Genomic DNA, 239,717 nt, shown 5'->3' on the forward strand with positions numbered 1-239,717 from the left:
TAAAGTAGCATACATAATTTTAGCCTCAAAATGTCAATAGAATTATGTAAATACAGCACCGAGTTCTACTGCTCTGTGTGTGTGTGTGTGCGTGTGTGTACTTGTGGGTAAAAAAGGAGGGCGGGGTGCAGAGCTGACATTTGCCTCCAGTAGGCCTCTCTTCTTCACAACAGAGAAGCAATTGACAGAAATAGATGAGGTTCCCAGCTTTTAATTAAGAATTTATTAAACATGCAAAGAGCTGTAGAGGAAAAAAGCGAGCAAGGCGCTCTGCTGGCTGCCAGGACCGGGTGCTGAGCAAACAGTAAGAGCCGAAGGGTCCAGAGGAGCTGTGCCAGGGCACCCTTGGGAAAGGATAGCATCAGAGGCCAGCAGGCATCTTAGAGAGAAGACGGATCTTATGAAAACAGAGATGAAACAGTGGAATATGGAGATGCTGGCCTGTGTGGAATTCTTTGGAAAACCCTGGTGTCTCAGTGGTAAAGGATCTGCCTGCCAATGCAGGAGACGTGGGTTCAATCCCTGAGTCAGGAAGATCCCTTGCAGGAGGAAGTAGCAACCCACTCCAGTATGCTTGCCTGGAGAATCCCATGGACAGAGGAGACTGGCAGGCTTCAGTCTATGGGGTCACAAAGAGTCAGACACAACTTAGTGACTGAACAAGGACGTGTGGAATTCTTTAGGGAGAACAACAAGAATAGGGGAGCTATTCTCGTGTCCCATCATTTGGCAGGAGCTGCCTCCCACCTGGGGCAGCTGTGAGAGAGGTTAAGAGCAGAGTAAACTGAATGAGTCCCGGCTCATTCTGGTCAATTCCACAAAACCCCTGCCTTTCATGAACCAAAGGAATGTGAGCCAATAGAATGCAGTGCCAGGGTCGGTGAAACACTCCACTGCAGAATTCTTGACTTCCCAGGAGCCCTGGAGCAACTCCTATTAGAGCTGGGTGAGGTGAATGAAGTCGAATTCAACTCTTTGTGAACCCAGGGACTGTAGCCCACCAGGCTCCTCTGTCCATGGAATTCTCCAGGTAAAAATCCTGGAATGGGTTGCCATTCCCTTCTCCAGGGGCTCTTCCAACCCAGGGATCAAACCCAGGTCTCCTGCATTGCAGGTGGATTCTTTACCATCAGAGCCACCAGGGAAGCTGTTGGAGCTGGAAGAGCACAAAGGGCTTCCTCTGTGAGCTGAGTTTGCTTTCATCCCAAGCCTTTCTTACCTCTGGGGTATTATATCTTTTCCTGTTTTCATGAATTGTTTTCTGGGGATAATGGCTATCTAGTCTGATGGATTTTCAACACAGGAAGGGACCGGTGAGTCTGTAGAGCCCAGCTGCTCTTCAAATATATATATATATACATGCACACACACACAGAATTTGGCACAGAAGTTCAGGGCCCTCACGTATTCCACACATGAATCCAATGTTAAGAATCTGGTCTAGCCGAAGACCTGAAGCATGGAACCTTTTTTACAAAGAGCAACGTACATCTAGAGCCAGTATTTCACAGTACAGATTTTCAGTTGAAAATAAAGAGTTTCAGAGAAGGATAGTGGCAAAGATTGCACACCAGTGTGAATGTATTTAATGCCACTAAACTGTGTTTAACAATGATTAAAATAGTAAATTTGTTACGTATATGATACCATAATTAAAGAAATAATGTGGGTAAGTTCATCTTCCCAAAAATGCAGACTCTGTTAAAACATGATTAGCTTACAAGAGATACTCTCTAAAGCCCTCTCAGTCCCACTTCTGCCTCCCCTGTGAGTACATCACCACTCTTCACCCTGAAACCAGCTTCTCCTGAGTGCCTCACCTCAGTCCACATGCACATATATGCCCCCAAATCAGCTTAGAAACCTCGCTGTCTTCCCCTTCCCTCCCCTTCCCTCCCATAAAGCTCCAGATCCAACAGGCAAGTGTCTCAAATTCACCTTCCTCTTGGGCTTCCCTGGTGGCTCAGATGTAAAGAATCTGCCTGCAAACTAACAAAGAATTAATCTCCAAAATATACAAGCAGCTCATGCAGCTCAATACCAGAAAAGCAAACAATCCAATCAAAAAGTGGGCAAAGAACTAAACAGACACTTCTCCAAAGAAGACAAGAAAGTGACAGAAAGTGAAAGTGAAGTCACTCAGTCGTGTCCGACTCTTTGCGACCCCATGGACTGTAGCCTACCAGGCTCCTCAGTCCATGGAATTTTCCAGGTAAGAGTACTGGAGTGGGTTGCCATTCCCATCTCCAGGGGCTCTTCCCTACCCAGGGATTGAACCTCGGTCTCCCGCATTGTGGTCAGATGCTTTACCGTCTGAGCCACCAGGGAAGCCCCAAAGAAGACATACAGATGGCTAATAAACCCATGAAAAGATGCCCAACGTCACTCATTATTAGAGAAATGCAAATCAAAACCACAATGAGGTATCATCACACACCAGTCAGAATGACCGTCATCAAAAAGTCTACAAACATAAATGCTGAAGAGGGTGTGGAAAAAAGGAAATGCTCTCATGTTGTTGGTGGGAATGCAAACTGGTATGGTCACTATGGAGAACAGTGACCATAGAAAACTGGGAATAGAACTGCCATACAACTCAGCAATCTCACTGCTGGACATATACCTTGAGGGAACCAGAACTGAAAGACACATGTACCTCAATGTTCATTGCAGCACTATTTACACTAGCTATGACATGGAAGCAACTGAGATGTCCATCAGCAGATGAACGGATATGGAAGTTGTGGTACATATACATAAGGGAATATTACTCAGCTATAAAAAGAATGCATTTGAGTCAGTTCTAATGAGGTGGATGAACCTAGAACCTATTATACAGAGTGAAGTAAGTCAGAGAAACACCAATACAATATATTAATGCATATATATGGAATTTAGAAAGACAGTAACAACAATCCTATATGAAAAGCAGCAAAAGAGACACAGATGTAAAAAACAGACTTTTGGACTCTGTGGGAGAAGTTGAGTGGGATAATTTGAGAGAATAGCAATGAAACATGTATATTACCATATGTAAAATAGATGACCAGTGCAAGTTTGATGCACAAAGCAGGGCACCCAAAGCTGGTGCTCTGGGACAACCCAGAGGGATGGAGTAGGGAGGGAGCTTGGAGGGGGGTTCAGGATGGGGGGACACGTGTGCACCCATGGCTGATTCATGTCAATGCATGCCAAAAGTCATCACAATATTGTAAAGTAATTATTCTCCAATTAAAATAAATAAATTAATTTTTAAAAAAAAGAATCTGCCTGTAATGGGGGAGACCTAACACACCTTGGTTGGATCCCTGGGTTGAGAAGATTCCCTGGAAAAGGGTATGGCAACCCACTCTAGTATTCTTGCCGGGAGAATCCCATGGACAGAGGAGCCTGGCAGGCTACAGTCTATGGCGTCTCAAAGAGTCGGACACGACTGAGCGACTAACACTAAATAACACTAACTTTTCTCTCCATTGTCCCAGACACTGCTTTATTTCTGCTTCACAAAAGGGTAGCCCACCGTCTCTTATACTGACAATTTCGTCAGCCTCTAAGCAAGTTCTGCACCACTCCAGTCTCATGCAACCTTCCTCTTATCGAAGTGGTCTTCCTTACCCAGGTCCAACTGGACTTGTTCACAGGTAGGTAGGCACTGGCAAACTGCAAGCATTATCTCATGGATGCCTCATCCTAGACAAATGCACTTCCATTGCCCCATTTACAAAAGAGGAAAATGAGGACTGGAGAGCTTCAGCCATTATGTCAAGGTTATGCAGTCAATAAGTGGCAAAGCCAGGAGTCCCACATGGGCAATCAAACACCAGTTAATAATAAGAGCTGGCACCAACTCAGGGCCAACTATGGTTCAGAATGGTTCTAAACGCTTTGTACCTAACAGTTCATATAATCCTCATAATCCCATGAAAAAAAAAACATGATTATCATCTCCATTTTATAGGTGACAATATAAAGTAGAAAGAGTTAAGTAACTTACCCAAATTAACCCAGCTAGCAAAGAATGGGACAGAGATTCAAGTCCCCTGCAGTCTGGTTCCTCAAAGCACCTACCACAGGCAGTTCCCACAGGGTTAGACCATGCCCCTCCTCCAAACCACACAGAATAAACTCACCCTCTGTAACATGAGAATCAAAACCCAGCCCCCACTGACCACAGTCTAGGATTCAGACACCCTGCTGTGATCAATACACTCTGTGGTAGCCGTTACCCAACTAGTCATGCCCCCCAAACACTTCATGCTGCTGCTGCTGCTGCTGCTAAGTCGCATCAGTTGTGTCTGACTCTGTACAACCCCACAGACGGCAGCCCACCCGGTTCCCCTGTCCCTGGGATTCTCCAAGCAAGAATACTGGAGTGGGTTGCCATTTCCTTCTCCAAGGCATGCATGCATGCTAAGTCACTTCAGTCGGGTCCAACTCTGTGCCACCCCATGGACAGCAGCCCACCAGGCTCCCTTGTCCACAGGACTCTCCAGGCAAGAATACTGGAGTGGGTTGCCATTTCCTTCTCCACAAACACTTCATATTAATCCTTAATCCTAGGGTGTCCTTCAGAACCTCTCTACCCATAAATACCAGGTTAATCTTTACAAAATTCAACTGACCATCATCAACTCTGGACCATGATATCCAGGACCTATTTACAATTCATTCATTCAACCAAAATGAATCAAACACTTTGGCCAATCTCTGTGCCAGGTGTTGGGGATACCTTGGTACGTGGAACAGACTTGGGTTCCATTGTTAAAACAGTGGCAAACACGTATCATCATTTGATCCTCTTCAACAGATCCTTGGATTATCATGAAAAATTTATCTGTTTGTCTCTATTGCTATATGGTGAGTTCCCAGAAGTCAAGACGACACCTTATCAAACTCTGTGCCCCTTCCATGTACCTTGATCATGGTAAATAAACTTAGAAAATGTATTTGATGAATCAATGTTTGGATGACTCAATAGGCCCCACTGAAATTACAAGTCTGATAATGTAGAATGTAGCCTCCCATAATGAGTCATGAGCTGGCGGAGTTGAGTGTCTTCATCTGTAGGACTGGCCTCTGTATGATCTGCTTGACTGACTCTCTTACTGTTATTGCTATTCATTGGCACAGCAGTCAACATTTTGCAAAATATTTTCACATCCATTTTCTCACTTGATTCTCCATGGCAGGGAAAGATAATCTTTGCATTGGCTTGAAATTAATTTTCTATATGTTCATAAGCATATTTTGATCGCTCCTAATGAAGTTGTCAAACTAAAAAGACTCTAGAATTAAATGCAATGTCCCTAGAGTAAACATCTGAAGGGAGAATGCCTGGGCTTATAGAGACTTGGGAATGAACCCTTATCTTTTCAATGGAGGCGTCGACAAAGGGGGCCGTGTTCAGGTTTAAGGGAAATAAGTTTACAAAACACATAGAACTTAGTACAGAGAAAAGTTTCCACAAATATTATAAAGGCAAAGTGTTCTATGCTAATAATAGTAGCAAGATAAGAATTAGTCAGGTGGCTCAGCTGTAAAGAATCTGCCGGCCAATGCAGGAGACCCCAGAGACATGAGTCGGATACCTGGGCCGGGAAGATCATCTGGAGAAGGAAATGACAACCCACTCCAGTATTCTTGCTGGGAAAATCCCATGGACAGAGGAACCTGGCGGGCGACAGTCCATAGGGTGGCAAAGAGTCAGACACGACTGAGCACACACAGGCTTAGTTGCTCCATGACATGTGGGATCTTCCTGGATCAGGGATGGAACCTGTGTCTCCTGCATTGGCAGGCAGGTTCTTTACCACTGAGGCACCAGGGAAGTCCCCCAAATTAAGCTCATTTCTAAGCCCTCAGCCTGTCCTGAAAGCATAGTTCCTTTTGAATCTTTCCTAGTCTTCCCTCAGATCCTAATTCAAGCCCTAGAGAAATGTTCCACACTTAAAAACCTACCCCTTTCTGGCTCTGAGTGGTTCATTCAAAAGTTCCAGTTCAACATTCGTATTTGAAAGACATGATGTTTTCCACTGGTTTGGAATTAATTTGCTGTAATTCACACCAGTGTATTTTGATTGCTTTTGATTAAGTTTAACAAACTAAAGAAGTCTGATGAAATTAAACATCAAAGTAAACAATCCTTTTTCTAAGGCTCCTTGTGCACAATTATCAGCCTAGTCATTCTTGCTAAATATATCCATTATGTGACAGTCCCTATGCCTGGGTACTTGTAATTAATACAGAATCCCAAAATCGATTCTAGAGAAATACTCTAAAAAAAATCCAAGGAAGCTCATTTGCATAACTTCTAAAATATTTGAATGAATTGTTTTGAAACTGGAATGAAAAGAAAGGGCCTTTACAGGTCAGGGTTTCTTTGTAAAAAATAAATAAATAAAACAGGCTGCACATTTAATATTGGGTTTGTTGTAAAGAAAAATAGGACTTTGGTGGAAAGTATGAATAAACAGGTAAATGACTCTTTGGAGCTGTCACTTTGCAGAAAGCCTCGCCAAAATTAATGACTAATAATTAACCACCCAAGCAACTAATGTGTTTAGAAAAGTTCACTGGCAGCTTTGTAATGTTGCTGAAAATGATGAAAATTATAGTTAATATCATTTTATTAAAATGTGGGGAAATAAATATGTGTATAAGGAGGGGAAAAAAGACCTCTCCATGGCTTCATGTACTTCCTTTCATCCAGGGAAATACAGAAAATAATTCCACCACTGGAACAGAGCTGCTCTCTGCAAAACTCTTTCTGCTGCTTTGAAGCACAGTGAATCTGGACACAGGATACATCCTCCTGAAGCCTCAGCGTCCTCATGGAAAAATAGGGCCCACCAGCTTTGCACCCAGAGCACTTAAAGGCGGGGGGGACCTGAGTGCTCAGCTAGTCTCTCTTCTCTGTGGGTCTCAATTCCTCTGACTGCAACTCTTCTCCATACACATCAATTATTAATGGTAATAATAACCAGAAGAAGAATATTTATCAAGAATTTATCAGACCCTATGCTAAGCATTTTTCTTTCATTAGCACTTTTAATCATAACAATGACCCTGTGAGAAGGTTATCTCAGGAGAAAGTATCATCTTTTTCTAAAAGTTTAAACAACTTTTCTAATGAAGAAACTAAATCTTGGGGTGAGCAGTCAACTACAATGCAAAGATGGCTTCTGAACTCAGGGGCCTGTGTCTTTAACTGTTGCATTATATGGTGGCCCCTGGGATGGGATTTCCAAGCTGGAGGTGCATGGGTGAGTTTTGGGAGGAAATATAATCTCTGAAAATATTCCAGAAATAGTTGTATATGTGAACGCATTTCATGAAAGTTTCCAAAACTTTCACTTAGTTCTCAAAGGAGGCCCTTACCTGCAAAATGTTAAACATTTTACACTGAGCCGAATTCAACAGCCTAGACTGTTTTGCTATCTAAAGTGTGGTCTGGGAAGAAGTAGCATCAGCATCACCTGGTAGCTTGGAAGAAAATGCAAATTGTGGGCCCTGCTCCAGACATACTAAATCAGATTCTGGCTCTTAGCGAGATCCCCAGGAGATCTCTGTGTCCCCAAAACAGCCTGCGAGAGCAAGGAAGGTCTTCCTGGATGAGGCAATGCATGAAATAAGCCCCACATAAGGGCCTCCCTAGGGGCTCAGTGGTAAAGAACCCACAAGCCAGTGCAAGGGACTTGGATTCAGTCTCTACTCTGGGAAAATCCCACATGCCATAAAGCAACTAAGCCCATGTAACACCACTATTGAGCCTGTGTTCTACAGCCCAGGAACTGCAACTATGGAGCCATGAGCCACAACTACTGAAGCCCGCATGGCCTAGAGCCCTTGCTCCATAATCAGAGAAGCTTGTGCACCACAGCTAGAGAGTAGCTACCGCTCTAGAGAGTAACTAGAGAAAAGCCCAAGCAGCAAGAAAACCCAGCAATAAAAGTATTTATTTCAAGTTCCACTTTAAAAAAAAAAGCTCCAAATGATGACTAATCATCAGCCAAGGGACAATGGAGGTGGATAAAGACATTTCAAACAGAAGGATATGCCCAAACGAACATATGAAGGATGAGCTCAGAGGATGGGCCAGGGAGCCACAGTAGGTTAAATGGCTGGTGAGTGAGGCGTGAGGCCTGGGGTTCCAGAGGCACAAGGTAGATAGGAAGGTTCATGCAGGCTGCAAGCTCAGTCACTTAAGTCATGTCTAAGTCTTGGTCTGTAGCCGGCTAAGCTCCTCTGTCCTCGGGGATTCTCCAGGCAAGAATTCTGGAATGGGTTTCCATGCCCTCCTCCAAGGGATCTTCCTGACCCAGGGATCACACCCACGTTTCTTATGTCTCCGGCACTAGCAGCCATGTTTGTTACCACTAGCGCCACCTGGGAAGCCCATATTGTTTGGAACATACGCAGAGGAGAGGGGAGTGGCCACTTATGAAGGAGCGTAAGGTAGTCAATGGCAACCCACTCCAGTACTCTTGCCTGGCGAATCCATGGGCGGAGGGGCCTGGTGGGCTGCCGTCTATGGGATCGCACAGAGTCGGACACGACTGAAGCGACTTAGCAGCAGCAGCAGCAGTAAAGTAGTCAGATGCGTGTTTTAGAAAATCACTCAGGTGACAGAATGGAGACTGAACACAACCAACCCTCAAGGTGCTACTAGGAGGAATTTCCCCTCCCACCCTCTCATTGCTCCTCCAGCACTGGTTCGCTCCCATCTCACACCAAACCTATCCACACCATGCCCTGCTACTGCTCGCAAATATCTGTGGCTTGAGTCTCTCTAAAATGGGACCAAACAGGTGACAAAGAACATCACTGACAATACAGTTAGATGCCAGCTCCCCAAGAATAGGCCTGCAACTGTCTCCTTGACCACCAGTCCCCAGTTCTAGAAGAGGACGTGGCCCTGAGTCAGTGCTCAGTGAGGATTTGTGGAAGGAAAGCGTAATAATGAGATTAAGTCAGGGTTTTTACCCCAGGAGCACTTAATCTTCCACAGACCTCAGTTCAGTTCAGTTCAGTTGCTCAGTCGTGTCCGACTCTTTGTGACCCCATGAATTGCAGCACGCCAGACCTCCCTGTCCATCACCAACTCCCGGAGTTCACCCAAACTCATGTCCATCGAGTCAGTGATGCCATCCAGCCATCTCATCCTCTGTCGTCCCTTTCTCCTCCACCCCCCAATCCCTCCCAGCATCAGAGTCTTTTCCAATGAGTCAACTCTCGCGCGGATATTAAAAGTGCATGGTGAAAGGGACCTTATCTGGCTCCTGCAGGTCTGTCTGAATGTAGGAGTGCCTAGAAAATGCAACAGAAACTTGTGGCAATGCATTTGGCCAGTTAACAGTGTCTGTGAGCTTGAGACTGAAGGAGAATCAGGACCTGGTGTCACCCCTGAGCCCTCTGAGGCTGCAACTGGGGGCGGGACCACAAGGGACCATAGGCCATTTTCCTTTTATTCCACAGCTTGTTCCCTGAGTCCCTCACATTTGTGCACCACAAGAGAAGCATTTATTAAGCATCTGCAATACACTAGAAAATACAGAGCGATGGGAAATATAAAAGGAAGGAAGTGGGAGCCCCGCACCTGGTGGTATAGACGTGGAAAAAGAGAGGTATGTGGGTCCCCACCCCCTATCCCCAGAAGATTCTCAGCATGAACACCTTTGCCTAACAGTTCCCCTTAGCCTCCTTTGGGACTGGCCTCACAGCGATCAACTCAGCCTTGGGGATGAGGGGGCTGGTGGGATAATGGGATGGTGAACATGAGGTTGGTTGCCTTCAGCCATCATTCTGAGGCTCAGATAAGCCCCGGGTGTGGGTCCTAGCCAAGCTCTGGTGTCCCCAGTACAGTGCCCTGTCTGCCCACAGGGGCGTCCTTCTCCAACTCGCAGAAAGGTGTCATACAGGCTAACGGCACTCCTTTCACATCCAAGCCAGGGCTTCCTTAAAGACCAGCTCTGGGCTCAGCATGGGGAGTGAAATGAAAGAGCAGAAATTTCATTGTGTGAGTGCCTAGAAGGGCCCACACACTGCTTCGAGTTGTACAGGCATTATCTAATTTCATTCTCCCAACCTGGTGTACTCAGATCTGTTTACAGATGAAAACTGGGGCTCCAAGCAAGAGGTAGATTTGATCCCTGAGTAATGAGTGGCTGAGGGGTGCAGTTGGGCTCACTTGTCTCTGTCTGACTCAAAGCCCAGCCGCCTTCTCTCCCACCCGGCCCACTGAGCCCAGGATGCCCAGCCCTCCCCTCACGCTGCCATTTCCTATTTCCTCTTTTATAGTAAACACTAAACAAGAAAGTAAAATCAATGAGAAATAATAAGCATTAAAAAAACGACTCCATAAAAAGACAGAAACAGTAAAAACATTAAAAGACTTAAGAACAGTAAAAACAAAATTATGGCTTAAAAAAAAACAGTGGGTGAAATCAGCACAGGGGACCAACCAAGGAGATTAATCTCAATGTTCTCATCTCAAACAAAACTGCCTTAGAGGCAAATCAGAGGCCCAGTGCAGGGAGCACAAGTTTTAAAAGATGAGGGAGGATTTGGAGGTTGGACTCCAGTCCCTACACTCCCCTTGTCTTGGTTGGCAAAGTCAGCATTCATTGCAATGATGTAGAAAGTCTTCCTGGAGGTGGTGGCATTTAGCTGAACTTTGAAATTGGGCATTTGAGAGGGCACTACTCCCAGGAGAGGAGAACTTTCAAAACAAAGTCGTAAGAGCAGATGCAAACTATTATATATAAAATGGATAGACAACAAGGCCCTACTGCACAGCACAGGGAACTATATTCAGTATATCCTGTGATAAACTATAATGGAGTTTCTCAGGTGGCTCAATGGTAAAGAATCCACCTGCCAATGGAGGAGAAGCAGGTTCAACCCCTGGGTCAGGAAGATCTTCTGGAGAAGGAAATGACCACCCACTCCAGTATTCTTGCCTGGATAATCCCATGGACAAAGGAGCCTGGTGAGCTACAGTCCAGGGGGTCAGAAAAAAGTCAGACATGACTAAGTGACTAAATAACAACAATAAACTATAATGGAAAAGAATATTTTAAAAAGAATGTTTGTATGTGTATGAAAGAGATGGGAATACCAGACCACCTGACCTGCCTCTTGAGAAATCTGTATGCAGGTCAGGAAGCAACAGTTAGAACTGGACATGGAACAACAGACTGGTTCCAAATAGGAACCGGAGTACGTCAAGGCTGGATATTGTCACCCTGCTGATTTAACTTATATGCAGAGTACATCATGAGAAACGCTGGGCTGGATGAAGCACAAGCTGGAATCAAGATTGCTGGGAGAAATATCAATAACCTTATGGCAGAAAGTGAAGAACAACTAAAGAGCCTCTTGATGAACGTGAAAGAGGAGAGTGAAGAAGTTGGCTTAAAGCTCAACATTCAGAAAACAAAGATCATGGCAGCCGGTCCCATCACTTCATGGCAAATAGATGGGGAAACAGTGGAAATAGTGGCAGACTTTATTTTGGGGGGCTCCAAAATCACTGCAGATGGCAACTGCAGGCGTGAAATTAAAAGACGCTTACTCCTTGGAAGAAAAGTTATGACCAATCTAGACAGCATATTAAAAAACAGAGACATTATTTTGCCAACAAAGGTCCATCTAGTCAAAGCTATGGTTTTTCCAGTAGTCATGTATGGATGTGAGAGTTGGACTATAAAGAAAGCCGAGAGCCAAAGAATTGATGCTTTTGAACTGTGATGTTAGAGAAGACTCTTGAGAGTCCCTTGGACTGCAAGGAGATCCAACCAGTCCATCCTAAAGGAGATCAGTCCTGAATATTCATTGGAAGGACTGATGCTGAAGCTGAAACTTCAATACTTTGGCCACCTGATGCGAAGACCTGACTCATTGGAAAAGACCCTGATGCTGGGAGGGATTGAAGGCGGAAGGGGAAGGGGACAACAGAGGATAAGATGGTTGGATGGCATCACTGACTCAATGGGCATGAGTTTGAGTAAACTCCAGGAGTTGGTGATAGATCAGGAGGCCTGGCCTGCTGCAGTCCATGGGGTCACAGAGAGGCAGACATGACTGAGCAACTGAACTGATCTGAAATGTATGTGTATAACTGAGTCACTTTGCTATACAGCAGACTGGCACAACATTGTAAATCAACTATACTTCAATTAAAAAAATAAAATTAATTTTTTTACAAAAATCATAGTGACAGTAGGGTGCAGAATTATGGAGGAATGGGGTGGCAGTCTGGCTGACTGGTGCAAGCTCTTTCCCTAAGGTAGTGCAAAGGAGTCAAAAGTTGGTTTGGGGCCAGCCAGGGAGAACCTGAAGCCTCAGTCCAGTAGTGTGGACCAAGATCAAGTGACTCTGCCCCGTGAAACAAGGAGAGAGGACCAAAGGGTCCCTACAGGAAGCTTCAAGGTCACCTGTGGCTCTGTCCCAGCTGGGGTGGGGAAGCTGAAGGGCAGCATCACTGACTCAAGGTCGCAAACCACGTGAGAGACTCGGGCAGGGCCAGGCCCCGAGGGAGCTGAGTCCTTTGCTGAATAAGGACTTGGCCCAGTTTCGCTTCCCGAAGTGACTGTGTGTCAGGAGGATGCAAAGTTTCCTTTACACAACAGCAATTCTTCTTGGCAGGATGTGAGAAGTCTGGCGGGGTTGCCGACCGACCAAGGGATGGGCAATTAGAGTAGGGGAGAAGAGAGGAAAGTGGAGGAGGGGCAGGACAGAAGGGAGAAATGTCCCTCGTAACTGAGCAGGCTGTTAGCAAGTCAAGGTTCTGGCATAAAGTGCAAACTCCAGCTCCTACCACCGTGCCCCTTCCCCTTCCTCCCATCACACTCACACACCTCACCCCTCCCCCATCCCCAACACATACTGGGCAAACACACTCATTAGTGCACTCACAAACTCACACCCTTACACTCACAGAGACATTCATACACTCCCCTCCTCTCACACGGACTCATACTCAGGTTACATGCTCACACGCAGGCATAATGAGCTAAACGTCAGGTCAGATTACTGAAGTTTTCATCCACCTCAGCAAAATTAGTTTAAAAAGGACAATGGAGAGAATTTTTCCCCAATGCTATATTTATTCAATTTAAAGGACTACACATCAATCTGAGATTATGTCCCTTCTCTCTTCTTTGTGGCAGCAGATGTTAAAATATCCTCTCTTTTAGGAAAAGGTTGTGATGACAGATGGCAAGGTGTTTTCCTTCATGTCCTTGACTCTTGCAACCTCATGGACTGTAGCCCACCAGGCTCCTCTGTCCATGGGGTTTTCCAGACAAGAATATTGGAGTGTATTGCCACTGCCTTCTCCAGGGAATCTTCCAGATCTAGAAATCAAACCCACGTCTCCTGCATTGACAGGCAGATTCTTTACTACTGAGGCACCTGGGAAGCTCCTTTAAAGAGATGTGCCATGTGTTTGCTTAGTCTCTCAGTCATGGCTGACTCTTTGCGACCCCATGGACTATAGCCCACCAGGCTCATCTGTCCATGGGGATTCTCCAGGCAAGAATACTGGAGGGGGTTGCTGTGCCCTTCTCCAGGGGATCTTCCCAATCCAGGGATCGAACCCAGCAATTGAATCCAGGTCTCCTGCTTTGCAGGCAGATTCTTTACCATTTGAACCACCAGGGAAACCCCCCTCCACCTCCCCCCCCAAAAAATACGGAACTCTTCACAAATTTGTGTGTCAGTATTTAAAGAGATACTTAAGTTAAAATGAGGTCAGTAAGATGAACCCTCATCTCATATGGCTGGTGGCCTTGTAAGTAAAAGAGACTAGGACACAAATATACACAGAGAAGATGACATGAAGACAGTGGAAGAAGAAATGGCTGTCTACAAGCTGAGGACAGAGGTCTGAAAAGAAACTAATCCTGCTGACATCTTGATCTTGGACTACCAGCCTCTGGGACTATGTTTAACCCCTGAGTCTGGGGTGCTTTGTCGTGACAGCCAAACTAACCCGCCATGCCTCATAGTGCTTTACCTCACTTTTCCCTCATTCAAGCCTCATTAGAGCTCCAAGAGGGGCAGGACAAGGAATCATTGTTCCCATCTGAAAGTTGAGAAAGTAGAGGCTCAAAGCAGGTAAGTGCCTGGGAGGACACTGGACCCTCCATAATCAGGATCCAGGGCCCTTCTGGCTTCACCATGCTTCTGTCTGCTCACTTGGGCAACACAAGGGCTCAGGCTGCCTCTCTAGCCTTAGCCAGGCCTTGGGAGGTGGATCTGGACTGTCTCACTCCCTTTATGTTCCACCCTCCCCGACCCTCCAGCATCCCCGCAGGCCTCCTGCCCCCATCCTATCCGATGACTCTGGGCTGCCTGGACCAGGCAGCATTCAGATGCCATCATTTCACAGGATGTCCAGGTCCACCTCTCCCTGCAGGATCAGTCTGCACACGGCTTGGTTGGCAGCTGAACTGAGGTTAATAACAGGCTGAGTGTGCATCCCACTGAGCTGCGGGGTGTTAATGGCTCGGTTAGGGGATGAGGGCGGTGGAAAAGTTCAGTTAGTGAAATGAATACCTGGCACCAGCCCTGGGGGTTGGAAAAGCAGAGTGGGAAGAGGGAGAAGCAGGAGGGGAGATGGAGTGGGGGAGAAAACCAAAAAGGAAAGAAAAGAGGAGATGGAAGGAGAGAAGAGGAAGGTTTGAAGGAAAACAGAAGAGGTTGGGTAGTCCCTCATGTGGACCATGGACCCAGCCAGAGCAAGCAAAATCCTTGGCTCCTTTAACCAGTTTTGTGACTATCATTTCAATTTGTGAATGCAAAACACCTTTTGGGACTCATGGGAAGTTGCAAACCACCAGACAGGGGACCATTCTATCAGCCCTCACTTTCCCTTCTCTTAGTATCCCTTCCCTTCCATCTGTATCCTTTCTGCACCTCACTCGTTTTCATGCTCCCCTTCCCCAACACTCCCTACAGCCCCCACACTTCTCCTCAGCAGAACAAACTCACATTTTCTCCTATCGATTTGCTCTCTCTCAGTATAAAGTGTGCAGAACAAGCAAGGCACACAGAGTTCTTTCTGTTGAGCAGCATGGGGCTTGATGAATGGGCAAAGCGGATGCTGGAGGCTGTAGAAGGGTTGACAGCAGCACACGTGTATCTTCACTATAATGCAGACGGTTGCACTCAATCGTGCATTTACACAGGCTGGGGCAATTTATAGACATGTGTGTCCACAGACTGTAACTCACAGCAGCCTTGGCCCTTCAACCTGCCATCTGTGGGGACCTCACAGAAATGATACAAACAGTTCTCCAAACAATTCTGAAAGTTTTGTCTCTTTTTCTGAGCAGAAAACACTCAGAGGCACACTATTACCGGCTATAATTTATTGAGCATCTATTATGTGCTGGAGATTCATGTACACTATCTCTGATCTTTCTGACAAAGCTCTGAATAGCCATTTGTATCCCTATTTTAAGACAAGCAAACTGAAGTTCAGCAAGGGGAACTTCTAGGGGAAGTATCCACCTGTTCTACAGAAGATCGGGGGTGGGTCTGAAGTCAAGGCCAGCTCTTTCTGATACACCACAGAAGAGGATTCATATCACCTTCAGTGTGCCTCCCAGCCACAGCCAGCTTGGTCTGTTCACTGCCATGAAATTAAACTTATCTAGCTTCCATACAGGCCTCCCAGGTAGCTCAGATGGTCAAGAGTCTGCCTGCAATGCAGGAGACTTGAGTTCAATCCCTGGGTCGGGAAGATCTCCTAGAGGAGGGCATGGCAACCCACTCCAGCATTCTTGCCTGGAAAATTCCATGGACAGAGGAGCCTGGCGGGCTACAGTCCATAGGGTCTCGAAGAGTTAGACATGACTGAGCGACTTTCACTTTCTTTTCACTTTTCAGGCTCCATACATCTTTCTATTCTCAAAGCCCAGCATGTTTTTTGGGCACAAAAGGAATTCAATAAATGGTTTTGGATAATGAGGATGCCACACGGGCAAACAAAATCCTGACAACCAGAATCCTGCCAAAGGGAATGCTTGCAGAACTGAAACATAATTCGGGGTCTTTGATTTCATGTGAAATAGGCAAATTATAGCAAAATAGGCTTGTCCCTGTAGTTTTATGAAGAGCCCTCCTCATTTTAGGTCAGAGGACTGGACAGCCAACAGAGTGTGGGTTGAAGTATAATATAAATGCAAGCTTGCAGTGGGCTCGGTAGTGTCCTGTAACTATCTTGCTCAGAGAGAACTGATAAACACAAGATTGACCCCAAGACCCAAGAAAACTCCTAACACTTGATGGATGTGGTATGTGGTATGCAAGAGGCATGATGTGGTCTTTCTTTAAGAGTACCACATTAGGTATTGAATGAAATCTATAATTATACTAACAGTCCCACACGTACATCACAGTATAGGAACCAAGGCAGGAAAACAGAGACTACAAGAGAACTGTCAATAGTCAGGGTGGAAAAGTACAGTCTGTTGAGTTAACTCTCAGTTAACTTGACAATTCAATTACTCAAGCTAACCAGTCTCAGTTAATCAAGATTACAACACAATTGGGGTTGATTCTGCAGATTACTTATACCCTGATGACTGAAATGTTCCATAAATATGTCCTTCCTAGATGTAAAATAGATGTATAGCTTTCAGTTCTCATCAACTTCACGCCACCAGCTCCTTGTATTAGCAGCTCCTCTCATTGCCAAGTACACCTCTTTCTGAGTGTATTTCTGAGCATGAGGAGTCGGGGGCAGTGAGAAGAAAGAAGGTTAGAGAGTCAGCCAGGCCTGACTGAGCTCAACCTCAGCCATCTCCTCACTACCAGCTTTACAACACTGGGCAAGTTGATTTGCTCTTAGGGCGTCAGTTTCCTCATCTTTAAAGGGGATATAACAACATCTACACCCTGGAGTTTATTATTTGTTCATATATATCCTCACTTTGCCATCTCTTTCAGAATTTTCCACAGTTTACTGTGATCCACACAGTCAAAGGCTTTGGCATAGTCAATAAAGAAGACATAGATGTTTTCTGGAACTCTCTTGCTTTTCAGTCATCCAGCAGATGTTGACAATTTGATCTCTTGTTCCTCTGCCTTTTCTAAAACCAACTTGAACATCTGGAAGTTCACCATTCACGGACCACTGAAGCCTGGCTTGGAGAATTTTGAGCATTACTTTACTAGCGTGTGAGATGAGTGCAATTGTGCAGTAGTTTGAGCATTCTTTGGCATTGCCTTTCTTTGGGATTGGAATGAAAACTGTCCTTTTCCAGTTCTGTGGCCACTGCTGAGTTTTCCAAATTTGCTGGCATATTGAGTGCAGCACTTTCACAACATCATCTTTCAGGACTTGAAATAGCTCCACTAGAATTCCATTCAACAACATTCCATTCAACAAACCTTTACTAGCTTTGTTTATAGTGATGCTTCCTAAGACCCACTTGACTTCACATTCCAGGATGTCTGGCTCTAGGTGAGTGATCACACCATCGTGATTATCTTGGTCATGAAGATCTTTTTTGTACAGTTCTTCTGTATAGTCTTGCCACCTCTTCTTAATATCTTCTGCCTCTGTTAGGTCTATACCATTTCTGTCCTTTATTGAGCTCATCTTTGCATGAAATGTTCCCTTGCTATCTCTAATTGTCTTGAAGAGGTCTCTAATCTTTCCCATTCTATTGTTTCCCTCTATTTCTTTGCACTGATCACTGAGGAAGGCCTTCTTATCTCTCCTTGCTATTCTTTGGAACTCTGCATTCCAGTGGGTATATCTTTCCTTTTCTCCTTTGCTTTTTGCTTCTCTTCTTTTCACAACTATTTGTAAGGCCTCCTCAGACAGCCATTTTGCTTTTTTGCTTTTCTTTTTCTCAGGGATGGTCTTGATCCTGGTCTCTTGTACAATGTCATGAACCTCTGTCCATAGTTCAACAGGCACTCTATCAGATCTAGTCTCTTGAATCTATTTGTCATTTCCACTGTCCGATCACTTCATGGGAAATAGATGAGGAAACAGTGGAAACAGTGTCAGACTTAATTTGGGGGGGCTCCAAAATCACTGCAGATGGTGATTTCAGCCATGAAATTAAAAGGCGCTTATTCCTTGGAAGGAAAGTTATGACCAACCTAAATAGCATATTGAAAAGCAGAGACATTACTTTGCCAACAAAGGTCCATCTAGTCAAGACTATGGTTTTTCCAGTGGTCATGTATGGATGTGAGAGTTGGACTGTGAAGAAAGCTGAGCACCGAAGAATTGATGCTTTTGAACTGTGGTGTTGGAGAAGACTCTTGAGAGTCCCTTGGACTACAAGGAGATCCAACCAGTCCATTCTAAAGGAGATCAGCCCTGGGTGTTCTTTGGAAGGACTGATGCTAAAGCTGAAACTCCAGTACTTTGGCCACCTCATGTGAAGAGTTGACTCATAGGAAAAGACTCTGATGCTGGGAGGGATTGGGGGCAGGAGGAAAAGGGACGACAGAGGATGAGATGGCTGGATGGCATCACCGACTCGATGGACGTGAGTCTGAGTGAACTCCAGGAGCTGGTGATGGACAGGGAGGCCTGGTGTGCTGCGATTCATGGGGTCGCAAAGAGTCGGACACGACTGAGCAACTGATCTGATCTGATCTGATGGCCTAGTGGCCTAGTGGTTTTCCCTACTTTATTCAATTTAAGTCTGAATTTGGCAATAAGGAGTTCATGATCTGAGCCACAGTCAACTCCTGGTCTTGTTTTTGCTGATTGTATAGAGCTTCTCCATCTTTGGCTGCAAAGAATATAATCAATCTGATTTTGGTGTTGACTATCGGGTGATGTCCATGTGTAGAGTCTTCTCTTGTGTTGTTGGAAGAGGGTGTTTGCTATGACCAGTGCGTTCTCTTGGCAAAACTCTATTAGCCTTTTCCCTGCTTCATTCTGTACTCCAAGGCCAAATTTGCCTGTTTCTTCAGGTGTTTCTTGACTTCCTACTTTTGCATTCCAGTCCCCTGTAATGAAAAGGACATCTTTTTTGGTGTTAGTTCTAGAAGGTCTTGTAGGTCTTCATAGAACCATTCAACTTCAGCTTCTTCAGCATTACTGGTCGGGGCATAGACTTGGATTACAGTGATATGGAATGGTTTGCCTTGGAAACGAACAGAGATCATTCTGTCATTTTTGAGACTGCATCCAAGTACTGCATGTCAGACTCTTGTTGACTCTGATGGCTACTCCATTTCTTCAAGGGATTCTTGCCCACTGCTACTGCTGCTAAGTCACTTCAGTTGTGTCCGACTCTGTGTGACCCCATAGACCGCAGCCCACCAGACTCCCTTGTCCCTGGGATTCTCCAGGAAAGAACACTGGAGTGGGTTGCCATTTCCTTCTCCAATGCATGAAAGTGAAAAGTGAAAGGGAAGTCACTCAATTGTGTCTAACTCTTCATGACCCCATGAACTGTAGCCCACCAGGCTCCTCCATCCATGGGATTTTCCCGGCAAGAGTACTGGAGTGGGGTGCCATTGCCTTCTCCTTCTTGCCCATAGTAGTAGATATATTGGTCATCTGAGTTAAATTCATCCATTCCAGTCTGATTTAGTTCACTGATTCCTAAAATGTTGATGTTCACTCTTGTCATCTCCTGTTTGACCACTTCCGATTTGCCTTAATTCATGGACCTAACTTTCCAGGTTCCTGTGCAATATTGCTCTTTACAGCATTGGACCTTGTTTCCATCATTGGTCACATCCACAATTGGGTGTTGTTTTTGTTTTGGCTTCGTCTCTTCATCCTTTCTGGAGTTATTTCTCCACTGATTTCCAATAGCATATTGGGCACCTACTAACCTGGGCAGTCCATCTTTCAGTGTCCTATCTTTTTGCCTTTTCATACTGTTCATGGGGTTCTCAAGGCAAGAATACTGAAGTGGTTTGCCATTCCCTTTTCTACAGATTGGTTCCAAGTAGGAAAAGGAGTACATCAAGGCTCGATATTGTCACCCTGCTTATTTAACTTATATGCAGAGTACATCATGAGAAAAGCTGGGCTGGATGAAGCACAAGCTGGAATCAAGATTTCCGGGAGAAATATCAATAACCTCAGATATGCAGATGACACCACCCTTATGGCAGAAAGTGAGAAGAACTAAAAAGCCTCTTGATGAACATGAAAGAGGAGAGTGAAAAAGTTGGCTTAAAGCTTAACATTCAGAAAACAAAGACCATGGCATCCGTTCCCATCACTTCATGGCAAATAGATGAAGAAACCGAGGAAACAGTGGCAGACTTTATTTTGGGGGGTTCCAAAATCACTGCAGATGGTGACTGCAGGCATGAAATTAAAATATGCTTACTCCTTGGAAGGAAAGTTATGACCATCCTAGACAGCTTATTAAAAAGCAGAGACATTACTTTGCCAACAAAGTTCTATCTAGTTAAGACTATGGTTTTTCCCGTAGTCATATATAGATGTGAGAGTTGGACTATAAAGAAAGCTGAGTACCAAAGAATTGATGCTTTTGAACTGTGGTGTTGGAGAAGACTCTTGAAAGTCCCTTGGACTGCAAGGAGATCCAACCAGTCCATCCTAAACGAAATCAGTTCTGAATATTCATTGGAAGGACTGATGCTGAAGTTGAAACTCCAATACTTTGGCCACCTTATGCAAAGAGCTGACTCATTGGAAAAGACCCTGATGCTGGGAATGCTTGAAAGTGGGAGGAGAAGGGGACGACAGAGGATGAGATGGTTGGATGGCATCACCAACTCAATGGGTATGAGTTTGTGTAAACTCTTAGAGTTGGTGATGGACAGGGAAGCCTGGCATGCTGCAGTCCATGGGGTCACAGAGAGTTGGACACAACTGAGCAACTGAACTGAACTGATCCTCACTTTGCTCCAGGTAAGTTTGAAGAGGGCTTATGAGATCACATTAAGACAAAAATATAAAGGCTGAAACTCATTCAAAAAAGGAAAGGAATTAAGGTAGAAATGAAGCAGAAGCCATAAATGAGGCTGGAAAAATGAAGATGGTAAAGATCGAAGAGCTGGCTACACATATAATCTCAAGTGTTATAAAAGCTAATGTGGAAAGGGAAGGTTGGTCATTTATGTGGTTCACAGTGTTTGTAAGAGAAACACCAGGTGAGCAGAGTTATAGCCATACTTGGGGCTTTTCAGGTGGCGCCAGTGGTAAAGAGCCCACCTGAGAATGTGAGAAACATAAGAGACATGGATTTGATCCCTAGGTTGGAAGATCCCCTGAAGGAGGAAATGGCAACTGACTCCAGTATTTTTGCCTGGAGAATCTCATGGACAGAGGAGCCTGGTGGGCTACAGTCCATAGGGTCGGACATGACTAAAGAGACTTAACATGCTTGCATGCATGCATAGCCATACTTGAACTAGGACAAAGAAAATGGTATCTGTGGAAGCCTCTAAAGGAGGATGCTACAAGATGCAATGAGCGATGCCTTTGTAGTAAACACCACTGAGATTTTCTAACCGTTCCCAATATGGATTAGGAGAAGAGCACCCCTCAAAGGCCCATCTAGTGAAAACAATAGGATTCAGGGGAGAGAATATAGGAAGGACAGAGTAATGAGATCTCATTCCCAGACTCTAGTGATAGGACTTGATCTAGGATAGATGTCAGGCCCTTTAGAAGCCCACTGAGTGCATATAGACTCCAGACTTCAGGTTTTCACTTGAACAATCTCCTTATGTATTGCTTTTCTTAGCAGAATTTTTTAAAGTCAATATTGAGAGACAATGAACTCAGGACTGTCCACCCTGAAAAGCACCCAGAGTGTGGCTAGTCCCGGCTACCATTTCAAACCCATGCACCTTAATCAACAACAGAGCCAAAAGTGGAGGTGCTATCTTCTTGTAGGGCTGAAGAGCCCCTCAAGAATAATGACTGAGGAGAAGCCATTCTTTCTCCAACTGGAGGAGCCAACAGCAGGCAAAACTGAGATCCTTCTTGATAAAGAGTCTTGGGCCAGTCCCAACACACAGATGAATGAGTGGTCAGGTCCACACCACGGAGAATGGACATAAGAATTTTAGCCTGGAATTTTTTAAGTTGATATGCACAGAAGCACCATGTATGGACTTTCATAGCAAATCCTTACCCATGCTAGGCTACTCTGGGAACTGTATAGGTACTAGAGAAAAGGCCCTACTGCTAGTCATGGATGTAGAAGGTAGGCACAGGACCACATACTGGGGCTTAAGCTTCAGCACCAGTCCTTCCAATGAATATTCAGTGTTGATTTCCTTTAGGATTGGCTGGTTTGATCTCCTTGCTGTCCAAGGGACTCTCAAGAGTCTTCTCCAGCACCAGAGTTCAAAAGTATAAGAAACAAATTGAAATGATGGGCTTCAAAACACTTTTTGATTTTACTGCTCCGTCAACTAACCCTGACTGCTGTTATGAAATTGTAGTACCAAGTCCATGCATGCATGCTAATTCAATCATGTCTGATTCTTTGTGACTTTATGGACTGTAGCCCACCAGGCTCCTCTGTCCATGGGATTCTCTAGACAATAATACTGGAATGGATTGCCATGCCCTCTTCCAGAGGATTTTCCTGACCCAGGGATCGAACCCGCATCCTTTATGTCTCCCTGCTTTGGCAGGTGGGTTCTTGACCACTAGAGCCACCTGTGAAGCCCACTGAGTACATATATGTATCAATAACTGTGGGTCTTTGATGAGCTTGTGTATTGGTTCATAATCAACATAAAGGCTAGAAAAGAGTCAACCAAAACCACACATGATCTAATATTGTTCCTAGTGGACTTTACCCCCGGTTGGTAATTGGTTAAAGACATTGTCTATGGTTGAAAAGCTTTATCCAAAAGTCTATTTGTTTCTCACATTGAGCTGAAAAAGCATTGATCTGAAAAACCCAGGCTTCGTGAGTTCATCAAAGAGACACTTTCTACAAAATGTTCCCAAACTTGTAAGTGTGTGTTCGGGAGAAGCAGAGAGAGATCTCCTTTTTTAAGATGGGATAAACTTATCATCTTTGTCTAGCCAGTCAATCACTGATCATAGACTCAATAAAGCTGAGCAAGTTATTAGGGCAGGGAACCCACCATTCAGAGTCATTAATAGCTCTTAGCACAAAGGATCTTTCTCTGGCATGGTATTCAACTACAGTTTTTAATACAATGAGCTACTATTCTACACAATGTGAGGGGCTTCACCAAGAGTAACTTGCGATCTGTTAACTTAGAGGTGGATGGTTTTTTAGAGCTGGGAGAACAAGCCTCCAGGACTCAGTTGGAATCCAAGCCCCACAGTCTTATTCCCCATGGTGCGCCTCATGTAATCATCCTAAAGTCTGTTTTCATTACCAGATCTATCAATCATATTCAGGTCATCTCACTAAGTTTTATTACACCTAAGTATTTTCCAGGTAATGTAAAATTTGAAACAGACTTTAAAGTCCCAGTTGGACACTTGATTTTTTGTTTGTACCAGTCTTCACTGATCCAGTTAATTTTGTGTGTGTTCATTTTTTGGTTCTGGGAAGGGGTTTGTTTTGTCTTGGTCTTGATCATTAAGTTGTTCTTGTCAAACTAGGAGCCAGGAGGGTAAGGCTCAATTTTGCTGGAACACTTAGCAACTAAACTCAATTGTAAGTTTTCTACACTCTGCCAATAAATGAGATCTCTACCTTAAAAAGCCTGGAAAGAAAATATGTTGAGATCCCCAAAAGCTCTTTTGCCCACTCATTTCAGCCCCCTAACTTTTCCAGGATAAAATTGTTGACCCATGGGTTGGGACAGTCATGCCTACTATTTAAACAGGAGGGATATATTCCTTTTCTACCCAATCTAGATTATCCATCCTTTGGTTAATCTTTGTTAACCCAAGCTGGGCTGACTTCACAAAGAGTCAATATTGCCAAAGGTGGCCCAGTAGAGAAGAGATGCCACTAAAACTTCACCCAGATGTATTCCTCAAGCTACCATTCCACACCATGGGTTCTATTCATCAATGAGTTTGTAGAGAAGGACAACTGTCTGTAAAATTTGTCACATGGAGATGTAATCTGCCCATCCCCCAGTGGCTCCCAGTGGAGCCCAAGCAAAGCTGCTGCCAATTCAGTTACTCAAGACTCCCCTTCTACCAACAACCAGCTCTAGCAGGAGTGCAAACAAACAGAGTTCAAAACACCATTTTTACAAAGCCATATGTCCAAACATGCCTGACAAGGGAATCTGAGTGTTAAGACAAATCACATCCAGCTTGCCAGGGAACAAGATCAACTCTAGAAGAAAAATGTCCCTGTCATTTAGCTGGGAGATCTGACAGCCAGTCCCCTGAGCTTGACAGAGATAAGAGTGGCCAGTCCACCTTTACTTCTGCCAAAGTTATTTTTTTCCCTGATGGCTGGAGAGATAAAAGACCTAAAGCCATAAACGTGAACAGGTGAATTTGTAAAACCGAGTTTCTCTTGAAATAGAAAACATTATTACAAAAAAAAACTTAAAAACAGGAAAAACCTCCAAGCTGTTATCTTTGATGCCCCACATGGCCATGTTCCTAGAATGGAACTGAAGTCACTATAGAGCTTTCCCCAGGATGGATTCAGGGTCTAAAAAGTGCTGGCATGGGTTTTTCTGATTGGCTGGGAACCTTCCAGGGTATCTTCTTTCTATGTAATAACAAGCTTCCTATTTGCAGGCAAAGACCAATCCCAGATGAAGGAGAGAGGGGCTTCTGAGGGGCTGAGATCCCCCTGGAAGCATTAACTGGGTAAGTGAGCAGAGGCTGATGCTCGTAGGCTGCTACCAGGAGAAGAACCAAGTATTTTTCCAGGAGAGCTGAGGGGTGGTAGTGAGACCATCCCTCAATCACAGATGAGCTAAGGAAGGGTTACATAATAGTGTTTGATATCTTCCTTGGAGGCTCAATTGGTAAAGAATCCACCTGCAACGCAAGAGAATGCCTGCAGTACAGGAGACCCGCATTTGATCCCTGGGTCAGGAAGATCCCCTGGAGAAGGAAACGGGAACTCACTCCAGTATTCTTGCCTGGGAGATCCCATGGACAGAGGAGCCTGGTGGGCTGCAGCCCATGGGGTCATAACAGTCAGACATGACTAGCAACTAAACCATATAGGGAAGGGTTACCCAATAGCATCTGATGGCAGCAGAGGGGAAATGCTCCCACCAGTTGAGGTAAGGACACAAACCACAAGAAGAGAGCGATGCCCCAGTAGGGAACCCCGTGGAGGCCTGATCGGGATTTGGAGCATGGTCAATGTGGATTAGAAGCTCACCGTAGAGGGAGCTACTTCCTAGTGACTATCGTATACTGTTGAGTGGGACCAAAGAGTCCTATAGTTTACCCCCAGAGCTAACCTCATGCTTCAAGGGCACGGAGCATTGTGCCCATGATCTAACAGAGGAAGAATACATCCTCCTAAGGGCTGCATGGAGCCACAAAACTAGGGGGCCTCTAACAGCTTTTTATAGCCACAGTGTGACTTTGGACCCAATGACATGGCGAGGGCGTCAGGAAGAATCAATCACACAGCAGGATGGCCTTCTCACTGCCTGCCAAAAAAGGAGGTAGAAAAACTGGGCAATATATTGGAGTGACTCCACTATACAGGTGGGTATTGGAAATATCAACATTATATGATTCTTCATCAAGGCTAAGCAAGGAAAGAAACAGGCCTGTGTCTCCTGAGACATGACTTCTTCTTGCCATTCCTCCTGAGACATGACATACTGATGGGTATGTGTCTTGGTCAGCTTGGGCTGCCAAAACAATCGTAGATGGAGAAGGTTAAACAAGAGAAATTTATTTTCTCATAGTCCTGAAAGCTGAAAATCAGAGATCAGGGTGCCAGCACAGTTGAGTCCCCGAGAGAGCCCCCTTTCTGGCTTGCAGGTGGTGATGATCTCGCCACATGCTCATATTGAAGAAAGAGAAACAGAACTCTGTTATCTCTTCTTAAAAGGATACTAATTCCATCATGAGGGCCCCACTTTTATGACCTCATATAACTCTAATTACCTCCCAAAGGTCCAGGCTCCAAATACCATCACATTACCAGGGAACACATTTCAGTCCAGAGTAGTATATTTTGCCATAAACCCAATCACTCTCTTTTATGAATCCACATTAGCAAGCAATACTGTTTCAACATGTCAGCCTTGATATTAGCATAGTGAGGGTATGGTTTGGTGGAGCCTATTGAAAGACATAATAAACAAAATGATTGGATAAAATAAATGCTTATGAAATATTAGTTCCTCACTCCAACTCCTTTTCCCTTTTCTTCCAGAAAAGAATTTCTAAACCCTCTCCTCTGATTGTAAACCTCAAATGTCTTCCATTTCCTTTGCTCTAAACCAATTAAAACACTCTGGTTTCTGGAAACTTCAAAGAGGACAGGTCACTAGCTCATGAAGTATTTTTCTGGCACCACGGAAAGAATGGAAACTGAGAAAGAACAAGAGATACTCTCCACCCACAGGATATACAAAGAGCAGAGACCCCACTCATTACCAACATGTATTTCTTTTAATTTTTTTCATTAAGCTTTTTATTTTGTATTGGGGTATGGCTGATTAACAATGTTGTGATAGTTTCAGATAAACAGCAAAGGGATTTGGCCATATATTAATACGTGTATCCATTCTCCCCCAAACTCTCCTCCCATCCAGGTTGCCACATAACAGTACGCAGAGTTCCATGTGCTCCACAGCAGGACCCTGTAGGTTATCCATTTTAAATATAGCAGTCCAGTATTTATTTCTTGGAAACAACACTGTGTTAGATGCAGAAGATAGAATGAGGAAAGTCCTCAAAGAGTTCACATTACCTTAATAGGGAACATTAAAATTATAACTTATGTGGTTCTGATTGTAAGTGCTAAAATGGCTTGGAGGAGGGAGAGATCTGGGTTAGCCAGAATAATCAGAGAAGAATTTATGGCGAAGGTCACATGGGAGTTGGAGCTTGAAAGACAAGTAAATATTTCAGAAAGGAGAGAGAAGAGTTTTGTCAGACAGAAACCAGCACGCAGAAGCACGTAGGCACAGACCTGATGGGGTAGGGAACATGAGCAGATCTCTGTGGCTGGAATGGTGGCCAGGTGCTAAGATGCACTCATTCACTGACTCATCCTTTCTTTCATTAATAAATATTTATTGATCATCTGTTGTACATAGTCACTTCAGTCATGTCCAACTCGTTGTGACCCTATGGGCTATAGCCCACCAGGCTCCTCTATTCATGAGATTTCCCTGGGCAAGAAAACTGGAGTGGGTTGCCATTTCCTTCTCCAGTGGATCTTACCAACCCTGGAATCAAACCAGCTTCTCTTATGTCTCCTGCATTGGCAGGTGGGGTTCTTTACCACTAGCACTACCTGGGAAGCCCAATCCCCTGTTATGTCGTAGGAAACATTCTTGTTAAAGAGAACCAGATAGTGAACAACAACAAAATCTCCTTCACTCATGCAGCTTTTATAAGAAAGAAAAACAAGTAAATATATATTCCTGCTGCTGCTGCTGCTAAGTTGCTTCAGTTGTGTCCGACTCTGTGCGACCCCACAGACAGCGGCCCACCAGGCTCCCCCGTCCCTGGGATTCTCCAGGCAAGAACACTGGAGTGGGTTGCCATTTCCTTCTCCAATGCATGAAAGGGAAAAGTGAAAGTGAAGTCGCTCAGTCGTGTCCGACTCTTCGAGACCCCATGGACTGCAGCCTACCAGGCTCCTCTGTCCATGGGATTTTCCAGGCAAGAGTGCTGGAGTGGGGTGCCATTGCCTTCTCTAATATATATTCCAGGTATTGATAAAAACTATGCAAAAATAAAGGAAGATTAAGGTTTCCAGTCAAGTAAAAGGTATCATTAACATTCTGCCTAAAACATTCAAAATATTAACAAAATATACAATGTGATTTTTTTCCACTTTTAAATTTTTAATTGGAAGCTAATTGCTTTACAATGTTGTATTGGTTTCTGCTGTAAAACAGCGTGAATCACCCACATGCATACATAGGTCCCCTCTCTCTGGAATCTCCCTCCCACACACCCCCTCCACCCTTCTGGGTCATCATAGAGCACCAGACTGAGCTCCCTGTGTTATATAGCAACTTCCCAAAGAGGTATCTATTCTACTTGTGGTAATATGTATGTTTAAATGCTACTCTCTCAATTCTCCCGATCTTCTCTTTCCCCTGCTGTGTCCACAAGTTCCATTTTCTATGTCTGCATCTCAATTCCTGCCCTGTAAATAGGCTCATAAATACCATTTTTCTAGATTCCATCTATGTATACTATGCAATGATTTTTATTTTTGCAATTATCTTTAAGATACTGAACCTCAGACAACAATGGACTGTGATTCTTGAGAGACAAAAAGTAAATAAAGGGAACCCTACAATATTCCCAGGTATGTAACTCTACTAATAAACATATAAAATGTAAATGGTCTGAATACTCCAAATAGAAGACATGGATTGTCAGACTGGGAAGAAAGCAAAATGCAACTGTATGCTACCTACCTATAAGAAGCACAAATATGATAAAAGCAAAAGATGGAAAAAGATATACCTTGCAAACACTAACCAAAAGAAAGCTGGAGTGGTTATAATAACAGCAGACAGAGTAGATTACAGAGTAAAGAGTATAATCAGAGGTAAAGAAAGATACTTCACGATGACAAAATCATCAGTTCATCAACAGGACAAAACATTCATCAAAAGATATATACACTGTGTGTGCTTTGTCACTCAGTCATGTCCAACTCTGTGACCCCATGGACTGCAGCCCACCAGGCTCTTCTGTCTATGGGGATTCTCCAGGCAAGAATACTGGAGTGGGTTGCCATGCCCTCCTCCAGGGGATCTTCCCAACACAGGAATCGAACCCAGGTCTCCCACATTGCAGGTGGATTCCTTACCATCTAAGCTACCAGAGAAGCCCAAGTGAAAGTGTTAGTAGCTCAGTCATATCCGACTCTTTGTGACCCCATGGACTGTAGCCCACCAGGCTCCTCTGTCCATAGAAGTCTCCAGGCAAGAATACTAGACTGGAGTGGGTAGCCATTCCCTTCTCCAGGGGATCTTCCTGACCCAGGGATCAAACCCGGGTCTCCTGCACTGTAGGCAGATTCTTTACCATCTGAGCCACCAGGACACCCAATAATAAAGTCTTCAAAATACTTGAAGCAAAAATTGATAAAACTATAAGGAGACAATTTTAGTCAAGAATTTCAATACTTCTCTCTCAATAATTGATAGAAAAAGTAGATAGGAAAGCAACAAGGACATAGAAAATTTAAGCAACAGTATCAATGAACTTGAGCCAATTAATATTTATAGAAAATGCCACACAACAAATATAGAATACACATACCCTTCAAGTGTGCACAGAACATTTCCTAAAATAGACCATATTCTAGACCACAAATTTAAAGCTTTTATAAATTTAAAAGGATTCAAGTGATACAAAATATATTTTCTGACTACAATGGAATTAAATTAGAAATCAACAACAAAGGTCTTTGGAAAGCCCTGAGACATTTGCTAACAAACTTCTAAACAACTCACACTCCAAGGAATAAATCAAAATGGAAAACAGAAAGCATTTTGAACTGAATGAAAATGAAAACACAACATAGTAAAATTTGTAGTATGAAATTAAAACAATACTATGGGGAAATGTGTAGCACTAAACACAATTTCGGCAGGGGAAAAAAGTCTCAAAACCTCAGTTTCCACAGTAAGAAACTAGGAAAAAAAAAAAAACTAAACCCAAAATAAGTAGAAGGAAATAATTGATAAAGATCAGACCAAAAATCAATGAAATAAAAAAACAGTAAAGTAATATATTAAAAAATCAATGAAACCAAGAGAGGGCTCCTTGACAAGATTAGTAAAATTGATGATTTTCCAGCAGGCTAATCAGGAAGAAAAAAAGAAGAGATAAATTACCAATATCAGGAATGAGAAAGCTAACATCAACACAGATTTTACAGATATTAAGATGATGATAGGAAAATACTATTTTAAAAACTTTATGTCAATAAACTAGACAACTTAAATGAAAGGGGTATATTTCTTGAAACACAGAAACTATTAATACCAAAACCCAATCACAAAGAAATTGAAAGCTTGAATAACCTTGTATCTATTAAAAAAAAGTTCTTCCCACAAAGAAAATTCCAAACCCAGATGGTTTCACTGACAAATTCTATCCAAATTTTAAGGAAAAAATAATATCAATTCTATACAAACTCTTAGAAAACTGAAGAAGAGACATATTTCCCAACTCATTCTCTGCAGTCTTTATTACTCTGATACCAAACCATTACAATACCAATACATTACAATAAAACTATAGACCAGTATCCAAAACAGCAGATGTCCATATGCAAAAACAATAACAAAAAATTCCAATCTACATGTTATTGAATAAGATAATAAATGAATGCTCTTTTAAGTCACTAAGTTTGTGATAGTTTATTATGCAGAACCAGAAAACTTATACAATGAAGAAAAGTTTTGAACAGACACTTTGCCAGCTAAGACATATGGGTGGCAAATAAGCACATGAAAAAAATGTTAGACATAATTAGTAATTAAGGAAACTCAAATTAAAACATCAATGAGCTACCACAACACAGCTTTTAGAATTACTGAGTGTTGGCAAGGATGAAGAGGAACTGGAATTCACATACAATACTGGTTTATCTGTAAAATGGTCCAGATACTTCAGAAAATAATTTGACAGTTTCTTGAAAATTAAACACATGCCTATCATATAACCTAATCATTATGTTTTGAGGTATTTACCCAAAAGAAAGGAAAAGATGTGTTCACCCAAAGCCTTTTACATGAATGTCCACCATATCTTTTAAAGAATCCACCTGCCAAGCAGGAGACATGGGTTTGATCTTCATGTTGGGGAAGATCCCGTGGAGAAGGAAATGGCAATCCACTCCAGTATTCTTGCCTGGGAAATCCCATGGACAGAGGATTCTGGCAGGCTACAGTCCATGGTGTCTCAAAGTTGGACACGACATAGTAACTAAACAGCAGCAGTCACCATATCTTTATTTGTAATAACCAACAATTAGAAATATTCCATGTGGCTATAATAGGTGAATGGATCAGCACACAATGAAATAATATTCAGCAATAAAAAAGAAATGATACTCATTATGACATGGATGAATCTCAAAATAATTGTGTTGAGTGAAAGAAGCCAGATTACAAAAGAATACATACCATATGACTCCATTTATATGAGTTCTAGAAAACGCAAGCTAATCTATAGCAACAGAAGGCAGATCAGCAATTGCTTGTGTGTGAGGAGAGGCAGGAAGAGATTACAAAGCAACAAAAGTAGACATTTGGGAGTAATGGATGGTTCATTATCTTGAATGTGCTGATGGTTTCACTGATGGATATGTCAAAACTTATAAAAATGGTATAGTTTAAATATGCATGTGTGCCAATTATACCTCAATAAAGCTGTTCAAGTTTAAAAATAAAAAGAATTAGTGGATAGAGAATGACAAAGGTGTGCTTTAGGTGGGACGTTCACAGAAGGCGCTCTGAGGAAGTGTCATTTGTGTAGAGGCTTGAATGAAGTAAGGGAGTGAACAGGACAGTGGGCAGAAGAGCATCCCAGGCAGACAGAACAGCAAGTGCAAAGGCCCTGGGGTGAGATCATCTCAGCACATTAGGGAATAATGTGGTTAGGACCCAGTGAGCAAAGGACAACAGTATGATCAGAGGGTCGAAAAGGCCCAGATCATGTAGCACTTACCTGAGTAAAATCAGAATGTATTGGATTGTTTTGCACTGACTTGTAACATGATCTGACAATGTCTTTAAATTATCATTCTACACAGAAAACAGGTTTGTGGTTGCCAAGAGGGAGGGAAATAGAAGGGTTTGGGGAAGTTTGAGACTTGCAGATGCAAACTACTGTACATAGAATAAATAAACAAGAAGGTTTTATGGTATAACACAGGGAATTATATTCAATATCTAGTAATAAACCATAATGGAAAAGAATACAGAAAAAGATTTTACACATATATACATATATGTATGACTCATTTTGCTGTACAGCAGAAATTAACACAACACTGTAAATCAACTATACTTCAAAAAATTAAAAATAAAATAAAATTATCATTCTAAACCATAATTATCCTAAGATAGAGGGAGAGATGGTTGGAAAGCATCCCCAACTCAATGGACATGAGTTTGAGTAAATTTTAGGAAACATTGAAGGACAGAAAAGCCTGGCATGCTGCAGTCCATGAGGTCGCAGAATCAGACATGAACTAGCTGCTGAATCATAACAAACTATAAGAAGAACAGAAGCAAAGAGATGAGTTAGTGGACTATTCCAAGAGTTAGGAAGAGGTCACGGTTACTTGTTCCAGGATGGCTGTGGGGGAGGAGGGAAGAAGGAATTCAGTTCAGTTCAGTTCAGTCGCTCAGTCATGTCCAACTCTTTGCGACCCCATGAATCGCGGCACGCCAGGCCTCCCTGTCCATCACCAACTCCCAGAGTTCACTCAAACTCACGTCCATCGAGTCAGTGATGCCATCCAGCCATCTCATCCTCTGTCGTCCCCTTCTCCTCCTGCCCCCAATCCCTCCCAGCATCAGAGTCTTTTCCAAGGAGTCAACTCTTCGCATCAGGTGGCCAAAGTATTGGAGTTTCAGCTTTAGCATCAGTCCTTCCAAAGAACACCCAGGACTGATCTCCTTTAGAATGGACTGGTTGGATCTCCTTGCAATCCAAGGGACTCTTAAGAGTCTTCTCCAACACCACAGTTCAAAAGCATCAATTCTTCAGCACTCAGCTTTCTTCACACCCCAACTCTCATAATTGGGGTGGGATTATTTCAAACATAGAGCTTCCTTGTTCTATTGATGGATTAGATATAGAGAATGAGAGGAGGAGAGACATCAAAGATGAGTCTACGGTGTTTGGTCTGAATATCTGGTAAAGGTTACTCTCCCATTACTGAAATGAGGATGTGATTACCAGTTTCGAAGATGTGTTCAGCTTCAATTCAGTTCAGTTCAGTTCAGTCGCTGTGGGGGAGGAGGGAAGAAGGAATTCAGTTCAGTTCAGTTCAGTCGCTCAGTCGTATCCAACTCTTTGCAACCCCGTGAATCACAGCATGCCAGGCCTCCCTCTCCATCACCAACTCCCGGAGTTCACTCAAACTCATGTCCATCGTGTTCAGCTTAGGATATGTTAAATTCAGGATGCCTATGAGACAACCAAGCAGCAGTATTGAGCAAGCTGGATATATCTGTATGTAATCAGGGGAATGGGGTTGGAGCTGGGATTGGAGATATAAATATAAGTAGAAACATAGAGAAGAACTAAGCACTGGGGAACTTCAATAGTAAAAGGTTAGGAAGAGGAAAATCCAGCACAGATGATCAGTAAAGATAACAGTGAGTGTGAGCCAAGAGGAAAAGGTATTGCAAGAAATACAGTGATCAGCTGTGACAAATGCTGCTGACAGGTCAACATGGACTCTGCATTGACCATTGAATTTAGCAATAGGCAACCTTTGCAAGAGCTTCCCTCGTGGCTCAGATGATAAAGAATCTGCCTGCAATGCAGGAGACCCAGGTTTGGGAAGATCCCTGGGTTGGAAAGATTCCCTGGAGAAGGGAATGGTGCCCCCTCCAATACTCTTGCTTGGAGAATTCTGTGGATAGAAGCTCCAGTCCATAGGGTCACAAAGAGTAAGACACAACTGAGCAACTAACACTTTTATTCATTTTCAACTTTGGCAAAAGCTATTTAAGCTAGGTGGTAGGAATGAAGGCTTGATTGGAATGGTTCATGGGAGAATAAGAGGTGAGAAAGTGTGAAAAAAAAAAAAGGCAAGTTACTGATAAGTTTCACTGTCAAAGCCAGTAGAGAAGTTGAACAGCAGCTGAAAAGGGATGTGGGGGTCAAAGGAGATTTTTTTTAAAATTGAAGATATTATAGCATGTTTGTATTCTGATGGGAACACTCCAGTACAGGGCAGAGAGGTAAAAATTAATGATGCAGGAGAGAGAGAGAGGACAATTGCAGGAAAAAGTCCTTGAGCTGTGGGAACAGTACAAGATAAAGATGAAGAGATGAAAAGAAATGAGCTGTGCCAGGTTTGTGCCCAAATCTACCATTCCAGATCCAAGACCAAGACCTAAAATCGATGAGTGCCTATATCTTAGGCATTCCTGGTTACTCTTCTCAGCCATCCTAGGAGGCAGTTATGTTTAGCCTCATTATGGTCATGGCAACTGAGGCTCAGAGAGATGTGGTAACCCTCTGCATCACCCACAGCCAATCACAGTTAAACAGGGAGCCTGCAGCAGGATGAGCACAAGAAGGCTGCTCCCTCTCCCTCCACACCTCCTAACCTGCTCATCATGACAACATCCAAACACTTAGCCTGGGTCTGAGGCCAAGACTGTGCAAAGCACACTTTTACTCTCCCCGAACTGAGCTGCAGTTCGGCTACACAGGGCAACGTGGACCTTTGTCTTTTTTATCCCTCTGTTTCCCCAGAGGTACAAAATGTAAATACTAAAGTCAAAATAGATCTCAGAAAACACCCAGCCCACTCTATTCCCATTTTATGGAAACTGAGGCACCAGGTCACAGAGCCCATGGTCAAAGATGAACAGAGCAAATTGTCAACTTTTTGCCCATGAGCCATCAAACATAATTCCTCCCTTGTCCCCAGAGAGGTGAGTGCACATGCCCATGTATACAAAATCGATTTGAAGATGCAAATTGGCTACATTCAATTTCATCCAACTGTCTTCAAAATTTAAGAGCTCTGCTGACATGCACAGAGCAAAGAGTAAATTGTCCTCCTGAGAGAAATAGTCTTCAAAACAGCCTCCTGTGTCCCTGTCCAAGGTGCTGGGCCAGCAGAGGCTGTGAGGAAGGAGACTGTGTCTGCCAAGTCCAAATGTAGCTGGGGTTTGGAGCAGAGGCAGATACAAAGACCATGTGAAAACCTTCTGACTTGGAAATGAATTGACACCTTCACCTGGGACTCCCAGTGAAGCAGTATTCCAAGGTAAGCCCATGTTATGCAGGAGATGCGTGAACTTCCCCCACTTTCTCTGGTTTGGGAGAGAAGATGGAAGAAGTACAATTTTTAAATGGTACTGTAACCCAGGGACATTCCCTGAGTGTCAAGGCCTCCAGCACAGGAAACCAGTTGCCCCAAGACCTGACCCTCTGTCTTGGCAAATGGATTCACATAAACGTAGATCAATCAGAGCTTCACAGATTGATTAGATCAGTGGTTTTCCAGCCCTCTTTCAGAAGCAGAAATATTGTTTCAAACACAAGCTGATCCAGAAGACAGCAAACAAAAGTGACTGTGCTTGAGATGGGAGTGGAGGTGTAGCAGCCCACCCTTTGGTGGATTCCAGAGCCTGGAGGCACCTCTATTGCATGTAGGGTTTTCAGAGAAAGAGTTAAAAATCACTGCATTAAGTGAACTCCCTAAAGATCTGAAGAGTTGTGCTCCACCTCACTCTTCAGCAGATCAATAGCCCTGATCTCGGTGCCTAATGAATCACACATCATATGCCCCACCATCACCACCCCCAACCCTTGGTAGCAAGCCCTCTGCCCCAGTTGCAAAAATCTTTGGTCACTGACAGACCTGGACTGTGCCAAGTTTTCTGATCACAGTGTGCTCTTTCTTGCAGCCCACTTGCTGCTTCTTAATGACCAACATGGGTTGGCTGTCATCTCAAGTCCCCAGCCTGCCTGGTATACACTAAGGAATGACCTCAAGCCACTGCCTCTCTTAATGGACTTTGAATGTACCTCTCAGTAAAAGATGCTGTCAATGACCTCCCCAGATCCCCATTTTGGTGACATCCTGCTGCCAGCATATATCTCTCTCTGCATGAGAGCTTTCCTTCATCCTGAAAATCCACAGGGCAGTCTGGAAGTTCTGAGTCAATATGCCCAGGAGAAGCCATCAGCCAATTATCCTTGGGTGAGAGAACTCAGAGGGATGCCCTCATCTGTTTCCAGATTTCCTAGTAGAATTGAGCCGAGGTTCCCACAGCAGTGGGAATAAAGCTAGTGGAGCAGATGGTAAAGAACCTGCCTGCAGTGCAGGAGACCAGGGCTCCATCTCTGGGCCAGGAAGATGCCCTGGAGAAGGAAATGGCAACCCCCTCCAGTATTCTTGACTGGAGAATCCCATGGACAGAGGAGCCTGGTGGGCTAGAGTCCATGGGATCACAGAGTCAGACACAACTGACTGACTAACACTTTCACTTTTGCTTTCCCACAATGGCAACCTGAACTATAATATACCCTTTTCAGCTTTCTTCCCTTCCTTGTACCACTTCCTCTCTCCCCTTCCAGTGTTCCTAAGACCAACTCTCAAAGAAACTGCATGCAGGCATGATTTCCCCAGTGGCTAAGCAACAAAGAATCCACCTGAAATGCAGGAGTCACGGGTTCGATTCCTGGGTCGAGAAGATTCCCTGGAGGAAGAAATGACAACCCACTTCAGTACTGTTGCCTAGGAAATACCATGGACAGAGGAGCCTGGTGGGCTACAGTCCACGGAGTCACAAAGTGTTGGACATGACTTAGCAAATAAACAACAACAAAGTAGAGTCATTTTGATAGTCAAGCGGAAGCCTTTGCTACACATGTGCAGGCACACACACACACACACACACACACACACACACAGTGCCAAGAGAGTAAAACTGCAGTGATATCAACATCTTAGATGAAACAACAGAAGACTAGCATCACCCTCAAAGACTTAAATGATACAAGGCCCCTTAAATTCATCAGTAAAATCTGATGGACCATGAATATGACAATGGACCATCATAAAAATAAGAGTGGTAGCCTCATTGCAATTTTTTTGCCAGATACCTTTGGCAGAACAGGTCCACAAAGATGTCAATCCTTGTTTGTGATTCTCGATCAGGTGAATGCATTCTTTTCAAGCCCCTTCTAAAAGAATCAAAACAAGTTTGCATTCACTTGGAATGCATAGCTTATATTTTAATGGTCTTGTCCCAGATCCACTTAGCTCTTCTGCTCTCTGCCACCTTCTAACTCAGAGGAAGTTTGGCTTTCTAAACATGCCACAAAACATCAAACTGACCCATTACACTGATACCGGAGAAGGCAATTGCACCCCACTCCAATACTCTTGCCTGGAAAATCCCATGGATGGAGGACCCTGGTAGATTGCAGTCCATAGGGTCGCTAAGAGTCGGATACGACTGAGCGACTTCTCTTTCACTTTTCACTTTCATCCATTGGAGAAGGAAACGGCAACCCACTCCAGTGTTCTTGCCTGGAGAATCCCAGGGACGGGGGAGCCTGGTGGGCTTCCGTCTATGGGGTCGCACAGAGTCAGACACGACTGAAGTGACTTAGCAGCAGCAACACTGATACAGCATCATAACAGGTCTGGGGAGCAGGAAGCAGCAACCACCCAGAAGCCCTGCTAAGATGTGTGTACCAGGGGTGGGATACAAGCCCTACAAAGACCCAGAGACCTGCCACATCTGTGAAGTTTTTAAAGGTCCAGTAATCCTGGGATATATTGAGGTAGTTCCTCCTAAGAAAAGGAGGACCTTCCCAGGTGGCACAGGTGATAAAGAACCCGCCTGCCAATGGAGGAGACATAAGAGAAGCCGATTAGATTCCTGGGTTGGGAAGAGCCCCTGGAGAAAGAAATGACAACCCACTCCAGTATTCTTGCCTGGAGAATCCCGTGGGCAGAGGAGCCTGGTGGGCTACAGTCCATGGAGTTGCAAAGAGTCAGACACAACTGAAATGACTTAGCACAACAGCACAAAAAAAGGAGAAACCAAAGGAGGAAACAGACAGAACAGGCTCCATCTTGAAAGCAGGACTCCATCTTGGGCCAGACTGTGGACTTTGAGCTATATGCCCAGTATCTATGGAAATGACATACCAACTGGAAAACCAGGCCCCTGGAAGGAAGAGCCCCAGAGCTCTCCATTGTCTAAAAGAATACCCTAATTATCCGTGTAACCAAATAGAATCATACATTCTATTATGCTTATTGGGGTATGACCACAAGCTTAATAATTGTCCACTGTTAACTACCTGGGCTTAAGGCATATGAATCATGGGTTAACTTTGACTGTATCTTTCTTTTTCCTTTGTTCAGACTAGTTACAGGGAACCTCATACACTTAGGGTATGTAAGGTTTTCACAAAAACTGGTCGGGGTCCTTGGCTAAGAGGAGACTCTGCCTTGGGCCCGCCGGTGTAATAAACTGCACTCCACTATCTGCATTGTCCTTCTGAGTAAGTTTGTTTCCAGGAACGCGTGGCTACAACAAAATCAATGGATCTTGACCATCCCACTTTTAAGAGAATCTTACCAAAAGACCTGGCAGATTCCATGAGACAGTATCTGGGATAGGTAATGTTGTTTGGAGTCTCTGGGAAGCTTAAACAAGGAAGTCACAGGACAGAAATTTAGGATTCAAGCAAGGTTGTACTATTTGCAGAGAAATGCTCTTCTCATCATCCAAAATGCAGCTTTGTAACCGAGCAGGACCCTAAGGGGTCCAACCGGGAGGACCTTCTCCCATATCCTCTGCTTTAGCTCCTCTCCAGGAATTACATAGATAATAGTATTTGAGGCAAATTTCCTGAGTTGTTTCAGAGATCTGAACCACCCCGCCCCACCCCCACCCCACACCAAATGGAGGAACTGCTTGCTGACAGGCACATAGCCCCAGGCCAGGCCTCCTGGCGCCTAAGGAAAGAAAGTGAAGTCGCTCAGTCGTGTCCAACTCTTTGCGACCCCATGGACACCAGGCTTCTCCGTCCATGGGATTTTCTAAGCAAGAGTACTGGAGTGGATTGCCTTTTCCTTCTCCAGGGAACTTCCTGACCCAGGGATTGAACCCGGGTCTGCCGCATTGTAAACAGATGCTTTACCATCTGAGCCACCAGGGAAGGAAGGAAGGATAATGCTAATCCCTGAGACACCACCCTGCTGCCTCACCATAAACCAATCAGAGAACTGGGCACAAGCTGATCACAGACGCTGTGACTCCCTTCCCTCAGTTCAGTTCAGTTCAGTTGCTCAGTCATGTCCGACTCTTTGTGACCCCATGAATTGCAGCACGCCAGGCCTCCCTGTCCATCACCAACTCCCAGAGTTCACTCAAACTCATGTACATCGAGTCGGTGATGCCTCCAGCCATCTCATCCTCTGTCGTCCCCTTCTCCTCCTGCCCCCAATCCCTCCCAGCATCAGAGTCCTTTCCAATGAGTCAACTCTTCACATGAGGTGGCCAAAGTATCAGAGTTTCAGCTTTAGCATCAGTCCTTCCAAAGAACACCCAGGGCTGATCTCTTTTAGGATGGACTGGTTGGATCTCCTTGCAGTCCAAGAGACTCTCAAGAGTCTTCTCCAACACCACAGTTCAAAAGCATCAATTCTTCAGCACTCACAGTCCAACTCTCACATCCATACATGACCACTAGAAAAACCATAGCCGTGACTAGACAGACCTTTGTTGGCAAAGTAATGTCTCTGATTTTCAATATGCTATCTAGGTTGGTCATAACTTTCCTTCCAAGGAGTAAGTGTCTTTTAATTTCATGGCCGCAATCACCATCTGCAGTGATTTTGGAGCCCAAAAAAATAAAGTCTGACACTGTTTCCACTGTTTCCCCATCTATTTGCCATGAAGTGATGGGACCAGATGCCATGATCTTAGTTTTCTGAATGTTGAGCTTTAAGCCAACTTTTTCACTCTCCTCTTTCACTTTCATCAAGAGGCTTTTTAGTTCCTCTTCACTTTCTGCCATAAGGGTGGTGTCATCTGCATACCTGAGGTTATTGATATTTCTCCCAGCAATCTTGATTCCAGCTTGTGCTTCTTCCAGCCCAGCTTTTCTCATGATGTACTCTGCATAGAAGTTAAATAAGCAGGGTGACAATACACAGCCTTGACATACTCCTTTTCCTACTTGGAACCAGTCTGTTGTTCCATGTCCAGCTCTAACTGTTGCTTCCTGACTTGTGTATAGGTTTCTCCCTTCCCTCACCTGCCCTTTAAAACTGCTTTGCTGAAACGTTTGGGGAACTTGAGGCTTCTCAGGGCTTAAGCCACTGGTCTCCTTGCATTGCCTTGCAATAAACTTTTCTCTGCTCCAAACTCTGACGTTTCAGTGTATTTGGCCTCACTGTACATTAGGCCTACAAACTTGCATTAACAGTTTTGAGCATACCACTGGGCTCTGGCAGGGATTGAAAACCTGACCATGAGACTGAGGTAGGAGATAGACACACTCCAGGTTAGTTCAATTGCTCAGTCATGTCTGACTCTTCAAAGCCCCATGGACTGCAGCACGCCAGGCTTCTCTGTACATCACCAACTCCTGGAGCTTGCTCAAACTCATGTCCATCAAGTCAGTGATGCCATCCAACCATCCCATCCTCTATCATCCCCTTCTCTTCCCACCTTCAATCTTTCCCAGCATCGGGGTCTTTTCCGATGAGTCAGATCTTTGTATTAGGTGGCCAAAGTATTGGAGTTTCAGCTTCAGCATCAGTCCTTCCAATGAATACTCAGGACTGATTTCTTTTAGGATGGACTGACTAGATCTCCTTGCAGTCCAAGGGACTCTCAAGAGTCTTCTCCAACACCACAGTTCAAAAGCATTAATTTTTCAGTGTTCAGCTTTCTTTATGGTCCAACTCTCACATCCATACATGACTACTGGCTTCAGGTTAGACATTTACAATCAGCCAGCCTCCTCTTTGCATTTCCTGAGGCAAGAAATAGGTGAGCTCCAGTTGAGGAATTTACAACCAGTCCACTGTTTGCTCTAGGAAATCGAACTAACAACAGAAACAGGGTAAATAGCCAGTCTTTGTCTCCTGTAAATGTCTCAAGGGAATAATCATGGCAAGGACAAAGAGAGGCAAAAGACTTGTCTGAGTAAAGAATAAGGCAGACACCACACATGCACTATGAAGATAGCTTACAAACAGCTATGAAAAAAAGAGAAGTGAAAGGCAAAGGAGAAAAATAAAGGTATACCCATTTGAATGCATAGTTCCAAAGAATAGCAATGAGAGATAAGAAAGGCTTCCTCAATGATCAATGCAAAGAAATAGAGGAAAGCAATAAAATGGGAAAGCCTAGAGAAACCTATATGCAGGTCAGGAAGCGACAGTTAGAACTGGACATGGAACAACAGACTGGTTCCAAATAGGAAAAGGAGTACATCAAAGCTGTATATTGTCACCCTGCTTATTTAACTTATATGCAGAGTACATCATGAGAAAAGCTGGGCTGGAAGAAGCACAAGCTGGAATTAAGATTGCTGGGAGAAATATCAATCACCTCAGATATGCAAATGACACCACCCTTCCGGCAGAAAGCAAAGAAGAACTAAAGAGCCTCTTGATGAAAGTGAAAGAGGAGAGTGAAAAAGTTGGCTTAAAGCTCAACATTCAGAAAACAAAGATCATGGCAGCCGGTCCCATCACTTTTTGGCAAATAGATGGAGAAACAGTGGAAACAGTGTCAGACTTTATTTTTGGGGGGCTCCAAAATCACTGCATATGGTGACTGCAGCCATGAAATTAAAAGACACTTGCTTCTTGGAAGAAAAGTTATGACCAACCTAGACAGCTTATTAAAAAGCAGAGACATTACTTTGCCAACAAAGGCCCATCTAGTCAAAGCTGTGGTTTTTCCATTAGTCATGTATGGATGTGAGAGTTGGACTATAAAGAAAGCTGAGTGCCAAAGGGTTGATGCTTTTGAACTGTGGTGTTGGAGAAGACTCTTGAGAGTCCCTTGGACTGCAAGGAGATCCAACCAGTCCATCCTGAATATTCATTGAAAGGACTGATGCTGAAGCTGAAACTCCAATCTTTGGCCACCTGATGCAAGGAACCTACTCATTGGAAAAGACCCTAATGCTAGGAAAGATTGAAGGCAGGAGGAGAAGGGGACAACAGTGGGTGAGATGGTTGGATGGCATCACTGATTCAATGGACATGAGTTTGAGCAAGTTCCAGGAGTTGGTGATGGACAGGGAGGCCTGGTGTGGTGCAGTCCATGGGGTAGCCAAGTGTAGGACACGACCAAACGACTGAACTGAAGTGAACTGTACACATGCCCAGAAAGGTTCCTTGGAGTCAAAAGTAAAGGGATAACTCCAGGCCATAATGAGTCTTGCTCCTCCCAGAAGCCTTCACTTTGAGATTCATCTTGGCTGAGTGGTGTGTGCACACCCCAGGGGAAGGTTCCAGGGTAGGTCAGGTGTGGAAAAAGAAACCAGATAATTGGCATGAAGGAAGACAAGGACCCTGAAGAACTGACCTACATTAATGACTAAACCACCTCTTTAGTGCGCTCCTCCTCTCTAGGGGGAATGCCCACATTCTTTCTCTGGGGTTCCTTATGCCAGCTAACCAGCAGGCAAAGAAAGAAGTTAAGGAAGTGGCAGGGGAAATTGACACTGATTATCATGAGGAGTTAAGGTTTCTGCTACACAAGAGAGGCAGAAAGGGTGATGTGTGGAACTCAGCCAATTCACTGGGGGTGTGCACCTTGATAACCATGAATGGGCAATTGTTGCCACCAATGGCCTGACAAAGTCCCAGTGCCCTGGGGGCCCCATTTCTCAGGGGTAATGGCTTGGTCCCAGAACAGCAAAAATGCTGATGAGCACAAGAATTTAGAACTGGTGGTAGAAATAGCAATACGATGAAAATCAAGTACAGCCTCAGAACCAACTGCAGCAGCAAAACTTCAGTTTGTTTCACTAACCCTCAAGCTGTCTTTTTCTCTATATATATTTTTTTTAAGAATGTGTGATCAGTCACCATTTGGAAGCAGCAGTGAAGACACAGTAAACTTCACTGGGGCAGGAGTGGCTCTGGGCTTCCCCGGTGGCTCAGGGGTAAAGAATCCATCTGCAATTCAGGAGACACGGGTTCAATCCCTGGGTCAGGAAGATTGCCTGGAGAAGAAAATGGCAAACCACTCCAGTATTCTTGCCTGGGAAATCCCAGGGATAGAGGAGTCTGGTAGACTACAGTCCATGGGGTTGCAAAGGGTCAGACACGACTGAGCAACAACAACAATAAACAAGCCATGGACCAGAGAAGATGCTATCCATTCCCTGTCTGCATCCCCTAAGCATTACTGTTCCAGTCCATGCCGACAGCATCTCACTGCACTGGCAGCTCTCCTCTCAAACCCCTCAGAAGTGCTGGGCAATCAACACAACCAGAAGCAGCATCTGCCAATGCCGCAGGGCCGGAAGTGCTGAGGGACTCATTCTCGGTTTCTCTACCCCTCTGGTGGGATAACTCTGTGTTTTGTACTGTCTTCTAGAGTTCCCCAGGGACTGAGTCACAGTTTCCCAAGGATGTCACCTGCTTAACAGCATACCCTTTATTGGCTTTCTTCTCTCGCATTCCCTCATCAGTTCCCAGGACCAAACTCCTACATAAACTGCTGCTAAGTCGCTTCAGTAGTGTCCGACTCTGTGCGACCCCATAGACGGCAGCCCACCAGGCTCCCCATCCCTGGGATTCTCCAGGCAAGAACACTGGAGTGGGTTGCCATTTCCTTCTCCAATGCATGAAAGTGAAAAGTGAAAGTGAAGTCGCTCAGTCATATCCGACTCCTAGCGACCCCATGGACTGCAGCCTACCAGGCTCCTCTGTCCATGGGATTTTCCAGGCAAGAGGACTGGAGTGGGGTGCCATTGCCTTCTCCACCTAAATAAACTACTTGCACGCAACTTCTTGGCTTAGAGCTTGCTTTTGAGGAAATCCAATCTAAGACATTCCCCCAAGCAGCTTCAATTTCAGTTTCCCCCCTGGATTCATCCTCTTGAGACTCTGCATGTTTAGCTTAAGTTCCAGGCTCCCTCATAGATGACAACTTCTGTCCCTGATAGAGGCAAATTCTGGGGTCCTCTCCTTTTAGGTTGCTTTCCAGACCCCACTGCAGTCAAGTCCTCCTGCTTCTTAGCAAAAAAGCCTCCTGCATCACTGCCGTGTCTGGTCAACATTACCCAGGAGGCACAGGAAGCCTGGAGTAGCCAACATCCTATACCCAGACTCAGAAGTTGCTTGAGTTCCAGGTCTGGGAATTCTCTGATGCATGTTAGGGAAAATGGTGCAGTCTGCTAAAGAGCTAGACTTTCCCTGGAAAAGGGCATGCATGGTGGGTTGTGTGACTTCAGAAATTCCTCTCATCCATGCTCACTTCCTGCATCTCTATGCCCTTCCAGGAGTGGGGTGCTGTCCTGCTGCCCCCCTCAAACCAACAGTACCCATAAGATCAGTCACTATTTCCTCAAAAAATCCTCCTAATAGTTTAATCCCCTCAAGAGCACTCACTGTTCCCTTGGGGAGGGGACCAGAGTTACAAATTTTCACTGGGGACATTTCAGGCATTGCAACACTGGCTCAGGTTGATATTCCGGGTTCTCAGGGCTTCTCAGTGTCTCTGAAATCACAGCACAGAGACAGCCCCTCACTCCCCTAAAGCCCTCGAGAGAGAGAGAGCTTCTGAGAACTCCTGCCTCATGAGTTCCAGCAATGGGTGAAGATAATTCTACCTTAAATCCCAACAGCCAGGGAAGGGGATGGAGGGAGACCCTGAAGAAATGAAGGACAAAAGAAGGCATCAAAGAGGATAAGATAAAATAGCAGGCATCAAGGTAGGGGCTCAGGAGAAAAGGAGGATGGGGGAAAAAAAAAAAAACTACACTCCCTTAGACACACAAAACACAGATACACACAAAGAGGAAACCGCACCAGAGACCACAAATGAAATTTAAAGTTGTTATGGCAACTGGAACAAGTGGGTGGGCACTTGTGCCTACTGAATTTACAAAATTAAAGTAAGCATTGCATTTGCTAACTAATTAAATAATGCCTTCCAAACATTTCTAATCTCCCCACAATCGGGCACAGAGGAGGACCGGGAACACAGAGAGCTGGAGTTCTTAATAATTTACCCGAGGGTCTGAGAACTGCCTCATGAGGTGGCTCTGGCTGAGGAAGGGGAGGAATGTGGGGAATGGATTTGGGAGAGGTACCCAAAGCGTGAGGATGCTGCTTCCTAACTCCAGGCCAAAGCTAGTGCCAGGGAAGAGTAAGCCAATGCGTGAATGAAACTGTCACTTAGAGCCCACAGAAGAAAGACGAGAAAAAGCAGGGCAAGTCTGGCACTCTGTGTCCTTGGTCTCAGTCATTCTGCAGTCCCTTCCCCCAACCCCGTCCAAGATGACGACAGACAGAGGCTGTGTGACTTGGGATCCCAGAGAATCTGCAGGGACCAGAGTCCTAGCCCTCTGCCAAGGCATTGTGAAACTCAAAGACACCAGTCATATAAGGCCACTAGATGGAGGAGACATTTTTCCTCTGGGGGTAAGGGGTGGATTGGTTTATTTTTTAAAAAAAGAAAAAAGGAAAAGAAATCTCTACAGGAATTAGATGTGCCATCTTAGCAGCTCTTCCCTGGGGAAATAAATTACACATAGCACTGTACACAAACACAGCTCCAAACGCAGACCCAGCTGGCAGCACGGTACCACTGCTCTCCCTGGGGAAATAAATTCCAATGTCTATATATCTCTATCTATAGATACATACACAGAAAAGGTCACACCATGTCTCCTTTAGTGCTCCTTTCACTTGAAATTAAACAATAATTGTTTTGGTGTTTAGTCTCCAGCAAGGGAATAGAGTGGATGAATTGGAAATCAACCATGAAGCAGCTTACCTAAACACGCAGGCAGGGCAAGCCTTCTTGTTCTGCCCCCGGGCAACACAAGAGAGGGTGTGGGACACCAGGATGCAGAGATGTGTGTGACTTGAGCACCCGAGGAGGCCCCACCTGATGCAGAACATCCAGCCAGGACCTGGGGATGTATGGGTTATCCCTCAGTCGTCCGGGGCTGCACCGATGCTTTCCTGTGTCAGTAATGGTAGTCGTGATACTGGCACATATCCCCAGGAAAGGACCTTCCACAGTGTGACCAGCCCAGCTCACAACTAAGTGTAAGTTCCAATGAATTTGAAAGGTTTGGAGGCAGAAGTATAAGGGAGCAGGGCCCTGTGAGGCATTCCCAGAACAGATCCCACCCCAAGTTCTCTGCCTGCATCTTGTCTGTACAACTTTAGCCAAAGAGTTAATTTAATCAGAAAAGAGCGAAAATGCAGAAGTAAAGGAACCCAGTCAAATAACACAATAATAGTTTAGCCACTAAACAAAGTTAAGAACTTTTCATTCCTCCTCATAGACTACAGATAATATTCTGAGCCATATTCTTTGAGTTGTCTTGCAGATACTGAAACCCCTATCTGGTGAAAAAAATTAACCACATGATGACCAGGTTATAACCACAACACAAACTGATCTTTCGTACAAAATTCCAAGATCTGGCCTCAAGGAAATGAAGCCACCCTGGAACTGGAGATTAGCTGCACTTAAAACAATCAAGATGACACTGATCAGACCACTGAATGACGAATTTCAAGATGATTGTCAGAGCTGACTGTGCTGTTCTGTGCACAGACCCTGTCCCCTCGACCCCATGCATCCCTGAAATTCTCCTTTAAAAACTCTTGCTCCCTCATCGACAAGGGGGAGTTGGCCTTTTGGGACATGAGTCCACCTTCTCCCTGGGATTGCTGGCTTCCTCAATAAAGCTCTTTCCTTTCACCCAACACTTGTCTCTCAGTATTGGATTGTTGAATGATGAGCATCTGAACCTGAGTTTGGTAACAGAAGTCGTCTCATTTTACAGAGAAAAAACCAAAGCAGGAACTGGTGACAAAGGTGAATGCAAGCTCCATGAGGGCGGTGGTTTTGCCTCTGTTCACTGTTACGAACAGTGCTTGGTTCATACGGAAAGGAGGAAAGGAGGGAGGGAGGGAACCAGTGCCCTGTTCCTCTGTCCACTCTTCTCTCAACTGACCGTCTGTCTTCAAGGGCGTGGGCACCAGGGTGTGGCAGCACTGAGCCAGGTATGTGGCAATAACAGGTCATGCTCAGAGTGGAGCTGGAAGGGTGATGTTGGTGGCACCAGAGCCGCATGGCCTGATTCCATCTAGTCAGAGCCTCTTGGCTCTCCTATTCACAGAACTGCATCCTTCCAGACCCCTCTGCATGCCCCTCCCCCAGCGCCCCAATCCATGTGGACCCCTCCCCCCTCTGACTCCTCCCAAATTCATCTGCCTGCCCTGAGGTGACATGCACCTTGTCACCTCACTCTATCCCATACAAGGCACACCCTGTGCTGGTTCACCATTTGTGGGTGTGCATACACAGCCATCCGCCCTGTCTCTCCAGCAAGAGGGTAAGCATTTGCTGGGGTGGTGCTATGTGCATGGGTCATTGATGAATTCTTGATAGGTTGATGGATGGACCTATAGGTGAACATAGGTAAACTAACAGAGGCAATGGGATTTCCTGGAAGACAGGAGTCAGACCCCAGGACAAGCTGGTGGGGACACCAATTCTGGGATTCTGTTCCTGCAATGGATGCAGGCTCCAACTGATGATTTAAACAACCTTTGGCCCATCCAGAGGAGTAGCATGGTTTTAAAGACCCAATACTCATTTTGTGCTTCAGCTCAGACGTCCCCTATATATATCTGCACTCTATGACGCCTCTCCTTCTGGCCGTATCTCCCAGCATCTCTTCTCACAAAGCCCTCTGGCTTCAGAGGGTGAGCCTCGATTAGACCTGGGAATCTCCTGGGATGAGGCCTCCTGTAGATGCTCCCATGGCTCCAGATACTGACACTGAGGCAAGAGCATCAGTGCACCCTTATCCTGGAATCTGGCTTCAGGTAGGCTGGGACCCCAGAGCCCCCATCTGCCGTGGTCTCAGGGGCAGAAAGAATACCACCAGGGCAGAGATTCCTCAGAATCAGGAAACTGGAGACACACCAAACCTTTGGAGCCCAGACCCAAACTGAGAGGCCCCTGCAAGTCCTCAGGGCCTATTGGCCTTGGCCTTCTTTGTCAGAACAGGGCTGAGCGGCACAGCATCTTAGGAAGGAGGGGCTGCGTGTGCCCTTTCGCTGGCAGTTTGTTCCAGTAAAACTAGGCCCTGTCCTTCCCAATCAGCTTCTGGGCCGTGAGTCCCCAAGGAGAGGGGAGGGAGCAGTCAAGGCACAAGAGAAGATGTCAGTTCCCATCGAGGTCTAGCACCGTGAGCAGGGAGAGGGGCGGCCTAGTACACACTCTGAACTCCGGCACCCTCGCCTCCGTTCCCTTCAAGCCTCGTCTGAGGCGGCAGGCAGGGGACTGCATGAGGCTGGCAGGGCAGAGTGGCCGGTCAGCTGCACACTGGTGGTGAGGCATGGGTCGTGCCCAAGGCTGCACCTCACAAGAGAACCAGAAGAGACACAGGTGCTGTGTGCCAGGCACTGCACCAGGCTCAGGTCAGTGGAGAACAAGAGTGACCCAGGCCATGCCCTCAGGGAGCCCAGCCCTCGGGCCCCGCCCTCAAGGAGTTCATGCTCTAGAAACAGGCTTTGGCGATTCCGTGTAATGAGTGCTTTGCTGTAAAAGGACGACGGGGCGTTGTGAGAGCCATGGGGAGAAGGGAGAGGAAAAGCTGCTAGGACAGTGATGCTCCGAGATGGAGGGGGCAGATAGGCACACGGCAGTGTGGCACAGGCGCCACAGGTGTGAGCTTGGGAGTGGGACACGCCTGGATCCACACTGGCTCTACGTGTACCAGCTGTGTGACCTCAGGTGAGTAACCACTTCTCTGTGTCTCAGTTTCCTTCCATAAAATGGAGATGGGAAAGATCAAAGTTCCTGTCTCACAGGGCTGTTGTGAGAATCAAATGAGAAAATGAATACAGGGAAGCCCTTGGCAGAGTCAGCTGTCAATGATGTCAGCATTCACCTTTGCTCTTATTGATATACAGTTGCTATTACTGTTGGTAATAATAATATCGACAGCAACGGCGGCTATTGCTGTTGTTGCTGTTACTGTTGGCATCTGCAAAGTCTCCCAGCAGCTACCTGGTTGCTGCCAGGCAGAACAGCCTGGGCAGAGTAGGAGGAGGTAGGTGAGAGCTTAAGTAAGTGACCCCACTGCAGAGCTCTTGGAGCACCTGAGAAGTTACCTGGACGGGACACTGTGAAGTCAGACACAGTGGTTGATCCGCATCATCTTGATTAAGTAGAGTTAATCTCCAGTTCCAGGGTGGCCTCATTCCCTTGGGGCCAGTTCTCAGAACTGTGTCAGATGGAGCAGCTTGTGCCGTGGTTATAGCATGGTCAACATGTAGTTAACTTTTTTTACCTGGTGGGGGTTTCATTATCTACAAAACACCTCCAAGGATATGGCTCAGATGGAAGGATATAGAAGGATATCTATAGCCTATGAGGAGGAATTAAAAGTCCTTGATTTTTTTAGTGGCTGAACTATTATTATTTTGTCTTCTTTGACTGCATTCCTTTGCTTCTACATTTTCTCCAGATCAGAATCCCATCAGCCCCAGGGTGGTGGTCCAGAATGAATTAAATCACACCCACCCCCTGATCAGGATCAGTGTAGGAGACGCCACCCTACAAGGGGTCCAGAGACCTAACTGTGGGAGAAGGAAGGGCATAGAGACAGGATCCGTGAGGAACAGGAGTCCAGCAGGACTGACCTGGACAGTGAGGAACAGGAGTCCAGCAGGACTGACCTGGACAGTGAGGAACAGGAGCCCAGCAGGACTGACCTGGACAGTGAGGAACAGGAGTCCAGCAGGACTGACCTGGACAGTGAGGAACAGGAGCCCAGCAGGACTGACCTGGACAGTGAGGAACAGGAGTCCAGCAGGACTGACCTGGACAGTGAGGAACAGGAGCCCAGCAGGACTGACCTGGACAGTGAGGAACAGGAGCCCAGCAGGACTGACCTGGACAGTGAGGAACAGGAGCCCAGCAGGACTGACCTGGACAGAGGCAGTGGGAGCTTCTACACACTAGCCCTGGACCATTGCATTGGCAGGGGCCATCCAATGTAAGGCTCTTAATCTGGTCCCTGTTTGGAGCAATTCCAAAATCTGATGAATGCCCTGGATCTCCTCTCCTAGGAGAATGCACATGTGCTTCTATAGGAAAGTTCAGGGATCGAAGGACTCCCATGAGGTCATGAACACTAGAATAAGAATTGCTCCAGGTATAGTCCAGAGGCAGTCAGGGGATACCCACAAAAATGCCCACCCGTGTTGTCAGTAATGAGAATGTAAGTGCCTCGCTAGGTCCCCACCTTACCATATCCCCTGCTTTTTTTTCAAGAGGGACACCTAGACAGCAGACATTGTCCAGAGTTCCCTGAGATATAGATGGCTCCCTGGAGTTTGATGGAAGTTCATTCGGTGTTCCACTGCCATTTCCTGTGGGTCAGGCCAGGGAAAGGCACTGCAGGGGATACAGGATCAGACTAATCCTCAGACATGACCTCAGGGAGCTCATGACCCTGGGGAGGAGGTCAGATGAACACAGCTAACCCCAAGTCTGGGCACGGAATAGCGGGGACTGTAGAGGGACAGGCAGAGTCCCTGGGAGAAGGGAATCATTGCCTCTGAGGCCCCCAGGGGTGGGGTGAGAGAAGACTTCACGGAAGAGGCAGAGAAAAGGTATTGTTGAAGATACAGCAGAATGGCTAGAATTCCAATAGCATTTTGCAAAGAGATGGGGGATAATAACCACATTTTATAATTTCTCAATTGAATGTTTTTGACATCATATAATCTTGCTGACACCGGAGGGACTGTCTCTCCATTCTAGCCAATTCCCGAGGATAGGAAACCACCCAGTCCAGGGCTCACACCCCCACACTCCTCCTTATATTAAGTTCTTACACTGCTAGGATCGCAATCCCCCTGCCCTAATCACCCCAGAGCCAGGTAGGTACCAGATTACCAGATAACATGGGAGAGTCCCTATGCTCCAGAGCCTGCAGACATTATTCAATTATCCAGTCTTAAACCTGATTACCCTGCTTTGCCTATTACTTCCTGCAAGTGCGCATGCTAAGTCGCTTCAGTCATGCCTGACTCTTTGCAATTCCATGGACTATCACTCACCAGGCTCCTCTGTCTAAGGGATTCTCCAGGCAAGAATACGGAGTGGATTGCCATGCCCTCCTCCAGGGGATCTTCCCAACCCATGGTTGGACCCATGTCTTTTACGTCTCCTGCATTGGCGGGCGGGTTCCTTACCACTAGCACCACCTGGGAAGCCTTAATGCAGAAAGAACTAGAAGACTCTTGCCCTGGTATTCCACCCTCCCCCGCCTCCCTCTGCCTCCTGATCAACCCTGGTGCTTCCCCATGTTCTCCTGGCATGGCCTGTCTCCTGTTTCTAGCAATCTGTGAGTATGAAAACATATTTCCTCACTACAGCCCTTTCTATGTCTGTGTGTCTTACCTCACCTGCTCCAAACAAACCCTGGGCATCCTTAACACACAAGGTTGCCTCCCCTAGGGGGAGGGCAGGCTGGCTGAGCTTGACCCCCAGGAATCAGTAAACAATGGAGTGATGCAGAGATTTTTCTCATGGGACCCTCTAAGTAAAGGAAGAGGACACTGTAAGAAAAATAAGCCTGGACCTGCCTACCTTTCATGTCAGAGCAGACCAGTGCCCCGAAGATCTACCAAAAACCTCTGGAAGCTGTGTGACTTCACTGAGTTTATGATCCTTCATCTCAGAAAAAGCTCTAAACAACAAGCCCTCTGGGTGTATTTAAAGACAGCCGAGAAGGACTAAAAGATTCTACTTGGGAATCTTCCTAGGAGGACACCCATCGCTCCCTCCACGCGTAAACGGGTCCCTCGATGCCTGTGATGGCATCTGTTGCTAATGGAGCATGTGAGGGTGAATCCCTCAGAACCGAGTTGGGGAGCTGGGGGGGCAGTTGGCCACCAGAGAATAGAAGAGCACACCAACCCAGTCCCCAGGGCCTGGGAAGAAGAGAGGCTTTTACCACGTTCCCTGGCAGGAGGCTGGGGTGTGTTTTTCCTGAAATCTCTGCAGAGCCCTATAAGAGGCTGTGGGGATGATGAGCAGAAGAAGAGGGTGCTGGGTACATGCAGGAAGGCAGCCAGGGTGAGGTGGAGGGTGGGTGGCAGGATTCAGTACCTACCAGAGCCAGATTCCACCAGCCAGGGCTGCAGGGAGGGAAGAAAGGCCCCGTCTCTCTGGCCACGCACTGCAGCCAAGACAGACTCAAAGGCCAATCCCATGAGGTCAGTAGATAGAACCAAGAGAGCCGCAGGGCAAAAGGGGAACACTGGGCCAGTCATGTCTCTCTGGGGTCAAAGCCACAGTGCTGTTCCCTCCCACCCAAGCCCCACAGCCAGGAAGAATGGGCCCCTTTGAGCACCCCACTGAAGGTCACGGGGGCACCTCTTCCAAGGCGCTCTTCATATGTGGGGCTTGGACCAAAGACTTCCTGCTGCCCAGAACCCCACTGGCTCAACAGGGCCCATTGTTGGAGTCCGGGGGGTGGGCAGGGCTGGAGGCCTGGGGGATGGAGGGTGGCTCTCAAGAGCCCGGCAGTTTGATGGCGTGCACCCTGCATCCAGCGACCACAGCCTAACTCAGGCAATATTCTCGGACTCCCTCGTGGGGTTCCAAGCAGCAGGTTTTCCTCTATCATCAGGCGGAGGACACCCACAAAAATGCTCACCTGTGGTCAGCAATAAGACCAGCCTGGCCTTGCTGGGTCCCTGACTTCATGTCTCCTGCCACATCCTCACTTCAGGTCCTCTATAACCCCAGGAGGTACGTGTGCAGAGCTGCAGGGTTATCCCACACCATGCTCCCACTTTTTGCATCTTGCGTGTGTCTGACTGAGGACACCCAGGTGGAGCATTTGGTAAAGAACTCGCCTGCCAGCGCCCCAGACGCAAGAGATACAGTTTTCATCCCTGGGCTGGGAAGATCCCCTGAAAGAAGAAATGTCGACCCACTCCAATATTCTTGCCTGAGAATCCCATGGACAGAGGAGCTGGGAGGGCTACAGACCACGGGGTCACAAAGAGTCAGACACAACTGAGCACACATTTACACACTTCTGTCTGAGTCACTGCTGTCCCAAAATTCCTTCCTGCCTTGACCCCTAACTCACCCTGACCCGCCCTCAGCCGTCCATCTGCCAGTTCAAAGCTGATCCCCAGCTGCTGGCCTCCTAAGCCAGACTGGACTTTGTCTCACCTGTGCCTTTTGGCCTCTTCCCAGTAGAGTGCCATCCATCGTATTTATATAGAGTAACCTTTCTCTCCATCTCTTGTCCTAATTTTAATATTAATAGCATCCCCTTTCACCCCTAGAAGTGCTCCATTTTAGAAGATAAATGATACAGCCAGCCTCCCTCTCAGGCATCCTTTAGCTGCTCCCACTATCCCCCCCACCCCCCCCCCAGAGCAAGCCTGAAACCTCAGGCCTAAGTGACACCCCTTCCTGGTCACATGTGTGGCACTCCTGTCCCACCTGCCACGTCAGCAGGATGGGAACCAGCTGGCCGGTGTTATCCCATTGTGCAAATGAGGACAATGAGATGGGAGAGAGAGAGTGATCTACCCAAATCACTGGATGGTTAGCAGCAGATCTCAGGCTACACGAGGGCTTCAGGCCAGGTTTCCCGCTATATAGCAAGCCATCTTCGTGACCACAGCCTCTGCTGCTGGTAAGTTGCTTCAGTGGTGTCCGACTCTGTGCAACCCCATAAACGGCAGCCTACCAGGCTCCCCAGTCCCTGGGATTCTCCAGGCAAGAATACTGGAATGGGTTGCCATTTCCTTTTCCAACGTATGTATGCATGCATGCATGCCAAGTCGCTTCAGTCGTGTCCAACTCTGTGTGACCCCATGAACAGCAACCCACCAGGCTCCCTGGTCCACGGGATTCTCCAGGCAAGAATACTGGTGCCATTTCCTTCTCCACAGCCCCTGCCACATCTCAGTTGCTGTCTGGGCTACCCACTCGGGATTTCGCCTTTGCTGTCTGGCGTTGTTCTGGAGTTGCTTCATGGATAATGGGCTGTCTTGTGCCAGACTGTAAGTCACAGAGCCCAGGAACTGTGTCTTTTCCTTTTCTTGGTCTGGGTACAGAGGACACACTCAAGAATCAGCTCGAATGTTGCTGAGTCCTGTAGCTTTCAGGCGTCCCCCTGATGATTGGGCAGCCTTGTTCAACACAGGTGACTCAGTGGTGACTACTTGTGGGAACACTCTCTCTCAACTGCCTTGAAGTTCTTTTGCCAAATCCTGTCTAGACTGCCCAGGGCCAAGGCCATGGGTAGAGAAGACCCCTCACTGCTCTACAAAACTGACAGCCCACCACAGAGACACTCCTCCAGGGAGATGGACTTCCCTGGCCAGAGCGCGCAGCTGCCTCAGCAAAATGTGCTAGGCCTCCATTCTGTGTATGTGTGTGCACGCGAAAGCACTCAGTCACGTCCAAGTCTTTGTGATGCTATAGAACTGTAGCCCACCAGGCGTCTCTGTCCATGGGATTCACCAGGCAAAACTATTGGAGTGGGTTCCCATTTTCTCCTCCAGGGTATCTTCCCGACCCAGGGAACAAATCTACGTCTCCTGAATTGACAGGTGGATTCTTTACCACTAGCACCACTAGGGAAGCCCCCATTCCATGGTCCCAGATCCAGGCCACAACTGGACCACTGCTTTCAACTTTCAAAGTCAGGTCACTCTCCATCCGGTAACCCTCCCAGCTCTCCCTGTTTGATCTCCATTGGGTACGTGGCCTCGGAAACTCTGTTCCCTTCTCTGAGCCTCTGTCTCCTCATCTATAAAATAAGAGGTGTGGACCAAGCTCGTGCTGCCCAATAGAAATATGATGTGAGATGCATATATAATTTTAAAATTTCTAGTAGCTACATTGAAATATTAAAAAGAAATGTATGAAATTAATTCTAAGAAGTTATATCATTGAATCCAACTTAGATGTGTAGTAAATATAAAAATTTTTAATGAGAACATTTTACATTTTTTTTTACAAAGTTTAAAACCCAGAATGTATTTTATACCCACAGCACATGTCAGCCACATTCACGTACTCAGAGTACGTGGAATGTGGAATGGGACGGGGACCCAACCTCTGATTCCATATCTTTGTGTACGTATGTGTCAAGTGGCCACCATATTGGACAACACAGGACAAGAAGATCCTAACATCCCTTATCATTCAGGTGATTTCTAACCTCATGATAACTCCTCTGTGTGTACCTGCCACCAGACCCTCCATCACCAGCTCTTTCTACCTGTTCACCAGGAGATGCAATGGCATTTCCTGCCCTGCCAAGCTCCCCAGACAATGCTTCATCACCCAGGGCTGACCCTGGTGCTCCCTGGATATGACATTTGGCCTGCCTGCACTTCCAAACCACAGAGGATCTTGGTCCAGTGCCTACTTCTGTCCAATGTGTGAGTTTTGATTTCCAAATCCAGGAAATTTTGAGGCAGCCACTAGGCTCACAAACCTAGGGAAAAGACTGAAGAGAATTGGAAGCCCCCATACACGGCAGTCTTTCTCTCAAGCATCTGTGAGCATTTGCATCATGCCCAGCATGAGGCCAGCACTATGCCAAGTCTGGGGACACCTAAAAAGCTAGGTGATAGTCAACTCTTCCCTTAGACCCTGACCCTGATGTGCATGCGATAAACAGCTGAAGGATGACATAAAACGATATATACTAAAGTGTTAAATTAGATCTGTACCATCAGAAGCCATATTAGTTGGGGGTCTCAGCAGGAAACAGATGGCACACTCAAGCTGGATAATTGAGGAGAGTTTAATGAGAGTACTGTTTTAAAATATGTGGGAAGGGATTAGGAAAAACCACAAGGGATAACATGTATCACTTCCCTAAACCTGAAGAGGTTGGGGAAGGAGACACTGAGAAAGCAGAGAGGACCACTGTGTGAGAAGGTCCTCTTAACAAAACCTGCAACAACTGGAGGCAACCCCACAGGGAACACATACTCCTAGCTCACTCTCCTCCCACTCTTACATCTTCTGTTGGTTCATCCCATTGGCTAAACCCAACCTGAAGCCAAAGGGAAGGGGATCAGGTAGGTCACCCTCCCAGCACAGAGCAGGGTAGGGTAGAGATGGAAAGACCAGTAAAGGATTTCCAGCCAGGGGACCAGGATGCAAGCATCACAGATGGTAAGTGCAAGGGACATCAGGGAAGTTGCAGGGTTAGGGGCCAGTTCCGAGGAGACAGGGATAGGCGTGGTTCCTAGCAGAAGAGTGGGTTCTAAGGGAGGAGAACCCTTTGGCTTAGACAGCAGAGTCAAGGGCAGATGCCCCGAGCAAACCCAGACAGCTGGAAGTGAGTTGTCCCCCAGGGTCAGGATAGACTTCCATAGGGATCTAAAAGTACTCCTTCCCTCCCCAGCTCCAAGATCACAAAATCCCAGGCTTCCTTCCTGGAAGGGCAAACTTGAACAAGGCCCCACGAGGCCTTAGTAGGGTGGAGAAAATGGATAACAGTTGATATCTGATACTCCCGTGGTGAGGTCTGAGGCAAAGCAGGAGATGTGCTTCATGGTCTAACACAGAAGGATACATGGTTCTAGTCTCTAGATGAAACCTGAGAGAGTAAAGGTCTAATAGAAATCAGAGTAACAACTAGAATAGTCCTGAGTATGAGTATGGTACCTTGCATGAGGTCTTCACGTAGATTGTCTTAACAATGATAAGAGGGAACAGAAGGAAGTTGGAGAGACAAGTAACAAGCACAATGAATATCAAATATGTGCTAGACATTGTATACATGGCATCACACACTATATGTGTTCACAGTTCCATTCTTCCCATTATACAGAGAAGGATACTAAGGATCAAAGGGGTTAAGCAATTTGTCCAAGCTGGAAAGTCATGAAGTGGAATGGGACCAAGACCCAAACTCTGATTCTACATCTCTGTGTACTTACCACACTCATAGAGAGAGGGCCATGCAAGTCAGCATCAGATAGGCTCTGGACACTAATTGCTTTATAAGAGGTCAGAGCACTGAGTGATTAAGACACCATTGTTACAAAGGTCAGGACAGAATTTGGGCCACAGACAGTAAGTGCTGGAGCTCAGAGAATGGTAGCCTGAAAGAACAGATGAGAGGATATTTCAGGGTGGATGCAGGACATGAGCTGAGATCTTTGTGCACCCAAGTCCGGTTTCCATGGGGACCAAACTCCCTCCTCTGGGAGCTGTGACCCACCCTCTTACTAGCACTCACAATCCAAATTTCCATACCATGCAATCAGACTGCCCAAAAGCAAAATTGCAAGTGTACAGGAAGACATATTGGGTTTAAATTTAAAGCCTGTGTGCCCTGCCAGTCAACCGAGTGAAACGACGAGTAAGCTCCAAGTTTACTACCCCAGTCACCGGGTGTGGAGCGAGGCCGGGACATACATGTTCTACCAAAGTTCATGACAACATTTTTACCTTAGTTATAAAAGAGAATGCTTTTTTAGGTTGAACTTTCCTATTTGTAACCTCTTTGGTTTGAAAATGCAGGTCATCATTTCCTATCTGGGCTGCATTGACAAGAGAAAAGAATCAGATGGGAAAGTGTGAGTTGGTGTTCCCGGTGGATTCATGACTGAGTTACCAAATATGGTTGGTCTGAGCCCATCTGATTTGGTATTTAAGTGGATTTGGGGATTGGCGATGGCAGCAAGGGAAAAGAGAATAAATGGATCAAAGGACAGCTCCCATAAGGCACTGAGAAGGTGCAGTCAACTCGTGGCTTTGGATGGGCTGGAAAAGACATCTTCCTTGCCTCTGAATCTCCTGGAGAGCCCTGAAATAGTGCCAGTGCCAGGACCCTATCCACAGAGATTCCAGTTTTGTGATCTGAGATGGGGCTAGAAATTAATAGGTTTTTTTTCTCCTTTTTTTAAAAAATCAAAGTATAGTTGGTGCACAATATTATATAAGTTATGGTTGTACAATATAGTGATTCACAATTTTTAAAGTTATACTCCATTCACAGTTATTATAAAATATTGGCTATATTCCCTGTACTACATAATATATTTTTGTAGCTTATTTTATACCTAATAGTCTGTACCTCTTAATCCTTTAACCTTATACTGCCCCTCCCTACTTCCCTCTCCCCATAGGTAACTGCTAACTTGTTCTCTATATCTGTGAGTCTGTTTCTTTTTTGTTATATTCACTAGCTTGTTGTATGTTTTAGATTTTTAGATTCCACATATAAGTGATATCATACAATATTTGCCTTCCTCTGACTTATTTCACTTTAGCATAATATCCTCCAAATCCATCCATGTTGTTGCAAATAGCACAATATTTCATTTTTATAGTGAGTGGCATCCTATTGTGTGTGTGTGTGTGTATATATGTATATATATATTTATCAGTTTCTTATACATATATATATATATACCGAAGAAATATATATATATATATATGTATACCGAAGTTGCTTTATCCATTTATCTGTTGATGGACACTTAGGTTGCTTCCACATCTTGGCAATTGTAAACAATGCTTCCATGAACATTGGAATGCATGTATCTTTTTGAATTAGCGTTTTGGGGTTTTCCAGTATATTCCCAGCAGAGAAACTGCTGTGTCATAAAGTAGTTCTATTTTTAATTTTTTGAGAAACCTCCATACTGTTTTCCACAGTGGCTGCACCAATTTACATTCCTACCGACAGCGTATGTGCTCAGTCACTCAGCCGTATCTGACTCTGTGTTACCCCGTGGACTGTAGCCTGCCAGGATCCTCTGTCCATGGGATTCTCCAGGTAAGAATACTAGAGTGGGTTACCATTTCATTCTCCAGGGAACAGTGTATGAGGGTTCCCTTTTCTCCACATCCTCACCAACTTTTGTTATTTGTGTTCTTTTTAATAATAACCATTTTTACAGGTGGGAGATGATATCTCACATGGTTTTGATTTGCATTTCTTGATGGTTAGTGATGTTGAACATCTTTTTCTGTGCCTGAAAATTAATGCTTCTTAAAGTCACTTCAAGTGCAGCCAGAGTTGAAAAACACTGATATAAATCTAACTCCATCCTCTCTGAAGCCCTGCCTCCTCTTTCCTTACTCCCCAGTTTCTTGGGCATCAGCAGGAGGCAGTATGTGATAAAGCAGCCCTCAGGATCGCTGCTCTCTGAGCGGTAGGGTGACCAACTGTCCCAGTTTTAAAACTGAAAGTCCAGCATCCTGGGAAACCCCTCAGTGCCAGCAAACTTGGAGGCTGGTCACCCTGCTTCCAGGGTTGCTAGTCTCCCTGACCCTAACATCTCCCAACTCACCTACCCTGAGTAGTAACTGCCTTCCTCCTTGATCTTCCTGCTCATCCAAGGCCTCACAGACCGTCTTGAGGATCCTCGGGCCCACCAGGCCCCATTTGGCCTCCACGTCTAGTCCTGGATCCCTGGAGCTGCCCAGTTCTCCTGCTACCCCAGCCTCAGATGTCCCACACATTTGAGCAGGGACCGGGGTACACTGAGGCCATCTGCTTGGCAGTCCCTGGGTTGATTTGCCCCATATCTGAAACTGCACCACTGGTGCTAATGTGTTCCTGCCTGCAGTCCTGGGGCTCTAAATCCAGGAGCCATTTACTAAGCAATGTTCATATTTATTTGTGAAATTATATGGACTTTTATAGCACACTTACAAAGATGAATAAATCCCTGCTCGTGTAGCCCAATTTGTTGTTCTAACCTGACACTTTCGTGTCATAATCACCTTTCTTTCAGCTGGTTATGGCCAAGGCTGTTAGGGATTTATTAGAAGCATTTTATAATGTGCTTTACAAGATGTTGTTGGAGGCTGTGACTTTGTTTATGGAAGAGAGAGGGAGGTGTGGAGGAAAGGGGGGATGGAGAGAGGAGCCCGGGTAACTTGGTGCCTCTGGAAGCATCATCCAGGGGTGAATTTAATGGGAACTTTCCTTCCACCTCCATTCCCAGTCCCAGACACTTCTCGCCCACCATTTGAAAAACTTTGATCTCTCACTTCTTCAATATTATTGATTTTCAGAGATGGAAAAAAAAAGAAGACACAGACATCAAGGAGATTTTAATATAAGACTGGGGATGACGGGACCCTCCTTTATAGCCTCTGAAATACCTGAAAGCTTTACTAGAAGTGACCTTTCCACCTTCCAGCTTTCTCTACCAAAGAAGGGAAAGGAGAAAGCAGGTGGGAAATCACCTTTGCCATAGCTTTCCAAGCCCTATCTGAGGACTGCAAATGGCTCTCCTGGTGACCTGCTCATCCTTTTCTAGGGAGGCTTATGCTGAAGATGGTGGGGGAAGCTCAAATGGCCATCCCAGATCCACTTGATAAATTACCTACTGAGAGCCTTTAACTGAAGAGCTGAGATGCACAAGTCATGGTAGGCAGCTTCCAGGAGCTCACCTGGGAGCAAGAAAGGAGTGTTTGCCAGCTATATACAGCTCCACATGTCTGTGCTTTCATGCAGACATTTGAAAAAATCTCCAGGAGTGGGCCTTCCCTGGTGGTCCAGTGGTTAAGGCTCAGTGCTTCCACTGCAGGGGGCGTGGGTTCAATCCCTGGTTGGGGAAATAAGATCCCCTACTTTGGCCCATGGTAGGGCTAAAGTAAATAAATAAAAACTAGGACCTATCACAAAAGACATAAAAGCTAGGACCTATCACAGAGTAAATAAAAACTAGGACCAAACTCTGCTCTATGCTCTATAATGATCTATATGGGAAAAGAATTAAAAAAAAAAAAGACTAGATATGTGTGTGACTGATTCACCTAGCTGTACAGCAGAAAGTAACACAACATTGTAAATCAAGTATACTCCAATAGAATTAAAAAAAGAAGAAGAAGAAGCTCCAAGCAGCTAAAGTGGGAATGACAGTTTCGTGGGTCATAAGAAATCAGAAGGGTTTCATACACCTTTGAGCTAGAAAAATAAAGCTTTCTATGGATGGACAGGCTTTCCATCAAAGACTGCCTCATGCAGATGACTGTACAAAGGCTTGGAGGTCATCACTCTCTCCCCACCTCACTGTTCAGTTCTGCCAGGTACCAGAGGCTTTACTAAGGCTGGAAGACCATGGCGAGCAAGGCAGGTAAGGGCGAGAATCCAGGGGCATTTCTCTGGGACCTGGAGTCAACCAGGCAAAGACCAGAGAAGATTACAGTGAGTCTAAAAGTCCATCTGATGAGCAGAAATGGGCTCATCACAGCAGCACAGTGGCTCAAAACAAGACTGAAGAGGTGACCAAGACCCAGGTAACTTTGGTAAAGTGTGCATACTTTATTCCAAGTAAAAAGGCAGGTGTCTCATTTTGCATTTTTCAAAGATCCTTGACCCAGTGTCAGTGAGCACCCAGAGCACCCAGACCTTTCTTTCTGATAACAATTCTCCAATCAAAGCACTCCAGGACTCCTGGAGAAATTGCTGATTCTTGGGCAGGGTCAGGGAGCATACAGAGGAGCCGATAGCATCTTGTAGATACAGGAAGTAAAAACTGCTCAAAAAACAAAGAGATGAGAACCTGTTAAACGGGCAAAGGAGTCGACCTGAAGGAGCTCCCAAAGTCCAAAGCTAGAACAACATGAGACCCAAATGAACAACATCGTGTTGGATTATAATGCAAAGTATGAAATAAACTCCCATGACTCCATACTGACATATATAAATGATGAATTAATAAGGGAATGAATGAATGAATGAGAAAAGACAAGTCTCCCATACAAAACCCCACATAATTGTGTAGATTATCTCACCCCCAAGAGATGCAATTCAATTCCCTCCTGCCCTGCCCCTTGAATGTGAGCTGTTCTTAGTGACCCCCTTCCAAAAAGTAGAATTCAGATAGTGAGGAGAAAAAAGCAAGAGTCCAGTGAACAAACCTGGCAAACACTGCTGCCTCAGGTGACCAGGGTCAGCGTCAATAGTGACACATTGCATTGCTAACATGTACCTTTGATGTGAGGTGATGGGAAGGGCACCTCACCCCTGCGGTCTTCCTCCCTAAAACTATGACTCCAGCCTATATTGTTGTTATTTAGTAGCTCAGTCATGCCCGACTCTTTGCAACCCCATGGACTGTAGCCTGCCAGGCTCCTCGTCCATGGGATTTCCCAGGCAAAGCGTAAGTGGAATTTCCCACCAGTTGTGTCTGGGTTATCTGGGGCTATTGGGCAGCCAGAGCTGTGGGGTCATTTTGGGTGGGTTGCTCCAAGCTGTGCTCCCTCACTGTTGGAGAGATCGCCTTATAGGATGATGAAGATTAAATGCAATGACTCTGGTCATCAGAGCGCAGTGCCTGGTACACTGATAAGCATTCATCATGTGCAGTGTTATCCAGGAGGCTATTAGATAGCCACTCATTGCAGAGCACAGGAAAGGGGCGCAGCTAGAGACAGGGGACTTGGGGAAGCACGAGGTGCTCTCCATGGGGACCAGGAGGGTCATCAGAGTGGCAGAGCCAGGGCCATCAGGAACCTTCCAGAGGACTCAGCTCAGGGGCTGCCACTTCCAGGAAGCCAGGTACATAAATGCCCCTTCTTGGTGTCTGCACTGCCAGGAGACATGAGCTTTCAGGACAATTCCAAAGCACTGACCTGTCCACTGATCTGATTTCCCCAGAGCCTGTAAGAGGGACAGGAATTTGCAGCAGCCGTGGGATTTCATAAGATAGTGAGATCCTTCCAATCAGATAGAAGAAGCTTCGTGTTTTTTCTGCAGGACAGTGTTTTTTTAATAATTCTCTGCAGACCTAAGACACCCAAGAAAACTCTTCAAGGGCAAACTCGGGGCCTCATTCATTTCTGTGTACCAAAAACCTGAGGCTGGGTTGTGTTATTAGTTCAAAGGAAGGTGGAGAGAAGGGGAGAGGCAGGGAGAGAAGGGAAGAGGCAGGGAAGACGGAAGTGGGGAGGGAGAGGGAGAAAGGAAGAAAGGAAGGGAGAGAGGGAAGGAGATGGGAAGGGAATGAATGAATGAGGGGAAAGAGTGTCTGGGTTTTTCCATCCTGAAGGAAGTATTTCATGTCCCCCCAACTGTTAAGAATAAACTGCTGAGTGCCTGGTCCCTCCAGTTATTTTCATCAGAGGGGGAACCAAGATTTAAGTCCCCCGCCAGGCTATCAGGCCAGCCTTGTACCTATTCCAACCTCCAGACTCTCAGAGACCAGGACCCCCACAGAAGCCACAGGAAATTCCTCTCCGCTTCCGCACCTACATCAGCACCATCCCCCAAGGTCAGCCAGCAGCCATGGCCCTTCCCTCTGGGCCCTGGAAGGAGCCTGGAGCTTCCACGATCCACCACGGTTTATGCTTTTTGTGTATTTATATTGGGCTTATCGTTATTATCATTATGGCAATTTTTAATTTCCTCATCCTCTCTTTGGAAATGATGCCATGGGAAAATAGTTTGACTTTAATCAAATGGCTAGGTCTGTGGAGAACCAGAACAAGTCACTGAACCCTGCAAAGACAGATCATCCCTCAGCCTGACTGAAGATTCCCACCTCCTCCCATATCCCTGAGGCTGTCCCTGTGTGTGCTCAGTCGTGTCCAACTCTCTGCGACCCCATAGACTGTAGCCCGATAGGCTCCACTGCCCATGGGATTTCCCATGGCGACCCAGGAGTGGGTCGCCATGCCCTCCTCCAGGGGATCTTCCCTACCCAGGGGATCGAACCTACGTCTCTTGCACAGCAGGCAGACTTTTTACAACTGAGCCATGGGGGAGGCTGTCCCTGGCTTTCCCCAGGCATCCTATCACAAGATATCTGGTCATGAGCAGGACTACATTTCAGGCTTTTCTAAAGAGCCCCCACATCCATGTTCAGAGCCCTCCTTGCTCAAATCTCATGATAGAAAGGAAGCCAATGCTCTGAGCCCTATTTAACAGATGAGCAAACTGAGGCATCAGAGAGGGCTCTGCTTCCCAGGTTCATGCTTGAGAAACACTCTGTCCTCCTGCACTTTCACTCACTCTGGCTTCTCCTCCTTTCTTGTCTCCCCACCCAAAGCAGCTCCCAGGAACCTCCATTCCAACCCTGGGAGGTCCTAATCTGGTGGCCCCAAACCTCTTGAAAAATATACACAGAACCGGGTGTGTAAATAGGACTCTTCAAAGAGACTCGAAAGGGCTAAGAACTGTCATCCCATTCCCTACTTAGAAGTTGTGACATCAGCCAAAGGGACAATCCCCATCAGTCATCCCCAAAGTGTGACCAGCACCACTAAGACTCCAGGCAGGGCTCCTTTGGGGCTCACAAAGCAGGACCTGCCCCGGGGGTAGCTGTATTAAAATGTACCTGTAGGATTTTTAATTTTTTTTATTTATTTTTATTTTTATTTTTGGCTGAGCTGGGTCTTCATTGCTGCAAGCAGGCTTTCTCAAGTTGCAGCAAGCAGGTGCTGCTCTTTACTTGCGGTACACAGGCTACTCACTGCGGTGGCCTCTTGTTGCAGAGCACAGGCTTTAGGTGCTGGGGCTAAGTAGTTGTGGTGCACGGGCTTAGTTGCTCCGAGGCATATGAAATTTTCCCGGACCAGGTATGGACCCATGTCCTCTGCATTGATAGGCAGATTCTTAACCACTGGACCACCAGGGAAGTCTACCTGTGGGATTTTAACTTCTTGAGAAGACTGAGTGATGATGCAGAGAGCCTAATACCGTGGAAAGATTTCACTGTTACTCACAGTTTCCCCAGAAATGAGAGGCATGGCAAGCATGCAGGACCACTCAGGGAAGCACCAGGGTTATTCAGGAGGGGAAAGCCTAGGACACAGTCCCAACTGTGTATTTCATGGAGGAGGCCAGGAGTGACTGCTGATGACTGGCTAGCTTGTATAATGTCAGCATGTGCTGAGCTATAGTGTGGTCTCTTGTTGTCTGGTACCTGGCCCTGGGCTGAGGACAGGGGAATATTGGCTCAGTGGGTGAAAGCTAGATAAAAGAGGTGTTTGTGGTATGAACTTGGGCTTGGTTGGTTTGTACATGAAAGTGCATTCAGAGGCACGTTGTTCTATTATCTCTAGGAATCAGCCAGCCCTGGGAGGGGCGGTCTCCCCGCAGCCAGGGGGCGCCCAAGATGTCAAAGCATCAAGCTGCTGCTGCTGCTAAGTCACTTCAGTCGTGTCCAACTCTGTGCAACCCCATAGACTATTGAAGGCCAAGCTGCTCTGTCCATGGAATTTTCTAGGCAAGAATGCCATTTCTTCCTCCAGGGAATCTTCCCCACCCAGGAATCAAACCCAGGTCTCCTGCATTGCAAGCAGATTCTTTATTGTCTGAGTCACCAGGGAAGATGTTATTACCATTTTACCTTGATTTCACCCAGATTTGTGTGGAAGAGGCAAAGGGGACACGCAGAGCAAGATATGGGGAGATGTATGCAATGGGTTCTGCCTTCCCCGTGGACCTTTCAAAAGCCAGAAGTCCCCAGTAACAGGTCACCCCCACCCCATCCACTCCGAGACACCATGTGTATTGGAGGACACACACAGTCTGAGTGGTGGGGCCAGAGCCTATCACCATCTCCTCTACAGAAGCCCCATGACATCTAGGAGACACAGTGGTGAGCCAGCTCCTGGGTCTACCTCACTCCATCTGGCGCCACCCGCTCAGCCGCCCGGCTGTGCAGGGTGGGAACAGCCACACACATGCCAGGAGACAGCCAACCCACCTTCCCTAAGAGCTGCAGCCACTCACACACTCTGTGGCTCCAGGGGTCCCAGAGGCCCTGCTGCCTGTGTGCCTTCGTCTCCCCACTCCCAGGCACCTAATGCACACAATCCTCCCTTAACTCTTTCCTTCAGCCTCTGGTTTTGTTCAAACACCCACCTCACTGTATTACTGATAAAACGAGGTTCCTTTCTTTATGCTGAGAAGGTGTAATGTGTGTGTGTGCATACTAAGTTGCTCAGTCATGTTTGATTCTTTGTGACTCCATGGACTGTAGCCCGCCAGGCTCCTCTGTCCATGGGATTTTTCAGGCAAGAATACTGGAGTGGGTTGCCATTTTCTCCTCCAGGAGATCTTCCCAATCCAGGGGTAGAATCTGCATCTCTTACATCTCCTGCATTGGCGGGCGAGTCCTTTACCACTAATGCCACCTGAGAAGCCCATGAGAAGGTGTAAACTTCAAAGTAAAGCAAACTAGGGTGCAAATCTCATCTCTATAGTACCTTAGCAGGTTAGTACATGTCTCTGAGCCTCAGCTTCCTCATCTATAAAATGGGAATCATAAGATCTTCCTTGTAGGATTGTTGGCAATCAAATGAGACAGCATGCAACAGCTGACCACAGAGCAGATACCTCAAAAGAAGGTGACGGCATCCTTTATGTTCCTAAGCCAGTTGAAGCACGGGTGCTGAGGGCCTTCAGAGTTGGGGGAGAGTGTGGCCAGATTTCTGAGGGAAGCAAGGTCTGCCCAGGGGCAAAAGGTCAGGATGGGAAGGCTGGGGGCCATATTCCCCTTCCCCGTTTGGCTGAAGATGTTCCCACTTCTGATGTCATCCAAGGAGACCTGCCCCCAGCAGGCCGGCCCACTCACATGCACAGGTTGGCCCTCCAACAATGCAGCTGGCCCAGACCCCAGAGGGAGCCCGAGACATTAGCTAGCCACACTGGCATCCAGACCATAAGTGCAACGTGTGTGTGTGCATCACAATCCAATGGGGTAATAATTAATCATCATCTGTGGCTGGCAGGTCGTACATCAGTAATGCAGAATGGATGATATAATTGCACGGTGTGCCTAATTATAGACTACAGTGAGGATAATAATAGGAGTAATTAACCTGGAAAACACTGAACACAAAGGGGATGTGTGGAGAGTCTGAAGGAGAGGGGCACTGCTGGCCTGTCACCAACAAGGAGCCTCTTGGCAGAGGATTGCAGTGGCTCTCATACAGGGATAACACTGCTCACAGTAGGTCCACGGAGAAGCTGTTCTGGCCTCCTGGCTGAAAATGCCAGCTGCTTGGGTGTCCCTGAGGTGGAGGCTGTCTCGTAAAGGATTCCATTGGAAGTGGCAGCCAAACTGGAGACCTGCTGATACATGAGCATCCCTTTGTGTCACCAGCATCTTTCTTAATGCCTCCACCAAGGCCAGGGCTTCCCAGGTGGCTCTAGTGGTAAGGAACCCGCCTGCCAATGCAGAAGATGTAAGAGACACAAGTTCAATCCCTGGGTTCAGAAGATCCTCTGGAGGAGGGCATGACAACCCACTCCAGTATTCTCACCTGGAGAATCCCATGGATAGTAGAGCCTGGCAGGCTACAGTCCACAGGGTCACGAAGAGTCAGACACGACTGAAATGACAGCACACATATACCACCAAGGCCAGAGACCTGGGGCCGTGCTCCATATATCTTGGCAATGAAAGAGCCGGCTGCCTGGTGAATACAGTTAAATCCCTGCGCAGGCTCCAGAATGAAGCTCCCCCCCACCCCATCCCCTCATGGCAAGCGTTCTCCCTGGCCCCGGCTGGGTGGCAGATACTGTCATGGCACCTGCTGCCATGACCTGCTCCTGGCTGGTCATACGGGACCCTTTCAAGTGCACAGCTTTCAGTGTGGCCATCCGGTACCCGCACTCTCTTCCAGTGTCTTCATCACTCTAGTGTCCCCAGCAACAGGCAGCAAAAGGAACCAGAAGTCCAGAGGAGCCCCATGCTGAGTCGTCACCTGGCTTCCTCTCCTTTGGGGGCCCTCCCGCTAGTCCTCCTTAGCACCCTCCACAGGAAGCCTCCCTCTGGCCACAGGGCAGATTTCTCACAGCTGCTCTGAGTACAGCCCGCTGCCCCAGCACACGTCCCAGGGCCACTTCCGGTTTGTCAGCCACATTTCCCTGTTAGAGGCCATGCCCTAAGTGTAGAGACATCTCCTGCATCTTCCGTTTCTCAAAGAGTTTGGGGCACAGCATAGGTTTCCATTAAAACTTTATCAAATGAGTGAATGATTTACAAAATGCCCTTCCTGGATCCCCCACTACATACCAGACTTGGTCACTTTCATTTAATCCTCGCAACAACTCTCCAAGGTATGTATTATTATGCCTCTTCAGGAATTTATTATTAGGCCTTATCTAAGGAACCACAAAGCAGAGAAATTAATTTGTAGGAAACCTGGGTTCGATCCCTGGGTCAGGAAGATCCCTGGAGAAAGAACTGGCAACCCACTCCGGTATCCTTCCGTGGGAAGTCCCATGGACAGAGGATCCTGGCAGGCTACAGTCCATGGGTTCACAAAGAGTCGGACACAACTGAGTGACTAACACACACACACAAGGAACCATGAAGCAGAGGAATTAATTTGTTTAAGGTAATATAGCTGGAAAATAGCAAGGCTGGAATTTGAGCTGGGCTCAGACACGACTGAAGCGACTTAGCAGCAGCAGCAGCAGCAGCCCATTCCCCCAGCATCATTTTTCACTGCGCCCTGTTGTGGCAAAGATAGTTGAACTGGCCATTTGAGCTTCCATAGACTAGGGATATGGTGTCTGATGACAGCCACATCAGCAACAGACACTACTACACCCAAAACACGCGAGCCCTGGAGAACATTAAAAAAGTGTTTGCAGGTGGCCTCTTTTCAACAAGTTCAAACAGCACCCCGGTGTTTGAGTTGAGACAGTGCTAGCTGCTATAACAGACAGACCCAAGCATCTTAGGGCCTTCACTCTTTTTCTCTTCAAGTCCAGTTGGCAGGTTGGATGGGAACTCTGCACTGCCCAGTCATTTAGGGACTCAGGCTGACACAGGGCCTCCATCTTCAATGTGGGATCCTGATTGTTCAGGTAGCCAAAGAAAGAAAGGGAGAGATGGAAGGGGAGTGCCACATGGGAGGGCTTGTGGATCTGGGAGTGGAAAGACTTTGCCACAGGGCCCCTCTGCCAATGGGGACCCACAGCCTACTGAGCACCAGTGAATGAACACTGGGCTGCTCCTGGGGATACTTGGGCCCCCTCTCCCAGCATCTCTTGATTTCGAACCTACTGCCAATTGTACTTACTACTATTGACAATGCAACTAAATTAAAGATTATGCCAAGTAATAAACTGTAAGTATAAAAAGGACATTGGTGATTCTAAGTAGAACATTGAACACTTTTAGGGGGACTTGATGAGACATAGCATTGCAAGTATTATTAAATAAGATACAGTGAAACCCCTAACAGGGACTGGGGTTGGGGAACAGACTGGGAAGTGGTAGCAAGAATAATCACAAAAATCTAAAATTCTGCACTCATGTTGTTTTGCATGGGGCTTGGAGTTTTTGTTCCATTTTTTTAAAAAAAACCCAAATTAGACTTCTTAGTTGATATATCATAGATGTGGTTAATGCAAGAAAGATGAAGGGGAACTCCAGTTAGCAGACCCATATTCAAAGACTGGCCTTTGACCCTTCATCGAAGGACTGGCAAACAAATGCACATTTATATACTTCAAATTAAAATGCCTAAGATGCATACATATCATTTTATTTTCCTTTATTTTTTTCTTTCTTTCTTTTCTACACTGTTTCAGCAATCTTTTGGGGGTTTTTTTAGGGTACTTTTTTAAAAAACTTTTTATTTTGTATTGAAGTACTCTTGCCTGGAAAATCCCACGAATGGAGGAGCCTGGTGGGCTACAGTCCATAGGGTCGCTAAGAGTCGGACATGACTGAGCGACTTCACTTTCACTTTTTACTTTCATGCATTGGAGAAGGAAATGGCAACCCACTCCAGTGTTCTTGCCTGGAGAATCCCAGGGACAGGGGAACCTCGTGGGCTGCCATCTATGGGGTCGCACAGAGTCGGACACAACTGAAGCGACTTAGCCGCAGCAGCAGCAACATAACTGATTAACAATGTTGTGATAGTTTCAGGTGGACTGAAAAGGGACTCAGCCATACATATACATGTAACCATTCTTCCCCAAACTCCTCTCCCACCCAGACTGCCACATGACATTGAGCAGAGTTATCTATGCTACGCAGTAGGTCCTTGTTGGTTACCCATTTTAAAAATAGCAGTGTGTACATGTCCATCCCAAACTTCCCAACTATCCCTTCCTCCTATCCTTCCCCCCAACAATCATAAGCTTGCTCTCTAAGTCCCTGAGGCTGTTTCTGCTTCAGCAGTCTTTCTGGATTGACCTGCCAGTGCCTGTCACATGAGCACATGCTCTGTCCTTGAAAGGACAGGCTCCCATGGGAAAACATGGACCAGAGAAGCCCATCCTACCATCCTATCTCCAACATCTGTAATGTCCAGCAGTCAGGGAGCCCAGTAACCACGCTCCGAGGCTCAGCCAATGGTGACAACTAAGGGTCCACCTTGGGGCCCTCTTGACACATCACTTTCCTGTAGAAGCCACAAGTTTTCAAAGCACAGCATCCTTCTCAAACAGTTAATACACTAGTCCAAGGCCTTACCCCCCACTTAAGATCAGTGAATGCGCTTGGCATCCTGCCTGGTGTAGCCTCGGGGGCACACTCTGCTGCCTTCACTCTGCCTGCCGGCTCCAGGCCAGGCCCAGGCACGGAAGCACACACACCTGCTCTTCCATTTACTCAGTTGTTCCACAAGCTACTAGAATCAGGACTTACCTGTGAAATGATGAAGACAGTCTCTGCCCACTGTCAAGTAGAGGAGACAGAAGAAGGCTATGAATACAATGTCCTCAGGGCTGGAATAGATGATAAGGGAACAGAGAGGAGAGAATAACTCAGGTATTGATTGGTTAATGCTAAGCTCATAGTTGTGATCGGTCACGTGTGTGCACTCAGGAACACAAACACACACATTGTTTATCTGACCTGTAGCAGCTGTCAACAGCCTACAGTGTGCTCAAGAGCAGAGAACTCTAATACTCCAAAAGAAAGTGAATTTGAGAGAATTACCTGGTGGTCCAGTGCCGGGGACCAGCCCCGGCTGATCCAGGGTATTCGAAGGAGAGACGGCATAGGCGAGGATCAGGATACAATAGCTTCAATTAGATATTAATTAAAGATATAAAGAGTAATAGAATAAGGATAGCTCAGTAGGAAAATTCAGTGGAGAAAAGAGGCTGAGTAGCTTGGTTTACGCGGGAGACCAATAAAACTTCAAGACAAGAAGTTTGCACCACTTACGTAGGCCGCAGGCGTCCTTCCGTTCTCCCGAAGGAGAGGAGACACTGAGGCCTCCCCGGTCGGACCTTAGAAGCCCAGGCATAATTAGTAAGCATGGTGGGTTCCGCGCTCCAGATGGAGACTCAGCCAGAGTGAGAGAGAGAGCGACATGGGGAGACCAGTATTTCGAGAAACTGATCCCAATTCTTTATTTTCCATGGTCTACTTTTATACACTGAGATGTTATGCAAAAGTCATGCGGGGTCAGCAGTCCTGACTTTTATCAAAGTCAGGTGCTTCATACAAATGTATACAGAGGTCTTAGGGGTGTTACATCATCTTCTGGCCAGGGGGGCCTGCTGACAATTTACGACCCTCTCCTTGTGACAGCGGTCAGTCAATCAGGACACTTATTTCTCCAGGGCTGATTTTTCTCAAAACAGACGCCACCCAAGTAAAGTTACATTCCTACAGGGTGAGGGTGTAGTGGGTTTTAGTTAAGGAAAGAATTTACTTAGCCTAAGGTCTAACGTGATTAATATCAAAGGTTAATACTTATTTCTTCTATATATTCATTAATGTGTGTAAGGGCAGGGGATGTGGAGACTTAGCAACAAACATTGGCTCAACAAATGAAAAACCCTTCACCAATACAATTTCTAATCAGCCCGTTATACTTATACTAATAGTTTTCTAACTTCTCTAAAGAACCCGTTTTTAGAGGGTTTAAAGCATCTTGTGCCTCTCACGGTTGGGAGGCTGTGAGCAATCACATGTGGCCGGACGAGCCTGTCAGGCAGGCTAGAGAACCTTCAGAGGAGTTTGTAGGTTAAAACACTCTTATCACGCCCAGGAATTATTATAAACTGGAGCTCTAGGTTAACTCCTTCTCCGAAAGAGGTGGTGGGGGACAGCCCCCCGTAAAGTCAGAGGTGTAGGTAAGAGCACAAAGTAGTAAAGTAGGCAGGCTCTGGTTATGGGGGTAGACGCTCGAGGATTTCCAGGGGGACTCCTGAGGCTCGATCCCGCCTTTGCGTATGTCGAGCCTCCTTCCTCATGACCTTTGTCACAGGCGGAGTACCTCACTCTGGCCCCCAACAGTCCAGCAGTTAGGATACTGCACTTTCACTGGTGAGGGCCTGGGTTCAATCCCTGGTGAGGGAACTAAGATCCCATAAACCACAGAACATGGCCAAAGAAAATTTTTTAGGTGAACATGAAAACTCCACGGCTGGGTTTGCAAATGCCTCCCTCTGGTACTGCCTGCAGTTACTGGGAGGCAGGCAGAGCTGTGTCCTCAAGGCCAAGAAGCAGTCCCTTCTCCCCTCTGGAGTGACTCCTCTGGAACATGTGCAGAGGAGAGCAGGGAAACTCCAGGAGTTCCAGCCAACACCTCCACACAGCCAGCTCCCCAAAGAACCCCACTCTGACCAGGGCCCTCCTCTGCGAGATACATGGCAGTGATTCTGTCATCTGCAGGGCTGATGAAGTCTTCACCCCTTAGTTAGTGCAAACAGGGCTTCACGATTTGTCAGCTACTTCATCTCATCTCCCAGCATTTTGAACTCTAATTCCAATCCACTTTTACACACACATATGCTTCCCTGGGGGCTCAGACTTAGAATCTGCCTGCAATGCAGAAGACCTGGGTTTGATCCCTGGTTGGGACGATCCCCTGGAAAAGGGAATGGCACCCACTCCAGTATTCTTGCCTGGAGAATCCCATAGACAGAGGAGCCTGGTGGGCTACAGTCCACAGGATCACAAAGAGTCAGACAGGACTGAACAACTTTCACTCTCACTTTTCACACATACCTTGACCTGACCCATGATTCTGTTATACAACTCCCCATGCCAGGTAGTTTTTCATTCCTTTGTTTTGTATCTTTGATTTGGTCCTGGCTAACTCTTACTCACTCTTGGAGATCCAACTCCAACACCACATCTTTTGGGGGGGGCATGCATTACTGTATTTTTTTTTAATTTTCATTTTATACTGGGGCTGAGCACCGAATAATTGATGCTTTTGAACTGTGATGTTGGAGAAGACTCTTGATAGTCCCTTGGACTGCAAGGAGATCCAACCAGTCCATTCTGAAGGAGATCAGCCCTGGGATTTCTTTGGAAGGAATGATGCTAAAGCTGAAACTCCAGTACTTTGGCCACCTCATGCGAAGAGTTGACTCATTGGAAAAGACTCTGATGCTGGGAGGGATTAGGGGCAGGAGGAGAAGGGGACGACAGAGGATGAGATGGCTGGATGGCATCACTGACTCGATGGACGTGAGTCTGAGTGAACTCTGGGAGTTGGTGATGGACAGGGAGGCCTGGAGTGCTGCGATTCATGGGGTCGCAAAGAGTAGGACATGACTGAGCAACTGAACTGAACTGAACTGAGGGTGGCCTCGTGGCAAAGAATCAGCCTGCCAATGCAGGAGACACGAGAGACGTGGGTTCAATCCCTGGGTAAGGAAGATCCCCTGGAGGAGGAAATGGCAACCCACTCCAGTATTCTTGCCTTAAGAATCCCATGGACAGAGGAGCCAGGCAGGCTACAGTCCATGGGGTCACAAAGGGGTCAGACACGACTGAGTACTGAGCACATGCACGCACAGTTTATGAACAATGTTGCTTCATTTCAGGTGTACAGCAAAGTGAATATTTTATATATATATATAATATTTATTATATGTATTATATATATATATTCTTTTTCAGATTCTTTTCCCATTTAAGTTGTTACAGAGTATTGAACAGAGTTCCCTGTGCTATACAGTAGGTCCTTGTTGGTTATCTATTTTAAATACAGCAGTGAGTACATGTCAATCCCAAACTCCCGGTCTATTCCTCCACCTCTTCTGGCAGGGCTTCCTGAAGACCCAGCCCCTCCATGTGCTCCAATCAAATCCAGTGCCTATGCTCCCTTGTCACTCACCATATTGTATGAGCCTCTATTTATATACTGCTAGAGGACTCAGTCCCTCTGGCCCCCCAGCAACACATAGCCCACCCCCAGCTCATGATCAGGGCTTAATAAATATCTGTCATCTGAGGCAGACAGCCTAAGGTGACCTCCACGCCATGTTCTCCACGGCATGAAATCTGCTACATGGAAAGCCAGATTGTAATGAATACCACTGGGGAGCATCCCCTCTGGGTCGAGAGTGAAAGCAAGAGTTTGAGCACCCTCAACAAATGCATCCTGACCCACTGACCTGAATACACGGGTTGCTTGGTAGGCAGAGCTTAGAGAAAAGGATGGGGTCAGGTTACCACAGCCTGATGGTAAACTCTCACCAGGGCCTCTATCGTGTTGGTCTCTTCCCTTGCTTACTCACTTTCAGGCTTGAATTGCTTACCAAGGAGCGAGAAGCACATGTGCTGTCCAGCTGCCACAACCATTCAGTCCTCTATGCAAGTGTGTCTCATTGTATATTAATAAATCAGCACTCTGGCTTATCAGTATGAGTTCTGTGAGTTGAGTGAATGGAAATCAATTTGCCCGGACATGATGCCCCCTGGAGAAAGGAAGACACAGAGCTTCCAATCTCAGAACAGAGGACCAGGGCTGCCCACAGTTACCCACAAGGCAGGCTGCCCAGCACTGACCAATTCCCACTTCTGTACTATTCCCATATCACATACCAACTCTGTGAATAATCTCAGAAGTCCTGACTCAAAGTCAGCCAATGCATCAGTCAAAAAGAGGATCATTCATCATGACCTGTTAAAAATAAAAGAGGGCCTAGGGATCATCTAGCAAAACCTTGGCATTTCACCACAAAGAACTGTAAGGGGATGTCTGCAATGAATCCCAATCCATCTGGGGAGTGAAAAGAACATAAGAGAAGTCTGCCTGCCGTCTATGGGGTCGCAGAGTCGAACACGACTGAAGCGACTAAGCAGCAGCAACAGCAGCCTACGGCCAACTCATACGGACGTACGGCAAAACCCATCACAATGTGGTAAAGTAATTATCATGCAACTAAAATAAATAAATAGATTTTAAAAAGAAACTGAAAACAAAGATATAAGAGAAGTCTATTCATCTGAGGAGCTTACAGAGGAATGTGAAAGTTCTGTGTTATCACAGAGCCAAATAAGCAGGGGTTCAAATTCCAGTTTTGTCGCCCACTAGTTAGTTGTATGGCCTTGAGTAAGTTAAGGAACATCCTCCAAGCATCTATGTCTTTTTTGGTGGGGTGGTGGGAGGGTGTTTCTTGCCTTTAGGAATTTTAACTTTGTATTGTGATAAAATACACAACAGAAAAATGCACGTCATGAGAGCGCAGTTCACTGAATTTGGAGCATCTGTTTCTTTACCCGTAAAATGAAATGAATGGCTCTATGGCTCTATTTCCCAGAGCCATAGATAATTGAGATATTGTATGTTAATTGAGATATCAATTAATAGTTAATTGAGGTATCACACGCCTCATATACATAGAAGGTGCTCAATAACAGTTTCTTTACATGAACCAAAGAATACAATGAGGACATAATTAAGGGCTAAACTGTGATGTGCCCTCTAAGTACTGTTAAAGTTCAAAAAAGAGGAAACAGCCATTTGCGGCTTTATCTAGAGCAAATAATGGATTTACAGAGTAGTTCTTACTGGTCCCCTCTGGAGTTATTTCACACCCATTAAAAAACACCCAAAGCTCCCCTGGGTCCTACAATCAAACTGTTCCATAGTTCACCCCCTCTCACCCTGTTAAAAGTTGAATAGTATCCCCTCAAAATCCACATGCTAAAGTTCTAAACTCCCAGTATCTCAGAATGTGATCTTATTGTGGAATAAAGTCTTTCCATATAGAATTAAGATGAAGTCATACTGGAGTAATCCAATATTACTGGTGTCCTTTAAAAAGGCAAAAAATTGGACAAAGCCACTCACACAGGGAAAATGCCCTGGAAGGTCAGAGTTATATTGCCACAGGCTGAGAAATGACCTGCAGCTGGGAGAGAATGGAAGCTTGGAAGGGGTCCCTCCTCAGGGCCTTTAGAGGGAAGGCCTCTAAGAGGGAGCATGGCCCTACCAAAACCTCGTTCTCAGACCCCCAGCCTCCAAAACTGTGAGGCTAATTTCTGTTGGGTTAAGCCAATCAGGTTTTAGTACTTGGCTATGACAGCACTAAGAAATCGATGCCCAGGTCATGCGTACCATCACCATTGCCATCCGGCCATGAGGGGCCAATGGGGAACCTGAGGGGACTTACACTTACTCTCTCAGCTCAGGACTACAAACTAAGAAAGCTCCCAGCCCTCCAAGAGCTCTGGTCTTCTCTTCCCATCTGCCAGGAGGAGGGTAGGAAATAGCCTGCATTTCAGGTCCATGATTCCTGAAGAAAGATGCAAAGGTAGCCATGGCAACAGGTAGACAGAATGGCTCAGGTAGCAGAACGGCTCAGGTAGACAGCATCCAGGTCTCTAGTCCTGACCGGTTCTAAAACCCACTACAACCTTCCTTCCCATGGCTCTCCAGCCTCTGCTTAAGAACAAAGAAGTGTGGGAAGTGTATTAAGTTCAGGATTCCTTAAAAAAAAAAACAAAAAACAAAGCTTTGATCAATGCAGTTATTCCTATAAGTAAACTAAATCCAACTCTTTATTCCCATAACTTCCATCCTTTAGCCTAATATCTCTGCCCTCTGGGGTCATATGGAAAAGAAAAGGAAAAATCCAACCCCACATTGTCTTGGCAATTCTTTCAGCACTTGAAGACTTTGACCATGTGCCTCCCCATCCTCTCTTTTCCTCGCAAAACATCTCTGTCTGCTCACCATCTCCTCCCTGTAAGACAGGTGCTGTGTGTTCACACATCCATGTGTCCGTGGAGTCCATGTGGGACTCCATATGTTCTGATCACTGTTTCTTTCAGTTTGGGGCTTTACAGTTGGGTTTGTCAGGTCATATGACCCTCCCCATCTCTTTTTCCATCCAAGATGCTCCTCTGATGAAAGGCTACTACAAGCTGGGCCAGGGGATGGGTGTATCATGAGGATTAAGACATGGTGTCAACCAGACCGCAAGCTCTTAGCAAGCAGGGTGACCCCGACTATCCACACAAAAAGAACACTTAACTCAAACCGGCAATAAGTGCAAGTTAAAGAGAGAAGAAAATAAAGTACCTTCCAATATTGATGTCAGACTCCCAGAAAGCTCAGTTAAGCATAAGATGATTGTCCCCAAAAGAGGAAGAAAGAGAAATCCGAACTGACCTGAAAACAACCCCTGACCTCATTTGAAGGCTCCTTTATTTTTAATCCAATACCCAGGAACCCTTCTCAGGGTGTAAATTCCCTGAAAAGCCAAATCTTTCCAGGACATGAAACTGTTGGCTGCCCTTTTGAGGGCTGAGAGCAAAGAGCTCCAAAATTTATGCACTACATTAAGCGAGATGCCTGGTATCCAACTAGGTTAAATTGCTTTCTATATTTAAATTGCCTGCTAGCTGGTTAGATGTGGGAGCCACAGCTGTGAAATGGATAGTTCCAGCCAGTAAATAGAAAGGAATAAATCCTAATGGATTAATCTGTTATAATTAGACAATTCTGTATGACTTTGACATGGAGCCCAACTCCTCCGAGAAAGAGGAGAGGGGGAGGGGTGAACTTCAAGTGTGGGGACAGGAGGCAAGAGAAGAGCAAGAGGAAAGGGGATGTCTGAGGAGCAGAGGAAGGTTGTCAACCATAAGCCAGGAACACCTAAGAGTTGAGATGGGTGGACAGAAGGTATGAATAAAGTCTCTCTCTCCACAAAAGAAATTCACACCAAAACCAGAGGGTTAAATTATAAGAAAGGAAATAAAATTTATTCTTGCACAACACAGGTTTGAACTTCACAGGTCCACTTACACACCAATTTTTTTTTTTCAATAAATATATTGTCCATCCTAGATTCCACAGCCGCTAGCGCTTCCCTGTCCAAGGGTGCTTCCGCATCCACGGGTTCAACCAGCAGCAGATCACGTATCACTGTTTACACTCCAAGGTTGGTTGAATCTGCAGATACTGGAGGACCGACTTTGGGACTTGAGTATCCATGGATTTTGGTATCCATGGAGCACCCCCCGCCCCAGCCAATTCCTCCAGGGACACTGAGGGGCCATTGTACACAGTAGTGAACTCCTTCCTCTCTTCTCCCTGTCCCTCCCTTTACCTATAAAAGTTCTTTCCTTCTGCTTCTCAAAGGGACAAAGCCTTTGGGGAAGCTTCCTTTGGTATCAGAAGAGTGATGAGATCTCTCGGGCGGTTGAGTTGGAGTACTTCTTTCGGTTCTTTTCCTCCTCCTCCAACTCTGCCTTCTTACCAAGACCAGGAACCCATGAAGAGAGTAAAGGCCCAGCACCGTCTCCAGGTGACCTAGGCTGAGGGTAAGGAGCAGAGGTCCAGGGTGAGGCAGACTGGAGGATGGAGCTGGTAGTGGGACAAGGTTGCAGCTTTCAAGTCCTGGAAATCGCTCTGAGCCCTAGAGCAGGATGGTGAGGCTGTCCAGAGCATAGTGTTAGTCACTCAGTCATGTCCAACTCTTTGCGGCCCTATAGACTGTAGCCCACCAGGCTCCTCTGTCCGTGGGATTCTCCAGGCAAGAATACTGGAATGGGTTGCCATTCCCTTCTCCAGGGGATCTTCCTGACCTGGGGATCAAACCCACCTCTCCTGCGTTGCAGGCAGATTCTTTACCATCCGAGCTACAGGAAGGCCCTGTCCATAGCATAACAATTTGTTTATTCAAGTCTAATCTAAGTTCAAGTCTTATCAAGCTGGAGTTCCAGGACAGTTTTGAACACCTAGAGGCTCCCTGGACCATCTCCAGTATCAGAACGGCTCTCTCATCCAACTCATTGTGCCTCCATTCCAATACAAGCCCTGGGCTCCAGCAAAACTGACCTTTTTATTTAAAGAGAGAGAGAGTAGTCAGGGAGCTAAAGGTGTGGCTGATGGAAAATGGGGGCCAAAGATAACATAGGCTCAGAGCTTCTGGCTCACTGGACAGCTTTTCTTAGCAACATACAGTAATACACACAACGTGCTTAGAGGACAACTCTGGGTCTGTCTGGAGGTTGAAAGGCAGAGAAACGAAGAAGACAGTCCAAAAGTTTAGATGATGAGCAGTGGGCTGGGTATAAGCTGAACTCTTGGTTGAGTGACTTACTAGGGGTACCAAGAGCCAGGAAATCGTACTTGGGCACCGTATTTGGCAATTGGATGCTGCATTTTGCCAGCTTCAAGGTGTGTAGCCTTAAATGTACAATACTGTCCTCCTGCATCAAAACAAATCAAGTATCTTCTCATCACCCATCTGCCCAGAGCTATGCAAAACTGTAAATCCAATGTCAGATAAATAATCAGAAATTAAGACAGTGGGAGTAAGACCTGAACAGCATGAAAAGATCTAGAAATGGAGGTGACCTGCTTCAGGTATCCTGTGTGAGCAACCCTGGGCCTCTGGGCAGTGTGCCTCAATAAAGGGGCCCCATGTGGGACCCCCAGTGGAGGGAATGGGGTCAAAGGTGAGGGTGGATGGTGACAAGCTGCATCCAGCGTCTCTCTCCTCTCTTTCACCTCTGTGCATTGCTTCCATGTTCCCTTGGTGCCAGGAAGGCCACCTTAATCCCATGTAATCAAAGCAATACTCTATTGGAATAAAACTTGAATAGGGACAGAAGATCAATGAATGGGAAAACTGAATATTGTAAAAGATATTCCGTTCTTCACGTGTTAATTTATAAACTTAGCATGACTATAATTAAAATTGCAAGAGGATTTATTCTTTTAAGCTTAACTAAGTGATTCCAGTGGTCATCTGGAAAAATAAACATGCAATAATTTCCCAAGAACATCAGAAAAAGAGGAACTCCCAGTGGCAAGTATTAAAAGAGGGATCAAATGGCATGGAACTGATATAAGGATCAACACATTGTTTACAGAAAGTTCAAGAGTAAGTAAATATACACACATATATGAATTATTTTAAATATTAGATGACATCACTAATCTGTCAGCAAAGGTTAGCATTAGCATTTGGTTAATTATTTATTTTTTTAATTTATCATCGAAATTAATTCCAGACGGATGGATTGTGTAACTCATAAATCATAGTGAAAATAAGTAAATAGAAAATGGAAGTAAAAATTTAATTTATCTTTGGGTAGAAAAGACTGTTTAAGCATAAATAGGATTGAGAAAACATTCTATGCACAAAACTAAAGCTTGTGCATGTCAAAATCCCTGTTATAAACAAACAGGTAAATGACACATTGAAATAAAATAAGGATATATTAATAATTAAGCAATCCTTTCTATATTATATAGAGCATTCATATTTAAAAATAAAAACACATCAGTTAAAACTAGGCAAAGGATTTAGATTTCTCCATAAAAATACAAATGGCCATGAAATGTTTTTAATAGTAATATCTAGTGCCATAAATTTATCATGCTCAACTAGTGCTGATAGGGAGTATAAATTGATTAAAACACAAAATAAAACAAAACACACACACAAATGTTCTGGAAAGAACTTGACAGTATGCATTAATAGCAGGAATCTTACTTCTAGGAATGTGTCCTAAATAATCAGAGATATAGGCAAAGACTTACAAACAGTGTTTTTTTATGGCAGTATTATAAGAACCAAAAATTGAAAATAATCCTCAAGACCACTAGACACTGGTTTTTTAAAAAGCTATAGTGTGTATAGTGTGTGCACAAAGTAGATGATTACAACCATTCAAGATCAATGGCATTGGAGAAGTCTCAAAATATAATCTTAAAATTTAAATATCAGAACACAGACTGGAAATGTAATAAGTATGGAGTTCTGTTTTTTAAAAATGTATTTTTGCATAGAAAAAAAAAAAGACCGAAAGGAATTCTTTAACATGTTCTTTATGGTCATCTGAATGGTAGAATTGGGGTTATTTAATTTTTATCTTTATATCATTCTGTATTTTTCAAATGTTCTATACTGAATGTATTTCCTCTTGATAATTAGAAATTTAAAGCAATCAAGCTTATTTAGAAAAGATTAGTTCTCCAGTGTTCCAGAAAGAGAAAAAGGCAAGAGGTCAGAAAATGCTTCTGAAATCACTCTGAAGCTTCCTCCTGCGGCACTAAATGGAATACCCAGGCTTTAACTGGGACTGACAGCAGGATTATTTATAAGAATGGCCAGCCTGCCACTCACTCACCTGAGAGGAGCCCCTGCTGATTCCCTCCTGCCCTAAATAAATCAGACCTGCGAGCCAAGCCTCACTGCCTGCGCTTATCCATGTAAATTAGCTTGATTTGATGTTCATAATTGCTCTCCTCTACTGCCACATGCATGTGTGCATGCACACACAGAGAGACCCATGCACACACCTGCTGCCTCCTCTCAAGTGGCCGGCACCCACCGAGCTGTCATCATGCCCAGCTTTTCCAGTTCAAGCCCTCAGCCAGGCCCCCGCTCAGGCTATCCCACACATTCCATCATGGCATTACCGAGTTACTGCCCACTCCATGCCCACCTGCCAATTCACATCCTACCTTGAATGCAAGTGCCTCTACAATTCCCAGCCAAAACCACGTGAGGACCTGCTCTGTGTCACCATTGTGCACCAGGGACAGAAACAGAGAGAGCAGGAGTCATTGCCCATGAAGAGGTAGATATCCAGTGTAGCAGACACACAGAGAACGAGATCATTTGAAGCTAATGAGCAGAGTGCTATAAAGCAGAGAGATGCTGGATGTTAAGTGATCATGGAGGACTTCCTGGAAGCGGTGGCACCTGAGCTGAGTCTAAAGTGTTAGTCGCTCAGTCACCCTTTGTGACCCCATGGACTGTAGCCCACCAGACTCCTCTGTCCATGGGATTCTCTAGGCAAGAATACTGGAGTGGGTTGCCATTTCCTTCTACAGGGGATCTTCCCAACCTATGGATCAAACCCAGGTCTCCTGCATTACAAGCAGATTCTTTACCATCCAAGCCACCAGGGAAGCCCAGGCTGTGTAAAAATCAAGCAGAGATAGTGGGAGAGAGTGGAGGAGAGTAAATGAAAGCCCAGAAGTGCAAAGCCATTAAAGCAATAGGAAACCCCAAGCTGGAAGTTCAGCATTCAAGGAACTGAAAGAGGGAGGAAATGAAGGAAGAAGAAAAATGAGATGGGAACATCAAACAAAGACCAAGTCATAAAAAGCATCATGTTCCTTGCCAAGAGCTGAGTATGGTCTAGGACCTCCACACAGCTGTCTCCCTTTTGCCTGCCCCCACTAGTCTGCCCAAGAGCAGTTCTTGGACTTTAAGCAGCTAAGCATCAGGCATGCACCTCACCCAGCTGGCTCAAGAAAACAACTCTGGGGTCTGGCAGGATTCCCTGGTTCCCCGCTCTGTCTGCAGTCCTGACTTGTGACTCCCAGGGACCTCACTTGCTTCTGGATTACTGAAACCTGGCCTGGGTTCCCCAGCAGCCTCTAGGGGCTGCCAGTGGTGGCCCTCTGCTTGATCCAGGCCATTCCTCTTACGAACCCTCGCCAAACACACTTTCATCCCCACCCTCTTCCAAAACTGTTCTCGTCAGTGTCACCAATGAGCTCCATGTTGCTAAACCCAAGGCTCACTCTTCACCCTCATAAGCGAAACTCAGCCGGCCATGCCCTTCTCCCCCGCCCACTTCTTCATTAGCCCTCCAGGACACCACCCTCCTAGCTTCCCTTCCACCATTGCTGGATTCTCTCACCTTATCTGTTTTTCTGGCTCTTCCTCATCCAGAACTCAATACAGCTGTTTCACTTGGATGAATAATACTCATCTCAAACTTAATACATCCAAAGGTGCTCACATCTCTCCCCCATCCACCCTCAGAAACCCATTACCCCAACTTTCCACAACTCAACTGCTAGCAAATCCATTTTTCCCATCAGAGTGGAGTGTCAGTCGCTCAGTCGTGTATGACCCTTTGCAACCCCATGGACTGTAGCCTGCCAGGCTCCTCTGTCCATGGGATTTCCCGGGAAAGAATACTGGAGTGGGTTGCCATTTCATTCTCCAAGGGATCTTCCCTACCCAGGGATCAAACCTGGGTCTCCTGCATTGCAGGCAGATACTCTACCGTCTGAGCCACCAGGGAAGTAGCTGGATCAAAAACACTCTAGCAGAAACTATAGTAGAAGAGTTTCAAGTGTGAATTAGGCAAAGATTTCCTAAATGGTTTACAAAATGTACAAATCATAAAGGAAATACTGATTACATTACAAATAAGGACTTCTCAAAGAAAAAATTATTAAGAAAGTGAAAGGCAGTCAAGAGTGGAAAACAATATTTGCATTTTATATAATCAACGAAGGAATTGTGCCAGGAATACATAAAGAATTCCCAAAGCCAAGAAGAGAAAAAAAGACAGGCCACCCATTTTATTTAATGGGCAAAAGACTTGAACAGGCATTTTACAAAAAATAAACACATCCAAATGGTGAATAAACACATAAAACCCTGCTCAATCTTATTAGTCATCAGGGAAATGCAGATTAAAACCACAATGAGACATTACTGTACCCCAGGCGGAATGGCTAAAATGAAAAAAACAGACAATTTCAAATGTAAATAATGATGTGGAACTGGAGGAAATTGGTATGAACACTGTGTAAAACTGTTTGGCAGTATCTATTAAAACGAAGTGTATTTGCGTATCCTATGACCTAGAAATTTCACACTTTACATCCATCGAGGGAGAGTGAATTGTCACAATGTGCAGCATCATGAATTTATGTCATCATTTCAAGAGAGGACATCAGGCAAAAAGACCACAACCCTTATGATTGCGCTACAGAGTTTTAAAGCAGACAAAGACTAATCCTTGGTGTTCTAATGCAACTTCATGGTGACTTTTGGGAAGACCCACGAGGTGACTTCTGGGTACCTGCTCACAGTGGTCAATTTCTGGATCTGGATGGTGGTTAATCAAAAGTATTCACTGTGTCAGACTTTGTTGTTGTTGCTGTTCAGTCTCTGAGTCATGTCCGACTCTTTGCAAGTGAACTGTAGCACACCAGGCTTCCCTGTCTTTCACTGTCTCCTGGAGTTTGTTCACTCTTGTCCACTGAGTCAGTGATGCCATCCAACCACCTCATCTTCTGTTGTCCCCTTCTCCTCATGCCCTCAATCTTTCCCAGCATCAGGGCCTTTTCCAATAAGTTAGCTCTTCACATCAGGTAGCCACAGGATTGGAGCTTCAGCTTCAGCATCAGTCCTTGCAATAAATATTCAGGATTGATTTCCTTTAGGATTGACTGGTTTGATCTCCTTGCTTTCCAAGGGACTCTGATGAGTCTTCTGCAGCACCTCAACTCAAAACCATCAATTCTTTGGCACTCAACCATCTTCATGGTCCAGCTCTCACATTCATACATGACTACTGGAAAACCCATAGCTTTGACTAGATGGACCTTTGTCAGCAAAGTGATGTCTCTGCTTTTCAACACGCTGTCTAGGTTTGTCAGACTTTACTGTTCTCATTCTCCTTGGAAGTAAAGTCCGAGATGGGCTTTCTATGGGGCTCCGGGCATCACCAAGAGCATCCACCACATCCATCTACCTTTGCACTCATGGTCTGTGCACCTGCCATAGGGTATCTTTGGGTATCTTTCAGGGTAGGGTATCTTTCAGCCCCATGGTTTATAGCAGTGGGTGGGGACAGCTTGGGAACCAACCTGAAATTCTCATTTGATCACATCATGCATCCAATCCACACTTTTGTGATTCAAGACAGATCAGGAATCTGACCACTTCTCACCACCTAAATGGCTACAGGAAGGGCCTCCCCACCCGAATTACTGCCTTTGCCTCATTACAGAGCTCCTGGCTTCCATTCTTGCCATCTACAGTAGGTCACAACATACCGGGTAGAAGGATGCCTTTAAAACATGGCTCAGATCACATCCCTCCTCTGCTCAAAGCTGTTCAATAGCTCTGCATTTTACTCAGGGAAATAGGCAAGTCCCTACAAGGCCCACAAGACCCTACAACGTGATCCAGCCCCGTTATGTCTCCACCATCCTCTCCTTCTTCCCCTCACCCACCCTGTTCCTCTGCTCCAGCCACAGGGCCTCTCTGATACTCCTGGAACCAAGCCCATGCCTGCCTCAGGGCCTGGGGCCTGGCTGTTCCTTGGCTTGCAAAGGCTTCTCCTCAGAGATTTGCAGAATGGAATCTCCCACTTCCTGCCTGAAATCTTGACTCAGCTATCACATCTCAGGGAGCCCCAACCTGGCTACCCACTCCTGTTTGCACCTCCAGTCCCTCTCGCCTCACTGTATTTCTTTTTTCTATAGCACTTCTCTTTTAATATACTACATAATTTACTTATTACATAGTTATTAATTAGGAGATCGGGATTAATATAACGCAGTACTATAAATAATTTACAAGGGCCTACTATATAGCTCAGGAAACTCTACTCTTATTCTTAATAACCTATATGGGAAAAGAGTCTGAAAAAGAATGGATACATATATGTGTATATTGTTGTTGTTTAGTTGCTAAATCGTGACCAACTCTTTGATCCTACAGACTGTAGCCTGCCAAATTCCTCTGCCCATGGGATTTTTCAAGCAAGAATATTGGAGTGGGTTGCCATCTTCTTCTCCAGAGAATCTTCCTGACCCAGGGATTGAACCTGTGCCACATCTCCTGAATTGGCAGGTGGATCCTGGTGGCTCAGATGATAAAGAATCTGCCTGCAACGTGGGAGACCTGGGTTCAATCCCTGGGTTGGGAAGATCCCCTGAAGAGGTGAATGGCTACCCACTCCAGTATTCTTGCCTGAAAAATCCCATGTATCACAAACCTGCTGCTGCTGCTGCTAAGTCGCTTCAGTCGTGTCCGACTCTGTGCGACCCCTCAAACACAACTGAATCCCCGCACACACACATAACTGGTTCACTTTGCTGTACACCTGAAACCTATACAACACTGTAAATCAACTACACTCCCATAACCTTTTTTTAAAACATTTATTGATTATTGACATCTCCTCTCACCCCAACACACACACATGAACTGCATAAGGTGTTGGTCTACATCGTGCCCCTAGCACCTGGATCCACATGGAATTCCCCTGGCACATGGTGGACCTGATGCAGTATTTGTGGAATGAGTGAGCCTACCCTGTACCCTGCTCTTGGGATGATGTGCAGAGTCTGGCCCTCCCACACTGCTGCTCTGTTGGGGACCCTCTCTGTCCTCACATCCCACCCTATGGGCCACATGCCCCATCAGATGTTCTGTATATCAGCCAGTCTGACTTCTTCCTTGGTTCTGGAAAGTGCTTTCTCCACATTACTTTATAGACCATCCCTACATTCAAGAATGGGCTTCCCTGTTGGTACAGATGGTAAAGAATATGCCCTTGCAATGCGGGAAACCCGGGTTTGATCCCCAGGTTTGGAATATCCCCTGGAAGAGGAAATGGCAACCCACTTCAGTGTTCTTTACTGGGAAATCTCATGTACAGAGGAGCCTGGCGGGCTACAATCCATGGGGTTGCAAAGAGACATGGCTGAGCAACTAACACTTTACATTCAAGGCTCTAGTTAAGCGTTGAGCATGTTTTAGGCAGCTTTCATACTCCCCAAAGGCCCAAACAGTGCCAGCCATGGAGTAGGTGCCCAATAAGTATTTCAAGAAGAAAGAACAAATGTCATTTAAAGCGAATTTAGAAGGCAGCTCGGGCAATAACTTTAACAGGGCTAATGAAAGTATATTGTGTTCACCCCCAAAGAGAACCCAGGGGACTTCAACAAAAATTTCCCCTTCAACTAGCAAGCAGGTGATAGGTGGAAAGTAATGGTAATAAACTGCTGAAGTTCATCCTGGTTTTAAAAGTCCATCTAGTACTCACACCATGCTAGCCTGAGATAATCAATGGCTTGGAGCAGGGTTGAGAGGTCAACCCTGGCTCTCAGGGCAGATGGAGACAGCATCCCCCTTTGCCATGATGGATGGCAGCAACCTTCAGCTCCTAATTGTTCCCAAAGAATTCAGGTATGAGTCAAGCCCCAAATCACACACATGGGGGAGAGGAAGGACAGAAGCCAAGGCGAGAGGTTCAGTCAGCAAAATTGGAATCACTTGAGAAATGGAGGCGATAGAAGCCCCCATCTGAGCCTGCCCTATAAAAGCCCAAGTGATGTATTTTCTTCCGCCAGTTGACTTTTTTTAAGTGTCTCTCTCATAAGTCATTAATAACTAATTTCACAATCGCTGCATCATGTGACAGTCATAAAATATTGCCTGCACTTTTCCCAGCAAATTTTAGTATTGAGCCAATAATTGAATCCAAATTATCTATTAAGTTAATTCTTTAGTAGACAATATTTTACACTTGAAGTCATTTTTCACAAGTACTCCGGAATGAAGTAATTGTGAAATTAGCAATGACTTTCCCCCCCTCCTGAACAAGTAAAAATAAAATCGCTGGGTTCAGCCCGGAGGGTGTCAAGCTGTTATGAATTCTTTCCTTTCATGTGTTGCCTCTTCCTAGTTAGAACTAGCTCTGAGTCCTCAACACTCAGCAGGAAGACAACAGGACACGGCTTCTAGACCGTGAGCTTCTTAGACGCGGCTATCCTGAGACCACCTCAGGTGCGTCACCACATGACACCCTCTCCAGCCAGACTCTGGCTTTTAAGAAAATTCTGTTCTTTCTGTCTTTTAAGACTGGTACAGAGTGAACGTGGGGAATCCGGCCAACTGACTCCTCCCCCTTCTGAGGTCCAAGTTTCCACCCACAGGGATGGACACCCAGAGCCAAGTTTGTGCCAGTGACCCCGCCCTGAGCCTTCTCGATGTCTCATTGCTGACCACACAGATTATAGCAGAGTGGACACCTGACCCTGGCTGAGGCCAGCAGAGTCCTTCTTACAGGAGTTTGAACTTGAGTGAAAGAGGCACCAGTTAGTCTCTGTTGGCCCTTTAAATTAAGGATATGAATTTTTAATGGACTTTTCACTGGATTGCTATTTCACAGCTCCCAGATGGTCATGGATCTGGTGGGGTTGGAGGAAAAAATTGCAAGAGGGAGAAAGGGAGTGAAGAGAACACTCAGCATGAGGCCTGGAAGGGAAGGGGGACAGGAAGTGGAGCAGGACACCCCCACCACTCACCAGGGTACCCCACCCCCACCACCATGCCCTTCCCACCCCCATCCTCCCACACACACAGCCCCACCTCACCCCAAACCTGATTCAAGTTCTGGGCCCTCTGAGAACCAAGCCATACATTCTGCCCCTGGGTTTCATGAAAATACCCAAAGACCCAAAGGTTAAAAATAGCTCTTGATCAGAACACTTCCTGAGGATTTAAGTGAAAAGGGGTGCTACACCCAAGAGAACCAGTAAAAATTTCTACAAAGTCCCATCAAGACTCCTGCTCAGACATCTCCACACCTTTCTCTTCTGCCGTCCACCAAATGCTTCCAGATTTGTGGCACCTATGGATGCCACACCACTTCTCCCCTCACCACCAAACACTCATGTTCAAATACAGTGACTCTTTCGTTAATCCCTCACACAGAGTGCCACTTGGAGCCATTGGCAGGACATCAGAGTCCTGCTAATAGACAAGACATGTTATGAACTAAAAAGATTTGCTACTTAATGCTTTTGTTCCTGGCAAATCTATCATCAAGTCCCCACTTCTTGCAGTTTTTGTTATAATCAACCAAAAGGACTTTGGTCCAGAGAAAATTCCTAAAGCCTGCCCATGCCTCTGCCTTTGTTAGACATGCAGGAACAGCGTGAGATTTGAGGCCAGACAGACCTGGGTGCACACATCAGCTTCTTTAAAAATAAAACAATGAATATCAGGTTTCTCCATTCAGTTGCTGTAGGTGTTGCTGTAAGTTTAGGGTAAGCAGTCTGACAACCCCAGAGTCAGAGTTGTTGTTCAGTCGTTCAGTGATGTCCAACTCTTTGCAACCCCATGAACTGTAGCCCACCAGGCTTCCCTGTCTTTCAGTATCTCCCAGAGTTTGCTCAAATTCATGTCCATTGAGTTGGTGATGCCATCCAACCATCTCATCCTCTGTTGTTCCCTTCTTCTCCTGCCCTCAGTCTTTCCCAGCATCAGGGTCTTTTCCAATGAGTTGGCTCTTCGGATCAGGTGGCCAAGTGTTGGAGCTTCAGCTTCAGCATCAGTCCTTGAAATGAATATTCAGGATTGATTACCTTTAGGATTGACTGGTTTGATCTCTTGCTGTCCAAGGGACTTTCAGGAGTCAGAGAAGTCCCTTTGATTCCCAGTTTTTTGTGAAATTTATTATACTGATGATTTGTTATAAATATGTGCTGAACTTTATCTTTTTATTGGCATTATCCTTACAAAAAAAGGTATTAAACTTATCAAAGGATTCTTGTGTCTCTTGAGTTAATGATATGATTTTTTTTTCCTCCTTTGGTCCATTAAGGCAGTGAATTGCTAGACCTTCTGCTGTTAAAACACCCCTGCATTTTTCACATAAACCCGACATGACTGCGGTGATTGTTTTTAATACACTACTGGATTCTGTTAGCTAATGTTTTATTTAATATTGTTTTCATCTATTTTTACAAGTGATAGATATCTATATTTTTTTCTCTTGCCCTTCCTTAGTTTAAGAGTAACAGTTAAACTACTTTCATTAAATAAATCAGATAGCTTTTTTTTTTTTTTCCTTTTTCTACTTTCTGGAACAGCTTCTGCAAAAGGGGGTTCTTACCTCTATAAATACTTTGTGGTGCTCAACTGTAGAGCAATATGGGCCCATAGCTTTGGAGGGAGAGGGGAGAAGTTAGCTGTAATTTTAATTTCTTTACTCATGACTGGTCTGTTCGACTTTTCTTTTTATTCTTTGTCAATTTTGGTATTTCTCATTTTCCCAGAAAGCTATCCAATTCATCCAATTGTTCAAATTTGTGAGTGTTTTATAATACTTGTTCATAATACTATTTTATTATTTTTTAAGTCTGTTGTGTCTGTCACTTTATTCTCGCTTCCAGTTTTATTACATCTCTTTTTTTTCTTCTCAGTCTTGTCAGAGGTTTGCCTATTTTATTAATCTATTCAAAAGACCTACAATCAGGGGACTTCATGGCAGTCCAGTGATTAAGACTCCACACTTCCACTGCAAGGGGTGCAAGTTCAACTCCTGGTAGGGGAAATAAGATCCCACATGCCTCGTGGTGCTGCCAAAAAAAAAAAAAAATGACCTACAATCAACTTTCCTAAGCTTCTGTGATTTTTAATTGTAATTTGCTATTTATTTATTTCTGCCTCTCAATCTATTATTTCCTTTTTTCTTAAGGTTTACTCTGTCATTACTTTTTCAGACTCTTGAGATAAGAACTTAGCACATTTGTTTCCCGCCTTCTCTGTCTTCTAACAAATAGATTTAAACTCTGTGTTTTGACCTAAGTGCTGCTTTATCTGCATCCTACAAATTTTGCCATGTGGTTTCTTAATTCATTTAGTTCTAAAAATTTGGCATTGCCTGTATTATTCCCTTCCATAATCTGAAGACTTTTTACTACTGCTGTTTTTTCAGTTTCCAGGCATACATGTGTTTGATTTTTTGTTGTTGTTTTTTACTGATTTCAAGTTCCACTATATTACAGTCAGAGAACATTATCTGAGTGATGTCAGTCCTTTGGAATTTATTGAGGCTGCCTTTGTTCACTGATTTAGGGTCCTTTTTATGAATGCTCTACACATAATCAAAAGAGTATACATTTTCTGTTAGGTTTTAAGTTATATGGTGTGTGTATAACTATACACAGAAATTTAAGCATGTTAAACAAGTCATTCAAATCTTCTCTATACTTCATAAATCTTGTCTGTTTGTTCTATCAAGTTATAAAAGAAGTACGTTTAAAATATTCAGGTGAAATGGTTGAGATATCTATTTCTCCCTATGTAGCTATCCCTATTTGTCATATGTGTGCTTATGTATAAGTACACATGTATATATTTGATGGTATATTGTTAGATGTGTGCATATTTTTCATGATTACAGTTTTATGATCTTTTATTCCTCTTACTGGAATGTTCCTCTTCTTTTGTTCCTTGTAAATTTTCTTTTGTTCCTATTTGCTTGTTCTATCTTCTTATACTGCTTTATTTCCATTCTCTTGTGTCTCTTGTAAAAAGCATATTCCTAAATCTTGTGTTTTTAATCTACTTCAAGAGTCTCTATATTTTGAATTATGAGTTTAATCCACTTATATCATTGTAAGTTGATGTTATATTAAAAATTATGTTTGCTATTTTATTTCACATTTTCTGTACTCTTTCTTCCTTCTTTCCTTCTTCCCACTGGATAGATAAAATTTCCTCTCCTGGTTTGAAAGCTCCACCCTCTATTTTAATGGTTCTGATGCTAATTTTCTCTAGTTATTCAGGCCAAAAATATTGATGTCATCCTTGAGGCCCCTCTTTCCTTCACCAACCCATCAGAATATCTTTTTAGTCCTACCTTCAAAATGCATTCAGAATCCAAACGCTTCTTTCTCACCACCTCCACCCTGACATCACCCTGCTCCACCAGCATCTCTCATCTGAACCCAAGCCATCTCTCCCAACGGTTCTGCAGTTTTCTACCTTAGCTTCTAAACTCTATTCTCAACACAGAGCCAAACTGATCATTTTCAAATGTAAGAGAACTGGGACTTCCCAAATGGTCCAGTTGATAAGACTCCACATTTTCACTGAAAGAAGTGCAGGTTCGATCCCTGGTCAGGGAACTAAGATCCCACAGGCCATATGTCACGACCAAAATAAAATAAAATAGGCTAAGGGGAAAAAAATAGGACAATGTTGGAGCTTTTAAAAAATAAAATAAAATGTAACACATGTAGCTTCTCTCCTCAAACCCTCCATAGTCTTCTCTGTCACTCAAAGTAAAAGCTACGGGCCCACCCCTCTCAGGCACTCTCTGCTACCAATCTTTCTTTGGCTCTCTTCTGTCCAGATACACCAGTTATCTTGCTGTTCTTCATATACTCCAGGAATGCTCCTACCCCAGGGCCTTGGCACTGGCTGTTCCCTGCTTATAAAATACCCTTCTCCACCTATCCACATGGCTAACTCCCTCACCTCCTTCAGGATTAGGCCTGAGTACCTTCTTCTCAAGGAGACCTGCTCTGCCCAGCTTATTTATTTTTTTTTTTTCTTTTTTGTGCTTATTTTTTATTGAAGTATAGTCTATATACAATATTATATAAGTTACAAGTGTACAGTATAATGATTCACAATGTTTAAATATTATATTCCATTATACTTATTATAAAATATTGGCCATATTCCCTGTGTTGTACTGTATAACTTTGTAGCTTATTTTACACATAATAGTTTGTACCTCTTTTTTTTTTTTCCCTTCATATATATATTTTATTGAAGTATAGTTGACTTACAGTGTTTCAGGTGCACAGCAAGGTAATTCAGTTATACATATACATTGTTTATATTATTTTTCAGATTATTTTCCATTATAGGTTATTACAAAATATTGACTATAGTTTCCCGTGCTATACAGTTAACCTTTGTTGCTTGTGTTGCATATCTATTTTTTTCTGAATTTTAGATATAAGAAAGAGGAGGATTATACCTCAACACTTTTTTTTTTTTTGATAAATTTAACGCCTTTTATTGCCATAGCTCATTTTACTGTGCTTTGCTTTAGTGAGCTTTATAGATACATGTTTTTTTTTTTTTTTTTTCCTTGTTAATTTTCTGTTTAGTTGATCTATCCATAAGTGTGAGTGGGGTATTAAAGTCTCCCACTATTATTGTGTTATTGTTAATTTCTCATTAATTGCCCATCTTATTTAAATTGTAACCCTCCCCACCCTGGTACTTCCAATCTCCTTTGTGCACGCATGCTAAGTCACTTTAGTTGTGTCCCACACTGTTGGACCCTATGGACTGCAGCCTGCCAGGCTCCTCTGTCCGTGGGATTCTCCAGGCAAGAATACTAGAGTGGATTGCCATGCCCTCCTCCAAGGGCTCTTCCTGACCCAGGGATCAAACCCGTGTCTCTTATGTCTACCTACATTGGCAAGTGGGTTCTTTACCACTAACACCATCTAGGAAGTCCCCAATCTCCTTTACACCAACCCATTTTTTGCATAGTACTTCAGTTGAGTTCAGTTCAGTCGCTCAGTCGTGTCCACCTCTTTGCGACCCCATGAACCACAGCACGCCAGGCCTCCCTGTCCATCACCAACTTACAAGCTTCTAACAGACCATTTTATTTGTTTGTTTACCACATGTATTGAATATTGTCTGTTTTCCCTTGCTCCATGAGAATAAGAATGCTGTGGCCACAAATCTGCTGTTCAGAGCTCTGCTGCCAGAAGTGCAACTGACTCACAGTCTCATCTCCACCCCATGGAATCCACCACCACATCAGTATTGAGGCCACATTTCCCAGAGCTGCTCCCAGCTAGCGGCCAAACACAGCAGGTACTAAGGCAACCCTAACCCACCAAAAGGCAGGACTCCTCTGAAGCCGAACTGGGTTCAAGGACTCCCCACTAGCCAGGCCAAACCACCCCTGAAACTGTGCTTCAGTCCTCAGCTCTTCCTCCCCCAAGCCTCCTTCATTCCTCATCTCCCTCTGCAGGGGTCAGTTCTGCATCCCAGTATGAAGGTACCCCTTACCCTTCCTTGCTGCTTCCCCAGTAGACCTAACCCCACTGTGGCATCTTCTTAGTGGATCCAGACTCACGTGTCTGTTTGTCTCCTGATGGGTCCCAATGCAGGAGACACGAGTTCAATCCCTGGTGAGGGAACTAAGATTCCACGTGCAGCCAGGGCAACTAAGCCCAGGAGCCACAGCTGCTGAGCCTGGTCACCTCAACAAGAGAGAGATGGAGTTTTACACTACAACTAAGACCCAATGCAGCCAAAAATAAATAAATAAAAATTTTTAAGAAATTAATTTAAAAAAGAAAAAAGAATTTTTTCAAACAGCAGACAAAGAAGGAATGCAGGCTTTCAATCAAGCATGGGAATATAAGACTGGACACTGGAAAGAGACTTCTGGAATCAAAATTTTTCCACAAACCCTCCTCCCCTCACCCTCAAGTGAATGGAAATGAGCTCTCTTCCAATCCCATAAACCCAAGAGTGCCTTTCACGCCTACTATTGTTGCTGTTGTTCATTCACTCAGTCATGTCCAAGTCTTTGCGATTCCAAGGACAGCAGCAGGCTTCCCTGCTCTTCACCATCTCCCAGAGCTTGCTCAAACTCATGTCTATTGAGTCAATGACGCCACCCAACCATCTCATCCTCCGTTGTCCCCTTCTCCTGCCCCCTATCTTTCCCAGCATCAGGGTCTTTTCCAATGAATTGGCTCTTTGCATTCCATACCAAGGGCTTTTTTATACTCAGAGTAATGGAGCAACAAATGCTTAGCCAATTATGTGTGCTTTACAGCTGGGGAGGGGGCAGGGTAGGAAGGAGAGAAGGGAAGCATGATGAGGTCCCCCTGAAGCTTCAATGCCCCCAAAAGTGACCCTCCAGGCATTTAATCACTGAACTGCTCCAGGAAGGAGCTGTGATCATGATCAGAAGTGGAACAAATGTCTGTGTCACTAACTGACCAAAGCACTACTCTCCTTGAAGGGCTGGAGTAGAACCTAAAAGCCCCTCCTCTTGTTCCTCCAGGCCAAGACCCCCGACCCCTCAGCTGGCATGTGTTTACAGCCAGCTCCACGGTCCCAGGGTGCATGGTGGCCTCCAGCACTTGCCAACCAGCCAGCTGCAGCATGGTAAGCAGGTTACAGTGGAGGGTGGAGATTGGCCTCTGGCTGCCAGTAGCCTCCTTCATTTACTCTAGTGTATTCTCACTTCCAGAAAAGAGTTGTGGAGGGGAACATGCCAGAGAATGCTTCCTAGGGTGAGGCTTACCAGCCAACCAGCTCCCTTCCAGGCAAGCACAGCCTGGCTGGATTTTCACTGGGGTTCTAGACACAAGTTTCCCCCACCCCTACAGCATTCCTCACCTTAGACCCCTTCCCACTCCCACCAAGCCTCATTCATCCTAGCTGGGCCCTGTGTCTTGGCAGCCCCACTGCCAACCTACTTTGTCTACCAGCAACAGCCACACCTTACCAACCTGCCACCAGCCTGCCACTTAGCTGGTGCAGGGTTCCCACGGGTGCCATGAACTCACCATCCACCTCTTCCTGTGATGAGGGTCAGAGCCTTGTTTTCTAGATCTGCCCTCTGCCGTGCCCAGGCTGCTCCTCCCGTCACCCTGAGATTATCAGGCAACTGTGATCTTATCTGATCCTGTTGGGGAGCCCAGCCAACCCCTTCCCCCCGCCCCAGGGCTGTCCCTGCCTCTCTCTATGGACCTTATTGTGTAGCTCTAACTACCTAACAACTGCAGTGTAATTACATCCCCCCTTCCAAGCTGCCAGCCCAGCAGCTACCGGGAATTATGTGCTACTTAAGGGGAAAGCGTCGCTAATAGAAAACAGTAGATGAACAAGGGCTGTTGCAGGCACCTCGCTTCCTTTTCTTAATTTACAACAAACCTCTGTTTATTGAGCTGGTAACATATTTGAACACTGACTCATAAGAGGCCCTTCTCACAGACACCGTATATCTGGCAAATAATTCCCCTTCCACTGAGGTGTGTGCAGAATTCAGCGCAGGCAATTTACAAGGCTAGGCAGAGAGGGGCGTGCAGGGGCCAGTTAAGCTGTGGGCCAGACAGCACGGCAGCTGGGGTGCCCTGCAGGGTGAAGGATCCACCCAGGGGCAGGGACTCCACTCCTCAGGCCCCCACCACTCCCTGGTGGCAAAGGGAAATGGGAGAAGAGGGCATATCTGCCGTGCCTATGGGGCTGTCTCCCAGCTCATGTTTCTGGGCCTGTTCTCTCCTTCTTTCCTCTACCAACTCCATGAAGAAGGCCAGGCAGGTGTGATCATGCCCATTTTACAGATAGAAAAACAGAAGGCCAGAAAGCAAAAAGCGATAGTGGCTCAAGGTCTATAGCTTTCCGCTTGTCATCTGTCCCATGCCCCCATGAGAACAGTCATACCTCCTTTCTCCTGATCAGGGAGGGAGAAAAGAAGGGGCCAGTGGGCCCCCTCCAGTCCCTCCAGCTGGCAGGAGATGCAGCAGGGAGTCTGTGGCCGAGAGAGAGACGTGGCCATTAACAGTGAAGACGGGAAGACGAACGGCATGTGATTAGTGTTTTGAGTGCGTTATAACAGATAAGATTAGAAATCAGCTTCTTTCCACAGCTTTTGGCCTTCAAAGCCCTTGAAAAACAGCTGCTAATTAAACCTCTATGAGGGTAAAAGGACACCTTCTTCCCCAGCCCCAACCCCACTACACACACACACACAAACACACACACACACCTCTTCAGAGGAGAAACTAAAGGCTCCCAAGGCTGTGCCATATTCAGGGGTGTGACTGTAGGGCTTGGGTTATCCCAAGGAGATGCTTTATTCATGGGTACCCTCCAAAGCCAACCCCAGGCATCTCAAACCACAGCATACCAGGGAGGTAATAGAAAGAAGCAGAGAGAGTGTGGGGCCAGAGTTCAAAGTCTCTGAATACTGGGGGTCATGCTTGGACAGCCTGATATGCTAACACCCACCTCCAGCCATCCAGCCGGTTGGAACCAAGAAGGGGCTGGGCCTCTCTCTGCCCACATCCTCTCAGATCTCCCTCTGTGAGTCTGTTCCTGGCTCAAACTATCTCCAGCTAACTTCATTAGCTGGATTGGCTAAACCCTCTGAGCTTCAGTTTCCTCAATGATAGAATGAAATGTCTAACAATCACATGGACTTTTTTGAGGATTAGGTGAAAAATATGAGCCATTTGGCCCAGTGCCTGGCATACAGTAGGTGCTTAATAACCGTTCAACTACTTCTCCTGCCTCTTCACTCTTCCTTTCTTTGCTAAACGTGTGTGTGTGCTCAGTTGCTCAGTCGTGTCCAACTCTTCAACCCCATGGGCTGTAGCCTGCCAGGCTCCTCTGTCCATGGGATTCTCCAGGCAAGAGTACTGGAGTGGGTAACCATTTCCTTCTCCAGGGAATCTTCCCGACCCAGGATTGAACCTGTGTTTCCTGCATCTCCTGCATTGGCAGGTGGGTTGTTTATCCCTCAGCCACCTGAGAAGCCATTGCTAAAACGTAGTAGCTCATTATCTCCAGAAGGTTTCCCCACCCCACCTTGAGTTCCAGCTCTCCAGAAACAGATCCTAATGTTCAGAGGCAAGATTCACATGGGTGACTTCCTGAGAAGAAGGAACAAGTACCAGTGGGGCTTCACACCAAATCCCAGGAAGGTAACCTCAGCGGATACTTCCAGGTTCAGTGGCACACCTAAATTGTCTTGATGGGGAGACCGGACCTGAAACTTACACTCCTGTATCCCTGGTTACAGACAGAAACAGGGGGTGGTGGCAGTGCTTGGGCAGCTTCCGGACCCTAGGGTATCCTCCTCAGGGACCAGTGTAAATGGTCCAGTTGGACCCTTTACTTTCAGTTGGAAGTAAATCTCCCTGGAGCCAGGAACAGACTCACAGAGGGAGATGTGAGAGGATGTGGGCAGAAATAGCCCCAGCCCATTCTTGGTTCCAACCTGCCAGATGGCTGGAGACGTGTGTTACAGAGCATATCAGGATGTCCAAGCATGACCTCCACTATTCAGAGAATGCCTTGTCAAACGTCAGTACAACACCCACACAGACACTCTCTAATCCTTTCCCAGCAGCGTTTCCGAGAAGTAGACAGGGCACATAGTACCATCTTCTCTTACAAAGAAAGCGAGGTCCAGAGATGCGTGATGAATCAGCCCAGGTCACAAAGCTAATTAATAGCAATCTAAATCCAGGCTTCTGCACTCCCAGGGACGGCCTCCTTCCAAAAATAGTATTCAAGAGCATGCACGCACACACACCATATGTTGATCGTCTGTGTGAGATTTTTGTCTGTTGTGCAGAAGTAAGGTGCAGATTGATGATTTGGAGAAGAAAAAGAAACTGGAGCAGTTAGGGGCCACAAGAAAGGGTCCTTTCCTCCAGGACACACAATTCTCTGGTTAGGTTCACAAGTTTGTTCATGTAGAGTGGAAGTAATCCTGGAGAGAACAAATCCATTGGGTTGTTCTCTTCTCAACATCAGGACACCATGGGAAGATGAGCTTGGTAGTAAAGGAGAGAATATATAACCTTTGCTGTAGGCCACTGGGCTGCCCTGGTGGCTCAGATGGTAAAGAATTTGCCTGCAATGCGGGAGACCTGGGATCGATTCCTGAGTCGGCAAGATTTCCTAGAGAAGAGAATGGTTACCCACTCCAGTATTCTTGCCTGGATAATTCCATGGACAGAGGAGCCTGATGAACTGCAGTCCATGGGGTCTCAAAGAGTTGGATGTGGCTGAGTGACTAACACACACATACACACACACAAACACACACACACACGTAGACTGTATACAGAGCCTGTGGCATTCATCACTTTATTAATGATCTTTCTATCGAAGTATAGTTTGTTTACAATGTTGTGTTAGTTTCTGGTGTACAGCAAAGTGATTCATATAAATAGATGATAGACAGAGAGAATATATGTATGCTTTTTCAGATTTTTTCCACTGTAAGTTGTAATAGGAGATTGACTATAGTTCCTGTGCTACACAGTAGGTCCTTGTGTGTGTCTGTTAATCCCAAACTCCTAATTTATCCCTTCCCCACTTTCCCCTTTGGTAACCATAAGTTTGCTTTCTATGTCTGTGGTTCTATTTCTGTTTTGTACATAAGTTCATTTGTATCATTCTTTTAGATCCCGCATGTAAGTGATATGATACGATATTTGTCTTTCTCTGTCTGACTTCCTTCACTTAGGATATTCTCCAGGTTCACCCATGTTGCTGTGAATGGCATTATTTTATTCTTTTTTTATGGTAATAATCTTTTTCTCCACTTGACCATCAGCTCCTCAAAAGTAAGGCCACCTGCACTTTCCCACTCATGTCCCCCTGGCACACAGAGGCACTCAGTCAACATACTTGGAGAGAATAAATGAGCCCATGACATTTGAGAGGAAGGCTTCGGGAGTGGGGGTGGGGCAATACTCAGGAAATCGGAGCTTGTGTTAACAGGTATGAGAGGTCAAGAGAGGGTCAAAGAGAGAAAGGAGACCCTAAGAGCTTGGGAGAGGGAATCCAAGGAAAGCAGGAACGGTCCAAAAGCATCCTTCTTTGACTGCCACGAGATCCTCCCTGTGAGCCATTCCCTCCAAACAGCTCTCATACGTGCCAGTCCATTTGTGTTCTCAGAACCCTGAAAGCCCCAGAAAATAGAACTTTCCAAACAGCTCCCCTCTCTGTGGAGGCTCTCCAGACCTCCCTCCCCGCTCCCCAGGAGTTGGGGAAGCTGAAGGGAGGGAAAGGAAAAGATATGGACATGGTGAACCCTCTCCACTGTGGGGCCCCTGGAGAGCCACTGCTGGGCTCATCAGCCTGGATCCCTCTTCTAGTGCTTTGGCTCCAGGTGTGGGAAAACAGGCCAAGAGAGAGTGAGGGGATGTCAGAAAATGGGGCCTGAACTCCTGCCCTAATTTAAAGAAAAACAGGGGAGGAGAGAAGTCTGTTTCCAGATGTGATTGTTTATTCTCCATCTGACCTGAGGGTACACAGTCTCAGTGAGAAGGGACCCACGGCTGTGATGGGGGCAGGTCTCCCCGCACATGTTCCTCTGTCCACCTGGGGACAACGGAGCGTTCTCTTAGCCTGCCTGGTGCCCATCTTTGCACTGGGGGTGTGAACTAAACCTCCTGGCACCACCAAGTCCTGCAAAGGCTACTCTTTCCTCCAGGGCAAGGGGCCAAGAAATGCTGCCTCTCAAAAGGGGCTTCCCTTCACCCCAAATTCCCTGCAAAGAGGTGCCAGCACAGGACAGGTGCCAGGTAGGAATTTGAGTCCCAGCTGGGAAGTGCTGTGGGGATGACCTGGGGCAGCCCCCCTCACCCCACCTCATTTCACTGGGGTGGAAACTGAAGCTCACAGAGAAGGTCCCCCATCTCACAGTCATTTCCCTCCTACACAGAAAAGATGTGCAGACAAGCGGGTGTAAGAGGCACAGGCAGATCCAGGGGTGCTGGGGAGACGGGTGGGGGGACCGCTGCTCCTGCCAGCACCTCCCACCTGGTACCCACCACGAACCCAGTCTAATCTCTGGCGCACAATTCCTTGCTGTCAGCAGCGTATCAAAAACCTCACATTTTTCCAAGACACACTTTCATTAGTCTTTGGGGACTCCAGGGAGGAAACAGATTTTTTCCGTCTGATGCCAAAAATCCAAGCTGGAAAACAGTGGCCAGAAGAGGGTGGGATAAAGGGCCAGGCTTCGGAGGACCATGACTATCCCTGTGGACAACTGGCCAGCGTGGATCAGAGTCCGGCTCTCAACATCTTGCCCTTTTGGCTGTGGGACCTTAGAGAGCTGAGCAGAAAGGCTACTCAGCCAGAGCCCTCCTGGGGCCTCCCGGCAGCATCGTCACTGGGCTGGGGGACTTAAGGGGCCCACACTGGGCACAGGTTCTCCACACACACCTCTCTAACTTCCAGAGAGCATCTCAGAGCCTCAAAACTGTCACCTGAGGATGAAGACCATGTTCCCATTTCCCCAAACTTTCTAGCTCCTGCATGGTCATTATTGAGGCCCCTCCTTTCTGCTCCCCCATGAAGATTAGCAATCAGCCTCCATAAAGAAAAGGGCTTGTGTGCTTAGATCCAGAGTCAGCAAGGAGGTGAGGCAGCCAAGATGACCCACATATGCGACACACAGCCCATGGGGCGGGGAGAAGAGCCCAGAAGGAGAGAGGAAGTGAAGTCGGCCTGGAGCTGAGAAATCTCCCCAGGGTCACTCACAGAACGAGGGTCCCCCCGCATTGTCTCCTCTGCAAAAGTGGAGGGAGAGAAAAGACCAGAGGGATTTTTTTTAAAGCATTTCTATCAATTTATCTTGAATAAGGTTTAGTGGGTACAGAAGGGACCTCTCTGGATGAGTGGATCAGAGAATCCACTGGAGCTCCAAGAATTCCATGGAGCACTGGGCAGAGTGGGGTGTATTTTGAAAATGTATATCCCGGGTATACATAATTGTGCATGAGCGTGTGTCTGTACTCAGTTGCTAATTCGTGTCTGACTGTTTGCAACCCCATGCACTGTAGCCCGCCAGGCTCCTCTGTCCATGGGATTTCCCAGGCAAGAATACTGGAGTGAGTTGCCATTTCCTCTTCCAGGGGATCTTTCTGATCCAGGGATCAAACCCATGTCTCCTGCATTGGCAGGAGGATTCTTTACCACTGCATCACCTTGGAAGCCTAGAGCATAATAATTTCATACTTTAAATTCTTTTTTTAATTTTTATTTTTTTACTCACACTCCTGTACAGCACATGGCATCTTAGTTCCCCAACCAGGGATCAAACCCGCCGCCCTGCATTGGAAGCATGGAGTCTTAACCATTGGACGGTCAAGGAAGTCCCCAATTTTCCTATTTTAAAAACAATAAGAAATGTCTGTCATTTTCATAATGTAAACTGTGGAAGAGAAAATACAACAACATGCTTTTGATTGCTGGACCTGGGCATCCAAGTGTCCCATGATCCTCTGCAGCATGCAAGGACCAGCCTTGGGGGGAACAGGGCAGGATCCCCAGGGGAAGGAGGGAGATGTTCCCACTCATCAGATTTGGACTTCGGTTTTCAAGTTTGAGAACGATGGCACCACAGTCAGGACCTTCATGGGGACAGTTTCATCTGATTGGCTCCCTGTGGCCAAGGATGAGACTCAGCACTTTCCCAAATCTCCCCTCAAAGGATAACGCAAGATTGGTGGGGAACCACATGTTCCCAGGGCCCACCATAGACAGGGACCTAGGATCTGGATTAATTTTAACAAATAATCCATATGGTTCTTACGATCATGCAGGATCAGGACACTCAGGCTTCCAGGACAAGTCAGGTAAATAAATTTGTATTTATCAAAGTGAAAGTGAAATTCACTCAGTCGTGCCTGAATCTTTGCAACCCCATGGACTATACAGTCCCTGAAATTTCCCAGGCCAGAATACTGGAGTGGGTAGCCGTTCCCTTCTTCAGGGGATCTTCTCAATCCAGGGATCAAACCCAGGTCTCCCACATTGCAGGCAGACTCGTTACCATCTGAGCCACCAGGGAAGCCTATATTCATCAAAAACCCAAGCTAAATAAAGAAAAGCCTGGCTCCATATCGCCCCTATTTTCCACCACAGAGAACCATTTGATTCCTTTCTTGTTTATCTTTCCAATGTTTTTTATGCAAAGAAAAAGTACAAATGAATATATATTTTTCTTCTTTCCTCCCATTCTTTCACACAGACATAATACTATTTTCATGGTCAGTACCTAGTTTTGGTCACAGAACATATCCTGGAGATCTCTACATGTCCATACATGGAGATTGTCCTCTTTCTTTTTAACCACCGAACAGCTTTCCACTAGGTGGATGTACCATATTGAATTCATCCAGTCCCTTGTGGAAAAGACCGCTCTCATAGACAAATGCTGTAGTGAGTGATTTTGTACATAGGTGATTCCATACTTGCGCAGGTATATCTGTAGGAGAGATTTCCAGGAGTGGGATCGCTGTGATGTTGGTAGACATTCCCAGTGTTCCTTGCACAGAAATATTTCAGGTTATACTCTGCTGGCAATGGCAGCGATCAAGTACTTCCCCCACAACTTTGCCAACACTGTGTTTTGTCAAGATCTCTAATTTTTTGGTATTGATGACCTATTTGCAGGGCAGAAATAGAGATGCAGACGTAGAGCACAGTCCTGTGGACACAGCAGGGGAAGATGAGGATAGATGAATAGGGAGAGTAGCATTAACATATATATACCCCCATGTATAAAATAAACAGCTAGTGGGGAGCTGCTGTACAGAGCGGGGAGCTCAGCTTGGTGCTCTGTGATGACCTAGATGGGCGGCATGGGGGCAGGGAGGGAGGGCCAAGAGGGAGGGGATATATGTATACATATAGCTGATTTATTTCATCGAACAGCAGAAACTGACACATTTTAAAGCAATAATCATCCAATTAAAAGGAATAAATAAAGATCTTGGATTTTTGCCAAATCTGAGAGATGAGAAGTGGTATCTCTCAGTGTAGTTTTAATTTTCACCTCTCTCCCTATGAACAGGTTGTCCATCAATTCAAAGATTAAGGGACCATTTGCATTTCTTTTTTGTGAACTCAATGTGCGAGCCTCTATTGGCTTGTGGATCTTCCTGATTTCTCATTGTATTTATCTTGGAGGGGTGAGCTCTTTGTGATATGTGTTGCAAACACTTTTCTCTCAGTTTGTCTTTTGCCTTTTGACTCTGCTTCTGGTGTTTGGGGCATGCATACATTTTTTATTTTTATATAGTCAAATATAGCCATTTTTTCTTTGGCTTTGAGACTTTGAATCATAGTTAGAAAAAGCCATCCTCTCCAAGGTGATCCCATGTTCCCTGAAAGCATTTTTATGTCTGCGTTTAACATTTAAATCTGCTCCACTTGGAGATTTTCCCAATGCATGGTGTGAAGTACAGAGCCAAATCTGTTTTTTCCCAAAAATGGCTAGTCTGTTGTCCCAGTATCCTTTATTTAAAATTCATCTCTATCATCTTGACTTGAGATGCCACCTGTATCATTTACTAATGTCTTATGTGCAGCCTGGGCTATCTCAGGACTGTTCTGTTCATTGGTCCACTTACCCCTTCCGATGCTACACAGATTTAATTACTGAAGCTGAAAGTAGTTTCAGATTGTCTGATAGGACTGGTCTCCTCTTAATGCTCTTTTTTTTTTTTAAGTTACTTCTTGAGTGTTTTACTTATTTATTTTTCTATATAAACGTAATACCGTGTTTAGTTCCAGGGGAAACAAAATTTGTTGGCGTAGTATTGGGATTGTATTAAGTGTATAAATGAATCTAGAAACTATTGATCTTTTCATATCAAATCTCCTCATTCAAGAACATGGAGGGGATCTGGGATGGGGAGAGAGAATGAGTTCTAACTGTGGGTTGTGTGGTGGGCAATAAGTGTGGTGAGGGTTAAGTCTGATTTTATCACGTTCCCCCAGGCATTCCTGGGGTGATAGTGTTTGGAGCCAGAGTTCACCCCCATTGCTCCTGCGTGCTTCATAGCTTCAGTGATGTCTGACTTTTTGCAACCCTCTGGACTCTAGCCCACCAGGCTCCTTTGTCCATGGGATTCTCTAGGCAGGAATACTGGAGTGGGTTGCCATGCCCTTCTCCTGGGGAACTTCCTGAACCACAGATCGAACTGGCGTCTCATGTCTCCTGCATTGGCAGCGAGTTCTTTACCACTAGCGCCACCAAGGAAGCCCCCATTGTTCCTACTTCACTCCTGTTACCTGAGATTTTATAAGAGACATTGAAGAATTCTATCAGGACACACCAAACATGTGATCTAATTTCAATCATCTCCTGCATGTAGAATTAAGGATTATAATTGTCCAGTGTCAAGGACATCCCTGGTGGTCTAGCAGTTAAGACTCCACCCTTCTAGTGCAAGGGGTGTGGGTTGGAGTCCTCGTTCGGGAAATAGGATCCCGCAGGCTATGCGGAGTAGCCAAAAAAAATTTTTTTAATTAAAATAAAAAGAACTGCTAAAATAAAAAGAGTGTCACTGTGGGGAGTAAAAACACAGGAAGAAAAGTTTCAAGTGTAGTGGGTGCTTCCTACCTACTGAGACTGGGGAGGGGGCTTACAAGGAGGGACAGATCCCCAGATGCCCTGGAGCATGTGGTTGGGTTCAGCAGTTTGCAACGGTTTAACATGAGGACTGGGGTCCTAGGACACTGACACCAAAGAGGGTGTGCAAAATGGGTTTTAAGTTTTCAAATTTAGAGAGAAGGGTTTTAACGAACAGTAGAGATGGGCCTCAGCAAGACATTGAGATCCATGACATGTCCCTTTCATGTCTTTCATGTAGGCCCATCCCCCCATTCATCTGAGCCTCCTGCAGACATATGAAGCTCCTGCTGGAGTTGGGCAGGTCATATTCCAGCCACCAAACAGCTCAAGATGTTCAGAGGCAGCAATGACTCTCTTCTCTCTGTGCCTTTGCACATGCTGTTTTTTTCTCCTGGGTTATCCCTTTCCCCTTGGCTACCTGTCATCTCTTGTCCATTCTTTCACATTTAACGCAAATATCCCACTGCCTCCATGAAGCCACCCTGACCCTTTGCTGTACACCAACAGTCACTGATGTTCAGCCACCCTCCTGGGAGTGCACCTCTACCTGCTACATCCTTCACTTACTATGCCCAATGATATGCTTCCAAGAAGTGCCCTCCATTAGACCCTGAGTTGCTCCAGAGCAAGGACTTCCTTTGCATTTCAGTGCTGACGCTGGTGGTAGTTTAGTCACCCAGTCGTGTCTGACTCTTTGTGATCCCATGGACTGTAGCCCGCCAGGCTCTTCTGTCTATGGCATCTCCCAGGCAAGCACACTGGTAGAAATGGGTTGCCATTTCCTTCTCTAGGGTATCTTCCTGACCCATGGATCGAACCCAGGTCTCCTGCATTGCAGGCAGATTCTTTACCAACTGAGCCACCAGGGAAGTCCACATTTCATTGCTGGACACATAGAAAATCCAAAATCACTTCAAATGGCGAAGGCAGCCATGAAATTAAAAGACATTTGCTCCTTGAAAGAAAAGTTATGACCAATCTAGACAGCATATTAAAAAGCAGTGACATTACTCTGCTAACAAAGGTCCGTCTAGTCAAAGTTATGATTTTTCCAGTAGTCGTGTATGGATGTGAGAGTTGGACTATAAAGAAAGCTGAGAGCTGAAGAATTGATGCTTTTGAACTGTGGTGTTGGAGAAGACTCTTGAGAGTCCCTTGGACTGCAAGGAGATCCACCCAGTCCATCCTAAAGGAAATCAGTCCTGAATATTCTTTGGAAGGACTGATGCTGAAGCTGAAACTCCAATACTTTGGCCACCTAATGTGAAGAACTGACTCATTGGAAAAGACCCTGATGCTGGGAAAGATTGAAGGCGGGAGGAGAAGGGAATGATAGAGGATGAGATGGTTGGATGGCATCACTGAGTCAATGGACATGAGTTTGAGTAGGCTCCGGGAGTTGTGATGGACAGGGAAGCCTGGCATGCTGCAGTCCATGGGCTCACAAAGTGTTGGACATGAATGAACAACTGAACTGAACTGAACAAAGCGATAAGCAGGAGGCCTGGGATTCAAATCCCAGCCTCTCTTAGCCTGGAGAATCCCAAGGACGGGGGAGCCTGGTGGGCTGCCGTCTATGGGGTCGCACAGAGTCAGACACGACTGAAGTGACTTAGCAGCAGCAGCAGCAGTAGCAGCAGCCTCAGTTTCCATGCCTATAAAATGGAGCAACATCTCAGAGGAGCCTGAGGGGTTCAGTCCATGGGGTCACAAAGAACTGGACACAACTGAGTGAATAACACACACACACACATCATAGGATTGCTGTTAGGATTAAGGAAGATAACCCATGCAAAATGCCTGAAAGGCACGGAACTAATGCTGGCCACTACCACTGCCATTAATGAGATTTAAATTGATGAGGTTTGAAGCTTGAATTTAATATTAAAAAGAGGGAGGATCCAGGGCTGGGCTCAGAGTTGCATTTTCTGTAGCTCCTTCCACCCATTCCAGTAGATGTTCCTGCTCAAATAGAGGCCCAGACATAGAGAACAGGCTTATGGACAGGGCCGGGAAAGGAGAGGGCGGGCACACTGATAGAGTAGCGCTGACATATGTGCACTGCAGTGTGTGAAGCAGGTAACTAGCGGGAAGCTGCTGTGTAGCACAGGGAGCCCAGCTCAGTGCTCTGTGATGACCTGAAGGGGTGGGATCGGGGGAGGGGGGAGGGAGGCTCGAGAAGGGAGAGATTTTTGTCTACTTGTGGTTGACTCATGTTGTTGTACAGCAGAAACCAATGCAATATTGTAACGTGATTATCCTTCAATTAAAAATAAATTTTAAAAAATGTTCCTTCTCTAGCTGAGGTGAGAGCTTAGTAAGCCGGGCCCCACCAACGCAGACAGACTCAGGGTTTCCCAGACTAAGTGTCCTTTGAAGCAGCTGCCGCAGTGACAGAGTGGTGACAGAAAGTTCCTGAACTACCAGAAAGTCTCCGAAGTCTGGGTTAGCGTCCCGGTGACAGGCAGGGCCCAGCAGGGCAGAAGCACAATTGCAGTTCCGTGGGTTTTCCAAGCCTTCGTCAGAAATGCTTGCTGAACAGCAAATCCCAACTTCACATACGGCCCCATTGGAAAAGCGCTGACAAAGGCCTGGTTATGTAACTGAGATGGCAAATCATTAACACAAATGCTCCCCAACAGAAGCGAAAGAAACACCCCCTAAGGCCCAAGTCATTCTCCAGAAGGAGATCACACAGAGAGTTGCTTGCCTGGCCCAAGTACGGATAAAGGATTTTCCTCCCCAGAAAAGACTTCATTGAAAACCTTCAGAGAACACCCCGACAAACTCAAGGAGCCAGGCCAAGGCCTAGGGAGCTACCCAGGGCCAGGGCTGTCGAGTCTTTTTTCCTCCCTGGGAAGGCGTGGGGAGAGGCCAGGTGCCAGCAGGAGTTTACGGGCACCAGGCACTCGCACATGGAAAGGGGATGCCTGTGCTACTGGAGGGCCCACGGGGCACCTTTTTAGGCAACTCCTCCTTGGGCTCCCCATGGTCACCACACAGCCAACTCTGGATAAATGATGTTAAAAGAATATATTTCTCCTACATGTCAAGCTCTGGGTCCTCAGGGATTTCCAGAGGACCAAGAGAAGAAGTGAGTCACCAAGGCACAGGGGAGGGTGGTGGGCAGATCAGCTCCCCTAAGCAGACCCACCTGCCTCCTCGACTTAGTCGATTCCTCTGCCTGAGTCCAAGAGACATGTTTCTTTCGGCTAAGAGTTAACACCCACTCCCAGCCATGTGGAGTTAGTTCCCACATAGATTATAAATCGGTGAGGGCTTCATTAAAAGCCGCTAGATAAATAGGCTATGCCTTAAAGGCCCTTAAATGTGAATCTAATTTGATATTGCTCTTTGAGTTGGGAAAGTTCGTAAATGTCAGTCCATGTGTGTGTCCAAGTGGCTGCCCTGAATGGAGGCTCGTGTAGACATGATACACCTTCAGGGCAAAATTCAGAGCCTTCACGCCACACACCATCCCCTGCCTCCACCCAGACACACAATTCAGGCTGTCTGAGCTTCTGACTTTGAACCCAGCCCCAGAGAAGAATCAAGGCCTTCAGAGTGACCCCAGGTCTCCCCCTGATGCCATCCTCCTATATAAGCCACGAGAAGGTGGCCTCACCAAAGGCCAGGCCCTGTCAGCTTCCGCAGGCTGGACTGGCTGGGACTCAGGTTCTGATCTTCTTTAGAGCAAACTTCAGACACGCTGCCAGCTGCTCAACACAGCCTCTGGCGCCTTCCCTCCAGGCACGGGGCAAAGAGCACTGAACGGGGCTCCCAGGCTACAGGGCCTCTCCCAGCCCGACTACTCACTGGCTGAGGGAGCCCCACTCCATCACTTAACCCCTCTGGCCCTCAAGCTTCTCTCAGGGAATCCAGATGAAAACTACTGCCAGCCTGCTTCACACAGTCCCGCGAGGAGGAAATGAGATCAGGCTGTGAAATAGCACTTTGGAAACACAGAACTCCACGCCTATACCTCGGGTAATTACTGTAGCTTCAGGAGGGTGCCCCGAAGCCACGTGCTTGGAGGGCCCATAACCCCGGGCCAGACTCAGTCTGTTCCCTGCAAGGGTCTCTCCTACGGCCAGGTAGAACAACATAATGACTGGGAAGGTATCCTTGCCTGAGGTGAGGAGGCTGGCCACCCAGCACCTGCCTAGACCCCAGGTTCTTCCACTATAAAATGAGGGCCAGATTGCCTCACCTCAAAGGCCTCCCCCAGTTCTCTGTGCTACAAGGCATATAGAAGTAGACTGATATTTGTCTGGACACTTTTTCCAATGGTTGTTGTTATCATTTAATCGCAAAGTCGTGTTTGACTCTTTGCAACCCCATGAACTGCAGCACACCAGGCTTCCCTGTCCTTCACTATCTCTCGGAGTTTCCAATGGTGTCAGTTTATTCCAGGATTTGCAGAGCCAATGAACCCAGCACTAGGTCAGGGAGTCAAGATGACCCAAGAGGGGCTAAAAGTCAAGGTAGAACACAGGACATATGGAGCACATCATTCATGGCACCAGAGACTCTACTCCACTTATAAAAGTTTGCTGAGCGCTTCCATGGGGTCAAGGACTCTGTACACACTTTGCTTACATGGTCTTTTTGCATCTTCCAGGACCTCACAAGGGAAATTCTATGACCTCCATTTATATGAATAAGACAATGAAAGATTAGAGGCAAAGCTACTTGCCCAAGTTCACACAGCTATGAAAGGACAGACCAGAAAACCCATGTCCTGCTTCACTCAAAAATCTATAGTCCTGAGCACAAAACCAAGGTGCTTGCTGGCTCCAGTTGGCAAAGAAGGCTTTGAGGAAGAGAAATGAATAGTTATTTATATGTTCATTGATTTATGTTCCCCACCCCACATAATGCCAAGAAGCTTTTAAAGTTGTGTTTATAATAAAAGGTGTGTAATAATTGTAAAAGATCAAAGCCCAGAGAGTAGAAAGGGAAGGTGATGATACCTGACATTTGAATTATAATGTTCTGTTTAATCATTTGTTCATTCATTCATTCATCTATCCATTCAATAAGCACTTATTGACTATCTTATAAGGTACAGATCCTGTGTGGGATGTACTGAGCTGAAAGAGACCCTCCCTGACCTCAAGAAACTGAAAACTCTGTGTGTGTGTGTGTGTGTGTGTGTGTGTGTTGAGAGAAAGGAAATGAGACAGTCAGCCTTACAGTGTTCTCTGGAAGGAAAGCATGAACACCAGGAGCATGGGAGTCAGCTTCTTTCCCAGACTTGGGGAGTCAGAGGTTTCCTTGAAGGATGTGTTGGAGATGTTGGCAAGTCCAAACATTTCAGACATCGTAACTCCTAAGCATGAAATTTAATTGAGTTTTCTGGCAACCAAAGCAGAAAGGGGAACTATGATCTATTCCACAGAAGTCTAACATCAGGGAGGCTTCACTTCCCTGTGCTCAAGTCTAAGGTCATCTATATCCACGTTCTAGGGACATGGTCTATAAATGACAGTGTCTTCCAGAATGGGTGTGCAGACAGTGCAAGCCTCCGTCAAGTGGCTGTGGCTTGTAGTAATTCCCCAAGACAGCCTAGGACACTGGACCACCCACTAGTGCATACACTGGAACAGGAGATCTGACTAATGCAGTTGCCCTATGTGGCTTTCCAGTTCTCAAACTTGGTGTAGCAATTGAGCAGAAGAGTGTAGGAGTGGGCAGTAAGGAAAACAGGAAGTGAGAAGGGAACATGTTTTTGTTTTTTTGAGAGCCTGTTATGTACCAGGCCCTGCACTAGGTGCTTCATCCAGTACTTGAAAGTCAGTTCTTCAAAGTGAGTGTCACTTAATCCCGTTTATAGGTGATGAGTTGAGTCACATAGAAGTTAGTGTCTTCCCAAGGTTACCTTGTGGCTTTCCTGTTGGCTCAGCTCTTTACAGAAGCTGCCTGCAATGCCAGAGATGCGGGTTCAATCCCTGGGTCGGGAAGATGCCCTGAAGAAGGGAATGGCTACCCACTCCAGCATTCTTGCCTGGAGAATTCTATAGACGGAGGAGCCTGGCAGGCTACAATCCATGGGGTTGCAGAGTCGGACATGACTGGGTGACTAACAAAGTCACACTGCTGGAGTTCACTGCTGAAGGCCTACAAATTGAGCTGGCCCTGCTTAAGACAGCCATTTTCTTGAGTTGATCACCCACAGCTCTCAGCCACTGTTCATTCTAGATTGCCTGATCACCTGGTCCAAAGCACTCACCTGATGGAAGAAGAAACTGGGGCTGACAGATGCAAGTGACCCAGACCAGGAGGGGACCACCGTCTTGCTTGCCTGACTCCCCAGCAGACAACCTTCTCCCTTATACCTTTTCTCTCCCAGCCTTGCCCATCCTGGCAGAGCTGCCAGCCAAGAGCCCCCACTAACCACTACTTCTCAGTGGTAAGGTGCTTGTTAGGACACTGCCGCCCTTTGCCTGCCCTCCGTCTCAAAGCCATGGCCACTTTTTGTAGCCCAGAGGGCCACACATAAAATTCCTCAAAGAAGACATCCAGGACCCTATCTAAAGGGAGATGATGTCCAAAAATCCCATCCATCTTTTATCAAGAGACAATCCACCGATCGTGGGGAAGCCAAGAGCAATGAGAGGAGGAAACCCTTCCACCCACCTCCCCTGCAGATGTTTCTCTCTTCCCATGCACTCTGACTCCAATTTCTCTCTGAGTTCATATGCAAACAGCTAATGACATGTTAAAAAGCCAAATGAGGGACTTAAAGAAATTCTTCACTAGTTGCAAATTATCGCAGGAAGAATGCCTTCACAGGAGCCATGGAGGGAAATGGCGCCTGGCAGGAGGGTAGGCAGACAGGCAGCAGGACCCACCAGCTGAATGAACTTCCCTCCAACAGCTGCCAGGACTGATCATGGTTCCTATGGTCACTTGAGATCACAAGAAGCTGCACGGATGCAGGGCCAGGCCAAAGAGGCTGTGTTCATACGGGTTGGTCGTTTCTCCGTCCTCTTCTTCGATTAGCTAGTCAGTCAGCTTCTCATGAAGAAACTAAGGGTTTGGGTTCAGAGAACTGTGTAAGAGTAAACAATTAGACCCAACATCTGTGTTATGTCAACAAGTAACTTCTACCTGTGTGCATATAAATATATATATATATATATATATGGATATAATAAGGGATATATATACAGGGAAATAATAAGGGATATATATGTGTGTGTGTATATATATATATATATATATACACAGGGATATATATATAGGGATATATATATATATATATATGGCTTCCCTAGTGACTCAGAAAATAAAGAATCTGCCTGCAGTGCAGGAGACTCAGATTCAATCCCTGGGTCAGGAAGATCCCCTGGAGAAAGGAATGGCTAACCACTCCAGTATGCTTGCCTGGAAAATTCCATGGACAGAGAACCCCAGGCTACAGTTCGCAGGGCTGCAAAGAACTGGACATGACTGAGAGACGAACACACATATATATACTCATGTATGCATACCCTGGGGGCCCCTCACTGCAGAACAGGAGCACCAGAAAAAGAAAACTATATGATCCCTTAGTCCTGAAACCAGCAGAGCTGATCCATGGAACTCCACTAAGCATTCTTTTAAGTATAAAATCATTCTCTCTCTCTCTCAGAAGTCACTCAGTCATGTCCGACTCTTTGCGACCCCATGGACTGTTGCCCACCAGGCTCCTCCCTCCATGGAATTCTCCAGGCGAGAATACTGGAGTGGGTTGCCATTTCCTTCTCCAGGGGATCTTCCCGATCCAGGGATCAAACCCAGGTCTCCCGCATTGCAGGCAGATGCTTTAACCTCTGAGCCAAATTAGCAAATATTAAAAGCTTATTATTAGCAAATAATAAAAGCTTAAAGTTGGCCATTCCTGGTCTGTCTCATGTGTCTTCAAAAGTCAGCATCTTTGTGACATGTGACCAGAAGGAGATGGAAGAACTTTGGCCTCTGACCCCTGACTCCGACCTCCGACCGCTACTCCTCACTCTCCATCACTGATGGCTGAGAGGACAATTATCCTATGAAGACCACTCACCCAAATGGAGTGAGCAAGTTACTTTGTGAAAAGCAACTTTTCACCAAGTTGTGTTTGTCCATCAGAGCACTTTGGAATCTTCCCATTTCATCATCCTCCTGAGATTGTATCTATTTCCTCCCCATTACCGGAGGCAGCTGTTGATCTCAGTTCTAATGGTCTGGTGATTTTCAACAAGCTCCTTGTCCACCTGCTGATGGCCTTTCTCAATCACAAACCTGAACAGGACTGGGTTTTCCCCTTATATTATTAGTCGCTCCCACTTAGTAAATAACCTCCCTGTTCCCCTCCTCTCCCTCTCTAACCAGGCTCCTCCTTAACCCTTCCATGTACAGGCAAGCACGTGCACGGGGTAGTTTTTTGCTTACTAACTTCCCAGCTTATTTACCAAAACATCCGGCTACAGTGAAGAGCAAACATGCACTCTTGGTGCAAATTCAGAAAGAGACTTCTGAAAGTCTGGCTTTTTTGCACTGGAATTGTCTTTTTTTTTTAACTAGGAATGTGAACCTGGGTAAACCAGGACATTTGGTTATTCTAAGAGAGAGGATGCAAAAAATCCAGATGACAGTCAGCTTGATCATAAGCTTCTCGCAAAGGAACTCAGCTGAACTTGTTTAAACAGATGTCTGAGTCTCCATCCACTTCCAAGAAGCTCTCCCCACAGGGTTCCCTTCAACCCCATCATCAGTTCCAACCAGGCTGAGATCCACAGGGCTTTGATGGCTAAGCCAAAAGTTCTCTTTGTTCAACCCACCAGAAGAGAGTTTAATAAGCAAATTAACTATTTTTTTTTTACAAGCAATACCATATTTTAATTTTACGTGCATAGAAACCGAATGTCATACGCAAGTGGTCAGAAAGAAGCTGAAGAGAACATGTAGACGAGTAATGTTTCTCTGCATGAAAATGAGTATCTACCCTTATAGGTGTTGCTGTGTGGATTAAATGACATAATACACGTAAAGCGCTTATCAGAGCAGCTAGTCTCACAGTTCGTACTACATACTCCAGGACCTCTCTTCCCAGAGGAGAATCTGCTTTTCTGATCCCAAAAATTAACCAACCCAGGAGGTGGGTAGGAAAGAATGTGAGGGGAAGGAGTGCGGGTAGGGGAAAAATAGGTCACAGCTACCCCTCCTTGAACACTTGACAAACAGGCGCTTAGTTTTTACCCAAACAGGACGGCTTCGGCGACACCAACCTAACCCTCAGAAGATCGGCGGAGCAGCGACAGCATGGGTATGACCCAGGGGCTCGGATCACTGCACCAGAAGTCCCAACACGTGGCTCCCTCTCACCGCCTCCCCTAATTTCCTTCTGCCCCTAGTGCTACAGGCTAAGTGACTTCGGTTTTCTAGAGTCAGCTGGCACTGTCGCCAACCGTCAAGATAGCTGCCCATCCCAAGAACCTTACCCACCCCAGGCCTGGAAAATATACCTGACCAGGAAGCCCACGACTGGTGCGAGAACGGACTCGAGCACAGACTCGGAGCCGTGCGGACCGCAAATTAACTCTTAAATGAGATCTTAGGGTATGTAACCACCTAATAAATGCTTTCAAATTGTGGTGCTGGAGAAGACTCTTGAGAATCCCTTGGACAGAAAGGAGATGAAACCAGTCAATCCTAAAGAAAATCAACCTTAAATATGCATTGGAAGGACTGATGCTGAAGCTGAAGCTCCAATCCTTTGGCCACCTGATGTGAAGATCCTACTCACCTGAAAAGACCCTGATGCTGGGAAAGACTGAGGGCAGGAGGAAAAGGGGTCAACAAAGGATGAGATGGTTAGATATGGTCATGAATCTGAGCTAACTCCAGGAGACAGGGAAGGACAGGGAAGCCTGGCATGCTACTGTCACGGGGTCACAAAGCACTGGACACAACTTAGCAACCGAACAACAACAGTAGTATAGTCCATCTGAAGGTGGTAAGTGCTTTGGAAAAGTTGGGAAGTCCTCAAGTAGGGGGCAGGGAAGGTACCCTGGACGGGGAGGCTCTCTTCAATTTGCTGACATCTGAGTGGAGACCTGAAGGAAGGAAATGGGGGAGAGAGAACAACCCCTGCAAGGACCCTGAGGTGGGAGCCAGCCAGGTGTGGTCAAAGAACAGCATGAGGCCAGTCTCTGAAGCAGAGTGGGCAGGGAAGAGCAATTGGAGGGGAGGTGGGAAAGGCAGCCAGGACAGACCTTGTCAGCCTCCCAGGCCATTACAAGGGCCTCACCTACTTTACACATCATCAGATCAGATCAGATCAGTCGCTCAGTCGTGTCCGACTCTTTGCGACCCCATGAATCGCAGCACGCCAGGCCTCCCTGTCCATCACCAACTCCCGGAGTTCACTCAGACTTATGTCCATCGAGTCAGTGATGCCATCCAGCCATCTCATCCTCTGTCATCCCCTTCTCCTCTTGCCCCCAATCCCTCCCAGCATCAGAGTCTTTTCCAATGAGTCAACTCTTCACATGAGGTGGCCAAAGTACTGGAGTTTCAGCTTTAGCATCATTCCTTCTAAAGAAATCCCAGGGCTGATCTCCTTTAGAATGGACTGGTTGGATCTCCTTGCAGTCCAAGGGACTCTCAAGAGTCTTCTCCAACACCACAGTTCAAAAGCATCCATTCTTCAGCGCTCAGCCTTCTTCACAGTCCAACTCTCACATCCATACATGACCACAGGAAAAACCATAGCCTTGACTATACGGGCCTTTGTTGGCAAAGTAATGTCTCTGCTTTTGAATATGCTATCTAGGTTGGTCATAACTTTCCTTCCAAGGAGTAAGCGTCTTTTAATTTCGTGGCTGCAGTCACCATCTGCAGTGATTTTGGAGCCCAGAAAAATAAAGTCTGGCACTGTTTCCACTACATCATACTACATTTGTTAAGCAGGACTCTATAGTTTAGATTTTTTTATTCATTTAGATGAGTCTCCCTTAATTCCCCAATTCAGACAGTGAAAAATCTGCCTGCAGTGCAGGAGACCCCAAGTCCATCCCTGAATCAGGAACATCCCCTGGAGAAGGGAATGGCTACCCACTCCGGTATTCTTGCCTAGAGAATTCCATGGACAGACAATAAGGTCGCAAAGAGTCAGACACGACTGAGTGACTAAGACTTTCACTAACTCCCTAATTAATTCAAGTGAGAGGAATTTGGTCCCAGATTGATGGAGGGATGTAAGAAAATGCATAATGAAATCTGAAGAGGCCAAACCTGGGGATGGGAATGGCAGTACCTAGACAAACCACAGGAGCGGAGGAGGCTGCTGAACATACTGACGTCAACCTCATAGTTTCTGCTCTCAACTCCACTCCCCATGGAAGGGAGAGGACCCTAAGCAGGGACTGGACCAGACAGTGAAAAGAAAGTGAAGTAGTTCAGTCGTGTCTGACTCTTTGCGACCCCATGGACTGTTGCTCACCAGCTCCTCCATCCATGGGATTTCCCATGCAAAAGTAATGGAGTGGTTTGCCATTTCCTTCTCCAGGGGATCTTCCCAACCTGGAGATCAAACCCAGATCTCCCACATTGCAGGCAGACACTTCACCATCTGAGCCATGCAGATGTGATGATAACAACAGGGCGGCCAGTTCAGGGACCTTGCGTGGATATGGTCCCTTGCGATCCTGCTCAATTGCATCCGGCCACTGAGAGGAAGAGCAGCCTGACCTGAAGCAGAGGACTCTGGGAGAGAAGGCATCACTTCTCCAGGGTCTGCAAATGCTAAACAAAAACACCCTCACCAGAAGGTGACACTGGAGAAAGCCAGCCAGGCAGAAGGCTCAAAAGAAGGAGGACAAAAGCAGAGTTCTGGGAGAGAATGATCATGATTCCAAGCATGTGCCCAGTGGAGTTCCTAACAGGACATGGCCACGGGGAATCAGCTAACCTTGGACACAGCCAGAGCCCAGAGCTCACATCGGTGGTCAAAACCCCTCACCTGCCTGTCAAAGGTAGAGGAGTTGCCTCAACAGTAAGGAAAGGAGTTTCAAGGCCACAGCCCCGGCCTGACAAAGAGGGTGGAGAGAGAAGGCGAGCAGATTTTCCAGGGAAGCAGCCTCCAGGGTTGGAAATTAGAGGTCCTCCAAATGATGAACAGAACCCGAGGGGATCCCCGGGAACACCCATCTCCCACTGGAAATCAGTCACATGACCAGTTACACTTGTTCTGGGGGAGGGGACACTCGCAGTCCTCCCACTGTTCTGAGATGTAGAGTCCGGAGTCCACATGGAGATGCCCAGGACAGGACCAGACTGAGCTGTGCCCCCGATGCCTGGAGAAGAAGGCCCAGCCTGCTCTCTGAGCGGGGTCCCTTTCCCCAGACAGACTCGGGACAGATGATGGGGTGGAGGGGACGAAGTCCCACCAGCCAGCCGATGCCAAAGAGTGATGAGGCCCACAGCACTAGCTCAGTCCCACCCTCCCCGGCAGCAGAGAGGGACCCAACAACTCTGTCTGCTCCCCCAGACTGCCCTATCTTTTTCACAAATACCCTAGGGCTGGACAGAGAGATGCATGGGTTTGGATGAGTTTGAGGGGCTATTGGAGGGGTCATCACCTTCCCCTGGGATGACAGCATCTGTGGACCATTTCCAATCATCAAGAAAGTCAGGTCTCCGCGCTTTGGGAGAAAACATGATTTCAGCAGCCCCCCAGGTAGAAATGCTACAAATACACTTTTGGAGGGCAGGCCTTTTTGTCCTTCATGTCACTGTGGCCTTGAGCTCACCCAGCTTTCTAACACAGGGAGAATTAAGAGTGATTTCAGGTTTCTGGGGCCCCAGAAAATAAAAGGCCTTTCATCTTGCACTGAGGATAAAAATGAAGGATGGACTGGGCCAGCAGTGTCATCCTACAAGGGTTTGTTTGGCCAACAAGGCTGGACTCTGGCTTGAAATGAAGGAGAGTGAGAGCTACGGCCTTTATTTAAATTGTCAACTTCCCGAGCATGGGTGGGCAGGGGATGAGAGGAGAGAGGTCAGCCCACCAAGCAGGCTTGGAAAAAAATTAAGGGGGAGGTTTTCCTGAAAGCCTGTCTTCCGGCTGCAAGAGCTTCAGCACTTGAATCATGCCAGCCCTGGTGACTCCGCAAGCTCCTCCTGCAGAGATGTTAGATGAGGATTACTCACTTCCGCCCAGTGGGTGGTCCCAGTGGAGGAGGCTCTGTCACCTCTGACAACCCAGCAGGACCCAGGTCAAAGTGGTGACTCAAGAGCGCCCTCCCCAGGAAGGGAGGCCAGGGCCGGCTCCATGGGTGTTCCCCCATGGGTGTGGACTGTCATCTGAAAAGAGGGAATGAGGCAAAGCGTGAGGGGCACCACCATCAGCCATCCCTAGAATGAGCCCCAGGCAGCAGTCTGCAGTTCTGCATAAGATGCTTGGTGAAAAACTGGGGCAACCAAGCAGAGTGGCGGTGCTTATTGAAAAAGAGATGAATTCCATCTCCTTCCAAGTTATTCAGTGCCAGGCTGGTGAGTTCAGAAATAGCTGGCAGTCATAGAGTCACAGAATCCTGCTGTGGACGGGAACCTCAGAGAGCAGTGCCTCTGACCCTTCCATCTGTAGATGAGGAAAGTGGGGCCCAACTGGGTTAAGGGACTTGCTGATCGCTATGCAGGGGCTCTCAGGGCCCTGCTGCCCTGCTGGGCCTTCTCTGCATTCTCGAGTGACCTTCTCCCCTCCCATCCATGGAGCAATAGCTTCCCTCGCTCTGGACCCCAGGTCCTGCTCCACCTCAGATGCCTTCCTGCAAACCAGGGAGTGATGCCCCCTCCTCAGGGTCCAGTGGGATGCTTGGGTGCATGAATTGAGAGCAGCTGAAGTTCAAACCCATAGACAAGACACAACCTCAGAATAGTCCATGCAGCTGCCACGCTCCAGACCACACCTGCGGGTGTATGACCTGCAGCCTACCTGGATGATTCCTCATAGCCCCTGCCCGAGGTAGGGCCTCTCCCCTAAGCATCCTCTTCTGCAGCTCACCTGCCTCCACCTCCCCATCACAATGGCAACCTGCCCTGTCTTCCATCCACCTGGGGGTGATTAAAGCCCCATCATCCACTTCACTCCCTGCCACTGAAGCCCTGTGGTCAGACAGCCTGGGATTGACAGCTTGGGCTCAGAGGTCATCTAGAACACGGTGGGCAAACAGCAACCCAGGGGTCAGTTCCAGCCTGGACCTGTTTCAGTGAATCCAGTTTGACTGGAGCACAGTCAGCTCCATCACTTACATATTGCTACTGGCTGTTTTCAAGCTACAATACAATGGCTGAGTTGGTAGTTGCAACAGAAATGGCATAGCCCAAGAAGCCTATTACATTAATTACTTGGCCCTTGATAGAAAAAGTTTGCTGATCCCCAATCTAGAGCAACCTTTCTGAAGCTCAGGGAAGCTCAGTGACTTAGCTAGGTGAGCCAGAGTTAGAATCCAGGTCCCTGCACACCCTCTCCAGGAATACCCAGACTTCTGGAGGATAGAATATGGACTTGAATTTGTCCTCAGACTCCCTCCACATTGACAGCCCTTTTTTCCTACAGGGAAATCACAGGGCAGATGGTTCTGCTCACAAAGCATCAAGGTGCTTTGACTCTGAACCCATTCCCAAAAGCTAGAGTTGAAAGTCTGGGGCTCCCACTCTGCAGTGAGTTCCCAAGAATCCCTGGGAGCAAAGCCTCTCTGGTCTGGCCTCGGGCCCCACCAGGGACCCCATGCCAGCCTGCCTCCTTCAGTTTCCAAGGCACTGTCCTGGCAGGGTATTCCATTCAACCCCAACCTCTTAGGAGGCAGGGCTGCTGGCCGCCTTACACAGATGAGAAACTGAGGCTTAGACTGAACATGGCCCCCCAGTTAGTGAGCAGCACATTTGGAACTCAATTCAAGGTCTGCCTCAACGTATCCTCTGTCTGATCCTTGAGCTGCGTGGCCTCTTGAAGGCCTGGTGGAGAGAGCCGGGCCCAGCTAGAGCCTGGGGATCAAGTCCTCAGAAGGCCTCGCAAGAGCAAGGTTGGGTTTCCTGGGAAACCTGTGCTCCAAACAGGGCCTGGGGTGCAGAGAACTAAGGTAACAGTTTTGTCTCTAATCTCTGAACAAGCAAGGGCCCAGCCATGAGGCTCACACACTAGGGGCACCCCGGGCCAGGGCATGGCCCCCTGGATGCCAAGTTCTCTGAGCCTCTGAACCAGCCTCCTTGGATTCCCCACCACCACTTTGGGTCTCTGCTGGGCCTTTAGCCTGGCTGAGTGGTCCTAGCTGCATTGACAGGAGGGCGGCGGGAGCAAGAGCCAGGTCAGAAGCTGAGGTCTGGGTTCTTAGCAGAACCAAAATCATCCCAGGTTGGAAGCTTCCCCCAGGGGAAGAAGCATCTTTATAGGGTTTCAGTCTGTACAACACACTAGACCCTAGAAAACAGAATAAAATAGGCTTCTAAATGGATGCATGCCCCAGATCAGGAATCCCCATGAGACTAGTGACCCAAAACAACAACAAAAAAATCCTTATTTTATAGACTTTGCTGACTCTGGAGTAAAGGCACAGTGGGCCTATACATCATGTGTTTGACTCCCCAAAAGAACCCTAGAGTAATTCTGACTCTCTGGTGATGGCCCCTACCAATCTTGCTTTGATCTTTCCTGCTTCTCTTCCCATCTCTGCCCCCCAAGCTTAATCTCAATGTCTAGGCTCAAATGTCTTAATGTTACTAAGATCCATTCAAATCACTAAACTAATTAGCATTAAGATAGTAAAACTTTATTCTTCACAGTTTTATTTACATATTTTTAGAGGGTCATGGAGAACAGGAATTGTCTCAGCCAAAGGAATGAATGTTTAATGGTAAAATTTTAGCTATGGGATACCTGAATGGGGAGATGTTTTAAGTCATAGTAAAGCTCTCCAGCCTCTATTCCTCCTTCATAAAGGCACCTCTGTTTCCTTTGGGGAAATCATCTCTCCCCATGATGCAAGGCAAGGGCTTATCTCCCATTAAGGATGCCAGAGTGAAGAACAGGGAAGCCTGGGATACTGCAGTCCATGGAGTTGCAAAGAGTTGGACCTGACTTAGCGACTGAACAATGTGACACCCAAGGGGGGTGGGGGGGCAGGAGATAGGCGCAGGGCCCCAGTTCAGCCAGTTGGATGATGGTTGTTGTCATTCATCACAAAGGGGTCAGCACTCTGACCTTGTAGATTCTGCTTTCTGTCCTTTCAAATGTCTTTTGGTTCCTGCCCAAAATTTCTTGGGTCCCCCACCCCCCGCTCACTCTGTGGGCCACCTTCCCCAAAGGCTTCTAAGTAAACCAGTCTTTGCTGTTTGCAAAGAACATGGATTCCCAACTGAAGGGCCATTCCACCTTGCTCTACCCACAGGAAGGCTAGCGGTGGCTGGGGAAGAGGGCAGGCTGGCTCACCGCCCCTCCATCAGAGGCTGGGACCCAGGAGGCCAGGTTCCTGCCTTCACAACCACGTGAAAAAAACAGGAGTCCCCACAGGAAGACCAACTGTGCCACCTCACAGGGCCAAGCAGGCATCCTTAAAACAAAAACATCCATGAGAAGTGATATCAGGCTGTCTGCCATCGTCCATCCCCACGGCTACTTCCATTCTCTTTCAGTTTGGGGCCAGCAGGCATTGGCCTGTTCGGGACGGGAGGGAGGAGATGACAGGTGAATGAACCAGTAGGCTCAGCACAACCAGGAACTCAGACCCAGGAAAAGTAAAATCGTCTCCATGCAGAGCCCCAGTACCTGCCCCGAGGACACACAATGGACAGACACACGTGTGTACACGTGGACACTCACATTCTTCCAGGGCTCCCCAGGAGAGCAACGGAGACGTTGGCACTGGGCCAAGAACAAACCAGGGGAGGCAGCACATCCAGAGTGAAGCAGAAGGCAGATTGCTTCCTAGTACGTTTATTGGAGCCTTGGCTACGCGTGATACCAATCAGGAACTCCCCTCCACGACCCCGTCAGCCCGACTGGGGCAGAAACACAGGGAGCCCACCTCCTTTTCTTCCCCCGTTATAGACAACATTATTAAAAAAAATAAATTTTACAATAATACATTTTCGCTCATCTGTTACAGTATTATTTCCATAGGTTCTTAAAAAAAGGAAAGGAGAGGGAACCACACGATATATGTATACGGATGTGTATATACATATATGTTGAGAAAGGAGCTGCGTTATGTACATACAGTGGGCAGTGGGCATTTGTCTCAGAAATGAGAAGAGAGAAGGTGGGCGAGTGAGGCAGGGAGGAGAGTGATGGAGGGAGTCGCAGAGACCAGAGCGTGGTGCCGGGAGACGGCCCATGGTGGTCTCCTCAGTCTCAGTGCCTGGCCCCTCCCTCCAAAGGGAGACCCACCAAAGGGACCCACGAGAAACCAAGGGAGTGGACAAGGAATCATTTCTCTCTGATTTCAAAGGAGGTTCTTTGCCACCAAGGAGGAAGAAGCCACCTTGAGGTGTTCCCAAGTTTTGCTCCCAACCCCCAGCAGGGTCTCCCAGGCAGGTTGGGCTCCACAAGCCCCGCCAGAGCTGCCCAGCCCTCCCCCCCATGCTACAGTGGGGATCAAGGGGAGAGCACCACACCCGTCCACAGGTCAGATCCAGCCCTCAGAGCAGGGAGGCGAAATAAACTCCATCCTGGAAGCCAAGTAGAGGTGCTGACGGTGCCCAACTGGACCCCCAAGGGCCAGCCTTGCTGCCCTGATGCCTGACGCCCCCCGCCAGTCCCCAGCAGGTCCCCTTACTGGGGAGCTTGAGAAGAACAGCAGCCATCCTGGCCCGCCCATGTCTCTGGGCAGTAGGGGTGTCGTCTGGTCTCATGTCAGCAGGGTCCAGAGAGGAAAACCCCCAGAGAAAAGTGAAGGGTATCTCTAGACCTGCCATGTGCCCTCCTCGACGTGGGGTTTCCCCAGCCAGGGGGCCTCTGGGCCAGCTCTCAGGCTGCCCGCCTGCTTGTCTGTTTCGTTTAGAAAAACTTCTCCAAAGAAGAAACCTGGGAGGAGACAGGTTCAGAGACAAAGTGGGAAAAAACATCTTTTTTTTTTTTTGCAAAGTGTGTGTGTGTCTGTGTGTGTCTGTGTGTGTTTCCATTTTGTCAGGCGGGTGTTCTCATCCGTGTAGCTTTCAGAAATCTCCCGATGGGATCCCCAGAGCCTACAAGGCCAGCTTCAGCATCAGGAAGGATGCAGCAGTCAAGGCAGCCGACGGTCTGGTTCTGCGGGGGCCTGAGTTAGGTTTGATCACCCTTTTACTCCCTGGGATGATATTGGTTGTGAGCTGTGGCCAAGCAGAAGAGAGAGAGAAGCAGAGAAAAAGACAAATGAGTCAGTAGGGCTGGGCTTCCCTGGCGGCTCAGATAGTAAAGAATCTGTCTGCAATGAGGGAGACCCAGGTTCAATCCCTGGATGAGGAAGATCCCCTGGAGAAGGGTTAGGGTTAGGGTCCCCGCAGGAGACCCTGAATGGGAAGGAAATGGCAACCCACGCCAGTATTCTTGCAAGGGAAATCCCATGGACAGAGGAGCCAGGCGGGTTACAGCCCAAGGGGTCACCAAAAGTCGGACACGAGTGAAGGAACTTAGCACGCACATAGATATAGTCCTGTGCTGGGTCTCCCTCAAGGAAGGGCCCAGGTCCTTTTCCATCTCTCCACCTCTGCGGAGTGTCCCAGAACCAGCACAGAGCAGGCCGCTGGGTGCACATGTCTATAGAGTCAGGAGGGCTTGCCAGGATCTCGCCTCAGAGCAGCCTGAGCATCTCCCCCAAGAGACAAGGAAAGGCCCTGGCAGTAACTTCTGCACCCACTCATCCTCACCCCGCACAGAGTGAGCGCCCACCCCAGTTCAGGCAGCCTGGCAGCTGAGCTAGCCCAGCCTGTGTTATGGAATCTGGGGGCTCCAAGTCCAAGCCTCGCCTAGAAAACAACTCCCCTCCCCGCTCAGCCCCTGCACCCACCCGCACTGTGCCCCTCACTCACCTCTGTGAAGCACATGCTTAACTCTTTGGAGTTATTGGCCTTCAGCCCCTGATCCTGTGGGAAAGAAGGCGCTAGTAAGGGTGGGTCACATGGCTGGGTCCCTGGCCAGGCTTCGTCCCCATTCAGATGGGGACCCACGTTTCGCAGCCGTGCCATCCACTGCTGGCATCGCGCTGGGTCCCTGGCCAGGCTTTGTCCCCATTCAGATGGGATCCCACGTTTCGCAGCCGTGCCATCCACTGCTGGCATCGCGCTGGGTCTCTGGCCAGGCTTCGTCCCCATTCAGATGGGATCCCACATTTCGCAGCTGTGCCATCCACTGCTGGCATCGCGCTGGGTCCCTGGCCAGGCTTTGTCCCCAGATTCAGATGGGATCCCACGTTTCGCAGCCGTGCCATCCACTGCTGGCATCGCAGGGTACACAGAAAGAGCACTGGCAACACAGGGACCTGTGCCCTCCTCTGATACCCACAGTGATTAAGTCCTGTCTCCTCTGGGCTCCTGAAGAAGAGAGCTCTAACTCTGCCCTCCAACTGACAGCATCATAGAGTGATAAGGTGCTCCCAGGTTTGACTACCACATTCAGAGCTCCACTTGACGAGGCAAGGACCATACTTTTCTTCCTTGCATAACAGCTGCTCAATAAACATTACACAGTAAGTACCCTACATACAGACAAGTTCCATTCTGAGAACACGTTTCTAAATCCAATTTGTTCATTAAGTCCAACAATGTTTGCCTAGGTACCCAACAAACTCGGCTATGCGGTTGTTGTTATTCTTCAGTTGCAAAGTTGTGACTGAGTCTTTGCAATCCCATGGACTGTAGCACACAGACTCCTTTGTCCTTCACTGTCTCCCAGAGTTTTCTTAGATTCATGTTCATTGAGTCAGTGACGCTATCTAACCATCTCATCCCTTCTCCTTTTGCCTTCCATCTTTCCCAGCATTAGGGTCTTTTCCAATGAGTCGGTCATACAGTACTGTACTGTAATAGGTTTATACTTTTCATACAAATAATACATAAAAACAAGCAAACACAAAATAAACATTTTTAATCTCACAGTTCAGCACCTTGAAAAGTACAGTAATATAGTACAAGAGCTGGCATACAGGGGCAGGGACTGAGCAAATAGGCAAGAAGAGTTACTGCCTGCAGAAGGGTGAGGAGATGGGAGATGGTAGAAATGAAGGATCAGCAGCAATAGGAGATGGACAGCAAGCTGCAATTTCACTTACACCTTACATGACTAGACATATGAACACACATTCACATTTTTGAAAGTTTGATACCTGAAGGTTCGTATGTAGGGGACTTACTGTACTCATTAACATTTGTTAACTGTCATTCATTAACAAGTCTGTGAATGAATAGATGAGAATGAATGAATGAATGCTGCAGATCAGAACTGACACCTGAGTGCCAGCTCCAGAAAGATCATGAGTCCTCTCACTGGGCTCATGGGGAAGACAGCTGTGATTGATTAGCGATGTCTGCCACTGGGGCCGGTTAGGCAGACATCTGGCCATGGTATCAGGTGTTAGCCATTCCTCTGAAACAGATGTCTGGCACCTGGGAGCTCTGTGGTCCAGGTGAGGAATAAGAACCAGAGGGTGTGCATGAAATCAGCCTTTTGTTGCCATTATCGTAATAGTGATCCATGGGAACCAGCTGGGGGGTGTGATGATTCTATCCTGGCCATTGGCTCTGGCCACCAGAAGCAACTGGAAAGCCCAAGAAATTATGCCTAAATCACTGCTTCTGGCCAGAAGTACTAATAATACCTTAAACATTACAGGGCATCTGGTCAGCTAAACAAGGCCCCAGCTGTCACACAAAGGCCCCAGCCAAGAGCAGAGTCACTACTGATGGAGAAGATGTGATCATGGTGACAATGAGCACAGCCAAGGTGGAACCAGGGACAAGACCTAGGAAGATCCTGTTTAAGACCACAGCACCAGGAGCAGCAAGTGCTAAGATCTAGCCCGGCCAAGCCACCAACCAGGGACTCTGCAGAAGGGTGTCTGCCCAAAGGCTCTACAGGATCCAGGGACTGGATTCTACTGCCCAGGATCAAGTGTCCAAGGAGATTTGAGCATCGGGCAAGGAAGAAGGGGAGGGAAGGAGCAGAGAGGGAGGGAGGGAGAGAGTAGAAGGGGGAAGAGGGAGCTGACAGCCAGGGACGGGGCGGGGGGGTGGGGAGCAGAGGAGGAGGAGAGGGAGCAGGGGAGGGGGAGGAAAAAGAGGGGAAGGGGAAGGAATACGAGAGGGCCCTTCACCCCCTCCTCAGACCCATGTCATTGTGAGAAAGGGATGCCATCTCCCAGGGCCAGGGCCAAAGGACTCCAACCCAGTGTGTGGTCTCTGGTGGGGCCACAGGGACTTGGTGGGGGAAGGACTGGCCCCATAAAGATCAGGACAGGACCCTCCTCAGGCTCTATCAGTGACCCACCTGGGATCCATCACCCACAGAACTTGCCCAAACCCTTCTGAGCCAATGGCACTTCTGCCAGGCAGGCTTCAGGGTTGACTTGGCCCACAGTGAGTGTGTGCTGAGAGGCCCAGTGACACGCTGGGCTTCCTCTGGCTGTCCTCAAGAACTGCCTTCATGTGCTGCAAAATCCAGCTGATAGATGCTGTCCTCAGAGACCCATCCCAGCCTTTCTCTTTTAGACTGCAGGGTCCTAAACCTTGGTGTCCCTGCTATGGATGAGCCCTGTTATCCAAGGAAGGAAGGGCCCCAGAGACCACAGCCCAAGGCTCCAGTTGGTTCAGCCACTGACCCCAGGTGAATCCCTTCATCTACTGGCACCTCAGCTTCTTCGTCTATAAGATAGTGATCTACAGTCAAGCAAACCTCACTGACCCACCGTGAAGATACATGAGACCACGCATATGGCACAGCAAAGCCAAGTATGTGTATGTGTGTGCTCAGTCACTCAGTCGTGTCCGACTCTTTGTGACCCCATGGACTGTACCCTGCCAGGCTCCTCTGTTCATAGGATCTTCCCAGCAGGAATACTGGAGTGGGCTGCCACTTCCTCTGCATAGACAAATTAAAGGCCCCTTAACCCCCAAGCATGACTCAGAGCCAAGCGGAGCCTGCATCCAGCACACTCCCAGGACTGGGGCTTCAGGGTGAGACTGGGTTTAGCTGGTGGACTGTGGCTACCCCAGCTCTGGAAGCAAAGCCAGGGATAAGCCCCAGCCCCATGGAGATCGCACCCTGCCACCTGACTTCCAGAAAACCCAGAGCAGATAGTGAAGGTGTGAAGGTTCCAGTAGCCTCCCCCAAGGGCAAGCCCAAGACACCCCCCCATCCTCAGTCCTAGGCACACAGAACAGTGCAGGTGTTTGCTGGTCAGCCGACCTTTTCTGCCAGTGGTGGATGGAGGAGATGTAGAGCTAAAGAGGTTCCACTACCCAATGGCCAAGGCTTAGGCTCAAATTCACCACCTCCCTCATCATTAACTCTCCCACTGTTCCCCACAGGAGGTTCCAAAGATGAATGAGTCACAGCCCTGTTCACAGCCCGATGAGAGAAATAAACACCCACACAGTCAACTCCATACCAGTTCAGCTGACTCGGGGGGAAGGGAGAGGCTGTGTCCTCCCCAAGCCCCCTCATCACGCTGCAGGCTGTCCTCTGAGCCCACACCCCACCAAGGCCACCTTTGATGTCCATCTCAGCTGATAATCTTGGCAACAGGGAGGGAAGAGGATGGCAGCAGAGATAAGGTTCATCCTTCTAGAAATTTCTCCCACAGAGCCCTTTGCCCAGGAAGTTGGAAGGAAATTATTGCCTTCCTCATCTTTCTAGCCACCTCTGTCCACACTCCCAAAGCCACATCTGGCAGTCCCAGGGTCTTGTGGGTCCGGCCCAGGTGCAAGGGACCAAATGTAGTGTTGTCTCTATGGGAAGGGCTTCCCTGGTGGCTTGGATGGTAAAGAATCCACCTGCAATGCAGGAGACCGGGGTTTGATCCCTGAGTCAGGAAGATCCCCCAGAGGAGGGCACTCCAGTATTCTTGCCTAGAGAATTCCATGGACAGAGGAGCCTGGCAGGCTACAGTCCATGGAATCTGAGCAGTCACCACCACCACCACCTCTATGGGAAAACTTCTGGCTGGAACTGGCCGATCCTGTCTCCTGCTTCTGTTCCTGCCTCCACCCTCCCCACCCCACCCCCTGCCTCCAATCTCAGTGCCCCTGGCCTCAGTGCCTCCCCTACACATGCCCAGGAACTCCTCATCCTCCCCTCCCCGCTACCTCCCTAATACAAGCCCTCCTTTCTTATTGATGACTATCGACTATCGCTGACTGTCGCAAAGATCTGCTAACAGTTCCCCAGTCTCCTTCGCTTGACAATCAATCTCCACCTGCTGTCAGATTATCTTCCCAAATCACACTTCGCATCATGACATCCCAGTTCAAAAGCTTTCAGCAACCTCTTCACAGTCACCACTTCATCCTGCAAATCAGGTTTGACTCGCCACCCCCTCCTTCCCATATCAGAACTCTGTGTTCTCACAAACTCATGATCTGTGTTCCTTTAGGTCAGGGGGCTTCCATGATAGCTCAGTTGGTAAAGAATCTGCCTGCAATGCAGGAGACCCCAGTTTGATTCCTAGGTTGGGAAGATCCACTGGAAAAGGGATAGGCTATTCACTCCAGTATTCTTGGGCTTCCCTTGTGGCTCAGGTGGTAAAGACTCCACCTGCAATGCAGGAGACCTGGGTTCAATCCCTGGGTTGGGAAGATCCCCTGGAGAAGGGAAAGGCTACCCACTCTAGTATTCTGACCTGGAGAATTCCATGGATCATATAGTCCGTGGGTTCGAAAAGAGTCAGACATGACTGAGCAAATTTCACTTTCACTTTCAAAGGTCAGGGGGAGATGTTTCTACAAAGGGTCAGAGAATTACGATTTTAAGCTCTGCCGGCCATCACGTCCAGCCCAACACAACTCTGCCTACAGCACATGGACCACATGTGACAACCGGGTGGGGCCATGTTCCGTAAAACCTGATTTATCCAAACAGGCAGCAGGCCAGATTCGGCAGCAGAGCCCCTCCTCAGCTGCTCTGCACTGTCCTGAGTCCCTGCCTTGGCTCCCTTCTCTCCCACTCCTCCCCATTCCATGTGTCTGCATCCCTACATCATCCATCAATTCTCCCTATTCCTCCTGGCCCTGGAGCAAGGTCCACCTGCTCCATGAGTCCTGTGCTTCCAAAGCAGCTTCCTCCTCTGGATCCCATAACGCCTTATTTGTCCCTTGGTGTGCCCATCACTTCCTGCCCCATAATTCTCTGAGCCAGCATGCACTCTGACCCTCCCACTAGTATGAGGACCAAGGTACAGGCCTCACAGGCTGGTCAGCCTCAGTGTCTGCAACAGAGTGACATGTGGTGAATTTATATTCAATAAATGAGTGAAGGCACTGATGGATGAATAAATGAATGACTACAAGAAAGAGATGAAAAGAAGAAATGTGTTAGCCTCTCAAAGCTTTGAATTGGGCCGAGTCTGTAAACAAGAAATATACTGTCTACAGCCATACCACCCTGAATCTGCCTGATCTTGTCTGATCTCAGAAGCTAAGCAGGGTTGGGCCTGGTTAGTACTTGGATGGGTGAAATATATGCATAATAGGCATATAGAAACACTGATGGGCCTCTGGGGCCCATGCTCTGATGGCCATAGGCCTGTGTGCCCAGTAAAAGAATCATCCAGAGAATAGGGAGGAGGAGGGAGAGATGGAGGTGGGACTCTTGGCAAGCCCATCAACTCATTTTTAATTCCCCCAAATTTCATGGGCAGTAGCAAGAGTAAGAGCAGAAACTGGCTGATAGAGACAAGGAATGCAAAGGAGAAATTCCGTTACTAAGGTCCTGCAGCCCTGGGGAAGATGAGACTCCAGGTGACCTGATGGGGCCCTGCAAACTGGCCCAGAGCCACCCACGGGGAATGCTAAGGACACTAGAAACAAACCAAGTCCAGGGACAGTGGGAACCCACTGCCAGTGTGCCCCGCCCACACTGTGCCACCCTGGTGCGGCTCCATCACATCACAGCAGACAGGACAGCCTGCTACCCAATCCTCCTGCACCCTTGACAGAAAGACTTCCCCTTCATACCTCACAGCACACAGAAGGCACCAATGAGAGGGAGGGAAGCTGAATCGAGTTGCCTGCAACAAAACAGACCATTTTCTAGAACAGAGAGCTGGAAGTTCCCACAAATCGAATGCTCAGGACCCTGGGCTCTTTTTGTCAACCTGTGTGGGGCATCTGCTTGATGCCAGGTGCTAGGCACTTGATTGTAAGGGCTACCAAGGGGGCGATTTTTCCAGTAGTCATTTATGGATGTGAGATTTGGATCATAAAGAAGACTGAGCATCGAAGAATTGATGCTTTCAAACTGTGGTGTTGGAGAAGACTCTTGAGAGTCCCTTGGACAGCAAGGAGATGAAACCAGTCAATCCTAAAGGAGATCAACCATGAATATTCATTCAAAGGACTGATGCAGAAGCTGACACTCCAATACTTTGGCTACCTGGTATAAAGAGCCAACTTACTGGAAAAGACTGATGCTGGGAAAGATTGAGGACAGGAGGAGAAGGAGGGTGACAGAGGATGAGATGGTTGGATGGCATCAATGGACGTGAGTTTGAGCAAGCTCCAGGAGATGGTGAAGGACAGGGAAGCCTGGTGAGCTGCAGCCCATGGTCGCAAAGAGTTGGATACAACTTAGTGACTCAACAATAACAAAAGGGGCAATGCAGCTCCTGTCCTCCAGGGATGCTCGTCTGGTTGGGGGAGCAGAACACATCCTGATGGGGGCCAGAGGGTGTCAAACAGGAGCCCTAAGCAAGGAGAAGGCAGCTTGGCCAGAGCTGAGTCAGGAGACCACCCAAGGGACAGCATCCAAGGAGGATTCAAAGGCAGAGAGCTGAAGAGAGGGGAGGGAGACACCCTCCACTCAGAGGGACTGACAAGTTCAAGGGCCAGCATCTTGCTCAGCCTGGACCTTGGGCCTACACCAGGGGGTACACCATGGGCTTCAGAAACAAAGGGCCCTGGATGAGGGCACGAGGTAGAACAGCCTCCTATGGATTCTCCGCTGTAGGGACCATTGGGTAGAAGAGACGGAATTCACACTGGGGATGTGTGTGTGTGAGAGAGAGAGAGCAGGGACAGAAGGAGATACCATTCTGCAGATCCTGCTGCACTCTCTCCAAGCTCCAGAGAGCACCAGGCTGGCAGGGCCACCCGGAGAGGGGACCACAGCCAGGAGTGGAAACATACAAGAGCCAGACTCTAGACAGTATCAAGGACCCCAGACAGAGAGCCAGCTCGGGGTCTGCCTAGCTGCCAGCTCCTCTCTGGCACCTAAAACCCCCCACATTTCTGCTCAGCTGCCTGCCATGGGGACAAGAGTTCCTCTGTCCCCAGACCCTGCCCCCACTGTGGGAAAGTCCTCTGGGGGAGCAGATACAGAGAAGGTGACAGCACAGTGCAGCCAGAAGAAAACTGTCCGGAAGGCAGAGGCTGGGACAAGTCACTGTCCTCACTGGGCTTCCACCCTTTGAGGTTTGGGAAGCAGCTCTGAGAGCCCTTCACTCCTGACATCCAATCACTCATGCAGGGTCACCAGCTGGCTGCCATCTCGAGTCAGTGAAGAGGGTCCCTAAGGCTTCCCCCAGGATCCACCTGTGGAGGAGGAGGAGGAGGAGAGTTAAATAACCTCACCTCTCTCTCCAGGGGTGTCTGGGATGCACAGCTTTCCTCTCCCTCCCTCCCCGGCTCAGCTCCCCATCTCTGCCCTCAATCAGAGACTCCCTTATGTCGCCATGGGTTGCAGTCATTCCCAAGGGCCACCACAGAGCCCCTCCAAGCTAGAAGAGCTGAGGAAGGACAGACCACCCACACCAGCCTCTAGCCAAGCTGAGGGCAGAGATGCAGCCTTATTCGTTCAGCACTTCCAGTAGTAACAGTAGTCTTTAAAAGACTAAAGCAGAATCAGAGGGACTTCCTGGCAGTCCAGTGGTTAAGACTCCACACTTCCACTGCAGTGGGTGTGAGTTCAATCCTTGGTGGGGCAAGATCCCACATGCCAAAAAATTTAAAAACAAGAAAAAAGCACTTCCTTTTCGGTTTCTGAGAGAAGAAATGGGGGTATAGGGATGGTGATGGATGGGTCCCTCTCCTGGGAAGGCCGCCCATGCTGTCCTTCCCAGAGTAACTTAGTCAATAGACCTAAGGGGGTCTACGGGAGACAGGTCTGGAGGATCCCCCAGCCAGACAGCTCCCCGCCCCCGGGATTCAAAACAGCTAACATATAGGTAAGGTTCCTCATGCACATCGTCTTCCATAGAGATCATGCATTAACCGCCCTGTAATCAAACCGAGTGTAAGATGAGACAGTGAGCCTGCAGCCCCAAGCTGGAGCTGAAAGAAACCAGCCAATGTTTCAGCAAAGTACTGGAGGGAAACAGGGGTAGAAAATGGAGTCAGAGTCACCAGGCGTGTAGAGGACTGCGGCAGACATGAGACCCCAGCTGTGAACTTTTCCATACCCGCGGCGACTCTCTGAGAAGCTTAAGGAGGGTCCACGGCCCCCTGAGTGGGCATCTCCCAGGTTAGCCAGCCCCAAGGGGCTGGAGAGGAAGGCTGGCAGTGCCCAGAGGGACCTGGGGACCAGACCAGAGCCCGGTCACCTGACAGGTGGCACAGCCCCACCAGCCGAGTTGCCCGTTGCTCTAGCATGAAATTGAGCTGGTGACCGTCTGTGGAGCAGCCCCTGAGCCCTGCCAGCAGCCGCTGAAGCATGTTCAGTGTAATTAGGAGCTGCCCAAGGGTGACGTGCACACCGCAGCCCCAATCAGGAGGGGTGACCTAATGGAGGGGAGCGGGGCGTGGAGGGGCCACGCTGGGCAGGCCTGAGGGCACTTGGAGGTCGGGTGTCCACGAGGAAGGGAAGAGGGAGTGGGCTTCCCAACCAGGACGGGCACCAGCAGGGGATGCCCAAGGGGCCTGGATGCCACTTCCGGGCCCCATCCCTGCTCAGGTCTCATCTCAGGACTCCAAAAGCCCGCTGTTCTTTATCTCTGGGGGTACTGAGATTAGTGTTAGTGTTAGTCACTCAGTTGTGACCAACTCTTTGCAACACTATGGACTACAGCCCACCAGGCTCCTCTGTCTATGGGATTTCCCAGGCAAGAACACTGGAGTGGGTTGCCATTTCTTCCTCCGGGGGATCTTCCCAACCCAGGGATCAAACCTGGGGCTCCTGCATTGCAGGCAGATTCTTTACCACTGAGCCACCAAGGAAGCCCTACTGAGGTTATATGGACCATCAAAAATTGCATATATTTGAAAATTCCCTGATGGTCCAGTGGTTACGACTCTGCACTTCCACTGCAGGAGGCCCAGGTTCAATCCCTAGTCAGGGAATTAAGATCTCACAATGCTCGAGGCATAGCCAAAAAATGTTGTATATATTTAAGATGCACAATCCAATACACATAAGTACTGTGAAATACTCACATGAGTCAGTCATCACATCCATCACTTCACACCTCTACCGTTACCTTGTTTGTTTGTTTGATTTCTTTTTTTGTGCTGAGCACACCTAAGGTCTGCACATTTAAAGTCTTAGCAAGTTTCAAGTACCCAGTACAATACGTCAACTACAGTCACATGGCTGCAGCCAGCTCTCCAGGACTTATTACTCATCTTGCAAGAATGAAACTTCATAGAGTGTGCCTACTGGTGATGCCACCAGCCCACCCCACTCAGACTGCATCTTCATTGCCCTACACAGCCAGGCTTGTTCTTGCTGCCCCCACAGCCATGCTCACACTGAGCCCCATTGACTGGACTCCAGACCCCACCCCTCCTTGGGAATTCCAGCCCCAACTCCTGCCTGAAACATCCCTTATGCCCCACCATCCATGCCCTCGCTAATCCCTCCCTCCTCTGCTTCCCCTGATATTCTGCACCAGATCCTCTTTTAAACTCTTTCTTCTAGGGTGTGAGTGTGTGCACAAGTATATATAAGTGTGTGTGAGAGAGTATGTGGGGGGGGGGCGGTGGGGGTGTTCCAATCAGATCAACATCCTAGGCAAAGACTCTACTATAGCAAATGGTATGATGGCACGAGGGAAGCTCAGCAGAGACAAAGGCTGAGTGGGGAGTCCTGTGATGTGTCTCCACAGTGCCATCCACATGGTCCCCTCTTGTGGCATGGACCATACCCCATGTCTGGTGCTTTTTGAACTGTCTGACCCTCAACAATCCCCAAGGACCACAAAACACAGGACTTTGTCAGCCTCATTCACCAATATCTCCTTAGCATCTCACATAAGATCTCGACCAAAATGTGTGCATCACACCATTGGATGGATGGACGGATGGATAAACAAATGAACATCATGGGTTGTGGAGTCAGAGGTAGGTTTGAAATCTTATTCCACCACTATTGAGCCAGCTGTGTGACCCTGAGGGTGTGGCCTAACACCCCTGGGCTAGCTTTCTGTATGTAAAACAAGGATGCCAGCATCTCATTGTGTGAGAATTCAATGAAATAGGTAGAGTCCGCTAGCTAGTCTACAGTACCTGGTCATCAGTAGATGGCAAGTGAACGCTAACCATCTCATTTCTCTGGCACCCCTGTGGTATGTAGTACAATCCTGAGATAGAACAGGTGTCTAATACTTGTAAGGTGATGTCCAGAGAGTGAATCACGGAAAATTAACTCCCACCAGCTCTTTCTGCCTCTTGCATCTTGACCCAAAGGGAGGAGGTTGTGTGCCCCATCCCTGGTCCCCCGTCTGTAACCTCCCACCCTGCCCCTGACATTAGATTCTTCTCTCAGCCCTCCACCTGCCCCAGCTCCATATCCACAGTGCCCCAGCTATAGCCCCTCACCTGGACAGATGTGCAGGTACTGATGACACTGGTCCCCAGGCTGGTGCTATCACTGAGGTCATCTGGCAACGAAGGCGTTTTGTCTACCCGAGGGGCCTGTGTGGCCTGGAATGGGGGGCTTTTAGGGGACAGGTTCACATCTGTACCATTGCCAAAGGCCTGGATGGCATTCCCTATGGGGAAAGAGAGCAGGGAGACACAGAGAAATCAGGGGCCCCTCCGTCACTCTGCCCCTCAGCTGAAGGTATCCCAACAGCTACCTTCCCTGTGATGGCCTGGAGCTGGGGGCAGGGTGGAACTTGTCTGAACTAACTTGGCTGAAGCTCCCTTTCAGATACCTAGCAAGGTCTCATACCCAGAGAAGAAAAGAGCAGGAGGGAAGCTGGGATAGAAGATGTACTGGATGAGGAATGAAGAGGAAGAGAGAAGTGGGAGCATGGGGAGCCAGGCGGGGAGGAGCAGGCCGTGCCCAGGGCGTGAGCTGTCTTCTCTGCAGCATTCGGTGCTGCAGGCCATGCCCCCCACTGCATGCCAATGGCCCCCAATGCAGCCCCCCTCCCCAGGTGGCCTCACCCACCCTCAGTCAGTCAGTTAGACTGATTCACTCAGGACTAACTACTGAGACCTTTTGGACAAAATTGTGTCCCCAGTACCCAACCGTATACACAAGACCTACAGGAAGCTCCACCTCCAAGCCCCAGAGGCACCTCAAGTTCCTCAGGTCGCCGCCTGACTAGGCGCCACTCCCTCCACTGGAACACTGGCCCCCCGCCACATTTTCAGCACTGAAGGTCTGCCATCTCTTCTCCACTAAGTCACCCAAGGCCGAAACCTCGGTCACCCAGGACACTTCCCTAACCACCCTCTTGCCGGCCACGAGCTGACCTCTGAGAGGTCGCTCCACCCATCTCTCCTCCCCATCCCACCCCAACACTGCTCTGGGTCAGTGGGCACCGTCCTCCGCCCGGGGCACCTGCTACATCCTCTAGTGGACTCGGTTTTGGGTCACCTGTGAGAACCATATCCCTACCCTCACCCCCTCCACACGAGAAGCAGAGAGCGAGCCTTCTGAAATCAGATCTGACCACGACACCACCTGTCAACACCCCTTCACCAACCCACATACCACCTCTGCCACCTGCAGGACCCTAAGATCCAAACGCCTTCAAGTCTGCTTGCCCCGCTCCACGAGGAGGACTCTCTCCACCTGTCCAGGTAACCCCAGGCATCCTTGTGCTCTGTGGCAAGGATAAGTGGTCCACAGGTTCCCAAAACCCACCTCTGCCTAGAGCAGACCAGCGGGCCCTTGCTGCCACTTCAGCTGACCAGTGCCCAGCAACCCCCACTGTGGGTCAGCTTCCGAGAAGCCTTCAGGGACCCTTACCTCCAGGATGTCTTGGGCATCCCCACCCTGTGCTCCGGCAGAACCCTCTGCAGACCTCCACCCTAGCACAGCGCCCCCTGTACTATGATGGCCATGATGCTCTAATGGTGCCCCCCTTCAGAGGGTGAGCTGCTCAATGACAAGCCCTGTGACTTCCATCTCTAAACTCCCGGTGCTGTCAGAAAGGCAGGATGGACAGATGGACACAAGGAAGAAAAGAGGAAGGGACAGGGGGAGGAGATCTTTCAATTGGTGGGAGGTGGGTGTCAGACTAGAAAGACCGGGCAGATGGAGCTTGTGGCTGACTTCTCTCTCTGGCCTTCAGATTAGTAGGAGTTTGATGACTTAAGACTCCAATTCCCAGGGGAAATCAATCCTTAAAGGGAGAAGTTAAAGAAGCTGAGACCCTCATCGCAGGGCAGTCCCCAAAGGAACCTGGTGAAACCGTCGGGATAACAGACTAGAAACCTTCAGCCTTAATGTGACAAAGATTGAGGCCTCCAGGGGCCTCCAGACAGCTCCGGGGAGCATCTCCAGGAGTGCAAAACCCACGGTCTGCGTAGTCAACCCCCTACTGGAGAAGCTCCACAGGGACCACCAGCCATTGCAGGGGGAAGGAAGGCAGGACCCGGCACAGTTCCAGGGCCCCCAGGACAGGAGGGGCGGGAGGGCTCCTGACGGAGTGGATGCGGGCGGACTCACGGAGGCATGGGTTCTCTGTGAAATCCTTCAGAAACTTCTCACACTCTTCCTCCATGTTTCCACTCCCACGACAGCTGCACCAGGGGGACACCACGATGCCCGTGGGGCTGGAGTCCACGTAGTTGGGTGTTATATCAAACCCTGGGCAGGGAGACAGGGAGGCCGAGGAGAGAGGAACAGTTAAGGCTTCCCTCCTGGCCCCCAGACCCCAGGCACATCATAGAGGAGGCCTGGGACCCGTCCCCCACCCCTCCACCTGACCCCTAAACACATATACATCACAGCTCACAATCCAAACCACGAGGGTCGGCAGGGGGGTCATGGCATAGAGGACAGCAGAGGGGATACTCAGGAGCCCCCACCCAGAGCACGGGCCCTGGCTCTCTCCTATACCAACAGTCAGGGAGACTAAGGCTCTCTCCCGGGTTTATGTCCCAGTGCCAGCATTGACCAGCAGGGTGAACATGTGCAAGTCACTCAGTTTCCCTAAGCCTCAGTTTTCCCATCTGTAAACTGGAGCCCTAACCCCCACCCAGAAAGCTCTGTTTTGAGATTTACATAAGACAGTCCATGTAAACTGCTCAGTGCAGAGCCTAGAATGTCACACAATGAACATCACCCTTCTTATTTTGGAAGCTGCCTAAGATTCTTGGGGCTCCTCCCTTGTGATAAAACCCCAGCTCCCATCACAGCTCCTATCTGAAACCAGGCAGAGGAGGAACTGGACTTCAGTCCCTAACTGGGCCAGAGGCAGCCGGGAGCCACTGAGATCCCAGGCTGGGGTGGCTTACCGATCATGCCAGCGTAGGAGCCCAGACACGCTTGGTAATTGTCGGTGGGGCAGCTGGTGAGCGTCTGGTAGGAGGCACGGCAGTTGGCATGGAAGTCCGCCAGCCGGGACCTGGGGTCAGGAGAAGACCATGGAGAAAGCAGGTTAACCTGGCTGACCTCCCGTCTCCTCCAGGGCACAGCAGCTCCTTCAGAGCCTCCCAGGGCAGGAGGAAGCCAGGAAGGACAGAGAGGAGGAAGATGGGGGGAAACAAGTTTTGGGGGTTTCAGGCTAGGAACTCCTTGAGGACAGGACTTCCTGGAAATTGAGGCATCCAGTTTTGTTGTTGTTCAGTCACTCAGTCGTGTCCAAATCTTTGTGACCCCATGGACTGCAGCACACGAGGCTTCCCAGTTTTTCCCTATCTCCCAGAATTTGCTCAAACTCATGTCCATAGACTCAGTGATGCCATCCAACCATCTCGTCCTCTGTCACCCCCTTCTCCTCCTTCCAGTCACCCAGTTTAGGCAAAATCCATTCTGAACAGATCTCTCACTTGGAGGAACACAGAGAGAACCCAGGTGGGTTTGCTGACAATGTCTGGGACTCAGACAGGAAGGCCGGGCTCTGCTTCCTGCTTGGTCACACTCCTGGTGACCTTTCCCAAGTCCTTCAACACATTGTTACTGCCACCCTACAATCCCTGCCCAGGGACTTCCCTGGGGGGTCAGTGGTTAAGAGTCCACCTTGTAATGCAGAGGATGTGGCTTTGACCCCTGGTCCAGGAACTAAGATCTTATAATGCCATGGAGCAACTAGCCCGAGAGCCACAAGGAGAGAGAGTTCATGTGCCACAACTCAGGATCTGCATGATGCAACAAAGATCCAAAGCAGACAAAAAAATAAATAAATAACCTCTGCCCAGCCACCTCATAGGGCTTCCGTGGAGGCTCAGAGAGTAAAGAATCTGCCTGTAACGCAGGAGATCCAGGTTTGATTCCTGGGTTGGAAAGATCCCCTGGAGAAGGAAATGGCAACCCACTCCAGTATTCATGCCTGGAGAATCCCATGGACAGAGGAGCCTGGTGGGCTACAGTCCACAGGGTCTCTAAGAGTCAGACACTACTGAGCAACTAACACTTTCAGCACGATCCTTCTAGGGGTCAGTGGGACCAACTCCCAGGGAGGTTAAAAAAAAAAAAAGAGTCCCCCTAGGATGAGACATCCCTCGGGCATTCCTGACCCTTTTCTTCTACATCAAATCAGAGCAGAGCCTCCAGGGCTGTCCCTCCACTAGCTCCTCAACCCTGTAAGGCACAATCAGCATTTTCTTCCCCTGGTGACGTAACCTGTCATCACCTGCTCCTCTCTGTCAGCATGGATAAAGCTGCTTTGTACCCACCTGCACACAGCTCTGTGTTCCCAGAACGACCGTGAGCTGCCGGAAGGCAGCCGCTGTCTGAGCCTGTCTGTCCCCAGCCCCTAGCACCTTGTGTGGAGTTCACAGGAGGCCCAGGGCACCCAAGTCTAACCTGCACAGGTATTTCTATTCCTTCTTCCTCCTGCCCTACTGCCCCGGCCCCAGGGCTGTTGCCATCAGCCTGGGCTGGGACCACTGCCTGCCTCCCTACTACTCAGGCTGTAGTGTATAAGAACGCTACAGTGGCCACAGGAAGGACCATCCGCCACCCTGCCCATGCTCTGACCACACCACAATATTTCTCACAAAGCCACCTCAAAGATCACCCCCAATTCAGCTCCCCTGCTCCTCCACTGGAACTCTGTCCACATCAGGAAGGAGAAGGGAGAGAGAAAAATGAGAAGTTGAGAGAGACCAGGAACAGGACAGCCTAAAAGGAACACCCTCAATGGAGGCGTCCACTTAGGTCCTCCCACGGGACAAATCCGGATTTGCCAGGAGGCACCACAGTCCCAGGAAAGGGGGTATAGGAGAAGGAAGAAGCAGCTCTCCAGAGCAATTTGATGCCAAAGAAGCCTCATGTGTCCCTGAACTCCTGCAGCCTGCAGAGACAGCAAGGGGCCGGAGATGGAAGGTGAGCTCCAAGCTGAGAGCCAGGGGGCGGGGTCTCACTTCAGCTCCGCTCCTAACTCACTGCAAGACCTCAGATGAGTCCTTGCTTCTTGCGGACTCATTTTCCTTATTTATCCAATAAATAGAAACTGTTTTCACAGTCGGGGAAGATGACAACGTTCTGGAGATGGATGGTGGTGTGGTTGCACGACAATGGGAGTGCACCCAATGCCACTGAGCTGTGCACTCAAATATGGTGAAAATGGCCAATTTTATGCTGTGTATAACTGACCACAATCAAAACGTGACTTAAGCAGAGGTCCATTCATACCCACTTCTTATGACCAAGTCCTCACAAAAATTCTGAGATATGCCAAGCAGTTGTTAGCACCCATCCCCCTTTACAGAGGAAGAAGCTGAGCCTCAGAGGAGCTGAGTAACTTGCCCAGGACCCCAGAGCTTCTAAACAGCAGAGCCAGAACTCCAGCCCAGAACTCCAACGACAGGGGCAGCCCCTTTTGGCAGGCCCCCCACCCCCATCCCACTCCTCTACACAAGTATCTTGTCCTCCACAGGAAAAGAGAAGCAAATTTGCATTGTCTCCACCCTACCTCCTGCCCATAAATCACACACTCTATCTGCTCACCCAGTCCCCCAAACAGGGAAAAACAGTACTTCCAACCAAGCTCCCAGCCACTGCAGAATAAGACTTGGTCTTGAATGGTCAGATCAGCGTCTGTTCTGCTACATGAGCCCAGCAAATGAATGAAGGTCAATGAGAGGTGGTCTCTGCCCACACCCCAGACCTCCAGAGACCTGCCAGGGAGCCAGGAAGGGACACCGACTTAAACAAGGAGGATCTGGAGCCAACAAACCAAAATCTCTAAGCAGCTATCACAGGTTGAATTGTGTCAGCCAAGGAGCCACATGGCTTCCCTGGTGGCTCAGATGGTAAAGAATCTGCTTGCAATGTGGGAGACCTGAGTTTGATCCCTGGGTCGGGAAGATCCCCTGGAGGAAGGCATGGCAACCCACTCTAATACTCTTGCCTGGAGAATCCCCATGGACAGAGAAGCCTGGTAAGCCACAGTCCATGGGGTCATAACAAGTCGGACAAGACTGAGAGACTAACACACACACAAGGAGCCAGATGCTCATCCCTGGTGCCTGTAAACCTGACCTTATTCAGACATAAGCTCTTTGCAGATACAGCAAGATGAAGTCACAGTGGATTAGGGTGAGGCCTCAGTCCAATGTCTGGTGTCCTTATAAGCAGAAGAGAAGAGACACAGACATACGGTGAGAATGCATGTGAAGATCCAGGCAGCACTTGGACTGATGCACCTATAAGTCTGGGCTTCCCAGGTGGTGCTGGGGTAAAGAATCTGGCTGTCAGTGCTGGAGATCCGGGTTTGATCCTTGGGTCAGGAAGATCCCCTGGCGGAGGAAAGGACAACCCACTCCAGTATTCTCACCTGGTAAAACCCATGGACAGAGGTGCTTGGCGAGCTACATAGTCCATGGGGATGCAAAGAGCTGAACACGACTAAGCTACTAAATATCCACACACCCTTGCAAGTCCAGGGACGCCAAGGAGTGCCGGCAACACCAGAAGCTAAGAGAAAGGCATCGAACAGATTCTCCCTTCAAGCTTGCACAGGGAGCACGGTCCTGCCAACACCTGGATTTTGGACTTCTGTCCCCTAGAACTGTGAAAAATCAGTTTCTGGGTCTTTTTAACTGCATTACAATTCCTTTACAGTGTTCTATTAGTTTCTGCTGTACAACAACATGAATCAGTCATATGTATACATATATCCCCTCCCTCTTGGACCTTCCTCCCAAGGTCTAGGTCATCTAGGTCATCACAGAGCCCCGAGCTGAGCTCCCTGTGCTGCACAGCAGCTTCCCACTAGCTGTCTGTTTTACACATGATAGTGTATCTATCGGAGAAGGCAATGGCACCCCACTCCAGTACTCTTGCCTGGGAAATCCCATGGACGGAGGAGCCTGGTGGGCTGCAGTCCATGGGGTCGCAAAGAGTCAGACACGACTGAGTGACTTCACTTTCACTTTCATGCATTGGAGAAGGAAACGGCAACCCACTCCAGCGTTCTTGCCTAGAGAATCCCAGGAACGGGGGAGCCTGGTGGGCTGCCGTCTATGGGGTCGCACAGGGTCGGACACGACTGAAGTGACTTAGCAGCAGTGTATCTATGCCAATTCCAACTCCCAATTCATCCCACCCTCCCTCTCTCCCTATGTCCACATGTCCATTCTCTACATCTGCATCTCTATTCTAACCTATACAAACAGCTTCCCCTGTACCATTTTTTCTAGATTCCATGTGTATTTGTTAATATATGATATTTGTTTTTCTGACTTACTTCACCCTGTTTGACAGACCTATATCTTTTCAGTTTCTGTTTTAAGCCACCCAGTCTGTGGCACTCTGTTAAGGCAGCCACAGGGCACTAACACAGCACCTTCAAAGACTTCATTGTTTGCTCTGGCTGAAGGTCTCCCTCTAGAAGGAGCCAAGAGGATGTGGTCAGGCCCCAGCAACAAGGAGCACTGCAGCTGGGCAGCAGGAAGCCACGGCTGAACTCCTGCAGGGCGCAGGGCTGTGAGATTACCAGCAGAGATGCTAGCTACCATCTCCTCCCCACCAAAGAGAAGTTAAAACAAGATCTCTTAACCAAAATACAGAAGTCCATTCTAATGCCATTTGATCACATGGAGAGCCCAACCCCCTCCTACATCTCCTCAAGGGCTCACTGTCAGTTCTGCCCCTGAAGCCCTTTCGCCCACCAGGCACATGGACTTCTCCCACCTCTGTGCTCAATTGCATACAGACTTACTGATATGGCCGTGTCTGCTCCCCGCAACTGGAACATACATTCCCAGAGTGGAAGACTCTACTGACTTCTTCATCTATATCCTCCAAACGCCTTTGGACTAGTGGGAGATATCCACTGGTCTTTTTTCCAAATACGTATTGAGGCCCAGCCATGTGACTGACAGACCAGTGATGGGAATGGCACACATGTCAGTGAAATGTCAGAAAGGACATCGATGGGGTTGGGGCTGAGTGCCCACCAGGCCTGGGCCAGGCCTCCACAGAGGTCAGTGCCAGCCCAGTGTCCTGGAGGAGCATGATGCCTGCTGCAGCAGACCTGAGCGACCTCCCCATCCTACATGCAGGCCTCACGTCCCTTCTGCAAGGGTGGGTCTCCAATCACTGACATGGAACATTGAGGTGCTTAGCAGCCTCACGTCCACGATGCCCCTCAAAATATCACCAGACCCCAGGCTAGAGACAGCGGGAACATGTGAAAATGAGAAATTGATGCCCACAGGGACAGACAAGGTCATCCAGAGAGAGGGGGTAGGTGAAGGAAGGAAGCCAGGACTCAGAAGGGGAAAGAGTTCCGATGCTCAGTGAGAAGGGGATGACAGATCCAGCTGCTGCAAGAGGAGGAACAGCTGTCACACGGCTGTGCACAGTCCACTGCTTGCCCGACACATGACCTTGGGCAGGCCTGTCGTGTCTCTGGGCCAGCATCCCCAGTTATTCAACGGGGTGGGCCGTGCCGGCCTAGCTCCCTCGTCGGGTCTGTTAGAGAGCTGGGCACACAGAGGAGGCACCGTCCTTACCTTTTTTCTCTTGTCCAGACATCTTGTCCCCGGCACTGTGCCTGCCACTGGCAAACAGGAAATAGCTTTTCCTGTGTTTGATGTAGAAGAAATACCTGTTCGCCTTGTTGTGGTAGGTCTGGGCCCCACACAAGGTGAGTGTATCAAGGAGAGATGACAGCTCCCACCGTCTCTCCATCCGGCTCCGGAGTCCCCCTGATGGACCCAGATGAACAATGGCCTCCCTGCCCCACTTCACTGTCCACGCCACACTGAGGACACAGGAGCAGCAGGGGGCCCTTAGCCAGATCCAGGGTGACCAACGAGGAAGGGCCACCTCGCTCCTCCGAGGCTGTGGCCTATTTCCTTCACAGCAGCCCTACGGTTGTCTTCAGAGCACAGGGAAGGTAGAGAGAGGAGCAGAGGGGAACGGTGGAGGGAAAGGCAGCGGCTAGGCCTTCTGTCACTCTATTTCTTCAGCCTCAGCATCCTTGTCAAACCAGAGTGACCACTTAGGAGGACACCATGTCCAAGTCTCCAGGAGGCCTTTGATTGTTCAGCTTCCCTCTGTCCCTCAAGACACAGCCAAATCCACATAGCCCACTCCCTTGTCCAAGCAGCCGGCTCCATCCACGGCATTAGAGACCAGTGGCGTCAATTTCCTCCAAGCCGGCGACACTCTCAGCTCCAACCACAAGTGAATCAGCCAGGTCCCAGTAGGTACAGTCTCCAAGGCAAATGTTATCCTTTCATCATGCATGGCAAGCCAGCTGGGGATCTTGGGCCAGCTGCCACTCTTCCCTACAGATGGTGTGAGTTCCCCAGTCTCTTGGTCTCCATTCTCACTTCCAGCAACAGACTTTTCCTCGCCCAGCCCCATTGCTTCCCAGATGTTTGCCTTGAAGAGGCCCCATAGGATAGATGGCATAAGAGAAAGCATGAGAGAAAGAGAAGACAGACAGACAAAGGGAAAAAACAGAGAGCCAGCAGAAGAACCATCAGTGAACACAAGCCAAGTCCACTCTCAGTGAGATGGAGCAAAGACTGCCAAACGCGTTCAGGGTAGCAGGTGGATCTATCTGAAACACGCAGACCTCTTTGGGTTGGTTTCATCAGCCACTGTAGCCTATTCAATCACAGGAAAGCAGCAGGAGAGGAAGAGAGACACTTGACCCCTGATTTCATTAAACAGCCACCAGATTAAATGTAGGACATCCAATTAATTTGAATTTCAGATCATTGATAATTTTTTTTTTAGTATAAGTACATTCCATGCAATATCTGGGATATACTTATACCAGTTTCTTTCTTTTTTTTTTTTTCTTTTTTCCAGTTTATCCAGCATTCAAGTTTAACTGGGTAGCCTGTATCTTTGTTAGATCTGGCAACCCTATCTGATGGGCTGATGTGCTCCTGCAAAGGGAAAACGAGGCAAAGCTGGAAGTGCCATGGTCAACCCAGACAAGCCAAACCATCCAGACCTGGCCGGCGGGAGAGGGTGGACTTCCTATAGCTCAGTAGTTCTCAAAGTGTGGTCCACAGACCCACAGCACCAAGTGTAAAAGTGGGAATTTGTTAGAAATGCAGATTTTCCAGATGCCACCCCAGATATAACAGATATGAAATCCAAAGGCAGGGGCCAGCAATCTGCACTTTAGCCAGCCCTCCAGGTGACTCTAATGCAGGAAAAGTTTAGGGATGCAACAAATGGTACAGGCTTCAGAGCTGGGCTTGCGGGGACCCTTCAGGCCCACTCCCTGGTCTCAGCTTTAAATACGGACATGTTATCACACAGTCAATGGAAAAAAGTAATGCTTCAGGCTGTAGCCCAAGAAGGTTCACAGTTAGATGGCTAGGCGTATGCACATTTGTACACACACAAACACACACACACACATACCTATCCCCATACAGAACAGTCACACTTGGGTACACTTCCCAAGTGGTGCTAATGGTAAAGAACTTGCTTGCCAATGCATGTAATGCAAAAGACATGGGTTCAATCCCTGGGTCAGGAAGATCCCCTGGAGGTGAAAATGGCAACTAAGTCCAGTATTCTTGCCTGGAGAATCCCCATGGACAGAGGAGCCTGGCGGGCTATGGGGTCACAAAAGAGCTGGACATGACTAAGTACACACACACATCTCAATTCTTTGCTTTGACCTTGTCAAGAAAGCACAGGTACCTGTTATGAACAAATCTCTCCCTTGGTCCAGGTTGCAAACACCTTCTCTTGCACAAAGGCTTTCTCCAATCTGTCTGGCTTAGAATAATACTATGGTAAATTGCACCCCAGAACCCCAAAGCGTTCCAATGCTGGCCAATACATAGCTTTAGCGTCTGAAAGTGAAAGTGTTACTCACTCAGTCATGTCTAACTCTTTGCGGATCATAGCCCGCCAGACTCCTCTGTCCATGGAACTCTCCAGGCAAGAATACTAGAGTGGATAGCCATTCTCCTCTCCAGAAGATCTTCCTGACCCAGGGATCAAACCTGGGTCTCCTGGATTGCAGGTGGATTCTTAACTTCTTAGCCACCTGAAGATCTTGTTAACTTTGCCAAAGTCCCATTTATCAGGTTAGATCTGTTACATTGCTGCCACAGAAATCAATGGGTTTCTACTAGTTTAGAATCACAGGAGGAGGACAGGAAGCTAATATTTACTGAGGGCCTCCACTCTGCCAGGCGTGGGTGTCGCATTTGACTTTCTGAACAATCCCACGAAGTAGACTATTTCACAGCAAAGACACAACAACTCCAAGAGGCAGGTCACACGGTCACACACCCTATAGCCAGCACAGCAGGGCCAGGTGCCTACCAATGAGAACGAGGTCTTTCTGCAGCTTTGCAGCCATGACCCACCACTGCTAACGATGCTTCTGGGGGCAGCCACCAGCGCTACCGCGTGCTAATGAGCAGGGCACTTGAATATTTCATGGAGGGGAAAAAGGATTCCCAAGAAATACAAATTACTCACGATGGGCTTTAGAGCTGATTTAGGGGAACGTAGAGGAAATGGCTTTAATAGACCCAAGTGCTTCTGGAATGGCTTTCTGAGGTTCCCTCCAGCGATGCAGGGCATGGTTAAGCAGGCTCAATGTTACGTGACACCAAGACAGAGAGAAATGGATTTCCCCCATGGGCCTGCTTTCTGACACCTCCGGGGTTCACTGTAGACAGCCTGAGCCCCGTTCTTTCCTGCCTTCTCTCGGAGGCTGCTGCAACTTCTCATGAAATTACGAATCCACTTGGTTTCCTTCCCTCCTGCTTATTCTTTAAGTATACGTGGATATTTACTCTTTCTGTCCAGAATAGCTGCTCCCCTTAGGGAGAGCAATTCCTCCTCTGGCCAGGTAGTTCTTACAGGCTGTCAACCATATGCTCCACCTTCTGGGGCTACAGGTGCACAGATGACCCAGCCTGCCCCTGCTACACAGGTCTCTCTTCCTGGCCACACTGACCATCTAGGATAAGGAAGCAACACAAGCTAAGCCAAGCACAGCCCTGCCCTGAGGTTTTCCTAAAGAGCAAGGAACAACTTTCTTTTCTTTCTAGTGATTAAAGCACCAGAGATGTGAGCCCAGAAAAACTGTGACCACAGATCTAGCCTCACAGTCACAATAAAGATAACATGCAGCTAGCCTGCCAAGAGAAGCAAAAGTTAGAGACAAGGAGAAACAGAGGGAGACCTATTTGCACTTGAGTCCTGGAATACACCCTTGCCCCTTCTATATTTTACTGAAAGTCAATAGATTACTTTTCCATTTTTCTCAGGGTAGTTGGGTTTCTGCCACTTAAAACAGAAAATTTTCTGACTACTACTTAGCTTCACTCTCTGATTTTATCTGATCTTCTTTGCCCAAGTTCAAAGCAACCACAAAAGGCACACACTGAAAGGGACACATACCAAAAACCCACAAAGGGTCTATCTAACCCATGTGAGACAGCCAGGATCACAAGAACACTTCAGTGCGAGTAACCTGGAAAATGGATGATGGTACTATTCATGAAGGAAGACAGACCTGGCCTTGGATTCTTCACTCAGCTTAACTAGAGAGGAATGGTTCCAATGGATAAGCCACAGAAAGCCACATCGCTACTGAAAATGACAAGGATGCTGTTGTTGCTGTTCAGTCAACAAGTCATGTCCGACTCTCTGTGACCCCATGGACTGCAGCACGCCAGGCTCCTCTGTACCTCACTATCTCCCAGAGTTTGCTCAAATTCATGTCTGTTGAGTCGGTGATGCTGTCTAACTATCTCATCCTCTGCTGCCCCTTTCTCCTTTTGCCTTCAATCTTTCCCAGCATCACAGTCTTTCCCAGTGAATCGGCTCTTTGCATCAGGTGGTCAAAGTACTAGAGCTTCAGCATCAGTCCTTCCAATGAATATTCAGGGTTGATTTCCTTTAGGATTGACTGGTCTGATCTCCCTGCTGTCCAAGGGACTCTCAAGCATGTAGATTATACCAATATATGAAAATTCAAACAGGAAACGATATACTTATGCACCGTAGGTAGAACAGGGGAAAATGGTCAGTGAACTGACACAATCCAGAAATAAATTTCAAAAGATGCTAATAGAATCCACTGTTCATTATATGCTCTTTTAATAAAGTTGGTTTAAGATAGTCACTATTTCTTTACATTTAATTGAATGAGGCCTCAGGAATCCTGGGTTATTATAAACAATGATTTCTTGAAGTCTCTGGTTAGAGAAAATGTTACTGGTCCCAGAAGCACCAGAAACTGACCCTTGATCACAAGAGAAAGAGGCTGAGAGAGCAAAGCTGCCATCTCAGAGTCCTGGCCCCTCACTCCAGGGCAGCCCTGAGTCCTAGGAGCTGGCAGGTGGGAGAAGAGTCTGATACCAGGCTGGGAAATGCAGACTGAACCCTTCTGTATGTGACTAAGACCTCAGGGCACGCTGCTGCCAAAAGCAGGATTTGTTCTCCTCCCCCAGGAAGTCCTGAATTCTATGAGAACCCCACCTATACACAGAAGCAGGCCCAGCCCTGAGGTCCAGTTTATGGCATCATGTCATGCTGGCTGGGTCTGAACCCTGGCTCAGCTACTCGCTAGCTGTGTGGCCTTGACTCTGTCATTAAACCTCTTCTAGGCCTCCATTTCCTCATCTGCAGAAGAGAAGGGATCACAGTACTTACCTCCAAGTTCGGGAAGATCCCTTGTAGGAGGGCATGGCAACCCACTCCAGTATTCTTGCCTGGAGAATTCCACGGATAGAGGAGCCTGGTCGGCTACAGTCCATGGGATTGCAAAGAGTTGGACACAACTGAGCAATTAACACTTTCACTTTCACTTTTCATGCTCAGGATGGGCTTCCCAGGTGGCGCTAGTGGTAAAGAACACATCTTCCAGTGCAAGAGACACAAGAGACATGGGTTCAGTCCCTGGGTTGGGAATATCCCCTGGAGAAGAGAATGGCTACCCACCCCAGTATTCCTGTCTGGAGAATCCCACAGACAGAGGAGCCTGGTGGACTCCAGTCCATGGGGTTGCAAAAGAGTCAGATACGACTGAAGCGACTTAGCATGCACACGCACACCCATGATGCTTCTCCATCCTCTGTCTTCAGGCCAAAGGAACAAAATCTCTCTGATCTATTAACAAGCATCTCCTTCATTTATGCGGTCACACAAAGTGCTTCCACTAACATCACCAGGCTTTACCCTGAAGCTAGCATTATTACCGCTGCTTTACAGATAAGGAAATAGAGTCAGAAAGAGATTAATCAGCTCACTTAACATCACAGCAGCAAGGCAGAAGTTGCTGTTGTTTAGTTGCTCAGTCGTGTCTGACTCTTTGTGACCCCACGGACTGTAGCCCACCAGGCTCCCCTGTCCATGGGATTCTCCAGGCAAGAATACTGCAGTGGGTTACCATTTCCTCCTTCAAGAGATCTTCCTGACTCAGTGATCGAACCTGGGTCTCCTGCATTGCAGGCAGATTCTTTGCCCCTGGGGAAGCCCAAAACACTTAGCTTCAAATCTTAGCTCCAAAGCCAGTGGGTCTTCCCCTCCACCCCGCTGCCCCCACCCTGACCAGGCCTTCTCTTTTCTCAACCCAGTGTTTCATCCCCTCATTCGGAAGCTACAGAAAGAGGGAGGTTTATTTCTCTTCCGGTGTCATCTCAGGGAATCAGCCACCCCCCTTTTCCATCGATTCTGAAACTCACCCAGGATCCTCTCTCTCCTCCAGGTGAGCCATGAGGGCATCAATAGCAAATGACCTAGAGGGACTTCCCTAGTGGTGCAGTGGATAAGAATCCGCATGCTAATGCAGGGACGACGTTAGAAGATTCCACCAAGCAACTAAGCTTGTGTACCGCAACTTCTGAGCCCTCATGCCCAGAGCCCATGCTCTGCAACAAGAGAAGCCACCACAACCAGAAGCCCATGTATTGTAACAAACTGTAGCCCCTGCTTGTAACAACTAGAACAAGGCCTGTGCAAAGTAATGAAGACCCAGCGCAGCGCAAAGTAATGAAGACCCAGCGCAGCCAAAAAGTAAATAATAATAAAAAGCAAAAAAACCTGGAGGGGACTTCCCTTGTGGTCCAGTGGCTCAGACTCCATGCCCCCAATGCAGGGGGCCCAGGTTCAAACTCTGGTCTGGGAACCTGATCCCATATGCCGCAACTAAGAGGTCTCCTGCCACAACTAAAGATCTTGCATGTCGCACGGAGTATCAAAGATCCTGCGTGCCACAACTTAGACCCAGCAGAGCCAAATAAATAAAATATAAAAAAAGAAAGAAAGAAAAGAAAATGACCTGGAGATATCTGTGGTTGGAGCCACTGGACCTCAGGTGATCAGAAGCCATCAGTTAGAACCAGGCCACCATCAAAAGATTAGCACACCAACCAGAGTGGCCAACAGAAGCCTGCTTTAGGAGAAGACAGAGAGAGTCTGGATGGGGCAGAAGCCAACCTGAGCCCACGTGGATCTCCCACCCGGGGCCCAGAGATGGGAGCCAAGGCCATATCCTTCCTCTAGACACCATCATTGGATACAGTCCTTCCTGTTCTCTAAAAACACAGACAGATAGGCAGATGTCCTTTTATCCAGTTCCCGTCCCCACAATCCCTTCACCTGTGTTCCAAACCTATTATTACCTGGTAAGAGGAGAAAAGAATTAAACGTATGCATCATTTGATTTTAACTGAAGGACTGTTCTATTTCATTGAACTGCTAAGTAAGCTGAACAAGAGATTGTGTTTACATAAGCAAACCCTGAGTCACTATAGACTTGCTGTCACATTAAGTCAATACTTATGAAGGCTCTCTATTTAATTATTCAGTGAGGATTGACTTATTATTGTGTTAAGAGTGTGGTTAGCCTTGAGCTAGGTAGCCAGTCAGCTGAAAGGTTTCTTTGGACTTTCTCTGAATGCTGATATGGTTCGTGCTGGTGGTAGGAGGCTGGCTTCTCCCCTCTCTCCCTCCCTATGGCCATCCTCTCTCCTGCTCCAGAGCAGAAAGCTCCAGGTTCACCTCCCTCAAGTCCATTAAGTCAGGGGTAGGAGGCGATCCTGCAGTGGCCAGGGAGCAGGCAAGGTCCCAGTGGCCAGTGGTCAGGCCCTCGTGTGATCTTCCTAAGCCTGGGGATTACTCCTAAGACCCTGACACGTTAGGGCTCGTGAGCTAAGTTGGGGCTTCCCTGGTGGCTCAGTGGGTAAAGAATCTGCCAGCAATGCAGGAATCACAGGAGATGCGGGTTTGATCCCTGGGTCAGGAACATCCCCCGGAAGAAGCCATGGCAATCCACTCCAGTATGCTTGCCTGGAGAATCCCATGGACAGAGGAGCCTGGCGGGCAACAGTCCATAAGGTCACAAAGAGTCAGACAAGACTGAAGCAAATTATCAGGCATGTATGAGCTAAGTTGAACACTCTCAGCCTTCATCCTTCCCATTTTAAGCTGAAGACCTCCCACTAAAAAGACCCAGATCCCTCCCCAGCTTTATGAATTCCAGCATTTCCCCCTCCCTCCCACCTCCACAGAGTGTTTCTTGACCTTCGCCATCCATCCAAACCCTATGATTCCAGGGCATGTTTGTTACAGAGACTCAGATAGGTTCTGACATCAAATTATAGTTCCTGAAATGTAACATACAGACGAAAATCCAGCCTAAACTGCAGACCAGTGTGAGGGGCACAGTGATGGAAAGCAAAATGCCAGGCACCAAATGACCTGGGTTCAAGTCCCAGCTCTGCAAATCACAAAGGGTACAAGCTTGGGCGTGTTACCCCACAATGAGCATCCTCATCCAGAAATAAAGGTCTAGCCATTTCTGGGAAGAGTCACTAAGGTTCCCATACAGCACCAAGAACTGTGCCCAGCCTGCGGGTCTCAGCTTTTTGTGGGACTTACTCTGACTCTGGTGACTATGGCCCCACTCATGACCCCTGAGAGAGGACTTCCTAGGATTCAAGAGCCCAGCATTTGCCACCCTAACTCCACCCATAATTGGGACTGTGATGACCTCTCCAATTCACCTCTCCTCCTCTTCCTCTCCCTTGCCCAAACCCTCGCAGAGAAAGCAAATGGCACATATTCCCCAACCATGATGGTTCACAGATCCTTATCCTATGGTCTCTTCCTGTTGGGAATGCCTTCCTCCAACCACATGCTCCTTAACTCCTCTTCCAGTTCACCCTTCCAAACCCAGTTCAGGAGGTGGGGCTCTTCCAGAAAACCTTCCATAAGGCTTTGCCCCAACTCTGAACCTGTTTCACAAACTCCAATTATTACATTTGCACCCCCAATCATACCATAATTTGTATTTTTTGTATCTGTTTCTCAAATTAAACTATGAATTCTTTCAGAACAGCAAACACTTTATTCATGTTTGAATCCTCCGTGCCTGGAGTAATGCTTGACACTGAATAGAGACTCAATAGCTATTGGATGGAAGAAGGAAAGGAGAAAGAGAGGAAAGAATGGACGGATGATGGATGAGTACATGGATAGATGGATGAGTGGGTGGGTGGGTGGATGGATGGATGAGTGAATGGATGGATGAATGGATGGATGAGTAGGGGGGGACGGCTGGATGAATGAGGGGGTGCGTGGGTGGGGGGATGGATGGATGAATGAGTGGGTGGATGGGTGGGTGGATGGATGAGTGAATGGATGGATGAATGAATGGATGGATGAATGAGTGGGTGGGGAAGATGGATGGATGAATGAGGGGGGTGCATGGGTTGCGGGATGGATGGATGAATGAGTGGGTGGATGGGTGGGTGGATGGATGAATGAGTGGGGGTGGGGGAATGGATGGATGAATGGATGGAAGGATGGATGGATGGTTGGATGGATGAGGGGGCAGATGAATGGATATTTGAGTGGATGGGTGGATGAGCGGATAAATGAATGGGGACTGTATCTGAAGGCACAGACTTTCGTCTAAGCATGAAGAGTCAAGAACTCTGAAACACCTCCCCTTGAAAAATAAAGTTACAAGCAGCTGGCAGCAGGGCAAATGCATCAGCTTCACGTTAACTTTTGCACTAAGATAGGTCAGCCCCCCAGAATGCCCTTGGGTGGGTCTGTCTCCCTCCGCTCCTCAGGTCCTGCCCACTGGTTGTCAGGAGCTTGGAAAAGTATCTTTGCCATCTCTGGCAACAGCCATTCACTAAAGGAGGCCCCTGTGGTCTGCAGGAATTAACACATATCCTTAAGCATCACTCTTAACACGAACAAGTGCCTTGAGGACCCACAGAGGAAAATTCAATGAGTCCCTGTGGAGAAAGGCTGGGTAAACTGTCCATTCTCACACAAGCAGAAGAGCAAAGGAAATCAGTGTCAGGAAGAGTATGTGGGTCAAAACGCCCACTGCCTACAAGCTATAAACCCTGGCAACATCACAGTATACCTGTTAGTGCCTCAATGGCTCCAATACCTACACAGAAGAGTGTGGCAATGAAATCACACATGCAAAAGTGAATAGTGAAATCATAAAAGCAAAAGTACTTCTGAAAGACAGAACTCACTCTGTACAGGTTTATTCTTTTTCTCTCTGGGAATGATGAAGACAGAGTAAGAGCAGGAGCCAGAACAGGGACAGAAGGCTGATGTGACAGAGGGAGAGTAGCCTGCACCCTGCAGCCCAGCCTGAGCAAGACGCAGAAAGGACCGGGAGTTCGGGTCTGCTCTCCCACAGGACTGGGAGAACTCACCTTCCCCCTTCGGACACAGAGGCCGCAGTGGGCCATGGGCCCTCAGTCACTTCCCCACCACCACCAGCATCCTCTTTCCAAACCTTCTAGAGCCCACTGCAGAGACAAGTATTTTTCCGATCAGGCAAATCTCTGGGCAGCTATGCCACCACTAGGAGTCTTTCTCATTATATAGACTAATGAGAACTGTGCTTCCCGGGAGGAATTCATCAAGGCAACATCTATTATAAACGACATTTTTCCTGAACTAACAAAGGATGTGAGGCTGGGGAAACTAGTTAAAAGGAAATGTTTAGCTGATTCCAGAAACCATTCAGAAATTAATGACCCACCCCCTTGCTGGCCAGCACTCCCCTCTGTGCTCCGCCTCCCACTTGGACCCCCTGCCCTAGCCACCCACCTCCCGCCACTGGAGCCAGCAGGTAGGGGAAGGAGAGAGGTGCCTGCTCCCAGGAATACACTGCCCGAGGAGGAGAGCAAAATCTTAGGCACTGGCATCACTGAAGCATATAAGACCAGATTATTTGTGGTCCCAGCTTGCTGATGCAAGATGAAAAATACAGCAAACTCCGGCTGCTGAACTCAGCTTTTTTCCCCCCTTCTCTTCTTTCTCCTTCGCTGAGGTTAGTGTTTTACAAAAAATGGCCTGAAAAAATAAAATCTATAAACTGAGGGGTTCCAACCTGTCAGCTTGAGGTCAGGTGCACAAAATGAAGGCAGTATTCGGAGAGGAGAGAACTGAATTCGGGTCTTCTGTCTCACCTGCAAGCAGGATGCTCACTTACACATGTCCTCACTTGCACACCCACATGAAGGCCATGACAGACGCCACGCACACAGGTCACAAGCATCCCCAGGCAGAAAGTTCTCATTCTTCCAACTTGTAAGCCCTGAATCTTGAGCAGGTCCTTCCTGCTTCTAGCTCCAGTTCCACAACAGATGTCAGCTCCATGACTGACATCACAGGACCAGGAGCCATGACCCTTCCACATGGTGGTACAGGTACCAATGTTGACTACAGGGAGCTGCGGGCATCCCGTAAGGAGTGGGCTGGGTGGAAATCAGAGGGAACATGGCAAACGACTCAGGGAAGGTAGGTGGTTATGGAGTCCCACTGCATTAGCCACCAGCCCTCTGAAAACTACTATAAATCAATGAAACATTAGAACCCTGGAGCTTCTGAGATTTGAACCGGAGCCTATGGCTTCATCTGAGAAGACCAAGTGTGAAGGCAGTCCATCCCCAAGTGGCAGAAAAGAGATGGTGACTTCTATGTGAAGACAACACCAGGAAAGGAGCAAGAAGACTCTTAGTGAGCTCATCAAGGGTTTGAATGCATTTAAGTTGGGAAAGATGGAAGGCAGGATGAGAAGGGGATGACAGAGGATGAGATAAGCTGGACGTCATCTCTGACTCAATAGAGGTGAGTTTGAGCAAACTCTGGGAGATGATGAAGGACAAGGAAGCCTGGCATGTTGCGGTCCATGGGGTCACAAAGAGTCAGACACAACTCAGCGACTGAACAACAATTTCAGAATAAGCAGATTCTGGGGCTCAGAAAAATTCCCCACTGCTTCAACTGAGTCTCTCACACATACTCTGCAGGGCTCTATCAAGGCCGAGGTTCAAGTAGGGAACAGGACACAGGAGTACAAGGTACAAAGGGAAGAAAAGACCATGAATGGAAATTGAGACACAGGGAGGGGCAGACCCAGAAGAGACAGAAAGTCACCATGGCAACTGTACAAGAGAAAGAGAAGTGGACCCAGCGGTGGAAAAATATAAATGAGTGGGTTCTTGAGGCAGAGACTAGAGTAACATCCCCGAGTTTGGATGCAAAGAACCCTGGAAAGATGCCTTTCCAGGGCACGTGGGCAAACTTAGGCAAAAGGAAGTCCCTGAGGAGCCAGCCGCAGACTGAATGTTTGTGTTCCCACAAAATTTATATATTGAAACAATCCTCAGTATGATGGTTTTAGGAGGTGGGGACTTCGGGAGGTGATTGGGTCATGAGGGTCATTCATGCTCATGAATATCATACAAGTTCTTTTTTTTTTAATTTAAAGAGATATTATTGAAGTATAGTTGATTTACAATGCTGTGTTAATTTCTTCCATACAATAGTAGTTGAGTTTTTAACATGACAGTGCATTTGCAGTAGCATACAAGAATATTAATCGTATACACTGGTTAATGGGTTTACCCTGTCAGCTCAGAGGTAAAGAATCCACTTGCACTGCAGCAGATGCAGTCTCAATCCCTGGGTGGAGATCCCCTGGAGGAGGGCATGGCAACCCACTCCAGTGTTCTTGCCTGGGAAATCCCATGGACAGAGGAGCCTGGCGGGCTACAGTCCATGGGGTTGCAAAGGAGTTGGACACGACTTAGTGACTAAGCAACATTGGTTAGTGGTAACACTGGCAATTACCAGGAACAAAATAATTATTATACACGTTCTTATGAAAGAGATCCAGAGAGCTTGTCCCTTCCACCATGTGAGGACACAGTGAGAAGACAGCCAAATATGAACTAGCAAGTGGACCTAACCAGACACCAATGCCTGTGCCTTGATCTTGGGCTTCCCAGCCTCTAGAACTGTGAGAAATCAATGTTTGTTGTTTATAAGCACTACCCCCCATCCAGTATATGGTATTTCTGTTATAGCAGCTCAAATGAGCTAAGACAGAGTTCACCATCAAGCCTTCATTCTCTCCAGTGAGTTCAGGGGCAGGGCTCCCCAGGCCCACTTGGAAAGTTCTAAGCCCCCAGGGGAATTCTAAAATGAAGGTAGTGTCCTCACCCTATCAACCCCAGCTGCTCATTCTGTCCTCTTCCCATTAGGCTAGAAAGTGGCTTGACCATAACACCACTGGACATCCAGCACTTCCTGTAAAACAAACGCCAGTTCCTGAAGGCTGCCCCTGTGGCAGGCTCTTGCTGGGCAAGAACATTACCTTCCTGTGCAAGAATCTGAAGGACTGCTCTCTGGGACCTGGGCTCAAACATTATCCCCCTTGCTCCTAGGGTGGAGGGAGGAGGCAGCATTTCAGTGTGTCAACGAAGGTGGACCCCCCACAGCAGCTGGCACACAGCAGGGCTGACTTGACAGACATGGCCCTGGTACAGGAGTCAAACAGGGCAGGAGAAATGGATGCTGATGGGCACGGTGGGCAGAAAGCTGCAAACCATGACCCAGACCCACCAGGACACAAGAGGAACCATGTGTCACCAGGGTCTGCTCAAGGAGAGCCACCAGAGGACACCCCAAGAGGCACAAAGCCTGAAGATATCAGTTCATCAGGGTGATGATGTCTGAGCCCCAGTCCCCAGGGGGCAGAGTCCTTCAGATTCCTGCACAGGCAGGAGAGCCTGACAGCATCCTCCCATAGATGGTCTTCATGGGGCCTGGCAATTCATGGTGGCCCTTCTTGCTGCCCCTTGGCCTAGATGTCCTTAAAGGTAACCTGAATTTCATCTGGGTATTTCTGGGAGTGATACTGGGGTTCAAAAGAAAAAGTAGAATCTACCACCGCATTGGAAATGGGGTACAGTGGGTTTTAATATATGTGAATGAATGTGGCAATGAGGAAGGTAGACCAGTTGTACAGCTGACAGGGGAGCTATCCCTTGACTACCCAGCTTCATTCCTCTGCAGTAGGAGGTCTACAAACAGTAGGTGGACAGACTGTTAGAAGATCTTAGGCAGAACCCCCTCAAACCAGGAGGCAAACTGGGAATGGCAATTAGAAATCAGGTGGCTGGTGATCTGTTGGCAAAGGATCGGTAAGGGGTGAAGGCTGCCATTTTAATGAAGGTGTCCAGGACTCTAAGACAATGGTAATTCCATGTGCATAAAACTGAACAGAAATGAAATCAAAAATAATTATGCTCTGGGGGACACTCAGGAGTTGGCAGAGGATCCCCCGACCCACCTTCTAGGCTCGAATCCAGGTAGCACACGTAATGGCATCCCAAAGAGTGTCATTCCTGGTAGAAGTCTCTGTGGGCCACACTCAGTGTTGACCAGGCTACCATAACCTGCTGCAATGGAGCCATGGCCCAGACACAGTCTCTGGACACCTACCTTCCAGGCTAGGACTTTCTCCCACTCTCCCTCATACAGCAGACCTTCTCAACACCCATTGCTTTTGACCCCTCCTGCTCTAAAGGAAAGCAGAAGGTGGCAGCAATGGCCACAAATGACAACAAGATACCACCCAAGCTTCCAACTTCAGAGCACAGCATGCCAGCTGGGAGAAGTTGGGGAGTCAATGATTAACATCATCTGTATTAATACCAGCTGTAGTAGTGAGTGCGTACTCAGTCGTGTCCGACTCTGCAACCACATGGACTGTAGCCCACCGGGCTCCCCTATCCATGAGGTTTCCCAGGCAAGAATACTGGAGTGGGTTGCCATTTCCTCCTCCAGGGCATCTTCCCGACCCAGGGATCAAATCTGCATCTCCTGCAATGGCAGACAGATTCTTTACCACTGAGCCACCTGCTGCTAAGCTGCTGCTAAGTCATTTCAGTCATGTCCAACTCTGTGCGATCCCATAGATGGCAGCCCACCAGGCTCCCCTGTACCTGGGATTCTCCAGGCAAGAACACTGGAGTGGGTTGCCATTTCCTTCTCCAATGCATGAAAGTGAAAAGTGAAAGTGAAGTCGCTCAGTCATGTCCGACTCTTAGCGACCACATGAACTACAGCCTACCAGGCTCCTCCGTCCATGCAATTTTCCAGGCAAGAGTACTGGAGTGGGGTGCCATTGCCTTCTCCGACTGAGCCACCTGGGAAGCCCTTAATACTAGTTAGTTCATCCCAAAGGAGGTTTCTGAGCCCCAAACTGAGGCATTAGGGCTGGGTTGTTTCAATCCAGCTCCCAACAAAGAGCAAGCCCTGCTTGCGCCACAAGGAAACCGGCTGTTGCCCCCCACACACACACAACTACACACTCGGGGCTGAGAGGCTCCGAGGTAGGCAGCCAGGTGGAAACCTTCACGGAATCCCTATGCCCAGCCCGGGGAGTGCCACAAGGAGCTGAGCCAGCCCAGACACTCGGAATCTGAAACCTGCACTATGGAAACCCGTGGGTTTTTTAATGCAGTTTATGTCTCCTACATTTTTATGCAGTTTATGTTTGCTATAATTATTTCCATCTCAGTCCTTACTGAGACCTACTGAACTAACAGTAAATAATAATAGCTAACAATTCCAAGCATCTGCTGTGTGTCCGCTAAGCACCTCTAAAAGTATTAACGGATTTAATCCTCATAAAATCCCCCACCAGACAGTGAAGGAAACCAAGGCCTGGAGAAACGACTGAGCATGCCTGGGAAGTGCTGGGGGCTGGGACTTGAAGCCTGGTCTGTCTGGGGTGCAAGCCCAAGGCCACTGGTCCTCTCAGAGGGGCAGATAGGCCTGGACCGCGGCTCCTGTGTGGGAAGGACATCACCCACTGGGGTTGGGTATGATGGAGGCAGCAGAAGCCAAGAGAGAGGCCTCACGGTGGGGTCACAGCCATGAGGGCAGAGCCAGTAGCTGCCTGACCTTGAACCTATTCCTCCTGTTTCCCTTCCGCCTCAAGAGTCACTGGGCTTTGTTGTCATGAGGAAGACTGGTCCCTTATAGGCCTACAGCACATCTGCTTTTTTTGGTCTTTGCCTTCAAAATGGTGGTCTTTCTCCGGCTCCTCTCTCTGTCCAGGAAACCACAGTGACCCCTCACACACTGCAGAACAGACCCCAGCCCAACCTCACCCAATCAAGTGCCCTGGAACCCACCCTCCCACACCCTCTCCCTTCCTTAGAAATCCCCCCTTAGCATTCTCCACCCTTCCATGCAGCACCTGCTCACTGGAGGTCCCTCCTCTCTCTCATGGGAAATTGATGGTCATGAACTCTGCCTGGGCCCACCAGCCTTGGGGGTCTCGGTCTTTCTCTGGCTGATGACTCCCCTGGGGAGGTGTGGGAGACCCTGTTTTAGTGTGTTCATATTCCAGGGCTCTCATGGCAAGTCACCACAAACCGAGGGACTCAGTGTAGTGAAAGCATTAGTCGCTCAGTCGTTTCCAACTCTTTGAGACCCCATGGACTGTAGTCCACCAGGCTCCTCTCTCCGTGGGATTCCCCAGGCAAGAATACTGGAGTGGGTTGCCATTCCCTTCTCAGGGGATCTTCCTGACCCAGGAATTGAACCCAGGTATCCCGCATTGCAGGCAGATTCTTTATCACTGGAGCCACCAAGAGAAATAACAGGAATTAATTCTCTCTCAGTTCTGAAAACTAGAAGCCTGAGATCAAGGTGGCAGCAGGGGAGGGGGCTTCCCCACCTCTCACAGCAGCTGGTGGCTCCCAGGGATCCTCTGGGTTTCCTGGCCTGAAACTGCATCGTTCCCATCTCTCTGCCTCCATCCTTCTCCCTGTCTGTCTGTCTGCCCCGTCCTTCTTTAGTGTTAGTGTTAGTGTTAGTCACTCAGTCATGCCCGACTCTTTGCAACCCCATGGACTGCAGTCCACCAGGCCCCTCTGTCCATGAGATTTTCCAGGCAAGGATACTGGAGTGGGTTGCCATTTCCTTCTCCAGGGGATCTTCCCAACCCAGGGATCGAACCCGGGTCTCCTGCACTGCAGGCAGATTCTTTACCAACTGAGCTACAAGGAAAGCCCAACTGGCATGCTGCAATTGGCATTTAGAGTCCACACTAACCTAGTGTGGCCTCATCCTTATTAATTACATCTGCCAAAGAAAGAAAGTGAAAGTGAAGTCGCTCAGTCTTGTCCGACTCTTTTCGACCCCATGGACTGTAGCCTATCAGGCTCCTCCATCCATGGGATTTTCCAGGCAAGAGTGCTGGAGTGGATTGCCATTTCCTTCTCCAGGGGATCTTCCCAACCCAGGAATCAAACCCTGGTCTCCCGCATTGCAGGCAGATGCTTTACTGTCTGAGCCACCAGGGAAGCCAAGACCCTGTTCAAATAAAGCCACATTCTGGGGTTCCAGGTGAACCTTCTGGAGTTTGGGGAAGGGCTATTCAACACACTTGCATTCACCCATCTCCTTCTCCTTACAGCAAGCACTTGACCTCACCTACTCCCAATGTCAGCATGATTCAGATGCAGGCTGAGACCCTCTGTATCTGGCCTGAACAGCCACTCCTCCAAGAATAGGCTTTTACTCTCCAGTGTCTCAGTCTCTGAGACTACCCTGCCCGTGCCGGGAGAGGATCTGGGTGCCTCCAGCACAGACCCCAGGACCTGCAGCCCTGATGCCCTAGGGGACTGATTCCCACTGTGCTCTCCCCCTGGGCAAGGACAGCTATGGGCCCTAAGCTTCACTTCCTCTGGTTCCCAGACTCCAATCCTGCGTCACTCCAGGGCCAGGCGTGCCCCAGCATGGGAGCGAGGGATGCTGCAATTGGCAGCAGACTGGCTGTGTCAGGAGCCAGCTAGACTCATGCAGGAATGCTGCCCAGTCTTGTGTGGCCACCAGCAGCAGCCTCCACACTGCGCAGAACCCCATCTTCAAGGCTGAGGTCCATCCGTGTGTTCTGTTCACGCCACAGTGGTCTCTCTGCACTGGCATCCCATTGCCACCAACTGTGTGGATTCACGGCAAATATTTTGATTGCTTTCCAAAGGATAAACAGGCAGGGGTCATTTTAATAGTAAAAACGCCAGCTGGATATTAAAACAAAAGTTTTTGGATGTTCCACACAAGCAAATGGCAGATAAATCTGGGCCACTCTCCAGCCCAGGCGGCCTCCTTCCACCATTGGAAGAATCCTAGAGAACACAGAGAAGGAGGAGACATCAGCAAATAAATTCCTACTCACAGGTGCACCTTTGTTGTGGTGGTTTGGTTGCTCAATCGGGTCTGACTCTGTGACCCCCATGGACTGCAGCAGGCCAGGCCTCTCTGTCCTTCACCATCTGCCAGAGTCTGCTCAAACTCACATCCATTGAGTCAATGATGCCATCCAACCATCTCGTCTTCTGTCGTCCCCTTCTCCTCCTGCCCTTAATCTTTCCCAGGATCAGGGCTTTTTCTAATGAGTCAGCTCTTCGCATCAGGTGCCCAAAGTATTGGAGCCTAAGCTTCAGCATCAGTTCTTTCAATGAATATTCAAGACTGATTTCCTTTAGGATGGACTGGTTTGATCTCTTTGCTGTCCAAGGGACTCTCAAGAGTCTTCTCCAGCTCCACAATTCAAAAACACCAATTCTTCGGCACTCAGCCTTATTTACAGTCCAACTCTCACATCCATACATGACTACTGGAAAAACCATAGCTCTGACTATACAGACCTTTCTGGGCAAAGTGATGTCTGTGCTTTTTAATACACTGTCTAGGTTTGTCATAGCTTTTCTTTCAAGAAGCAAGCATATTTTAATTTCATGGCTGCAGTGATTTTGGAGCCCAAGAAGAAAATAAAGTCTGTCACTGTTTCCATTTTTTCCCCATATATTTGCCTACAAAGTGGATTTGTTTGTCACTGCACATCCAGAATCTTCTCTACTGGCTCCCTTACCCTGCCGATGCCAGGCAGAGGCCCCAGAGCAGACCCAGTGCCAGGGTTCCAGCAAGGGTTGGTTCTGAACTTTCACAGTGAAGATAATCACCCAGGAAGCCATGGGGAAATTGGATCTCTGGGCCCCGAATCCAGGAAGCTGTCTCAAAAGGTTTTAGGAGGGATCTGGGAATCAGCCTTTTAATAAGAGCTACAAATAATGGAAATGGGGATACCCATGTGGAGACCCTGCATGGTAACTGTGACAACACAGCCTCTGGAGCCAGCCCTGCTTCAAACTTCTGCTCCACCCTATATCCTGTGTCATCTTGGGCAAGTCACTTAAAAGTCTCTGGCCCATAGTGCCCTTATGTGAGCACAGAGAAATAATAATCACATTGTAAAGAGCACTTGAGGGACCTCTCTGGTGGTCTAGTGGTTAAGATTTCACCTTCCAGATAGTTAGGGAGTTGCATGGATATCTGCATGCTGTTATATTTTAAATGGGTTACCAATAAGGACCTACTATACAGCACATAGAACTCTGCTCAATGTTATATGGCAGACTGGATATGGCGGGGGGCGGTGGGGCAGGGTTCAGGGAGAATGGATACAGGTGTATGTATAACCAAGTCCTTTCACTGTTCACCTGAAACTATCACAACATTGTTTGTTAATCAGCTATACCCCAACACAAAATAGTTTAAAAAAAAAAAAGACGTCACCTTCCAATGCAGGGGAAGCTTCCCTGGTCAGAAGGCTAAGATCTCACATTCCCCTTACAGATGAAAAAAAAAAACAAAAACATAAAACAGAAGCAGTGAAAGTGTTAGTCGCTCAGTCATGTCCTACTCTGCAACCCCATGGTCTATAGTCCACCAGGCTCCTGCGTCCATGGGATTCTCCAGGCAAGAATACTGGAGTGGGTAACCATTCCCTTCTCCAGGGGATCTTCCCAACCCAGGGACTGAAGCCAGGTCTCCTGCATTGCAGGCAGATTCTTTACCATCTAAGCCACCGGGGAAGTCCAATTATATATAGCAAATTCAATATAAAGACTTTAAAAATGGTCTCAGTTCAGTCATTCAGTCGTGTCTGACTCTCTGCAATTCATGCGCCCCCATGAATTGCAGCATCACAGGCTCCCTATCCATCACCAACCCCTGGAGTTCACTCAGACTCACGTCCATCGAGTCGGTGATGCCTCCAGCCATCTCATCCTCTGTCATCCCCTTCTCCTCCTGCCCCCAATCCCTCCCAGCATCAGAGTCTTTTCCAATGAGTCAACTCTTCACATAAGGTGGCCAAAGTATTGTAGTTTCAGCTTCAGCATCAGTCCTTCCAAAGAATATTCAGGACTGATTTCCTTTAGGATGGACTGGGTGGATCTCCTTGCAGTCCAAGGGACTCTCAAGAGTCTTCTCCAACACCACAGTTCAAAAGCATCAATTCTTGGGCTCTCAGCTTTCTTCACAGTCCAACTCTCACATCCATACATGACTACTGGAAAAACCATAGCCTTGACTAGATGGACCTTTATTGGCAAAGGAATGTCTCTGCTTTTGAATATGCTATCTAGGTTGGTCATAACTTTCCTTCCAAGGAGTAAGAGTCTTTTAATTTCATGGCTGCAGTCACCATCTGCAGTGATTTTGGAACCCAAAAAAAACAAAGTCTGACACTGTTTCCACTGTTTCCCCACCTATTTCCCATGAAGTGATGGGACCGAATGCCATGATCTTAGTTTTCTGAATGTTGAGCTTTAAGCCAACTTTTTCACTCTCCTCTTTCACTTTCATCAAGAGGCTTTTTAGTTCCTCTTCACTTTCTGCCATAAGGGTGGTGTCATCTGCATATCTGAGGTTATTGATATTTCTCCCGGCAATCTTAATTCCAGCTTGTGCTTCTTCCAGCCCAGTGTTTCTCATGATGTACTCTGCATATAAGTTGAATAAGCAGGGTGACAATATACAGACTTGACGTACTCCTTTTCCTATTTGGAACTAGTCTGTTGTTCCACGTCCAGTTCTAACTGTTGCTTCCTGACCTGCATACAGGTTTCTCAAGAGGCAGGTCAGTTGGTCTGGTATTCCCATCTCTTTCAGAATTTTCCACAGTTTATTGTGATCCACATTGCCCAAAAAAATCTTAAAAATAAAAATAAATAAATAAGAGCACTTGAGGCTAACTGAGTGTGACAGGTCCTCAGTGACAGGTACCTAACACACAGCTCTGTCAATGTCACCTACCTTGGAAGGCACGCCCTTCTGGGCAAGACTGGTCTCCCCAGGGAGTGGTATCCCTAGCAGCAGCAATAAGGGGAAGGGACTTGTCCCCTTGGGCAGCCAGGCCTCCTGGGGTCTGGCGAGCAGAGTCTAAGGCCTGTGCCCAGGGAAGCAGATGCCAAGTGGCACCTGCCACATGGGGTAGCCCAAGACCAAAGTACGATGGAGATAAGGCAGAGAGACGCTTGGTCTCAGGAAAACAGATACACCCCAGGCTGAGGCTAACCTCTGTGTTCCCTTCCCTAAGTCTCTCTTTATTTAAGTGTCATTAACAACTGATCCTAGTTGGGCTGTGAGGTTTTAGAAAGTGGAGAGGCGTTATCATTGGAGCTTGAGTATTAAAGGCAAGCAGGGCTTCCCCCACCCCATCACAGGAAGGAAGTGTTGGTGGTCATCCCAGAGAGAGCCCCAATGGAAGAGGGGCCCAGGAGAGGAGGGTAGGGGCCAGGAGACCTCCCCACCTTTTACTGTGGAGAGCCTGGGTTTCATTATTATTAAAGAGGATGGCAATTTCTTTACAGAAGTAGCATCTACAGTTCACAGAAACTGAGAGAGTGGGTTGATAAAATTCACAGACCTGCTCTCCCATAGAAGCTCCCTCTCCCATGGGGACACACACTTTCCTTTGCTCATGCACCCTCCTCTGAACACATACTCATTCCCCAGAGAATACACACGCTTGCACAACTAATCCCGTGCACAACTACTGAGCCAGCGCTGTAGAGCCCACATGCTGCAACCACTGCAGTCCACTCGGCCTAAAGCCCGTGCTCTGCAACACGGGCCACCAAAATGAGAAGCCCTCGCACTGCAACTAGAGAGTAGCCCCCGCTGGCTGCAACTGGAGAAAGTCTGCGTGCAGCAACGAAGACCCAGCGCAGCCAAAAATAAATACATAAATCCTGTTGTTGTTCAGTCACATCGTGTCTGACTCTTTGCGACCCCATGGACTGCAGCACTCAAGGCTTCCCTGTCCTTTACTATGTCCCGGAGTTTGCTCAAACTCATGTCCATTGAGGCAGTGATTCTATCCAACCATCAAAGAGAACATATATGCTTGTATCTCTCTTCCTCCCACCACCATCCCCAAAGGGCACCCCCTGGGCGGAGTCACCAGAGAATAGCTCTTTCCTCCTGTTTGCTCCCACAGACCCAGGGCCCTGCTCTCAGAGATGGACAACCTAGAAAGGGAGCTGCACCACCCAGGATGTTCTGGAAGGATGACCCATCATCTGGACCCCAACCAGGAAATCTAAAGAGGGGATGGGCCAGTGGACAGACCCCCCACATCCTCTCTTCCTGGCAAGAGGGGGAACTGTAAAGGTGTTTCTCTGGTTCTCAGTGTTTGGGGTCAGGAGGGACCTTGGAGACCAGTGAGCCCAACCCCTCCTCACTCCAAAAACGAGGAAGCTGCTCCGCAGAAGCCCCTGTTTCTGCTCCTGTCCACGCACCAGAGAGGTTGAGTCTGGCCTTGCACAGTCATCCAAGCAGAAAGCACTTCTCCCAACGGCTCAGCTGATCCAGCGGTGCCTCACCCGGTATTTCTGTCCCTGAACCTCCCTCCTGAGGCCACACACCCTCCACCCGCATCTTCCCATATAAAGTTATAAATCATGAGACAAAGACACTTTGGACCTCGCTGGGTGGCAGGAAGCTTACCAATGCCCTGACCCCACAGTTCTTCTCCATCACATACTTCCCTCTCTCCTGCCCAAATCCTGGTAAGAGGGCAACCCACAGTCAATGCAGCATGTAAGCTGGGATAACCATCATTTCCTTCATCCCCTTGGCTTTCAGATAAAGGAGTCAATGCTGAGAGGATACAGAGCACCCCTGAGGTTTCCCAGAGAGAAGGGGCCGTCTTAGGAGCAGGACCCAGGATTTCTGTCCAGGGCTCAACCCGTCCATCAAGCTACTGACAGCACCGCAGCTCACACTTCCCTCGTGTGAATATAAACTGGTACAGTCACTGTGGAAAATAGTATGGAGGTTCCCTAAAAACTACAAATAGAGTCACCATACGATCCTGCAATCCCACTCCTGGGCATACATCTGAACAAAACTATAATTCAAACAGATGCTGCTGCTGCTGCTGCTGCTAAGTCGCTTCCATCGTGTCCGACTCTGTGCGACCCCATAGACGGCAGCCCACCAGGCTCCCCCGTCCCTGGGATTCTCCAGGCAAGAACACTGGAGTGGGTTGCCATTTCCTTCTCCAATGCATGAAAGTGAAAAGTGAAAGGGAAGTCGCTCAGTCTTGTCCGACTCTTCGCGACCCCATGGACTGCAGCCTACCAGGCTCCTCCGTCCATGGGATTTTCCAGGCAAGAGTACTGGAGTGGGGTGCCATCGCCTTCTCCGTAATTCAAAAAGATACACACACCTTAATGTTCATTGCTACCCTCTTTACAATAGCCAAGACATGGAAGCAACCTAAAAGTGCATTGACAGATGAGAGGATAAAGAAGGTGTGGTACACACATACAATAGAGTGTTACTAGGCCATTTGCAGCAAGCTGGGTGGACCTAGAGTCTATCGTACTAAGTGCAGTAAGCCAGGCACAGGCAAATACCACACAATATCACTTAAATGCAGAATCTAAAATATGACACAAACGAACCTATTTACAAAACAGAAGCAGGTCCACAGACATTGCAAACTAACTTACGATTACCAAAGGAAAAAAGGGGAGGGATAAAACAGGGATTTGGGGTTAACACATACACACTACTCTATGTAAAATGGGCTTCCCAGGTGGCACCAGCAAAGAACCCGGCTGCCAATGCAGCAGACATGAGACATGGGTTCAATCACTGGGTCAGGAAGGTCTCCTGGAGAAGGAAATGGCAACCCACTCCAGTATTCTTGCCTGGAAAATCCCATGGACATAAGAACCTGCCGGGCTACAATCCATAGGGTCACAAAGGGTCGGACGTGACTAAAACGACTTAGCTCACATGCACGCAGGCGTAAAATAGATAAACAACAAGGACCTACTGTATAGCAGAGGGACTATAGATAACATCCTGTGATAAATCATAATGGAAAGGAATATGAAAAAGAAAAGAATGTGTGTGTGTGTACATATATATAGTGCACCTCAGAAACTAATACAACGTTGTTAATCAACTATATTTCAATTAATTTTTTTTTAACTTTCTGAAAAGAGGCCCTTGGCCACGCACTCTCTCTACCTGGTCCTTACAGCACCCTGCCTGGGTCAAGCCTCACTGCCACCATCGCCAACTCAGGTGCTCACTTGTCACACGATGCATAAGCAACAGCCCTGGATGAGATGATATCCGCTGCTGGTGGGACAACCGTCACCCCTCCTAGGCCCAAACCCCCCTCATCCGAATCCCCAGGCCCACTGTCTGTGACAAAAAAGGTGGAATTGTGCTGCTGCCCAAGGTCAACAGGGAAAACCACCAATGATGAAGATTTGGCCATGTCCTTTGCAAAGAGAACAGAGTTCGCCTCTCCTTATCCATCTGTGTGGCCAACTCTCATTCCAAAAGTCCTTAATATCCTCTCGTGTCCCTTTTCTTGTGTCCCTTTTCTTGTGTCCCTTCATCTTAAAATATATTTTTTTAATCTGAAAGGCTCTACCGTAACAGCACTTTTGTAGATCACTTCTCAGGCAGCCCGCCAAGAACAAGGAAGCTGCCTGAGTGGAGAGTATAGTGTTTATACACTAAAACAGATATTTTACTCCTAAGAAAATCCTTTATCACTTCGCTTCAGGTCTAATGGTGCTTAGTGCATAGATAATCTGAACACACAGGTGATCTGGTTTTTCTGTTCCAGAGAAAAGCAGGGAAAGAAAACAGGGGACAGAGGAAAACTCCCAGGGGCAGGGAGAACCTTCAGCAAGGAGTGACGGCAGACACAGGGGATAAGACAGAAATTCTAGAAAAGCAAAACACAGTGACTCAAGATTCACAGTGTCTAAGGCTAATTAGTACAGGGGCACACAGTCTCCTGTAAGAAATACCTAAGGCATAGTGGGTGCCATCTGTGTGAATTAACTGGTAGTCCAGGAGAGCACTGTGTCATTAAGAAAAGGTTAAGTTACCTCCTGCAATCTCTGTTGCAGGCCACAGAGAGCATTTAAGATTCACCAAGCATTTCTGGCACCCTGCATCATGCCAGCCCTGGGCTAGGGGCAGGGGTCTGTGTGCTGGCACAGTGTGCAGGCCACATGGCAGCTGCAGGCAGAAGAGCTTAATGCAGAAGACACCGAAGATGAACTGAAATAATGACAGGTGCTCTCACCTTCCTCCCCCGATATCCACACGTTCCCTTGCGAAGGAGAGCAGGCATCTGAGGCCGGGAGGCCTGAATGTCCCTGCCGCTTGTTTTACTTGGCTGTGCCATCTCAGGTACAGCATGCAGGATCTTGCTTGTGCCATGCGAGCTCTTTGTTGGGACTCTCTCATTGTCTAGTCGTGTCATGCCAGCTTAGTTGCCACAGGGCATGTGGGATCTTAGTTCCCCGACCAGGGATTGAACCCTGCACTGTAAGACGTATTCTTAACCACTGGACCCACCAGGGAAGTCCCAGAGGAGGGCTTATTTTCAGAAGCCTTGGGAAGGCAAACCAAGAAGAGGAGGTGCCAGGGCTTGGTGATGGAGAGGGAAGGCAGAGAAGCCCACTGGAGCTAGAGAGAAGGCCATTCCCCAAGTTAAAGGAAACCTGGGCTCCTCGAGCCCTTGTGAGGAACCCCCAGGGGATGTTGAACTGGGAGCCCCACGGCCTTAAGGGTAGTGCCTGGTGGAGGGTCTCTCTGAGCAAGTCTGGGGTGAGTGGAGATGACAACTGTGGGGGCTGGGGGGGCGTCTGGGCCACACGGTAAGGCTGGTGGGCAGGGCAATACCACAGGGTGGACCATCAGCTCCTCACCCCTGGAGGCTTCCCACGCCTGAGCCTAGATCCCGGGGAGTGGGGCGGAGGGGGCACAGACAAGGAAGCTACATTCACTGGGGCTGCATTTCCTGCCAGCCAGGCTGGGGCGGGGAGAAGCTGGAGCGACTAAGAAAGATCAGGAAATGCGATCTGACCCAGGATTGTTGTCCAGTGAAATCCACACGTTACAACAGCAGTGCATTCTAAGAAGAGCTCTGAAGGGTGCTGAGACGAGTGGGTGTTGGGAACAGAGAACACAGCCTCCAGGAAGACAGAGAAACCTCAAAGAGCCGGTGACCTCAAAGGGTCTGCTAAGATCAACAGGCTCCTTCCATTTCATTAGCAGGAAGGCCTAGGCAGGGGAGCCGGTTCCCACTGGACCCCAGAGGCAGGGAGAGCAGAGACAAGTTACACATCCAGGGAGGCTGGGGTCCAGGCGCCTGGCAGGAGGCCAGCAGAGGAGGCTGCAGGCAGGAGTCTGAGATGGGGGGTCTCAGATCCTAGATTCTTCTGATACCAGAGGCAGAAGGGTCCTGGGGTTGAGTGCTTTGAAAAGCTCATTCGGAGGACTTATCTGATGGCTGCTCACTGCCAAGCTGTTAGATTGCAAAATCCATTTCCAAATGGCCTGCTCATCTGGGAGGAGCTGCAGAGACTGTATATCAGGAGCAGCCACCCTCCCGACGATCCGCATCCATCTCCCAGCTTCCACAGGCTGCAGACATTCCCATTCCCCAGAGCCAGCCCCGGCCCCACGTGTGTGTGTGTGTGTGTGTGTGTGTGTGTGTGTGTGTGTGTGTGTGTGTGTGTGTGTGTGTTTGTGTGTGTGTACATGCACTCACACACGCGCTCAGTCATGTCCGACTCTTTTGTGACCCCATGGACTGTAGCCCACAAGGCTCCTCTGTCCATGGGATTCTCCAGGCAAGAATACTGGAGTGGGTTGCCATTTCCTTCTCCAGGGATCTTCCCGACCCAGGGATCATACCCGTATCTCCTGCGTTGGCAGGAGGTTTTTTTTTACTGCTGAGCCACCTCGGAAGCCCTCTGCAATCCCTGACCCCCTATCAACTTACCAGGCACCTACTCTGGATCCAGCCCCCCAGGTTGCCCACAGCCCAAGCTCAGGCAAAGATGGGTCATTTCTCATTAGAATGAGCAGATGACAACCCTGGCATTTATGCACAGCATCTGGTCAAAACCAAGGGAAGAAGCCCCCAGTCCTACCCTCCGCAGCCCCCACACAGCACCCTATACCTGAGGATGTGTGTTTCAATCCTCCCAGGAGAAAGAAGACAAAGAGAGAGAAAGGCCTGGCCCCGTCCCCATTTTAACCACCTGACAGGTTATTGTGGGCCCAGCAGGACCCACAGCTGAGCTGGGGGCCACTGCAAACCCTGCTCGAGTTAAAATACATCTATCTGCAGCATTCAGAAAATAGCTATCTACAGTGTTGCTTTCAGCTATAATGGAAAACTGATGGCTTTTATCTCCCCAACTTTATGACTATTGATGGGATAGAGGCTGAGGTTTGATGACCATTTAATAGCCGACCCTGTGCAGTTAGAGGAGCATCAGAAAGCAATGAAAGCACCGAGATGATTGTCTGGCAGAGAATTCTCCACTGAGGTCCAGGAAGCAAAACAACCACCCTCCCCAGGCTCCGACAGAAGAAAATCAAAGTCATCATCATTTCTGTTTCTCCCCCCTCCTTTCTGCCATTGACCTCTGGGAGGTTGATCCAGAGGGGAGGGAGGGCAGTGGGGGAACAGGAGCAATGCAGGTGTGAGCCCTTATGGAGAAAGGGAGAATGCGGAAGGGGCTCTGGACTGAGGTCCCAGGATGGGCACCCCACATCCCACCTCTCCCAGCCCAGCCTTCATTGTGCCATGGACAAACAGCTGGGACTCTGGCAGGACAAAAGGGACTCAGGACTGTTTGATGAGCTTCCTGCAAAGAGCTGGAAAGAAAAGGAAGGAAGCAGAGGTCTGGTCTAGCCCATGATCCAACTGGTCTTAGACCTTCTGTCCACAGCCAGAAGCCAAAAGCCATCTCCAGGGCTCTGCATGGACTCAAGCATTGAGTCTTCCCTGACATTCCGCCCCTTCCCTCTGTGGGGGAGACCTACCCATCTCTACCCACTTTCCTCTCCAGGGTACAGGCCTTTAAACATGACTGGGAAGGGTGGGAGGCAGTCAGAGGGGTTGGGGGGTAATGGGAAGGGGGAGATTCTTTGCAGCATTCCAAGTACCTTCCTGGATCTTCTCTCATTTCCTATTCTACAACAGCCCCATAAGGTAGACAAGACAGATTTGATTCTGTCTGTTCTTTAAATGACAGACTCAATGGACATGAACTTCAGCAAACTCCAGGAGATGGTGAAGGACAGGGAAGCTTGGGGTGCTGCAGTCTATGGGGTCACAAAGAGTCAGACACAACTGAGTGACTGAACAACAACAAATTATTTAAATGGACTTCCCTGGTGGCTCAGTGGTAAAGAACCCACATGCCAACGCAGGGGACACAGGTTCCATCCCTGGGTCAGGAACATCCCCTGAAGGAGGAAATGGCGACTCACTCCAGTATTCTTGCTTGGGAAATCCCGTGGACAGAGGAGCCTGGTGGGCTACAGTCCATAAGGTCGTATAGAATGGGACATGACTGAGCATGCAGGCACAGTTCCTTTAAATAAAGAACCTCAGAGATGTTCCAGGTCCCAAGTCTGGGACCCCAGTGTCTGACATCCCTGTCCAGTCAGCCCTCCACCATGCCAAGCCACCTCTCAGGACAGGGTGCTGCCCAGACCTGACCTTTTGCCTGAGTCCTGTCCCTTCCTAGCTGCGTGACTGTGGGCAGGTAACTCTACCTCTCTGGCCCTCAGCTTCTTGATCTCTAGAATGAAATTGCCGGGAGGAGGGGAAAGAGCTTCAAGCCTATTGCCAGGTGGAATTATGGATCCCCCAGGCTCCACCTTCAGATACAAGGATATCGTGCTCTGTCCACAGCTGCCACCTCCTCAGACAGCACACCTTCCTCCCATCACAAATCAGGATGAGGCTCACTGCAGGCAGGGCAGGCCAGGCCCCAATCCGGCCAGCACCCCCGTCATACCTCACAACAGGGTCCCTGCAAGCCACACCTCCTTCAATCGGTACAGGAGACGGGGTGCTCAGGCCAGTGGGTGGCAATCTCCAGAGTCCTCTCTCCTCATCTTGGGCCAGTGCAGGTGCTCTGGTGAGCTCTATCTGAGGCTCCCCTCTGCCAACTCAACTTCCTTAAAGACACAGGTGCTAATTAAAACAACTAGAAAACAATGAGCCCAAAAAAGAAGGAGACAGAAGAGGTCGCCAAGAGGTGGCCAAAGTGGTTCCTCCTCCCTGGGCATCTGTGCATGAGTTTCCAGCAGGGGAAGGAGGAGGCAGGGGCCCCCAGACCTGTCTACCTGCCCAGATTTCTTCCCTGCACATTTTCCAGAAGGTAAAAGCCCACCTCTCCTGCTAGCACAGTTCCACACCTCCTTCCAATGGCAGCAGAGAGAGCTGGCCGCTTAATGACCTTGGCCGCTGCAGCCCTGAGTCTTCTGAGCTCACTGCTCACCACTTGGGAGCTACTATCTGTTGATTTCTTAGGGATTTCCAATCGTCTCTGCTGCAGCGAGGGGAGGATTAGCAAGTCGCAGGCAATGATCCTTGCTCGGTTACTTAAAACTCCCCCTGAGAAACAAACAGAAAAGCGAATGGAGAAAATATGCCACTGCCCCAGACCTTCCTCGCTTCCAGGCTCAGCCCGTCAACACTCTCCAGCCCTCTCCACTGTGGCTGCAGCTCTGATCTCCACATTAGCAGCCGGCTGATTTTTTTTAACAATGCCAATACACATACTGACTCCTAAAACCTTCCACTTCAGGCATCGCCTTCTGTCTTTGGCTGGATGCTTAAGAGGCCTCTGCCTTTTCCATTCTCAAATTGATGCCCTAGTACAGTCCTCATCCTGTGCACTGCCCTTAGAAGTTACAGGAAATGACTACCAGCTCCTGAACAGCCTGTCAGCAGAGAACAACCCAAACTCACAAATGGAAACTTCCCAGAAACACACCTACCCACCGAGAAGACCCCGGCTCAGCCCAGTCACCTGTCCTCCCCTGCATCACAAGGAAGGCCTGAGTCCACAAGACAACAGCTCTCTGGTTGCCTAAGTGTCCCCTTCTGTCCCAGGGCCCAGAATGTCTGTCCCCTTCCACATGCCAAGCTCCAATCCAATTATGAGATTCTTACATGACAGAGCAAATGTCCACATGTAACCATAGCAAGTTCTGCGTGTCACCCACAGAGAAAAGGAGACTGCCACCAAAACCAGTAAACCTGGACAAGCCAACACATTAAACATTAATATAGCAGGAAAAGCACTAATAAAACAGCATACACTACACAACATCACTGTTGTCAAAATGTGTGGATGCCTAGTATTAAAGCCTGGAGGTACACATTCTCCTGAACGTACACTTATTTCAGGGTGATTTCAGGGTGCTGGACTTGCGGATGATGTCTACTTTCTTGAGGCGACCTTCCTGTCTTGGCAGAATTATGTTTTATGGTGAGCACATACAGCTTTTGTAATTAGCAAAAGCAGGAAAGTGAAGTTCATTTTGAAAACCAGGAGAAAAAGAAAAAGAGAAGGAAGAGAGGGAAGGGCAGGGGCAGGGAGGAGAAGGGAGCACAGGGGCCTCCTGGTTCATGCGATCCATTCCCTTCACTTGAACTTGAGAGACAAGAGATTCACAATCACACCAGCTCAGAAGGGACAAAAGTCCCAAACCTGACACTCATCTGAGGCCTGGCAAGGGGCCCCCAGCCTCTGCTCTGTACCTCTTAGGATAGGGCACATGTGCTTAGTCGCTCAGTCATGTCCGACTCTGTGACCCTATGGACTATGGCCTGCCAGGCTCCTCTGTCCATGGGATTTCCCAGGCAAGAATACTGGAGTGGGTTGCCATTCCCTTCTCCAGGGGATCTTCCTGACTCAGGTATCGAACCTAGCTCTCCTGCATTGCAGGCGGATTCTTTACCATCTGAGCCACCAGGGAAGCCCCTTAGAATGGGGAACTCCTACCTAACAAGATAACTCATTCCAGTTTCCAACAAGATCATAGAGTTAGTTATGGGCCGAGGTAGTTGCAATAATATTAGGATTTAGTATAACTCCTAAACCAGGACTCTTCACCTGCCTCTGTTTCTTCCTCTTATTGAGCAACAAGTTTGGAGTCTGCTGGAATTAGGAACTGACAGGTGGGAGGCTGGGAGGGGCTGCAGGAGTCCCTATCTTCCCAGTGTCTCCCCAGAACATTTCAGAGCTCTAGTTACACACACACACACACACACACACACACACACACACTCCTCCCTCCACTGGCGCCTGTGTTCCGAGCAGGACATCGCTCTCTTCTGGGACATCCATGTCCAGTCTGGTTTCCCCTTCTGCCCCGTTCCGGAAGCTTCCTTCCCCCACAGCTGCAGGATCCCCACTCCACATAACCTAACATGGCTCTTCCAGCCACACGGCTCCCTTCCTCTGAACACCCACAGCAGGCAGTTTAATCCTTACAACACTTAATTAAGCAGGGCCTCCTCTTCATATTAAATGTTTCCACACGTGTGAGCCTTGTCTCCCCAAATGAGCTTACAAGCTCTTTGAAGGGACTAATGTTTACTGTGTGCCTCTGTGCCCAGAGGCTCTTCCTCACAGCTTTATTTCACTTAATCCCATAATCTCAATCTCAAGCCTTGACCTCTCTCCCAAACTCCCACGTATACATTTCCACTTGCCTGTTCCAAAGGCTTCCCAACAAATAAGTTCAAAACCCCAACACCTTTCCTCTATGCCCAGACTGGGGCTTCCCTGGTGACTCAGACGATAAAGAATCTGTCTGCAATGCAGGGGACCCGGGTTCAATCCCTGAGTTGGGAAGATTCCCTGGAGAAGAGCATAGCAACCCACTCCAGTATTCTTGCCTGGAGAATCCAGGGACAGAGGAGCCTGGTGGGCTACAGTCCATGGGGTCACAAAGAGTCAGACCCGACTGAAGAGACTAACATTAACACTATGCCCAGACCTCCTGCTCCCATCTCTCAGGTAGTAATGACTTTGTCAGCCAGGCAGTCAACAGGTCAGAGACTGCAATGTCCACCTGCCTCCTCCCACTCCCTCACTGTCCACATCCAGCTAGTTCTGGGAACCGGCCTCACCCCTCACACCCTCTGGCTTGGCACTCCTGATCTCAGGCCCCATCACAGTGGGCCCCTAGGACACCCCCGTCTCCAGCCCCTCTCTCCTCTGACCCATTGTGTGCACAGCGGCCAAAGGGATCTTCTTTTCTAAAGCACCAACAGTACTGGGTCTCCTGCCTTAAACACATCGCGGCTCCTTGTTGTCTTCTAAGAAAATCAGACTCCTTGGCTAAATGCACAAAGGTTTTATAAGCTGATTCTCCCTTGCCTGCCCCTCCTTTTTGAGACACACATAACCCCCGAGAGAACCAGAAGGGCCACCTTCTAGAACAGGCCTGCTTGCTCCTCCTTCAAGCTCAGCTCGGACACCTCCTCCAAGCTGCCTTCCATGATGGCTCCTGCCAGCCTTGGGGGCTGGCCCTCCACCTCACAGCCCGCACAGCCCAAGGTTTAACTCAGCATCCTGGGTGCTGAGTACCTAGCAATGGAGCACCTCGGAAGTCCTGGGGAATAAGGGACCAAGCTTCCTCGCAGCTGTAACTGTCCTGATTTTTACAAGAAGCACAGAGGTTGTGTGATGTTAAAAAACCCAGTCAAGCTCTCACAACTGCCAAGATAAGGATCTGAAGCCAGGGCTGCAACTCCAGCCCCTCTGAAGAACACATCCAGGGAGTCTTTTCTTAAGCACCCCAAGCCCAACAAAGGCCGAGTGATGGAGAATTCCCGTGCTCTGAAGGATCCTGCTGGACAAGTACAATGCATCCTGGGCCAGGTGCGAGCAGCTCTCCCCAAATTTCCCTCTCACTCCATATGAGTCAAACTTTATTTCTTGGGCTCCAAAATCAGTGCAAACAGTGACTGCAGCCATGAAATTAAAGACGCTAGCTCCTTGGAAAAAAAGTTATAACAAACCTAGACAGCACATTAAAAAGCAGAGATGTCACTTTGCTGACAAAGGTCCACACAGTCAAAGCTATGGTTTTTCCAGTAGTCCTGTATGGATATGAAAGCTGGACCATAAAGAAGGCTGAGCACCAAAGAATTGATGCTTTTGAACTGTTGTGCTGGAGAAGACTCTTGAGAGTCCCTTGGACAGCAAGGAGATCAAACCAGTAAATCCTAAAGGAAATCAACCCTGAGTATTCATTGGAAGGACTGATGCTGAAGCTGAAGCTCCAATCCTTTGGCCACCTGATGCAAAGAACTGACTCATTAGAAATGACCGTGATGCTTGGAAAGACTGACGGCAGGAGGAGAAGGGGGTGACAAAGGATGAGATGGTTGGATGGCATCATCCACTCAATGGACATGAGTTTGAGCAAATTCCAGGAGATAGTGAAGGACAGAGAAGCCTGGCGTGCTGCAGTCCATGGGGTCACAAAGAGTTGGACCCAATTGAGTGACTGAATAAGAACAACCACTTGAGGATCTTACTGTTCTTTGGTGCTTAATTCAATGTCCTAGTCCTTCTCTAGGTGGGAGGGTGCTAATGGTGGTCGCTACGCTTACTCACCTCAGACACCCTGGGACAATGGAGCCATTTGTAGGTCTCTGGGTCTTCTAAGATATCCCCTGAAAGGGCCCTGAGGAGGACAGCTGGCCCCAGAATACCAGGCTAATCTTACTTAAAAAGAAGGAGGGCAGGATTTCTCACCTCTGCAGATACCACCCTGGGAAAGCAAAGACCACATCCTGGCTGGCCACAGGAGAAGTCGCAGCCCCAACCAGCACAGACAGGAGATCCGGCACAGGCAGCCTGGCGAACCTCTTAGGCACTCCTCGGGCTGTTCTAAGAATCCCTCGATGAAGAATGCTGAAGAAGCAAAGTTCCTCTTGGCAGCGCCAGAGTCATCTTCTCTAAGAGGGTGAGCCAGCTAGGTTGTTCAGAAGAGCCTGGCACTTAGAGAAAGGTCTCTTCCCACATTGTAAGGAGTCTTTCGGCTGTGGCTGGAGAAACTGAGCCCGTGGCCACGATTCTGATCAGGTTTCTTTCTTTCTTTCTTTCTTTGTGGCTATGCAGCTTGTGGGATTTTAGTTCCCGGGCCAGGGATGGAACCCAGGCCCTTGACAATGAAGGCACGGAGTCCTGACCATTGGACTGCCAGGGAATTCCCTCTGATCAGGTTTCTGTCATCATCACTGCATCAAAATTGCTATTGAGGAGGTCACCAACATCCGCCACTTTCCCAAATCCAGTGGTCACCTGCCTCTGCTCACCAAATGCTATTGGCAGCATCTGGCACACCTGTCCACATCTTCTTTCTCAAAAATCTCCTTTGACTCCTGGTGTGCCATAACAACACCTGCAAACCCTTACCATGCACTTCCAGGAGGGCAGGCACATTCTTAGGGCCTCCTCTCATGCTAGCCTCTCCCTAGGAAAACCTACACAGTCCCCTGGCCTTAAACACCATAAATATGCCAATGACCCCCAGAACTTACAACATCAGTCAAGCTCCAGATAGGACTGTCTCAAAGGCATCTCAAAATTCACATGCCTGGGATGGAACTCTCCCCCTCCAAGCCTTCGCCATTCCAGAAAGTGGCATCATTGCCCACCAGGTGGCTCAAGCCAGAAACCCGTGAGCTCTCCTTGAGCTCCTCTGTCTCCCTCACTCCCACATCAAGGTACATCATTTCCATCTCCAAAATATCTCAGATTTACCCACTTATCTCACTCTGCACAGCCACCCTCTGGCCTGGGCTGCTGTCATCTCTGATCTAGTGATACTTAAACAACCTCCTCTCTGGTCTCTCTGAGGTCATTCTTGCTGCCTCCCTTAATTCTCCACCCAGTAGCCAGAGTCATCACCCATTATCACACTTTAGATAATATTACTAGTTGACTTCAGAAGCTTCCTTCTTTTTATTTATTTATTTTTAATATTTGTTTATTCACTTGGCTGTACCAGGTCTTGGTTGCGGTTCACGGGATCCTCTATCTTCATTGTGGCACGCGGGATCTTCAGTGGCAGCATGCACACTCTTAGTTACAGCATATAGGACCTAGTTCTCTGACCAAGGATCAACCCAGGCCCCCTGCAGTGGGAGCGTGAAGTCTTAGTTACTGGACCACCAGGGAAGTCTCTAGATTTATTCTGAGTACACTTAGAAGAAAAAAAGCTTCTGGGGACCTCCCTGGGGGTCCAGTGGCTAAGACTCCACGCCCCCAATGCAGGGGCCCCAGGTTCAGTCCCTGATCAGGGAACTAGATCCCACACGCTGCAACTACGAGTTCACATGCCAAAACTGAAGAGTCCATGTGCTGCAAGTAAGACCCAGTGCAGCCAAATAAACGTTTTTTTAAAAAAAGAATAAATCCAGACTCCTTGCCCCAGGCTGGGATGGCCCCGTGCGACCTAGCCCTGCCTGTAGGTCTCTCCCTGGTTCCCTCAGCTCCAGCCACACGAGCCTCCTCTCACGGCCCCAGAAATGCCAAGTTTCTCCCCTCATCCAGTTCCTGCACGTGCTATTGCCTCTGTGTGAGATGTTCTTTCTCCCACCTGTCTTTCTTCTGGCTCCTCACTCTTCAGGTCTCAGCTTAAATGTCACCCCCGCAGATAAATGTTCCCTGACTGCTCTGCCCAAGAAGGTCCCCCCTTCTTCCCCCATTACATTCTATTTCTACATCCTGCTCATTTCAAAGATATTAATCTTATACTTTGCTTGATCATCATATATACTGTATTGCTTGTTAATCATATGCATTGTTTGCTTGATTATTGTCTATCTCCTCCATCAGACTATAAGCTCCAAGCGGGTGTGGACCATCTCTATTGTGCTCTCCAGTATCTATATCTGGTGTCTAGCACAGTGCCTGGCACATAATAAATATCTGTTAAATAAATAAATAAATTTTATGTATGTATACATATATATAGTGGTACATTTATATATTCGAGCTTCCCAGGGGGCACTAGTGGTAAAGAACCTGCCTTCCAACGCAGGAGATGTAAGAGACACGGGTTTGATCCCTGAATCAGAAAGATCCCCTGAAGAAGGGAATGGCACCCCACTCCAGTATTCTTGCCTGGGAAATCCCATGGACATTAGAGGCCAGCAGGCTATAGTCCATGGGGTCACAAAGAGTTGGACACAACTGAAGTGACTGAGCACAGCTCGATATATTATATATAAGAATATTTTTAAAAGAGACCGAATTGGGAAGATAAAGTGTTAAAAGAAAGCCACACGGTCAGTGCCACATGAAGGATGCAGACAAGTTCTAGGAAGCATCAGCGACAACAAGGTCATACTGCATAGTGGAGGGAACTGTATTCACCGTCCTGTGCTAAACCACAATGGAAAAGACTAAGAAAAAGAATGTGTATGTATGTATCACTGAATCTCTTTGCTGTACAGCAGAAATGAACCCAACATTGCTAATCAACTAAACTTCAACAGAATTAAAACAATGTCTACATAAAAAAATAGAATGCATCAATGGAAGGAGAGGCCATGAGAGGGCTCAGAGAGATGAGAACCAAACAGACGCTGAATGAAGTATAAGTCTAGGGCTTTCCTGGTGGCTCAGATGGTTAAAAAAAAAAAATCTGCTGCAGCACAGGAGACCCAGGTTCAATCCACAGATCGGGAAGATCCCCTGGAAAAGGGAATGGCCACCCACTTCAGTATTCTTGCCTGGAGAATCCCCTGGACAGAGGAGCCTGGCAGGTTACAGTCCATGAGGTTACAAAGAGTTGGACATGAATGAACAACACACACATACCAGGTGCTACAAACTGAATGCTTGTATCCCCCCAAAATTTATCTGTTAAACCCTAATTCCCCATGTGATGGTGTTTGGAGGTGGAGTCTTTGAAAAACAATTAGATCATGAGGGTAGAGCACCATGACGGGACTAGCAGCCTCATGAAAAGAGGAAGAAACACCCAGTCCCTCTGGGCGAGCACCAGTCAAGGAAGAGCACATGAGAACACTACTCTGAAGAGGACCCTCACCAAGAGCCCAACTGTGCTGACACCCTCACCTGGGATTCCAGCCTCCAGAACTGTGAGAAAGCAAGTTGGGTAAACACTCTGGTCCATAGTATTTTGTTATAGCAGCCCCAGTGGATAGAGACAGTAGCAAGGAAAAAGCCCACACCTCTATCCACTGGGTGGAAGCAGAAATATCAAGAAGCCCAGTGAACGAAGCAGCATCTGGGTAGCTGAGAGCATGCCCTGCCCCACCCACAACAGCCAATCATAGGTGACACCTCTAGTGTGAACAAACCTGACTGACCTGTACTCTGATTCTCTCTGCATAAGCGGCATCCGCTCACAGTGGGTCATTCCTCCTGCCAATCACCCAGGGATGAGCGGGTTCTCACTCAGAACTCCACCAGTGGTAGCCTCAGCTAGATAAGGGGTGCATCTCGTCTCTCTCGGGTGTGAGCTTTAGGGAGCCCAGGTGTCCAGACACCAGTCCAGATGGTAAAAGCTACAGGTGCTGTCTGTCCAGTCATTCTGACCTCCCTGTAGTGGCCAGAGCAAGAAGTCATGGAAACCCTATCTTGCAAACTAAATATCTAGGCTGCAGCTTCTCTCTGTGTTTGTTTTCCCAGAGCCTTTAGCAATGTTCCACATTCCAGCCCTGTGTCAATTTGCCACAGGAAATTCCAAGAGGAATACTCTGGGCACTCTTGGTCCAAAGATCAAGGGTGAGCAGGACCCCTAATGAGGCCAGTAGCAGAAGCCAGCATGGGATCCCCAAGGAGAAGATGGGTCTCACAGTCTCTGGCCAGACAAAGGATCCCAAGCCCTTCCCCAGCCACTGCAACCTTGCTGGTTGAGTCTTCTTCAGGAGGATGGTGACTTCTTTGTCCCATGGCACTCCTGGGCACAGCTCTGCTCCAAGGCCAGACGGACCTCTGAACAAGGTTCATCCGTCTGTGGCTCATCTGCCCCAAGAAACAGCTGCTCTCTGGGCCACCGGGGTAACCCAGGGATGGCTTGGTAGGGAGCAGAGCAGAACTGGGATTTCAAGAGAACCCGAGTGGAAATGCTACCATCTAGTTCACTGTGTGGCTCTATCCCCATTGCAGAGGCAGTCAGTCACATGTGTCCTGTCACTGGACTGTCAAGGGCCTCTACCTACTTCATTAACTCTCCAATCCCAACATGAAGCCTGGCCCAGTGGATGATCAACAAACAGCTATCAAATGAATAAAGGAGGGACTTCCCTGTTAGTCCAGTGGTTAGGAATCGACCACCCAATGCAAGGTACACGCGTTCCATCCCTGGTCAGGGAACTAAGATCCCACATGCCATGGGGCAACTGAGTCTGTGCGCCACAACTCCTGAAGCCCACGTGCCTAGGGCCTGTACTCCACAATAAGAGAAGCCATCACAATGAGAAGCCTGCCCACCACAATGAAGAGAAGGCCCCGTTCACTGCAATTAGAGTTAACACGCAGCAAAGAAGATCCAGCTCAGCCAAAAATAAATAAATAAATTTAAAAAATTTTTTAGAAAATGAATAAAGGAATGACCCCAGGACCCCCATTCCTCCTGCTACTGGTGAACCAGTGGTCCCAGGAATGACTAGCTGGGTTCTAGCAGATCTGCCCCGTCCACGTCAGTCCATGTCAGTGGCAGGCATCACTAATCAATCACAGCTCCCTTTGCTAGATTCATAATCCTCTAGGCAGCCAATCCAAGTTGGCCGTCTGGAGATGGAAGAGGTTCTTAATTTGGGGGAGGTCAAGGAATCCTTTAAGAATCTAATGAAAGCAACAAGTTTCTCCCCAGAAAATACAAATAAAACTTTACATATGATTTTAAGATATTCAAGATCCTCTCCTTTTAAAGGAAAGGCTTGAAAGCCCCCCAACCACCTATGAAAATAACCATTTTGAGCTAACCTGCTGAAAACACCAGCCAACAGATTCTGTAGACTCCAAAAGGAGCTCGGGGACAGCCTCAGAGAGCCAAGAATCAAACCCAGACCTGCCCATCTACACTGCTTACAGATACCAGACACACTTCAAGCTAGGCAAGGGGGCAAGGGTCTTGCTGAAGGGGCACCTCGACACTCCCTGCAGACAGCTGAGACAGGGGACCCCAACCCCTCCGCCTTCCCAGCAACCCTCTCGGACAAGGACAATGTCCACTGCATAAAGGAGCCCAGCTAGGGTAGCCCCAGGCTGAAAACTATTTATACACGTCCTCAGCATCCAGAGGTTAAATTACAGCTGGAGATGTGGCACAGGGCCAGCCCTGAGTTATTTATATCCATATCCTCTTGGCAGACCAAGAAGAACAGGGCATTCTAGGGGGCCTCTCTAAGAAAGACCTACAGGCACACAGTTTACAAGACAGCACAATCACAATCATCCTTCCCATAGCCCCGCAACCACACCCTACACGCACACACACACACACACACAGTCTGGACCATCCTTGCAATGACTGTAAACTGAGAAAGTAGAAACCAAAAGTTTGTTCTAAAAAGGAAGTAGGTCATGGCCACTGAAGGGCTGGGGTAAGGGAAATTAGCCAAATTCCATTGAATCATTCCAGGAGATTCTCCAGGCTTTCCAGACTCCACATCAGAAGCCTTTGAAAGGAAAAGCCTCTCCTGGTCCTAAGTCCACAGCACTCAATGCCCATGAGACATGAACCAGATGAAAGTAGAAGGCAGGGTTCCCAGGGTGAAACTTCAAGATGAGTTGGACCCATGGCTCAAGCAGGAAGCTTCCACTCTCAGAGGCTCCCTCCCTCTGACCCCAAGCTGATCCTGGCCCAAAGAGCAGGGGAAGGATTTAGAAATGCTTCCAACACCCTGGGGCCCCAGCAGGAAAATACCCTTGTTTAACCAAAGCTTCTTCAAGCCCTTCTGTTTAGTTCTTAGTGACAGTCATAAGACAGCACAGCAGAGTCTGTTAAATATCACACGGGATGCACGAGGCCTGCTGCTAGGGGCAGTGCACAGCACATCAATGGGCTTGCTTTAATGTCGTGCCAGGTGAAGGGAGTCTTGTAGAGCCCCCCACAGCAGTCCTGGGCCAAGATTCACTCAAACAAAAGCCTTGGCACAGCTGGGCCAAGTCCCAGAGCTGAAGGGTGAGGGGGGGCCGACAGGTCCAGTGAAGTGCAAACTGGGCATTAGAGCCCTAGAGTGTGGGGCATGTTCTAGCAGATGCCTGCCATGGCCGCATTCCCAAAGAGTCAGCCCAGAGAGGCTCTCCCATGACCCCCATCAAGGCCAGTTCCACCCGTTAAAGTAACCAGGAAAGAAAGACTTGAGGGTCCCCAGTTCTTGCTCCAAACACAATGGCACTGGGCTCTCCCTCTTTCACAGTCAAGATGTCCACCTGTGGTGCCCGTCAGGTGGGCAGAAACCTGGAGGTCACCAAGGCCAGGAGGGAAGGGAGGACACAGTGGAGAACTGCCTGGTCTCCAGGGGTCCCTCCCCAGGCATTCCTCTCTCCCTGGGCTCATCACGGACCACAGAGGCAGGGTCCATGCGTCAGTAAGCCAAGCCTGCAAAAGCATGGAAAGAAGTCAGCTCCTCTCCTTCAAACCCGTCCTTCCACCCCATCTACCTTAATGAGGCATCTCTGGTCATTTCCTCTTGTACCAAGAGCTCACCTCTCTGGAAACATGACCTCAAGTGGAAGCACACGGGGAGAAGGCAGACAGGAAAGCTGTGTGATGGACTTAGACCCAAAGACTAGGAAGTGTCCTGGGAGAATGGGGAGCATCCTTGTTTGATCAGTGAAGAAGCCCAGGGCATAGGCAATGAAACAGTCACCCAGGACTTGTCAGGAGACCAGGGGTAGAGCAAGCACAGAAGGTAGGCTTCCCGGCTGCAGGGTCACCATGGCAACCTCGTCCACCCACCTCCCACACTGAGTCACAGGCAGAGCTCCCCAAGGATACGTGGCCACACTGCAACGGATCCCCAGGTCCTGCCAGACTCACCCTAAACTCAGGTTCTGCCTCCATCCCTGGTCCTCCCACTTGCAGGTGCGTGCTTAGTCGCTCAGTCGTGTCCGACTCTGCAACCCCATGAACTGTAGCCCACCAGGTTCCTCCGTCCACGGGATTCTCCAGGCAAGAGTACTGGAGTGGGGTGCCATTCTGTTCTCCAGGGGCTCTTCCCAACCCAGGGATTGAACCTGCATCTCCTGTGTCCCCTGCATTGCAGGCAGATTCTTTACCCGCTGAGCCACTGGAGTCCCACTTGCAGGACCACACTTTAAATCTGCCTGGGGATGGGAGCTGGGTGGGACCGGAGTTGTGGAAGATGCATTAGAAGAACACCCTGGTTCTAGACCAGAGGCTCACCCAGCCACATCTGGGAGTACCTGGAACTTCCTACACGGGACCCAACTCAGTAATCCAGATGCAGCATGTTCCCTGGGACTCCCACGGTTGCCGTTGTCTAAACTTACAGCAGGATGCATGGCACTTGTAGGCTTGGCTCAGTGCCTCTCAGAAACTGTCAGCCCTCAGGTCCTGGGACACCTCATTCTTGATCCTCCGATAGTCTTGTTTAAACGCCCTGCTCCATGCTCTCCCATCTCTTTAGGAGCTATGTGTATTGTGCTCCCTTGTTGTTCAGTCGCTCAGTCATGTCCGAACTCTGTGATCCCATGGACTATAGCACACCAGGCTTCCCTGTCCTTCACTATCTCCCAGAGTTTGCTCAAACTCATCTCCATTAAATCAATGTTGTAGTCCAATTATCTCATCTTCTGCTGCCCTCTTCTCCTTTTGCCTTCAATCTTTCCCAACATCAGGGTCTTTTCCTCCCTTGCTGCTACTGCTGCTAAGTCACTTCAGTCGTGTCCGACTCTGTGTGACCCCATAGATGGCAGCCCACCAGGCTCTGCTGTCCCTGGGATTCTCCAAGCAAGAACACTGGAGTGGGTTGCCATTTCCTTCTCCAATGATTGAAAGTGAAAAGTAAAAGTGAAGTCGCTCAGTTGTGTCTGACTCTTCACAACCCCATGGACTGAAGCCTACCAGGCTCCTCCTTCCATGGGATTTTCCAGGCAAGAGTACTGGAGTAGGTTGCCATTGCCTTCTCCCTTAAAACACCACTAATAAGAGGGATTGCCAGTGTTCCCAAGCTTGCTCTGCTCAGGACCCCAGAGAGACATCCACCTGAGGCTTGATGCCAGGCCCACTGCCCACAGCCCTGGTACACCTGGCCTTAGTCCCAATGCCCCAGCTTTTGGTCACTGATCCTGGACTCAGGCTTGGCCTCTAGCCCCTCCAGGCCCTCATCCATCCTGTCACCCACATACGCTGTGTGTCATGCAGCCTGACAAGGTCAGTGCAGCATTCAGGACAAGGAGAATCACGTCTCCACTCAATAATCAGTAGGTTCCTCCCATCACATTTTGGGAGTGATATCCCCATCAAGTCTTGACTTTCTCTCAGCTCTCAGGAAGCTGAGTCCCAGCCCAGGACCACCCCCACCCTAGAGCACACATGTGCTGCCTTGGTGCCCGACTTCCTTTTCTGGGCCCGAGTTTTCTACCTCTAATCATCCTCTTGTTGTGTTCATAGATTCATTTTGAAAGTGAAAGTCGCTCAGTCCTGTCCAACTCTTTACGACCCCATGGACTATATATAGTCTATGGAATTCTCCAGGCCAGAATACTGGAGTGGGTACCTTTCCCTTCTCCAGGGGATCTTCCCAACCCAGGGATCGAACCCAGGTCTCCTGCATTGCAGGCAGATTCTTTACCAACTGAGCCACAAGGGAAGCCCAAGAATACTGGAGTGGGTAGCCTCTCCCTTCTCCATCAGATCTTCCCAGCCCAGGAATCGAACTGGGGTCTCCTGCATTGCAGGCAGATTCTTTACCAACCGAGCTATCAGGGAAGCCCACCCCAATCATTTTTGTAGGCAATAAGGTATGTTTCTTTAAGTAAGCAAGAGAAAAGCCCACCTTCTTCAGGCTTTTCCAGCTCCACAGGGATCAGTCCTTCTCCAAACTCCAGCTCATTTTCCAAACCAAGGCAGTGCCTCCCCTCAGCCACACAGGCCAGGAGCTCCCTTCCCTCTGTAGCCCTGTTCTCCCAGATCCCCGAAACAACCCCAATCCCATTCCTCCACTCCAGCTTCTTCATTGAGCTCCAGGACCATAGATTCAGATGCCCCCAAGACATCTTGGGCATGGCAATAGTCCATGCTGCACATTCAACATGCCTGTCGAATGGCTCCATTGTCCCCTAATTATCAAACGAGGAAACATGGTGGCCACCACTCACGTATTCATTCAACTATGTTCACAGAGTGCTTGCCATGAGCCAGGCTCTATGTGCAGGACGAAGTGTGGAGTAAAGTGGAAGTGAAAATGAAAGTTGTTCAGTCCTGTCCGACTCTTTGCAATTCCATGGACTGTAGCCCACCAGGTTCCTCTGTCCATGGGATTCTCCAGGCAAGAATACTGAACTGGGTAGCCTTTCCCTTCTCCAGGGGATCTTCCTAACTCGGGGATCGAACCCAGGTCTCCCACATTGCAGGTGTATTCTTTACCATCTGAGCCATCCCAAGTGTGGAGAAAATGAAAGAGAAATGGCATTGCCTCCAGGGAACTTTCCACCAGTCCCCAGGCCTGTCACACACTGATACACTTCTAATACTGATATGCTCATACACTTACACACTGATACTGATTCATGGATACTGAACTGACACACTTCTCTCCATGCCCACAGCCCCTATCTTATCTGGGTGCCCACAGCACCCAGACCAGGGTGCTACTTTGGAGGAAAACACTGGAGATAGGGCCCAGCTCTGAAACAAGGGAGCTGTGCGACCTTGGGCAAGTTACCTCCTCTATTTGATCATTTGGCAGATAAGTATGATAACAGAACCTTCCTCATAGCCTTCTTGCAAGAACTAATGAGATAAACTGTATAAAAGACTGCTGTCTGGGATGCAGTAAGCAGGCTCTGCTCATCTGCTTATCACAGTTGCTATCTCCCCAGCAGCCACACCTCTGACCTCCCCTCCCCAGGACCCAGCTCCACGTGCACCCACCACCTACAGGGACCCATAACCCCAGGCTCTCTCCTACCCGCCAGCCTTCGCATACACTTTTCCCACATACAAGTAACACAAGATATAATCTGAAAAAGATGTTTCATCCATACGTCCATTTAACAGCTGCCCTCCACAAGAAGTGGGCTCACTGTGTGTTCCTTGTATTTGCATGCCAGACTCGCTCCCTGGTTTTCTCATTCTCATGTTCCAAAGTTCAGCTTAAGGTCCTGTCCTCTGTATCCCCAGGCTGAGGCAAGGCCCTCCCCGTACACACCTGCATCCGGGAGCCCACAGCTCTCAGCCCACGGCACTGGGATCCCTGCTCCCCTCCTCTGTCACCCTTCTGGATTGGGTGCTACTCAAAGAGCATTGTGTTCACCTCTGCTTGCCCATGCTTTAGAACCACTCACTGGATGCCACAGAGGCTCAATATATATGTTAATAACAAACAGGAAAAACAGGAGAATTATGGACACACATTTCAATTCGTTTTAACAAAACAAACCTTCCTTCCAAATAATTAGATACTCATTAAGCAATTACTTATGCCAAACTCTGCACTAAGCTTTAACACACATGTCATCTAATCTTCATAATAATGCTGTGATGTGGGTGTTTTATTCCCATTTCACGAGTAAAGGAATGGAGACTCAGGACATTTGAAAAACAGGCTCCAAGCCACACAGCTAGTGAGTGGAAAAGTCAGGACTCAGACCCAGGACCATCAGATGCTCCACACTCCATCCAACATTTGCTGAGCTCAGCTCTCAGTGTGAAGGAGCTGCCTCTGGGGTGTGCAAAAGCCCTTCCCTGATGGTCAGAGGACCTCACTGGGATAATGGGATAATGGCTGGGGCTTCCTTAAAGGAGGAAAGGTGGACTTAAAGTCACTGAAGGTCCTCTCTTACTCCAGGTTCTAGGGTCTCTGATTTTAAATTAGGAGCTCCTACAGTGGTTCATCTTGGTCACCCCACAGCGCTTAGCATGAAGCTGGGCACACAGCACAATAAATCTGTACTGAATAAAGGAATGCACAGATGAATGGATGAATGAATGAATGGATGGATGGATGACAATACATTTTGCACATATCCCAGTCACCCTCTTTGTTCAGCTCACAATGGTAGCCCAGCAGACAGCGGAACACAGAGCGGGCAGAGCGCCCCCTACCGGCTCCTCGCGGAGCTGCAGCAGCCCCTACCTGCACAGGTGGTCTGTCCGGCACAGGCTGCGGAGGTCCAGGCAGTTGGGCTTCTCCTTGTCCTCGTAGGAGCAGCTGGGCAGGATGGTCTGGCGGCGGCGCTCGGCGCACGCCTGGTCCTGACAGGAGCAGAAGAGCATGCGGTAGGTGTACTCGCTGGGTACGCGGTCAAAGAACTGGCGCAGGGCCTTGTGGCACTTGCGGCGATTGCAGCGCTCCGTGGGCGAGATCTCACGGTTGCAGATGGAGATGTAGGAGGAGCGCAGCTTCTTGCAGTTATCGTTCAGGTTACAGGCCTTGGCGGCATCCAGGCAGTGGTTGCTCTTGGTGCTGACCGCCGGGTCTGCCCCTGTCCCTGGAGGGAAGGAAGGGGGCAGTCAGCCCACGATGGGGACAGCCCCCAGTCATTGTGCTCTCTGCCTTGGCTTCCTCATCTGTTAGATGGAGATTATTTAGCAGCCCTCCTGCCTAAGGCTGTGATTAAGATCAAGTGAGTTAACATGTGGGTCCACAGAGTAAGCCGTATGTATGGTGTGCTTTTAGGATGACAACTGTTAATCCAAAGCCTTATTTAAAATTTATTTCAATAACAGTATGAAGTTTCCTTAAAAAAACTAAAAATAGAACTACCATATGATCCAGCAATCCCACTCCTGGGCATATAACCAGAAAAGATTATATCTAATTCAAAAAGATATATGCACCCCAATGTTCAAAGCAGCACTATTTACAATAACCAAGTGTCCACAGGCAGAATGAATGGATAAATAAGATGTGGTGTATATATACAATGGAATACTACTCAGTCGTAAAAATGAAAGAAATTATGCCATTTACAGCAACATGATGGACCTAGAGATTATCATACTAAGTGATGCAAGTCAGACAGAGAAAGACAAATATTATATGATATCACCTATATGTGGAATCTAAAAATAATACAAATGAATCTATATACAAGACAGAAACAGACTCACAGAAGACAAATTTATGGTTACCAGAGGGGAAAGGGGAGAGGGAGATAAATTAGGAGTATAGGATTAACAGATACAAACTACTATACTTAGAACAGATAAGCAACAAGGATTTACTGTGTAGCACAGGGAACTATATTCAACATTTTGTAATAACCCATACTGGAAAATAATTTGAAAAATATATATGTATATAACTGAATCACTTTGCTATACACCTGAAACTAACACAATATTGTGAATCAACTATACTTTGATTTTTAAAAAAAAATCACAAGACAAAAAAAGCAAGCAACTGGGTGTTCATGGCTCTGTTCATGAAAGTGGGAAATGGGGAAACAAAGGGACTGGCTCAAGAGCACAAAACAGGGTGGCAGCTGATGCAAGACGGGTCCCTGGGCACCCAACAGCCACACACGTGAACAGGGCTTCTGATCAGGGGCACTGCCAGCCCTTAGGAAGTTCCCACTCTAGGATCTTCAGTAGCCAGGGTACAAACAGAACAACTATCACCATCCTCATCCCCACCACTGTCACCACTGAAACTGTCCCCACACATTCCAAAAGGCCCCATGGTGTGGGGGTGCCACTGTGCCCAGTTTGTGCCGAGAGCACTGAAAGCAAGCACTGGACTCGAGCTCGGCAGTGTACGGAGAAGGCTGAAGGCCAGCCTTGGACTCCAGCAGGGCTGAGCCTTCATCAAGCAAAGTGCGGATGTGCTGAATGCTGGGACCTTGGCATTAGAGCCGTGGCTTTGAGCTTTGTGCCCCTGTCTGCAGAGCAAAACATCTTGGGCACAAAGCTGTAATCCCGTAAATCGTCAGGCTCCTTCTGTGGTGTCCACTCCACCCCCCAAGTCTCAGTTGTTCTGAGAGGAACACACAGCAGAGGGACCCACCACCACCACCCACAGAGTGTCTCTTGTCTATCCTGATGACAGAGCAGAGAAGCAGGAGTTCAGTCTGCAGGCGCCTCTCACTCTCCATGACATGCTAGTGAGAATTGAATGGAATCTTCAAGCACACTTCAAGCACCAAACCTGAGCAGGAGCCCAGATCCAGCCAGCACCGTGGTACACCAGACAGCCACCGGCTCAGGATGAAAAGCCATAGGTTTTCATTCATTCCTCATCCACCCAAAAAATGCTTTTCAGTATTTCTGTCTGCTCAATGCCCCACCCCCACAAGGGTAGGAAGGCCTACGGGGACGCCACACCCACCCTCCCATGGCACTTCCAGCCCAGGTCCTAGTGTTCTGATCACTCGATCATTAAAGATCAAGTCCCACCTATGCACAGCCCTCTACCTTCGAGGTGTTGGGCTGGACATGGAAGTGTGAGATGAGGATCCTCTCAAAGACCTCACAAATCTAGCTGGGAAACCAACAGAGTAATTAAGACTGGACATTCTAAAACTGAGGCATCTGCATTGATCCCTGGTCCTGATACTTGTCACTGGGTGGCCTTGAGCAAGTGACCAGGCCTTCCTTTACTCGGTCTCCTTGTCTGGAAAACAGTACCTACCTCATCGCGCTGCTGAGTATGATCAGCTCATTTCTCTCTCTCTTGTGATAATTTTGCCCTGTTACTACATTTTCTCCATCAGGTAATACACTGAACATCTTTAAAGGAAAAAAGGAAATTGTGATCACATACCCCCTACTAAAGGGGTTCCCCTGGTGGCTCAGTTGGTAAAGAATCTGCTTGCAATGCAGGAGATCCGGGTTTGATCCCTGGGTCGGGAAAATCCCCTGGAGAAGGGAATGGCAACCCACTCCAGTATTCTGGCCAGGAGGATTCCATGGACTATCCACAGGATCACAAAGAGCTGAACACAACTTTCACTGCACTTCACCTATCTTTCTCCTCCTCTTTAAACAAAACCCCTCAAACAAGTCATCTGTACCAGTGGTCACCTTCTCCCCTCCCGTCCTCTCCTAGACCCATCGCAGCCTGGGGTTTCCCTTCTCACTTGGCAGTGATCAGAGACCCTAGGGCTTCCTCCCGCTCTGCCCGCCGGCACAGTGGATACAGCTGGTGGCTCCTCCAGCCCCCTTCCCTCACGCCTTCGTGCTGCCTCCGTGAGCTCTCCTTCCAGGCCTGCTTCGCTGCTTCCACCTTCTCCACCAGGGCTCAGGCCCCTCTTCTCTATATGCACCCACTCCCCTGGGCCTTCACTCACGCTCAGCCCTAAACACCATCAGTACGCTGTCAACTCCCAAATTTATACCTCCAGCCAGGTCAGAGACCTCCACTCTGAACCCCAGATCAAGACGTCCAACTGCCTGCCCATCAGCTCCACCTGGAAGGCTGACACCCGCATCTCAAGCCACACTCCACATGCTCCTCCAGGGGCATCCCCACCCCCAGTCTTCCTCAACCCTCCAAAAAACAAGCCCAGGCTTCCACTAGCTCAGGCCAAAAATCTTTGCCCTTCCTAAACTCCTCTCTCATCCACATCAGAAAGACCTGGTAGGTTATACCCAGAATCCAGTCGCCCTCACCACCACCACCTTGGTCCTGACCATTGTCACTGCGTACTGGTAAGGGCCTCCTTTCCAGTCTCCCTGCTCTGTCCTTTCACCCCCACCCCCTGCCCACCCCCAGAAGTCTTCTCTGATCACAGTTGGAGCGAACCTTCTAGAACCTAAAGCAAAGATAATGCTCCCAGGCCCCAAAGCTTCCAGGGGCAGCCCCATCTCATTCACAGGCCTCTCCATCCATGCCGTCCAATATGGTGGGCGCTCCTGAACATGGTCACTGAACAGGAAGTGAAGCTAGCCCGAAATGAGATGTGCACACCAGATTTTGAAATCATAATAAGAAAAAATAATATAGCATTTCATTTCAAATCACATTTTCCTTGATTATATGTTGAAGCAATAATATTTGGGATATAGTGTGTTAAATAAAAATATCATTAATTTCACTTGCTTCTTTTTAAGTTTTTAATGGAGCTGGGAGAAATTTCAGAATTGGTGGGGGAGGGATAAATTGGGAGACTGGGATTGCCTTATACACACTACTATATGTAACCATATATAAAATAGATAACTAATAAGGACCTACTGTGTAGCACAGGGAACTCTACTCAGTACTCTGTTATGGTTTATATGGGAAAAGAACCTACAAAGGAGTGGATACATGATGTATATATAATTCATTCACTTTGCTGAACTCTTGAAACCAACAACCTTATAAGTTGTTAATTATACTATATGCCAACAAAATTTTTTTAAAGAAAGAAATGTGAAGGGCACATGTGACTCACACATACTTCTGTTAGCCAGGGCTGCCATATATGACCTCACTTCACACTCACTTCCCCTGCACTTACTCCCTTCCAACCATACTCACCTAATTGCTCTTGCTGGGATGTGCCACTCGTGACCTGACCTCAGAGCCTTTACACTTGCTGTGTTCTGCCTAGAATGCTCTCCCCCACCCCTATGACCACACAGTTCCTTTCCTCACTCCTTTCAGGTCTCTGCTCAAATGTTACCTTATCTGTGAGTCCTCCCTGACCATCCTGTACATAATAACAAGTCCCTCCCCTCACCCTCTATTCCAATCTCTTCCGCAGAGCACTCATCACCATCTGCCACAGTATATACTTATTTATTCATCTGTATTTTTCAACTAAATACAAGCTCCATGAAAGCAGGGGGTGTGTCAGTTACACTCATTGGTGTATCCATGGTTGCCAGTGTCTGGTACATAGTGAAGGCTGAATCCATGTGTGGTGGGTAAAAGAATAAATGTATTTAGAACAGTATCTATAGATCATAATGAGCTTCCCTCATGATGATGGCTCAGTTGATAAAGAAGCTGCCTGCAATGCAGGAGACCCAGGTTTGATCCTTGGGTAGGGAAGATCCCCTAGAGAAGGGAATGGCAACTCACTCCAGTATTCTTGCTGGAGAATTCCATGGACAAAGGAGCCATGGGGTCGCACAGAGTCGGACATGACTGAGTGACTAACACTTTCTTTCCTTTCACTCGTTCATAATAAATGTTCAAAACATGTTGGCTAATAATATTAAGGAAGCCAAAAGTGACACAGGACCAGGATATCAGTCAGTGCAGGACCACGTCCAAACATCAACGTGGAGGGACTTCCCTGGAAGTCCAGCGGTCGAGACTTCACCTTCCAATGCAGAGGCTGCGGGTTTGATCCCCGGTCATGGAGCCAAGATCCCACATGCCTCATGGCCAAAACTTGCCCCACGACTTTAAAATTGGTCCACATCAAAAAATCTTTTTAAAAAAGCATCAGTGTGGGGCTCAGCCCAGTAGTGCTCAGAAGTGAAAGCCAGGGGGCAATCTTCAAAGACAGACCTCACTCCCAACACCCTGCCTAACCAACAGCAAGCAGCCTGATGAAGGCAGGAAGAAAAAAAAAAAAAAAAACATGCCTCTCCCCTTCTTGTAAAAGTTAAAGGGGAATTAGGGCAGACAGGGAATCAAGATTCATTTTCCTACATATTCAATTAACGAATCTTTTTTTAATTTATTTATTTTTTAATTGAAGGACAACTGCTTTACAGTACTGCATTGGTTTCTGCCATACTTCAATATGAATCAGCCACAGATATACCATACCTATGTCCTCTCCCTCTCGAACCTCCCTCCCACCTCCCACCCCATCCCACCCCTCTAGGTTGCAATTAACAAATCTTCATTGAGGATCCACCAAGTGCCAGACACCTCCCCAGACCCATGGCTGGGGTCAAGGTCAAGGTGATGCTCATGTATCAGGGAGTTCATGGCGCTACCTGTAGGAGCCAAGAGAAAATCATCCTGCCCAGACCAGAAGGTCCCAGAAGCAGGGATCGCTCTGCTGCAACCTACGGGGTGAGGCAGAGGAAGCAGAAAGAGTGGAAAGGGGGTCCCAGGCAGAGGGAACAAACAGCAAGATCAGAGGCTGGCAAGAATCTATAGCAATGCAGCATGCCTGGAGATGGAGTCTGGAAAAGGGACCACCAGAGATGATGCTGGGGAGCCAGGCAAGGGTTTTCAGCCATGGAATTGGGGCAGCAAGGGGCGGGGGGGACACGTGCCCTTCCAAGCAGTTCCCTGAGCAGCTGCCAAGCCACTCTGCCCGGGCCAGGCGAGGACCCAAGGATGCCTGTCTACACAAAGCCTGTTCCAGGGGCACCGCCTCCATGGGAGGGCCCTCCGGGACCAGCCAGGTGCTCTTTCTCCTCCAGTGCACCTGTCAGGATGCTGGCTGGTGGAAGCGAACAGCCACACAGCCTGGGGCCTGAGGTGAAGGAAAAGAAGGCTGTGAGGGTCCCCAGAGGGAGCGGGACAACAACCACGAATGAACAGCAGCTAAATCAGGCCCTTGGCTGCTTTCAGGTTCCCGAGTGCACCCTCCCGCTCCCCTCAGCAAGTTCCCGAGTAAATGCAATGTAATTATAGCCTCACGGCTTCCACTTGGAGCGTGAAGAGTGAAAGCTTTTGCTAAGGGGGTGGGAAATGTAAACCCCTGGGCCAAAACTTGGTAAATTTCCTAGAAACACACACACAAAGGTGGCGATAGTAACAACAATCGCCTAGTTACCAGGAAGATGCCCCTTCTGATCCTCCTGGAGGGGAGACAGAGGCCAGTGGGTGGATGACAGGGCCCCACTCCACCCTGGAGAGAGGCCCTGGGGCTGGGCTGCTCTGATTGACCTGTTAAGTGAGGAACGAACTGCCCAGGCAGACAGGCCTGGCACAGCCTCTCCCCAGCCCATGCACTGCCCCTCCATCTGCACTAAGGCACCTGTCCCTAGGGTTCTCCTGAAAGCAGGAGGAGAACGGGATGACACAGGATGAGATGATTTGATGGTATCAGCAACTCAATGGACATGAGTTTGAGCAAACTCTGGGTGATGGTGAAGGACAGGGAAGCCTGGCGTGCTGCAGTCCATGGGTCGCCAAGAGTCAGATACGACTGAACAACTGAACAACAACAAACCTCAGGAGTCCAAAAAGTTATGCTATCCTTTTCAAGAGTCCCCATTGGGGGACTTCCCTAGTGGTCCAGCGGTTAAGAATCTGCCTACCCATGCAGGGGACCCGGGTTCGATCCCTGGTCTGGGAAGATTTCACAAACCATGGGGGTAACTAAGTCCGTGTGCCACAACTACGGAGCCCACACGCCACAAACACTGAAGTCTGAGTGCTCTGGAGCCCACAAGCTGCACTACTGAGCCTGTGTGCTGCACCTACTAAAGCTTACACACCCTAGAGCCCATGCTCCCGGCAACAAGAGTAGTCACTGCAATGAGAAGCCCACAGCGTCAAAGACTCAGCGCAGCCAAAAATAAATAAATAAATATTAAAAAAAAAAAAAAAAAAACCTCTCCACTGGGGAAAAAGGATGAGATGCTGGATTGCAAATACCAGCCTCCCCCAGCCCAGTGTGGGGCTGTGGCTCCTGAACCAAAATATCCAAACAAGCAGGGAGGGAGGTCCCTGCTACCCCACCCCTACCCCGCCCCATCCCTGCACAGACCACACAGGACCTTCCAGGGATTCAGGAGCAGGAAATTCCTCCCAGGCCTGTGCCAGCCCAATGGGCCAAGGAATAAATGGTAACAGCTGCTCCTGGGAAAGGGAGGTGGGATTTAACCACGCCTGGCACTTCCCAAAACACATTCTCCCAGCTCCAGTCCCTGGGGACACAATCTGGCTTCCCCCTGAGGGCGGGGCAAGGAGGAGCCCCACTGTGGAGGGGTAGCTTCACCCTTGCCAAGCCTCATCCACCTACCCCCTTCCCTCCTGGGACTCTGCCCTGCCAATGATGATCTGTCTTCAAACATTCAAAATGATATCCTTGAATATTTGCTTTTACAGAACTAGGCTTACCAAACCACAGTTACCAGGTACCACCTATATGGTTTTGGCCATGTTACCAGTGGGCTTCCCTGGTGGCTCAGATGGTAGTAAGGAACCCGTCTGCCAATGCAGGAGACTTGGATCCAATCCCTAGGTCAGGAAGATACCCTGGAGGAGGAAATGGCAACCCACTCCAGTATTCTTGCTGGAGAATTCCATGGACAGAGGAGCCTGGTGGGCTACAATCCATGGGGTCACAAAGAGTCGGACAAGACTTAACAAATGAACAACATCACCAGTACACTTGCACTAATATTTAATTTTTTAATCTCTTAATTCTTAAACAAAATGAAATATTCACTTTTTAAGTTTTTGAATACCTACCTAGATTGGTCCTGCATGATAACCGTTATGTTAATTCTGAATTTTTCCAAGACCTCTTAAAATGCACAGCTATTGAAATTAAAATATTTATCCCTATGCCCATCTCCCATTCCAGCAACAATGTGCCTGTCCGTGGAGGGAAGTAACTGATTCAAAGTTCTCAAACTCTGGTGCATTTGTGACTCACTTAATCTGCCTGTTACTCACAGAGGCTCAGCCAGCCCCACGCCAGATGCTTGCAGTGGAGAGATCTGTGGCTGGCACCCAGAGAGCTGGATTTCACAACTCTGCGTGATGCTGAGGCTGCCTTCCAAAGGTGGAGAACCAGAGAGTAACAGGAGAAGCGGAGCTGCCCCGGCTTGGTCCCCAAGCACACACACCCCACAGCCCACCCACAGTCGACCAAACCCATCCTCAACAGAGGAAGCTTATGGGCTTCTGTTGTTACCAGGGCATGTCCCCAGGGGCTTCACTCTCACCCCAACCAAAAAGCCCATGAGGGTAAACCTTCCAATCACAAATAGGCCTTTCCCTGGGGAAGCAAAAATAAGATGTTCCTCTTTCCACAAGGCTTCAAAGCAACGGGACCCACGGTTTTCAGCTCTCCCTTCTGACCTTCCAGGAAACGGCCACGCTTGTCCCTTGCCCCGAACCCTGCTCCCAGCCGCCACGTCCACCCTCCAGCTGACCCTGGGCCTGTGGGCCATGCTCTGCAGCTCGGCCCCTAAAGTGGGAGTCAGAAACCTGAGCCCTAATTCCATCTCTGCTCTCCTAAGCGTGGGAAGCCCCCAGTGAAGCCTGACCTTCTCTGGGTTTCGTTTCCTGACCTGGAAAATGACAGGCTTTGAACTACCTGGTTTTCTGTGTTTTGTGACTCTCCTGCCTACTCCCATCCCCCATACACAGACCTGTGCAGGGCTCTGAGGTCTGGAGGGAAGGAGGAAGCTCCCCGTCCCACCCTGTCTTTACAAACCAGCTGAGGAGTCCAGCTTGCCCTGTGCAAATGCAACAGCATGTATGCACACCACAACCACAACACACACACACACACAAGGCCTCACAATTGCACCTGCCTCCTCCACACACAGCACCAAATCCCAGTGTGCCAAGCAGCTGTCAGCCAACAGCTGTTTCCACGTGCTGACGACACACCTTAGAAATCCAGCTGTGAGTTGAGAGAGAGAGTCCGGGCTCTCCAGGGGCTTTTATTCTAGGGAGAGGAAGACTGGTAATAATCACATGAACAAATAAATAAGGCAAATTAAAATGTTATAAATGCTATGAAGAAAATCAAGTGAGTAGAATTCGGAAGAGAATGAGGGAAGAGGGAAGGGCTGTCCTAGGAGGTGACATCCAAGCTCAGAAAGAATGATGGGCAGGAATGAAACATGGAAACAATCCCAAGTCAGAGAATCCCAAGCAAAAGAAGAGCATGTGCAAAGGTCCTGAGGCAGGCTAAGCTCAGTGTGTTTACAGGCAAAAGGAAGGGGAAATGGCTGGAGTTTTGTAGATGAAACAAATGTAAGAGGGAGAAGAAGCCAGAGGGGCAGTCAGCAGAGGGCACACGTGATTTGCAGGGCAGCATAAGAACTTCAGATTTTATTCTAAGATGCAAAGCGCTTAGAGTATTTTAAGGATGGGAGTCACCCAACCTCAAGTACTTTGCCTGACATACGGAAGACAGAGTTCCCATGAAGGGGTGAGGGTTAAAGAGGAGGCCAGTTCGAGGCTGTTGTAGTAGCCAGTGAAAGACTGTGGCAGCTTAGAAAGAGTGAAGACTGCAAAGATGTCCAAAAAATGAGCCCAATCTGCAAATAACTTAGAGATAAAGCCAACAGGATGGATTGGATGCTGAAAGGGAAGAAGGAGAGAAATCAAGGAAAACTCTTAGGTGGATGGTGGAATCATTTTGTGAAACAGGAAAGACTTGGAGGAAAGAAAAAGGGGCAGAACAAAATGTTTTCAACTGATGTCTGAGATGCCTATGAGATGTCCACGTGGTGAGGTTGAAAGGCAGGAGGATCATGGAGGCTGGAGTTCAGGAGAGAGGTCTGAGCTAGCGATAAAACTGAGCATGACCGACAATGAAGGCTATTTAAAGCCATAAAACTACACGAGGATGAAAATAAAGAAGAGGACAGGCGTGGTCAGGACAGAGCTCAAGGAGCCATCATTTAGTAGAGATTGGACCATGAGGTGATGGACAATCAGGAGATACTGGTGCCATGGAAACCAAGACAAGAGTTTCAAAAAGGAGGTCAGTCAACTGAGTCCAGATAATAAGGTGTGCAAGGGGGACAGAGAGGCACTCAACAATGAGATGTAGACTTCACAAACTCTCAGCAGGGCTGGATAGAAGGCAGGAAGGGTGAGGAGGGCAGAGGAAGGGGTAAGGAGAAGAATTTCTATGTGAGGAACCCACCTTCCCTGCGGGTGGCAGTCACCCTGACCATCACCTCCATGCTTCTTGCTCTGTGGGGCCACCCTGCCCAGTTCTCCCTCAAGACTCACTAACTTTTACAACAGTCAGTTACTGAGCATCCACTACATACAGAACACTGCTGGAGAAGTAACGGGCAAAACTCCTGTTCCTAGAGCTTACATTCCAGCATGAACAAGAGATTATAATCAAGTAACAAATGGAAATTTTCCCCTTGGCCTGAGGCTGACTCTGCAGGCTGCACAAACATCCCTGCCCATCCTGCCTGGGGCTGCACTGGTGATAAAGACCAGGGACTCCCAGCTGTGTTTGGGGAGTTGGAGGATCCGGTGAGCCACTGACCGTGTGCACAGGTAATACAACCTCTTTCCGCCTCTTTTTGCAGAGCAAGTGTGCACAGGTAATACAACCTCTTTCCGCCTCTTTTTGCTCATCTGCAAAATGAGGATACAACACCCACCTTGTCTACACACAGAACTGCACTAAAGACTACAACGGGATAAAGTCAAAGTGAAGGGCTGAGTCACGTCCGACTCTTTGCAACCTCATGGACTATAGCCTACCACACTCCTCCATCCATGGGATTTTCCAGGCAAGAGTACTGGAGTGAGTTGCTGTTTCCTCCTCCAGAGGATCTTCCCAACCCAGGGATCAAAGCCGGGTCTCTCGCATTGTAGGCAGACGTTTTACCGTTTGAGCCACCAGGGAAGTCGTCCCTAATAGCTCAGTTGGTAAAGAATCCGCCTGCCATGAAGGAGACCCTGGTTCGATTCCTGGGTTGGGAAGACTGGAGAAGAGAAAGGCTACCCACTCCAGTATTCTGGCCTAGAATATTCCATGGACTGTGTAGTCCATGGAGTCGGAAAGAGTCGGACACGACTTTCACTCACAGCATCCTAGGGAACGATAACAACGGGATAAAGCAGATGCAAATACCACCAGCAGTTTCCAGCCCACAGCACATGTGCAAAAAATGCTTGTTTAAGAATGTGGTCCCTGCTGTTGGAGGGAATGTAAATTGGTGCATCCACTGTGGAAAACAGTATAGAGGTTTCTCAAAAACCTAAAAACAGAGCTACCAAATGACCCAGCAACTCCACTCCTTGGTATACATTTGAAAAGAGCAAAAACACTAATTCGAAGAGATACATGCACCCCAATGTTCACTGCAGCATTATTTACAATTGCCAAGATATGGAAGCAACCTAAGTGGCCATAAAGATGATGTGGCATGTATGTGTGTGTGTGTGTGTGTGTGTGTGTGTGTATATATATATTCCAGTGTGTGTTAGTTGCTCGGCCGTGTCCTGCTCTTTGCGACCCCATGGACTGTAGCCCACTGGGCTCCTCGGCCCATGGAATTCTCCAGGCAAGAATACTGGAGTGGGTAGCCATTCTTTTCTCCAGAGGATCTTCCCAACCCAGGGATCGAACCCAGGTCTGCAATGTGTATATATATATATATATATATATATATATATATACACATACATATATACATACATATATATAAGTATGTATTTGTATGTATTGGAGAAGGAAATGGGAACCCAATGCAGTATTCTTGCCTGGAAAATCCCATATATGAGGGAGCCTGGCAGACTATAGTCCATGGGGTGGTAAAGAGTCAGACACAAGTGAGTACACAAGCATCTGTGTGTGTGTGTGAGATGGAATAGTACTCAGTTACAAAAAAGAATGAAATTTTGCCATTTGCCGCAACATGGATGAGCTCGGAGGGCATTCTTCAAGTGAAATAAGTCAGACAAGATAAATACTGTATGATGTCACTTATATGTGCAACCTACAAAATACAAGTTAGTGAATATGACCAAAAAGAAGCAGACTCGGATATAGAGAACAAATTAGTGGTTACCAGTGGTGGCATGGGGAGGGGCAACACAGGGTGGGGGCGTGGGAGGTAAAAACTGTCGGGTAGCAGGCAGGCTTAAGGATGTATTGAACAACACGGGGAATATAGCCAATATTGTGCAGTAACTATAAACGGAAAGTAACCTTTAAAAACTGTATAAAATTTTTTTAAAGATTTTTTTTGTGGACTATTTTTGTCTTTATTGAACTTTGTTACACTAATGCTTCTGCTCTAAGTTTTGTAGCCCCAAGGCATGTGGAATCTTAGCTTCCCAGCCAGGGATTGAACTTTCACCCCCTGCATCGAAAAGCAAAGTCTTAACCACTGGACTGCCAAGAAATTCCCCCCAAATTTTTTTTAAAGAATATTTTCCCTAGAAAGACCCTCCCCTCCATCCCTCTGCTTTGACACGGCCCTGCTGAAAGTGGCCTGTCCAATGTGCCTCTCTCTCCAGCCTCACACATCACACACAAAAAGCCAAAAGGGCCCCCGGTCTCCCCATTCGTAAGCAAGAGAAGGGTTTCAGAGCTCCCTCTGCTTATCTGAGAAGCCTGAGACAGCAGGACCTCAGCGATCCTTCTCACCCCTGGCCCCCACACCACCGGAATTGGTGGCCTGGAGCCCCACATCACCCAGCAGGAAGCAGCATGAAAAGACAACTCAACTTCCCAGGAGATGACCGGCCAATCCCAGCATGCACTCCTGCAGTGCTTGGCTGTCATTCAAGGCCCAGAGATCCGGTGGGACCCCAGGCTTCATCCCCCACAGCTCTGGTGCCCACCCTCCTCACATAGGCCCCAGCAGTCGTAGTCCAGGCTTCCTATCACACTCGATTTTCTCTTGAAACTTCACCCTCACCTTCAGCCCCTCACAGCATGCGGCCACACCAGGACTCTCCCGGGCACCTGCATTTTTGGAAACAGGCCAATCCACCAAAAGTCAAGTTGATGAATGACAAATTCACGGCAAATCAATTCTAAAAGAAATCAACTGCTTTTGAAAATCATTTTATATTTTGACAAATTGTAACTGCTGTCAGAATTCTTTCTGTAAATGGCATATCAGTCTTGATTTTATGTTTCTAATAATTAAAAATTAAAACTTCATTAGAGCATTTCACATTTGAAGGGACTTTTTAGCCACTTTTGAATGCTCGTTGTCCTTTTAAATATAGTCTTGGTGCAATTTTTTTAATATTTAGGAATTTTAGCATTCTCATACCTTTTCCCACAACAGCCTATCAGTTTTAATTGTTTATAACAGTTAAAAGCCAAAATTGAGCCATTTCATATTGGTGTGGTTCACCTTAATTCTTTGTCAGTTTCTTTTATTTCTGGTGAATGAAAGTAGGATTAGAAGCACCAATCATAAGCTAAATTTTTTTTACTGATTATGAAATATACCTTTCTTGCTCTAAGAAGTCAACATCAACTCCCAATGCTTAGATTCCTGAAAAGCTGAATATATCTTAAAAAACAACAGTGAAGACCATTTGCAAAAAAAAAAAAAAATCTTCAGAAGCCATGAAAATCATTCAAATGTGCATTTCTAAAAGCTTTAAAAATAATGAAAAGAAGGACTTCCCTTGTGGTCCAGTGGTAAGACTCTCTGAGCTTCCAATGCAAGGGGCACATGTTCCATCCCTGGTTGGGGAACTAAGATCCCATATGCAAAATGGCATGGCCAAAAAATAAATTTAAGGGGGGGGAAAAAGTAAAATAATAATAATGAAAAGAAACAAGTTTTGGCAGATCCATAAATTGGTAAAATCAATCAGTGATGTGGTCATTTGGCATACTGGTTTTGGAAGAAGCGACCATGGGGCAGCTTATAGACAGCTGACCACTGAGCCCAGAGGTGGTGGGGGGTCCTGCTTTCTCCTCAGGGCCATTTTTGGGCCATTTCTCCTCCTATGGGACTGCTGATACCAGTCCACGCCCCTACTCCTCCTTGGCACTGTTATCTGCTGCCCCCGCTCATGAATGACCTCACACCCAGCTCACTGTCTTCCCTTCTGCCCAGTCCCTGCTACCCTGCCCAGCAGCTGCCCCTCCACACTCAGCCTCCCTGCCTGACTCAGCTCTCTTTTCATCACTGGCCCTGGTTTCAGCCTCCTCTGCATGGAGAGCCCCTGCCTCCCTCCCTGTCTACATTCTCCCTAAGTGACCTCATGATCCCATGGCTGTTAGTACCATCTATATGCTAACAATTCGCAATCTGTATATCAACTCTGACCTCTCCCAGAACTCTGGGCTTACATCCAACTGTCTACTTGGCATTTCCAGGTGGAGGTCTAACTAGCATCTCAATATCCACGTGGCTGAAAGAGAACTCTGGATCTCTGCTCCCCACCCCAACCTGCTCCTTCCGTCACCTTCTCCATTCTAGTAAACGGTGGTAGCAGTGTTGTTCAAGCCTAAATTATCAGATCCCAGTAGATCCCAGCTCTGTGCATCTTTTCCTCTTTTTCTGTCATAGCACGTGAGCCACTGCAACAGCTCACAGGCTCTCCCTGCCCCCGATCCACCCTCCCATGGCACAAGAAGAACCTTTTCAAAAACATAAATCATACTGTGCCACGCTGGTATTTGAAATCCTCAAAGGTTTCTCATTGCTCTTAAAAGGAAATCTTAACTCCTTAACTTGCCTGCGGCATCTCAGGGAGTTGGCCCCTGCCCACCTCTGTGCCCACCTCCCAAATCATCACTGTCCCAGCCCACCTTCCAGAAGTCTCACCCTCCACCACACGGGTCCCCACCTATGGGCCTTTACCTGCTGTTCCTTCTGCCACTCCCAGAATTTCCCACAGCAGCATCCTTCCTGGGAATCATACTTGGGCATTTCCAATCCAGAGTAGCCACAAGACAATTAGCTCCTCATTGTATTTTAATCCTTACTCAGCATTCATCACTATCTCACTTATTTTTGAGAATTTGCTTGTTGGCTTATTTGGTTTTTCTTAGTCTCAAGCTAATCGAATGTAAGCTCCATGAGAGCAACAGACTCCTCTGTCATGTCCACTGGATCAGGGCATGGCATGCAAGGGATGCTCCGTGAGAGATGGACTCACACGCACGCCTCTGCAGTACGGGTACCAAGTGTCCAGAGCCCAGCAACATAACCTCCTGACTGTAGAAAGCCGCAAAACTCACAGTAAGTTTCAGTCTGTTCATTTTTGTTGATCAGGAGAATGGCCTTCCATCCCTTAACATCCCTCAGTATTCACCCCTGACCCCCATTCCCAGGGGTTCCCTAAGAGGTCAGAAAGGGCCTGAGGGCAATGTCTGTTCCCCAAGGGAAGGATCACCATCGCCCACATTCCCACTCAAGTCTCTCCATCCCTGCCTCCCTCCCCTCCCCCCTCTCCACGTGCAGAAGGGAGCCACCGCCAGAACTCATAGACACACATCACCCAAAACTTACACACCACCCACACACATATGTCACCCAACATACATACCACCCCACACACACACCCCCACCCCACACACATACCACCCCAACACCACACACGTGCGCACCCCACACTAACACAACCCCACACGCACATATCACTCTACATATACACATACTACCACATGCACCACCCCACACACACCCCACTCCACACATACACACCACCCCACACACACTACACACACACACCACACACCCCACTCTACACATACACACACACCACACACATACATACCACACATATACACACCACCCCACACATACACCACACACACACACCACACACACACACACCACCCTACACACACTACACACACACACACCCCACCCCACACACATACCACCCCACCAACACCACACACACACGCACCCATACTAACACAACCCCACACGCATATATCACTCTACATACACACACACCACCCCATGCACCACCCCCCACACACCCCACTCCACACATACACACCACCCCACACACACTACACACACACACACACCACACATATACACCACACATATACACACCACACATATACACACCACCCCACACATACACACCACCCTACACACACCACACACCCCACCCCACACATACACACCACCCCACACACACTACACATACACACACCACCCTACACACACTACACACACACACCCCCCACACATATACACACCACACACATACAAACCACCCTACACACACTACACACACACACCCCCCACCCCACACACATACCACCCCACCACCACCACATACACACGCACTCATACTAACACAATCCCACATGCATATATCACTCTACATATACACACACCACCCCATGCACCACCCCCCACACACCCCACTCCACACATACACACCACCCCACACACACTACACACAGACACGCACACCACACACATACACACCACCCTACACATACTACACACATTACACATACCACACACCCTACACACACCACACACCCCACCCCACACATGCACACCACTCCACACACACCACACACACACACAGCACCCTACACACACTACACATACACACACACCACACATATACACACCACACACACACACACCACACACATACACACCACACACATACACACCACCCTACACACACTACACACACACACACACCACACACACACATACCACACGTATACACACCACCCTACACACACACACATACATGCCCCACACAAACACAACCCCACATGCATATATCACTCTACATACACACACACCACCCCATGCACCACCCACACACACCCCACTCCACACATACACACCACCCCACACACACACACCACCCCACACACACACACACACACCACACACATACACCACCCTACACACACTGCACACACACACACATACCACTCATATACACACCACACATATACACAGCACCCTACACACACCACACACACACACACCACCCAGGCATTCACCACACACACTTATACTCCCCATCTACACACTACATACATGTACACATGTGACCCCAGTCAGATCTGTTCCTTTCTCTACACATCCATGGGGTTAAAAGAACATGCTGACAGACATAGTTAGGAGGAGCATTCCCAGAACAGTTACTCAAATCCTGCTTTCTACCCAGATAAATAAGAGGAGCACAGTTCCTGGCTAAGTCAGGAGGAGCATGAGGGGCACCAGGGTGGGGTGAGGGGTGGAGGGGGTGTTGTGGGGAGGAATGGACCGAGCCCTGCATGCCAAGAGTGCAGGGTGAGCCCGGAACCACCCTCACCCCCGCTGCCAGCAAAGCCTGTCTATCCACCCACAGGGAAGCAAGTAGGTGCCCCTAGAAGATGCTATTTGAAGGGAACCAGAAACACTTTGCCCAACCAAGACCTCACCCCAACCATAGCACCTGAGCCTCTATCCTTAAAAAACCTCTCATTGGGTTAAATATTGTTCTCTCCTTTTTTTTTTTCATGGACACAAAGAGAAGTAAACATGAAGCCACTGGCACTCTGCTCACACCTTCTGCAAGCAAATCTTCCTGGCCGGGGGAGCCCGGGGGAGAAGAGGAAATGAAACGGAAGACAGGAAGCGCTTGGCACCCCGATGGGGAAGCTGGCCTCCTCCCATTGGTCCCAACTGCTAACCAGCATGGCTAGAGTCACGGGTCACCCCCCCCCACCCATTTCTCCCTGTCCCCACAGCCCCTCCCCACACCACACCCTCTCCACCCTCTCCTCGCCACCAGACACATTGTCCCTGGAAGGGGAGGTGGAAGAGGTGACAGAGCCGCAGCTAAGGCCCAATTTTCACTGATGCTCAGAGACTCTGACAGCTGTTTGAAGAAGAATGTGATTTTCAAATTTAAATAACACGCTTCTGCATTCGGCTCAGGCAGACAACCTGAGGATAAGCAGTTTATCGCCTGAGCCACCATGCAGGGGGGCAGGGAAACAGGCTGCAGTTCCCCCCACTATCCCCTGCCCTGAGTCCCCAAAGCCTCTTCACAGGGGCTGCCTTGGGATTGAGTTCCCTCTGAGAGGCACCAGCCGACCTGCTGGGCCATGCTTGTCTCTTCAGCTCAGCAACTTCAGGGGAGGAGGGGCAAGGGGGCCCTCAGCGGAGCCAGGGAAGGGAGAGAGCCTCCCAGGGCATCCGACAGAAATGAGCCAAGCCCAACTCTCCGGGTCCCTACTCATGCACTCCGGTGACCTTCACGGGGGACTGACTCTGGAGCCCAGGGCTAAGCCACTCCTTCACCCAAAGGCAGCTCAGCCCCACCCCACCAGGGACTCAACCCGAGTCAGTCACGCTGAGTTCTGTCCCAGAGAATTCCTGAGCAAGAGTCCCAAGGGAGGAGACCCCAGAGAGGCCAATCTTCCACCCGCCACAAGGGTCTCCAGTCACTGTCCTCTGAGCCCACGAGACCTAGAAGTGGGGGTAGCCTCTGAGCCACGATGCTGCTGAGATTGTCACCCTCAGATCCCACTCCCCTCCTCCAAGACTTTGCTGATTTCCCCAGGCGCCACCTACTGCTGCCTCCCTTGGGCTCTCAGGGCTACACTAGCACCATGGATAAAGCACCTCGTGGGTGTCTAAGCTGTGTCCACCTGCCCCAACGATCCAGTGAGGACACAGTCTGATTCCCTTCAAAGCAGCATCTCAGGTAGTGCTTGCATCACACCGAGGTCCACCTCTTCCATGAAACCCTCCGGAGCCCCCAGTCCTTCTCTAAACCTCAGGGCCACCCGACAGGCAGCCCACATGGGGCACCTCAGACCCACCTGGACCTCTTAGCCAGCCTTCCTGGTGCAGCTCTAAGAGCTCACACTAAACCACTAGCTCCCGCCAGCGCCTGGCAGCATCACCCGTGGCCACCACCTAGGGTGCTCCTGGGCTCCACCGCCTTCTGGGGAGGTCACCACCCATCCTTGCAGGGCTCCATTTTACAGATGAGGAAAATGAGATTCAGTCAACTGATCCACCCTGTAGTCAATCAGTGAATAGGGTCCAGCTAGGATTCAAACTAGGACCAGCAGGTCTCTAGTCCGCCACCATCCTCTAGTCCAGGATCCTCCGTGGATGGGTGTCAGTGCCAGTGTTAGGCACCCAGGGAAACACAGAGATGCGTGCGTGCAGTGACACAGAGCCCAACAATCACACTGCAATCATATTCGTGCCCCCAGCACGCAAGAGTAAGCACTGTAATACGAACGAAGCACAAGGGCACAGAGCGGGAGGGTGGTGTCCCTCAGGGGCCATTTCCAAAGCTTCTTGGCAAGGGTAGGGTTCCCTCCTCTCCTGAGGCCCCTGAAAAAGGACCAGTGGAGCCTCCAACTAGAACACCCCAGAGGTGCAGAGAAAAGGGAACCCTCCTGCACTCTTGGTGGGAATGCAAACTGATACAGCCACTATAGAGATCAGTATGGAAATTCCTTAAAAAACTAGAAATAAATCTACCATATAACCCAACAATCCCACTACTGGGTATAAACCCCAAGGAGACTGTTAAGTAGGTAGAATAGGGAAAAGGAGTCCAAAATGGCGGTGGCTAAAAGACAAGGAAGGTCAAAGGAAGGTCCGAGGACCACAGTGAAAACTTCAGGCAGAACAAACAGCACTCCTGGCTAAGCCCAATTTGCATAGGGCAGGCCCAGGTGGAGGAAAAATCATATAAAAGGAGGAGCCAAAGCGCTTTCTCTCGGACTCTATCTCCCGCGTGCGTGCACGCTCTCTCTTTCTCTCTCTCTCTCTCACTCTCCTGCTATCTTCTAAATAAAATAGAGCTGTAACACTGATTTGCCTAAGAGCTATAGCATGGTTTGTCCAAGACCCAATAGGTGTGACGCGCTGAGGGCTTTAATGTCCGTCGCTCCAAATCTTTGTTGTGACGAGATGAAGAACCGAGGAACATACACTCGAGTGACAAAACCATAATTGAAAAAGATGCATGCACCCCAATGATCATCGCAGCACTGTTTACCTAAATGTCCATTGACAGATGAATGGATAAAGAAGTTGTGGTACATACACTCAATGGAATATTATTCAGCCACTAAAAGGAATGCATTTGACTCAGTTCTAACAAGGTGGATGAACTAATAGCCTATTATGCAGAATAAAGTATCAAAAAGAGAAAGACAAATATCATATTTTAATGCATATGTATGGAATCTAGAAAGATGGTAGGGATGAACCTAACTGCAGGGCAGCAGTGGAGACACAGATAAGAGACTTGTGGACACAGGGAGGGAACCAGAGGGCGGGACAAATTGAGAGAGCAGCGGGGAAACATATACATTACCATATGTAAGATTAGATAGCCAGTGGAAATTTACTGTATGACTCAGGGAGCTCAAATCCAGTCCTCTGTGACAATCCAGAGGCGGTGGGATGGGGAGGGAGGTGGGAAGGGACGTTCAGAAGGGAGAAGACAAACTTATACCTATGGCTGATTCATGCTGATGTCTGGCAGAAATCAACAAAGTATTGTAAAGCAATTATCCTCCAATTAAAATTTAATTACTTAATTTTTTTAAAAAAAGAACATCTGAGGAGTGCAGTTTGGTGCTCCGTGATGACCTACATGGATGGGTACGATGGGAGGGGAGATTCAAAAGGGAGGGGATATGTGTATACATATAGGTGACTCACTCTGTTGTACAGCAGAAACTAACAACATTATAAACCAACTACACTCAAATAAACAAAATAAAACAAAAATTTCCTTAAAAAAAAAAAAGAACATCCTCAGGCCTCTCCTGGCTCCATCCAAGCAAGACAGCCCACCCCAGACGCTCACAGCCAACTGACACTGTCACCACCCATCACTTCTTCCTCTAACCACTAACAGAAGGCCCAAGCCAGGCCTCTCACCAGCCACCCTGTGTTCCCACCTGATCACAGTGAGCTAAGGCCACAGAGGCCCAGCAGGCGCCCCAGGGACCCACTGTCCCCTAAAAATCGCCCAGCCACCTCCCACTGCAGCCCCCACCCAGCATGAACATGGCTGGGAGGGAGCCTCATGTCACCAAAAGCCATGCAACCATCTCCCATAAAGAGGCTCCAGGACAACCTTGCCTGAGCCGCTGATGGCCTTGGAGAAATCACCCCACTGTCAGTTGTAAAAAGTGAAAGTTGCTCTGCTGCTGCTACTGCTAAGTCGCTTCAGTTGTGTCTGACTCTGTGCGACCCCATAGACGGGAGCCCACTAGGCTCCTCTGTCCCTGGGATTCTCCAGGCAAGAACACTAGAGTGAGCTGCCATTTCCTTCTCCAATGCATGAAAGTGAAAGTTGCTCAATTGTGTCCAACTCTTTGCGACCCCATGGACTATACAGTCCATGGAATTCTCCAGGCCAAGAAGCTACATGTTTGAGTCCAATATCCCAGGTACTGGGCCAGGAATCTGCACGCAATTTCTCAATTTTTTGTTGTCGTTTTTGTTGTTTAGTCACTAAGTTGGGTTCAAGTCTTTGCAATCTGATGGGCTGTAACCCATCAGGCTCCTCTGTCCATGGGATTTACTAGGCAAGAATACTGGAGCAGTTTGCCATTTCCTTCTTCAGGGATCTTCCTGACTCAAGGATCGAACCCACGTCGCTTATGTTTCCTGCGTTGGCAGGTGGGCTCTTTACCGCTGAGCCACTGGAGAAGCCCAAATTTAATAGCAGATATTTGTATTTATTGTTCTTGTCCTCTGTCCACAGGATTTAAAACCTGAGCAGGTAGGTGTTGCCATCAGTCCAGCATTGTGTAAGAAGAAACCAGGGCTTAGAGCTGAAGCACCGGAAGAAGTCTGAGGAACATGACGGGCAGGGGGACAAGCAGGACTGAATCCTGATGTGGACTACCCCTTCACCTGGAGCCGCAGTTTTCCTTGTTGCCAAGTAAGGAGTGGGCTTAGATGATCTCTAAGTTCCCTTCCAACTATAGAAAAGACAAGTTTGCATAAATTTACTCTGTACCCACGGATAAGATGGTTGGATGGCATCACCGACTCAGTGGACGTGGGTGGAGTTGGTGATGGACAGGGAGGCCTGGCGTGCTGCAGTTCATGGAGTCGCAAAGAGTCGGACACAGCTGAGCAACTGAACTGAACTGAACCCACGTATCTGGCAACGCCTGTACCCATGTATCTGGCAACACCTGCATCAGGTGCCCAAGGCCGTGGAGGCCCCCAGCCTCACCAGTAACACAGAGAGAGTGCCCACTGACAGCCCCATAAAGGCCCCTGCCTGCTGCTTCTCCCTGGCCCTGAGGCATGGCCCAGCAGTCGAGAGGGAAGCCACTGCCTGGCCCGCCCAGGCCCTTCATCCTCACTTTTATGGCCTCACCCCTTGTAGATGAAGCATTTCCTTTCCCTCACTGTTCGCATCACCCCTTGCAACCCTGAGAAGCCTGTGCACCACAACTAGAAAGTAGCCCCACTTGCCGCAACTAGAGGGGGAGGAGCAACTAGGGCGCGCAGAGGAACAAGGACCCCACACAGTCGAAAACAGATCAATAAAGAGACAGTAGCAACTTAGCCCCAAAGATACAAGAGCAGCCTCCCCCAAGTCCCTGGGTTCCAAATGGGAGTATTACAGTCTGGAGAATTCCCAGTTCTGCCCCTCACCACAGCCTTTCCACATCAAGATGGTGGAGGGGGCAGCCTAAGACCACATATAAATGTGTGGAAAGGTAGGAGACAGTGCTTCATACAATCGTATTGGGCGGCAGCCTTATCATCCTGAAGCATCAGTGCAGGACCTGAGGTCTCCCAGGCCGGGCCTCCCCAGCCAGCGAGCCACAGGTGGGTCATACACCTGCCCAGATATTGACCCCTCAGCCTCCTGGGCAGGCAGGCAACGGCCATGACCATCTGAGCTCCAAGCTGCTCTACTCCATCCTATGGATGTCAAATAACACCACCGTCGTCAGTGCGCCTTGATGAGGTCAAGCCTGCTCTAAGCTCCCACCTTCCTTTTTCAGAAAAGAGACATAAGGTCTGGAGCAGGGAAGTGACCTGCCCAAGCCCATCAGCTGATCTGTGGCAGAGACTATGCTGGAATCAGGCTCGCAGTTCCCCACTCAGCCTTCTTTCTGCTGCGTGCCTCCTACCACGGTCTGCTTGGTTTCTTGGTGGCCAGGTTTCCCTCAGATAGAGCCACCCCATGCACCAACTCAAGGGCTGCTCTGGGTGAAGCAGGGGCAGCAGGCACAATGAGGGGAAGCCTTGCCCTCACTGTGGGGAGTGGTCCCCAGAGCCCAGGGATCCAGGGTCATGCAGGGCCCAGTTATGTCTGAGCATCAGGTAAAGGATGCTGATTGAGTGAGCTGCAGACCAGCAATCTCCTCATTTGTCTTGTCAACCTCCTTGTCCTGCAGAATGCCAAATCCATTACAGAAAGATTTTCTGCCAGGAAGATACTTAGTGTCAGTCTAGGAAGCACTGGAGATCCCAGCTCGGGTGAAGACCTCTGACCTTCAACCTCCAGGGAGCAAGCCAAAGCCATTTCTTCCCTGGAGGTAAATCCAATGGCTCCCGCCCAGACAGTGGCACCTTAGCTTGGGGTGGGGTAGGAAACGGGTAGGTCAGGTTGCTAGGATTTCCCCGTCACAGCATCCATATGCCAACTACCTCCTCAATCTGCTGGAGTCCCCAAGCACTGCCTCCGAAAGAGTGGCCCAAGATGGTTTTCTATCCAAAACTAATCAAGAGATGTGAGAATCAAATGTCTGTGCTAGGAGGGGCCTCAGCCAGTCCATCAGCCAGTTCAGCCCCTGAGAGATGGGCGAGGCTCATCACAGAGTCATCACAAAGCCATAAACAGAGACAAGATGGGTACCTCAGCCATCACCCCATTGCAGGGTGTGAGAGTGAGAGCCCAGGGCAGGCCACTCCATGCAGGGACCATCTGTGAAGTCACCATCCCATCCACTGCCATCCCCGCCACTACCAGTGCCAAAGGCACATCCAAATGGTCAGTCTTTGGCCACTGCCTCCCTTTTCATGGGTCCCAGGATTTCTCCCACCAGGTACATGTGTATCACCACCTCTTAATCCCTTAGAGCATGCCTTCTCAACAGAAAAGGAGGGTATCAGCCCTAAAGGAGCAAAAATGGGCTCCTGGGTAAGCAAAAAAAAAAAAAAAAGGAGACATGACAGTGGCATGTGGCCCTCCAAACCTCAACCCTATCTGACAAAATTTTACTACTTAGCATTGGCTATGGACTGAATTGTGTCCCCACCCTAAATTCATGATGCTGAAGCCTTAAACCCCCTAGTGTGACTGTATTTGAAGACAAGGCTCTTAGGAGGTAATTAAGGTTAAATTAAGATCATATGGATGGGGCCATGATCCAATAGGATTAGTGTCCTCATAAGAAGAGGAAGAGGCCTTTCTTTCTCTTTCTCTCTCTCTCCCCCCTCTCTTCTTTCTATCTCCCTGCTCCAATCCCCCACATCCTTCCCACCCATCCACACCCCCTACCCTGAGAGGACACAGTGAGAAGGCTGCTGTCTGCAAACCATGAAGCAAGCCCTCTCCAGAAACCGAACTTGCCAGACCTTGACCCTGGACGTCTGGCCTCCAGAACTGTGAGATAATAGACTTCCATCATTTAAGCCATCCAGTCTAGGATATTCTTTTATGGCAGGCCCAGCAGACTGAGACTATTTCTCTCTTTAGAATTAATTTTTCTCCTTAAAGGGGCAACAATGAAAAAAAAGAAAAATTTGGGAAATACTGTCCTGAAGAATTCTTCATTGGAAAGGGCCCAGGGTCTCACTAGAGAGTCTTTCATTTCAGTCTAGAGTTCTGCTTCTCAACTGGCAGTGACTGTTCCCCTCAGGGGACAAGTGGCAGTGTCTGGAGACGCACTGGGTTGTCACAGTTTGTGGGGCTGCTCCGGGAATCCAGTGATTAGAGGCCAGGGATGTTGCTAAACACCATACACAGGACAGCTTCTGCCACAGAGAGGATTACCCAGGTCAATGTCAACAGCGCTGCTATTGAGAAACCTTGGTTTAGAGCAAAAGAAACTTCAGAATGTTTCACAGTCACAAAATGCCAGAAGCCTGAGATTTGGGGCCCTACACTCAGAGGTCTCGGTGAGAAAGCCCACCCTGGCCCTCTCTAAGCACGACTGGTGACTCCAGAAAGCTCATCCCAGCCTCCACAGAGTTCCCAAGACCAGAAGGCCCTCCCCAGTGCCCAAGTAGAGGTAGGCTGCCCTAGACCCATTGGTCACCCAAAAGCCAGAGGGAACAAGGTCAAGAAGAAAGAACCAAAAAAACTCACGGGGCTCCTACACACAGACCATGGCAAGCAAACTGGAGCTCAAGTGAGCCTCTCACTCCCTAGACAGCCTGAGGCAGGAGTGGCCAGGAAGCAGAGGCTCTCCTCAGAGGGATTTCAGAAGCAGAACGCCCAGGGGAGACAAGAATTTCTGAACAGAATGGACGATGGTGACAGGAACACAGGCCACCTCAACTAACACCTCCCACGAGCCCAGCAACATGCTCAGTCGTGGTCAACCATTGGTTCATTCTGACCCTATGGCCATCCAACAAGATAGGTGCCCTCCCCTCTGCACCAAAGAGCAAACCGAGGCACAGAGAGGCTGAGCAAATTTACCAAAGTAGAACAGCTGGAAAGGACCCAGCCAGGCAAGATGAGTGACAAAATGGGAAAGCAATACCAGATGTCAGATTCAAGACCTCCTGCATGGCAGGTCATTCTAGGCCATTCCCATAAATGCTTTAGGCCACACACAACCTCGGTGGTGGTGAGAAAGGGGGAAGGTGTCATGGTTTTCTCTTTACAGATGAAGACCCCAGATTTGGAGGTGTTCAGGGGCTTACTGGCGAGAGGACATCTCACCCAAGCCACAAGGTTCGATCTGCCAGCCCCAGGGGACCTGAGCAGAACTGTCAAGGCCCCAGCACAAGCCCACTCACCTGAGAAGATTGAAGCAAGCCTGAAGATGTCTGAGAGGCGGGCGGTCACTGGCTCATAAGGTGAGGCTTCATAAAACTCCTCGCCTGGAAGAGAGAACCGCATCAGACCAGGCTCACATCCTGCCCAAAGCTTTGCACACTTTATGTGGGTAAGGTATTTCTCTCCAACCAGAGCAGATCAGACTGCCCAATACAGCTCTCTCATGACTCCCTGCATGCCCCGGCCTCTTCTAAGGACTTCTATATGCTTCTGGAAAGAAGGCACAGGGGAAGGTGGAACCCTGATACTCACCATGGAAGGCCAGGTATTAAACAAATCCCAGGATTTGAAGCCGAAGGACTCTCCAACAGTCATTTAGTACAACTTCCTCATTTCACAGGAGAGGGCTCTGACGTGGCCCAGAGAGGTGAAGCAACCTGCCTGAGACCACACAGCTCCTCATGGCAGACCTAGAGCTACCTGGCCCTGACACTAACATCCTCTCCCATCACAACAGACTGGCTCTGCCCAGGCTTACTTGGGTGCATGCATCCTCAGTCGTGTCTGACTCTTTTGCGACTCCATGGACTGTAACCCACCAGATTCCTCTAACCATGGGATTCTCCAGACAAGAATACTGGAGTGGGTTGCCGTCTCCTTCTCCAGGGGAACTTCCCAACCCGGGAATTGAACCCACCTCTCCTGCATTGGTGGGCAGATTCTTTACCACTGAGCCACCTGGGAAGCCCATACCCCAGCTTAAGGGGACAGGATTTCCCCATTGCTTCCCACCATGTCACCAGGAGTGACTGGCTGAGGTCCACTGGACGGAGGCCTGACCAGTGACTCCTGTATGCCTTCCGACCCGTCTTCCCCTCCACCTGCTGCCCCTCCCCCAGGCTCTGGGGTGCACCAGAGGCTCGAGGATGTGAATGAGTGACAGCAGATAAATGGCGGATGACTGCCCTGGAGACCCAGCACCACCTCAGCAGGACTCCTGCCCCCTCCACCAGTACCTCAGCAGGAAAGGGAAGATCCTCGAGACGGACATGATGGTGAGAAGAAATCAATGGATAATCACTCAGACTGTGTGTGCATGCAGAGGGGGCGGGGGAGACAGGTGATGACCACAGCCTCACACATTGATTTCCTGTCCACCTGAGGCCCAGAGCCACAGGCAAGCTCACCACCTAAAGAGGAGTCCATGGGGGTGGCACCCCTGCAGGGGGCCACCTGCAGGAAGGGGCCGGCCTCCGGGGCTGGCCTCCGGGGGAGGGGGTCTTGGAATCTGCTTCTTCAGCCAGGCCCCAAAGTCACCCACAGGCTAGCCCCTGACTGGCTCTCTGCTGCTCCAGGGACAAGGCATCTCTCCACTGTACTAGGATGACCCCCCAAAAAAGGGTACAGACCCCCCCAGAGGACATGAAGGAAGAGCATGCCCCTGAGAAGTGGCCCCACCCTTCACTGTATCTCACAAGAACACCCTTAGGCCCCACCCGATCCAGCACACAGGGCGCCTTATGCACAGGGGGGTGCCCACTGGTATCTGCCTAATCCAAAGATGACTCTTTGGTCCAGGCCTGTCTCCAACCCCACCTCCCCCCGGGGCCTGCAGGGCCATCATGGGCTTGCAAGGTCTCAGCATCCTCCCGTTTGCCCACCAGCACTGGAGAAACTCCCTGGGGGGGGGGGGGGGGGGTGGAGCGCACCAGCCATGCTAGCTGGTGCAAACAAATAACAAGAGAACCTAGGAAGCGCTTTGTAATAACGAGGAGGTTATGTTGTGCTTTCTTCATACTGGCACTATTAGAAGTGCTTTAGATGTACTGACTCATTTAATCCTCTTAATTTCCCCAGGGGCTAGGCACTATTATTCTCCCTATTTTTCTGATCAGGGACTGGGGCATGGAGATGCTACAGCACTTGCCCAAGACACACAGCCGGTGAGTGGCAGAGCTAAGTTTCAAATCCAGGCTGTTGGCTCCAGAGTCCACGTACTTAACCAGTATGAATACTGCCTCCAAAAATAAAAAGTGTTACCGAAACCAAATTCTTAAACAAGTACTACCAACCCTGAAGATTCATTGGAAGGACTGAGGCTAAAGCTCCAAAACTCTGGCCACCTGATTCGAAGAGCTGACTCATTGGAAAAGACCCTGGTGCTAGGAAAGACTGAAGGCAAAAGAAGTGGGCAGCAGAGGATGAGATGGTTGGATGTTACCACCAATTCAATGGACATGAGTCTGAACAAACTCAGGGAAATAGTGACAGACAGGGAAGCCTGGTGTGCTGTAGTCCATGGGATCGCAAAGAGTTGGACACAACTGAGCGACTAAACAACTCTTGCATACTTTTCACAGAGCTGTCTTCTCCTGGCTGGACCACTTCCCTACAGCAGGGCCTGTCCTTCCCTATAGCATCTGACACAGCACTGTGCCTGGGTACAGATAGGCTAGTATGACTGATTGGCCCAGGGGATGGATCTCTGGGGGAAAAGAGCCTCTTCCATGACTGGTTGGGAGGGGCCCATCCTATTTAAATCAATTCTCCTTGCCTGCTCCTGCAGCAGAATTCACCATCAGGAAATCTGAGGTCTGCCTGGCAGCAAGACTGAAGTCAAATGCAGGATGTCAGACTCCAGGCCCACGAGCTGGGAGAGGACATGTAGGGAGAACCCTGTGCACTTCACATTTGCAGAAGCAGGATGACCTTGAACTTCAGCATTGCCACTGGAGGAGGCAAGAAGCCTGGTCTCAAGTGCCCTGTGCAGCCAACAGTGACATCCCTCCCCTCACCCCAATGTAAATACTGGTGATTACGGGGGCGGTTATGGCAGAGGGGAAGATGAGCTCAAGGCCACAGCTCTCCCCCAGGGCAGTGGTCACTTTTCAGTTACTCAGTTGTGTCCAGCTCTTTGTGACCCCATGGGCTGCAGCATATCAGGCTTCCTTGTCCTACACTGTCTCTCGGAGTTTGCTTAAACTCATGTCCATTGAGTCAATGATGCCATCCAACCATCTCATCCTCTGTCACCCCCATCTCCTCCTGCCCTCAGTCTTTCCCAGCATCAGGGTCTTTTACAATGAGTTGGCTCTTCATGTCAATTGGCCAAAGTACTGGAGCTTCAGCTTCAACATCAGTCCTTCCAATGAATATTCACGGTTGATTTCCTTTAAGATAGACTGGTTTGATCTCCGTGCAGTCCAAGAGGCTCTCAAGAGTCTTCTCCAGCACCACAGTTCGAAAGCATCAATTCCTTGGCACTCAACCTTCCTTCAGAGAAGGCAATGGCACCCCACTCCAGTACTCTTGCCTGGAAAATCCCATGGATGGTGGGCTGCAATCCATGGGGTCACTAAGAGTCAGACATGACTGAGCGACTTCACTTTCACTTTTTACTTTCATGCATTGGAGAAGGAAATGGCAACCCACTCCAGTGTTCTTGCCTGGAGAATCCCAGGGACAGGGGAGACTGGTGAGCTGCCGTCTATGGGGTCGCACAGAGTTGGACACGACTGAAGCGACTTAGCAGCAGCAGCAGCAACATTCCTTATGGTCCAACTCTCACATCCATACGTGACTACTGGAAAAACCATAGCTTTGACTATATGGACCTTTGTTGGCCAAGTGATGTCTCTGCTTTCCAGGACAGTGGAAAGGGGTCTACTTAGAAGAGTCCAGGGTCTGGTCCCACCAGCAGCTTGCTGTGTGCCCTGTGAGGCCTACCACACCTCTCTGCATCTCAGCCTCCTGCTAGAATGATCTCAAGGCCCTTGGCAGTTGGGACTGTCTGAGAGTTCAGCTCCCAGCTCTGCCCACACATGGACTGCTGAGGTCCTCAGTCCATGCAGTGAGCTCAGCCTCAGGTGGGGAGGTGACAGGTAGGGCCTCTCTCTCAGAGGCAAAAGGTGGGACTAAGTCTGTAGGAATTGCATCCACCAGCAGGGACCCTGGAGAAGCGAGAATCTAAGTGCAAACCCACATGAGTCTCTCCACTCCTTGATCCCCTCACCCGTCCAGACCCAAGTCAGGTTATCAAAATGTTAAGGTCAGGAAGATCCCCTGGAGTAGGACTTGGCAACCTACTGCAGTATTCTTTCCTGGAGAATCCCATGGATGGAGGAGCCTGGTGGGCTCAGTCCACGGGGTTGCAAAGAGTTGGACACAACTGAAGTGACTTAGCACACACACACGCACAAGGAATAGGGAGGAAGTGCCTGCATCTTCCCGGGAGACCACTCTTCCCACTCCAGGAAGAGCCCCCTCTCAGGAAGACTCTGTCCTTCGGAGGAACACCACCTGCTGTTACTAATAAAAGGCCTCCGGGTTCCCCAGTCAGCCCCGAACAGAAACCACTGGCCCAAAGACCCAGGGGAGGGGACTGAGCAGTCTGCAAGGGGTAGGGAGCATGGTTCTGAGGAAGGAGAAAAGCAGGGGCCTGACTTTCTAGAGTGGACCCAAAGAAGGGCCTCCCAGACTACAGGTGCCCACACAGGGCCCAAGGCTTCCTCAGTGCTCTCACCCTCTGAAGCACACAGTAGGTATTTAACAGATGTTTGTTGAGTAAATGAACCAACAAACCATCTCAAGCATTGGGATCCAGAGACTCTACAGTCAGAGCCCTCTTGGGTTGAAGGGGCCTTGAAGACGTGGCAGAAGGCAGCATAAAATGCATATTATGCTTTCTGTTGTCATCAAAACACCTCACCACCCAGCTCCAAGCAAGGTCCCCAGTGCACTGATGTGGTGATGCTGAGGGTGCCAGTCCAATGGGAAGGGTCTCCAGTGGCCCATCCAGCTCTCTAGCCCTAAACTCTTCTATCCCCTCCCTTCCCATTCTGCACCTACAGCAAGCCCACCCACCTTCTGCCCAGTCTCCCTTGGGTTGAAACCAAAGGCCGTGGAAAGAAAGCAAAAACCTAAACAAACCGGCTTCCTGAATTGGGGCCCTTACTGTTCTGTGCATGGGGAGAAGGAAATGGCAACCCACTCCAGTATTCTTGCCTGGGAAATCCCAGGGCAGAGGAACCTGGAGGGCTACAGTCCATGGGGTCGCAAAAGAGTCAGACATGACTGAGCAACTAAACAGCAACATGGATTTGTCAGTTTCTGTTATGTGAGTTTTGTAAGAAGTTAAATAAGTCTTCTTTGTGATAAATATGTATTCTGTGCATGGAGTCAGCCTGGGAGGGTAGGAGGAAGCCAGCCCCTTATCTCGCAGAGAATAGAGCGCCCCTCTCTGTGGCTAGTTCCCTCTCTTTGCTAATTTCAAGTTCTAGGACTCCAGGTTGCCAGCAACAGAGAAGTTACCACTCAGTTCATGAGGAATTACTATGTTACTAATGGTGGTAATACTGTTAATAATTCCAAGCCTGTTTATTCCTAATTTTAGGGCAAATTTGAAACTTCTGAGCCACTGGTCAGGAACTCATCACTATCCAGGCTCCACCCTGGGCCCAGCTTCCTCCTGCCCCTCCAGCAGCTGGGGCAGGGGATGCGGGCTGATGACCCTCAGATTCCAGGCTGACACCTCCCCTCCCCTAAGGGCACAGTTCCACATCACACCCCTCTCTCTTCTTAACCTCAGCCTCTCCATTGCTTCTGTCCTACTTTAGAATTTAAACTAGTCGACTCTCTTTTTTAAAAAAGTCATCCTTTGTTCTCTATCTTCACATGCTTGCCAAGTGGCTTCAGTCATGTCCAGCTCTTTGCGACCACATGGACTATAGCCTGCCAGGCTCCTCTGTCCACGGGATTCTCCAGGGAAGAATACTGGAGTGGGTTCCCATGCCCTCCTCCAGGGGATCTTCCTCACCCAGGGAGCGAAACCACATCTCTTTTGTCTCCTGCATTGTCAGGTGAGTTCTTTACCCCTGAGCCACCTGGGACGGCTACGGCTAAGTCACTTCAGTCGTGTCCGACTCTGTGCAACCCCATAGACAGCAGCCCACCAGGCTCCCACATCCCTGGGATTCTCCAGGCAAGAACACTGGAGTGGGTTGCCATTTCCTTCTCCAATGCATGAAAGTGAAAAGTGAAAGTGAAGTCGCTCAGTCGTGTTTGACTCTAGCGACCCCAGGGACTGCAGCCTACCAGGCTCTTCCGCCCATGGGATTTTCCAGGCAAGAGTACTGGAGTGGGGTGCCATTGCCGAAGCCCTGTATATTCACACCAGAATTCAAGAAGTTGTCCACAGTCATCATTCCCAGTTCCCCAGCTCCCAGGCACCCCGCTAAGCAGGCTTCTGCTCCCAGTGGCCACCTAAGGAGTCTCCCCAAGGGCACCAGGTACACTCTCCATCCCTCTCCTGTCCGGCCTGAAGTCTTGGAGGCTGTTGATCCTCCTTCCTTCTGACAGTGAGCTCCTCCCAAGGTGCTCCCTCCCACCTCACCCCCACAGCCTCCTCATCACCCCTGCAGCCCATCTTTCAATGGCAGTGATCCCAGTAGTTCAGTTCCTGACCTCCTCCCAGTGTGACTGTACCCAATCCCTTGGCCCCAGTTACCACCTGCAGGCTGCTGGTGACTTCTTTTTTATTTTTTATTGTAGTTGATTTACCACATTTTAATTTATTTTTGGCCACACCCTGCAGCATGTGAGATCTCAGTTCCCCAACGAGGGATCAAACCCACACCCTCTGCATTGAAAGTCGGAGTCTTTATCACTTCCAAGGAAGTCCTTGCTCATGACGTCTCAATCCTTAAGTCCAGTCCCCCTTCCTCACCTGAGCCCCAGCCCTGCACACCCAGCTGTCTATAGGGCAGGGCCGATGAGGGGCATATAACCCCAAAACAAACGCATATCTCCAGCCCTCTCCCGACTCAACACCTTTGCCGTGATGAGCCCCCTCAGCCACTCAGCTGCCCCAGACAGAAGCCTGGGGGCCCTCCCTGACTCTTCCGGCCTTTCACAAAGACCTGTTGATTCCAACTCCTGGGCAGCTCTTAGATCTTTCTTTCCTACCACTGTCCTCGTTCAGCCGCCATGTTCCTGGCCTGCACCACAGCAGTGGCCTCCAAACAGTCTCTCCAATCTGCTCTCCTGTTGGAACCATGTGAACTTTTTCCTGAAGCGCAGATCATCACATAAAACCTCCAAGGGGTGCTGCCCACCAGATCCAAACCCCTCCCATCTCTCCTCCTCCATCCCCACTCCACTTGCCTCTAGGTGGCGGTAGTGGTAAAGAACACATCTGTCATGCAGGAGACAGAAGAGATGAGGGTTCAATCCCTGGGTCGGGAAGATCCCCTGGAGGAGGGCATGGCAACCCACTCCAGTATTTTTGCCTGGAGAATCCCATGGACAGAGGAGCCTGGTGGGCTAGAGTCAGACACGACTAAAGCAACTTAGCACCACTGAGTTACCTGCATGTCTGTAAGGTCAGCTAACCTGCATTACATGCTGCCCTTTGCCCAAGCTCTGTCCCCCACCTCCCACACTCTCCCCACATGCCTTCACGAAATAACTGCACCTCACTCTTTAGTCTCAGCCTGAAGCCCACCTCTTTCAGGAAGGCTCTCTAGATTTTGCAAAAAGGGGTTAGATGCCCTTCTTTGGCTCTTCCAGAGCCCCCAGTGCTTTCCGACAGCACTCACTACATCACCAAATGACAGAAAGTCCCTGACTTATCTGTGTCCCCCGAGAAGAGGAGCTCCACAAAGGCAAATGCTGCCCCAGCTGCTCTGGACTATTAATGCCTAGCAGCCAGGAAACTCCCAGTAAACAGCTGTTGAATTAATAAATGAATGTCTGACCCAGGAGGCCTGCAAATCCTCCACACCCTAGTCTGGAGGCGGAGGAAATGGGGGAGGTGGTTGAGAGGCTTACAGGTTTGGCCTTGGAAATTGGAGGAGGGCTTGCCCAGGGCTCTGGGACCTGCTGCCCACGTGCCCTCCAATCCCTGCTGATGGTGCCTAAGACAGGTCAGGGGTCAGGAAGCTACCAGAAGGGCAGGCCTCCTGGAAGCAGGCAGGCAGAAGAGGGGCAGCAGAGAGTGGCAGGGGCTGGTCTGCTCACATGCAAACCTCACAGCTCCGCCCGCACGCAGCCAGTCCCTTCTCTCTCCTCTGTGCTTTTCTCCATCCACCTGGGCACTCTGGCCTCACCTGCCCTTGTTACCGCGACACACAGCCAGCCAGCCAGCCTTGGTCCACTCCCCATCCAGACCCCCATCCCCTCTCATTCCACCACCCTGACCCTTTCTCCTCCCTAGCTCCTCCTTGGTCTGTCTCTCCAGCAACATCTGCGCCCCCCCTCTCCAGGTCAGATGATTACCTCCTCTGGGTGCTAGGTTGCCCAGGAGGTGGAGAGAGACACGGCGGGCCAGTCCATCCCGTTACCAGGCCCTCCCGCTGAACCCAGGACCCTGGCCGGCCTTACCCTCGGTCAGCCCCAGGTGGATGCTCCAGTAGATCTGCAAGCACTGCAGCTCCTTCTTCATGCCCCGCTTGCAGCGGCAGTCGTAGAGCGGGCTCTCCTGCAGCACCTCCAGGGCTGCCTGGCACTCCTTGTTGGCCAGCATAGTGTTGCGGTCCCGGCCGGCCAGGCACTGGCGCAGCGTGCGGTAGCGGGAGCTGCAGTTGGATTCGGCCGCGCACAGCTCATTGGCCCGGACACAGTCCACTGGGGGGCGCCAGCCGTGGAGCTCGGGGCCCTGCGGGGAGGAAGGGCTGGCCAAAGAGCGGAGGGTCTCGTCTGGGTGGTGGGGAGGGAAGACAAGCATGAATGAGGGCCGCAGTCTCCGACCCCAGAGGCAGGCCTGGGGGCCCTTCTGGGAGAGTCACACCGGTTCTATTCAACACAGCAAGGCCGATTCAAGGCTGCCTGCCCCAGCAAGTCAGAGTAAGCGCTGCTAAAGGGGCCCAAGATACCACCATCTCTCCTCAGACCCCAAAGGAGAAAAGTTGTCTTCGGCCCTGGCCCTACATGACCCTTTCCTGGTTCCTTCCACGGCCCTGGGCCCAGGAGCACAGCCCAGAAGAGCCAGAGGCCCCAGCCAGACCACAGACGGTCTAAGATGCCAGGAGTCCAGAGAAGGATCCCACAGCCCCAGCAGAGAGCTGGCGGCTGATGGGCCTCCTAGGGCAGGCCAAGGGGAGATCTCAGTTTCAGAGTAGCCAGGCCTCCTGCCAGCAACCTCAGGTCCAAACAGGTCTGGCCAAGGAACCAGCTAGGCTGACTGGTTAACTCTCACAGCCTGTTAGGCTCTCAAAGACCAGATCAGTCCTCGCATTCCACCCTCAGAAAACTGAGGCCCAAAGAAGGGACGTGACAACTCAAGGTCACACTCAGGCTAAAACGGCCCCTCCGACCCCCAGTCTGTCCATTTTGAGTCCCCAGACTTCATAAGGAAACAGGGACAGACAAGCCTGAGGTCTGAGGAGAGCTCAGAGGGAAGCACTCCTCTGGGGGACCCGGCCCTCCACACCATCCTGTCCAACAGAGACAAAATCCACCATGGAGACAAGTTCCACCCCAGCCCCCCAAAAAATGCTGGGGCCCAAGCAACTCCATCCCACCACGCCCACAGATACCTCTCTCTGTCTCTGTCTCCTTCTCTCTCATTTCTTTTCCTCTTTCTTTCCTCTCCTCCCCACCCTTCCTTGATACCCTCTCCCCTCTGTTTCTCCTTCTTTCCAGAAGCCAAGTAATAAGTCAGCTGCAAGTGGACCCTGGCCTCGCACATGGACCCTCGCCTCCCCAGCATGGCCTCCAGTGTCCAAACCCACAGTCCTCGAAAGGGAAGGGGTCGGGGAAGGAGATACGGAAGGGAAAGGCACAGAAAGGGCCGCTTGGTCCTTCCAAAAGCAAGCTCCCCTAACAGACATCATCCCAGTCCCCTGGTCCCCTCCAAGCCCCTCACTCAGATCCTGCCCCACAAAAAGGCCATGCCATGGCCCGGAGCCAAGACTGAATTTTCCAAGACCAGAAGAGTGATGGGGGGGTTTCCGCACTCCATTCTGCCCCGAAACATAATAAGATCTTAGGCAGAAGTCTCCCCCATCCCCTAATCCCAAAGAGTCTCCTCCATTTTGACCCAGAACTCCCACTTCTCACTCCTTTCTCCCAAGAGGCCCTGCTCAGGGAGCAGCTAGCACAGGGAGACAGCGACACCTAGAGGCAACGTACTGCACTGCAACCCTGTCACTACCCACGGGGCCATGGAGGGGAAACGCATCTAGAAATGAACTCCTGGCGGGCCAGGCCTATCCCACCAAGAGAGCAGGGGGTGGGCCTGGGGTGGAGAAAACCTCAGGGTCCACAACAAAAGACTTTCTTTCTCTAGCTGACCAGACCTCTACCTCAGGACAGGAGGAGCTGACAGTTATGGCCAGGCTTGAGCAAGACCACTAAAGAAACCAGCATGGAATGTGGGCATAGACATAAGGCATCTGCCCAGGGTAGGATGGAGAAGCACCCTCCGGCCCAAGCCCAGGCGGGGGCTTTATTGCCAGGCTTCAGCAAACTCCTGGGTCTCTGCAGGACTCGTGTGCAACAGGGCCCTCCAGGATCAGCTCTGTTGACCCGGCCTCACCTGTACCTGCCGTCCCACCTAGCCAACCAGGTAGCCAGCCTGCTGGAGCCTTAGGACTGGCCCAGCCCTGGGCCTTCCACTGACTCTCCTCACCCCAGCATCCCAGCAGGCGTCTCCTCTTCCACCTTGGCGTTACCTGAGGCTGCACAGCGGGAGATAAAACGAGAAGGTGGCCTCCTCCCCAGGCTTAAACGTCAGCACACTAGCCTAGGGAACTGGGGCAATAAGGACACTTCCTTCCTGCCCTACAGGTGGGTCTACAGCCCCAAGAGACATCCTTATAGAGTCCTGGGCTCCTCTGCCTAAAGCAAGGGCTTCCCTCTTCCTTTCAGCTCCTGGGCAGAGAGATGTTCCATAGGAGGGTCAGTGCATTTTCCAACCAAACTCCCTGACCACCACCTACCCCTGACTCTTCTCGGTGGTCCCATGACCCCCAAAACCAAGAAGTCCAGCCAGAGAAAGAAATCATGGCAACCTGGTGCCTCTGGCCAAGAATTCTAGGTGAGTAAAGGTTGGAAGGTATTCTCGTGATGTTTCCAGGTTCTAGATCAGGAGAAAACTCGGATCTCTCATGGAAAGCACAGACATGTGGAACAGCTTTTGGAGACACAGCAGGGACTGTGAGACCACAGAGACCTACAACCGCCCAGGTACATCAAATGCCCCCATGAGAGGGAGAATACCAGTGGGAGGTGGGCTCTCTGACCAACCCTGGTCCCCACTCCCATCACTGTCCCCATCTCACTTTCTCTCTGGGTTTGTCAACAATGGAGGTCAGGATGGCTGGGCCAGGAAGGCATGCCCACGCCCAGACCTCACTCAGAACCTTGGGAGGAGTACACCGAAGGCCCCTGCTCCTAGGAACGTGCTTCACTCTATCCCTGACTGAAAACGCCCACCCCACTTCTCAAGCTCCAGAAAAGCCTCTCCCCAAAGCCAACTTTCCAACCAACTCCCAACTGTGGGCCCCTTGCCAGGCAAGGGCCCTGGGGCTGAAATTTCCTTAACAACCAACATATCCCTAGTTCTCGGCTGGCCTAACCCAGAGCCTTTCAATGTCCTGTGGTCACTCAGGCAACACGCACCCCAGCTTTGAGAAGGGGCTTCTCCAGAGAAAGGAACTGAAAGGATGTGGCCGCCCCCCCTGCCGCTTTTCCTCCTCTCATCCCCACCCCCACCAGGGTCACAGACACCAGGGAGGCATCTCTGAACAGGACCCCAGGCACACCTACACAGGCTCAGGAGAACAGTCTCTCCTCAGGCCCCTCGGCTGGGACCCCCACCTCTGCAGCCTGGGGGGCTGGACTGGAGACGACTAAGGGACTATCATCCACACCTGGGAGCCCTGCTGGCCTGGGATGTGTGCAGTTCAGGAGCAAGCAGTCTGGCTGCTTTTCCTGAAATACAATTTTCTTTTCTTCTTGGCCCTGCTCATTCTTGGCCCCAGAAAGCTGGGTTTTCAAACCAGCCGTGGGAGAAAAGGTCAGCTTTTATAATAGCCCCTTCGGAGTGAGAGGGTTACCGGGAAAGGCTTGCAGGAGCACAGTGGGGCCCAGAGCAACCATCCCAGCCCCTCCCTCAGCCCCTCCCACCTGAGAACACTATTGAGAAGAGCCACCTCTGGCTCCCTGAGGCCCGACTGTGAAGGCCACACCCTAGAGCTGGGCCAAGCCCCACGGCCCCTACGAATGCAGGAGGGGCTGGCAAAGGGCCCAGGGCCCGATCAACATGGACTGGACTTGAATCCCTGGTCCTAGTCAAGACACTTCTTAGGACACCCTTCATGGCTTTCTGTGACCTGCACCTAACTCCCTCCTAGGCCTTCCCTCTCCCCTCCTCTGGGAGGGAAAGGGTGCTCTTATGACCCATCTGGGCAGGCTGGCTCACCCTGGCTACACAGCAGGCCAAGGTGGTAGGAGCAGCATCCACAATGAAGCAAATGTGTGGTCCTTACATATACACACACACACACACACACACACACCCCGTTAGCCTGTCCTCTCTCTGGAGCACTTACTGGGGCAGCAGCCTTGCCTGGGACTCCAGGTCAGCACACAGCCTTTCCAACACCCACTTTTACTCACCTCCACCCCCAAGAATGCTCCCTCTACACCCACTTCCCAAGCAGCTGAGATTTCCTGCAGCATAAAAAGGGGGCTAGGGATTGGGAATTCTGGGTGGGAAAAAGACAGTCAGGGTTCAGGGACACCAGGCAGCCCTCCCTTCCCTGCCCTTGGGGGAGAGGGCTTACAGAATGAGCAGTGGTCTTTGTTCAGGCCAGGTTTTCCCCTCAGCCCCCCTCCTTCTTCACCCAAGGAAGCAAACTTTGGCCTCCCTCCCATCTCTTCCCACCAGCTACCGGGTGCCTCGGCCCCAAAGGTGGCAAAGACAAGGCTGTGAACTGCGGCTCAAATCCTCCACTCCCGCCCACCTAGATGGCTCGGGTCTGCGCGGGAGGGAGGGTACAGGGTGGGGAGAAACTTGAAAAGTGTTTCAGGGAGTGGAGCCGCGGGGAAGGGATTCGGAGAGTGGGAAGCGGGTGTCTTTTCCAGGGGTTGATTGGCAGGCGGGGGGTGGCTGCCAGGACTGCCCCCACACATGTCCATCCCGGAGCTCCTGGAGAAGCCCGTGCCCTCCACCACGATCGGCTCGAGGAGCCGCCGGAAAAGGTAGGATGGCAGGATTTTCCTCTCCCCGACCCTGAGCCTCTCCCCTCCCTTCTCTCTTCCAGATCAAGAGTTGGATTTTTTTTTTTTTTTTTTTTTTTTCTTAAGTTGCCGCAATTTGAACCCTTTATGTTGAGAGAAATGAACGCTATCACTGCATGTGAGTGAGCGACTGTGTCTGCGTTCGTGCGCTCAGGGATGGTCTGGGTGTTCTAAGTCTCCTTCCCAACCCTGCGCGTACGCAGCCAGCAGCGGCTCGCGTCCCTCCACCCGCATCCTCGCCGCCGGCCCCGCTCGGTTCCGCTGCGCCCGGGCCCGGCTCGCCCCGCCGCGCGCTCTTCCCACCGGTCGGTCCCCCGCCAGCGCCCCGCTCGCCCCCAAGGTTCCAGGCTGCTCGCCGGCGCCAGAACGCGCACGGCAGCGCAGCCCCCCAGGCTCCCGCGGACACACTGTCCTCGCCTCCCGCAGGTACTCACCTAAAAAGAAGAAGAGGCAGAAGGCGTTTGCCAAGATCATGTTAAATAAATCCCACAGTTTTTTCTGTCTTTCTCCCTTGGATAAAAAATAATAACAACAACAATAATAATAGCCAAGCAGTGATAATCAGCCCCAAATCCAAGGCGGAGATCCCAGCTAGTCCGCCGGATGAAGATCCTGAGTCCTGCGATTCTCGCCTCTGGCTGGAGGGGGTGGGGGAATGGAGGGCGGTGGGCCGCGTCTGGACGCCCCCCTTGCCCACTAAAATCAAATACACACGTATCTGTGTGTGTGCGTGTGTGCTCTCCAAGCCGACAGCCGGTCCGCAGGTCTGCCCTTCCCTCGGCTCGTCCGGGAAGGCGCGAGTCCCCGCGGGTCCGATTCCCCTGCGCTTCCCGGGAGGGGACTGAGGAGGTGGGGGGAGAGGCGATCTGAGAGTGAAGCGCTGGAAGGAAGTGGCGAGGGTGGGGGTCAGAATAAAACGCAAATAAGAAAGAAATCCACCGACGGGTGTCAGCGCCTAGGAACGATCCAGTGGGAGCTTCGAGGACGAGAGACCCGAGTCGCTTCTTTCGCACAAGACGGAGGAAAGATTCAAAAAAATCTTCTCCCGCTAACCCCTGCTCGTGTCACTTTTTTCTAATGGAATTCCAGTGACCCTGTGTCTCTGCGTGCGTGTGTCTTTCTCTCTCCTCTGCTTCCCTCTCCTCTCCCCGGCTCTCGCTCTTTGCTCCCGCTCTCTCCGGCTCTCCCTCGCTCTCCTCTCCCTCCCCTTTCTCCCTCTCCCTGCTCCTCCCTCCGCCCGCCCCCTTCCCCCTTCGCGGCTCCCTCGCCGCGGCTCTCGCGCCCGCGCCCCTCTCCTCCGCCTGGGGCTCGGCGCTCTGGCTCCCAAGCGCTGGCGGCGCGGGGCGCGGGCGCGCGGCGGAGCAGCGACACTCTGCAGCGGCGGCGGCGACAAGGCGGTGGCGGTGGCGCCGGGGAACGCGGGCCGAGGGGAGAGCTCCGCCGCCGGCTCCCTCTGCTCGGCCGCCCGCCCTTCCCGGGATTGACCTGCAGCCTTGGCCGGAAACTGACCAGCTACCCCGGCCAAGGCTCGGGCTCCAACCCAAACCCACCAAAACCTCCTCACCTTTCTCTTCCCGCTGCTCCTGCTGCTGCGCGGCAACCCCCACGCCCCCTCCTCTCCCCGCCCGGAGCGGGCTGCGCCCTCCAACCCCCACCGCCCCCGCCCCCGCGCCAGGGCAGCCCGCTCCGGGAGGCCCTGGGGAGGTTCAGCGGAGGCCCGAGGGATTGGAGTCCGTGGCTCTCGAGCCAACCCGGGGGCGTAGGGGGAAGGGCCCTAGAAAAAAAAAAAAACCCGCTGGAGTCCGGGTCAGGGAAGGGGGCTGCACCATCCGATGGGCGTCCTTCGACCCAGGAGCCGAGGCAGAGCGTCTCCCCGAAGACGCAAGGAAGATGAAGGACCCCCTCCGTCACCAACCGCCAGCGTCCCCGCACAGCCTCCTGCCCGGGTCGAGCCCCGCGCCCGCCTACACGTGTGCTCTTCATGCGGGGCTCGAGAACTTTCCCCGCACACCCTCGGCGCCCTCGCCCCCTACACTCCCTGGCGTCTTAACCCTTCGAGACTCCCCTTCCCGACTTGTCTCCCCCCCCTAGTGCGGGAAGAAAGCTGCCGAGCCACGGCGTCCTGACCACCCCATCCGAGGCCGGCGAACCCTTCCACGAACTGCGCGGGAAGGATCGGGGATGCTGGCTCGCACCCCACCCTGGTGGGAGCGCCCCGGGACCGACGCAGGTCTCCGCGCCAAGATTGGCGGCGAGCTGGGCTCCGGGGAGTTCTCCCGAGGCAACCGGCAGCTCCCTGCTTCCGAGGCTCCAGGTGGGGCCCCCTCCCCCTTCCGGGAAGGGGGCGACTGATCCATATGTCCACGGGCCGGGCTCACCAGCGTGTTTTAGTCACGGGATTTACAGTAAACGCTCAGAAGCACCAAAAAGGAGGGGCGTCTGGCTGGGAAAGGGCTGAAGGAGAAGTAAGGTTGCTGACACATTCTGGCAAGTGGGAGAGAGGCGGTGGGCTTCGAGCACGCGCGGGCAGACCCACGCACACCCGACACCCCAGTTTCACGCGCCCATCTGACACATTCTCGGCTGCGTTAAAGCTGCTCTGCACCCCTCGGCGCCCTCGCACACATTCCTGCACGCAGCTCCGCGCGCACCCCGTGTGCCAGGGTGGGGTACACGCAATACCTCGTAAACTTTCCGCGCTACGCAAAACCGGATCTGGGCTGGACCAAAGATGTAGGTGTTAGTGCATTTTAAAATGCATTTTTAAATGAACAAGACTCTGGAGAGGCGTGAATGCTAGAAATGGACCTGGGCTCGAAGGGAGGGGTCACTTAAAAAACCGACAGGCTTCGCAAGTAGAAAAGCTAGAGGGAGCAACGTTTGTCTTGGGATTTAGGCGGGAACGCGGCTTCTTTCCAGCCTTGGAATAGCCGAGCCGAGGGTCTTCTGCGAACGCCTCACGTTTGCCCCATCCTAGGGCATCAGCCCTCAGTCCGTACTGTCCCAGGGCCATTGAGTGGTGCCCGCTTGGGGGCGTGGCCCTAGCAGGTGAGCGAATCTGAGCCAGGAAGGCTTGGGGATTGGAGCTGGGGAAAGTACCCGGGGGCTGACTTTCTTGCCATTCTTCCGGGCCCCTCCAGTTCTAAGAAAAGACTAAACACCTTCATTCCTAGAACTGGGGGGTGTAAGGAACCAGCTTCATAAAAGTTTAGGTTAAAGGATGAAAACCTGATGAGAATTATACTCTTGAATCAGAAGCCGGGTGTGTGCTTAGTCACTCAGTCGTGTTCGACTCTTTGTGACCCCATGAGTCACAAAGTCAGAGCCCTCCAGGCTCCGCTGTCCCTGGGGATTCTCCAGTCAAGAATACTAGAGTGGGTTGCCATGCCCTCCTCCAGGGATCTTCCCAACCCAGGGACCGAACCCAGGTCTCCCGCATTGCAGGTGGATTCTTTACCCTCTGAGCCACTGGGGGAAGCCCTCAGTGGCTGGAGTCTGGTGTAAATAAATTTCCCCCCTCCCCTCTCCTACTCCCTGAATCTTCTGGCTGCCCAAATGCCCTTTACCACTCCCACATTTCCGGACCCCCACCGGAGGTTTTCCCTATCCCAAGGGCCCTACTCTAGACTCTGAAATTACTGTTCGGCACATTGCTCTTCCTCCTTCATCTCAAAAACAATTTCTTTAACTTTCTTTGAGCCCTGACTGGACATTAGAAAGAAAATTCTCTGAAGCATATTTAGGAGCTTTAATGAGAAAGCAGTGATGAACACCCAGGGTGTGCCCACTGATTCCCATGGTGGTGGGAGGGGTATCTGGTAGCAGGAGGCTGAAGTCCTTCAGGGACTCCGGGTCAGTGGACAATGCCACCAGGCCAGCATTCACCTTGTGGCCATGAGGCCCTCTTTTCCCACCTGTCTATATAAGCGTCACTCACCACACCTCACTCTCTGCAGATCCACCCTCAACCTAAGCTGCCCTTAGATATGGCAGTGTACAAGTGTCACATGATAACCCACGTGTCTCCTGTGTGTAAGCACCCCTACCCCATGTCAAGATCTGCAGAGGAAACATAGACAGACATGTGCCAGCCATAGGCAATTTAATCTCTCAGAGCCTCAGTTATTTCATCTATAAAATGGGGATTTAAAAAAAAAAAAAAAAACCTGAGTCTTCCCTGGTGGTACAGTGGCTAGGACTCCATGCTCCCAATGCAGGGGGCCCTGGTTCAATCCACATGCTGCAACTGGGACTTGGCACAGCCAAATAAATTTAAAAAAATTTTTTAATTCAAACTGTAGAGACAAGATGAGATATTGTACACAGAGCAGCGAGTCAAATGCCTGGCTCTAAGAAAGTTGTTCAAAAAACGTCACCCCTTTCCTCTGGGATCCAGAAGGATTAGGAACCTATGTATAAGGCATACAAACCTAAGTGGCAAATGAGAAGCAGAGATAAAAAGCAATGGGGATTCAAGGGAAATAGAGACAAGAAGGTCAGTCTTCCCCAGTGACTCAGTGGTAAAGAATCCACCTGCCAATGCAGGAGATGCAGGTTCAATCCCTGGGTCAGGAAGATCCCCTGGAGAGGTAAATGGCAACCCACTCCAGTATTCTTGCCTGGGAAATCCGTGTACAGAGGACTCAGGCGGGCTACAGACCATGGGGTCCCAAAAGAGTCAGACACAACTCAGCAACTAAACAACAATTGTAGAGGGTCAAGAATAGGAGACCTTGTAAGAGGGAGTCTCAGAGAAAGGAGAGACTCTCAGGAAGTATGAACAGATGCTCTTAAGGTTCACGGATACACATTCCCACACCCTCCAAGACTATACCTTTCATCAGCCTTTAAGGGTCAAGCCCAATGGCTCGTGAGCTTGTGGGTAGATGAGTCTCCTGCCCACCCAAGACAGCCCCTCCACCGTCACAGATACGGGAGCTACAATATGCAGGGAGAGGGAGAAAGGACACTTGGCTGTTCGTTTCTGTTTCCTCATCTCTCCAGGCCTACTCATCTGGTGGCATGGATTTTCTGGAGGGTAAGAGCAATAGGCATGTAAAAAGACCAGTGGAAGCGAGTAGGGTTGCTGGCCCACCCTAGGACACACGCATGCGCGCATGCACTCTCGTTAACACAGCTCAACTGACCAGAGCTGAGCTACTGCCAGCAGAATCTTATCCCTTCTTTTCCTTCTGTGGAGCAAAAAATTCTGAGGATCACATGTCCCAGAGAGAAAATCCAACCAGGAATATAAAGAAGAAGAAGGTGCCAGGTAAGATACGTCAGAAATCAGGGAGTTGGCAAACAGAGGTGCCCTCAGGCGTGGGACAGCAGCTGACCCAGGACTTCCCACAAAAGCAGCACAAGTTTACTGGATTCCCTCCAACAGTGCCAAGGGCTGTGGGAATACGGCTCTGAGCAGGGCTGCTCCTGCCATGGAAGCCATGCACAATAGGTCAGGTAGGTATCCATGAACAGCCTGAGCAACCCAAAGACACACTGGAACCGAATGAGAGAAAGGAAGGGTTAGTACCTGGGAGTTTCGGGAGGACTTACAAGGAAACATAGGTTTGGAGCTGGGCCTGGAAGGATGGTAGAATTTGGCGGAACACAGAGGGAGGCAGTGTTCTGGGGAGGGGACAGCATAGGTCAAGTGCAGTGTTAAGAACAGTTCAAGGGGACTTCCATGGTGGTTCAGTGGTTAAGAGTCCACCTCCCAATGCACGGGATGAGGGTTCAATCTCTGGTTGGGGAACTAAGATCCCACTTTTTGAGGGGCAACGAAGCCCGTTCACCACCACTAGATCAGCCCTTACACTACAAAGAGAAGCTCACCAGCTGCAACAAAGAGCACTTGCACTCCTACTAAGACCCAACACAGCTAAACAGGAAAGACAGGATTGAGGAAGCACCCAAGAGTGGGGAGGAGCCAAGGGCACAGGTGGGGAGGGGCCTGTCAGAGAAGGTCTGGAGGGTCCGATGGGAGGCACAGAGGACCAGCACTGAAGCCCTCCCTCCTGCTCCCTTAGGAGCCACTGATGATTTTTGAACAGGCCAGTGGCATAAGAACGGTGTTTTAGAAGATTGATCTGACAACTCCGTGAAGGATGGAGACAAGAGATCAGCTAGGAAGCGACTTTAACAATTTCGGCCTGAAATAATGGGGATCCAAAATAGGAAGTGGTGGTGAGCCTGGATGGAAGGAAGGGGTTGTCAGGGGCTCTAGAAAGATGAATCAGCAATATGTGGTAGATCCAACAGAGGGGACAAGGAAAAAGGAAATTATCTTCTAGTCAGGCAGTGACCAGCCAGAGGACAGGCCTGGGGAAAGTAAGTAGCCCTGACTTCTCAGACTTTGTCACTGGTTATAATAATTAAGGGAGCCAACTTTATGGAAAGATATATATTGATATCCCTTTAATTTTGATAAAACTCTATGAAGTAGTTACTCTTAATAGGCCAAATTTACAAATGAGACAACTAAAGTAAAAAAAAAACCAAAAAACAAAAAAAGGTAATATAACTTGCTTAAGGTCATATTCTAAGTGGCAGAACCAGGATTTGAACTTTGGCAGTTGGGATCCAGGGCCCCACCCTGGTAACCTCTGTGCCCTGAATAAATAAGCAAAGGGGCAGCTCTCCAGACTATGAATTTTTATGTCAAATTTCAGAACATCTTAAATATTCCCTTTCTCCCTGCCCTGTCCAGCAATAGAGTGAAGAAATTGTGAGAACTGCAATTTCTTTTTTACCTTTCTTGTGATCTCTTCTGGTCTCATCCTTGCAGTTCAAGTCTAAAGCCTAGAAAGGATGCTGTCTTACCATGGTACATGCTACAGTGTCCAGCTCAGTGTCCTGGGCCTAGGTCATGGACATCCATGAGCTTTCTCAGCCCCGTTCCAGACCCATCTGCCTCCTAATGGCAGGCTGACACATTCACCAACCTTCCCTCCCCACATGGCCACTCCAGGTCCCTGATCCCCAGCCTGGCCAGAGTGAAATTTTCTGGGGATGGAGAGCAGCAGGGATTTAACTAAAGCTTCTAATTCCTGAAGAATGAACAGAGCTGCTGGCCCAGGGTGGGTGGGACCGGGCTAGAAGGAAAGAAATACATACTGCACTCAAGGGCATTGATTTCTCTAATTGATTTGTCAGTGTTCCCATGCTTCATGTTCTCTTTCAAGGTAAGCACCCAACAAGAGGTGGGAATCTGGCTTTACCTTGCCTCTCCCTAGGATCTCTGGAGACCCCTCTGCTGCCCCCCGCCCCCCCACCCACCACACACACACACACACACACACACACACTGCCGGGCCCAGGGTAGCCTGTTAGAAGGGGAGGAAGCTGCTGCTACAGTGGGGATGCAGGAATGCAGATGAAGAGTTACTCAGGCAGAAAGCTGGCAATACCACCTTCTGTGGATATAGCCTGCCTCACCATTTCACAACTTCTTTCTCCGTGATCCTGACGTCCTTACACCATCCCCCTCTCCCTTTGGGAAGAGGACATGGCTGACTCAGCACCCCTTCCAAGTGAACAAACTCAGCCTTGAAGATGGCCCATGACGTAGCCCAGGTTACAATGCAGTCAACAAGTGGAGGAGCCAGGACTGGAAGGAAAGTGGGGCTGTCCACACCTTGGTCTAGTGAGCTTTCACCTTCAAACAGAGAAACCCAGCAGCCAGAGAGCCAGGGCTCTACTGCTTTCTCCTACATTAGGAGATGGATTAAAGGCAGAAGGCACTCAGTAATTTTCAGCACTTCGTTTCAGGTCTGAGGACAGGTCTGAGAAGGTTTGTTTCTCTAAACCCCTCTTTACCCCAAAGTCACACGCATCCTGAAAAATCTGAAACCCAGCACCTCCCCTGCCACCTTCGCAACTCCCCAGTGGCAGCAGGAGCTGAGCTGGTAAATGTCCCTTCTGATATGCTACTGTCAGCTTAAAATATCCCAGTGAGTGTGGAAGCCTCCCCACTGCCCGGGCTACCCTGCACCCAGCCTGTGCTGGCACCGTCCCAGCCACACTCCAGCATTGTCCAGGTGCCAACACTGCCCTTGGCAGACCCCCACTGCCTGGAACAACCCCACAGCCTCTCTCCTGAGCACGCCCACCGCCCTCAGCTCTCAGGCGCTGGCTGGTAATCTGCCAGGTTACCCAAGGTCAGAGGCAGAATGCAGGGAGAGGGGCAATGATTGCTTTTACCAAGCTGTGGGGAGCTGGCTCCTGCTGCCTGGCGCCCCCCAGGAGAGCTCTCAGCACCAGCGGCCCCCCACAGGGACCATGTCTTTATTTAGCTAAGCCTGACAAGGTAGGCGGAGCCTCAGAGCTGGGTCTGAGATGGACTGTCACTTGGAGGGCCCAGCTCAGTCTCCAGGGACTGAAAGGCGGCTCTCAGGGGCTAGGAACAGAAAGTGGGGACCAGGATGTTCCTCTCTGAGCAGACAAGCTGTCTTTGGGCCCGGCCTAGAGCTTACCAGATGAGCACATTTGCCTGGGTGCTCACCTCCCTCACCCTGACCTCTCGTCCTGGGAACTTCTTTTCCCATTATCCAGAAGGTTCTCTCCTTACCCCCACTGTCCTCATATATACTAGTGCTTTCTTGCTGTCTTCTCCTTCCTACTGCTCTCAAGGGGGAGGGTTACTGTTTATCCAGAAAGAATGAATTCCAATCATTAGGCTCTTAGGGTTGGAAGGAAACTTCCATGACAATAATAAACAAGTACCAACAAGTGCCTTGCGCTCAGCAACTCACAGAGCTTTCCCCTATGAATTTATCTCAGGCCTCCTGCACAGCCTCTGAAGTGGGCATTTTTCAGACTACAAAACCTAAAGTCAAGGCACCCAGGGACTTGTCCATGAGTGACTTGTCAGCGAGGAGCTGACCTACGACTTGAATCCAGTCCTGAGGGATTTCAAAGTCCTGTATTCGGGAAGTGTCCCTCCTTGAGGGACAGGGAAGCCTGGCATGCCGTAGTCCATGGGGTTCCAAAGAGTTAGACATGACTTAGTGACTGAACAGCAACAACTTGCTTAAAACATTTCAGTAAAATAAAATACTTTTTAATAATAAAAAGTAAGACAATGTCACAGAAACACTTGCCAGGACAGGGGACTCTCAGGGCCCCTGTTCCCTGATTCCAGACAGCTTGGATAGTTGAATTGTTCCTTTGCCTCCCCATGACTTCACATCTACAAGGATGGGAAGCAAGAGGGAGTTTCCCAGAAGTGCCTCAGGCTACACACACTCCTGGACAGCCAGATGCCTATCATTCTCCCTGGCAGCTGGCCTGCCTGGATGCTGTCTGCCCTCAGCAGAGGAGGGCAGGGCCACTCCCATCAAAGCCATCAAGTGCAGTCCCCACCTCCTACTTCACAGTGAAGCCATCACACCAGCAAAGCTGGCTCCATCCAGAATGGGCCATTTCCAGAGGTCCAGTGTCCCACTGCCTCCCTGTTCCAAGATGGGTGAGTCCCTGCCCCTTGGAGGGTGTGGAACTGGCTACACTAGGGATCTGCACTGCTAATAGTGGTGAGAGCTGCGGGATTCTGTAATTTCCCCAGCCCTGGCTTGGTCCCATTTCTTCCTGTTCTTGCCACCTGGCTCCTGGAGCAACACCCCAGGGGGCATGTGGAGCATTTTGGAATGAGGGTCTGACTAGGGCTCAAGTTCCAGTTTTGACTTGGGTTTGCTGGCAGCCTCAGAAGAAGTTCAGTACTGTAGCACCATGAGTTGGCACTCAGAAAGAGTTGGAAGAAAAAAGGAAGAGGAAGGAAGGCTGAACTATAGGCTATTGGAACTTCTGTCCTCGCCTCCATCTCCATGCCAACTCCTCAATCTTCAACCAGGGCACCCCATAGAGTGAGAAAAGCATCCTCGGGTTCCAGCCAACAGCTTTGTCCCCAGCTACACGAGTGACCTTAGGTCCTCTAGAGTGACGCTCCCCACCCCACCAGCCTCACAAGGGAGAAAAAAGATCAAATCAGATGCTGAACAAGACAGTGCTTGGAAATGTATGAGGTGCTTTGCAGATGCAGGCCGCAGTCTCTCTGTTTGGGGGCAGCCCATCCACCCCCCGGGGGATATCTGGGGCCCCCCTCCCTTCTCTCCCACCCCCGACTTCAGGGAGGAGCAGCCCACACCTCAGGCACTGCTGGGGCAGCTCTTGCTGCTCTAGTGACTTGAAGACAAGATAAAGAGGAACATCCCCATTTTGACAATGGGAATACTGAGGCTTCCAGAGCTCAGCACTTACCACATTCTATCAAAAATGCCCATTTTCAATGGACAGGAACATTTAAAATGGTACCTTTTATTTTTTAATTTTTTAAATTATTAAAGTATGATAACACATTTACTAGCAAATTAGAAAATACAGAACAAAGTTACATATACTTCCACTATATATTAAAGTTATAAAACAGTACCTCTTTAAATGGCATGTTTAAAATGGAAAACCAACAGGGACCTATTGCATAGCACAGGGAGTTCTGGCCAATGTTATATGGCCACCTGGATGGGAGAGGAATTTGGGGAAGAATGGATACATGTATATGTATGGCTGAATCTCTTTGCTGTCCACCTGAAAATGTCAAAAGCCTGTTAATTGGCTACACCCCAATACAATATAAAAAGGTTTTTTTAATGCCCATTTTCATTGTGTATACTCCTCATCGACTCAAAGCTCTCTGAAGACAAGACCTATGTCTTCACCACAGATCATCAGAGGCTGGAACAGTAAGTGCTTATTGGATGAATGAAAGAATGAGCCAATGATTCCTTTTACCTGACATAACCTTAGCACAAAGACGAAGGCCAGGACCACTGACCTGTTCCAAACACTTATCTCCTGTCACTGGACTGACTGGGGTAAATGACTCATATATGAATGCTCCTCTTTCCTCCTATTCTGTTCTTCTGTTTTTCTTAGGAACAATTGACAAATCTGACTAGAGGATTTTTTTTTTTTTTTTTTGCCATTTAAATTCTTTTCATCATAGATTGGCTTATGCCACTAAGTCACTTCAGTAGTGTCCAACTCTTCGTGACCCTATGGACTATATAGCCTGCCAGACTACTCTGTCCATGGGATTCTCCATGCAAGAATACAGGAGTGGATTCCAATGCCCTCCTCCTGGGCATCTTCCCAACCCAGGGATCAAACCTGCATCTCTTACACTCTTTGCTTTAAAGTCTAAATCTGCAAAGACTTAGTACATTGATGGAAGTCGGGCAGGTTAGAATTTCCAGTCTACACAGCAAAACTGTCTAGTCTTCTTTGATAGTGTGTGGACTGCCCCCCCACTCCCACTCCTGACCCAGTTACCCTAGTA

The 239,717-nt window shown here is 48.7% G+C and overlaps 1 protein-coding gene and 2 non-coding genes across 6 annotated transcripts; 1 reads left to right on the plus strand and 2 right to left on the minus strand.

The window, feature by feature from the left end:
* Window positions 1-33,148: 33,148 nt before the first annotated feature.
* On the minus strand, window positions 33,149-229,583 carry GFRA2 (GDNF family receptor alpha 2). Of its 4 annotated transcripts, XM_070794852.1 has the most exons (9): window positions 228,820-229,582; window positions 223,523-223,837; window positions 215,164-215,247; window positions 188,789-189,143; window positions 137,808-137,917; window positions 137,017-137,157; window positions 134,931-135,103; window positions 124,002-124,055; window positions 121,893-123,302 (listed from the first exon to the last, which is right to left on the minus strand). In XM_070794852.1, exons 1-9 carry the CDS (start codon window positions 228,857-228,859, stop codon window positions 123,180-123,182), a joined length of 1,395 nt encoding a protein of 464 aa, XP_070650953.1. In that variant the 5' UTR covers window positions 228,860-229,582; the 3' UTR covers window positions 121,893-123,179. The 4 variants fall into 4 exon arrangements, with proteins under 4 accessions (XP_070650956.1, XP_070650957.1, XP_070650955.1 ...); XM_070794855.1 differs by lacking the exons at window positions 121,893-123,302; window positions 124,002-124,055 and adding an exon at window positions 33,149-33,259 and having other exon boundaries at window positions 228,820-229,583; XM_070794856.1 differs by lacking the exons at window positions 121,893-123,302; window positions 124,002-124,055 and adding an exon at window positions 70,729-70,750 and having other exon boundaries at window positions 228,820-229,583.
* Window positions 83,214-83,285, minus strand: TRNAC-GCA (transfer RNA cysteine (anticodon GCA)). Its single transcript has one exon. It is a non-coding gene; the product is annotated as a tRNA-Cys (tRNA).
* TRNAG-UCC (transfer RNA glycine (anticodon UCC)) lies at window positions 133,382-133,454 on the plus strand. The gene has a single exon. It is a non-coding gene; the product is annotated as a tRNA-Gly (tRNA).
* Window positions 229,584-239,717: the final 10,134 nt, after the last annotated feature.

Source organism: Bos indicus, chromosome 8 (genome assembly GCF_029378745.1).
Source record: "Bos indicus isolate NIAB-ARS_2022 breed Sahiwal x Tharparkar chromosome 8, NIAB-ARS_B.indTharparkar_mat_pri_1.0, whole genome shotgun sequence".
Taxonomy (NCBI): domain Eukaryota; kingdom Metazoa; phylum Chordata; class Mammalia; order Artiodactyla; family Bovidae; genus Bos; species Bos indicus.

Coding starts and splice junctions, on each gene's coding strand:
- GFRA2 (XM_070794852.1), bottom strand. CDS start 228,859: ATGATCTTGGCAAACGCCTTCTGCCTCTTCTTCTTTTTAG. Junction 223,838..228,819: donor CTGCCTCTTCTTCTTTTTAG/GTGAGTACCTGC, acceptor CCCACCACCCAG/ACGAGACCCTCCGCTCTTTG. Junction 137,158..137,807: donor CTCCTACGCTGGCATGATCG/GTAAGCCACCCC, acceptor CTCCCTGCCCAG/GGTTTGATATAACACCCAAC.